General features: G+C 27.8%; 55 protein-coding genes across 57 annotated transcripts; 36 read left to right on the plus strand and 19 right to left on the minus strand.

The window, feature by feature from the left end:
* Nucleotides 1-9,398: 9,398 nt before the first annotated feature.
* On the plus strand, nucleotides 9,399-9,812 carry OCT59_022029 (uncharacterized protein; the record flags this gene model as incomplete). Its single annotated transcript, XM_025333751.2, has 1 exon — nucleotides 9,399-9,812. One exon carries the CDS (start codon nucleotides 9,399-9,401, stop codon nucleotides 9,810-9,812), a length of 414 nt encoding a protein of 137 aa, XP_025185765.2.
* A 71-nt stretch (nucleotides 9,813-9,883) lies between these two features.
* Nucleotides 9,884-10,153, plus strand: OCT59_022030 (uncharacterized protein; the record flags this gene model as incomplete). The annotated part of the gene is made up of 1 exon (XM_066146902.1): nucleotides 9,884-10,153. The coding sequence occupies one exon, from the start codon at nucleotides 9,884-9,886 to the stop codon at nucleotides 10,151-10,153; it is 270 nt and encodes an 89-aa protein (XP_066005998.1).
* A 75-nt stretch (nucleotides 10,154-10,228) lies between these two features.
* On the plus strand, nucleotides 10,229-10,600 carry OCT59_022031 (uncharacterized protein; the record flags this gene model as incomplete). Its single annotated transcript, XM_066146903.1, has 1 exon — nucleotides 10,229-10,600. One exon carries the CDS (start codon nucleotides 10,229-10,231, stop codon nucleotides 10,598-10,600), a length of 372 nt encoding a protein of 123 aa, XP_066005999.1.
* Nucleotides 10,601-14,882: 4,282 nt separating this feature from the next.
* On the minus strand, nucleotides 14,883-15,377 carry OCT59_022032 (uncharacterized protein; the record flags this gene model as incomplete). The annotated part of the gene is made up of 1 exon (XM_066146904.1): nucleotides 14,883-15,377. One exon carries the CDS (start codon nucleotides 15,375-15,377, stop codon nucleotides 14,883-14,885), a length of 495 nt encoding a protein of 164 aa, XP_066006000.1.
* Nucleotides 15,378-15,927: 550 nt separating this feature from the next.
* OCT59_022033 (uncharacterized protein) lies at nucleotides 15,928-16,399 on the plus strand (the record flags this gene model as incomplete). Its single annotated transcript, XM_066146905.1, has 2 exons — nucleotides 15,928-15,966; nucleotides 16,043-16,399. The coding sequence occupies 2 exons, from the start codon at nucleotides 15,928-15,930 to the stop codon at nucleotides 16,397-16,399; spliced, it is 396 nt and encodes a 131-aa protein (XP_066006001.1).
* Nucleotides 16,400-16,980: 581 nt separating this feature from the next.
* On the plus strand, nucleotides 16,981-17,583 carry OCT59_022034 (uncharacterized protein; the record flags this gene model as incomplete). Its single annotated transcript, XM_066146906.1, has 3 exons — nucleotides 16,981-16,987; nucleotides 17,088-17,132; nucleotides 17,210-17,583. 3 exons carry the CDS (start codon nucleotides 16,981-16,983, stop codon nucleotides 17,581-17,583), a joined length of 426 nt encoding a protein of 141 aa, XP_066006002.1.
* A 22-nt stretch (nucleotides 17,584-17,605) lies between these two features.
* Nucleotides 17,606-18,666, plus strand: OCT59_022035 (uncharacterized protein; the record flags this gene model as incomplete). Its single annotated transcript, XM_025314160.2, has 2 exons — nucleotides 17,606-18,537; nucleotides 18,606-18,666. The coding sequence occupies 2 exons, from the start codon at nucleotides 17,606-17,608 to the stop codon at nucleotides 18,664-18,666; spliced, it is 993 nt and encodes a 330-aa protein (XP_025185762.2).
* Nucleotides 18,667-18,855: 189 nt separating this feature from the next.
* OCT59_022036 (uncharacterized protein) lies at nucleotides 18,856-19,407 on the minus strand (the record flags this gene model as incomplete). The annotated part of the gene is made up of 1 exon (XM_066146908.1): nucleotides 18,856-19,407. One exon carries the CDS (start codon nucleotides 19,405-19,407, stop codon nucleotides 18,856-18,858), a length of 552 nt encoding a protein of 183 aa, XP_066006003.1.
* A 746-nt stretch (nucleotides 19,408-20,153) lies between these two features.
* Nucleotides 20,154-21,494, plus strand: OCT59_022037 (uncharacterized protein; the record flags this gene model as incomplete). The annotated part of the gene is made up of 1 exon (XM_066146909.1): nucleotides 20,154-21,494. The coding sequence occupies one exon, from the start codon at nucleotides 20,154-20,156 to the stop codon at nucleotides 21,492-21,494; it is 1,341 nt and encodes a 446-aa protein (XP_066006004.1).
* A 99-nt stretch (nucleotides 21,495-21,593) lies between these two features.
* OCT59_022038 (uncharacterized protein) lies at nucleotides 21,594-22,145 on the plus strand (the record flags this gene model as incomplete). The annotated part of the gene is made up of 1 exon (XM_025310128.2): nucleotides 21,594-22,145. The coding sequence occupies one exon, from the start codon at nucleotides 21,594-21,596 to the stop codon at nucleotides 22,143-22,145; it is 552 nt and encodes a 183-aa protein (XP_025185759.2).
* A 362-nt stretch (nucleotides 22,146-22,507) lies between these two features.
* OCT59_022039 (uncharacterized protein) lies at nucleotides 22,508-24,078 on the plus strand (the record flags this gene model as incomplete). Its single annotated transcript, XM_066146910.1, has 6 exons — nucleotides 22,508-22,700; nucleotides 22,871-22,885; nucleotides 22,992-23,254; nucleotides 23,333-23,474; nucleotides 23,537-23,646; nucleotides 23,731-24,078. 6 exons carry the CDS (start codon nucleotides 22,508-22,510, stop codon nucleotides 24,076-24,078), a joined length of 1,071 nt encoding a protein of 356 aa, XP_066006005.1.
* Nucleotides 24,079-25,414: 1,336 nt separating this feature from the next.
* On the minus strand, nucleotides 25,415-26,108 carry OCT59_022040 (uncharacterized protein; the record flags this gene model as incomplete). The annotated part of the gene is made up of 4 exons (XM_066146911.1): nucleotides 25,415-25,447; nucleotides 25,518-25,733; nucleotides 25,803-25,967; nucleotides 26,028-26,108. 4 exons carry the CDS (start codon nucleotides 26,106-26,108, stop codon nucleotides 25,415-25,417), a joined length of 495 nt encoding a protein of 164 aa, XP_066006006.1.
* A 16,195-nt stretch (nucleotides 26,109-42,303) lies between these two features.
* On the minus strand, nucleotides 42,304-42,522 carry OCT59_022041 (uncharacterized protein; the record flags this gene model as incomplete). Its single annotated transcript, XM_066146912.1, has 1 exon — nucleotides 42,304-42,522. One exon carries the CDS (start codon nucleotides 42,520-42,522, stop codon nucleotides 42,304-42,306), a length of 219 nt encoding a protein of 72 aa, XP_066006007.1.
* Nucleotides 42,523-43,414: 892 nt separating this feature from the next.
* On the plus strand, nucleotides 43,415-43,672 carry OCT59_022042 (uncharacterized protein; the record flags this gene model as incomplete). The annotated part of the gene is made up of 1 exon (XM_066146913.1): nucleotides 43,415-43,672. The coding sequence occupies one exon, from the start codon at nucleotides 43,415-43,417 to the stop codon at nucleotides 43,670-43,672; it is 258 nt and encodes an 85-aa protein (XP_066006008.1).
* A 26-nt stretch (nucleotides 43,673-43,698) lies between these two features.
* OCT59_022043 (uncharacterized protein) lies at nucleotides 43,699-44,283 on the plus strand (the record flags this gene model as incomplete). Its single annotated transcript, XM_066146914.1, has 1 exon — nucleotides 43,699-44,283. The coding sequence occupies one exon, from the start codon at nucleotides 43,699-43,701 to the stop codon at nucleotides 44,281-44,283; it is 585 nt and encodes a 194-aa protein (XP_066006009.1).
* A 1,832-nt stretch (nucleotides 44,284-46,115) lies between these two features.
* OCT59_022044 (uncharacterized protein) lies at nucleotides 46,116-46,921 on the minus strand (the record flags this gene model as incomplete). The annotated part of the gene is made up of 4 exons (XM_066146915.1): nucleotides 46,116-46,141; nucleotides 46,210-46,623; nucleotides 46,689-46,850; nucleotides 46,918-46,921. 4 exons carry the CDS (start codon nucleotides 46,919-46,921, stop codon nucleotides 46,116-46,118), a joined length of 606 nt encoding a protein of 201 aa, XP_066006010.1.
* A 1,690-nt stretch (nucleotides 46,922-48,611) lies between these two features.
* Nucleotides 48,612-48,869, plus strand: OCT59_022045 (uncharacterized protein; the record flags this gene model as incomplete). Its single annotated transcript, XM_066146917.1, has 1 exon — nucleotides 48,612-48,869. The coding sequence occupies one exon, from the start codon at nucleotides 48,612-48,614 to the stop codon at nucleotides 48,867-48,869; it is 258 nt and encodes an 85-aa protein (XP_066006011.1).
* Nucleotides 48,870-48,917: 48 nt separating this feature from the next.
* OCT59_022046 (uncharacterized protein) lies at nucleotides 48,918-50,089 on the plus strand (the record flags this gene model as incomplete). Its single annotated transcript, XM_066146918.1, has 2 exons — nucleotides 48,918-49,035; nucleotides 49,110-50,089. The coding sequence occupies 2 exons, from the start codon at nucleotides 48,918-48,920 to the stop codon at nucleotides 50,087-50,089; spliced, it is 1,098 nt and encodes a 365-aa protein (XP_066006012.1).
* Nucleotides 50,090-50,127: 38 nt separating this feature from the next.
* Nucleotides 50,128-50,893, plus strand: OCT59_022047 (uncharacterized protein; the record flags this gene model as incomplete). The annotated part of the gene is made up of 3 exons (XM_066146919.1): nucleotides 50,128-50,188; nucleotides 50,257-50,638; nucleotides 50,695-50,893. The coding sequence occupies 3 exons, from the start codon at nucleotides 50,128-50,130 to the stop codon at nucleotides 50,891-50,893; spliced, it is 642 nt and encodes a 213-aa protein (XP_066006013.1).
* Nucleotides 50,894-51,006: 113 nt separating this feature from the next.
* On the minus strand, nucleotides 51,007-51,462 carry OCT59_022048 (uncharacterized protein; the record flags this gene model as incomplete). Its single annotated transcript, XM_066146920.1, has 1 exon — nucleotides 51,007-51,462. The coding sequence occupies one exon, from the start codon at nucleotides 51,460-51,462 to the stop codon at nucleotides 51,007-51,009; it is 456 nt and encodes a 151-aa protein (XP_066006014.1).
* A 4,767-nt stretch (nucleotides 51,463-56,229) lies between these two features.
* OCT59_022049 (uncharacterized protein) lies at nucleotides 56,230-56,691 on the minus strand (the record flags this gene model as incomplete). The annotated part of the gene is made up of 1 exon (XM_025323822.2): nucleotides 56,230-56,691. The coding sequence occupies one exon, from the start codon at nucleotides 56,689-56,691 to the stop codon at nucleotides 56,230-56,232; it is 462 nt and encodes a 153-aa protein (XP_025189334.2).
* A 9,207-nt stretch (nucleotides 56,692-65,898) lies between these two features.
* OCT59_022050 (uncharacterized protein) lies at nucleotides 65,899-66,631 on the minus strand (the record flags this gene model as incomplete). 2 transcript variants are annotated; one of them, XM_066146921.1, is made up of 2 exons in its annotated part: nucleotides 65,899-66,379; nucleotides 66,588-66,631. In XM_066146921.1, 2 exons carry the CDS (start codon nucleotides 66,629-66,631, stop codon nucleotides 65,899-65,901), a joined length of 525 nt encoding a protein of 174 aa, XP_066006015.1. The 2 variants fall into 2 exon arrangements, with proteins under 2 accessions (XP_066006015.1, XP_025189332.2); XM_025312466.2 differs by lacking the exon at nucleotides 66,588-66,631 and having other exon boundaries at nucleotides 65,899-66,207.
* Nucleotides 66,456-67,191, minus strand: OCT59_022051 (uncharacterized protein; the record flags this gene model as incomplete). The annotated part of the gene is made up of 2 exons (XM_066146922.1): nucleotides 66,456-66,685; nucleotides 67,176-67,191. The coding sequence occupies 2 exons, from the start codon at nucleotides 67,189-67,191 to the stop codon at nucleotides 66,456-66,458; spliced, it is 246 nt and encodes an 81-aa protein (XP_066006016.1).
* Nucleotides 67,192-76,237: 9,046 nt separating this feature from the next.
* On the plus strand, nucleotides 76,238-77,152 carry OCT59_022052 (uncharacterized protein; the record flags this gene model as incomplete). The annotated part of the gene is made up of 2 exons (XM_066146923.1): nucleotides 76,238-76,244; nucleotides 76,701-77,152. 2 exons carry the CDS (start codon nucleotides 76,238-76,240, stop codon nucleotides 77,150-77,152), a joined length of 459 nt encoding a protein of 152 aa, XP_066006017.1.
* Nucleotides 77,153-77,613: 461 nt separating this feature from the next.
* On the plus strand, nucleotides 77,614-78,042 carry OCT59_022053 (uncharacterized protein; the record flags this gene model as incomplete). The annotated part of the gene is made up of 1 exon (XM_066146924.1): nucleotides 77,614-78,042. One exon carries the CDS (start codon nucleotides 77,614-77,616, stop codon nucleotides 78,040-78,042), a length of 429 nt encoding a protein of 142 aa, XP_066006018.1.
* Nucleotides 78,043-78,445: 403 nt separating this feature from the next.
* OCT59_022054 (uncharacterized protein) lies at nucleotides 78,446-80,643 on the plus strand (the record flags this gene model as incomplete). The annotated part of the gene is made up of 2 exons (XM_066146925.1): nucleotides 78,446-79,665; nucleotides 80,607-80,643. The coding sequence occupies 2 exons, from the start codon at nucleotides 78,446-78,448 to the stop codon at nucleotides 80,641-80,643; spliced, it is 1,257 nt and encodes a 418-aa protein (XP_066006019.1).
* A 13,104-nt stretch (nucleotides 80,644-93,747) lies between these two features.
* OCT59_022055 (uncharacterized protein) lies at nucleotides 93,748-94,458 on the plus strand (the record flags this gene model as incomplete). Its single annotated transcript, XM_066146926.1, has 1 exon — nucleotides 93,748-94,458. The coding sequence occupies one exon, from the start codon at nucleotides 93,748-93,750 to the stop codon at nucleotides 94,456-94,458; it is 711 nt and encodes a 236-aa protein (XP_066006020.1).
* A 4,361-nt stretch (nucleotides 94,459-98,819) lies between these two features.
* OCT59_022056 (uncharacterized protein) lies at nucleotides 98,820-99,332 on the plus strand (the record flags this gene model as incomplete). The annotated part of the gene is made up of 2 exons (XM_066146927.1): nucleotides 98,820-99,114; nucleotides 99,178-99,332. The coding sequence occupies 2 exons, from the start codon at nucleotides 98,820-98,822 to the stop codon at nucleotides 99,330-99,332; spliced, it is 450 nt and encodes a 149-aa protein (XP_066006021.1).
* Nucleotides 99,333-100,286: 954 nt separating this feature from the next.
* OCT59_022057 (uncharacterized protein) lies at nucleotides 100,287-101,418 on the plus strand (the record flags this gene model as incomplete). The annotated part of the gene is made up of 2 exons (XM_066146928.1): nucleotides 100,287-100,698; nucleotides 100,988-101,418. The coding sequence occupies 2 exons, from the start codon at nucleotides 100,287-100,289 to the stop codon at nucleotides 101,416-101,418; spliced, it is 843 nt and encodes a 280-aa protein (XP_066006022.1).
* A 427-nt stretch (nucleotides 101,419-101,845) lies between these two features.
* On the plus strand, nucleotides 101,846-102,088 carry OCT59_022058 (uncharacterized protein; the record flags this gene model as incomplete). Its single annotated transcript, XM_025312465.2, has 1 exon — nucleotides 101,846-102,088. The coding sequence occupies one exon, from the start codon at nucleotides 101,846-101,848 to the stop codon at nucleotides 102,086-102,088; it is 243 nt and encodes an 80-aa protein (XP_025189330.2).
* Nucleotides 102,089-104,433: 2,345 nt separating this feature from the next.
* OCT59_022059 (uncharacterized protein) lies at nucleotides 104,434-107,426 on the plus strand (the record flags this gene model as incomplete). Its single annotated transcript, XM_066146929.1, has 17 exons — nucleotides 104,434-104,584; nucleotides 104,978-105,024; nucleotides 105,269-105,439; nucleotides 105,525-105,692; nucleotides 105,769-105,867; nucleotides 105,953-105,988; nucleotides 106,076-106,194; nucleotides 106,262-106,270; nucleotides 106,339-106,399; nucleotides 106,468-106,480; nucleotides 106,577-106,589; nucleotides 106,654-106,779; nucleotides 106,847-106,957; nucleotides 107,050-107,111; nucleotides 107,180-107,211; nucleotides 107,300-107,322; nucleotides 107,396-107,426. 17 exons carry the CDS (start codon nucleotides 104,434-104,436, stop codon nucleotides 107,424-107,426), a joined length of 1,272 nt encoding a protein of 423 aa, XP_066006023.1.
* An 11,042-nt stretch (nucleotides 107,427-118,468) lies between these two features.
* On the plus strand, nucleotides 118,469-119,768 carry OCT59_022060 (uncharacterized protein; the record flags this gene model as incomplete). The annotated part of the gene is made up of 5 exons (XM_066146930.1): nucleotides 118,469-118,586; nucleotides 118,780-118,831; nucleotides 118,899-119,070; nucleotides 119,129-119,500; nucleotides 119,577-119,768. The coding sequence occupies 5 exons, from the start codon at nucleotides 118,469-118,471 to the stop codon at nucleotides 119,766-119,768; spliced, it is 906 nt and encodes a 301-aa protein (XP_066006024.1).
* A 2,520-nt stretch (nucleotides 119,769-122,288) lies between these two features.
* OCT59_022061 (uncharacterized protein) lies at nucleotides 122,289-127,265 on the minus strand (the record flags this gene model as incomplete). The annotated part of the gene is made up of 5 exons (XM_066146932.1): nucleotides 126,240-127,265; nucleotides 125,326-125,921; nucleotides 124,698-125,247; nucleotides 122,508-124,619; nucleotides 122,289-122,408 (listed from the first exon to the last, which is right to left on the minus strand). Exons 1-5 carry the CDS (start codon nucleotides 127,101-127,103, stop codon nucleotides 122,289-122,291), a joined length of 4,242 nt encoding a protein of 1,413 aa, XP_066006025.1. The 5' UTR covers nucleotides 127,104-127,265.
* Nucleotides 127,266-160,750: 33,485 nt separating this feature from the next.
* Nucleotides 160,751-161,124, plus strand: OCT59_022062 (uncharacterized protein; the record flags this gene model as incomplete). Its single annotated transcript, XM_025311180.2, has 2 exons — nucleotides 160,751-160,907; nucleotides 160,967-161,124. 2 exons carry the CDS (start codon nucleotides 160,751-160,753, stop codon nucleotides 161,122-161,124), a joined length of 315 nt encoding a protein of 104 aa, XP_025174114.2.
* An 858-nt stretch (nucleotides 161,125-161,982) lies between these two features.
* OCT59_022063 (uncharacterized protein) lies at nucleotides 161,983-162,756 on the minus strand (the record flags this gene model as incomplete). Its single annotated transcript, XM_066146933.1, has 1 exon — nucleotides 161,983-162,756. The coding sequence occupies one exon, from the start codon at nucleotides 162,754-162,756 to the stop codon at nucleotides 162,211-162,213; it is 546 nt and encodes a 181-aa protein (XP_066006026.1). The 3' UTR covers nucleotides 161,983-162,210.
* A 72-nt stretch (nucleotides 162,757-162,828) lies between these two features.
* OCT59_022064 (uncharacterized protein) lies at nucleotides 162,829-164,936 on the minus strand (the record flags this gene model as incomplete). The annotated part of the gene is made up of 6 exons (XM_066146934.1): nucleotides 162,829-163,425; nucleotides 163,493-163,813; nucleotides 163,875-164,227; nucleotides 164,298-164,339; nucleotides 164,406-164,444; nucleotides 164,555-164,936. The coding sequence occupies 6 exons, from the start codon at nucleotides 164,934-164,936 to the stop codon at nucleotides 162,829-162,831; spliced, it is 1,734 nt and encodes a 577-aa protein (XP_066006027.1).
* A 1,502-nt stretch (nucleotides 164,937-166,438) lies between these two features.
* On the plus strand, nucleotides 166,439-167,214 carry OCT59_022065 (uncharacterized protein; the record flags this gene model as incomplete). The annotated part of the gene is made up of 4 exons (XM_066146935.1): nucleotides 166,439-166,649; nucleotides 166,723-166,760; nucleotides 166,881-166,992; nucleotides 167,060-167,214. The coding sequence occupies 4 exons, from the start codon at nucleotides 166,439-166,441 to the stop codon at nucleotides 167,212-167,214; spliced, it is 516 nt and encodes a 171-aa protein (XP_066006028.1).
* A 6,950-nt stretch (nucleotides 167,215-174,164) lies between these two features.
* Nucleotides 174,165-177,173, plus strand: OCT59_022066 (uncharacterized protein). The gene is made up of 3 exons (XM_025319310.2): nucleotides 174,165-175,907; nucleotides 175,990-176,328; nucleotides 176,420-177,173. Exons 1-3 carry the CDS (start codon nucleotides 174,275-174,277, stop codon nucleotides 176,752-176,754), a joined length of 2,307 nt encoding a protein of 768 aa, XP_025174118.1. The 5' UTR covers nucleotides 174,165-174,274; the 3' UTR covers nucleotides 176,755-177,173.
* An 8,667-nt stretch (nucleotides 177,174-185,840) lies between these two features.
* On the plus strand, nucleotides 185,841-187,645 carry OCT59_022067 (uncharacterized protein). Its single transcript, XM_025319311.2, has 4 exons — nucleotides 185,841-186,418; nucleotides 186,491-186,842; nucleotides 186,928-187,017; nucleotides 187,117-187,645. Exons 1-4 carry the CDS (start codon nucleotides 185,902-185,904, stop codon nucleotides 187,346-187,348), a joined length of 1,191 nt encoding a protein of 396 aa, XP_025174120.1. The 5' UTR covers nucleotides 185,841-185,901; the 3' UTR covers nucleotides 187,349-187,645.
* Nucleotides 187,646-190,268: 2,623 nt separating this feature from the next.
* OCT59_022068 (uncharacterized protein) lies at nucleotides 190,269-194,558 on the plus strand (the record flags this gene model as incomplete). The annotated part of the gene is made up of 14 exons (XM_066146936.1): nucleotides 190,269-191,101; nucleotides 191,174-191,256; nucleotides 191,336-191,389; nucleotides 191,463-192,304; nucleotides 192,379-192,528; nucleotides 192,595-192,639; nucleotides 192,713-192,793; nucleotides 192,879-193,022; nucleotides 193,096-193,258; nucleotides 193,325-193,566; nucleotides 193,637-193,845; nucleotides 193,914-193,964; nucleotides 194,047-194,290; nucleotides 194,355-194,558. The coding sequence occupies exons 1-14, from the start codon at nucleotides 190,281-190,283 to the stop codon at nucleotides 194,556-194,558; spliced, it is 3,333 nt and encodes a 1,110-aa protein (XP_066006029.1). The 5' UTR covers nucleotides 190,269-190,280.
* Nucleotides 194,559-194,705: 147 nt separating this feature from the next.
* Nucleotides 194,706-195,984, plus strand: OCT59_022069 (uncharacterized protein). Its single transcript, XM_025309423.2, has 3 exons — nucleotides 194,706-194,818; nucleotides 194,940-195,032; nucleotides 195,175-195,984. Exons 1-3 carry the CDS (start codon nucleotides 194,783-194,785, stop codon nucleotides 195,511-195,513), a joined length of 468 nt encoding a protein of 155 aa, XP_025174124.1. The 5' UTR covers nucleotides 194,706-194,782; the 3' UTR covers nucleotides 195,514-195,984.
* Nucleotides 195,973-197,643, minus strand: OCT59_022070 (uncharacterized protein). Its single transcript, XM_025309425.2, has 3 exons — nucleotides 197,054-197,643; nucleotides 196,893-196,966; nucleotides 195,973-196,820 (listed from the first exon to the last, which is right to left on the minus strand). The coding sequence occupies exons 1-3, from the start codon at nucleotides 197,517-197,519 to the stop codon at nucleotides 196,473-196,475; spliced, it is 888 nt and encodes a 295-aa protein (XP_025174125.1). The 5' UTR covers nucleotides 197,520-197,643; the 3' UTR covers nucleotides 195,973-196,472.
* A 505-nt stretch (nucleotides 197,644-198,148) lies between these two features.
* OCT59_022071 (uncharacterized protein) lies at nucleotides 198,149-202,961 on the plus strand. Its single transcript, XM_025319312.2, has 17 exons — nucleotides 198,149-198,607; nucleotides 198,684-198,834; nucleotides 198,931-199,202; nucleotides 199,279-199,402; nucleotides 199,479-199,976; nucleotides 200,063-200,200; nucleotides 200,284-200,371; nucleotides 200,448-200,549; nucleotides 200,619-200,995; nucleotides 201,087-201,231; nucleotides 201,320-201,414; nucleotides 201,487-201,613; nucleotides 201,691-201,805; nucleotides 201,881-202,137; nucleotides 202,217-202,341; nucleotides 202,415-202,588; nucleotides 202,662-202,961. The coding sequence occupies exons 1-17, from the start codon at nucleotides 198,174-198,176 to the stop codon at nucleotides 202,821-202,823; spliced, it is 3,384 nt and encodes a 1,127-aa protein (XP_025174126.1). The 5' UTR covers nucleotides 198,149-198,173; the 3' UTR covers nucleotides 202,824-202,961.
* Nucleotides 202,962-203,357: 396 nt separating this feature from the next.
* Nucleotides 203,358-207,852, plus strand: OCT59_022072 (uncharacterized protein). The gene is made up of 12 exons (XM_025319313.2): nucleotides 203,358-204,236; nucleotides 204,301-204,377; nucleotides 204,444-204,495; nucleotides 204,571-204,657; nucleotides 204,731-204,750; nucleotides 204,839-205,012; nucleotides 205,087-205,201; nucleotides 205,298-205,462; nucleotides 205,536-206,119; nucleotides 206,208-206,253; nucleotides 206,333-206,767; nucleotides 206,851-207,852. The coding sequence occupies exons 1-12, from the start codon at nucleotides 203,743-203,745 to the stop codon at nucleotides 207,608-207,610; spliced, it is 3,009 nt and encodes a 1,002-aa protein (XP_025174127.1). The 5' UTR covers nucleotides 203,358-203,742; the 3' UTR covers nucleotides 207,611-207,852.
* A 122-nt stretch (nucleotides 207,853-207,974) lies between these two features.
* Nucleotides 207,975-210,167, plus strand: OCT59_022073 (uncharacterized protein; the record flags this gene model as incomplete). Its single annotated transcript, XM_025319314.2, has 11 exons — nucleotides 207,975-208,135; nucleotides 208,214-208,344; nucleotides 208,419-208,522; nucleotides 208,599-208,690; nucleotides 208,759-208,842; nucleotides 208,914-209,038; nucleotides 209,107-209,244; nucleotides 209,320-209,446; nucleotides 209,523-209,625; nucleotides 209,724-209,810; nucleotides 209,880-210,167. The coding sequence occupies 11 exons, from the start codon at nucleotides 207,975-207,977 to the stop codon at nucleotides 210,165-210,167; spliced, it is 1,440 nt and encodes a 479-aa protein (XP_025174128.2).
* A 317-nt stretch (nucleotides 210,168-210,484) lies between these two features.
* Nucleotides 210,485-212,266, minus strand: OCT59_022074 (uncharacterized protein). The gene is made up of 5 exons (XM_025308709.2): nucleotides 212,187-212,266; nucleotides 212,033-212,113; nucleotides 211,769-211,941; nucleotides 210,792-211,685; nucleotides 210,485-210,711 (listed from the first exon to the last, which is right to left on the minus strand). Exons 2-5 carry the CDS (start codon nucleotides 212,062-212,064, stop codon nucleotides 210,695-210,697), a joined length of 1,116 nt encoding a protein of 371 aa, XP_025174130.2. The 5' UTR covers nucleotides 212,065-212,113; nucleotides 212,187-212,266; the 3' UTR covers nucleotides 210,485-210,694.
* Nucleotides 212,267-212,750: 484 nt separating this feature from the next.
* Nucleotides 212,751-213,228, plus strand: OCT59_022075 (uncharacterized protein; the record flags this gene model as incomplete). Its single annotated transcript, XM_066146937.1, has 4 exons — nucleotides 212,751-212,784; nucleotides 212,838-212,893; nucleotides 213,043-213,146; nucleotides 213,219-213,228. The coding sequence occupies 4 exons, from the start codon at nucleotides 212,751-212,753 to the stop codon at nucleotides 213,226-213,228; spliced, it is 204 nt and encodes a 67-aa protein (XP_066006030.1).
* A 10,140-nt stretch (nucleotides 213,229-223,368) lies between these two features.
* On the minus strand, nucleotides 223,369-223,643 carry OCT59_022076 (uncharacterized protein; the record flags this gene model as incomplete). Its single annotated transcript, XM_066146938.1, has 2 exons — nucleotides 223,369-223,571; nucleotides 223,634-223,643. The coding sequence occupies 2 exons, from the start codon at nucleotides 223,641-223,643 to the stop codon at nucleotides 223,369-223,371; spliced, it is 213 nt and encodes a 70-aa protein (XP_066006031.1).
* An 8,265-nt stretch (nucleotides 223,644-231,908) lies between these two features.
* Nucleotides 231,909-233,100, minus strand: OCT59_022077 (uncharacterized protein; the record flags this gene model as incomplete). Its single annotated transcript, XM_025329266.2, has 4 exons — nucleotides 231,909-232,527; nucleotides 232,618-232,735; nucleotides 232,809-232,884; nucleotides 232,966-233,100. The coding sequence occupies 4 exons, from the start codon at nucleotides 233,098-233,100 to the stop codon at nucleotides 231,909-231,911; spliced, it is 948 nt and encodes a 315-aa protein (XP_025174133.1).
* A 2,029-nt stretch (nucleotides 233,101-235,129) lies between these two features.
* OCT59_022078 (uncharacterized protein) lies at nucleotides 235,130-236,011 on the minus strand. The gene is made up of 2 exons (XM_025319317.2): nucleotides 235,770-236,011; nucleotides 235,130-235,687 (listed from the first exon to the last, which is right to left on the minus strand). The coding sequence occupies exons 1-2, from the start codon at nucleotides 235,996-235,998 to the stop codon at nucleotides 235,230-235,232; spliced, it is 687 nt and encodes a 228-aa protein (XP_025174135.1). The 5' UTR covers nucleotides 235,999-236,011; the 3' UTR covers nucleotides 235,130-235,229.
* An 8,456-nt stretch (nucleotides 236,012-244,467) lies between these two features.
* OCT59_022079 (uncharacterized protein) lies at nucleotides 244,468-245,164 on the plus strand (the record flags this gene model as incomplete). The annotated part of the gene is made up of 4 exons (XM_066146939.1): nucleotides 244,468-244,476; nucleotides 244,792-244,866; nucleotides 244,939-245,049; nucleotides 245,114-245,164. 4 exons carry the CDS (start codon nucleotides 244,468-244,470, stop codon nucleotides 245,162-245,164), a joined length of 246 nt encoding a protein of 81 aa, XP_066006032.1.
* Nucleotides 245,165-245,253: 89 nt separating this feature from the next.
* On the plus strand, nucleotides 245,254-245,736 carry OCT59_022080 (uncharacterized protein; the record flags this gene model as incomplete). 2 transcript variants are annotated; one of them, XM_066146940.1, is made up of 3 exons in its annotated part: nucleotides 245,254-245,319; nucleotides 245,386-245,483; nucleotides 245,598-245,736. In XM_066146940.1, 3 exons carry the CDS (start codon nucleotides 245,254-245,256, stop codon nucleotides 245,734-245,736), a joined length of 303 nt encoding a protein of 100 aa, XP_066006033.1. The 2 variants fall into 2 exon arrangements, with proteins under 2 accessions (XP_066006033.1, XP_066006034.1); XM_066146941.1 differs by lacking the exon at nucleotides 245,598-245,736 and adding an exon at nucleotides 245,552-245,597.
* Nucleotides 245,737-253,697: 7,961 nt separating this feature from the next.
* Nucleotides 253,698-256,123, plus strand: OCT59_022081 (uncharacterized protein; the record flags this gene model as incomplete). Its single annotated transcript, XM_025309424.2, has 7 exons — nucleotides 253,698-253,779; nucleotides 253,857-254,062; nucleotides 254,135-254,635; nucleotides 254,718-254,984; nucleotides 255,064-255,321; nucleotides 255,395-255,513; nucleotides 255,592-256,123. 7 exons carry the CDS (start codon nucleotides 253,698-253,700, stop codon nucleotides 255,965-255,967), a joined length of 1,809 nt encoding a protein of 602 aa, XP_025174137.2. The 3' UTR covers nucleotides 255,968-256,123.
* A 3,931-nt stretch (nucleotides 256,124-260,054) lies between these two features.
* On the minus strand, nucleotides 260,055-261,275 carry OCT59_022082 (uncharacterized protein; the record flags this gene model as incomplete). The annotated part of the gene is made up of 4 exons (XM_025319318.2): nucleotides 260,055-260,777; nucleotides 260,867-260,914; nucleotides 260,995-261,038; nucleotides 261,131-261,275. 4 exons carry the CDS (start codon nucleotides 261,273-261,275, stop codon nucleotides 260,055-260,057), a joined length of 960 nt encoding a protein of 319 aa, XP_025174138.2.
* Nucleotides 261,276-261,930: 655 nt separating this feature from the next.
* On the minus strand, nucleotides 261,931-262,744 carry OCT59_022083 (uncharacterized protein; the record flags this gene model as incomplete). The annotated part of the gene is made up of 6 exons (XM_066146943.1): nucleotides 261,931-262,038; nucleotides 262,241-262,297; nucleotides 262,375-262,408; nucleotides 262,541-262,573; nucleotides 262,651-262,665; nucleotides 262,734-262,744. 6 exons carry the CDS (start codon nucleotides 262,742-262,744, stop codon nucleotides 261,931-261,933), a joined length of 258 nt encoding a protein of 85 aa, XP_066006035.1.
* Nucleotides 262,745-281,745: the final 19,001 nt, after the last annotated feature.

Raw genomic sequence — 281,745 nt, forward strand, 5'->3', positions numbered from 1 at the left:
AAAATATTGTTTATAAATATTAAATAAATTTTATATAAAAATGGATTTTCAAAATTTCTTTTACTTTTATAAAAAAGTTAAATGTATCATATAAATTTAATTTAAAATATAGTAATTTTAAAAATGATTTAATAATTTGACTATTAATTTTTTTTCCAAAAAATTTATATGTAAAATTCATTGAAATTATTTTTAACTTTTAAAAAACCTTACCTAACATAATAATAATAAAAAATTTATTTTTTAGAAACTGATTCAACCAAAATATAAAAACTAAAAAATTAAATTTATATGATTTTATAATAAAAATTACTATTTATTCCAATTTACTAATACTGCAAATTGGCTATAGTATAATAAATATATAATATTTGAATTTTTTTAATATAACTAATAATATATAATAAATTCAAATTTTTTACAAAAAATACTTGAAAGTTTAATTATTTATTTCTAACTTTTAATTATCTTTTTAACTGTATTTTAACTATATTTGGTTAAAATTTATTAATAATTTTAAAAAAGTATTATAATTTATTCTATAATTTATTATTATTATTATTATTATTTAGCTTATTTACATATATTAAACTTATATAAAAAAAAACTAAATATATATAAAATTAAATATAATTATTTTTTCAAGAAAAAAGCTAATTTATTACCTATATAATTATATTACTATTACAAATAATAATATAATCAAAATCTTTAGATGATTATTTAAAATAGCTTTAGCTAAAGTCTATATTTTTCTTTGCTAGTTACATGTAAATATTGTCAAATGTAAAATGATTAATTTAAGTTAAAAAGATTAAAAAAGAATGCAACTTAATAAAAAAAATAAAAGAACTAAAAACAAAAAGTTTTGTTTCTAATCTAATTAATAATTAAACGAACTAAACTATTATTTATTATACAATTTCATTTTTTTTTCTTTAAGTTTTCTGTTTACATTTGGCAGTTTTTAGTTTTTATTAATTTCTTTATTCTTTTATTATACTATTAATTAATAATATTTATATTAAAAATTATATTATTATTTATATATTCTAGTCTTAACTATTTTACTTTGTCAATTAAAAGGCAACTTTTTAGTATATAGATGATTTATATACTTGTAATTTGTTAGTAAATTCATGTCTAAGAACCTTTTCATTATTCAGCGAAGCTTTAAGACGCTCAATTGTATTATTTTAATCCTCTCCAATAAGTTTGCAATTCATTAGCATACTGGATAATAGCATCAAGACTAAAGATGTAGTATGTAATTAATAATTATTACCTTGTGTTGTAATAGTAAGGGTTGCAACCTATTACTACTTTTAAAGTTAAAGTGTTGTAATATTACAATACTTATGATTATTCAAAAATTTTCTTTTTGAAAAATAAAAATTACAAAAATAAGTTTTTATAGAACAAATATCATCATAAAAAGAAATGATAATATATATTTGTATAATTGAAAATAATTATAACACATTATAATAATTACAATACTAGTAGTAATTATAATACTATATAATAATTATAATATTGTGTTGTAATTACAACAAAAGTGTTGTATGTATGTTGTAATAATTGCAACTTTACAACCTTCTAAAAATAATTACATATCACATCTTTAATCAAGACTATTATTTGCAGTGTTAAATAAATAATTTATATGAGGGTATATATATTAATGTAGTTATACGATCAAGATAAATATAAATACTAGTTATACTATTTGCTATAGTTATCTGATTTTTAAGATTTCTAAAATGAAATTAAGAGGAATTGCTACCATGTTTTTTTTGTTATCTATTAGTAAGTTCTTTTATTTGAGTTTTAAGTTGAATATTTAAAGTATCAATTTCGATCAGCTGACATTCATCTATATTCTTTTAGCAATACTGTTTCTAAAGTTTTCTTAAGTTTTACATATAACTTAACTAGAGTTCTGAATAAATCAGATCAGGTCAGGTAAATTGATAAACCTGACCTGAAATTTTTTTTCAGATCAGATCAGGTCAGGCCATATCAGGTTATCTATTTGACATAACTTGAACTGAAACCTGAAAATTTTCAGAATTTATATTAAAAATATCAAAAAAATGGTGCAAAACATTTTTTTTTGAAATATTACAATTCAGTTTTTATATTAAAATCATATAAAAAGGTGAATCACAATACCGCAATAACTTTTTAAATATAAAATCAATATGAAAAAGTGATTTCTGATACTGCAATTCATTTTTTATATATAAAATCAATATAAAAGTGAATTCTGATACTGCAATTTACTTTTTATATATAAAATCAATACAAAAAAATGAATTCTAATACTGCAATTCACTTTTTATATATATAATCAATACAAAAAAGTGATTTCTGATACTGCAATTTACTTTTTATATATAAAAAAGTGAATTCTAATATCACAATTCACTTTTATTATATAAAATCAATAGCCGATTATGCCTAAATAATATAATTATATTATTTAGGCATAATCGGCTTAGATTAGGTTATTTAGTAATAAAATAACCTAACTATAACTAAATAATCTAAATATAACTAAATAATCTAAATATAATTAAATAATCTAAATATAACTAAATAATCGATATATTACCAAATCATTCATAAATAACCTAACTACAACTAAATAATCTAAAGTTAAATAACCTAAATATGATTAAATAATCTAACTAAATAACCTATTTATGACGATTTTGTATACCTAGCTATTTTTCTTACTATATCTCCTGTCTTTGTAATCGAAATTTCTTCACTAGTTCCTACACATCATTTGCGATCATGTGATTAAATAACCTAAATATTACCATTACTAAATAATCGAAGTGTATCCATTTTTTATTTGGTTCTGTACGCCAGTAATTGCTTTCTAGTATAATTTATGAAATTGGGGCTCTACGGTTGATTGGTTATTAAATTCTACGGTGGAGGCCTGACCTGTCTGCAATTGTTTGGATACCTGGTTTTATGTCGAGCATCACCTCCGCGCCCTGATTGGGCGCTGAATTCTATATTGGAGTACTTACCCTTTGTGCCTATTTGGTTGCCTTTCTAGATGCTGAAATAGTGTAAAAAAAAAGTGATGGGTGGCGCAGTAGATCTGCGATTAATTTTGGCCGGCACTATACCATAATTTTGGCCGATCGTTTTGGGCACGTGATTCGAGGATCCAGCTTAGCACATGATGGCGACCTGATAGTATCCTGGAAATCGCACGGAACTGGCAGGAACTGGTGGACATTCACAAATGTTATGAACTGGTATTGCCAGCTTGGACGCCGAATTATTAACGTCCAAAGGCCCGATTTTATGGAATAGTATGACCGAAATTATAGAGCGAATCGACTGCGCCTTACTTTCCCATAGTCACGTGATACTGTTCCGGCGAGAGAACACCCTCTGTCATAATATAGCAAATTCGGCTAATTCTATTAGTTCACCAGTTTGGAGCTATGATATGCATTATTATGGCCGGCCCATTTGATTGTTAAAAAGTGCGCATATTGTGATCCAACTATTACCTATTAGTTGCCGGTAATATGTATGCCGATTTCATATCCAAGATTGGATGTGCGATTTGTATTACTAGCGGCCGGCCTATTTGATTGCCAGAAGTGCACCATTTCACAATCCAACTATTGCCTATTTGTTGCCGGCATATTGGCAGGACATTGTAAGCACTTCCGAGGTCCGATCATGGTTTAAACCAGTGTTGGCAAATTTTGAGGTCATTTCACTTTTTTGAAATGACCTTAGGTCATTTCGTATATGATCACGTGATATATTCATAGTAAAATCATGACGTAATCAGGTCATTTAAAGGTCATTTCAAGGTCATTTGCCAACACTGGTTTAAACTGGGTCAAGGCAGTATGTATGCTATTTTTTTGAGATGGATTTCGTTCTAAAAATTCCGTCCTAGTTGTCTAAAGTTATTGGGTCAACTAGGACGGAACCAGACGGGGTTTGATATGAGAGAAAAGCTTCTTTCTTTGATCTAACTTGTTCTTATATACTATGTCCTAGTTGTCATAGTTGTTCTAGTAAAAAGTAAAGTTCTAGGAAAAACAAATTTTTTCTATCTTATGCATATGCTATGTATGTATGTTATGTATATATGCTATATATACCTATATGTAAAAAAAAATAAAAAAGTCTGGGATCTTGCATTTTTTTTAGGACAACTATGACAACTAGGACGGGTATTCAAATTCCCTTTAGTTCGATTCGACAATGCCATTTAGCTATAATTTTCTGTCCTGGTTTCCGTCCTAACTCGTCCCAGTAAACTTGGACGGATTTTTCTAGTGACACGATCCCTTTGGGATTCACTAGTGACAAGTCGTATTATTTTTTGTTTACCTCTAAATTACCTACCAGTATCTCCACTGAAGCCATCTTAGCCAGCTTTTTCTGATGGTACTGTCCCCTTTTACGGTGTTTTCTAGCATGTGGATCGCAAAATCCATATTCGGAATAAGTTCGTTTACCACATTCAATGCAAGGCATATATGAGGGAGAATTCCGATGTATTTGGCACCCTTTTGGGTGGAAGCACCCCCGATTACAAACTTCTCCTGGTCCTGAGAATATATGGACATCGATAAAATGCCATTATGATAACTTTGAATAGTTCGATTATGTATCGATTTATATATTTCAGAATTAATTTTCATTTTGAACTTTTTTCTCCCGGAGTATATACTTTCTCTCGAACTGTATATTTGTTATATAATACCATGATCCAATCCTCACTTTCAGAGTTCTTTGACGCCCCCGCCCCATACTATTGTGGGTTTAAAGCCTCTGATATAGGGGAATGCCAATATAAAATTCGTGATGATAGTGTTAGACCAAGGCATTTTCTAGGCGCGGATAATGAGGATGGAATAGAAGCCATACTCTCAGAACGTGAAGGCCATTCTTTACATGAATTTATTGATGGTGATGAGCCACTCCGGCATATTATAGACTTTGATTTGCCACGAGAGGTGTATGATTCTATTGAACCTAAACTAACAGGCAAAGAGATACAAGATTTACTTGTCTGCGCTTTTGGAAAAGTGTGTAAAAATATATTTCCAGACTGGGATCATAAAACTATAACTATTGCTAGTAGTAGTAATGCAAAAAAAATGTCTCTCCATATCTCCACTTACGGCATGAGACTTAAAAATATTGCTCAAGTTGCTTTGTTTACTGAGCTCGTTCGTAAAAAAGTTCCGGCGTCTCTACAGGCAAATAGTATTATCGATAACATAGCAAATAAACGAACATTCTCCTTGCGAATGCTTGGAAGACCTAAGTTTGATGAAAAAATCAACTCTCATGTACGAGTAAAAAAAGCTATACATCCAAAAGATGGATCTATCTTCGACTTCATGATCCGCCCACCCAATGATGAATCAGAAGTCATCGAGAACAGTCCTCTCCTGGTTGTTCCAGAGATGGAAAGCATAAAATATGTTAGCATAAGTAATGAGACAACCGTAGCTGAATTCGAACTGGTTGAGACATTGCTTAAAGAAGCTAGCATTGAAGGATATAATCTCTCATATCCATCCGATAGTTTTCCTGACAAGTTTCCACTATCACGCATCTCTCCATCACACTGCCCATTATGTGATCAGGAACATACTAGTGATAATGCATATATCAGACGAAATAAAAGATCTTATAGCTTTTTCTGTTACCGTGCCAATCAAGATAAACAGCCTGGGACGAGAAATTCTTCATTAAAACTTACTATTAGCGAAACAGCTTTAGATAAAGAGAAAAAGCTTCCAACCCCTATAAAATTAGACCGACCCAGAATTTCTGACCCAAATGACCGTTTCGTATGGGGCGATCTAATAGATATGTGTGTATCTGGACGGAAATTTTCTCGTAATGAGATTTATGACGCAATTCAGGCAACAGTCGCCTGTATTCAAACAACATCAAGATTATGGGTGCTCAAAATAGAGGATATGAATGGTGGTCTTTATTTTGATATGGCACCAAAACTAGATCTTGCCAAGTATGAAGTTAACTTGATTGAGCTAGGTGGAGAGGGGGTGAAGTTAATTAATTTAATAGATCAGGCGGTTACCAAAGGTCTAATCCTTTACCACAATATTAATTTTCTACCGTACCCGCTGAATAGTCCAGTTCCTAATACAAAGTTCTTTAACCTTTTCATAGGATTTTTGGCAAAGCCAGCGGTGGAGATTAATCCCGAAATCATGGATCCTATTCTCTGGCATACAAAGAATATAATTAGTAATGAAAATGAGAAGCTCCACGAATATCTTTGGAATTGGTGGGCATATTTAGTGCAAAAGCCAGAAAAAAAGCCTCGGTCAATCTTAGTCTTAAAGTCTATACTACAGCAGTGTGGGAAAAATATTATCACCGACTTTATTGGTGATAAAGTCCTAGGGGAACATCTCCATTATGCTACATCGGATTTAGAAAAAATTCTTGGGCGTTTCAATAGTGCCATTCAAGCTCGAAAGCTTATTGTTATGAATGAAACTGGAATGTCTAGTGGGGAATGGCATAAATTTAACGGGCATCTCAAATCCCTTATAACGGAAGGAATGGTGTCTATAGAGCGTAAGGGTATTGAAACAAAGCGAATTAGAGATTTCACTGGGTTTATGGTTACAAGCAATCAGGACGCCCCACTCAAAATAGATATAGGAGATTCCTGTGTAGTCTGTTTTGACGTTTCCTCACGTTGTAGAGGCAATACAGAGTATTTTAAGCGACTAGGAAAGGTTCTTGACCACCCCGATGCACCAGGAGTAGTCATGAGATATCTTCTTAGTCGTGACCTTTCAGATTTTGAACCACAAGAAATTCCCGCAACTAAAATGAAAATAGATATAATGCGCGACCAGCTTCCTAATCCCATTCGATTTTTAATTGATCATATTTCATCTTGGGTTGAGGATAAAGTAGCCAGCCCAAGTCGTACATCATTGTATCAGAATTATCTTGAATGGTGTGGAGAAAACGGTGAAAAGATATTCCCTAACAACATTTTCGGTAAGAAGTTATTAGAGAAAAATATTATTGAATGCAAGAGAGCAAGTAGTGGAAAAAGAGAATGGCAATATATTCTCGACCGCCCCAAGATCGTAGCCAAGCTCTGTGAATCTGGCTTAGGTGATATGGAAGAATTTTCCGATATATCTCAAGACGATTTGCCCGAAAATGAGATTACAGACATACCCATATTCAATGTGCCAGAAATGGGCCTAGAGGGACCAACTATTCCCCAGAAAATAACCCCGCCTCAACCGGAAGAGAATCTCCCTCCAAGAGGTAAGAAAGCGAATAAACAGGACAATTCGACCCAAGTTCTCTTTAACTATGTGGCAGAACAAGCTGAACTCCCAGGTGCTTCAACATCTAGGACATCTGAGACTTCTAAACCACCTGAGCCAGTAATCGATAAGCCTGAAGTTAATAAGCTTTCCAAAACTAACGAACCTATAAGTAAAAACACGAATACGCCCCCTAAAGAAACAACTAGCAAGCTTCCTGATTCTTCTAAGCCTATCAATGAAGTATCGTCTGCCATACTTCTATCAAGAGCCCAGCGTGAAGAGCGTCTCAGAAAAAGGGCAGTCGAACTCGGCGAGAATCCAGATGCCTTCATGACCATCACCGAAAAAGACCGACTCAATTCCATTGCATTCCGTGATAGGATGGAAACTGATTCACGAATATGTGGTTGGGCCATAGAGACTGAAGAAGATCCCAAAGAATATATGGACATGAAAGTACGAGAAAGATTAATAGGAGAAGAAATAATCCGTCGTAGTCTTGAGGATGAGGGAGTTACATCCTCTTGGCTTGATACTGATGAGGAATGGCAAAAAAATATAAGCATACTCCAGGAGAATGGTATGCTTTGGTAAAGAGCGAATAAAAGCGGGATAATAGTATTGGTAGGGATGGAACTTTTTCCTCTTTACAACTAGGCGATATATAATTCCAAAATATTATTATTTTTGCCTATCGGAATAATTATTTATTTTTTTTGAATTGAACTTTCCCCGCATAGTATATACCAAATAATCTAGGTATAACCAAATATCTTACATATTACCAAATAATAACATGGCAGGCATCGCAACTAAATATGTAACAGAAAATGAGCTCAATAACGAGATAAGTATCGAAGAGCTCAGTCGACACGCACTGGCGTTAGACATCCTTTTGACGGATAAAACTAAGAGGGATCAGGCACGACGTCGTTTTAAGAAAGGATATAACTTTAGCGAAAAACAGGTATTTGCATTAATTCCTAAGCAGACGGCTGGTCGGAAAAAAGAAGGAGCTGTATCCAATACTCCTGATACCACTCAGGAAGTAGAACCAAAAGAGGGGACAGTGAATATGTGTCAAATTTCACCGAAAGAGACTATTAGAGATTTGGCCGAGCGTATTATCCGAGATAATATTAGCGAAAAAGAGGTAGAAGTTATAGCCAAGGCCTTATCTGGAACGGCCTCTAATGCCAGCGCTGGCCTATCACGCCTCACTAGACTTCGAAGAGAACTGAAAGCCCTCGGAGCCTCAAAAAAAATTATCTCGGCTACATTTATTCCAGACATAACTTGTTCAACTAATAAAATTCAAAAAGAGAATAGATTGTTACGTGAAAATGAAGGGATCTATTATCCAGACCACTTCTCATTAGAATCGGTTAAGGAAAGACTGGATTCATATGTTGTGTCAAATATACCCGATAAACAAGCCCTAGCCGATGTAATGATAATGCTTTGTATTCGCCCTGGCGAAATTAAAGACTTGCACATATTCAATGGAAACGTAACTGGGTATGGGAAAAATCGAGATCAACAAGACATTCCTTGAGTATTTAGATCACTAGAGAAGAATGAGGAACGGGCGAAGCAATTGCTTATATGGATTCAGGAAGCAATTTCTTCCAGACAGTTACGAGACCCAGGAAAGCCAGGCGTATTATGGTTCAATACATTCCTAAAAAAAGATGAATTTCTCTCTAAAATAGGTAAACCGCTACTCCCTAGTTCTTTACGCAAATTAGGGGCGGTATTTGCAGTTGTATCGCATGGTTCAAAGAATTTATCAGAGGCTATGACTATCGCTAGTGAAGCACTTCGCCACAGTGCAGACAACCATGTCTCCCCTGCAAAAAACTATACTATAGTCAATTACAGGCCCTGTGGAGTACCTTATGATCAGGCAAAAGCATTCGAGTTCTTTGACGAAAACAAATCACATATAAGGGTTAGATGATTAGGATCGGAAGAGCGTTACTTCCAGTAATCCTGGTATCATTTATTAATTTTATTTTTTTCGCCCGAGGCAAGATATAGCATATATAAAGTATCGTAAAAATGGTAACCGATCAAAATCATTCATTCGATAGTGCACCCATTGAGCAGGAAGTGTCCAGATATGAGAAAATTGCTAAGCGGATTGCAGATATGGATAATGCGCTTTCTGAAAAGATGGGGGCACTGGATGAAAAAATGGATAACTACTATTCCGAGTATAAAAAGTCGGTAAAAAGACTGGAAAGAGATGTAGGATCCTTAGAAGATGAATTGGAAAATCTGGACGAATATGTAGTGGAAGATCTGGATGAATGTGTGGATAGGGAAACTGTGGTCGACTTAATTCATGAAATAGTTCTCTCGCTTATTGGTAAAAAAGGGTCAAGAGGCGCTGTGTTAAGAAAGAGCGAGGATATCCCTCATAAGCAACGAAGAAAGGCACGACCGAGAAAGGTTAAGCAGATTGTAGTTTGAAGTGGGTCGAGTCAGGCACTTTGCATATTTTTTCAGTCAAAGTTATTAGGTTTAGCATATAAATAATCAAAATGGAAAGTGATCAAAAGCATCTAACAGCCTTAACCAATATCCCGCCCAAGTCTACTTCATCTGAGAGTAGTTCATCTAAATCAAGCTCATCCGAGACTAGTTCGTCTGAATATAGTTCGTCATCCGAGAGTAGTTCATCCGAATCCAATTCATCCGATTCTGATATTGATGAGATAGTAAACATGATTAAGCATCAAAGAATTAGGAAGCGCTTAGCCCAAAAGAAAGATCAGGAGAAAATGCATATAATAAAAAATAAGGCTAATTAGCTATCCGATAAATGCCAGTCCGCAGTGATAGAAATTTATTTTTTATATTTGGATATTATATATGCTATAATAAAAATGGTATTCATGAATTGTGTAGTCGAAGAAAATAGTCCCACCCAGGCATCAATTGATACATGCGCCAATGTAAATTGCATTAGCCAAAAACATATTGGTGAATTAGGAATTGCATATCATGATGAAAATAATAGCATTAAAACTCTGGATGCAACCTATTCCATAATAGGAAAAGTTAATCTGCATATCGGCTTTAATGATGGCGAGAAACATAAAAGCACACCCAGTGAATTCATAGTTGTTGGACCAGATTGGCCGGGACCTGATTTAATTTTAGGAGGGCCTTGGTTTCGAGAAAATGGTGCAACTTTGGATATATGCAATTCAAAACTATTATTAGACGATAATTTTGCGATCCCATTCAAAGTATGAACCCATGCAGAATAACGATTATCTGAAGTAGTGATCATCAATATGCGTAATTTTATTTTTTCGTTTAAAGATACAACATATAACATGCACTATGTATGGCGCAATCAAGCATCTTTCATTTACCAGAACTATTAGAACAGATTTTACATTTCTTATTGATAGATAAATCCCTCTATCCCGCTCTATATGTATCCCGATTGTGGTACAGATGCGGTGCCCCTATTCTGTGGAAGCGTATCGAATTGAGAGGGAAAGACTTATATCCTGGACAATCTCTTCCAAATGATTATAAAAATTACTGTGCAAAGAATCACCCTCAATTAAATAAATTCATAAGGATAGAACGTGCAAAGGATCTCTCTCGATTGAAAAAATTCATAAAGTTAGTACGTAGGAAGCAAACGCCAGTTTATTGCTCAAATGTAACTCATCTCGAAGTATCATACTACCATTCACTTTCAGATAAAAAAATCATAAGCATTGTACATTCATGCTCAAATATAACCCACTTGAGTTTCATAAATAGCATAGCATTTAGTAATAGAGCATTAGAACTGATAGCGGGTTTATACTCGAATCTGAAGTACCTCAATCTATGCATTGATCGACCAGGTGGCTTTAGGAGCTTTCGTACTCGAGAAGTAGATGGCAGTGGTCTATGGGGAATCGCGAAGTCATACCATAGATTAGAATATCTAAATATCTCTAATCGTAGAATATTCTGAAACATCAATTTGTAATGTTATTCGTTCTTGCCAAGGCTCCAGCAACTCGACCTTAGTTTTTGTCAAATTACCGATATAACTATCAAAGAAATTGCTGGTTCATGTCTTAATTTAAAGTACCTCAATTTGGAAGGGTGTAATAATATTAGCAAAGAAGTCGTAGATCAGCTGGTTTCTCGCTTGATCCAAATATCCATGTTGAGAATTTTGTGCCGATTCGGGTACATCCCCTAGATCTGATCCATCAACTCGCAAGGCAACTGGGAATCAGGGTCTAAAATAGGATTTCAATTTTACCGGACAATTTTCCGACATGGTTTCAATTTATCGGTTCTTTTAAAAATTTATCGGAAAAAATTTCCGATTCTTAAAAAATTGTTCGGCTTGTTAATTTTTAGGATATTTTAATATGATTTTAGGTTTATTTTATTTATTTCTATTTAAATTCTATTTAATTCTTCTTTTACAACTTTGATACCAAATTTTTAACGCGTTATTGAAATCAAATTCCATCACATTTACGTTATGCAATCCAACCATCATTAACATATGCAATGAATCATTATTTAATTGATTCCGAATATCGGTTTTAATTAAATTTTGTCTAGAAAAACCCCTTTCGCAATCTACACTAGAAAATGGTATGGAATAAAATATACTGATCAAAATAAGAATATTAGGATACATATCAGTATGATACTGAAATAATAGTGGTAATAAATCATCAATAGGAAGATTTTCATAATTTGCTAAAATTATGGCTTTAAAATTATCCCATTCATCACGAATAGCATCAGCATCAATGATTGGCATCAAATAATTAGGCGCATTGGCTACTCCATAAATTCCTATTAACTCCTCTAATTCTTTCTCTCCATAATCATTTAAACTCTCTTTGTTTTTTGGCCATTCTATTGGATTCATTATTTTCATAGCAGATAAAATTGGTCTATGTGGAAATCTGTCATTAATTTCGCAAATCACGGCGGCTGCAAAATCCATAATATCTACTTGTAAATCAACTTCATCTCGAGATTCAAATAAAATATGATGATTACCAATAAAAGAATCCTTTGCCGGAGGTACTTTTGATAGAAAATTATTTAAATGTGCGCTCAATTTTTGATTTCCATCATCATCAACTTCCAAATATTCATGTTCTATTTTTTGAATAGTAGAATTAATTATGGGCTCGATATCAGAAAATATAATATATTTCCTTTGAAACATTTTGCTTAGCTCCATTAAATGACCTAAAATATCATACAAAAAATTTAAAAATACTAAAACTTTCCAATTACAGAGTTTTGAATATAGATTAAACATTGATTGTTGTCTTTGAAATGAAAGTGTTGTTGTAATTTCAAGAATTGTATCCAGCAATGGCTCAATAGATATACATATACTTTTAACAGCTTCATACCAAGACAGCCATCTAATTTCAAAAATATTTTTTATCTTTAAAGTCGGGTGATCCAATATCGTCTGAAAATTTCTCAAAGTTTCAACTCTTTTTTCAGAATTACTAAAAAAATTATATGTTTCTTTAATTAAATTTTCAATATATTTACAAAAAGTCACCCGTTTTTGAGCTGAATTACATGCCAATGCTAATCTATGTGCAATGCAATGACTTACAAATAAATAAGGATTTTTATTTGCAAGTTTTGCCGCTACACCATTATTTCTACCAAGCATTACACTAGCTCCATCTGATGAGAAAGACATAATTTTTTTTTCCAATCCTAAATTAAATTAAATTAATTAATAAATTAATAAATTAACAAATATAATTTAAAATTTTAATATTTAATAATAATTCTCACCTTTAGATTCAAATAAAGAAAATATAGCCAAAAAAATAGTTTCGGCGTCTTTACCATTCAAATGTAATAGTTTTATGTATTTGACTTTAATAAAACCTCTTAAACAATATTTAACATAAAGAATTATATGTGATTCTGTGCTAATATCTGTACTTTCATCCACCATAATACCAAAACTTGTAGTTTCATTAAGTTCGTTCCATAATTCCTCTTCAATTGATGAAGATATCGCTAGCAATAAATCTTTTGCAGAAGTAGGATTTTCGTATGTTATAGAATTTGAGTTAGAAATTAAATTAGGACTTTCAAGTGCACGTCCAAGTTGTACTAATTGTGAAAATTGGTTAAGTGGAAGATTATTTTGCGCCATAGAATATATTATTTTCATTAAACTCTCTACGTGTTTATTTGCATGATTTACAGCATTTGATGTAGCTTTAACCATTGCAAGCCTACTACTTTCTTTTTTTAATGCTTCTTTATGACCGCCACTATTATTATGTTCTTGAATTGTTGATTTTTTACCAACATTTTTTGAACCTAAATTTGATTAAATATGTAAATTATTAAAATTTTACTTAATAATATTATAATTAAAACATCGTTATACCTTCTTTAGCGAAAGGAATATTAATACCATGAAATCTACATAATTCACAGTGCATTTTTTTTTCTTTAGAATCATATCTTAACCATGAAAATTCTTTAAGCCATTTTTTTTGAAATCCTTTTTTATTAATTTTCGCTTTTGTTTTTCTTTTTGATATACAAGATTTTGAAATTTTTCGTTTTTTAGAACTTCTTTGAGAATTTTTTTCGTCTATTTCATCTATTTCTTCTGTAGAAATTTCTGATAAAGAAGTTTCTGATAAAGATAAATTACTTTCATCACTTTCAGATAAAGATTTATCCTTTTCATTCAATTTATCCTTATTTTTACTTTTATTTACATTAGCATTAATAGGTTTATAATAACGAAGAAGAGTCATTTTTTTTTAAGGTATATATTTCGTTATTTCGTTAATTTTGATAAAACTACAAAAAAAAAATATCTGATTATCGTAAAAAATCATTTTCAAATAATTTACCCCTTAAAATTTTTCTCGGCAAAAAAACCGATTGATATAAAAAATTTCGGACATTTTTAAAATATATCGGTTTTTTCCGATTTTTACAGTACTATTTTATACCCTGCTGGGAATACCACATGATGCACCAAGAGATGTTGCATCCTTAAAAAATTTTATCAACGACGAATTATCAAGGAGATTGAGTGAACGTTGTATTCTAGCTAGACCATTGCTCCGGAGTGGTGGTCGGTTATATAACACCCGGCATAGTTTTGATAATATTCTGGATCCGGTTCAGTTATACCAGCAACTTAATTCCAATATATCTATGACTGTTCGACTCTGTGCCGATCACTCCACTATAGCTATAACCAGACAAGCGCCAAGGAATTATTCGGTAGCATTACTCGACGATCAAGCAGAATGGTGAAACTCTACTGATCTTACTAATCCGGAGCGGTGATCTTCAGCTCAGAAGAATTTGCGGGCCATGCACAGCACCTTTGGTCAGATTGTGTGACAAAAAATATAGATTAGCTAACCTGTTCTAGACATGGGCATTGACCAGCACTAGATGGATTTTTGACGAATATTTCATGCAATTGTTGAGGAGAGAGCTTCGGAAATAATGGTAGTCCCTCTCCAGTAAACAGAATTTTCTTTACCCCATTTCACCATATTTTGGTAATATCACGCCTGGATCATCTTCTAAGGGACCGTGAAATTCCTTAAGCTTTCGGAGTTGTGCTCTTACATTCTCATCGACTTCTTCTGCCCTTGCTTGATTAGAATAACCAATAATATTGAGTTCATCCTGAATTGCTATTATATCCTCTTCCAAATACATAAGCAAATTTAATATTTCACTAAATGAAACATCTGCAGAAGCTTTATTGCTTCGATATTCTACTTCTAGAACAGGATTGACATCTATACCAAGTTTCTCCTGTATCGGAATTAAATCCCCTACCAATTCTAACAATAGCTTGTAAGAATCGGCAAGTGTTTTCCCCATGAGCTCGGAAACTGGAGGTACTACCAACTGATTTGCATTCCCACCAATACCGAGTTTCTCCTGAATAGCTATTATATCCTTCTTCTTATATAAAAACACTCCATATAATTGAGCAACTGTTTCGGGATCATTATTTGCCATGATTGCTATAATAAAGTAATATATTTAATGCGGAAAATTTTACCGAAGGTGAGTCCGGAATACTGATCGTCAACCCGGGATAGTGATCATCAGCTCGGAAGAATTTGCTGAGCCACAGATTGTGTGACAGAAAAAGGCCGATCACCAGGCAGGGTTTGTGCGACATATTAATTTTCACATATATATTCGAAAAACATATTAACCTTTATTCTTTATTTTTTTTCCCGAACAAACATGAGAAAAATGGCCTGCTTCACAGGCGCTTCGCTTGAAAGGAGGTCTACATGCAACACAGGACCAACTCTAAAAGTAAATAGTGACGACAAAAGCATATGTTATGAAAGGCTGAGGGACACGCAATTCCGAGATCGCCAGGCGTAAAACCAACTATGTCTTTCCGGTAGATCTACATGTGAAAAGGTATGAGAATTCTATTTGCATGTGCCTTCATAGAACTCTTGGCATCATACGACAATGCTAATCACTATTCTTATCTCCTTAACTTCGGCTTGGCGCTCTTTTTCCAGCAAGATATAAAGCATGTAGGAGTATGTGGAAGTTCAGCCAACTTTCCGCAAAAAAAATTAAGGTGCGTATGTGATAGAAGTTATGTATGGGAGCGAAGTGCGACATAAAAAATACTCACTATGGGCTCTTAAATTTAGGAAATTCGCTACACAATGACCGATAACAATGATAGGGATGGTATTGATATCACTCTCAATTGTCTTATCGTTCCCATAGGGAACCTCTTCGATCTTCCAAGCAACCAAGTAGATCAAGCAATTACAATCAACACAGGTCGAACGGTTGGCGGACTTGAAATTGCAATTCGTAACCGGTTAAACCAGTTAGGCCTGTTGGGGGTACAATTTTCTAATCTTTCTCTAAGTATTCGTCAGATCCATCCCGGAACAGTTAGCGAAAGACCAATGAACTCTCAAGCCTATATTTCTGTTTTTTTTAATGATCAATTTCAACCTCGAGCGGGTCACTTCCATGTCACCGTATATTCTCCATAATTTTAGTGTCATGTAGCGCTATAGTCGCAATTTTTATGTATTGTAAGCCGGCTTCCGGCAACGTTTTTATTTCATAAATAAAGTATTTTTATCGAACGTTATGAGAAACGGGTCACGTGTAATGATATGGGGATCACTATGTAATATCGGACTATAAATCTAACCAATCTAGCCTATATAAAAAAGCGTAGCACTATATCAGGTGATAAGTGAGAAGAGTCTTCACGGTTAGGGATTAGGCGATTGTTGCACCTATGATGCAATGTGGCCGATCATACGGCAGGCTTGTGAAACAGTTGAATTTCTCACATATAGTACTCACTCAGTATTTTTTCGCAAATAAAATTCTTTTAACTCTTGTCCTCACATACCACACTTTGAGCCAATAACATTTCGCAAAAAAATACTATATAAGCTGAAAACATGTCTATCACTTTACTATGTCTCGTCAAAGGAAATACGACCTCTAGTGCTTTTCCTGTCGATATTAATAAGGACCAGCTTGTAGGCCACCTCAAAAAAGTTATTAAGGCAGAAAAGGCACCAGAGTTCGACAATTTTCCTGCAGACAAGCTCAGGCTATGGAAGGTGACGATCCCTGGCGATCAGGACGATCAATTAAGAAATCTAATACTCCAGGACAGTGACGAGCTGTTGGCAATAAGAAAGATTTCGAAATATTTCCCAGACTCACCTCCCGAAGAACATATCCATGTTATTGTAAAATTGCCACGTAAGTGTCTGGAGGTCTGGTAAGGTCTGTAATTTTCGTCATTTGCCCTCATAATATTAACACGTATCCGTTTCCAGTTCTCAGCTTAGAAGAGGCGTTGTCGTGTATTCCGCCACCCATAACATATTCTACGGACTGCGTTACCTCGAAGACCACTACAAAGGCTGTTGGTGACCCGCCTGCAAGTGTACAGCTTTGGGGGGACTTTTTCGAGCAAGTGAATAGCTTTCATTTCGACCAACAGCCGAGATTCGAGAGGCCGAGGTTTGTGATGAAAGAGGTAGTAGATGAAGAGGATGTTCGTAGTGTTTTAGATTTCAATATTTGTCAGATATTGAATAAACTTATGGGGCCAGACTGCGTATATTCAAGGCGACCTACTGACACTCCCGGCATACCAGACTTCAACTGTCATCTCAATAGGTTCATTGATCTTGGTGATGGAGGCTAAAAGAAAACATGTTTTAGAAGATATGGGGGAACAGACATTTCCCGAGTTTTATAATACAAGTAAGGGCAAGGATGTAATTCAGCAAATCTATAATTATATGGGAGGAAACGAGCTTAGATATGGCATTCTCACCACCTATGATAATCACTGGTTCCTACGTCGAGAGCATGCGGAACTCTGGATCTCAAAAACCCTTCCACTACAATCCGAATCTCCACCAGTTCTCAAGGCATATGCATATCTAACTCGACGGGCGAAAGGGGAACCCAAGTCTCCTAAACCTCAAGTACTAGTGCCGGCTCAAGGAGATAATAATTCACGTACTCTTCGATCAAACTCAAAATCATCATCCAGCTCTTCATTAACTAATCAGGCTTCCAGCACCTCTGCGAATCAACAATCGTCATCCGCCTTTGGCGCTTCCAACGTAGACCAGGAAAAGTTTAGCTTTGCAGACTTCAAGTTTAAGAGCATACTAGGTGAAGGACGAAGTGGAAAAACGCTCCTATGCGAATTTCGTGGCGATACGATTGCTTTGAAGAGTGTAGACTTATCGAAGGCCCCATCGTATGTTCTGAAAGAAATGCAGAAGGAAGTAGAGATTTACAAGGAACTCGCTGATATCCAAGGCAAGTATATCCCGAAGTTGGTCTGTTATGGATATTATGGAGGAGGTATGAGCTTCGTTATCGGCTTAACTATTGTTGGCACTATGTTGAGCGACCAAAAAATAACGGAACAGCAAAAGTCAGGGGCTATTAAGGGATTGGAAGCAATCCACAAACATGGCATCCTCCATAATGATATTCGGGAGGAAAACATCCTAATTAACGATAATGATGACATCTACTTGATCGACTTCGGGATGGCAAGCCGGGAGGACACAAAAAAGAAGAGAAAGCTTTTCGAGGAGGAACAGCTCAAATTATCTCAATTGCTAGATGGATATATTGTGTAAGAATCTATTATTCCTATTTACTGTAATCCTAGTTTCTTATAATTAATAATCATGTATTTTACAGACATTTCGTAAAGAAGGAGGGGCGAATTTCCAAGTCACGTAAATGTCAGGTGGTTAGTTAGACTGTAGGATTAGATGTAGCATAGACGTCATGTATCAGTTGTATCGCGGGCTAAGACCCGATCTATGTATTTATTTTTGCATATATTAATAAAAAATTGAATTTTGCAAGTATATATGATAAGCGAAAAAAATATAGTCATGGAATGGGGGTTCCGTGGCTATATACAAATTTATATCATGTTCACATTTTAACCGAGTAGCCGTGTTAGAGCTAATACATGCTCCGGCTCTAAAATATCTGTTTTTGTGAATGCGTCATATAATGCATTTGGTTTATATCTTGAAAGTACTAAATTCGGATTATGGAGGAATTTCATGAGCACCTCGTTCCTCCAAGTTTTCATCTCTTCTTGCTCCCAAGTTATTCCTATTAGTGTGATCAAGTTATCATTGGAATAATTCATTCGGATTAGATTCTGAAGCGAGGATTGTTTATTTTTTTCAAGGGTGAATAAACTCATTCCTCCTACAACCGCAGATTCTACACTAATAGGAAAGTTTTTACGAATATCTGCTCTAATTGCTAAGACAGATAAAGGCGGAATTAAGGCTGGATAATAGAAGTCAATTAAGGGGTCTAATTCGAATTCACCGATATTCATAGTTCCAATATCTTCTAAATAATCTGAAAGTCTGTTAGCATATCTGTAACCTTCACGAATCAACTTCTGGAATAGCTTTCCGTTTGGGTTGATCCATCGGCCTGTTAAAATATTAAGTACTGCTCTTTGCGTGTCCATAGATGATGACTGTGGTATGGTGTGGTATATATTTTTCGTTTATGTTATACTTTTTCCACCGAAGTTCAATTCAGATTTTTCCATAATTTGAAATCGGATTTTATAATGGAAGTGAAGAAAGAATATAATAAATGGATCGTCTTACCTGCCCACATATTAGAAAGGATGGGAGTACTTGTGGCCGAGTATGCACCCGCTTGGCAGGATGTTCGCTCCACTGGAAATCGGGTGCAAATAATATGCTAAAATCTCCATGCAGAATATGTGATAAACCTACATTATCTTATACGGGCTATTGTTCCAAACATGCCAAAAAAATCTATCGTCGCCTCGAAAGAGAGAGACAACGAATAAGTTGATCCCAGCCGAAGGACTCAGGGTAAGGGATCGTGCCTACTTGTATGATTGTCATAAACCCCTATATTAATATTTTTTTTTTCTTGGCAAAAGAGATCGGCGTGAACAATTGTTCACGATCAGCTTACATATTTTTCCGATTTTGAATACTAGCATTATAGAACATTAAAATATTATCATGTCATCCGAACTTGATTTATTGAGACAACGCATTATTGAGCTTGAGGCCGAGAATGCTGAGGTTAAGGCCAAATATATCAAAGTTATGGATGAGAATGCAGAGGTCAAGGCTGAGAATGCAAAGTTAAGGTGCGCTTTGAAAGAACATGAAGCTAGGTTCACGAGACTAGAGCGAGAGAGATAAAGAAAAGACCAACCTTATTGCCAAAATGGATGATGATATCAAGGAAATCAAACAATCATCGGCCAATGCCAGCTCTGTCGAGAATCCCAACAATGTTGTTCGCCTGGGTAAACTAGAAAAGATGGCAAAGCCATCAAATACATCTGATAGTACATTTAATTCTAATGCATGCAAACCTATTTGTACAGAAACTAAGTCATTGGAGGATAAAGAGACGGATGATTTATTGGATGAGGAGTATAGGAGAAAGGTTAGCGATGAGATCAGGCAGAGGAAGCGGGAAAAAAAGCTTCAGAGCGAATTGATTGTTCAGGAGTCATCACCAGCAATTAACACCAGTTGTATAACAGACCTCTCTACGACTAGCACTGGACTTGTAACTCTCCCAGAACAGGTAGTTGAAGAATCGATTCCAAAGGAATCATCTGCAGAGTCAGCGATACCCTGTGAGTCTTTTGGAAACAAGCAGGACACTCCACCCCAAAAAATTCCCTATAATCAGAAAGTAGAACAAGATTTAATACGCGAACTACTTGAATTTATTAAATGCCATAATTCCACATCCTTACCGAATTCTATATCTAGCAAACATATTCCAGATGTCCCAGTCAATGCTGACCTAACTCCAGGTTCTGTACTTCATTTAGCTCATTTATTTGACAAGGCTGAAAAGACCGGCCGGAAAGAAAAATTACGATGGTATTACTATAGTGAGGAATATGAAAAAAAGATTGTAACCCTTAGATCCGAAAATGATATTAGCGATCAAATGGCAAGAACGCAGATTTATGATGAAATAGAGCTGTATCTTCCTGGTAAAAAGAGAGAGTATTTGCGTAAGATGACACAAAAGGCTAAAAACATCTATACCTTGTTTAAAGGAATAGGAATAGATAAAATTGGAGTGGTTACATCTAGTGCTGATGCAATCTCTAGACTAACTGATGCACAAATCCAGAATATAATAAATCTTTATACTGATGAACTAACCAAATCTCAAAAATTGATCGGCGTGAACAATTGCTCACGCACACATGGTCTGCCAGCTGAAGTACCAGCATTCTCTCAGCCAAATGCTCCATCGGAAATGATTTCATCAGACATGTCTCAAGCAAATGTACCATCTACATCCCAAGCTAATCCAACTTATGACCGCGCCTATTTTCGCAACAAAGCATTGGACCAATATCCTAATTTATATAGAGAATTTAGTAGTGAAAAGTTCGATTATTATGGAATTACCGACGAGACTCCATGTCCATTATGTAAGTTAGATCATGATGATGAGGAAGGTATAGAAGGTAGATATGAAGCCAGATCCTATTTTATTAAATGTGAACAGCGCGAAATTGAGATAGTTGCATAGTCAGGTCATTTTGAGACTACATTTGCTTTATTATTTATTTTTTTACACATATCAGCTAATACCTAATTAGATTGATTTGCAATTAAAGAAAAAGGTAACATGACCAAGCCCGATAAAATATTAACTCCCGAATATCTGAATTGGCATGTCAAATTAGCTGGGTTACCAAGTATTTTGACAGATAAGATTCGTTCCAAATTGTACAAAAGATATAAAAAAGAAACTGGAAATGAGCCATGGCAACTATCAAAAGTACATAAATCGGAAGTTATAAATTCGATACCAGAAAACAAAGCATCATCTTTTCCCGAGCAATGTGAAGAAGAAGGGCTTATCACTTTCGAAGCCAGACCCAATCCAGAATTAATTATCAAATCCGTCTTAGAGCACTTCCCATACTTGAAATTCGGAAATAGTTTTAGAGGGATTGATAATTATAATTTTACATCACCTCAGCCGTGGAGCTCACCATGCCCTATTTGTGATGGAAAACATGGGAATTATGGATTACATGGCTCATGGTACTGCGAAAATGGGAATCGGCTCCCTTATGATCCTGAATTGGCGAAGTTCTATTCTCAAGATAAGTTGGAATATTGTCTTACCTGCAACACTTCAAGCAATAAACTCAAGTTCGCAATAATAGCATAATTTATAAATCTTATTATTATCGTGTATAACAAGCTATTGTATTTAGTTTTTTCATCGCTCATTAATAAATATTCTCGCTTATCACCTGATATCTAAAAACTATGAAATCCCGAGACTGTGACGCGCGTCACGATCTCAAAGTTTAGCACTTTTTTTATATGAAGCATGATTTTTGTAATCTGGTGTGACAGATATCTGTATTCAGTTGCGTAACTGATCGACTGATGAGTCAGATCAATTTGTGTGACAATTGATTTCTAATATATAACCGACAAATCCCCAAAAATCTTTTCCCAGTTCATTCATTTGTGCACTATTCGTGCTACTCTCTTTGTAATACTCTTTCATCCAAATCTTACAGTATGTCCGCTTCTGGTTCTACAATAAACATTAAAACGGAAATTGTTCGTCTCGTTGAGAATCAAGGAGAGAAGGCTGAATTACTTTCCTACTTCACTAAGCATAAAGATCAGCAAGATGATGCGTTGTCAGATCTTAATTGTTTTGATACGGATAAAAGTAAACTTACTTATCTTAGAACTTTCTTGAAGCCTGGTAAGTTCTTTCTATCGAAGTATAAGAATAATGTGGCTTAGCTTTTAGCTTTATTTTTTCCTTTCTCTGTCATATTTGTCAATAATACAAAATACTTACTTGATCTTGTGCTTTTCTTTCCTGCTTTTTATCGTCAAACCCGCCCAAAAAACACATTCGCGTTATCTTAGAGCAACCCGGTATTGGTAAGTGAGCCGTAATAATTTTGGTCAACGCGAGTGAACTATCCTGACTTGATTTTTTGATCCATTGCTTCTAATAACCTTTTCCTTTATTAAACTATATGTGCAGATCTGAATAGTGCACTGAAAAATCTTGATGACAAAATGGATCTTATGAGATCTGACTTTGGAAGCGTTTATGAAGCATCCGCTCAGCTTGAAATTGCTAAAATAAGCAGTTCCCAATACTCTTCTAAGTTTGAAATATCAGATCTTAATGGTCTTGTACGACTTTCTTTACCACGAAAAAAACTCTCCAATGAAAAACCAAAATTTGAAACTCCGATATATGTTCAAGTATACCGTGCTGACAAAGTTTCAGACTATATTTATGTAAGTGAATATAATTATTATGAGATGGTTTTTACACATGATTCTTATTTACCATAATTTTTTGCACTTCTTGAACAGAATATAAATATGAAAATGAAACTTAAAGAATCAATAAATTATATTCGTTCGTTACCTCAAGACAATAATTTTATTATAAATCTCAATGCCCTCGCTAATAGAGCGGAAAAATCTCTCAATGTCTGGGAAGCTTATCAAGAGAGTAAGTTTATTTAGACTAAAGTTTGATAGTAAATCAAAATTTAACTTAATTTTGCCAATTAGAGTATAGTTCGTCAGAAAATCGTCTATTTCTCGCAAATACAAGATCCTTGGGTGTGATGTTGATCACTTCGTATATCATGGATCCAAAAATAGCCATAGAGAATGATCATGTATTTATATATACACTTTTGAGAGTGTAATTTGAAATTGTTATAAAATATACTAACTCTTGTTTGTTATATATAATTTTTTAGGCACCATTCTACGAAGTTCTTGAATTGGACGTTCGTGGAAGGCCAACAAGTTATCTTGATATGAAAATTGTTTCAATCGAGATAGGTGAAATCAAACTAACGGTCAAGAACCTACGTCATGGTTATCGACAACTACTGATTAGGCTTGCAACACTTGGGTTCACTATTGAAGCATTGAACAGTAAAGGTGACGAAGTAGCTGATTATAGGTGTGAATTAGTCAGAATTTTATACGTCCCAAAAGTCCCTTCCATTATTGATATCCCAAAGGAATGGGAACATGGTATTAAATTTCCCAAAGGCGCCAACCACATTATAAGAGTTGTCGCAGTTGGTGATAAACCATAAAAACTGCCTAACGTTAAATGTATTAACAAATAATTGTAACAAATAGATTTTCTACTAATATAATTGCTATTAATGTAACAGTTAGCTTTTTTATTGTATTTATCAAGAGTAAAAAATGTAAAAAGTACTATGAACTATATGTAAAAATAAAGCATTGAATAAAACATCCTTTAAAGCTACATTTTATTGGGAGAGAAACTTATATATATTACTAGTAGTTAGAAAATTTTTTATTAACATCATATAACGCAGGGCTTCGCATGCTCACATAATTAGTTGTTCACAATGCTATTGAAATTAGAGCACTTCCCATACTTGAAATTCCGAAATAGTTTCAGAGGGATTGATAATTATAATTTTGCATCACCTCAGCCGTGGAGCTCACCATGCCCTATTTGTGATGGAAAACATGGGAATTATGGATTACATGGCGAATGGTATAAAAATGGAACAGAATATTGTCTTACCTGCAACACTTCAAGCAAAAAACTTAAGTTTGCAATCGTATCATAGTTCGATCATGTGGACAGATCACTTGTACGATATCAGAAAAATTCTTGCCGAGGCTGTGCTAACGAAATTCTCCACGCTAATCACCACGATCTTCAAGGAGTAGGATCGTTTTTTCTGTAGAATTCGTACGCTATAAAACAATAGACGGACAGATGTAGGTGTCAGGCCAAAGTGCATTCTTGCATATGCCTAAATCACTTACAACATCTTAAAAGTCTTGGTGATAATATCGTCACGGATAAAGAATTTACGGAGCTTGGGAATGCTCGACAATGACATCATGGGATGCGTTGTATTTATTTATTACAATACATTTCATAATAATTTAGATTGGAAATTTCAAACTTGTTTTACTCTATCGTATATTGCATAACTGTTCTTTTAAGATTTAGGTATAATTTTTATTAGCATAATTTGCGCATATGATTTTTACTACCTTTTTTTTATACTTTACAATAAAATGAGTACATTTCTAATAATATAAGCATCAGAAAAAAAGATAGAAGGCTTTAAAAATAATATTAACGATTACATTGCAAGTACATTAAGAACGATATTAAACTCAAGGACCCAACCACATCTAAGGACAAGGTGCTCATTCCAATTAATTCTGTAGTAAACTGGAACATTATTCATGTCCCAATGAATAATGTACGGTGCTATGAAAGGTCTTGCGTTTTGGTTTGCTAGAGGATTTGCAGGTGTCGTAGCTATCCCAGGATTTGGATTTTGCTGGAAAGTGTTTGTTGAATAAGGGAGGGCAATCCCAATGAATTCAATACCCAAGTTTTGTTGTTGGACGAAAGCAATGTTAGTTAAAGCTCTACTGCGATCTGGGTCCTCTATTATAGAAAACCTGATTATTATAGAAACCGAATCTTATAAGTTAAATCGTATATTTTTCCAGCAAAATTTAATACATTTACCTCTACCCATACGTCTGGGAGGGGACATTGTTCAGCAATAGGCCTTGTCTGTTGTGCTTGGGTCGGCATTTGGAACCACACGCCGACATCTGGCAGAAATTCATTACCATTATTATCTGTACACATTCCGTTGGCATCTACATCCCAATTTTGATTATGAACTTCAGCAGAATTTGCTAATCTGCGATGAATCTTTTCCTTTTTTTTACTATCATACTACATAAACCAACGGCGAAATTAAATTATATTACAGTAAAGAAGTCGCATTTACCAATTTAAACTTACTTTAATGAACATGTGTTCTCCAATTATCTCAGCATTATAATTATCATGTATTGTTTCACGTACAACAACATTATCCAATTTGTAAGCAGAAAGATCGATCATTACGACATCTTGTTTTTCCTCAGGTGTCAATTTTTTCAATGATTCCTCAATATACGTTAATACCTATTGTTGTGTGTATTGTAGTCGTCACTCAATTTTTGATAAACGATCTAAAAAAAATACCTGATTAATTAATGAGGCTTGCTTGGTTTCCCGGGTCACCTTAATTTGTATTTCTTCTAGGCCTTCTGTCGCGACACTCATTTTGTTGGGAAGACAGGAAGACAGGAAACACAGAACAAACACGTAAGAAGTCGTCCTTTTTATGTAAAAAAATCGCGAATGTTCCAGATATTCCAGAATTATCTGAACTTTACGCCACATCATGTGATGATGGATATAATGGATACGATGGATATAATGAATATGGTGAATGTGATAGAAGCTATTATTATCGTGATGGAAGATACGAAAGAAAAACCTCCCCCTAGGATGAATTGCATATTCGCATAGACTAAATTGCCGTATAGTTTCTTTCTTTTTTTCGAATAACGTGGGTGGCTTATAGCATGTAAACGTCATCTTTTGGCGCCCCGCAGTAAGGCGTCATTGGTTCATGTGAATTATATCCGCAGAATATGCTATGCGCAGTAGAGTAACTTCATCATGTGAGATCGATCACCTGAAATGCGCAGAAAGAATTCGTTTATGCTATTTCCGCAGTGTTTTTATTTTTAGATGTGCTATTTTCGTAATAATGGAAAATATATGCTATTTTTGTAACAATGAAGCCAGGGCCAAGATCTCATGAAATACCGTCATATTTTTGCAAATTTATGGGGAAGTAGATTGTGGGTCTAGATCAATAAATAATTAATCCGGGCCTAAGGCGCTGTGCATGATGATGTTTGACTTTTTTTCCGGAAGGTTCTGGCATAATACATATATTACGATCCTTTGAATTGGTGTCACGCAATGTTCCGGTTGTTAGAATGAGACAAGAATGGAAATTGCGCCTCTTAATCTACCGATTTACAGATCTTCATCCTATGAAATGTAAGGGGATGCCTTTGGCCACATTCTACATAATAAAACAAATTTCCATTTACGGATCGTTAGTAGATTTGTATGGAGCACGAATAGGGGCCACCTTTTTTCTCATTAATTTGAAAAAAGAAATACTAGCGGGGTAAGCATATCGATAGATGATCTTAGCAATAAACAGCAAATTTCTTGGTACTTTATTAGTATTCATAATACCGATTTCACACTGTTAACACGTCATGTATTGTTATTTCAACAATTAGGCATCTACGAGCAACGTAATTATGAAAAATGTAGTTATGACAAATACACATAATAATTAATAAAGCAATGTAATTTTTATTAAATTGGGTTAAATTCTCTTTTCGCGCGTAGTAGGCATACAATATAAAATAAACCTTTTTCCCAGCGCATTTACGCAAGAGATTGCATATTAAAAAAAGTATATCTAAAAAACTTGATCCACCAATAAAATCTCTTAATAAAATTACTACGCCTAATCATGTCCAGTTTATCATTGCTCAACTCTTCGGGAGTCATGCCTTTTTTGACCTTAACCGCTGTTTTTTTGTTCATTGGTCCAGTGTTAATCATGGGGATCGCTACCATGTGGTCAAACCTCAAACAAAAAATTTCCGATGGACTTTCTGCACGTGTCACTAGAATCGTCAATGATCTTGATACAAAAAATAATACACCGGAAATCGAAAACATCTTCAGTAAACTCACTGCAGAAATTAATACTAAAATCACCAATGAACTTTCCACTCACCTTTCTGAAGTTAATTCTTCCTTCACTGCGGAGCTTGTGAGAAACAACAATGAACTTAATAAGAAACTTACCGGAGAAATCGCTAAAATCAATTCACGTGATGCTGGCTACTTCTCTGAGGCGCAGAACATTTTATCGATAATCAATGATATTGAAGAAGACTGCCGTAATGATTTTGGCAAAATTTCATCTGAATTCAATTCGGCCGGGGCAACATTTCATCGGTTTCTGAAATGAAATGATCCAACGTTATGCAATTGCCCAAAGACTTCAGATCGAATTTGATCAGTTGAGTGAGAACCAATCCGAGGCTTCAAATCGATCACGTGGAAGCGCTAATTCTTCATCCGGTAATTCATCCGGTTCATCCAATTCATCTTTTGTGGAAAATAGAAACCGTTTTAAGAGAGTTTTTGACTCGGAAAAGGAAGTGGGGGAGACTAATGACTATGCGCTTGAAACTGTGAGACGTGAAATTCGACATCTTACCGGGGAAAAGATTGGAAAGAGTACTGTAGAAAGTTTTTATTATGGTAAAGGGGAACCAAAATATACCACAGTGATGTCAATTATGAGATGGGTAAAAAGTAAAGAAATTGCTAGTTTAGATAATAATAATGCGAGTAGCGCAAATAATAATAACGAAAATAATATGGGGTAGTGAGAAGGAACCGCCATATTTGGCTTAGGGGCCGGCGTGATTCTTCCCTTTAAACGAGATCTACTCCAATGTCTTTTATTACTTTCATTTTTACTTAGCTGGCCGGCTCTTTCTCACATATTACTTTACAAAAATATAATAAAGATTGTACTTTGAGTTTTTTAAACATGTTTCATGTTTTATGCTTTAGCGCCTTCGGCCAAGTGATATTGATATTTATTTTTTTCATTAATTACATTTGCTTTCGTATTCTACTGCATCGCACTTACAGTCATGAAAAAATACAAAATTTACTAAACTAATATAGCTATTTACAGATATGAAAAAATCCCGCTTTAATACAGAATAACAAACTATAAAATCACTCTCGATCCGGCTCATTATAATTAATATAAATATTAATCGTTTCAGCGCTCTGAAAAAATGAGGGCGTCACGGGTCTGGAACCAGAAGAAGGTGGTCTTGATATAGAGGGTGTTGTTAGACGCGATCTATTAGAAGATCGAGGAATTCTTGATGGTTGTCTTCTACTCGGCGTGTTAGGTAATAATGATGGCGTTACTGTATTGGGATACTGTTGTGCTTCTAGAAATAATAAACATTTTTTAGTGTATCTTTCGTAAAAAAATATCACAATAAAGGCACAGTGTAAATACCAGGATCCTTCTTTATAAGCCTTAGTCGTCTACATATACCAAATATATCACACACAGGTCAAAATCGAGGCTATCGGTTGCATATCGGGTACCAGATATATGTAGGATATGTATATGATATGTATACGATATGCAACAATTACACACATATCGGGTACCTGATATCTGTAATGTTTATGCAGAAGTTCGGTGATATATATTATAGATATCGTGCACATATTACACATATATCGGGTAGTATAATATCGGGCACATATCTTATACATGTCGTATAAATATCATATAGATATTGGTCAGTATAATATCGGACACATGTTATATAGATATCGGGTAAATATAGGATACATATCGTACATTTATCTGACAATACGATAGATAATTTTTTCATATAATATTATAATTTAATCTGGGCAAAATTATAATTTCAGATTAATTTTTAATTTTAATTCGGGCTAAAGTAAAATTTTATTACACAAATTTTATTCTTATTTTCAATTAAATTAAAAGTTTTATTGTTTTTTAATTAATAATAAAAAAGATTACAAAAAAATATATTATTCTATATAGCTATATAAATAATTAGATATCTGTTATCTAACAAATGGCGCTTATTTTTATCTGTTTAATATTTAAAAGAAAGAAATAGTATTTTAGTAATAAAGATATTAGTATGAATAATGTATTCGTAAAAGAAAAAGAATAGTATTAAAAAAATGTTAGTAAAAAATGGTTAGTAATAGAAAATGTTATTAGTATGTTTAGTAGTAAAATATATTAGTAAAAACAAACGTTAGTAGGTTAGAAAAAAAGAAAATATAAATAAAAATTAGTAAAAAAATATACCTTTGTATTTATTTCACCTCTTTTTTTGAAGTTTGCTGTTTAAAGAGAAAATAGATTTTGTTAATTATTTTTCTTTAATAAATAAAAAAAATAAATATTTAAATTACCTTGATGTGCGTTACTCTCATATTCTTCTGAAGATATATGATTAGATCTTCTTTTTCTTGAGTTTACTATATATAAACCAAATTAATTTTTGATTAAATTTTTTTAAAAAGAATGCTTAGATTACCTTGATATGTGTTGCTTCCAAATTCTTTTGATTTAGAGTTTTTTTTCTTGAATTCGCAGATATAGGATTACCACCTTGACGCACAGTATCAAAAAATGTCCGCCCTTGATGTGGAAGGTACTTAGGAACCACCTCATCTCCCGATTAATGAGACCCTAAGTCAGAGGAGGTTAGCCTATCGGGTACAAGTACCCTACAACTTCATCCCTAGGTAGTCAAAAATCTCAGGTGGTTCCAGACCACAGCGTACTACATGATTAGTCTTTGGACATGTTGGGATTTGATAAGTGAGAGAAAAAATACTCCAGCGCCAGCGTTTTGTAAAGAATAATAAAATAATATTTTTAAGTTAGTTCTTTCTTTATTAAATTTTTGAAAAAGTTTTGTTTCTTAAAATCGTAAAAAAATGCTGGTTGCTACAACTGACGGACAACGACAAATTGTCAGGCTACCCCCGGACAAAGTAATTGGAAGGCAGAAAATGTCATAAAATATCCAGCCCTATTTCATAACATTTTCCTCCAGGCTAAAGCAAATATTACAAAAGAAATTGCAAATATATTTAACAAGCAATAGATACACTGGCCGTTGAAAAATATATTCACACTTCATATTGTAATACCACAGTCTAACAAAGAAAGACAAGAAATTGCAAATATATTTAACAAGCAATAGATACATGGCCGTTGAAAAATATATTCACACTTATACCACAAAGAAAGACTCAAACCACTATTGTAAAGAAAAATATGAAAAATACGCGTATATCCTATTTTCATACCTTGCTTAACAGTTCCACTATTTATTTAAAAGAGAATTTTCTCTTTTTTGTATGTGGGTAGGGGTACATTTTTTCCTTTTTTTATTCTTTTCTTTTGTATATAGTAGATGAGTATGTCTTACTATATTAAATATATAAACTAAAGTGCCAAAGTATTGTTAATATTGTAAAAGATAAGTAAAGTATACTTGGATAAAAGAGAAAAGAAGAGACGAACCGTAAAGCGTTAATAAAAGATAAGTAAGAAGAGAAAAGTGTATTTTTGAAAATAAACAAAAAAAATCGCGCATTAATTTTAGATATCACATGTAATCAAAGCGATTTTAATTGGTTATTAATATACATGCATAAATGTCATGTGATTTTAGTGACGAAACTGTAAACCTGCGTAATATTACGGTTAAAATATTTTGAAAATTTACGAGACTGTAAACCTGCGTAATATTATTACTATTTGATCGTTAAAGCTGCGTATGCAGTAGAACGTATACAAGGGCATGTGATACTATTGAATAATCAAAAATAATATTAACACCTTTTCTTTTAAGTTTGGGAAAGCAGATTTTTTTATTATTTACAATTTTTATGTTAAAAATTAAAGTAAATTCTAATTTTTATTATAACTTAATAAAAAATACACATTTGATACTTGTTCGCTACTATTTTACTATAAAATAGTATCCAGGCTGTACGGCATGAACGTCAGTATCAGTTACAGCCCAAAAAAACGTAAGTCTCCAGCCGATATTTGGTACGGACTGGGCCTAGCTATTCACTTAATAAATAAAAAAATAAAAATAATTATCTTCTTCTACGATACGTAGGTAAGTTTCTCCTTCTCCTACGATTGTCACGCGTAACTAAAATTGATCAAATTTATCAAATTTAAAATGTGAACGTAAAATAGAATGTAATATTAATTATAAAATTTTATTATAATATAATTACCTGGCCTCTTCCAAAATCTTGTTCTAAATTCATAATAATATTTTTGGCCAGTACTCATTCACAGCTACTGCCAAATGTGGCAAAAAACTGGCTTTCTGTACAAGTTACAGCAACAGCTTTTGATCTGGTTTTGGTGAAGTGATGAATTTGAAAAAAAACCAATATTTTTTTGAATTCATTTATAAACATTTTTGGGAGTTTATACAAATCTTTACAAAAAATATTATATATACGTATTATTGTATTACGCTAATTTAAACCTTTACATGTAAAACATTGGAAGATATCAACACTACTTAGATTTGTTGGTAAAATTGGAGTAGACAGTAAAATAATAGATATTATATGAGAAAAATTTCAAATAATAAAAAAAACCAAATAAGAAATATACACAAAATATTAAAGATAATTTCTTTTTTTTTAAATATAATTAAAAAAAACTTACTAAATACTCGGCTTAATATTTAACCAAATGGTTTGTTTCTCTATAGGAGAAATAGGTTTTTTATAAGAAATTTTTATATCTTAATAATATATATATATTTATACAATAATATCATTTTGATATTTTTTTGTAAAAATATTATCAATAATACCGGTTGAAGAATATTGTTAATATTGGTCATGAATCGTCACACTATTGACCAACGGTAACGAAGAATCGGCTGATCGGACTAGTCAATTATGGTTTGTGTGCCAAATGATAATCTTTTTTAACTTTTTTCTTTTTTACTTCTTTTTTTTTGTAGATATCGGCTTTTTGGATTGGTAATTTGAACGACCAGGTTTCTTAAACGAACGAACCAAAATAAAGTTCGTTCTTTTTCTTTGTTTTTACTTCCAGGGAACGTAATTAACGTTCCCTTTTCTTTTTTTAGTGACCTGGACGAACGAACAAGCCGAACACCCAGGAACTTGAACGAAACAAAGGTATGTTTCGTTCTTTTTTAGTTTTTACTTCAAGGGAACGTAATTAACGTTCCCTTTTCTTTTTTTAGCGATCTGGACGAACGAACAAAAAAATTGGTGTATGGCAGTCTGCCAGATGATCAGTAATTGAAAGGGACCAATAAATTAATTAGCATAACGAAAACAATTTTTAAGAGCATTGGATATCATTTAAGGATCTTATAGAAAAGGCTTTAATTTTTAGCGGCGCTGAAAATTTTGATGATAGTCATGTATCAATTATTAAGTATTATTTGATTCTTGCATCAAATCATACTAATTTTATATAATTACAGAGATTTGTTGGGAAGATTTTGAAGCTCCGGAATGGTGCGTACCTATTAAAGCTAATGTATTAACATTTGAATGGGACGTAAGTACCAAAATACAAGATATTCAAAATTTTAGAATTACCACAAATATTTTTTGCTTGTAATTCTTATCAAAGTTACAGTTGCTAATAGAGCTCAAATTATTAATAATTATACATTTTAAAAATATTCCGCATTAAGTTTAGCATTATTTGAAGACTTTTTTATTTGGTAATACCCTCCCCTTAACTTTTCCTCGCCACTTTCATAAACGATAATAAACGATTGTGAACAATAATAAGTGATATGATAGATTGAGGGTTGATCGGGTGGTGTGTGTATTAGTGATATTATAATCAATGGTGTATAACAAAAAGCTAACAAATGATAATAAAATGATAATGATAATAAATGATAATAAACAATTGTGAAAAAATGATAGAAAATAAAAACTCATTCATTATTATCATCATCGACTAAAAAAGGAAAAGAAATTAATAAATTTTGTATTTACGACTAAAAAAGAAAAAAAAATTAATAAATTTTGTACTTACCATTTCGATCTTCTGTATTTTGAGTATTCGTATTCGTATTTTGAGTATTCCGGCTCCCACGTGCTATAAAATATTAAGAAAATCAATAAAAATTTATAATTTGATTAAACTTTTATACTTTACATACCATTCCTTCTATTGTTTCGTCTGTGTTGAGTTTTATTAACACCAATTGAAGCCTGTACAAACTGATCGTCTAGAAACATATTAAATCATATTAAATAAAACAATTTACCTCTTTAATATAATCATTTTGTTGATTATGTAATGTTGTTAGATTTAAAAGTTCTTACCTGGTTTTTCCCAAAACCGTGTATTCATGACTTCAAAATAAATGGCACCAGCACGGCTTCTTGCCCCTCTCGGATCGTTTGCAATCACTAATAATTGATCCTAAAGTATTAAGTGTTAAATAAGTATTAAAATTACTATTACAACAAATTTTTATTAATATTTAACTCACGTGATAACTGGTCACTAATCCATTGAATTTTGTTTGGCACTGTTTGCCCGAATAATTGCTTCCACACCTCTCATTTACTTTATTCGCAACGGAATTCCAGAATCTTTTTCTACTTCTTCCTGCAATTTGATAATGGTACTCGAAGTTTCTTGATCTCCGCTGCTCAATCAAAACTGCGATTTGGTCATCCGACCACTCCACCCGGCCGGAAGAATAAGTTATAGTGTCGAAAATGGAGGTAGTATTGACATTGATGGTATTGGTATCATTGACGGTGGTTGAATCAGTTGAAGATGAGGACATTGTTTGAAATTTTGTTAAAAAATTGTTTAGAATATTTGGAAACATATTTGATAAAAAAAAATATGTATTGATTATAAAAAAAAATATGTATTGATTATTAATTAGTATTGATTATCAAAAAAATGCGAGAAAGTTCTTGTAACAATTCTAATTATGCCATTCAATTATCATGATATTACATCATTTCATTTTTTAATTATTAGTACAATTTTTAATGTAACACCATTTCAAAATGATTTTGTTGATTCATGATATTATATCATAAAATTCACAAAACAGAGAATTCGTAAAACTCCGTCTCTTGTCCATTAAAAGTGATTAAAATGTCGATCTTCCATTGTTTTCCATCGTACAAAAAAAAAAATTAGCCATTAAAAGTGATTAAAAATTTTGTAAATTAGGTCCGGTATTATTCTTACGTAAAAATTAACATTTATTTATTACGACTTACTAATGCGAAAAAAAATTAATTAATTTTATTAATTTTACATCTTGGATTGATTTAATGTTAATTTTCAAAAGTTGAATTAATGTTGAGCGCGTTAAACGAATTCGTTGAGCAAAAATTATGCTTATGTAATACGCGATTAATAATTTTTCATTTGATGAAAGTCACGAGACATACTATCTTCTTGCTTATATTATACACGATTATCACTAAGCTTGAAATGGAAATCAAATGTGTCATCATTTTCTTTATTTGGTGTGGCATACTACAAGTTAAATCTTCTATTCAAAGGTATAATCGACAAATATTTTTGTTTTCCTACCGTAATATTTCTAAATTTTGTAGCTCGACATAATATCCTATGAACCGCTAACAGGGAATCACAACCTTCTTGAAAGTATTCAGCTTTCCATAATTCGGTATTTGATATTTCTGGCTCCATAAAACTATGTTTAAACCGAATACTAAAAGAAGGTGCAGGTTTATACCACTTGACATATGCTAGGAGGTGAGTTTTCGTTCCTTCTGGAAATCTAAGGGCATGCTCGAAATAATATTGGACTTCACCCGGATAAGTGTCAACTGAATCATCATTAGCTGCTTTCCATTTTGCAAATATATTCGCATTTTTTTCATGGCGACCAGAAATCATAGATCCAAATATTTCGGCGCCAATTTGTAGTCTTGCATGCTGATTCATATGCAAATCCATAAATCCTAACACATCTTCTTTTTCCTTTTCATATAATATTGCATACCATTCACATAGAAATCCTCGCAACTCCAAAGGCATAACGACATTGATATATGATGGGTTAAGCATTTGGCCAGGTAATGGTTCAGTGCCATATATTTTGGAAACCATAGACGTATTATGTCTCAGTGAATAGAAAATGCTGCAGTTCCTCCCTTTCTGCTGTGATTGCTAAACTTCCTACAGCTTTTTTTGGTACAAGAAGATGGAGAGATTCATCTAGAAGGCCAGATGTCCATTTACATGATAAGTGATAATCCACCAAAGTGTTTTTAAGAACAATTTTCATTAATTCGGGTTCTATTTGTCGGTTACTATTAGGATATGATCCTAAATAACAGGAATTTTTTTAATAAAGGTACTAAAGACAATTGAAAGACACTGAAGTAAATTTACCTATATATCCATTAAGTCTTTCAAACGGGAAAAGCCAAAAACTATATATAGGACCATAATCACGACAGCAATCAGGGGATATGAAGTGCGAGATGTATATTGCTTGTTATAAATTCTGGTCCATATGTATATTCTATAAGGTAGGCCATATCTTTTAACCTCTCTTGCGCCTCCTTCAAATCATCATCTGTAATAAATCTTGCTACTAAAAGATTACAAGCTCGAACAAAATGCCCTAAGATCTTTCTATCATTATCATCTAGCATATCCCATAATATAGATGTAGAATAAATCATAATAAAGGTCTTCCATTGATCAGCAGTTAAGTTAGAAAACCCATCATTTCCGATTGCAATCTTTGGAGGAATTCTACCAATGTCAGAAGGTAAATCAATATTATCCATTCTGTTTTGTGCTACACGAAGTTGTTCCATAGTTAATTTTTTTTGGTTTACAAAAATGGATTTGATTATCCATTTTGCAACACCGAGAAAAAGACAATGCATAGGATCCACTACAGCAAATCGTATAGGATCCATGTATGGTGGAAACGAACACTTCAGTCCATCTTATACCATGTACTTTAAAATGCGCTTCTCTGGAGGACTTTGAGTTACATTGCAACCATTCATGAGCATATTGTCTATGTAATAAAAGATCTGCAGGCTTTGTTACCCATTCATTATAGTCTTGCATTCCTCCGTAATGAGTTTTTCTAAATTCCTCGCTATAAGTGGTACGTTTATCACACCTATAGCATTTCATTACTGCAGATCCACGACCAAATAACTTTCGTGTAGCTGGAGTATCAGATGATCCAACAATTAACGCAACTTTTATTTCTAAACCATTGGAAAATTGGTGAGTTTTTGGTACTTTCCACCCCTTCCAAAGTTCTAATAACTCATCTACAATAGGAGTTTAGATAATGATTAATGCGTTCCAACCCTGCTCTTTTGGTCCTGGTAAGAAACCCAAATATATAATATTTTCGGGCTTATTCCTTTCTGACCTTGGAAGATTGCAAATAGACGCATAAATAGCGCCAGTACTATGCTGCGTGTAGGAGAATGGTTGGAACCAATCAAGATTAAGGAGAAGACCTAGATGGGTTGTGGCAGTCTCTGTTGTAAAAAAGGTACTACCATCAAATGGAAAATTTTTCCATACCTTACCATCGTAAATATCTGAATAGATATTATTTTCGTTTCTTTGAGTCCTGATAATTTTAACATGTTCTCAAAATCTGGTCGTTGATATAAAATGCTCAATTGCTGACGAATGTTTGGGCTTAGGATAAACCATGCGGAGGTACCACAATTGTTGCATCTTTATTTTTTTTGAGAATGGAAAGTGGATTATTGCATTGGTGATTACGACTTGATATTGGATTATTTGGATACTCTTTATACGGGCAATTCATTATAGCAACTTTTCCTTCTTCCTTATATGCAATAATATCTTTAACATTATGCAATTTATGGCAATCGGTACATGCAGCTAATTGCATTTTCGGTTGAAAAATGTTTAACCATATTTTTGCCATATATAATGAGGTAGGAAAATTTTCAAATTGCAACTTATCAAAGCGCATAAGAATTATATGAAAAAATTTTATTAAGGATTCAAGTGCAATATCAGGCAATCGAAATCTTTGTTGAAATTTAAATAGCCATATTATAATCTCAGTATTAATAGAATCACTTAAGCTTTCCACTATAAATGCTTCTTCATTGTCATTGTCAATCTTAGGAGATGCGAAAAAATCTTCTACATCATCATTCTCCTCTCCTTCATCCACATCATCATTCTCTTCCTCATCCATATTATCTACATCATCATTCTCCTCTCCTTCATTCACATCATCATTCTCTTCCTCATCCATATTATTTACATCATCATTCTTCTCTCCCTCATCCACATCATCATTCTCTTCCTCATCCATATTATTTACATCATCATTCTCTTCCCCTCATTTATATTATCTACATTATAATTCTACTCAAAATAATTGATTTCATCATTATTTTCATCAATTGTAGGTGCTGGAATACGAAAACATGAAGGTTTTGATGAAAATAATGTTATATTTTCTTCAATATATTGGAAAGAAGGACCAGGATGGGAAGAGTCCCTGATCTGGAACTAGATGTACCGGAGTAATTATTTCTTTCTCGCTTTTTTGATATATTCAATTTTATTTCTGTATTTATATATGTATTATTAACAGATGATGTTTTTTTCTTTCTTATCATGATGGTATTTTCCTGATTTTTTCTAGAATCTTTTGATCTCGATTCCCACAAACTATCATCATACGTATGTTTCTCTTGAGTGCGAGAATCAACTTCTGCACCTTTGCAACGAGCACAATTGCAAATATACAAATACTTTTTTTTGGGCTTTATTAAATCAGCCACAAAGGTTTCAGAGGTTTCAACTTTACGTTTTTTATTACTCTTTATTAATCCAGATACAGAGTTACATTTTTTATTATTCATTTTTATTAAAATGTATAAAATATATTTTTTATTCTATCACTTTTAATAGTTAGTAATCAAGACGTTCAGAAACGAGCTTTTAATAATTCTTATCATACATAAGAATTGCACAAGAATTTTATGAGCGCGTTACTTTTACCTGGTGAGAATTGCGCAAACGCGTTGCTACCTCTGAGCCCTTGATCTGCATCCTGAAATCTCTGAAATCATTATAAATTTGCACACAAACAACTTTTCTCGCGTTCTGAAATCTCTACTTTATACGGGATTTTTTTATTTTACAAAATAACAAAAAGATTTTATACTTCGTAACAATGAATAGTGATAATGTATCATCTAGTGATGAATCATCCTCCTCCTCCTCCTCCTCCTCCTCCTCCTCTTCTTCTTCTTCCTTTTCTAAAAGTTCTTATAACACGATAAAAGCAAGTATTTGATTATTTTATATATTATTTCTGCTTTTATCCTATTTACATTTATCTATTATTTTACAGAAAGAAGTGTTTATTTGGAGCGACTCCGAGCTAAAAGACGTATACAGTATTAACTATGAGCTCACATGGGCTGAGCAAAAAGATAACATAGTCACCAAGTTGCTTCCACCACTTTACAAACTCGTAAATAAAAAATATAAAGTCTCAAATAGTGATTTATTAAAGATGTTATATGGACGTTGGCGATCTCGCCATCGCGTTAGTAATATTAGAAAGCAAGGGGAAGCCCAAATAAAACGTAACAAAAGAAGAGCAATGAAGAATTCAAGGATGCAGGATGTAAATTATTTAATTAACAGAAGCTATTAAATTTAGTTTTTTTTTTAAATTAATTATATTGTGCTTTATAATTAACATTGTTAGAAAAAAAAAGAAGAACAAACGCGGCCAATTACCTAATACAAAACAAAGATAAGTACATTTGCCGATATCCTGAAAAGGATCTAGTTCAAATTTTAAAAGATTCAGGCTACCATTCCGAAGAATGGGAGGAAACCGACGAAGATGATGAAGATGATGAAAATGATGAAGAAGAAGTAGTCACAAAAAAAATTCGATATATATTTATGAAAGATGGTGGAGATCTCCTGCTGTATGTATATTTTATTATTTTTTATCAAAGTATAAACACTAATTTATAGTTTAATTTCTTTATTTAAGCTTCAACGTTTATTACATAATCGTATTGATCCAACGGTAGAGTTATTAAGGAAAAAACCACCAAACTTAAAATGTAAAAGAGTTCTAGACAAAACAGAAACAGTTAGTGTGCCACCTGCCGGCGCACCAAGCTGGTGTTTGAATAGAGAAGCACTTGAAAAATTCAACCGTTTAACCAAAAATATCCCGGTTTATGATTATGATACTGATGAAAGCATCATTCAAGACAACAATGGTGCCGATGATGATGTTGATAATAACGTCGTAAATAACAAAAATAACAACAAAAGGAAAAAAAAGAAAAATAAATCTAAATCAAAAAATAAAAAATCAAAAAAATAAATTTTACAATTATTACACTTTTGCCTAAATAGGTTTATCGTCAAAAATACTAATCAGACTTTAATAAAAATCAGAATTCAAACATTTTCATTTAATTTTTTTAAAAATTGATTGATTAAATTAAAAATATCATGGTTTGATAAAGCTATAGATTACAGTTTATTTTTATTAATAAACAAGTTACGGTATTGATTACTTTATTACAGTAACAATTTAATTACGGATAAGGTATTTAATAAGATATCAAAAACTGATTAATAAAATTTTCTATATTAACATACGATAAATTAGATTAATAAGCTAAATACGATAATATTATTTTTTCAAAAAAATTAAAATGAAAATATACACAAATTTTTGTTTTTGGTATGTAAGTCAAATTAAATTACTATATGCTTAAATCATAACTCATAACCCAAAGTTGAGGATTAACCGGGTACCTTGCTTTAGATTCAGCGACACTTCCCAAGTCAGATGAGGTGCCACAGGTACGCTTTAAGAAAACTCGCTATGATAATAAGGATAAGTATATTCGAAAATACCAGATATGAATAAACATAGGATACGATGAATAATCTCAAATAGAAAAATAAAAAATAAAAAAATAAAATAAAATAAAATAAAAATATAAAAAATAAAATAAAATAAAAAAAATATTTTCAATTAGACAAAGCATCCTCGTTCCTTCCTGGAATTCTCATTTGACTAAATTATTATTGTTTGTAATTTGATCCATTTGAATCCACCATAAATTGCCAGACAGGGCGAACCCTTATTAGACAATTATAGCTTCATCACCAAATGGCTGCGATGTGTTTAATGATATGGCAACCTGTTTAATTCATTTTTAAATGAGCAAACGTGGCCATAAAACTCATTAAAAAGGTAGGCTACAGAGTGCAATGCAACCTACCTAACCTAACAAGTAGGTCTAAGGGTTAGGGAATAAAATACACCCTAAACCCATGCAGTTGGTATGGAAATAAAAGTTTACAAACGGAAGTTTCAGACTGTGCCTGACGACAAAATGGGTGAGGTGCAATCAGGACTTTTTCCTCTAATCCAGCCCGGAATTATAGAGGCAACATTGTTATCGTACAAAGCACATCGACGAAAACGTCTTCAAAGAAATTAATCAATAAAGAGTATACTTGGGCAATAGCCGATCTTCATCGTCACCCTATAAACTCCAAAAGGACAGGGATCAGCGCAGGCATTTTGGCTTACGTATCTCTTTAAAGATTAATTAAATTGAAAGATAGGATCCAAATTCAATATGACTGAATCGATCGCCTCCGGTTATCAAACTTCCATCAGAAGTGATCGCTAGAATCAAAGATACCAATAATCACCCTTATCAGTAACGATCGAACTAAAGATGTTAGAGAAATAAAATCCGTCATTTATATGGAATTAGTTTGTATTACAATTTTATTACGATTTGGGTAAAAAAAATATCTCCTTAAAATTTATTTTTTTTCAGGTATCCTGGCTATATGGAAAGATTCCTAATATGGTAATAGTACAATACACCTTATACGCCATTTTGCAAATTCAGTGTAATAGTTTACAAAGAAAAAAAGGGGAACGTATTTATTTTTTTGCCATGAGAAATTTAATTACAATAAGTGGATTTCAGAAAATCGCGGTAATTTGAATAATTTGTATATGCTTTTGATAACGGGTTTGAAGTTTAGGTATTCTCTGGCCGCACTCTTGTATTACTATGATCACTGAGAGTTGGCTTATATAATAATCTTATCATTCAATATTTCCTAAAAAAGTAAATAAACATCATCTATTTATAAGTATTCATGATTTGGAAAAACTCCGTATGAAGTTGTGAAGATAAATGATACTTGGATCAAGCACTCCATAGCAATTATCTTTTTTCGTACACTGTATTACATTTTTACAAAGTACAAAGCGTACAAAGCCAATACCAAATAGACAGAAATCAGTAGCTGTTTTCTATACTACGATAATATTAAATAAACACACAAATTTTTTTAAAGATCGTACAAATATCGGTGACCGATATATATTAGATAACGGATCGGCGACTAATAGTTTGGATATCGGACACTTGGTAATTTACATTTTTTTAACCATATTTGAAATTTGCGCATTATGTGACAAATCGGGTACCCGATATGTTGTTAATATGTAAAAATGCCCGATATGTACCTAATTAGTCACCGATATATAGGTACCCGATATGTGTGAGATAGATCGTTTTTTGACCTGTGACACTTGCGATGATTAATACAAGTATATAGCGTTGGGAAAAAAATCGGCCGGACATTGTCCACTTACAGGCCAGGCAAAATCTAGTCTGCCAACAATTATCATTTACTCACATAATAAGCTCGAGTTAGGGAAAGGAATTTCTTATTACAGGCTTCTCCGGTAAAATAATTCGTGTTATTATTTTCGTTAAGCTTGTTTGATATCTCCTCCCAGAAGTCTGTCTTGCTACGTTTAGGGGTTTTATGGTAGACTTCATTACCAGTTTTACGTTCGTCAATGAGGAAATGGGTCTGCTCTTCATTCCACTCGAGAGACATTTTTACGGTTTTAAGAAAAGTGGGGTAACAGAGCAAGCAAAAAAGCCTTGCCTTTAAGTGCCATGGTTCAACTGAGCTGTGAATAAATGAGCGTCGTAATTGTATTAAGGCTAAAAAATGATCGATATAATGATTAATAGAATAATAATGGTGGCTTAGCTACTGCGCAAAATCTTATTGGCTGATCTGTAACCCATCCCGTGATTTGAGTTGCGAGAAGGTTGCAAGGAAGTGCCGGGAACTGTCTGGGAGCTAAGGTGATACAAATTTTTATGTTATAAATCATGCAAAGCGTCTTTGGCTAATCCCTGTTAATCACGAGAGATCCACAAACTGCATGTAAATATAAAATTAGCATATAAATTCCGAAATGTTTGTAATCAAATAAAAATGGATTTTGGATTTACTAGCATGTAGTCTCGCAAATCAGCTACAAATCATCTAATCGCTAATCAGTAAATCTGTATAAATTTGAATGATGATATTATCTAGTATAAGTTGCTAAATCATTGCTAGAATTCGCTGAAATTGCTATAATTCGCTAAAACGCTATACAGTAAATCACTAAGATCGGTTATAAACTATAAAAATGGTTAAAACTAACTATTCCGGTTTAAATCCTGTTGTAGTGCGGCATTAAATAATCTGCAATATAGGTATAGTGATGAAACTCCAGAAATGTGGTGTTCTCGAATTTCTTATCCATTTAAGAAACTTCTCGAGAATAACCCAAAATACTTCTCCAAGAATGCTTTTATCCAAATGACTGAAAGATCATATAAGGATGGGAGATTTAGAGTTGGAGAGCGCTCAGTTTATATTTATTGCACTATATGCGACTCCTTAGTAACTATTCGTGAAAATACAATTGAATATGCGAATAATCATCTGAATGAATGCATTACTAAATCCACTAAAAAAGCATCTTGCATATTCTAATCCTATTCAGAAAAAAGGAGGAAGAATAGCATTAGAATTAAGTAAAGATGAAATTTATGAGATTTGTGGTAAATTTACTGATTTTCCTAGTCGGGGTTTTAGAATTAGATGTGATGCAGACTATGAATTGTGGAAAAAGACTGCATATCATATATTTAATAATGCAAAAATTATCCAACGGGCTTGGAGTGCTTTCAAGTTGAGCCACTGAAACTTTGGGCAAAACGAGTTTGGAATATGGTGAGAAATGATAATACTCCTGACGAGAAGAAGTATTTAGGTATAACTCCTCGTGATATAAGAATTCCTGATGATCAATATGTAGACTATTTTGGTCAAAGAATTCTAGCCAGAGATGTACCTGCACATCATCAGAATGAACCTCGTTTGCGTAGTTTGTATTATCATTATACTCCACATGACTGGGCAGAAAAGAAGAAATACCAGTTATATGTTCGACTAACTACTGTAGCATATATAGTTACTTTTATAAAATCGTATCAGCAAGATTATAGATTCGTTGGTTATAGTGATTGGACTATTATGCTAAAATATCTAGTAAATCCTGGACATTACCATACTACTAAAAACTATTATAACAATATTGTTACAAACTTTGTTAAAATTTCAGAATATGCGCGATATAAATGTAAAAAGGAAGGCAAACTATATCCATGTAATTCACTAGAAATTGACATGTTCAAATCTTCCTATATTACTACTTTCAACGGAAGGTTAACTATTATAGATTTCTCAGATTTTAACAATAACTGTGACTATGTGCAACAAATTCTCCAGACTATAGATTCTTTATTAAAATAATATGATAGCTATATAATCTGTATACATGATCGCCTAGTAAAATTGGTCAACACTATGTATCGTATCACCTGCTGAATTTTCCAGATCAGTCCTTGACCCAGATCCTGAATATTGTCTTAATAAAATAATAATATATTGTTCAGCCCGAAGCGCCTTCGGTCATAGGTCTACTATTATTATTTGAATTATAATAAAACTGGCCCTGGTGATTTATTTCACAAATATACCTCCATGTACTAATCTGATAGAATAAAGTGGTCTATTTTTTTTTGAAATTTCATGGAATTCCATTTTTTTTGCGCCATGTATAAATATATAATGGCATTTAACCAAGTATATTCTGAATTGCTAGCTAAGTTACCAGCTTCCATAATAAATGAGGCATGGATTCGTCTCACATCACGGAAGCGTAACCCATTATCTGAGAAAGAGGCCAGTGAAATTAATCCAATTGTAGAGTCGTTTTTAAAACATGAAGCTATTAGATATCAGAAAAGATTAATGCGCCAGAGACGAACCCAAAGTTGGCCAGAGTGCCCGACATCGTTCAAAAAAATACCATTTATATTTGTCTCAGATAATGATACTCAAACTGATAATATCACTTGGCCGGAGGCGCTAAAGTATGATCACGAGGAAGAGAATAATCGCCGGGTTATGAATGAGCTTAAAGTACTATCCCAGCACCTGCTCGATTATAATAAAAGAACTTTCGAGAAGTTCATGCGAGATGTAAATCTAGAGTACAATGAGCGGGTTAATGCAAATAAGAAAATGCGCTATGAGATCGAAGATCTGAAGATGCAGGTGCAGGAGGCGGAAAAAGAGCTGGCATCCATGAAGTCAGATTCTACTCGTCCAGCTTCAAAGGAGTATCCCAACCTAGTCTAATCGCTAATGGATTATCTATCGCCTTAGTAAAATCAAAAACTATAAAATTCTGATTTCGCAAATGCTTGTCAATAATCTTGGATGCCTTTTTCAGATCATCCGTATATTGACGCACAACTCTACATATGTCTTCTCTAGATCCACTCCCTCGGAACATGACTAGATGTGAGATATTTTCACGAATTATCTTTGGTACAGCTTGATATTTCTGAGTTACATATATTGGTGAGATGTTTTGATGCCGACCGCTAATAAAGTAAGGGACGATATGTTCTTGTATTTTTTTTAATTCAGCGCAGAGATCTTCAAAAACAATAACAGTGCTTCCTTTTGGGGAGAATTTGCTTATATCTGGAATTTTTTCGGCCTTTATTGTTTGAAATGAGATATTCTCCCGATATGGGTCAGGGCTATTTGCAAAAATATGGAAAGCATTTTTAACCAGCTCCCATTTAGGCTCAGCATGTTTTCTAACCAATATGAGGTGATCATTTTTAATATATCTATTCCCCTTCTTGCCTTTAAACATGCGCTGAAGTTTGTTGCCAAGAATAATTAAGGTTTATAACCATATTAGTTTTTTCACTATGTGAGCCTCCAGTCACTAAAAGGCGAAAAGGCCAATCTGGACTATATTTATTACCCTTCATTCGATCCAAAGATTTTCTGGGGATCTCGTCAACGTTATACACAAAGAATTCCATACAGTATTGCATATTATGCCAAAATAAATTTCTTAGCCAAAAAAATTTCTGGGATGGACCTATTCCTTCGCTTTATCCAAGAATCCTTTCTCGATCAGTGTATGCTTAATGAAAGGCAAAAGGTCACATGTGTATGGCACTTCGATAAGGCATATATCTTGGTCCTTGCATATATCCCGCTTCTTTTGATCACGCATATTTTGTGATTTTAGATTTTCATTCCCCCGGTGATAGAAATTATTGTGATGATAGTGTTGAGGACCCTGGAATTCAAATGCAAGACGCAATTCCTCATTATATCCATCCAAGTGTAGTCCATCTAAGAACTTACCCCTACATGGTGGAAATTTCTTGCCTAACAAATCCTCAAAAATATATCGTACAGTTCTTTCGGTAGTATGACGGCAAAGAGGACACCATTCAAATTTTTTCATAATATATTTTAATGGATACTCCCACTGATGCGCACCATTCTTACAAGACCAAAGATATATGCTATGGCCATTTGTTCGTCCAGTCTTTCCTAGACATTGACCATTGCGCTTCTTAGCATAATTCTTCGCTTGATCTAGCTCGCTATTAGTAGGGGAAGCATATGCAATATGTACAGACAATATGCTTTGAGGCGGACGACCAACCCTTTCTGGATCAGCTATTAACATAAGTTCTTTTCGCACAAACCCGCGAGATGGTGCAAATTCACCATCGAGATAATATAAAACTGGCTCATTCTTTATAACAACAACTTTTGAATTTTATGAATAGAAGGCGACCATATAGGGTCAGTTGCTCTTTTCTGATTCTTCATACCCCCTTCCCATTCTGCATTGGCAAGTAGGTAGCGGATAGAATCACCTTTCTTTAATGCTATTTCATCTTTTCCAACCGGGCGCTTATATTTTGTAGATGGTTTAGATTCTACTCGATCTAATACAATGGCTTTCACTGGCTCGAGTCCCCACTTTTCTGATCCTGATTCTCGAATAAGGCGCGTGGGATAATTATTTAGATAATCAATAACTACTGGTATATATCTAACCCATGCTCTTATTAATTGAGGATCGGAAGTTATTGATTCAATAGCATACTGGATTTTGTATAGAATTTTTGAGAGTGTTTGGTTGAAACGCTCCACAAAAGCAAGTCCTCTATGACTATATGGGCCAATCACTCGAATTATAACATTGTGCTCTTGCATTAGTCAGGAAGTCTCGCCCATCCATTCTCGCCCATTATCTGTTTGAAGTAATTTAGGATAGGTAAGAGGATTACTAAGGTCATCATATATTTTCCTAAATGCTTTAGCAACCTCAGAACTTTTCTTCGATCTAAGTGGAACTGAAGCTTTGTATCTGGAGGCACAGTCTATTATATTAAGCACTGCTTTATATTTTTTACCTCTATAACGATCATGTGTGAGAAATAGTATATCGCACTGATGTACGCAATTGGGACGTGTTATTCACCCATAGCTGACTCTAGGGATGTATTTTGGAGAGGTTTTATTAATTTGGTATGACTCTTGATTTTCTAAAAAATCTTTACATTCACTTAGGCGGAATTGGTGCCCCTCTTTTTTACATACATCTCTTAACGATTTGGGATTAGAATAATAGCCAGTTGGGCGATAATATATTCTACGCAATATGATATTTTTTTCAATTCTCTGAGCCTCAATAGGGTCTATCAAGATTTGTGGTTGGCTCATTCTGATTCTCTTTTATAATCACAAAAAAGAATGGCATTTCGGAGGCCCATCTAATGAGAGAAGAACATGTAGAAGAATATAAAGCTGAGCTGGAGGAGGAGAACTACCATCTTCGTAGTGAATTGCAAGCAGAAGTTGATAGTAACTGCCAAAATGAAAAGCAGATCAGGGAGCTGGAACGTGAATGTGTCCGTTGTGAACAAGAAATCTAAACTCTTAATGGTGAGATAGAACGTCTTGAGAATACTTCGAAAGAGGAGATAGCAGAGCTAAAATCCGAAATCTCCAGCCTAAAAAAGCAACTATATCAAGCTAAGAAGGATATTCGTGATAATGAAAAACATATTTCTAGTATAGAGAGTCTGTTAGTAAATTCCGAGGAGCAGGTAAAGAAATTGCGATGCCGGATCAGGACTATCTCATCACGAAAAAATTCACTGGAAAGAGGTAATTCTCCGGACTTGTATAATTCTGATGATAATATGGCCACAATCACAGAGCTAGCAAATGCTATAGATGGTTATCTAAATAATAGGACAATGACCAGAGATATTCTAATAGACCAAATAAAAAGGGCGACAAGGCAGATACGTCGAAAAGAGAATAATTTGCATCAGGATTTAGCCCGTGAGCAAAGAAGGCGCTATGATGCAAAAGGTGAGCGAGATCTTGCTATTACGCGAAGAGATCTTGCTGAAGGTGGGATGGCTAATTTTATTGGTGATCTCCATCAGTTGCGGACCAATGCTCAAAACCAGGTAAATAGAATGATAGGTAATATAGCAAGAAAGCAAACCCGTATAGGTGTACTGATACAAGAAAAATTTGCCTTACAATTATTGTATCAGCGAAATGCCCACCACTTACAGCTAAGTAGAGGGGATATAGGTCTATTAGAATTTAATCAAGACAGGTTATATGAGCGATATGAGAAATGGAAAAATAAGACCCAAGCAGAACGCCAGAATAATTTAAATTTGCAAGGACAAATATTCGCATTACAAAATAATCTTACACATTTAAGGATGGCAGGATATGCACCAAAAAGATTCTCAGGTAGAGCGGATGAAGATATAGATGAATTCATAAAAGATTACAGACTCTATCTTACGGCAGCCAATATCACTACTGCTAATGCAGGTGGTAAACAGAGAGCTTTAGAGCTATTCTGGTCCTGCTTGACAGATGAGGCATCACGTTGGGCTGAAGATAAGCTTAAAGTAAAAAATGGCGATGAATCAAAAGAAGACGGTAATGCTTTAGCAAATATGGCCGTTGTGTAAAGGGCCCCTAAATAATGCTAACATAACGGCCGCCACGACACGCGCCCGATGGTACTCCACCACCAGGATTGCCAGCTGGAGCCTACTGGCGCTACAGTTATCCCAGCACATAATGTTCACGCAGATGAAGATTGGTCTCTTGCTGGTGGGTGTCCCGTCGATGCTGGTACAGCAACCAATGCCCCGAATGGAGCTTTAAATAATAACAATCATATAGTCCTTCCCTGATATCAATATTAGTCCAGTCCATCTATTGGTTTAAAAGGAATTATCCTACAGTTGTTCGAGAGCAACAGGAATTGATCTTTGGCACTTTGACTCAAGGATCTGATTCAGTTAGAAATTACTATAGAAAGATAAATAAATATGCTAGCTGGGCTCGAATATCTGATCGTGAAAAAAGAATACAATTTATACGTGGCTTGACTCCTGAAAACAAGTTGGAAATGAAACGACTGGGTTTAAACAGACCTTTAAATGATGAATTGATTGAGACACTGGAAGAGATTGAAACAGAAAGGAATAATTTGCTTCTGGGTGAGGATATTTATAACCAGCCAATTACCAAGACAAAACTAAAAGCGCCTGCCCACCAGAATATTACTACAGAAGATATTGATAGGATTGTAAATAGTAGGATTCAGGCGTTACAACAATCGGTGCCAAATCTATCACCGGTATCTTCTTCTGGTCAGGAAAATATCACTAAGGCTGATTTACAAGAAGCCATAGCTAAATCCTTTCAAGAGACTATGTCTCGAGCAACCAAGACTCTAGATAATAGTAAAAAATTGGCCAATAAGAGAGGGGAAGACCTTATTATTAGACGATTTTTAAGTGAACTATTAAGAGGAAAAGGTAGCGTAGCCCCTAGCGATGATTATAATTATGATCTTGTGGATGATATTACTGACAGTATGGCTGGCATGACACTAAATAGTGCCACAATAAATGCTATCAAATCCGCTGTTAAAAGTGCCATTAAGAAATGTTCTAAGTGCGGTAGATTTGGACACACTTCTCGTAAGTGCTCTGTAAAGAAGAAAAAGAAAAGTAAGAAGTCTAAAAAGGGTAAGGTTAATCTCGCTATAGAACCAGATTCAGATCCTTCTTCCAATACCTCATCTAACGATAGTTCTGATTCTGATTCAAGTTCAGATGATTCTTCCGATTCTGGAGGCGATAATACTGTTAATATTGCCAAGGCAAAAAAAAAGTGAAGAAGGGGAGTGAATCCAAGAAATTATCCTCTAAAGAGATGTCTAGTGCCAAGCTGAGAGAAATACCACTAGAGGAGACTATTCGTAAAGTCCTTCATAGTGAGCTTAAACTAATCTTCCCCCACATTTTTTCCAAGATTCTGGTCTCATTGCGTCCAAACAGATAGTGGCTGCTACAGAGGCAAAGATAGTATCCCAAAATGATGTATCATCATCTTCAAAAGATTCGGATGAGTTCAGTCTGGAAGAGGAGTCTTTAGATGATCCTATGGAGATCGACTTCGTCAAGAAGAAGGAGCTGAAAACCAGTGTTGCGACTGTGAAGTGTAAAATCAGGCGTTTAAAGATTCCGGCTATGACTCTCGACTCTGGAGCTGAACCCCCTATCATAACGGAGAATATTGTTGAACGTGTGGGAGATAAAATCGATAAATCTGAGATACATGATCTTGAAGGCATCTCCACTGTTCCCGTTGAATCTGTTGGGGTCGTACGCAATCTACCAATTACTCTAGCCCTGGACTTACCATTCATGAAGATTTTGTTGTCGTGAGATATAAAAAGCCGACGCTAATATTTTCTAACCAACTTTTAAAGAAATATAGGTGCGCAGTGGATTGGGCTACTAACGAGCTAAAGATCCCTCTTAATGGAAAGGATTATATCATCCCAGTGACTATGCATAAGATCAAGAATAAGCTCGAGGTGAATTGTGTGAGGACTACTCCCGAATGTGATGATCTGCCAGCTCCAGACAAGATTTCACAGGACTTGGATGCAGATGTGACATTAAAAAAAAAGTGAGTTATGAGGAGCTTGAAAGAATGTTATATAACACTCTTAAGTCTAAAGAAAATCTCAATGAATCATGTGAGGAGTTGTTATTACATTATAATGAACTAAATGAAAAATATCTTTTACGTGGCTAGTATCCTATTCATTTCTTCTGTGATTTTTTCGCCTCTCTTATCTTCTTTCTCACAAAATGCTTCTAATTCCTCATTGCTTATATTTAAACTTTTTGAGCTTATTGAAGCTAGTGGTGTCTGAATAACAGGTAATTCAGAAATACGAACGGATTTAGACTTAGTTTTTTTTCCTCCAAACTTTTTTACCTTACTTCCAGAAATAACATTACATTCCACAGGGTCTGCTTGCTGAGGCGAACCAGGTTCTTCCGAAAATCGATTTATGTCTTTAGGATCTATTTGTGGATGGGCTCCTCTCCATATTTGATATACCCGTCGTGATGATATTTTGTATTTGTTAGCCATGGCTTCCGATGCTCGCTTCATTGAATTTTTAGCTTTAATAATATCCTGAATATCTTCAGCTGATAGAGGGGTCGCATCTGAACGTAGATACTGAAGCATTTTTTACAGATAGATATAAAAAAATCTTTCGAAAAATTATCGGTGTATTTTCGATATAATTTTGATATTCAATCGATTTTTGTTCGATATTATCGATTTATTTTCAGTAGATTCGGTACATTCGATCCATCCGATATATTCAGTATATTCAGTACTATCGATATATTTTCGGTAGATTCAGTCCAGAAATTTTTAGACACATTTTTTATATTAGCAACTAAGCCGAAAAAAAAAGGCTATGACCAATGTATATACCTTGAAAAATATCAATAATAAAGATAATGATTCCTTTAAGGGGGCGGACAACGACTTGGTGGTACATATGAGCAAGAGTTTAAAGAAAAATTATATTCCGCTATTAAATCTAAAGCCGAAATTAATGATCTCAGCGAAAAGCTGGTAGATAAGTACAATGAGCGAGAAAAGGAGTTTGAAAATAAAGCTAGCCAGTTAAACGCGTCCAGTACTAAGGTTAGATCCCAACTTATTTCTGAACGGAAGTCTCATTCCGAAAGTCAACGTAAGCTTGAAGTCAAATATACTGCTAAAATCCAATCGCTCAAATCAGAGATTAAAACACTGAAGAGAAAGGCGACTTTGGCCCAGAAAGCTTCGTCCGCTGACAAGGTCCAGATTCTTTCTCTTGAAACTAAAATACGCGAATTGGAAGGTAAGTTGGAGGACATAGATCTAGAGCGCACATATCATGATTTGGATGCAGTGGGAGGGGAGCCGGCCCAAATAAGCTCATCCGAAATAGAATCTCTCAGGCTTGAATTGGAACATGCGAAGGAGGACCGTAATTCGAAAGAATATACAATAGAATGTATGGAAAAGGGGATAGAGTCGTCAAATAATATATTCAAACGGGAAATAGATGCTTTGTATTCAGCGCGATCAAAATTAAGGGAGGAAAATAGGGCCTTCAAGGACCAGTTAGCGTTAAAGAAAAATACTTCATCCCAAATAATTTTGAGTGAGGGGATTCGCTGGAATCGGTGGCGCAGAAGCCGGTACCGTTGTCAGAAATACCTCATACTTCGGCTATTCCTGTCGTTGCAAGTTCTCTAATGTCGCCGATGATAACATATTCCATGCTTGCCTTACTACTGATTGTGGTTATATGGCTCGTGATCAGAAAATGGTGGAATCCATGGGGTATGAATGAAAAAAATGACCGATACTTCACACACGAAAAATATATAAATAGGCCAGATATTTATTATCTCAATACCTAATCGACTACCGTATAAGTACTGGCGCGAGTGGGACTTCTCTGAATCTTCTTTGGATGTGGGCTAATACCTTTTTTGATAAATCTTCAGGCGGATTTATTAATATCTTTTTAGCTTGGGCCAGTGTACATGCAAACAACCATCCAATATGGATCCGGTTACCTCTCTTACCATTATGACCGTGTTATAGTAAATATTGATAGTTATCCATTACGATATCTCTCATCCCTTCCTGATCCGCTATTATTTTGCGAAATAACCATCTATCATCTTCTGTGATCGGGAAATGGATTTTACTGTTCAAGCTGCTACGTAAACTGGGTACACGTAAGCTTCGGCCATTATACCAATAAAGCTTATCTTTAAAATATGTGAATTTTTCGGCTGATCGTAAACTTTGATATGCAAAATACTAATAATTATCTCCGGGCATATCTGAGGTTGGGCTGTATGATCGGAGGGATGGATCTCTCATGTTCAGGGTCGGAAGATCGATTATAGGAATTGATGTTAGCCAGTATTATTGCACGAGAAAAAAATATGCGGTCATAAATAATATTGTACGAAGTGCCTTAACGGCTAAGTATTCTTAGCTGAAATTGCCACACCTCCGCTAGAATACTTAACCATATAATTCGATGATATCGTCTATATCAGCTTCGGACGAATCATCGAAATACCTAGAAAGTTCATTGTAAGCCTTTTATATATTTTTTAAGCCATTTTGTTGCCTCATCCTGGGAATATTTGTCGGTCTGCTTTTCCTTTTCATCTGAATATTTAAGTTGCATAATTTTATGTGAAGGTGGTGGTTGGTATCTATCATCCTCATTGATAAAGCGTGCGCACATTCCAACCGTAGTGCCTAAATAATAATTGATATCTATTTCCATCTTTTTCTCTTTTGCTATACCCGCATACTCCATATAATCCCCAACTCTATATGGTATTAACCGGCCTTCCTCACTACGAAGGCGGGAACCCTTCACAACAACATAGCTAAAGCGTTCGCCGGGATCAGGAATCCTCTCATTTCTCTCTCTCATACGTTTCATAAAGCGATTGTTGCAGAGATTATTTTTCTTAGGCTTCCATGTACCCATTACGATAAAATCATTGAAATCCCATTCCTTGTTCTGGGCTTCTAAGAGTATCTTCAACAATATCGTGAATTGAGCGTGTATTATTAATATCCATACCCTCTCTCATAATTTTCTCTCCGATGAATTTGAGAAGCTGGGATTTACCTTGCTTTACAGTTTCTATCCCTTTCATGAAAAGGTTTTTCAGCTTAAAGTTTACTACAACTTCATGCCCGACTCCAAAGTACTTCTTTTTGCCAGTAAAGCAGACAGGAAATAATACCTCTTCGTAAGCCATCTTTAGATAAGAGGTCCCACTTTTTATCCTAAGATAGGCATTAATCTGATCGCGCAACTTTTTTATTACATCAATAGTAATTTTGACCATTTCGGTCCAATACGCTTCTTTGGATAGTTCTTTTCTAGAGAAGGCTTCATCGCATTTTTCAAAATACTTATCTGGACAGGTAAGATACAAAGAATCAGTATCCCCATATTTGATTCCAAAGCCTTTCTTTTCCACGTATTCTGCAACAATTTTGATATTGTATTTACCAGCGGAAGTGGTTCCTCCGGCCAATGCACGGAGAAAGATTGAAGATAATGGGTTTCCAGCCTCTCCATAAAAGGTATTCATAAATAGCTTGACAGCTTTCTGCTTTGAATTCAAGCAGTCATATTCGAAGCAAAGAGATTTATATTCTAAATCTAACTTCTCAGGAATTCTTTTACCCTTTTCTTTCACCGAACTTATTATCTTTCCAAGTTGATCCTTCTTCTTTCCTAATGAGGCAAGTTGCGCTTTAAGTTCTTGTCTCATCGCAGATAATTCCTCTAATACGGCCGGGTATAAACCTTTCTTCTCAGATCGATTATCATGTCTTACGCACCAAGCTTGAATAGTGCGCTTATTGAATGGAAAGCTAATCTCGTGTAAACTGTTCCCATTCTTTTTTATAATGACAGCCTCCTCTGGATTAAATATAAATTTTTCTGGAGAGAGGTTATAGGCCATAATAAGGCTTGGATATAAAGATACAAAATCAAAACCCGTTACTGGCCTTTTCGTCTCGATACCTTTTTTAGGTGGAAAAACATGTGCACCGGGATACTTACCCTTTTCCACCTTTTCAGGAATCCTTGCGTTAAATAGCATATCACGTTTAAAAGCATAAGCGCCTAGAAGGTTTCGTACCTTCATTCCATTTGCGCGATAGTGTGTGTCGAATAAAGATACATAAGCTATAGAAGCGACTTCTCTGTATTCATTTATTTGACTTAGCTTTACCAAAAGCTCTTGGCAATGCAGTGCATCTATAATACAGTAATATGCTACTTCCCGCATTTTTCTTGCAGTTGATGGGGACGGGTCCCTTTTCGCCTCTGAATATGTTTTCCACATTTTATCGTATGGCATGTCAGCTTTAGCGTCAAGACCGCATTTTTGTAAGAAGAATTTAAAAGTGAGCCTTCCTTTTCGACTTCAAAACGGGGATAACGCTTTTTGAGACAAACTCTAACGTCAATTGGTACACATCCTGGCAGTTTAAGGAAGCTGGAAAAGAAATTATCTTCCGCAGAAATTTTAATCTTAATCGGACCGCCCAGAAATTCTTTGACTTCCGTATCCTCCTCTCCATTTTCAAGAATGTGGAGAGTATTTTCACTATCTGTGTTCTCATTATTCTTTTTCTTTCCTTTCTTCTTAAAAGTATTTTCGGATTTCGCTCCTATCTTTCCACGATAATTCCACTTTATTATTTCTTCAGACGATTTAAAGCTTCCTGTCATCCGCTCCCACATCCATTCGAGAATGTTGAGATGAAAGGCTCTTTCCATAATGAACCGCCAATCGTAGTCTGAATCGTTAAACCCAACTTGGATGTCAGGGGCAAATGCTCGCCAGCAGAGAGCGAATGCCTTTAGCAGATTTTCTTGGTTTCCACATACGATTGTGGTCCAGCGTGGATCTGGTTCTGTCTCAACGTCAACAAGACATATTTGCTTTAACGGTTTTGGATCATCTTTCCAATGCAGTGTCATGCAAATCATAAAGACATTTTGTTTCAGATTAAGGACTTCGGCAAATTCACCCAACTCTTGTGATTGCGTTTCTATATCCCATGTAAGGACAAGAGTACGATCCCGTAAGAGAGCTGAAATAGGGAATCAGTCACTTATTGTTGTGAAATCCTCTAGCGGACAGTAATCTTCTATAGATACATAGAATTCATGTGAATAGAGCAGGCTGGTCCGCTTGCCTTTCTTGCATATATATTTGTTTAATGTAGACCACCCAGAGAGTTGGATTCCATTTTCTCGAGCCACCTTTCAGTGGAATGAGTATAAATCATCTGAAGCGGTTTCGAAATTATTATCTTAGACAGCTATAATGGCTTTCTTTCTCTCCCCAGTGCTATTCGTATAAATTCGTAAATATGGCTTTTTTTCTACATAGTATCGCGGAAAGGGAATGCTTTAATATGTTCCGTCTTAAATGATTTCACAATGCCAGAGAGGATTTCGCTCACTTTTTCTTCACATTCATCTGGAGTCTCTCTGTCTGGTACGAGAATGTCAAAGAAAACCTGAATTCCTATAAGAGTTACCAGTGCCTTTTGACCATTAATAAGGCGACCATAAAGACGCAATACATAGCGGTACATTCCTTTTATCTTTTCTGTTGACCCTTCACTATCAATAGCCATGAATGGAATTTTTTCGCAACTGGATAGAGCATCATTGAGGTTTGAGGTTAATCCCTCATCGTTCCCTGCAACTATATCATCCAGTGTTGGGATGTCGGTCAAGTATTTTTCGCCGGAATAGCGAATTACTATTTTATCTTTTTCAGCCTCTGGGTAAAAAAGGGTGGGGGCGTCAAAGAACTCTGAAAGTGAGGATTGGATCATGGTATTATATAACAAATATACAGTTCGAGAGAAAGTATATACTCCAGGAGAAAAAAGTTCAAAATGAAAATTAATTCTGAAATATATAAATCGATACATAATCGAACTATTCAAAGTTATCATAATGGCATTTTATCGATGTCCATATATTCTCAGGACCGGAGAAGTTTGTAATCGGGGGTGCTTCCACCCAAAAGGGTGCCAAATACATCGGAATTCTCCCTCATATATGCCTTGCATTGAATGTGGTAAACGAACTTATTCCGAATATGGATTTTGCGATCCACATGCTAGAAAACACCGTAAAGGGGACAGTACCATCAGAAAAAGCTGGCTAAGATGGCTTCAGTGGAGATACTGGTAGGTAATTTAGAGGTAAACAAAAAATAATACGACTTGTCACTAGTGAATCCCAAAGGGATCGTGTCACTAGAAAAATCCGTCCAAGTTTACTGGGACGAGTTAGGACGGAAACCAGGACGGAAAATTATAGGCTTTAAATGGCATTGTCGAATCGAACTAAGCAAGGGAATTTGAATACCCGTCCTAGTTGTCATAGTTGTCCTAAAAAAAACGCAAGATCCCAGACTTTTTTATTTTTTTTTTACATATAGGTATATATAGCATATATACATAACATACATACATAGCATATGCATAAGATAGAAAAAATTTGTTTTTCCTAGAACTTTACTTTTTACTAGAACAACTATGACAACTAGGACATAGTATATAAGAACAAGTTAGATCAAAAAAAGAAGCTTTTCTCTCATATCAAACCCCTCCCCGTCTAGTTCTCGTCCTAGTTGACCCAATAACTTAGACAACTAGGACGGAATTCTTAGAACGAAATCCATCTCAAAAAAATAGCATACATACTGCCTTGACCCAGTTTAAACCATGATCGGACCTCGGAAGTGCTTACAATGTCCTGCCAATATGCCGGCAACAAATAGGCAATAGTTGGATTGTGAAATGGTGCACTTCTGGCAATCAAATAGGCCGGCCATAGTAATACAAATCGCACATCCAATCTTGGATATGAAATCGGCATACATATTACCGGCAACTAATAGGTAATAGTTGGATCACAATATGCGCACTTTTTAACAATCAAATGGGCCGGCCATAATAATGCATATTATAGCTCCAAACTGGCGAACTAATAGAATTAGCCGAATTTGCTATATTATGACAGAGGGTGTTCTCTCGCCGGAACAGTATCACGTGACTATGGGAAAGTAAGGCGCAGTCAAGATTCGCTCTATAATTTCGGTCAGTACTATTCCATAAAATCGGCCTTTGGACATAATAATTCGGCATCCAAGCTGGCAAACTACCAGTTCCATAACATTTCCATGGTAATCCCCTGCCAGTTCCCTGCCGGTTCCATAACATTTCCAGGATACTATCAGGTCACCATCATGGTACTAAGCTGGATCCTCGAATCACATGCCCAAAAGATCGGCCAAAATTATGGTATAGTGCCGGCCAAAATTAATCGCAGATCTACTGCGCCACCCATCACTTTTTTTTACACTATTTCAGCATCTAGAAAGGCAACCAAATAGGCACAAAGGGTAAGTACTCCAATATAGAATTCAGCATCCAATCAGGCGCAGGAGGTGAGTACCGACATAAAACCAGGTATCCAAACAATTGCAGACAGGTTAGGCCTCCACCGTAGAATTTAATAACCAATCAACCGTAGAGCCCCAATTTCATAAATTATACTAGAAAGCAATTACTGGCGTACAGAACCAAATAAAAAATGGATACACTTCGATTATTTAGTAATGGTAATATTTAGGTTATTTAATCACATGATCGCAAATGATGTGTAGGAACTAGTGAAGGAATTTTGATTACAAAGACAGGAGATATAGTAAGAAAAATAGCTAGGTATACAAAATCGTCATAAATAGGTTATTTAGTTAGATTATTTAATCATATTTAGGTTATTTAACTTTAGATTATTTAGTTGTAGTTAGGTTATTTCATGAATGATTTGGTAATATATCGATTATTTAGTTATATTTAGATTATTTAATTATATTTAGATTATTTAGTTATATTTAGATTATTTAGTTATAGTTAGGTTATTTTATTACTAAATAACCTAATCTAAGCCGATTATGCCTAAATAATATAATTATATTATTTAGGCATAATCGGCTTCAATATAAAAAGTGAATTATAATATCATAACTCACTTATTATATAAAATCATAGTTTCAAGTCAACAAGTTATTCAGGTTATATTGATGTTACAATCTGAACTGATGCTAAATTGCAATTGCTAAACCTGACCTAAAAAATTCAGGTCAATCTGTCAGATTACCTGAATTTGATCAATCTGTTCAAAACTCTAACTTAACATTTTTGCCTAAGTTCTTCTATTTCAGATTCATGACCCTCATCAGAAAATTATATAGTACAAAAAGTTGCGCAAGTTTACACATTATAATATTTCAGACTTGTCACAAGTTTACGTAAGCATAATATTTTGTAACTTTTTAAAATATTTCAAAATATTATGATATGCAAAGCTTCATAATTTTACAATTTGTAAATATTTCATAATTTTGCAGTTCGCAATATTTCATAATTTTACATAATATTTCGTAAGTTTTTAGACCCACCACAAGTTTGCGTAAGTATAATATTTTGTAACTTTTTAAAATATTTCAAAATATTAGGATGCTGTCAGATATTACCTAATATTTTAGGAGGAGAGAGTAACTAAAGATCTTAAGTTACATACAATATTATATAAGAAATTATATATATAACATATCTTACCTAGGAGAGGAGAAACACCCAGAAATATATATACAGGGATAGGATACACAGATGCGTTGCCATCATAGTGAAATTAGACAGAGTAAAGTTTTGATTTGCGTATAATTTTAGAATTTTTCATCTATAGTTAGGTCATCAAAATTGCGTATTTTTTATCAAAATTTTTATATGTAAAAAATTAGTTTGCGTATTTTTGGCCTAAATTTGATTAATCTTATATATATAATATATTTACTGTATATACTTATTTAATTAACCACATTTAAGGATAGTACCGCAAATATGTAATTGCAGAATAATTGCGATTTATAGTATTGCAGAACATTGCGGATTTTTAAATCTAAAAATCTGCAAATTCGCAATTATCCGCAAATATTCCGCAAATCTGCAAATATCACAAGTACCGCAATTCAATTGCGGAATATTTGTGGTACTTTGCGATATTTGCGGATTTGCAGAATGTCTGCAAAAAAAACTATTTTTTTTAATAAAATATAATTACTACTAAAAAAAACATATTTCTATTTATTATTAATAATAAAAAAATTATTTTACATAAAAAAAAATTAAAAGAAAATGCTGGAACCCATAGTTCCAGCATTTTTACATAAAAAAATTAAAAGAAAACGCTAGAACCCATAGTTCTGGCATTTTTACATAAAAAAAATTAAAAGAAAACGCTGAAACCCATAGTTCCAGTGTTTTTACATAAAAAAATTTAAAAGAAAATGCCAGAATCCATAGTTCCAGCGTTTTTATATAAAATAAATTAAAAGAAAACGTCAGAACCCATAGTTCTAGCATTTTTATATAAATAAATTGAAAGAAAACACTGAAACCTATAGTTCTGGCGTTTTTATTAAAAAAATTAAAAAATATGTCAGAAGCAATAGTTCTGGCATTTTTGTATAAAAAAACTATTAGTTCTGGTGTTAAGAAAACACTAAAACTGAATTGCAGAATTGTGGGCTACTAACCGCAATTTAACTTCAAAATCTGCAATATTGCAAAATTTAAAAATCATTTGCGGACTCATCCTTACTCTATAGAAGAAGTAGTTAAAACCGCTAAAAATTTGAACTTTACACATGGTATGTTTGGCTTCATAGTAGCTTATGGTTAGGGAGTAGCTTAGAGTTAGAGTAAGGATAGTTGATTAGATTAGGTATTTTGGCTTTAAAATGGTGTTGGTTTTGGAATAACTTAGGGTTAGGGTAAGGATAGTTGGTTAGGTTTAGAAACTTTAGCTTTAAAATGGTGTTGATTTGAAGTAGTTTAGGGTTAAAATAAGGATAGTTAGTTTAGGTTTCTAATCTTTTTATCCTTTTCTATTCTTATTTTTGTAGATGATAGTAATGACGTAATGATTTTATCTAATGAAAATGACCATGTATTACTATGTTCAGAAAAAAGATTTAGGTCGTGGGAGGAGTGTGAAGGTTTTATAAGTGTATGAGTCAACCAACAAGAATTTCGTGTTATCAAAGATCATATACTTCGTGATGGAAAAGTCATCCAGCGCCATTCATATATCTGTTCTCATGGACGTACCTACAAATCCAATTCAACTAAGGATACTGCTACAAAAAAAATTGGTTGTCCGTTTGTTATTAATGCTTCATTAATTTGTTACAAGAATTCACAGAAGATGGAGAATCAGATTTGGATGAATTGGATGACATTAATCATCAAGAAGATGAAACGAGCAATAAAGAAAATATTGATCCTTTAGTACTGATTTTGCGAAATCCAAAAAAGAGATATAGCAAAGGACGACCCTTAGGTACCAAAAGATTTAAGTCATCCACTGAAATTCCCAAACCTAAAATACGAAATCAACGACATTGCAGAAAATGTGGGAAAGTTGGCCATTATCAAAAGAATTGCAAGATAATAATCAGGTGTCAATTTTTACTTACATCTTTGTTTCTTTATATTGACCTTAGTATTATTATATTTAGTAGAGTTCCAATCCGTCATCCGACGGATAATCACATTTTGACAGTTGTACGCTCATTTAATTAATATAAAAGAGCATTTTTTTTTAAGGATATCCTAAGAGCATAATACAGTATATAATTTAATAAATAAACTTTTTTTTCAAAAATGAAAGTGAGGAGAAATTAGGAACGGATTAAAATATCATCCGACGGATGAAAATTTCAATCCGACTAAGATTTCACCCCATTTATTTTATGTTCAATTAATTAAATAATGCATAGTACTGATCCTTTACACTACGAATGCACCGATTTCATAAATTATAAATTAAGAAACATAAATGTCTCTTTCAAAAATAAATGAGAAGAGATTGATCATCCGTCGGATGACGGATTGGAACTCTAATATTTAGGAATAAGAAGTATAACTATAACATTTGGTGGAACAATCTGTTGGGGTAATTACTTAGAGTGTGTAATAAGACATTAATAGAAAAATGTATAAAATGTATAGAAAAATATATTAATACCATAATGCTAAGAACTAATTAATTCGTACAATTTATTGCTATATTTTTAACTAATAAAATCACATGATAAATTTGCTAAACATGTGACATTTGAGAACTGGCGATATATCATCATAGCAACAAAAAAAAAAATCCTAAAATTTATGTTTTTTAGTAGATTATATTATATATTATTTAAGTTTTAAATTTTATTTTAATTGGATTTAAATTGATTTAATAAAAGCAATTAATTGCTAATTTGCATATGATCGATAAAATTTACATAGTAAAATGCAGCATTATATTAATTAATAAAAAAAATGCCATTTGAAATCTTTGTTTTCTTAAGAAACAATAATGTCAAATATATATATAATACATTAATACTAAAAAAACTTGTTGTGACTGGTACTATTTAATATATAAGAACTTTATTATTATGATTATATTTATATGACTTGTTTATTATTTTTTAAGGAAAAAGTTCAAGATAATATTTCCTATTTTAAGATTACGTTAAAATCTAATAAAAGTTCTTTTTGTTATTTATATATTTCATTAGGATTCTGGATATCACATATGTAATTCACATTTGAGTTTTAGCAAATTCAATCAAAATTAGGTTAAACTTATAATTTAGATAAAGCAAATTAATTGAAAATTAATTAATAGTCATAATTATAAGTTTTAGCAAATTGTATTGATTTTACAAAGTCATATTTTATATTTGAACAAATTGGTACTTTTTTTTATCCTTTTTTTTTGATAATATTTTTAAAAATATTAGTTTCAGGATCTGGGTTATATTTTGGCCAAAATCAAGTATAATTCCGGCCAAAATTAAGCATAATGCAGGCCAAAAACTGTCCAATGAGTTTCGCAACATTTTATTTTTTAATAATATTTATATTTAATTTATTATTTTTATTAATTATTATTTTATTTATAATTTACATATTTTTAATTATAAATTACAAAAATTAGCAGTTTAATTTATATTAATTATTGATTTTTTTTATTGATAATAAAAAAAAAAATTGTTAATTTTAGTAAATTAACAATTAAATTTACCAATCTACAAATAATTTGAATAAACTGAAATTATATTTTATTAAGCAAATTTAAACTTATATTATTTAGTATTTTACTATAACTCGTATTTTGAGTTTTAGCAAATAGTATAGATTTAAAATGTGATAATTTGATTTTTAGCAAATTAGATCTATTTTAATAGGAGCAAAAATGCTTAAATTCATGCAGATCAATTATAGTTATATATGTGATGTCTGGAATTCTGCATTTACTTATTATAAAAAAGAAAAAATTATTAACAATGTGCTAAATTTTTATTTAATGGTAAAGAAGACAGCCAATTTCTCCTTTAAAATTAGCAAACTTTACTAATAACAAAGTAGGATATTATCTGCTTGAATTGGTTATCAAATGAACAAAAGAAATAAAAAAAAAGAAAAAAAAAGAAAAAAAGGGAATAAAAAAATAAAAATAAAAATAAAATAAAAAAGAAAAAGCAGGTAATTTCAAGGAATTACCCACTTTGCTCACTCTTACCCAACCTAAACAAACAAATCCAGTACCCTTCTAAGTAAAATTTGTGAACTCTCCGACTCAAATGAATTATCTGTTCTAATTTTAATTTAGAAAGTTACCCACTTTGCAAATAAAAAAATACACATCTCTTTTAAAGTTTCCTGAACCATTTACAATTATTAAGAAAATCAGCAATGTTTCATTCAGAAAGTTTTTGTCTGTTATTTAATATTTCAATATAAAAATAATGCTGTAACTAATAAATAAAAAAAAAGAATGAGATTAGATAACAGATAAAAATATCAAAAAAAAAAATTTCACATTTTTAATATTTAATACGCACTCTTTTTCAAGAACTCTAAAAAATTTCTTCATTTTACCAGTAATTGTAAATCTCTGCATTTACCTATTATAAGATAGAAAAAATTGTTAATAGTGTGCTAAATTTTTATTTAATAGTAAAGAAGACATAGCCAATTCCTCCTTTAGAATTAGCAGACTTTACTAATAACAAAGTAGGATATTATCTGCTTGAGTTGGTTATTAAGTGAACAAGAGAAATAAAAAAAAAAAAAGAAAAAAAGGGAATAAAAAAATAAAAATAAAAATAAAATAAAAAAGAAATAAAGTAAAAAAGAAAAAGCAGGTAATTTCAAGGAATTACCCACTTTGCTCACTCTTACCCAACCCAAACAAACAAATCCAGTACCCTTCTAAGTAAAATTTGTGAACTCCCCGACTCAAATGAGTTATCTGTTCTAATTTTAACTTAGAAAGTTACCCACTTTGCAAATAAAAAAATACACACCTCTTTTAAAGTCTCCTGAACCATTTACAATTATTAAGAAAATCAGCAATGTTTCATTCAAAAAGTTTTTGTCTGTTATTTAATATTTCAATATAAAAATAATGCTGTAACTAATAAATAAAAAAAGGAATGAGATTAGGTAACAGATAAAAATATCAAAAAAAAAAATTTCACATTTTAATATTTAATACACACTCTTTTTCAAGAACTCTAAAAAATTTCTTCATTTTACCAGTAATTGTAAATCTCTGCATTTACCTATTATAAGAAAGAAAAAATTGTTAATAGTGTGCTAAATTTTTATTTAATAGTAAAGAAGACATAGCCAATTCCTCCTTTAGAATTAGCAGACTTTACTAATAACAAAGTAGGATATTATCTGCTTGAGTTGGTTATCAAGTGAACAAGAGAAATAAAAAAAAAAAAAAAAGAAAAAAAGGGAATAAAAAATAAAAATAAAAATAAAATAAAAAAGAAATAAAGTAAAAAAGAAAAAGCAGGTAATTTCAAGGAATTACCCACTTTGCTCACTCTTACCCAACCCAAACAAACAAATCCAGTACCCTTCTAAGTAAAATTTGTGAACTCCCCGACTCAAATGAGTTATCCGTTCTAATTTTAACTTAGAAAGTTACCCACTTTGCAAATAAAAAAATACACACCTCTTTTAAAGTCTCTTGAGCCATAAACACTCATCTAGAAAACCAGTAATGCTCCATTCAGAGAGCTTTTGTCTGTTGTCTAGTGTTTCAATACTGTAACTGATAAATAAAAAAGGAATAAGGTCAGATAACAAATACAAGTATAAACATCAAAAAAAAATTTCGCGTTTTTTAATACTTGATACGCACACTTTTTCAAGAACTCTAAGAAAATATGTGCACCTTCATCTTCGTTTTATCCTATCACTCTATAATAAAAAAAAGATTTTTTTAATATTTATAATAAAGATTCAGGTATAAAAATAATAAAGTAATAAATATTTACTATTAGCTTTGCTGAAAATATCGTCAAAAATTTTGATCACGGGCGTCATTTCGTCCCTTTCTTAGGCGTACGCGACGTCTTTGTTTGTTAGGCTTCTTCAGAACGGTCTTTTCAAAACTCCTTAGAAATGAATATTGTAGAATCGTCCGATGAGTCTAAAAAAAATTTACATAAAACAATATAAAAAAAAACAAAAAATGGAATTTTTACTATAATGCAAAATCTAAAATTTAATTTAATCATCATCATCGGAATCATCTTCACAAGGTTGATAATATGAAGGATATACATTTGTTACTTTATCCCAATAGGCCAATACCAAAATCCATTAGATAACTTATGAAAATCGGCAGTGATACGCATTCCGGGTATAGCATAAATTCCTAAATCTGAATTTACACAGATATAAAAAGGTTCCGCAGTAGACACATCGAATTCACGTAACTTTATTTTCTTGAGAAATTCATTAGAATTTGAAGGGTTTCATCTGCGGAAGCCTCCGATATATCCTTTTGAAAAGGTTCAACTCCAATAATTTCACATTGTCAAAGCGGTTCTAGAATCTTCTTTAACTCGGGTCAACTCTTCGACTGCATTAGCGCCAAATAACTCTCTAATGGGTTGTTTTCCTTCCCCTTGATATTCCAATAATTGACGCTACCATTTCTTCTCCATTCCAAGGATCATCAAGCATACCATATAATTCTCCTCCGAATAATAAAGAACACGCCTTGTTGAGTTTTCCTGGCGCATTCTGTGCGAACGCTTTGCAATTTGGTAATTCTTCTTTTGCTTTGTGAGCGATTTGCAAAGCCATTTGCATATCTTCTTCATACTCCGGACATACCTTATGGTTATGTAAATAATTTAAAAATGATATCACAACCTGAGGTTCCTTCGCGAAATTGGTCCATTTGAACATAACCAGATTTAAAAAGCTAGACAAGTAGATGCGAACAATGTACGTGAAGTTTACTTCCATGTCATCTGCTTCATCGTCGATATAATCTGTTACGCGGCGTGCAGCAATTTCTTCTGCGTCCGCGTCTGCGTTATCGAGTCCATCTTGATCTAAGAAAGACTTAGGACCAGTGCTAATTCCTCCGAAACGTAGATAAGAATTGAAAACTGATTCCGAGTGGAATTGAATTTACGGTTCTTTTTATATTTCTAAACAGCTATTTCCACGCGATGTGTTAGTGATTTCGATGGATCATAGAGTCTATTCTCATCTTCTTCAATTGGTCCACTATCATGAAAATCTAAATTAGCTGATTTCTTCTTCTGCTGAGGAATTGCTACGTCAACGGTCTCACTGGTCGAAGCGGTAGGATTATTTGCATCATTTTTTGAATTCGTATCGTCTAAATTTTTATCTTCCGTATCTTCTTCTATTGTTACTTTGCGATCCACAGTTTGTCAGTTGAAGGGGGATCATTTGTGCCATTAACCAAAGTTGTATCACTTTTTGTTATCGTTTAAATTTTTATTTCCGGATTCTCGTCTTCCTTCATATTCACAATTTCACTGGTTGAAAAGGGATCGTTTGTCTTTTATTTTCGACCAAGTTTTTATTTTCTATTAATTGAGAGTGTTTTTAATTTTCGAGAGTATGAGAGTATTGTTTTTAGTCTGTTGTTTATAAAAATTTGATACTTATAAGAATGATATACTTGTAAAAAGGATAGGTTTTATTTTTTAGAGTATGAGAGTATTTTTTTTTAGAAAACTGATGGTATATATATATGTTGAGAGTATATATATATTTGTAAAAAAATCGCGACTCGCGACTCGTGAGTAAAAAAATGATGACTCATCAAATAGATGAACTTGTGTGCGCGCCTATCATGATTATCATGATACGGCGATTGAATATATTAATACACTAACAGCTAATATAAATCATACTATAAAACAACTACTTTATGTATATATTAATATAATACACAATTAGCTTTATGTAAATTTTAAAGAAATTATAATATGGAAATAACTAAGTATAACCATAGGTGATCATCACCGATGTGTAATCATGATATCATATCACGTGTACTGATCGTTAAAATGATTAAGATGATTACCCTTTCTTTTCCTTTTCTCTTTTTTTTTCTGTTGGTTTATTTCCTTTTTTATTATTCTTTGTAATATCTCGACTTTTTTAATTATCCTATCATAATGAACTAACACTGAAATAAATAACGATAAAGAAGTTTATCTTGATGATTCTGAAAGTGAGGCTGAAAACTCTCACATTATATTGAACTTGAGTATGAAATTCCAATCGTGGGAAGAATTTGAAGCTTATTTAGATTGATATGCATTACAAGAAGGTTTTGCTTATAAAAAAACAAGAGTAGAGTATCATTTAAGTCATGATAAGATGAAAGATTTATCAGTTGAAGAGAAAAACAGTATATTAAAAGAAGAACATATGAATGTCTACACTCTTGACATCATGTATCAAAAAAAGTTGTTGATCTTGAAACTCAGCGAAATAGAGAATCACACCAAATTGATTGTCCTTGGCGGGTTAATGTAACAAAGCCTAAAAAAGAAAATTCTATTGGTATAACCTCTGTTAATCATAATCACAACCACAATATGAATCCATTGGTCAGAGAAATGGTTCCAAAATTTAGAAAATTTACACAACTATACTTGATGATATTGAGTTTTATGTAAAACATAGGACAACAGGTGCAAAATCAATATTTCCACTAATACATGCAAAGTTTCCTGACCATCCAATTTGCAAAAAGGATTTATATAATGCTATACAAAAGTTTAAAGTTGGACAAAAGAATACTATTGAAAATGATGCTGCTAACCTTTTATGATATTTGTATCATGAAAAACAACAAAATTCTGATTGGTTTTTTGAATTTCAGTTGTCCAAATCTAATCAAAGATTAACTTCATTAATATGGATATCACCTGATCAACGCTCTTGTTATATACGATTCCATAAAGTTTTAATATTTGATTGTACTGCAGGAACAAACCGATATGATATGGTGTTATGTTTATTTATTATCATTGATAATAATACAAAATCTAGATTAATAGCAAGTGCTTTATTGGAGGATGAAACAGAAGCTTCTTTTATATGGGCATTACAGCAGTTAAAAAAATCAAATAATCATATCAGTATTTTGATATTTCAATGATATTTATATTATTAAAATACGATATTTCATTGATAAAAGGAGTTTACAAAAATAAAGAAAGAAACGTTAGTAACGTTTCCTTAAAAAAAAATAAAAAAAAAGAATTGAAGTTTCAAACTGAAACTTCAAAACCTAACTAAAATTTAATATCCAGAAAGTACCTACAAAAAAAAGAAGAAATGTTAATACATTTCTTACAAAAAAAAAGAATAAAAAAAATCTTGTTTCGCAACGTTTTATTGCGAAACTTACTGTTTCATTTTGAAGCACTGAGCCGAAATACTTTAACCTACAAAAAAAAGAGAGAAATGTTAGTATAATGTTACTATAAAAAGAAAAATAAATTTTTTTAAGTTTCGCAACAAAACAAAATGTCGTGAAACTTACCATCATTTCAAATTTCACAAGACTGAACGAAATACTTGAACCTACAAAAAAAAGAGAAAAACGTTAATATAACGTTTTGTCAAAATTTAAAATAAAAAAAATTTTGAAAGTTTTCTTACCTTTGAAATGTGCGACAGAAAAGGCAAAAACCTACAAAAAAAAGACAAACGTTAGTATTAAATGTTTCGTCAAAATTTAAAATAAAAAATTTTTTGAAGTCTTTACTTTCGAAACAGTGATCGGAAAGTGAAAAACCTACAAAAAAAGTGATAAACGTTAGTATTAACGTTTTATCAAAATTTAAAATAAATTTTTCAGTCTTCTTATCTTCAAAATAGATAACTAGAAAGGCAGGAACCTACAAAAAAAAAGAGATGAATGTTAGTATTAACATTTCGTCAAAATTTAATAAAAAAAATAAGAAATCTTCTTACTTCTGAAATAGATGACCAGAAAGGCGAAAACCTACAAAAAAAAGATGAATGTTAGTATTAACATTTTGTCAAGATTTAAAATAAAAAAAAATTTCAAAGTCTTCTTAGCTTTGAAATAAGCGACTGAAAAGGCGGAAAACCTATAAAAAAAGTGATGAACATTAGTATTAACGTTTCATCAAATTTAAAATAATTTTTTGGTCTTCTTACCTTCGAAATGGGTGACCGAAAAGGTGGAAACCTACAAAAAAAAGATGAACATTAGTATTAACATTTCGTCAAGATTTAAAATAAAAAAAATTTTTAAAGTCTTTTTACCTTTGAAATAGACGACCGAAAAGGCAGAAAACCTACAAAAAAAGTGATGAATATTAGTATTAATGTTTCGTCAAAATTTAAAATAATTTTTTGGTCTTCTTACTTTTGAAATGAATGACTGAAAAGTGGAAACCTACAAAAAAAAAGAGACGAACATTAGTATTAACGTTTTGTCAAGATTTAAAATAAAAAAAATTTTTGAAGTCTTTTTACCTTCGAAATAGACAACCGGAAAGGCAGAAACCTACAAAAAAAAAGATGAACATTAGTATTAATGTTTCATCAAAATTTAAAGTAAAAAAAAATTATAGTCTTCTTACCTTCAAAACAGGTGACCAAAAAGTAAAAACCTACAAAAGAAAAAAGATGAAACGTTAGTATTACTGTAATGTTTCGTTAAAATTTAAAATAAAAAAAATTGAAGTCTTACCTTTGAAATGGATGTCTGGAAGGGCGGGAACTTACAAAAAAAGAGAAGAACGTTAGTATTAATATTTCGTTAAAATTTTAATAAAAAAAGTATTTTCAAAGTTTTACCTTCGAAATGGGTGATCGGGTGAAACAAAAAAGTTTATTTCTGAAGTTAAATCAACCTTGGAAATATATATATACAGTCACATCTTCATAAGTACATCCTTTATAAGTGCACTCCCTCTCTATATGCACGCCATAGCTTAGTCCCAAGCTAGGGACTTAGTGCTAAGTGCACACCCTCTATGTTCTACACGTGCAAGTAATTCTGAATCCTGAGTATATTGGAACACTCTCCATAAGTGCATTCACATGATAATGACATAATATTAACTAATCGTTTAGTCCTGATTAATTTTAAAATTTGTCAATATTATATACATTCTGAAGAAAATCAATTTTATTAAATTATTTTATACACCACATAAATTATTTTTGTTATGTGTGATTCTGAAAGATGAATCTATAATTATAAGCATATGAACATTTATTTATTTTTGCTTAATCAATTATCCCAAATTAGTATAGCCAGGGAAGATTTTTTTAAGAAGGCTATATTAACAAGGAAATATTGCATGTTAATATATAAACAAACCCCATAGAATAAAAAAGTAGATTGTCATGTATCTAAATTAAGAAAAAAGAATGATGATTTCATTATTATTTAATAACAATGAAATCATCCATATGCCCTAATCCCTAAATATGTCTCTTAAAAGAACAATTCTTACTGAAATCCAAAAGCGAGAAATTTGCACTTATGCTCGTGATAATAAAAGGACTTGCACTCAGTATGTTGATTAAATTGAAGAAAGTGGCATGTTAGAGTTAACGAGAGTACAATTATTCGTATCCTACAGACAGCAGAAAAAAGATTTAATTCAAAAACTATTAGTTCAAATACCAAGCGACATAAGCCAGTCACCTATCCAGAACTTGAGCTAGCGCTCAAGGAATTTGTTTTAGATTACTAGTATCGAATGATTCTGTCTGATGCACTACTTATCAAAAAAGCCAAAATGATTGCTGATGAATTAGATATTTTCTGAGATGCGTTACAATTTTTCTCAGAATGGCTCCATAAATTCAAAAACCACAATGGAATTCATCAACAAAAGCTTGAAGGAGAAGTTTCATCTGCTGATGAAGCTGCTATTGCTAACGCTTTACCCTTATTAAGAGAATATTGTTCTAACTACCCTCTTAAGAGAATATACAATATGGACGAAACGGAATTATTTTACAGGTGTTGTAAAGAAAAAAAATATCACACTTATCTTGCACCAGTATAGTAGGACCCCGGACATCACATATATAATTCACATTTGAGTTTTAGCAAATTCAATTAAAATTAGGTTAAACTCATAATTTTAGATAGAGCAAATTGATTGAAAATTAATTAATAGTCATAATTATGAGTTTTAGCAAATTGTATTGATTTTACAAAGTCATATTTTATATTTGAGCAAATTGGTACTTTTTTTTAAATTTAACTTATCCTTTTTTTTAACTTTATAAATAATATTTTTAAAAATATTAGTTTTGGGGTCCGGGTTATATTTTGGCCAAAATTAAGTATAATTCCGGCCAAAATTAAGCATAATGCGGGCCAAAAACTGTCTGTTTAGTTTTACAACATTTTATTTTTTAATAATTATTTATTTAATTTATTATTTTTATTAATTATTATTTTATCTATAATCTACATATTTTAATTATAAAAATTGGCAGTTTAATTTATATTAATCATTTATTTTTTTATTGATAATAAAAGAAAAGATTATTAACTCATATTTTGAGTTTTAGCAAATTAGTATAGATTTGAAATGTGATAATTTGATTTTTAGCAAATTAGGTCTATTTTAGCAGGAGCAAAAAGTACTTAAATTCATGCAGATCAGTTATGAGTTATATATGTGATGTCCGGAGTCCTAGTATAGTATTGATATTTTTTTAGGTTAAAACTTGATCAAACACTCGCAACCAAATGTCTTGCCAGGTGTAAAGTAAACATACAATATTGTTTTAATCCTGAATTAATATTAAAATAACATTATATTGATATTGCATTTATTAAAAAATTTATTATTGATTTAATAATATCAAAATGATATCAATTTGTTATTTTGTCAATATTGATATGATGTTGATTAAATAATTATTAAGTAATATTTTTACAATATTATATTAATATTAAATTAATCATATGGGCCGATCCTTGGAATTTAATTTTTTTACACAAAAATAATTTTATTAAAGCAAATATAAATTATCATTTATATAAGAATAATAAATTTATACCAGATAATGCAAAAAAAACTAATTAATTATATAATTTTTAATTTTTTTTTAATATAAGATATCATTAAAATTTAAAAGATCAAATATAACTCTCATGACAAAATCATTGATAATTCTTCGTAGAAATAAGCTATACAAATAAATTTACATTCATTTGAAAGAGAAAATCGAGATCTATCTAATGAATCTAAAATCAAGTGAATTGAATCACTAGTTGTTCAGTAATCACGTTCAGTATATTATTGAATTTTATCTAAATTTGATCATTAATTACTTCACATATAGTGATTCAATTTGAATGATCTTTGCTCCCTAAGGTGATGCCAACTTTTATCTTTAAAATAAATTTAAAATAATTCGTTTAATATATGTAGATGTTTAGGAATCATCAATTATATTATTAATATAAAATTTTATAAATTTGATAAAATCTGATATAAAAAAATTTATTAAATACCTGTAGATGCAAGCTACACGAATGAAATTATATTCATTTGAAAGAGAAAATTGAGGTCTATCTAATAAGCCTAAAATCGAATGAATTGAATCACTGGATTGTGAATAATTACGTCTAATATATTTATTTTTAATTTTTAAATTTGATTTGACTTTGATCGTTAATTACGCCTCATCCAGTGATCCAATTTTCCTGATCTTTGATTCTTACGATAGAGCAAATTCTCAGCTTTCAAATGAATGTAAAATGATGACGTTAGCATATCTCCAGGAATAATAATGCACGATTTTGTCACCTGCATAAAGTCCGATCTGAAAATTTTATTTCTTACCAAAAAATGCTTTCATAAGAGAATCCCAAATTCTTTTACTTTATTTAAAAGATTTTATTTGCCATTTAAGGATTTTAGTAGAATAAATCTAATAAAATAATTTTAAAAGATAAAAAACAAATATATAATTAGTTATTTTGAAAAAAAAAGAATATCTTATTATTCATTTTTCATTTTACAACTATTTTACATCATAATTATTTTTTATTTGCATGTATTTTTTACAAAGAAAAAACAATAAATTAATGCTAAAAATTATGAAAAAATATGTCTTATCTATGTATATAAAATATTAAGTTTTTTCTTTTACTTACCACTTAAAAATAACTGCTATATTTGCTTATAAACTTTTTTGTCATATTTAATAAAAGTGAATAGAAAAATGATGGAAAAGTGATGGGAGTGATGGGGAAAAAGAAGTGGTTATTACCGTTATTTTTGAATATTGATTAAAAAATTTTTTTTTATTTTTTAATAAATCTGAGTTACGTAAATATGTAACACATATTTAATTTAGATTTGTGTAATGTTAATCTTACTAAAATATTAAATTTTTATAAAAATCTTAATTTAGACTAATTCCAAAAATCGGCACATATGTATTAAAACAATATCATATTAATATTATATTTACTTCTTATTTTTCAAAAAAATCATTGTTATTTAACAATATTGAGATGATATCAATTTGATATTTCTTCAAGTAAATATCTTTACGATATTATTTTAATATATCAAATTAATATTGAAATAATATTATTGCAATATCATAATGATATCATTTGCAATATAATGTATATTTAACATCATTATTAATACTATATCAATTTGGTATTGTTTAAAAATTTAAGGTTTCTGTAATGATAATTTTTAGTTTTATTTTAATAAATTTGTAAATGTACTGTGATTAGTAAAAAAGAAAATAAAATAAAAACTATATAGTTTAAAATAAATATATTATTTATTATTTTAAATTTTTATAGTAAGTAATGCAACTTTACTAAAAATGGCCAATTTTTTGAAATATTTTTATAGACCTAGATACAATGGCTTTCAAAACAATTGTGCAATTATTTTGTAAAATTTTTAAAATATATCAAGATATATTTGAGGTATTTTTGAGATTAAAATATTAAAATAATATCAAAGTTAATTATATTATAATAATAAAATAATAACAAAAACATTAAAAAATTATTGTGATATTATTATGAGTTATTTTTATAGACCTAGATACAATATAATTACAAAATAATAACAAAAATACAATAAACCCATTTTGATGTATTAAATGTATTTTTGTAGTATTTCAAAATTATTACAAAATCATTTCAAAAAATTGGCCATTTTTAGTAAAGAAACTTATATAGATAAATGTTTTATAACAAATTATATTTAATTGGTTATTAATTATTAATATTTAATAAAATAAATAGTTAGTAAATATAGTGTAAATATTATATATGGTTTTTTTTTATATTTTACATACATGTATAATGCTATAATAGATTATCGATTTTATAAAATTTCTTAGTAATACAGTAATCTTATAATATTATTTCAGATTTTATAAAATTTACTTAGTAATACAGTTATCTTCCCATATAATCACACTTAAAGCTCTGAATGGGTCGGTTCGGTTCGGTTTTTTTGCGGTTCGGGTAGAACCAAAAACCGAAATGGAACTGAACCGGAACCGTCCGGTTCGGTTCGGTTCTATCCGAAATTAAGAAAAATGCGAAAAAATGAATACACGACCATCCAGTGATCGTACAAGGACGAGCCATAGCTCGTTGGAATTCTCTCATCGAGACGCGTCGAATGGTGGTAAAATCAAGTCTCTAGCATCGATAGATCACGAGATAGAACATGGTGAGTGTTTCTTAAAAAATTTGTATTAGAAAACGATCCATTGATGCTAGGGACATGAATTTACCACCATTCGACGCATCTCAACGAGACGAATCTAATGAGCTATAATTCGTCTTTGTGTGATCACTGGATGGTCGTGTATTCGTTTTTTCGCATTTTTTTTAAATTTTCAAACGTCAAAAATTAAAATTCTGATACAAGCGATTAAACGCCATCTATTGATCACACAAAGACGAATTTTAGCTCATTGGATTCGTCTCACTGAGACGAGTCGAATGGTGGTAAAATCAAGTCTCTAGCATCGATAGATCGTGGGATAGCCCATGGTGAGTGTTTCTTAAACAATTCGCATTAGAAAACGATCTATCGATGCTAGTGACATCATTTTACCACCATTCGACTCGTCTCAGTGAGACGAATCCAATGAGCTAAAATTCGTCTTTGTGTGATCAATAGATGGCGTTTAATCGCTTGTATCGGAATTTTAATTTTTGACGTTTGAAAATTTAAAAAAATGTGAAAAAACGAATACACGACCATCCAGTGATTGCAAAATGACGAATTATAGCTCATTAGATTCGTCTCGTTGAGATGCGTCGAATGGTGGTAAATTCATGTCTCTAGCATCAATGGATCGTTTTCTAATACAAATTTTTTAAGAAACACTCACCATATTCTATCTCGTGATCTATCGATGCTAGAGACTTAATTTTACCACCATTCGACGCGTCTCGATGAGAGGATTCCAACGTGCTATAGCTCGTCCTTGTACGATCACTGGATAGTCGTATATTCGTTTTTTCGCATTTTTTCTTAATTTCAGATAGAACCGAACTGAACTGGACGGTTCCAAGTCCAAAACCGAACTGAGAACCGAACCGAATTTTTTGCCGGTTCCGGATCGGTTCCCAGTTCAAACCGGAACCATTCGGAGCTTTAATCACACTCTTCAGAACCATAAAAAAATGGTGTGACTATAAAAATTATATATGATGTGATTAAAGGGAAGGTTTTTTTAATAAGTTTATTAGTAACTTAGGATTAATGTAAATGTGCTTATAAAAGAGTTGTGATTATACAAGGGGTGACTATAAGGGAAGACGACTGTATATAGTAAAATTAATGATTTTTGGGCTGCATAAAATTTATAAGTTCACGATGTTAGTCAAAGTAATTTATTAATATTTATTATTAGTACTTATTAAATATAAGGTATGTTTGGTAAAATGCATTTAAATATTTACTTAAAATATTAATAAAATGCTTAAAAAATTAAATGATTAATAAATATTAAAATTTAATACTTATTTAATATATTATCAATCACTAGACAAATCCAGTCACATGATGATCAAATTTTTTAATTAGTAATGATCTACATAGTATTACATCACCGATTTCATATAAAAATCGTCAAATAACTGAAGTTTCATACACAATAAAAAATTATTGGCTGGCTAATAAGAAATGTGACCTAGTTATAAATCAAAAAAGCCTTTTTTAAAAGTAGGTATGTTGTCAGAACACGCTTTTTGAATTTAGTTTAAGAGGATTTCAACTATAAGGTTATTCACAAAGCTTACGTATAAACTTTTAAATTCTGAAATGTCTTTAAATAAAACACACGAAAAAGCCCAAAAGCTTCACTTTTAGGAATATAAAGTATTTTACCAAAAGGAAGCAAAGAATATTGTCTTTTTGATAGTAAAAATACAGAATCTGAAACTATATATAATGATAATTTTGAAACTGAAATTGAACAAGTTACTTTTTCTTTGGATAAAGAATATTTAAAAAAAGTTATTGATATAGAGAATACAAGTGAAACAGATAGTATATTTGACGATGATTCAATTTCAGAAACAGATTCGGAAAACAATGATATAATTATTGAACAAAAAGCATCTAAAAATTTAACACGATGTGTTATTGTTGATAAGATCGAAGGCCATATTAAAAGATGTGAAAATTCAAAAGGTTTTCGAATATTATGGCAGCTTTGTGGTGTATATCAAATAGATGGGAAAAGCATTGTTGAAGCAGATGGTGTATTAAAACGGCTAGGCGTTTGTAGTTATCATTTTAGCAATGATCAAAAAATCTTCATAAGCCGGGCTTTAAACAATTAAAATACACAAGTCAAAGTGTACTTTATCGAAGAAGATGTTTATTTTATGAAAAACTTTATTATTTTTTTATACAAGGCACGGGATGCGAGAAACATTTATGGAAGATAATTGAAAGGAATATTCAAGTGGTCTGTAATGGCCAATTTAATTGTAGTGCGTTAGAACCATACAATTCTTTATGTAAACGTGCTTTTAATAAAATTAAAAATCCTCGATATGTATATTGTAATTGTTATGAACATGAAGGAGGACATTTTCACACTAGACCAGGAAGAAGTCGAGAAACACTATCATGTAAAAAAAGGGGAGACCATAAGGGGAATATAAAAAAAAACTTAAAAATGTTGGCCAATTAACCTTCTACATGCCGCAAATAATGAAAATTTTGAATATCATAAAATGTTCTTACGGCAATTTTGCCACAAATTAGCCCATTTTTTAATGCAAAAAATAAATTTACAATGGTATCACAACCAGACATATCTAATACACTCGATAAATTTCTATATTCTAATTACAGTGCTCCAAGTTATTTTATATTAAAAACAGTAATGAAATTAAATCAAATTCCTATTGAATTTCAAGAAGAGGAGTTGAATGAGCTAAAATATAAAGAAATTGGCTGGGAAATGGGACAAAAACTATGGCAATCATATAAATGTCTTAAAAAAAATATAAATAACTTACAAACTTCAGAAAGTCTTAATGATTATATTAGTGTATTTGGAGTCTTTAACGAATTTTTTGAGTCGAAAATCTTTACGAACAATATTGGAAAGAAAGACCGCAGAATCCAACCGAAAATGACTCCTAAAAGAAAAATCATTAAAGGAATTAGATTCGCAAAAAATCAACCATCTTTTTTCTTTATTAATTTCAGCTTTAATTAATTTTACATTTTCATACCTAAATTTGTGGCTACCGAATGTATTAACTTCATTATGCCGATGACCAAAATTATTATCTTCATTGCATGACCTCTTAATTAAATGTTCTATTATTGGACATACGAATAGACATGAACGAAGATTGGAAAAAATACGGATGAAAAGTGCTGACCCTTCTAAACGCCTATTGACCAAAAAAAATGTCTTTAATTTAGCTGTGATTGATAATATCGATTTTAAAGAAAAAAGCTTTCAATTTGGAAATATCTATGATGTAACTCGAGGTACATCACATGCTACGCTAAGAATAATGTTTTAGTTTTCATTACCGGAAGTTATTGTTGAAAAACCAGAACCAATACGTAATCTAAATATTGATACACAAATCTTTGGAATATCACAAGAAATGCGCGATATTATTTTCAAAATAAATAAAATTTTTATAAGTTTGCTGGCATTCTGGTACAATGAAAGACAAGAACTAGAATACAATAAGATTGATCTTACAGCAATAAATTCAGAAATATTAAGGCAAACAGAATTCAGCTGTAATCTTCCACCTCTAAACGTAGTCATACTGGAACCAAGTGGATCCCCAAATGATGATAACGAAATCTTACATGCTACAGAAATGTATAGAAGAGATTTTTCTTTGGAGGAGAATGATTTTCTAGATATTTGTGCAGATGAGGCGATATTTAGACGATTAATTAAATGCCGCAATAAATCAGAAAATATACGGCCTATTCTTGGTCACTGGCACACCTCAAAGGATATGATGAGCGCCTTGGTTACATTATTTTCAAGTTACGGAATATATGATTTGGCTACGGCTTTAGGTGTAAAATTTTTGGATAAATTTGCAGCTGTTATTGACTATCGATCTACAAGAAGGGTTTTAGAACTAATCTGGGTTGCAGTTGGAGCAGCCATTAATATATACTTACAAAAAAGTAAGATTAAAATCGAAGAAATATTATTTTGTCCTGCAAATGAGAAAATATGCTTAAGAATATGGTACTTATATTATGAATGGTTTGCAATATGGAAAACTCATCTTACTGGAATACGCTGTGAAAATTATGAATTACAAAAATTTGGATTAGCAGCTTTTGCTCCACTTTTTCCTGCCGCGGGAAAAAGCAATTATGCTACTTCTGTTACACATTTTCTTGCAAATTTAGAAAAATATCCACTGTTAGAAAAAAAACTTTGTCTTTGTGCTTCTATAAATTTAGCAAGAGAAGGACATTATCCTGCTTTTGATGAAGCGTTAGAAATTCATGGTGTTGCTTATATTAAACAGAATATTACTAGAAATTCGTGTAATCAAGAAAACTTAGAGTTACAAATTAAAGCAACTCAAGAGGAAAGAAATCGAATAGATACATTATTAAATGAATTTCTGAGTACTTACACATATCAACACAAGGATCGCAACACAAATAATCGTATTGAACCATTATGGAAATTAGTGCATGATTTATTAGAAGCATTCGAAATGGATAATCCTATTAATTATGATTTTTTCAAGAAAAACTCTCCACCCCAATTGAATCAAGAAGGATTAATAAAAATAAACCAAGTATATATGGATGGATTAAAGAGAATCAAAGAAATTTTTTGGTAAGAAGTAATAAAAACTGAGGCAATTAATACTAAAAGAAGAAGGGTATTGTCAGTAATGAAAACTAAAATTTCTGATTTATCAAAAAATAAAAAACCAAGAAAGAATACTGTGCCAAAAAATAATGGGAATCAATCATCTGGTGTGTTGCCCATTTAATTTAACGAACAAGTTTTTCAGTCAGTTAAAGGTAATTTAAAAAGAGCGAGTATTGAATTAGACAATCAAAATGAGCCTCAACCAAAATGCCAAAGAATTAGAATTATAACAACTGAAGAAGAAAAACAAATCTTAAGTTGCTTATTACAAAAGAAAACAATACCCACAGAAACTGAAATTAATGAAGTCTTAAGTAAACTATCACAAGAATGGAATATCCAGCGTGTTAAAAGGTATTGGAATAATAATATTAGGCATAAAAAGAAAAGTAAATAGGTAATATCTTTTTTTCAAAGCAATAAAGTCAGGTTGTAATATTGAAAAAGTACATTTCTATTACAAAAAGTGTTTTTACATATATAAAAAAAAATCTAGTGTGTAAACTAATTTTATAAGATAAAGTAGACGTAACTGGCACATCTTTTTACATATATTTTGGCTATTGTTGATATTTAACAGCTTGAAATTAAAAAGGATCTTGAGAAAAAAGACCAAAATAATGAAAAAAGTTTCGAATATTTTGAATTTCTATTTTAATTAGTTAATGTTCAAAAAAATGAATTTAATACCTAAAATGGAAGTCAGAAGTTGATTTTCTGTGATAAAATCATGACGTAACATTATGTTTGAATAAGTTAATATTGAATGAAGTTTAACGATTAATGTTACACAGAATTTTAACAATTAGTAAATTGGTGTAACTGGATTTGTCCGGTGATTGTTATGCATTTATTGCTTAATAAATATAAAATTTTAATACTTATTAAATATTGTTATTTAGTAGTAAACATAAGGTTTCAATTAGTCCAACATCATAATGATAAAATTTGGCCAAAATTTTTTTATTTAAAAGCCAATTAATTATGTTTTTAAAAATGTAATCTGAAATATTTTATTTTTAAAATGCATAGAGAAAAAATATATATAGAAAAATTATTGATTATACATCCAATGAGAAAATTTTTTTTATATTTTAAAAATTTTTCTTTTTTGCTTTAATACTTAAAAATCATAATTAATTGGCTTTTTAAAAAAAAATTGTAGCTGAATTTTATTAAAAATTTATAAACTTTTATGCAACCCAAAAATCATTAATTTTACTATATATTACTAAGTAAATTTTATGAAATCTGATAATTTATTGTAGAATTATATATAATAATAAATTAATTATTTATTAAATTAAATAATTTGCAAAAATAAAAAAAATTATAGTTTATTAATAAATTATAATTGGTATAATAAATTCTATGACTACCTGATGTTGAAAATAGTGTCATATAGCTAAGAATAATTAATTTCAAACAAAATCTGTCAATCAAATAAAAATTGCAAATATGCAGTAATAAAAAAAAATTAATAAATTATAATTAAAAATAAAAATTAATTTAATAAGTCTTATTTAAATTTTAAAATAATAATTATATTATATAATAAATATATACTTTACTTTTTTTTAATAATTAAATTAAATAAAATTAATTATAATATAACTTTATAAATATAAAAGTAATTTATAAATAAAATTTTAATTTAAAATTTTAACTTCAGTAATTTTAACAGTTTATATTTTGAGTTTTTTTTCATAAAATATTTAATATTGTAATTTATTACTAATAAAAATTTTAATTTATAATATAAAGTTAGATGAATTTAACTATATTTTTTATTTAATTTACAAATAATATATAGTAAATACATTTTTTTACTATTATTAAATTTATAAAAATTTCAAGTACTGGTTATTAAAATAATAGAAATATTTATAAATAACTTTTCTAAAATATTTACATAGTAAATCACATTTTAACTATAATTTATTTATTATTACTCTAATTTAAATAAATCTTACTAATTGAAACCATCAAAATTAAATTACTAGTTATCAAAATATAACTTGAAATTTTACTAGTTAAATTAAGCAAGCTTAAAATATTACCTGTAGTAATTTTTGGAATTCAATTATATATTTTAAGTATCACCTAATATTATAGGCTTTTATTTAAAACATAAATTATTTCAAATAGTCCGATCTAAAATATATATTCCTATTTCATACTAATAGATTTTATTTTTAAAAATTTGTATAGTTATAGAGGCATTAAAAATAAGAACAAATTTATATTTTATTATTTTTTTTTTAATTTTATTTCTTTTATTTTCTTTGAGGACATTAGATGGAATTCAGTATAAGTGACTTCATTAATAAAGTCTACATAGTATATAAGGTTCCAAAAAAATATATATATATATTTTTAATTAATTATAATGTTTATTTGTTCGGTAACAAAGATAAAGCAGCAAGGGGTTAAACATAGAAATTTACACCGTTAAATATTAATTCGGCACCCATTCTCCAAGGTACAGTACGCAATGTAACAGTATATTATAATAATTCTTTGATACTTGCCGAATATATTGCAAAAACGGAAAAAATTTACGAAATTATGAAGACGTTTAATTACTAGATTAAGTTTTATAGGATGCGTGAAATCATCAAATAATATAATTACGATTAGTAAAAAAAAATATAAAATACGCCATAATATCATAATTATATAAATTATATAAATTATATGAAATTAGAATCGGAAGTTACAATAATAAGATTTCGATATAGTTTGACATAACGATAATTCAAACTTTGATCTTTTAAGTTTGATAACGAACTTTAAAATTGTGAAACCGAGAACAACTTAACACGTGACTTCGATTGACGCGAGAAAACCCTGACGTTACAGATATTGTTTACTTCTTTCTCCATAATCATGCATATTTTAAAAGAACGAATGAATTTTAATGAAAGATTCTAGAATGATTATAAGACATTTACGTAACCATATATTTTTATTTGTATTTAATATTTATAATGTTTATTAAAAAAAAAAAGAGTATAAAAATCTAATTACTGAAAAGAATACATGATATTGTTAATTTCTAGCTAGATATGAATCTAATTATAATTACTAAAAGAATACATGATATTGTTAATTTCTAGATATAAATCTAATTACTGAAAAGAGTACATGAAAGATCTATTAAAAGAGACAGAATCATAGGGTCTTCCATTTCTCCTTATTTTCCCGAAACTTTTCACGAGAATTTCTTAAAAAGTAATTTATATTTCAGATTTATAAGATGGGAGTCGAGGAATATTAATAATAAATATATAAACCATTTTAAGTGTGTATAGAATAAAATGATTTTTTTGCTTTTGTTTTTTAAGTTCTGTGTTATTATTTTTAATAAAGTTTTTAATTAGCATTTTGACAAGAAATTTGTTATGCATTGGAAATGAATTTTTGGGAGAGAATTTTGATATTTTTATCATTTTTTGTACTTTTTTTTTCACAAGTGAAGAGGAAACGTAGAAGAACGACGAGTCTTTATATCTCAAAAATTGTCGCGCAAGTCATTTATGCCAATACACATAAGTGGTTGATAGATGTTGATCGAACTCGAAAAAATTCGTGATATTCACGAGAAAAAATATGCATGTACAGTACCCATTAAATATTAATTATTATGCAAATATTTAAAGAGGAAAAAAAAAAGAAAAATTTTTTTTTGTCCTATTATGATTGAATTAATGATTTAAAAAAAATAAATCAAAGAAAAAAATTACAAAGACTATTGTTGAAAGAACAATCATTCGTATTGTTAAAATTCAAAAAAAATTGATAAATGAGCGCGAAAACTGAATCGAATATGAAATCATATATTTTAACTCTATAACGAGACAAAGGAACTTCAAATATTATCAAATCATTTATTGAAATTAATTCTTTTTTTAGAAAAAACGTAACTTTGTTCTATTCGTGTCAAATACGGGGCGTCGAAAGAATTTTTCTGTGAAGAAAATATATATATTTATTTATTTATATTTATTTATATTTATTTATTATTTATATATATTATTTATTTATTTATGTATACTTATTTTAAATCTTGGATTATTTATTGAAATTCGTGAGAAATTTTTTTTCTTATTTTATTTTTTTTTTATTCCAAAAAACGAGACTTTGGTAGGCATTTATTATTAATATTCGGAGATTTTTAAATTATAACGAAATTTTTCTTTTTTCGGACAAATTAAAACATTACAGGGTTAGTCTCATTATATAATGCATTAATGTCTTGGTCACTGAGTCATTGATTAAATTGTTCTTTATATGCACCTCATAAATAAGGTTTAATAAGTAATTCTTTTTTTAACATTAAACCAATTTTAGAATCTACGAAACTTAATTTCCATTTTTGTTCTAGCATAAGTTATAATTAATAGTAGAAAATTTTAAAATTCACGTTACAATTATAGAATGTATAAAAAGATGGAAGTAGGTTTCTAATAGCGATGAAGTAATACGCTAACTTGACTATTTTTTGTCGACTCGAATATTCTTTATAGTTTAGAGCGATTTTATTATGTCCTTACTAATTTTATGCGACTCTTTAATGTATGTAAATGCGGCTGAGAAAGTTCTTTGTGATTCTCCAGAAAAGCACAGATGTTTTCTATTCCATAATTCCATTTCTGGTGACCTGTACAACAAGATAAGTAAATGAATGACAGCTACTTAACGATTTCATTTAGGTGTATGACAGATTGTCAATTTTGTGAAGAATTTTTTGCAAATATCGATTGTTCTTATGAAGTGCGCATTAATTGTTTATAAAGAACATGAGAGCTGTATTGGTAAATATTTCTTTCTTTTCTCTTTTATCTTGTTAAAAAAGGTTAAAAGAAAGATTTTAAGTAATTAATTATAACCAAAACTTGATTTTACAGATACAAATTAGGTAAAATATATTATTGAGTTTTATTACTAAAGAAAGTATATAAGCTGCATAACAAGATTTATAACATTTGATTACACATAAATAAATCATTCAGGGGTAAGTGAAATAGTTGGATAGCCGAGAAAAAAAAAGATTACAGTAGCGTGTATGTAAGTTTCATGTTGATAATTGTGATCATTATGTTGATAAAAGAATAACCTGCTCGAAGCATTTTTCATCCTTTAGATAAAATCAACCATTTTAATATTAAAATATTTATGCGAAGAAGTTTTTATAATAATTTAACTTCATAATTTGCACGCACGCGCAACTTTCGCGACATAATTAAGACTTTGTTTCAATTTAAGGCATTTTATTTAGGGACCAGGCTACCTAATCACCACTGAGGAATGGAAAGTAAAGTCTAACCGAAACCTACAGTACCAATGACCATATACCCATGGTACCCCCTACTCATCCTTCATCCATGCTTTGGTAAAGTAGCCAGTACTTTTTATACCTCCCCAACTACTAAGCATAGAGGACTTTCGACAGTTGCAATGGACTTCGTCTAGATACCCTTCCATACCATCATTAGGTACTAGGTCTCACTCAAGTTTGTTTCAATTTAAAGTAGTCTCCAATTTGTCCAAACTCCAAAATTGCATTAATTTTATTATAATCCTTTGTTTCAAGGGAATAAAATATTGCAATATATTAAAAATGCTGAAATTCTTAGAGCAAATTACTTTACTCAATTTTACAGGAACTTGAGCTTTTCAAATAACAATAAGCTTCTGTTTTTCGTTATGTTTGATTAGTAAGTCCCGATAGTGTTTTCTCGCCATCCGCAGCATAACGTAACAATTTCATTGGTCGATTTATAATTGTAAACCTTTGGCGGATTTATTAGAATTCACATTTACTTTGGGTTCAATATTGGAAAGAAACAAATTCTTACGTATGTAAAAAGAAATTGAAGCTTTATCTGAGTTGTAACATCTCTACGTATTCACAATTGATATAAAAAACTGAACCCTGATTTATTAGAAAAGATATTATACATTTACCGTGGTAGTGTAAGTGTGTAACGCATTTAACGATAATCAATATCTCTATAAATCAGAACTTAAATTAGTAGTTATAAATTATGTCTTGTTTGAGCATCTTTTTGTGCAAAGACAATAATAAAACTTTTTTTTGTAATTTTATTTTTAAAATAGTTGTTATGTAGTAACTTTATATACTTTGACTGATAATTTATTATTATTGCTTTTTTTTTATGTTACTAACTTATGATACCTAGAAAAATGTTTCATTTGTTTATTTTTATCATTTTTTTGTTTTTTCTTTATAATTCTTGGAAATTTACAATAAAGTCTAATAGGATGTTTGCATCTTTGTAAATTGAATGAAAAGTTATCTGATTTAATAATAATTTCAGATTATATTATTTATTTGTTATTATATATAGGAGCTATTTATTCATTTTTATTGCAATTTTAAATGTAGTTATTATTTTAGATTTTTCTTTAGTAAATTTAGCATTTATTATTTATATTATTGCATCATTTAATACAGAAACAATTAGTAAAAGATATAGTAATTTATAATTAATTTAATCAGATAAAATTAAAGTATAGTAATAGTTAATTTAAAAATAATATAATATATGATAAGATAAATATATATATATTAAGAGAAAGTCCCTGTAACAAAAGTCTATCTGTTTTTTATATTCCGTCTTTTTTCCATAAAAGGCTCATATTTCCAGAATTAATAGCCTTATATCATGGAATTTATCAAATTATTTAAATGAATCTGTGAAAGGCTCATTTTTATATATGGAGTTTTTACAGAAATAATGGATAAAATTTTTTATAAGGAGTATATAATATTTTAACTACCCAATAATTGTATTATTATGCAGATATCCAAAATCATATTCCATATAAAAAAAAATAATAAAAAATTCTATAAGATTATTTATTTTAATATTAATTTTATGAAATTTAAAAAATTGCACTAGTAAAATTACCAGTAGCCGTGACAATTATTACTAGTAGCCGTTTATGACTAAATAATATAATTATATTATTTAGTCATAAACGACTTAGATTAGGTTATTTAGTAATAAAATAATCTAATTATAACTAAATAATCTAAGTATGACTAAATAATTTAAATATATTTAAATAATCTAAGTATTACTATAAATAATCTAAATATAACTAAATAATTTAAATATATCTAAATAATCTAAAGTTAATAACCTAAATGTGATTAAATAATCTAACTAAATAACCTATTTGTAACAATTTTGCATACCTAGTTATTTTTCTTACTATATTCCTTCTCTTTGAATTCACTTTTCTTTAGCTTTTTCCCATTTATTATTTGTGATCATGTGATTAAATAACCTAAATATTACTATTATTAAATAATTGAAATGTACCTATTTTTGTTTAGTTCTGTGCGCCAATAATTGTTTTCTAATATAATTTATGTTATTGGGTTCTATGGTTGATTGGTTGTTAAATTTTATGTTAGAGGTCTAGCTTGTCTGCAATTGTTTGGATCCCAAGTTTTATGACAAAATTTCTGCTATTCTGTGCCTCTTTGGTTGCCTGTTAAGGATTCGAGAGTGCTTCCTTTTTCACCTATTTTGTTATCCATCAAAATACTGAAATATAGTAAAAAAAATATTACATCAGGTGGCGCAGTAGATCTGCGATTAATTTCTTGGCTGATACTATGCCTTAATTTCAGCCGATCCTTTGGACATATGATTTGAGGATTCAGCTTGACGCCATGCCAGTGATCTGATAGTGACCTGGTAGCTACTGTGAAACTGTCATGGAACTAGTGAGGAACTGGCAAGGAACTAGCAGGGAGCCAGAGAGGTTCATATTAGTTCACCAGCTTAGTTGGATGCTGAATTATTATGTGTTTACTAAGGTGAACCCGAAATCATGAAATAGTGTTGGCCGAAAATTTTCATTAATTTTACTGCACCTTTAGTTCCGAGTACTTTCCCGTCACCTTCTTGTAACTTTTATTTCGTATATACATTATCCCATTTTGTGATCGATTAGGAACATAATAGTGATAATGCATATACGAAATAAAAATTACAATAAGTGGTAATACTTTTACTTATATAATATTAAAGCTCCGCATGAGCCAGCTTGAGCCGAGCTAGGGTATGGCTTGGGCTCGGCTCAGAAAATTATACAGAGCCAATCTGAGTCAAGCCACAAATTTTTATGGCTCAGTTCGATACAAGCCAAGCCATGATAATCCTTGGCTCAAATTAAGGTTGCTTGCCGAAACCTAGGGGTTTAGGCAAGATGGCGTTTCGCCGAAAAGCGAAATTCTGGCGAAACTATATTAAAGTTATATTAAAAAACTGGCGAAACTTTGGAGAAAGGCGAAACTGCCGAAACTTATTATAAATGCCGAAACTGCCGAAACTCTGCCGAAACTATAATAAATCTATAGTAAAATTTTGACGAAACTAATCGTAGGATTTTAAGATGCTTTAGACAAGCAACCTTACAAATCAAGTGAACCAAGCTGAGTTATAAAAATTTTCTCGAGCCAAACTGGGAAACAAGCTAATTTATTTAAATAACGTTTCAACAAAAAAAGCCAGATTCTCGAGGTTTACTTTAACAAAATGAGACTTTTTAAGCTAAATAATAAAAAAAAAACTAATTCTATCTTGACTTATTGAAAAGTACTTGTTAAATTAAGCTCTTTATTTACTTTTTTGTATTTACAAAACGGTATTTAAAGTTTTATTTAGTGTAAATTTTGACATCGAGAAAATAGTCAAAATTCCGATTGGTTTAATTTAACATGACACAATCGTAAATCGATCAAAAAAAATCTAAAAAATTTTTATTTTATTAAAAAATCATACATAGAAAGTTGAACTTGGCATTTACTTAAAAAAACGTTAAAAACGTTTCTTTTTTATAGGAAACGGCCTTGAAGACCTTGGGTAAGTTGTAATTAGAAGATGCTATTTGGAATTTATTTAAAGAAACATTTTTAACGTCTCTTTATTCTTTATTTTTGTAGGAAACTGCCTTGAAGATCTTGGGTAAGTTGTAATTAGAAGGTGCTATTTGGAATTGATTTAAAGAAACGGTTTTAATGTCTCTTTATTCTTTATTTTTGTAGAAAATGTTCTGGGAGACCTTGGATAATTGTTAATTGAAAGTGCTATTCGGAATTAATTTAAAGAAATGGTTGTACCGTCTCTTTAATCTTTATTTTTGTAAAAAATGTCCTTGGAGACCTTGGGTAATTGCTAATTGGAGGGTGCTATCCAGAATTAAAGAAACGACTTTAACGTTCCTTTATTTATTTGTTTTTAGGTGAACTGTAAACGTATTTTGTAACTTTAGATAATAATTTATAACCAATTGATTTTTTTAATTTTTACATCATTGTAATTAAATAAATTAATATAATAAATACCCATATTTATAAAAATTTTACTTTTTTTTTATAAAAACGGCTGTTTGAAAATTCCGCTGCAAAAGTAGCAAAAGTAGTTAGTTGTCTATCATTAGATATTGAACCAATTTTGGTAACTTATCAAGTCGTGATTATTTATAAATAATTATTATCCGGATGTTAAAAAAAAAAAAGAAATTTTAATAATTTAACATTCAGTAATCCAACTTAATTCACTTATTTTATATTTTCTTTATCCGACAGAAAATATTTTGTATACTATCTGAAATAATGGACAACCCTTCCTCACCTTCTCCTGTTCCCACTCTTACTATCGATCTTGAAGAGGAAACTAATTCTTTCTCAACCAGTAAACGATCCCTCGTTTATCAATATTTCACTTATAAAACTTCAAGATACTATTGCAATCATTACTCTAAAAATTATTCAGACAAATCAACTTCTACACTTTGGCGTCATATAAGTAATAAACACCAAAAAATTCTTGCTGAAACTCAAAATCAAGAGGGAAATATCAGTGAAATGGATAAGTTCGTAATTTCTGACCAAAAAGAAAATGTAAGTTTAATAATAATAATAATATTATTATTATTATTATTAACCGATTAATGTATGTATCCTTTTTTAGTTTAGCCAAAAAGAATTTCGAAAAAGAGTAATTCGTTGGGTAGTAAATAATGATCAGCCATTTAATGTGACTGAAAATAAAGAATTTTGAGACATGGTAACATTTATTCGACCAGGTATACATGTTCCTTCTGCTGATACTCTTCGACAAGACGCAAATGATAACTTTAATGCTGCAAAGTATACATTTAAACAAGAACTGCAGGTTAACAATTTAATATTTAATCATATTTAATATACCAATAATATTTATTAAATCAAACGCTTGGACTAGCAAGAATCAAATTCCTTTTCTTGGGATAAGTGTTCACTGGATAAATAAAAAATGGGAATTAAAATGTATTACATTGGATTTTTGTGTTTTATCGGGATCCCATACTGGAGCTAACTTGTCAGAAAAATTTTTAAATACCCTTCAAGATTTTGGAGTAATAACGAAGGTAATTTTCTAATTGTTTATTTATAATTTATATTTTTTTTTATCTTGTTATTAACTAATAATTGTTTATTATATATATAGATATTAGCAATCAGATGCGACAATGCTTTCAATATGGATGTAATATTAGAAAAAATTTCGCAGACTTTAAAATTACAAAATATAATGTTTCATCCAGAAAATCAACGCGTTCAATATCTTGCGCACAGCGCACGTTATTAATCTAGCTGCGAAAAAGTTAATAGATTGTCTTTATGTGACTCGTATACCATATGAAAATGAAGATATTTTTGAAGCTATTGAAGACAATAATGACAATTTGAAAAATGCTATATATAAGGTAATAAATATTACTGCAAAATAATTATCTATACAATTATAATTTGAATTATTAATGATTGATTTATTAAATTTAAAGCTTCGTAAGATTGTAGTAAAAATTAGAGCATCCTCCTATCAGCAAGAACATTTCAAACAGCAATGTACTGCTGTTAATATTAAACTGCTTGAACTTATTTCGGATGTATCCACACGATGGAATTCGACTGATGATATGATAACATGTGCATTAGAATTAAAACAAGTATGCATTTTTATAAATTTTAAAAAACACTAAATTATTTTTTAATTAATTATTTTATTAATTATACAGCCTCTTTATAATACTGTGTCTGCTGATAAAGATTTAAGAAAATATATACTTTCAGAAGAGGAGTGGCAATGTATTTTGGACGTACATGAAATATTGCAGGTTAATTATTTATTGATCAATAATATATGTAAAAAAAAATTATTTTACATCTTTTTTAATTTTTTTTTATATATAGTATTTTAAAAAAAGTACTAATTTTAGTACAGGTTAGCAATATCTAACGCTGTCATGTAGTGTACCTGTATATAACTATTTGCTTGATAAGCTTGAAGATGAGTATGATAAAAGAGAAAGTGAAAAAGGAGAAGAGAATGAAGTTGTAGTAGCATTAAATAAATCAATTGAAAAATTAAAACAATATTATGCATCAACAGGTGCATTAATATATACAGTAGCTACAGGTAAGTTTATTGTTATATTATTTGATTTTATATTTAAATATTAAATTTATTTCTTATAATTAATTGATTTAATAGTGATGGATCCTCGGTTTAAACTACAGTATTACAAAGATAACAAGTGGGAGGATTCGTACATTCAAGAAGCTAAGAGACAAGTTTTTAAGTTGTGGAAGTCAACATATAAGGGAAATAGTGCAGATGATGATGAATCATGTGAAGATGATGATGAACTTTTTGGACATATATTTAAGAAACGGAAATTAGATAAAGACGAATTAAGTATATATTTAGATGAAAAAGTAATACCTAGAAAAACCGATATCCTTGCATAGTGGAAAGTATATGCAGTATATATATATTATTATTATAAATTATTATTTTATTATGATTTATTCATTATATAATTAATGTTATTATAGGCCCATAAAGTGGAATACCCAAACCTCTCTAAGATGGCTCATGATTATTTATCTATTCTGGGTTAATATCAATTTATAATTTGTAATTTATAATTTATATAAGAATGAATTATCAAAAACTATTTAATAATTTATATTTTATTATTTTATAGCCACCAGTGCACCCGTAGAACGTATTTTTTCAGGTGGTACTGATTTAATTACTCAAAAATGATGTAGCCTCAAAGATGAAACAATTCAAAAGGTAATATGTCTTAAGGGTTGGTGGAAGTCAGGTTTTGGTGGATCAATTATTTTAAACGATTAAAATAAAATGTAAATAATAAATAATAAATAATATAAAATATAAATAATAAAATTGTTTTAAAATAATTAAAATAAAATATAAAATGATAAATTAAATCGAGCCAGCTCAAGCTATTTGAACTGAATTTATTATTGGCTTGAGCTTTTTCAAGCCAGTTTATTACTAGTTTAAGCTTTTTTGAGCCAAGCTTAATATCAGCTCAAGCTTTTTCAAGCTGGCTCACAAGCTTTCAAGCTAATTTAAATATGGCTCAGCTTGGCTTAGCTTGAAAAGCTTAAGCCAACTCACGAGCCAGCTTGGCTTATGCGGAGCTTTACACAATATTACCGGCTAGATTTAATTCTGCTTTTGACCTCTATTTGACACCAAGCGTGAGGCCGAAGAAGACTTATCTTCAGATGTATATTCGGTTACCACTTTCTGAATTAATACTAATGATAAGAGATAGTCCCAACTGAAATATTTCTGAAGAAGCCTTCATATCATATCTGGGTATATATCTAGGAAGGATAAGTTTTATGCGGAGGCTATACCATACTCGAGTATATGTCTAGGTCAAAAATTTTACTGGACCATCTAAAGCAGATTTTTCAAGCGAACCACATGGGCTCTTACATGGACAATTATGGTATCGTTTTTGGGGTTTTAAGTTTATTGCTTATTTTCTTCTATATTTGTCCCTAGTGTCCATAGTGTTCATAGTAAAAGTAAAGTTGTAGAAAAATTTTTGAAACTTTTCCTATGCTATATATGTTCCATTATATGCGATCATTTTTTATACTATATGGATGGTATATGTGTAATATATGCTATATATGCTAAAAAATAAAAAAAAGTTAAGAGATCCAATTTTTTCTATAATCGCTATAGTCAATATGGTCATCTATCTGTAAAGCTTTCCAGAGATCTAAAAGCATCAAAAACCTACTTCTGACTAAGGTTGCTTGCCAAAACCTCTCCAAAATCCTGCGATAAATTTCGGCAAGATTTTACTATATGTTTACTATAGTTTTGGCAGGGTTTCGGCAGTTTCGGCAAATGGGGGTTTCGGCATTTCGGTAAAGTTTCGGCAGGATTTTTAATATGATTTAATATAGTTTCGGCATTTTCCATATAAGTTTCGGCAGTTATTAAGAAGGTTTCGGCAAGCAACCTTACTTCTGACGTCCACAGAAGTGTCCATAGTCTGATTTTTTCTATAGTCGTTATGGTCAATATGGTCACCCATCTGGACGACTTTCCAGAAATCTAAACTGCCCAAAACCTACTTCCGACGTCCATAGAAGCGTTCATAATCCAATTTTTTTCTATGGACAACTTTCTAATGTCAGTTCTGTATTGTATCAAACCTTTTAATTTTATCGAGAGCCTCTCCCATTGCCTCCGAAGTTTGCCCGCTCTGAAACAGCTTATTTAACTTTTTCCAGTGATAATATGCATTCAAATGGCACTTATTTACATGCCAATTACAATATCCATATTTTGATGCTATCAGTTTTACACACTATCTTGTTTGCACAGATGTCACTGGCGTCTTTTCCAGTGAATATGATACCCTTGTAATTGGTCTGCAGGATTTCCACAAACCATCCCTTCATTGAGGGATATTAGCAAATGTATTCACCTCCCATTATTCTCAAATAGCTTTTTGATGACTATAATAAATAATTATTTTCATTTTAAACTTTTTTACTATGGTAATATACTAAAAGGTATATTTAGATATCATATTCTGAAAAAAATGACCTAATCTGACTTCTTCAAAAACGCGTACTCTGCCCCGTACTATTGTAGGTTTAAAGTCTTTGACATGGGACAATACTTTTACAAAATTTGTGATGATAGTGTCAGGCCAAGAGAATTCCTTGGTGCAGACAATAAGGATGAAATAGAAGCCATACTCTCAGATCGTGAAAGCTATTCTTTATATGAATTCATTGATGGGGATGAGCCACTCTGGCTTATTATAGATTTTGATTTGCCAGTAGAAACATTAAATGCTATTATTCCTAAACTTTCAGGTGGTCAGGCAAAAAATATACTTTGTCGTAGCTTTAGAGATATTTGTCTAGAAATATTCCCAAAATGGGATAAAAATACTATGTCTATTGCTGATAGTAGTGATAAGAAAAAAATATCTCTACATGTCTTAACTTCTGGCATGAGACTCCCAAATATCGCTCAGGTTGTAATGTTCGCTGAGCTTGTCCATAAGAAACTCCCAGAAGGGTTGCAAGAAAAAGGTATTATCGATAATATAGCAAATAAACGATCATTTTCCTTACGAATGATTGGAACACCTAAGTTTGATGAAAAGACTGGAGAATACATTCGTGTGAAAAAAGCTATTCTCCTAAAAGATGGAACAATCTTCAACTTCATGTTTCGTCCACCCAATGATGAATCAGAAGTCGTAGAAAGTCCTCTCTTAGTCATTCTGGAGTCAGAAAGCATAAGTCATAGTAGTATGGATGTTGATGCAATAGAAGTCGAATTAGAATTAGTTGAGAAATTACTCTGAGAGACCAGCATAGAAGGATTTAACCTCTCGTTCCCATCTCAACAATCTCCTGATGTCTTTCCTTTTAAACGCATGGTCCAATTATTATATTGTTTATTATGTGACCAGAAACATACCAACGAAAATGCATATGATATTATATGAAATAAAAAATCATATAGTTATCATTGCTATCGTGCAGACCAGGAAAAGCCACTTGGGTCAAGAAAGCCTTCAATAAAACTTGCTCCTAGTGAGACAGCTTTGAGCCAAAAAAAGAACTTTCTGGCTCCAGTAAAATTAAAACAATCTAGAATTTCAAACCCAAAAGACTATTTCGTATAGTGGGATTTAATACGTATGTGTACTTCAGGTAAGAAATTCTTCCATGCTGAAGTTTATGAAGCAATCCAATCAACTGTTGCTTATATTCAAAAGAAAATACTGATCTAGATATTAAAACATAAGGATCCAGAAAATAGGCTTTACTTCGATATGGGAGCTGAGCTAAAGCTTGCCAAGTTTGAGATTAAAATAATCGAATATTGGGGTAAATCGGTAAAGTTAAAATCGTTAATAGACCAGGCAGTTATTAAAGGTCTAATCGTTTATGAAAATTATGACTTCCTCCCATATCCTATAAGCGTTCCTCAACTAGATTCAGATTTCTTTAACCTTTTCCTAGGATTTTTAGTTAAGCCGGCGACAAAGGTTAATAAAGAAATTATGGATCCGATTCTCTGGCATGTAAAGAATATAATTTGCAATGGAGATGAAAAACTCAATGAATATATCTGGAACTGGTGAGCATATTTGGTTCAAAAGCTAGAAAAGAAGCCTCGAACAATCTTAATACTAAAATCCACTTTACAACAGTGCGGGAAAAATATTATCACTGATTTTATTGGTGATAAAGTTCTAGGAGAGCATCTTCACTATACAGGATCAGATTTGGAAAAAATGCTTAGGCGCTTTAATAGCGTCATCCAAGCTCAAAAACTTATTGTTATGAATAAAACTGGGATGTCTAGTGGAGAATGGTATAGATTTAATGAGCATCTTAAATCTCTTATAACAGAAGGAAAGGTATCCATAGAACGCAAAGGTCTCAAAACTAAAAGATTAAAAGATTTTGCTGGATATATGGTTACAAACAACCAGGATGCACCAATTAAGATAGATATAGAAAATTCTTGCGTAGTCTGTTTTGAAGTCTCAGCACGCTATAGGAGTAATATACCGTATTTTGACCAGCTAGGAGAAATTCTAGATCATCCTGATGTATCAGGTATGGTTATGACATACTTTCTTAATCTTGATTTATCAAAATTTAGTCCAGGAAAAATTCCTAATACTAAAATGAAAGTAGAAACAATGCGCAATCATCTCCCTAATCCTATTCGGTTTATAATAAATTATATTTCATTGTGATATGTAGATAAAATAGCTAAGCTAAGCAGTATATTTCTATATCAACATTATCTTGAATGGTGTGGAGAGAATGGAGAAAAGCCATTAACTAATAATATTCTTGGCCAGAAGTTTGCACAAATCAGCATTAATAAGGTGCATTCACAAGATAATGGAGTAAGAGTAAATCAGTACAGTCAACTTTCGATATACCGAATTCATCGTTCAAGACTAAAACTTCGGTATATAGTAATCTTCGGTATATCAAATTTTTTTATATACTGAAGTTTATATAATTTTTTTAGAAAACTTCGTTATATTAAGATTAAAATCATGTGACTTTATTATACTACTAGCCCGTAGGCCTGGGCGTTGCCCCAGGTTCGTCAACGTTGATGAAATTTTAAGGTTTGGTTTATAAGAGGTTAAATTAGTTGTTTTATTATAATTAAATTGTAAGAATAATTATTTTTAAATTAAAATTTATATAAGCTTAATATTATTAATTCACTATTATAATTTAAACTTTAAACTCTATTCTTTTTCTATTATATAAATTTAATATTATGATCAATTTTTAAACAATTTAATTCTAAACATTATACTGAAATACTAACCCTAATAAATACTAATCCTACCCTAATATAAAACTAATACTAACATTAACCTAATACTAACCCTAATCCTAACCCTAACCCTAATTCTAACCCTAACTCTAACCCTAATCCTAACCCTAACCCTAACCCTAACTTTAACTCTAAACTTAACTATAAACTTAACCTTAATTCTAATTCTAACTATATCTCCTACTAATATAATTAGTAAAATTAATTTTTGTTAGTATAATTTATTATGCAAAATATTATCTGAACTGCAAAAAAGTAACCCAAATAATATTTTATATATGAATCATATCAAATATATAAGAGTTTTGCTAACTTGCCTTTTAGGTTAAATAACCTGGATTAAATTACTTAAAATTTATAATTTATATTAAGGTTGCTTGTCTAAACCTCTTCAAAATCCTACGATTAGTTTCGTCAAAATTTTACTATAGATTTATTATAGTTTCGGCAGAGTTTCGGCAGTTTCGGCATTTATAATAAGTTTCGGCAGTTTCGCCTTTTTCCAAAGTTTCGCCAGTTTTTTAATATAACTTTAATATAGTTTCGCCAGAATTTCGCTTTTCGGCGAAACGCCATCTTGCCTAAACCCCTAGGTTTCGGCAAGCAACCTTAATTTATATTAATCATTTTTTTTAAAAAAAAAAAAAATTATTTGTATTATTATTTATTTTACTTTATATAATTTGAATATTATAGAGTATAATGATCAAGTTTTCTTACATTTTTGATAATGTTATTTGTTTTTGATTGTGATAATTTACATTTTTTTGAAAATTTGGGTAAAATTATATAATTAAATAAATTTTATTTATCAAGGATATATTAGGATAGTAATATATATTAGCTAATATTATTTTAATAGTAACGTTTACTACATGCTAGGTAAGATTTTATGACCAATCGCAACCATTTCACATGGTTTATATTATGTGTAATCTAAGATTTTCTTTTACTCTCACTCACTAAAATATTAGCTAATATATATCATTATCCTTATTATATCTTATCACTATATATGGTAGTTATTGATAAGTGAATTAAAATATAAGTTTGGATAATAGCATTGTTAAAAAATTAAATATGAATATTATTTATAAAGTATTGTTAAAATTTAAATATTGGATTTTTAGTTAGAGTTTTATAATTTTGAAAGTTTTTTACTGGTTAGAATGTTAGTTAAATTGTTATTGATTAAAAGTTTGCTGTAATGCTAATCATATTCTTTTAATATATGATTTTTAATTAGTAATAATTGTTGATGAGTGAATTGAAAATGTAAGTTTGGATAACAGCATTATTAAAAAATAAAATATGAAATTTTATTTATAAAGTATTGTTAAATTTAATTATTGCATTTTATTTAAAGTCTTATAATCTTGAATTTCTAATATATGATTTTTAATTGATAATAGTAATAAATAAATTGTTGATAAATTGAAAATGTAAGTTTAAATAATAGTATTATTAAAAAATCATTTTATTTATAAAGTATTGTTAAAATTTAAATATTGTATTTTATTTATATAGCATTGTTAAAAAATCAAATGTATTTATTATAGAGTATTATTAGAAATTTAGATATTGAATTTTTATTTATATAGTATTGTTAAGTATTATTATAGATTGTTATATGTAATATTAAATATTGTATTTGTATAAAGAATTAAGTGATTTGCATAAGAATTTCCTTTTTGAAAATTTGTAAATGTCACATGATAGACTTTAATAAATCTTTAATTCCGGCCGGAATCAATGATCTGCATACAAATTTCCTTTTTGGGAAATTTGTGTAACGTTACGTGATATATTTGGCTCCATCGGTTAAGCCTATAATCGAGGCGTAATTAGCAGGGGTCGCGTAGTCAGCATGGGATCTAATCTGTTGATCATAGGGGATGCGATCATAGGGATGCGACCATAGGGGGATGCGACACGATCACCATACCTTCCACGTGACCAATCACATGCCTTCAATTTAATTAGTGATGGAGAATTGCCAAATATATATAGGGTGATGAAAATCGTTATATATTTTATGTTTAACAAATTTTACAAATTACTTGTTACTAATCCAATTATCTAACGTTCATATCTTTTAAAGAAGCTAAAGCAGCTAAATATTTAACTTCAAAGTAACGTTAATACTGAAAAATAAAAATGAAAGAATAAAGTTGCGAAAGTTATGCAAATTAAACATCATTTGATTATATGATTTTGATCTTCAGTATAACGAACTTATTTTTATTATATACTATTATAAACGGTAAAAATAAAAACTTCGGTATAATGTTATATAAAATTTTATAGTAAAATCGGTATATCAAAAGATTTTAATTATTAATGAAAATGGTTATACAAAATCTTTGGTATATGGTAATCTTCAGTATATCGTGGCTTCGGTATATCAAGAGTATACTGTATATTCTTGACCACTCTAAGATCGTAACTAAGCTTCGTAAATCTAGCCTAGACGATATTGAAGAATTTTCCGATATACCTCAATCTGACTTACCAGCTAATAAACCCGCAGACATACACATATTCAATATGCCAGAAATTATTCCTCCAAAAATAATCCCACCTCAGCCAGAGCGCCATAACAGAGTAGCCGATAGAAAGAATAAGCCTTCACTTAATACCAGTAAAGATAAGAAGGCCAGTAATTAGGATGATTCGACTCAGGCACTTTTCAACTATGTGGCAGAAGATACACGTGCTCCGGTCGCCCCAACATCTGGTACATCCGAGACTTCTAAAAGACCTGAACCAGTAATCGATGAACCAGAGACTTATAAGTCACCCAAATTTATTAAATCTAGTAACGAAGTATCATCTGCCATTGTTCTGAACAAGGCCTAACGAGAACAACGTCTTAGAAAGTGGAACATTAATCATGGCAAAGATCCAGACATATTCGTGACCATCACAGAAAAAGATGTTAGACTATTTCACAAATATCGAGACAGAATGATGTCAGATGCGAACGCTATCGATTTTACGAAAGAAAACGGCATAGATGTAAATGAGATATTTTATATGTCTAGGAGAGAAAGGCTAATAAGTGAAGAAATATATCTCCGCAACTTCAAGAATGCAGGTAAGCCTCGGACATATATTTATGATGATAAGGAGTGGCAAAAGGGTATTAGCGTATCTTGAGAAACGAATCATTTTATGGTAGGTTTGATATCGATAAGAAATGACAAAAAATATAAGCATACTCCAGGAGAATAGTATTCTTTGGTAAAAAGCGAATAGGAGTGAGTTATGAAATATTAGTAGGGATGGGACTTTCGTTCTTTACAATTAGGTGATATAAAATCCCAAATTATTATTTTTTTCGCATATCCTATCTACCTGCAATTTTCAAATATATATAAAAGATATTCTGGCCAGAGCTTGCTGATCGCTAGACACGCAATAAGTTATAATATTCTTTTTTACCCAGTGACCATAAACGTCAGAACAATTATTTATTTTTTCGAATTAAACTTTCTCTGCATAATATATACCAAACAACTTAGGTATAACCAAATATCTTACATATTACTAAGGTTGCTTGTCTAAATCTCTTCAAAATCCTATGATTAGTTTCGTCAAAATTTTACTATAGATTTATTATAGTTTTGGCAGAGTTTCGGCAGTTTCGGCATTTATAATAAGTTTCGGCAGTTTCGCCTTTCTCCAAAGTTTTGCCAGTTTTTTAATATAACTTTAATATAGTTTTTACAGAATTTCACTTTTCAGCGAAACGTCATCTTGCCTAAACTCCTAGGTTTCGGCAAGCAACCTTACATATTACCAAATAATATTATGGCTGGCATCACTACTAGATATGTAACAGAAAACGAGTTCAATACTGAGATGAGTATTGAAGAGCTAAGTAAGTACGCACCGGCATTAGATATTCTTTTAACAGACAAAGTTAAGAGGGATCAGGTACGACAACGTCTCAAAAAAGGATACAATTTTAGCAAAGAACAGGTATTTGCATTAATTCCTAAGCTAACAGCTGGTCGGAAAAAAGGAGGAGCCTTACCCAATATCCCTGATACTTCTGATATCACCCAAGAAGCAGAACTGAACACAGTAAATACATGTCAGATTTTACCGAAAGAGACTATTAGAGATTTGGCCCAGCGTATCATTCGGGATAATCTTGGTGAAGCAGAAGTAAAAGTTATAGCAAAAGCCTTAGCTGAATCTGCCTCCAATGCTAGCGCTGGTTTATTATGAATCTACGAGGCACTTTGAAGAGAAATTGCAAAACCTTAAAACTCAGAAAAAATTATTTTGGCTACATTGACCTCGTACATAATTTGCTTCAGCTAATAAAATCTAAAAGCAAGCATAATAAACAATGTGAAGATGAAAGGATCAATTATCTGGACCACTTCTCGTTAGAATTGGTTAAGGAGAGATTGAATATGTATTGATATATCCAAAGTCTGGAACATTGCACTCTTGCTAATGTATAAACGATAAAATAAAAACCTTGCGTATATCTAATGAAGGTGTAACTGGATATGCAAAAAATCAAGGACAACAAGACATTCCTCAAGTATTTAGATCACTAGAGAAGAATGAGGAGCGAGCTAGAGAATTGCTTGTATGGATTCAGGAAGCAATTTCTTCTAGACAGTTACAAGACCCTGGAAAGCTCAAAGTGTTATGGTTTAATACATTTCTGAAAAAAGATGAGTTCCTTCCTGAAACCAGCAAACCACTACTTCCTAGTTCTTTGCGCAAATTAGGGGTGGTATTTGCAGTCATTTCGAATTGTGTGAAGAATTTATCAGTGGCTATAACTATTGCCAGTGAAGTATTTCACCACAGTCCCAACAACCATGTCTCTTCTGCAAAAAACTATACTATAGTAAATTATCGCAAAAGAGGACAACCTCATGATCAGGCAAAGGCAATCAAGATCTTTGATGAAAACTAATCACATATATGGGTTAGAGGGAATCCTAAAGGGATCAGGTCGGAAAGGCGTTACTTCTGATAACCCTGGTATCATTTATTAATTTTATTAATTTTATTTTTTTGCTCGAGGCAAAATCTAGCATATAGAATATATTATAAAAATGGTAGCTGATCAAAAGTATTCATCTGAATGATCTGATATATCCAGTGAGCAGGAAGTTATCAGATATACAGAGAAATTAGTCCAGTCATTAGAGTCCAAAAATATGATATTAACGGATACAAAATTGTGAGAACTTGTACGTCAAGGTCTCATAGTTGATAAAATCCACAGAGTATTAGAATATGATCAAGAAAGAATTCCTTAAGTTGATAACTTTATTAATCTTTCGATTAAGCTCAAAAACCAATGCAATAATTCAAGAGAAAAAGCATATCACTGTTTAATGAGGGAGGTCTTTAATACGAAGGTCTTTCATGAAGCATCCATTCAAGCTGGTCACATTTCTAAAGCAGAATATCTTAGAAATAAAATAGACGATCGTATAGTGGATTTCATTATTCAAATAGGGAAGGGTAAAAAAAAGTGGTTAAGCCGTGGGTCAGTTGCGACTTTACACAAAGCAACATCTACGGAAAGAGTGGTAGATTTGCTTAATGATGCCGAAAATGAAGGTCCTGAAGCTTGAGGCAAATAATCATTTTCTAAAGGTATATGTTCTTTCAAAATCACATGGGTGGCTTAGATATCATGTAAACGTCATCTTCTGTGATTTAACTACGCCCTGTTATTTACGCAGTACTCCTATTTTTAGACCTAGATGTACTATTTTCGTAATAATGACTGATACTTTTTTTGTAACAATGAAGTCAGGGCCAAGATCTTATGAAGATATTTTGCAAATCTTTGGGACAGATCGTAGGTCAGATCATGGTGTCAAATCAATAATTATTCTGGTAGTGATATTCCCTTTTTCTGAAAAGTTCTGGCATAATTTCTTATTTTTTTGCTCGAGAGTTCTGGAATTATTTTTATTTGTGGATTGATTTTCTTTTTGGCAGTTTTATGATTTACAAGGGGTAGGTGATACCAGATTGCTACCTTACTTTATTAGTATATTTTTGACAACTGAAAGCCGCAATTCATAAGATTTTGACTTAACATAATTGTAAATCTAGATCTCCGGACAAACGGTACATTTTTATTTAATATATTGGGATTAGTACAATGATGAAATAAGGTGTCCAGGTACGTAATTACTTGTGAATAGATATTATTGGGTTGAAGTCTGGTTGAAGTCTGGTTGAACTCTGGTTGAAGTCGGGTTGAGACTGCGCCCTTTTTTTCTCACTATAGTTCGAAAAAAGAAGATAGTATATCTCCTAAAGGTCTTGACCGAAGGAGGGGAAAAGAAGTTGAATATGTTATTTTCCGCAGATTGATAGGTAAAATAAGCTATAAATAGTGAAACAAAAACGAAAAATGTGAAGTCTGATTGAACTCTGGTTGAACTATGGTTGATGTGCAGTTGATGTGCAGTTGATGTGCAGTTGATGTGCAGTTGATCTCCAGTTATACCAAATGAAAAACCCCCTTTTATGTAACAATGATCTGCTGAAAGCACTAAAGGCAGACTATATAAACAACCTATGATTCATGCTCACGTCCAACACCCCATCTCAAAAAAACTTTCTGTTGTTTAAAAAATGGCTGAATGGACTGATCCAGAAATTCGTACTCTTATTGACAAACGTAGAACCAGAAACGATGAGTTTCATAACCTTGGGAGAAATCGGAAAAGATTCTGGTCTCTCCCAAAAATGTGTACGAAATTCATCAAAATATCGTTAATTTTACCAGACATAAAATTACATATAGCCTAACAATAAAATGATTGAGGTTAGAACCGGACATGAAGGACAGTAGTAGAGCTAACAACAAAGTTCTCAAATATAGTGATAACTTACATTATAATCCCGGACAAGATTCGAGAATTTTTCTTTACATTGGTGACCGTTGAATGATGACCCATTCTCTTAATTGATCTTTACTCGCAATACTACCCCACTTTTAACCGAAGACAAAGTAGAGAAAGTGGAAATATTATGCCCTCACCATCTTCCAGGGAAGTTGAACGCGAATTGAGATCCTCTGAAAGACGGTTAAGCCTAGGGATGGTAAAGTCCTAGGTCCTGGACCTAAAGACCTGGTCCTAGGACCTGGTCTGCAGATCTTTAGGTCCAAATTTTGGACCAGAAGCGGACCAGGTCCTAAAAAGTCCTAGCCAATAAGGTTATAAGAGATCTATATGTTTAAATTATATATGTATAATTTGCTGTAAATTTGATTTTAAGTGATTATAAATTATAAAAAAGTGCACTGCAATATTGTAATACAATTTTTATATTATTAAAATCATATAAAAAATGAGTTGCGATATTGCGATTCACATTTTTATATTAAAATCAATATAAAAAATGAGTTGCGATATTGCGATTCACATTTTTATATTAAAATCAATATAAAAAAGTGAATCGTGATACCACAACTCACTTTTTTTATATAAAATCAATATAAAAAAGTGAATCGCGATACCGCAACTCACTTTTTTTATATAAAATCAATATAAAAAAGTGAATCGCGATACCGCAACTCACTTTTTTTATATAAAATCAATATAAAAAAGTGAATCCCGATACCGCAACTCACTTTTTTTTATATAAAATCAATATAAAAAAGTGAATCCCGATATCGCAACTCACTTTTTTTATATTTAATTATTACTAAAATTCATAAAATCTATAAATAACTTAGTCAGGACCTGGTCCGCAGGTCCGTTCAATAGGACTTATAGGTCCCAGGACCAGGACCGGACCAGGACCGACCTAACCATCCCTAGACTTAAGCCGAAGTCCGTCTTTTAGTCGAAGTCAATCACCAACCTTTGGTCGAAGAAGTCGAAGACAATCGCCACCCATTAGTCAAAGACGCTCAACAATTCCGCCTGTTAGCTCGTTAACCACCAACGATGAAATGGATATTTCCGATACAGAGCAGTTGGTCGACCACAGAAGGACCTCCCTACATGAAGAATTACATGTCAGTTCCTTATCATTTCGACCACCACCTTCTTATGACATTGCCACTGGTAATACCCGAGAGTCGTCATCACCTATTAATCAGTGTATTTGTTCTCTACTCATACTTTGAAAAAATATAATAAAGATCTTTGTTTTTAAAGAGTGTTGTGTGTTTGTTTCGTGTCGGTGGCTTAGCTACTGCGCAAAATCCGATTGCTTCTGATTTATGCGTTACCTGCATGCCTTATCCCTAAAAATGGTATAGCCCACTGTCATATTGATATCAGCCATCTTAAACTTTGATACGAAAAATCATACATTGTAATCTTGGAAGCCCACACCAGTTATGACAGAAAGCAGAACGCATAAATATTTCGATCGTAAATCTTCAGAGTGGAATATAACCGGATTTCTGGAAGAATGTGAGGTAGAATCACTTGAGCTAAAAATAGATCGCTACCTAAAAAGCCTCGAGGATATTATTAAATACGAACAAGGGAACAGGTTTCAAAGGGCACAAACCCTTCTTGATAGATATAGAGAGGTAAATATTTTTTTTTGTTTTGAAGTAAATGCAGGTGTAAATAATGGCGTGACGGGGACTTGCTAGGTCGTCGTTCATTCAAGGTTGTTAGCCGAGCCATAAAGCCAGTATTGAGGCACGGGCGACTTGCTAGGTCGTCTGATGTTCAAGGTTGCTAGCCGATCTGACGGGACAAGAGATTGGACGAAAGACTATAATTATAAATATGTGCTGAGAATAATAATTCTATAATTGTTCATTCCAGGGTACTCGACCGGATCGCCAAGTTGCAAGAAAATGGGAAGATGGACGCAAATCAGATAGAACGATTGGTGGATCTTCAATTTACTTTCACAACTCAACAATTACAGGGAACGCTATGATTAATAACTCCGGAACTATCAATGAAAGAAACCGGGAAAGAGATCAGGAGAAAGTACTGTATATACTTGCATTTTTTAGTTAGAACTATTATATTCTCATGTTCCTAAAGATTTCTAATTTTGTTCCGTCCATTAAAGTCAGCATCGGAAGATCCTAAAAAATCCAAAAAACGACAAGCTGAAGAAACTTCTCCTGTTATGACACCTCCTCCCAACATTCGCAATCGTTCTCCACCTCCATCTTATTACAGCGGGAATAATTCTTTAAATGATTACGAGATTGCGGATGCAACTGAGGCCTCTCCAGTAACGTTTTTTTTTTAATTTTGTTTGTTTTGTGATGTGAATTAGCTCATTTCTAATCCGCGTTATTACTTTTAAGAAGACGAATTATCGTAACGAGTCCAATGTAGAGATAACACGTAAAGAAGATGACAATCCTTTTGACGCAAGGACAGATGAGGGTTCAACGAAATATAAAGTTCGTATTAATCGACACTAACATAATTTTTTCAATATAATAGTCACAATTTTGACATTAACTAATTTGATTCATGTTGTTCAAGGTCGTCTTATCATGGAGACATGCAATCAATAATATGGTCATAAATAATGTCTCTGAAAATGACGTAACATTCATCTTTCCGTGACTTATTACTGATATAGAACTCCATTCTCTTTTTATATAGTGGGTAACACGGGATGGACACAACATCTCCATCGACTTTCGTAATTTTCAGTTAAAGTCAATTGAAAAATTAGAAGTCAATCAAACTTTATCATACGCGAAAGAAATTGATTTGATATTGTAAGTACTTCTCTTTGCAAAGTCGTAGAATTTTGGATATAACATTTAATTTTGTATATATTTGCAGATGTCTATCGTCAATTATGTATTGCAACCAGAATATGTTGAATGCACCGAAAAGACATGGAATGAAGCTCTCCCAAGATCATTAATTCCGAAGGAGTTGCCAACAGTTGCTGACTTAGTAATAATTGAATACAACAGGGTAAGTACCTTGATATTATTACAAACAATCAGCAAACACATTAATTTGTTTATTTGTGGTTTTTTTAGCTTTTGAGCGACAGTAAATCACTAAATACAAAGTGGCGTAGCAATTGGTCAAAAGGAAATACGTTATTAACAGCCGAAGACCAATAAATATTTGATTGTGTGCAGATAGTTTCGAGAAATTTGTAAGTTCTAAATTTAATAAATGTTTGTTAATGGTATTATTAATACTCATTTCTTGCCTCGCAGTTTTACCTATTTGTCTTCGGTGAGTTATAATGATGATAAAAAATTGGACGAAGATACGTTCATCCATCGATACTGTCATCAAATACTGGAAGAAATATTCAATAAAACCGAACTCTCATTAGTCTGGTAAGTCTCATGCAGTCATTACATTGTACTAGATATATACGCTTACATTTTCATTATTGAAATGAAGGGCTAATGGTGAATCCGAAAGTTCAAAAGAGAGACGTTTATTGGATGGCCATAGCCATGGCAGAAAACCAGACTTCCGAATCCTCTCAAAGATTGATGACACTGAGAGAGAGTTTATATTCGGTGAGATAAAGCCACCGCATTGCCCTAATACCATAAATAAGAGTATCATTAAATTAGCAGAATTCATGAAAGGATCTTTAGATTTATTATTAATATTTACGGCTATGTGGCTGGCTTGGAAACGTATGGTATATTAATTTGTGGTAAGTATCTCTGTTATTATAACTTTGCTGATGTTTGATCGTCAAGCTAATAGAATTAAAACCAATAGGAAGCGAAATTAAAATTTTTAGTATCGATTTGGTATACGACGGTCTATATCGTTGTAATCTATTATCGAAAGTATTGTTCCCGACAGAAAGTGCGAATTTTTTAAACATTCTCACTGTAGTATCTACCCTATACTCTTTATTGGTAAGAATCTCTTACTTCATAATCTTCAAATAAGTTGCTTCGCAGTTTGATCTCATTATTTTTATTTATGTAGGAAAGGGCAAGATCTACTATTAATATTATAAACTCATCTCGATTAACAACTGAATCATCCTCCCCCCGTCACTCATATTGTCGAAATTCAAACTCATCGCCTAAAAAAATACGTGTACCTATAGTCAGAATTTAATTAAGTGGTTTTTATGTTGGCTAAATAGTAATATGATAGTCTTTTGTTCATTAATGTGGTCACTGTATTTTCATATTAAATAAAACAGTACAATGCAAAAAGTAATATTCATGAAATAAGGCCAAATGCATCATATCTTAATTGTTTGCTTATGGCATCAGGAATAAAAAAGTTTATATATACATATTTTATTTTATTGAAATTTTTTCTTGTTCTTTTTGGGACGCACACGCAATTTTTTTATGTATATGATATATGAGCATACAGTATATGTGAGAAGGCAGGATCGAATTCTACTCATCCAATGTCAGAGGTGTGTCCCAACCTATTGGCTTAGTGAAATCAAAAACTGCAAAATTCCGGTCTTGCAGATGCTTGTCAATAATCTCGGATGCCTTTTTCGGATCATAATTGTCGCACGATTCCCTGAAAAAAATAAAGCGTATGCAATTCGCTATCAAAAATCAATATTTAAAGTTTCGAGTTTACTCAATTAGACCCAATTCTCGAAGATGCTCTAGAATAACTACATATGGGTCTTCGTAATACCAAACATACCTTAAGGTAATCCAGTTTTCTTCGCATAATTCTTTCTTAAGTTGATCTCGTGCTTGCTGTTTGATAAAGTTATTGGGATCACCTCTATGAAAGAACTTGTTAAATTTTTCATGTTGTTCCCCTTGGACTTCGATAGCAAAACCATAATCATTATATGGAATGTCAAGTTCTAATCCTTGATGATACAGGTGTTTTCAAGAAATCAGGTCGACGTATCTTAGATGGCGGTCCAAGATATTTTGACACTATTTCTCGACAAAGCTTTTCTCGTGTAAATCTCGAACAAAATGGACACCAAGTTCCTTGTCGAATACTAGCAGGAACAGCCTCCCATATATGATTATTTTTACAAACCCATTTCAACTTTGTAGAATTATTAAAATACTTATCTGAAAGGCAACCACCGCCTCTTTTTTGTGCTAAAGTACATATCTTCAAGAGTAAGCCGAGCATTGCCTGCACAATATGGACACCAATTACCCAAATTTTTTATACTAAAAAGTGGTGCACTCCATAAGTGACCCTCAATGCATTTCCATAACAATTTAGAACAATTATTGATATATTCTGTTGAAAGACACTCTCCATTTCGGTCAGATGCAATTTGTTTAGCAATTTCAATAGTGTAAGATATATTACCTGCGCAAACTGGACACCATGTCCCTCTTAAAACATCTTCAGAACGAGCTTCCCATATATGAGATTTTTCACAAATCCATTTCAACTTTGTATCTCTATTATAATACTTATCTGAAAGGCAATCACCTTTCCGTGTTCTAGCATGTTGGCGCATATCATCAATAGTTTTTCTGGGACTATGACATGTTGGACACCAAGTTTTTTGGTTTTTAATATTGTTAAATGGAATACTCCAAATATGGCCTTGATGACATTTCCATAACATTGGAGTCTTAGAGTTAATATATTCAGTTGAAAGACATTCTCCATCATGTTTTTTAGCAATTTTACGAGCCATATCTAAAGTTAATTTTTTTGGCATTTTTTAATAAAAAACTATATTTTAATTATTGGCTCGAACAAGTATTTGTATTTAAGTATGAAGAGCAACTCCATCCCCGAGAGATCTGGATCGTACACTTCTCCCGTGAAGATTATATTGTAACCAACCCATATTGGCCATGTGAGAAACTTCAAGAGAAAGGATTAAATGTCGTCCATTTTTGGCATGACAAGGAGTTTAAAAATGTGAGAATGAGTGCCAGATTTCGGGATACTACTGACCAGTACTGCGAAATTATAGATGAGATAATTCTTTAGCTTTAGTGCCTTCGATTATAGATGTACTATTATTATTTTGTATTATAATAAAACTGGCCCTAGTGGTCTATTTCACAAATATATATATCATGTACCAGATAATAAATTTTTCTTGGCAAAATCATATGAACTTTACAATATAAAACCTTTAAGATCTTCTAGATCAGAGGCGCTAAAGCATGACCATTGATCACGTGATCTGAGCCTAAACCAATCCCTTACCAGATATGACGCAACCCGCGATATAGGCGCGTACCACTATAGTCTATAGATGAATTTTGCATGCAAACTTTTTTTGCACAAACCTATATCTAATAAAATGTTCCATTCTGACTATAAACATATTATTGATAGACTACCCAAAAGTCTTGTCAAGAGAGTTGCCAGAGACTCTTGCACCATTCTAAAGATCCTGTTCCGTTAGAATTTATTTCCAAGAAGTCTGAACGAATTGAATCTTATTTGAGGCATACATTAGAGGTTTATGAGATTTCGTTAAATAGGAAGAAATGTAAAACTATAGCTCAAGAGAAAATATCATGACCTTGAAGCTGGCTAGAATATAATGTATTCCCAGCATCGCCGGCTATATATGTTGCAGATAATAGAACCAAAACTAATAATACTACTTGTGATCACAAGGAAGAGAATAATTGCCGGGTTATAAATGAGCTTAAAGTATTATCCCAGCACCTGCTCGATTATAATAAAAGAACTTTCGAGAAGTTCATACGAGATGTAAATCTAGAGTACAATGAGCAGGTTAATGCAAATAAGAAAATGCGCTATGAGATTGAGGATCTGAAGATGCAGGTGCAGGAGGCGGAAAAAGAGCTGGTACTCATTAGTTGGGACACCTTTTTCCAAAATTTGGTCTCAGCCAAGACGTACTCTGTGCAGATACTCACGGGGTACAGTTAAATCAAATATAATGAATTTATGTTCACATAAAGCTTTGTCAATAATCTTAATTACACTATGCCAGTCATTAGCATATTGGCGCATAATACAGCTCAGCTCGTCTACAGTGCATGATCCATTAAATAGGCAGACATGTGTAAGATTTTTTCGTATTATCTTTAGGCAGTTAAAGTAACTCTGGGAGACATATATTAAACTGATGTTATAATGTCGCCCCTCAACAAAATAAGGGATGATTTTCTCCTGCACTTTTTTCAGATCAGCATATACATCTTTGAATATAGCTACTTTACCTCTATCCAGAGAAAATGAATCCACCTTAGGAATTTTATCAGGGTTTAAAGCTCAGAATGTAATATTTTCACGGTATAGCTCTGGATTATTTGCGATTATCTGGAATGCTGATTTGAGGTACATGTATTTTGGCTCCTTGAGTTGGTGGCTGATGAATAGTAAGTCATCACACTTGATATAGCGTGTCCTTCCTTTCTTCTCATTAAACATTCGATAAAGCTTATTTTCAAGCATAAGATTGAAAACCTCATTAGTTTTCCCTGAATTAGTATGGCCACAGATCAGTAAAGTAAAAGGCCATTGGGAAACACTGGAATTAGTATTGTATTTTTGGGCATCTTTAATTTCGTTAATATGGTATACAAGCCTTTCAACTGGCTCAAATTTCTTTATTTCCATGTCGAATTATTACTAATGAATATTCTAAAAATAATCTTGCAAATTTATGGGACCGCACGGTCTTAGAAAAATGCCAAGAAAAGGTAGGGACCAAATAATTATATTTGACCTAACTTGAAGAATTACTCAAGAATCCTTTTTCGATAAGTGTATGTTATAGGAAAAAGGGTCACATGTGTATGGCACTTTGATAAGACATATATCTTGGTCCTTACATATATCCCGCTTCTTCTAATTGCGCATATTTTGTGATTTTAGATTTTCATTCTCCCAGTAGTAGAAGCTATTGTGGCGATAGTGTTGAAGACTCTGGAATTCGAATGCAAGATGCAATTCCTCATTATATCCATCCAAGTGTAGTTCATCTAAGAACTTAGCCCTACATGGTGGAAATTTCTTGCCTAACAAATCCTCAAAAATATATCAACATTTACGCTCTTGAGTATGATGGTATAGAGGACACCAATTGAATATTTTTATAATATATTTTAGTGGATACCCCCACTGATGCGCACCATTCTCACAAAACTAAAGATATATATTATAACCATTTATCTACCCAGTCCTTCCTAGACATTGACCATCGCGCTTCTTAGCATAATTTTTCGCTTGATTTAGCTCGCTATTAGTAGAAAAGCATATGCAATATGTACAGACAATATGCTTTGAGGCGGATGACCAACCCTTTCTGGATCAACTATTAACATAAGTTCTTCTTGGTTCTTGCACAAACCCGCGAAATAGTGCAAATTTTCCATCGAGATAATATAAAACTGGCTCATTCTTTATAACAACAACTTTTCGAATTTTATGAATAGAAGGTGACCATATAGGGTTAGTTGCTCTCTTCTGATTCTCCATACCCCTTCCCATTCTGCATTGGCAAGTAGGTACATCAGGAAATTTTATAGCGCGAAAAATTGCGTAAGTTTACGATTTTGTAAGTTTACGAAAGTTTATGGCATAATATTTCGAAAAATTTCAAAATATTACGTAAGTTTACAATTTCGTAAGATTTATGTGATATTACGGTTAAAATATTACGTAAGTTTTCAATATCGTAAGATTTACGCAATATTACGGTCAAAATATTCTGCAAATTTACGAAACTGTAAACCTGCGTAATATTACAGTTAAAATATTTCGAAAATTTACGAAACTGTAAACCTGCGTAATATTACGGTTGAAATATTTCGAAAATTTACGAAACTGTAAACCTGCGTAATATTACGGTTAAAATATTTCGAAAATTTACGAAACTGTAAACCTGCGTAATATTACGGTTGAAATATTTTGAAAATTTACGAAACTGTAAACCTGCGTAATATTACGGTTAAAATATTTCAAAAATTTACGAAACTGTAAACCTGCGTAATATTACGGTTGAAATATTTTGAAAATTTACGAAACTGTAAATCTGCGTAATATTACGGTTAAAATATTTCGAAAATTTACGAAACTGTAAACCTGCGTAATATTACGGTTGAAATATTTCGAAAATTTACAAGATTGTAAACTGCATATGCAGTAGAACGTATACAAGAGAGGCATGTGATACTATTGAATAATCAAAAATAATATAAACACCTTTTCTTTTATATAAACACCTTTTTTTTTAAGTTTGGGAAAGCAAATTTATTTTTATTTACGAATTTTTTATTATTTACAATTTTTATGTTAAAAATTAAAGTAAATTCTAATTTTTATTATAACTTAATAAAAAAATACACATTTGATACTTGTTCGCTACTATTTTATAAAATAGTACCCAGGCTGTACGGCGTGGACGTCAGTATCAGTCACAGCCCAAAAAAAACGTGAGTCTCCAGCCGATATTTGGTACGGACTGGGCCTAGCTATTCACTTAATAAATAATAAAAAAATAAAAATAATTATCTTCTTCTACGATACGTAGGTAAGTTTCTCCTTGCCCTACGATCATTACGCATGACTAAAATTGATCAAATTGATCAAATTTAAAACATGAACGTAAATATTAATTATAAATTTTATTATAGTATAATTACCCGGTCTTTCCCAAAATCTCGTTCTAAATTCGCGATAATATCTTGCGCCAGTACGCGTCCACAGCTGCCGCCCAGGGTTACCATTACGATAAAGGACATAGTTCTAAATATCAAAATCAGTTTGAATATTCGGTAAATACATTTAATTTATATGAATGTAATTTTATTTATTTACTTACATGGTAATCCCTGACGAGGTTCCTCCACTTTTGGCTGCACTGTTGCCCGGAAACCCTCGTTCGAAATATTCTATTTATTCTGATTCAATTAAATGGATTGGTTAATTTGAATTTAAATTCTTTCTTAAAGAAATTATAGATATTAGTCATATGAACCTATTGGCAACAGAGTCCCAAAAATCTTGGCGGCTTCTACCATTAATATTGTGGTAAGCGCAGTTTCTGTCTCGGCATATGTCAACAAATTCGTCCATCATAGCCCAGTTCCAATGAACGTTATAGTGGGAATGACGACGTGTGTGGCGAGGCATTATTAGATTAGATTTGATTTTTATAATTTGATTTTGGGATGAGTAAAAATTTGAAAGAAAGTCGTAAAATGTCACTTTAAATAAAATTTGAACAATACCTCTTTGGTTTGATTTTATTTCTCGTTTCAATTAAAATTTAATTTATTAGACTTTTCATCATTAAACATATTAATTAAATCTCATGCAGATATGGATTATCTAAATATAAATATCATGATTCTAAATATAAATATAAATCACTTAATTTATTTTAATTTTTTTTAAAAAAAAAAATCTTAGTTTGATTTCAATTAAAAATAATTAAAAATCATGTACATGTTTTGGTTATTTAAATATAAATATCAATATATTATATTTAAAAATAAACCAATTTATTATTAGCACATTCTATTGAATTTTAAAAAAATCAATTTTTTTTTTAAAAAAAAAATCATCAATATATCATATTTAAAAATAAAACAATTATATTCTGATTAAATATTTTGCGTACATTTCTTAAAAAAATCATAAAAAAAATCTTGTACGTCGTACATGCAATTACTAAATATCATCCCCTTGTGATAAATAAAAAATTACGCAACACAAATTCAACACAAACTCAACACAAATTTAACAAATTTAACGAAATTTGGCCAAAATTAATAATTTTTTACCAGAATTATCAACACAAATTGAACACAAATTGAACACAAATTTCAGTCACGATTTATTTATGTCACACCCGTGTTGTTAATAATTAAATAAATAAATCTGCATTTTATTTATGATATGGGAAACGTGACCATAAATTCTTTAAGGATATAATTTTATTAAAATAAATCAAAACTCCTATATCAAGTGACTAAAAAATATATTTATTTACGAAATATTCATTTTGTTTATCAAATCGAGTACTATGTGAACGACACCATGTATAGACTCTATAGCTACAAAGTTATATAATTCTATCAATTTTAAGTGAGGACATCCATATAAATATGGGTTCCTTTTAGATTTAAAATCGTACCATTGAATTAATGCGAGATTTAGCGGTGGGTCTGTTAATGCTTCTGCTGACAATAAGGCCTATAAATAATAAATATTTATTAATACTTTATAATAAATTATTACATAAATTGGAAAAATACCTGTCCATAACAAAGTCCTTTGTCTGATATATAATCATTTGATTCTTCAGAATCCATTGAAATAGCTATGTCGCTAAACCATACTTTATTATGATACCTGTTTGTGGCACGCATTATGGCACCATTTTCCAGTGTTATTGATCCGTATATGTTTATTCGGGTTTCACCAATAATTGTGAACCCATCAAGTAAATCTAGATATAAATTCAGACAACTTATAAATCTAGCAAAACCGGTCTGCATTTTATTGTCTACGGAATCTTTTTTTTCATTAAAAAATGTATTTGCATCTTGTAAAGAGAAATCAAAGAGTCTTGCAGAAAATTTACAAGTGCGAGGTGTTTTTGCCGGATTCACTGAATGTTGAGACATTCTAATAGATATTGCTTGACGTTTTATCTATTAATTTAATTTCCATCTTAAGTTATATAATAAATATATACAATAAATAAATTTCCAAATACTTACAGTTCGTAAAAGCTGAGGTTCGACATCTTTTTTATTGCTAATTCGGTAGGGTATTTTAACGAAATATTTGTGAAGACTTTTGTAAGTTTCTGTGGTATAGCCATTTATTGCGCCATAAGATCGTATTGAGTCAATAATGTGATGATAAACCCATGAATGCAATTTAGGCAACTTCAAATTAGAAGAAGAAACAAATTTAAAAGCCTTGACAAACATCCGCGCCCATCTATGTATTGCATCCTAAAATTTAAATGTTAATTTAATTTATTTAATTTAAATTTTCGATTTTACTAAAATTTTAATACATACATTAAATTTCTTCAAGTCACTTTCACTAAATTCTTCATATCTACTTAAAATATACATTTCATTCCAATATTCGTACAATTTCACAAGATCATCATTATTTACAAAATTATCTACTTCGTTATTATTTTCATCATATAAATTATCAATAACAAATATCATGACTTTCATCAAACTTCGATATTCATTAGCAGTTAATCTTGCAATTGACTGCAGTCCATTGGAAAAAATTTTAATGGCGGGAAAACGTGGAATTGCTGCTAGACGGCGATCTACTTCTTCAACTAATTTATTACCATTAACATGTTTGCAATTTTAAGATATCGCACGTGAAGATAATTTGATAACGAAATAAACCCAAATCTAAATGATGCATTCTGTCAGGAACAGTAGCCAAGTAGATATTTATATTCCTTGATAATATAAATATTTATAATTAATATATATATATGTTATTATAATTATTTCTACTTTTGCATACTTACGGCAAATCCCAAAAAAAATTAGGTACAGATTCTATGCAAACAGATTTTTGTGTATCATTTTCAAAGTATTTACGCATTTCATCATGAGTTCTTAGTATTACATCATTAACCGATAAGTTTATATTTGCAAGATTGTCCCTTTTAATTAAACAGAAGTGACATGGAAGGCTTGAATTGGAGGATTTATAAACTAAACAAAAACTTGTAGCTTCTGGCCAATCTGCAATAATAGTTGAAACTCTAGGATAAAACCAGGTATTTTCATTATTTATAAAAAGGTCTATACCATCTTTTAATAAAATAATTGGTTCTAGTAAATGACGTAAAGATTTATGAAAGGTATCACGAACCAGATCTTTATTTGCAACTTCTAAAATTGGTAAATATCCCAAAAGTTGCTTTGCATCCTGTTTATTACGACGCCATATTGGGATATTGCCTAATGAAATATATATTGGATGCAATTGACTTTTTCCTAATGTATCTGTAGTTGTTGCATCTGAATATAAAATAATTGATAATAATTTGGAACCAGTAGGTAAGGATTCTTGCGTAGTTTTCCACCATTTTCCAGTGTTTTGTTCACTGTAAATACTTTTTCTATTATACTATAAAATAATATAAATAAATTAAAATAAATATTATTTAAATTATTGAATTAACTAATATTTACTATTTACCTCATAGTTTTTGTAAGATAGCGCAAAATTTTGTGTTATGTCAGGAACAGTTAAGATATTTTTAATGCACTGTATTAAGTTTTGATAATAAAGAAAATAATCTTTATCCTTATGTTTTGTTATAAGAACTTTACTAAATTCTAAATTAGAAAACTTCATATTATTCATAAATGCTCGTCCCTGTTCAATATTTTTTGGTAATAGTGATTCTGTAAGATTTGAATGTTTATTAAAAAAACGTATTATTTCATTACCACCTTTATTGTTTATTTTATATTTCATTACTAATAACATTAGATCTTTATAAGCATCATTAGGAAATTCTGTGCAAGTTTTGGTATTGAGATTTTTGGGTTCTTCAAAAATTTCAGGCTCTTCAGATGAATCTAATATATTTTCAAAGTTACTATCTTCAAGGCTCATCTCTGATATTGCACTTCCAATACTGTCAAATGACATATTTTGTACATTATTATCATCATCCACCTAAAATTATAAACCAAAATGAGTTAGTATAATTTGAGCTTTTTCTTTAAAAAGAATAATCTGGAATAACATAATTATTGAGCTTTTTCTTTAAAAAGAATAATCTGAAATAACATAATTACCTCAACTTTATCATTTTCATATTCACTACTTAGATTACTTCTTGTATCCATTTCACTGCTATATTTTTCACTATCATTATTATCATCATCATCTTCTACTTCTACTTCTACATTTTTTAAGCATTTTTGGGCGTGTTGAGTATATGCAAAGCGTTGACTGAATATTCGCATACAAAGAGGGCATTTGAAACTCATGTACTAAATTAACGCGTCAAATTTGATGAAAAGTATCAATTCACTATTTAATTTATATGAGATTATGTGTGCTAATAAAATTATATTGCAAATTCATTGTAAAAATTTAATGAATTAATTGAATGGATTACAATTGATTGAGTTATTTGAATAGACACGATTACGCAAATTTATGCATTAATGAATGAAACTGGCTGTAAGAATCTGGTGGCTAATATCGCGGAATCATTCGCAATTTTATGCATTATAGCAAAATTTAAAATATGCGAAACACTCAGCAATTTTGCTGTCGGGAACTTGCCGAGTTCGTGGGTTGGCAAATCTAAAAATAAATGTAACAAGTCTATGATGTACCATATAAATATTGTTTATTATTTTATTTACTATTTCAATTTGCCGGCAACCTGCCAAGTGAATCTGACAGCAAAAGTGCTGAGTGTTTCGCATATTTTAAATTTGCTGTAACAGGCTGTAAGAATTCGGATGGCTTATTCAATCGGCTAATCATCTGATAATCAGCCGCAAATTTATTGGCTTAACGATGGCAAATCACTTTTACAATAATAGACGGATGATCGCCACAAATTTATGCGATAATCAGGTTATAAGCGCTCAAGATCACTATCAATCTGATCAGCTAAATGAGTTCACTGGCTGCAACTTTTTTTTCCATGCATAAAAGTAAAAACTGCATGTGTAACGTATTTATTTTTTTATAAATTGGATTTGATTAATATTTCGATTGTACTATGTGCTTTTACGAGAGAGTTTTTTTTTAAAGTTCTCTTATGAAAGTGTTACAATATTTTTTCGTAATATCACGATGCAAAATTTTTGCATTAGTACATTCATTTTTCGTAATATTTCGCATTAGTTCATCCATTTTTCGCAATATTTCGCAAGTTTTTTTTCTTTTTTAGTATAGAATGGCGGAAATTACCTTATGACAGCTTGCCTCCTTTTTCTGAATTTCTGATTCATGTATTTCCCCTTTTTCCTCATCCTTTTCGAATTTTCTAGTTCACCTTTTTCTCATATATTTCCTCTTTTTTCTCATATATTTCCTCCTTTTTCATATTTTCGTTTTAAATTTATTATCATAATGGCTACAAAGCGTGGCGAGAAACGAAGAATTGATGATAATGAAAGATTTTCAAAACGTAGTACTGAGGGTAGCGAAGCTGAGAAGCGAGTGAGAATATCCGATGATAGCATTGATGGTATATATGACATGATATGTATTATATTCTTTATAAAAGAAATTATATAATATATAGTTAAATTATATTTTATTGTTAAAGTTAATAAAAAAACAATAGAAAAACTATTAAGAACCAATTCGCAGATAATTTCTAAGCTTGAAGTTCTTATCACTGGACAAAAAAATCTCGAAACCTGTCTCTCGAAAGATAGAAAAAAAGCTCAACGATAATAACAAAAATAATAATAATACAATAGATCCGGAGTATGTAAAGGTAATAAAGATGAATATTATTTAATGTAAACCTGAAATGCTAACCTCGTTTGATTAGGAGGCTCGTTAAGAAGGTGTCGAAAATTTTATTTGAAAATTTTGTTTATTCTTCGCAAGACGAGTACAAACTCGCTACCGAAAAATATTTAAAAGACAAAAATCCGGAATTTATGCGCCAGTTCAAAAAAAATCAATGGATTATTTTTTTCGAAAAAAAAATTGCCCCGACTGTAAGTTAAAGCAATTATGAATTTTATTAAATTTCATACTAACATTTTTTTTTAATAGTTAGTACAAAAACATAGAAGCATACGAGGGACGTTCACGTCTAGAGTTAAAGACGTTATGTATTCTGTTTTCGAAGTGACTGGGCATAAATTACCGTCTATTAACACTCAGGCTAGTCCGTCAAAGATTCAGGAATGGAAGAGTAAGGCAGAAGTGAAAAGATGTTACAACAACCTATTTAAAAAGGTTAAAGATGGGCAACCTACGACATATATGTCGCTGATAATTGATAAGTTGCGAAAAGAAAATAAAAATCCCTCAAAAACACAAATAGCATATGCGATTAGCATATGTGAAACGTACTTAAATCCTAATAATCAAAACATTCAAATGAGCGAAAGTATAATGAAGTCGAAGATAATCAACAACTTAGTAAGTTTTTAATTTACAATTTGCAAAATGTGAATTATTTGAATTACAGTTTATTTATTTATTTATTGATTTTTAGCAAAAGTTGGAAAATAGGGATAAATTTACACATTCGGACGATGATTCTCATGATGGTAATGATGTAGATGATGGTGGTGATAGAGCAGCTGACGATAGAGCAGGTGCAGCTGATGATGGTGTGACTAACGATGGTAGGCCTAACGATGGTGCGGCTAACGATGATGCGGCCAAGCGATGGTGCGGCCAATGATGGAATGTGGACGAATAATGGCATAGCTGATGATGATATACTTTCTATTTACTCTTATAACATGGAGGAGGAAGGTCGGTATGTAAATAGTTTATTAGAGAATTATGGGTTGCATAGGAAATAAATATTATTTTTTATATATATCACACGTAATAGCATTTTTTTTACCATAATTAATATAGTTTTAATAAATAAAATGGTTATTAATTCTTAACAACACGGGTGTGACATAAATAAATCGTGGCTGAAATTTGTGTTCAATTTGTGTTCAATTTGTGTTGATAATTCTGGTAAAAATTTGTTAATTTTGGCCAAATTTCGTTAAATTCCGTTAAATTTGTGTTCGAATTTGTGTTGATAATTTTTAATTTATCACGAGGGGATAATATTTAGTAATTGTGCATATACAATTTCTGTGATTTTTTAAAATGCAGATTTTCGTAATTTTACGATATCGTATTTTCTGGCCAATCAAATTAGGCTGATCCTTGCATGTGATTTAATCATTTAATCATTTTAATCATGCACGCGTTTTTGTCTTATTTATTTTTGTTTCTTATTTCTTTATTCTTTTGTTCAATATTTTTAATTTTTTTGTCTCTTCTTTCTATTATTTCTTTAATTATATACAATATATTTACATATATTTCATAATTTATTGCTTTGCAGGTATAGAAATATTTGTTTATTAATACTAATTATTTTCATTTTTTTTTACCTCTTTGTTATTTTGTATCGTAATACTAACAATAATATCCATGTTTCCTTTATTCCTTTTTACTTGTACTTTAATACTAACGATACTAACAATACTAACAACATGTTTATTTTTTCCTTTCTCTTTATTTCTTTATTCTTTTGTTCAATTACTTTGCAGGTATAGAAATATTTATTTATTAATACTAATTATTTTAATATTAACGCGTTTTTTTTACCTCGTTACTTTATGTCGTAATACTAACAATACTATCTACGTTTCCTTTATTTCTTTTTACTTGTACTTTAATACTAATGATAATATCCATGTTTCTTTTACTCCTTTTACTGTTTCTTTAACTCTTTTTACCTTAATACTAACAATAATAACAATATTTCTTTTATCTTTATATCTAATACTAACGTTACTATAGCTGTTTCTCTTCTTTTTTACGTCTAATAATATTGTTACTCTACTCTTTCTTTTTTTTACTTTTATGTATTCTGTATATATTAATAAATACTTGTAATTTTTTATGATTATATCTAATAAAACATACATTATATAAACTTATAGTACAGAAAATGAAGTATTATTTATCGAAATATTTTGAAATATTACGAAATATTAAGTTGTGTAAAATCACAGAATATTACGAATCGTCAAATTATGGAACATTACGCATCATAGAATTTCGAAATATTTTAAAAAGTTGCGAAGTATTACGCAGTAAAATTACAGAATATTACGAATCGTAAAATTACGAAGCCTTGCATACAGTAATATTTTGAAATATTTTAAAAAGTTACAAAATATTACGCTTACGCAAACTTGCGGCAGGTCTGAAAACTTACGAAATATTATGTAAAATTATGAAATATTGCGAACCGCAAAATTACGGAATATTACAAATCGTAAAATTACGAAGCTTTGCATATCATAATATTTCGAAATATTTTAAAAAGTTACAAAATATTACGCTTACGCAAACTTGCTGCGGATCTGGAAGCTTACGAAATATTATGATGTGTAAACTTGCGCAACTTTTCGCACTATATAATTTCCTGATGCACCTCTAGGTAAGGTTTTATGACTAATCACAACCATTTTACATGGTTTATATTATGTGTAACCTAAGATTTTCTTTTACACTAATATATGTCATTGGCCTAATAATATAATAGGTAATAGGTTGACTTTTTTTTCAGAAAATACTAGTTATATTTTATAATACTTAGTTTTAATCCTTATATATTTATTTTTCTTATTTTATATAAATTAAATGTATAAATATATATATATATTGTAAATAAACAATATTATAATATAGTAAGACTGCATCTATAAAAATAATAAAAAAAAAAACTATTATTATATTGTAATATTATTTTAGTATAATAATAGAAATAATATTAAAACAATATCATTAAATTTATTATTCTCATTATAAAATATTGTTAAAGTACTTATTAAATATTTATTAATAGTATATCTATAAATAATATAAATTAACTTGAAGTAAAAAGTTTTAAAAATCATCTGAAATATATAATAAAACCTATTGACTATATAAATTTTCAGATAAAATTTTGTTCTTTTATTTTTGCATATTAAGATTTTATATTAAGTTTTGTTTTCCCTTTTTTTTTTAATAACTATATACAAATAAGATAAAACAAATTAAATGTGTTTTTTTTTGCATAAAATTTAAAGTATAAAACTACATTATACTACATACTTTACAAAAAACAAAAAAAAAATAATAAATAATTTGATAAATAAATAATGATATCAATAATTAGTAACCAAAATAACTACAAATACTATGAATTTATGGTCAAATATTGATCTTTATGCTCAGCCATGAAATCATCTTGTTGACTTTGTGATGAATCAGTATTTTCGAATTTCTCAATTTGTGTTTTCATTGCAGTAATCAATTCCTACAAAAAATGAATATATTATACAAAAATTAATTAGTAAATTAATTAACTATCCTGCATTTAACAAACCACTTCACCCGTTTTTTAGTGATTACATACCACTTCTTTTATAGGTTTGGTTAGAAAATCATCCATACCAACTTCTTTAGCTTTCTTTACATCACTTTCAAAACTATTGGCAGTCAATGCTAATATTGGTATTTTCACACCACGATCTCTTAATATTTGAGTAGCTTCATACCCATTCATCACGGGCGTTATAATATCCATAAGTATACACGCATATTGTTGCTGCTGTTGTTGTTGGACAGCTTCTACCATATCAACAGCTTCTTTACCATGATTTGCAATGTCAACTGAATAATTATTTCTATTTAACATTTTATATGTTACTCTCTGACACACCAAATTATCTTCTACAAGTAAAATCCTTAATTTCTTAGGTTTTTCTGTAGCAGCAGAAATATTAGAAATATTCGCAACAGCATTTACTTGCGTATCCGCCTGATTATCTAATGTAGAAGAAGGTTTATTATCATTATCATTATTGCTGTTATTAGTAATACTGCCAATATTTTTAGCATCTGCTGTTAATGTTAATGGAGAAATATGAGCATCATATGAAGTAAGAGGAGGTAAATTGTTATTTGGTAAAGTAATATGAAGAGAGTGTTGATTAAGTGAACCTGTAGAGGTGGGAGAAATTGATGCAGGTGTATCATGTGGAGATGTCGATACATTCGGAGATGTATTTACATTTGTAATAATTAATGAGATATTACTGCTATTTTTTGATTTAATAGAAGCTGCCTTATTAGTATTAGAGCTTGATAATAAATTATGATCTTGAGTAAGTGGCGGAACCGGTGGAACAGGTGATCCAGGCGAGATACTTGTATTACCACCAGAATAATATGATATTATAGGTAGTGGCAGTGTACTCTCTTGTGATTCTATTTGAACACTACTCGCAATATTTTTGCCTGCACTTCTATGTATCGAATCATCATTCGCAGTAATATTTGAAAAACTAGTAGATAATGGAGAGGATGATGGTTTCTCAATTGTAGAACCCGCTCTAGCCAATCCAGATGCCAACATCATACTTCCTTTTCTGAAGAAATTAGCGGCAGCTGACTTACTTTGTTCAGCAACATTTTTTATACTTCCTGCTTCATCATCAATAGGGTCCTCTCCTCCATTATTCATTACTGCTGAAGTAGCTGGTACAGTTGTAGATCTTCGTTTCTTTCTTATCGTATTCATATACGATTTACTATCACGTTTTGGTTTTGCCGGCATACTCTTCCTATTACGAAGATGAGATATTGCATCTTCATTATCAGAATTTATTACTATATCATCCATCATTTTACCATCAATTGATCCTGGGGCGCTGGAAATTTTGAACGAATTTCGCCCTGCGCTACCATTTTTACTGATCACTAAACTGTCATATGATTCTCTTAACAACCGTCCTCGATCTTTAGACTCTTCCGTCAATAACCATATTTCAAACCATACATGATTATTATTTTTTTTATTAACATTACTTTTTCGCTTACTGCTACCACTACTACTTCTGTCCACTTTTTCTACTACTAATCTTCCTCCCATTACTCTAACGATAGCTTGAACCAATGCCATTGATAATCCTTGAGCGTGAAATCTTGATCCTATACTACTATTAGTTTTTGCATATGGTTTAAATAGTTCATTTATTTCTTCATCTGAACTCAATCCTTTACTTTGGTCTTTCACTGAAAATCTCAATAAAATTCCTTTGCTATGATGAACTATTTTTTGTTCAATTATTAATTCCACTATTCCGTTACTAGGTGCCACTTCAATACTTCTTGCCAATAATTTCATTAATATTTGTTCCAATCTACGTTCATCCCCATATAAATTCCTTGGTAATTCACCACTAATTATTGTCTTTACTTGAATTTGTTTATGGTCCGCTTGGATAGATTGGATTTTAGCTATGTTATCAACTAACGTGTAAATATTAAATCCGTCACATTTCAAATCAATTTCATAAGGATTTGGATTGGTGAGGTGTGTCAAATCGAGAACATCATTCACTATAAATGATAAAAATTTCCCTGCTGATATTATGTATTCTAATTCTTCAAATTGTTCTTTTTCCTTTAGTGAATTCTTCAACATTTCCGCAAATCCTAATATTGCATGTATAGGATTCCGTATCTACGATTTAATATGCATAAGAGATATTGAGAACAAAAAAAAAAAAAAAAATATAAAACAAAATAATAAGATTTTTACCTCATGACACAAAAAGAACAAGAACTCAGTTTTACTTTGATTTGCTAAATCTGCATCTCTTTTGGCGTCCATAACTGCCCTCTCATTCTCTTTTTTAAATGACACATCTCTAAACATTACCACTTGTGTAAAATAATTCTTTTCTACAACTGGCTGCGAAAAATTAGCTTCGGCTTCAAATAATGTACCATCTTTCTTCTTTGCTAATACATCTCTCATACCAGGCCTAACAGGAACTTCTATCAATTGATAGTCTCCATTTAACGGGTTATTATTTCTTTCCTCAGTCGGCGTTTCAGCTACGGGAATCAATAATGTATTTATATGCATCTTATTTGCTACTTTGATTTCTTCTGGTGAATATCCAGTTAAGGTCAGCGCATGTTTATTAGCTCCAACTATTTCTCCTTTGGCGTTCAATGCGAATAATGGATCTGCAATTGCTTCTAATACCGCCTTAGAATCTGCCGTTATTGCTTTAAGAAGACTTTGTGTTCTTCCTAATTTAACCGCTTGTTCAGTAAATTTATATCGTGCTTTAAATAGTTTTCTAAAATAATTCGACGTAAAAAGAGCTATAATAGAGAAAAACGAAAGTATCAGCACAAAATATACAATTGGCCCATACATTGATACTGATCGATTATACGCCTCTTTAGAACTATAGCAAGTAAATTGCCAATTACGATCTCCTATCAGATAATTTGCCTGTTTATTAAAATTAGCAGAATGCCAAATTATACTATCATTTTTAGAATAAATAGGTGTGTTACTTTCTGTATCAATTATATCAAATCCAATCCCGGGTTTGTCATTAAAATTCTTTGCTACACTTCTAATTGTATCATCTATCTCATAAATTCCTATAACAAGTCCGCTAATATCATCAAAATTGTTCATATAAAATGGAAAATATACAGAAATCCCTCCTTTAGTATGATCATACGCTAATGCAATTCTTGGAGTTATAGTAATATTTCTTGTTTTCCTAGCTTTTGTAATTGCTGCTAACCTCTCTGGTTCTGAAGAAACATCATAATTCAATATAATCGGCGTATTATATCTCCATGGTATAGAATATAATACGGGGAAATATTCTGCAGCATCGGCTCGTATAACTAATTGATTTTGAGGGTTAAGTTGTTTTATTTGTCCATGTTTTACTTCATAATCTGAACGATTAGCAAAGGGAATTCTCGGTGCAAAATTCATCGTATAGATGTTCTAAATTAATAGATAAGGAAAATTAGTATATTCATTAATAGAAAAAGGAGGAAGATCAAGAATAATTGAAAATTTTTTTGCAAAATAAAATTAAATAACATGAGATTTTCACTATTTATCATATGAAAGTTATGCAAAACTCATAACATCTACGCGTAAAGAAACGAATAAACAAACCTATACATTTTTCTTTCAAAAAAAAAAAAAGGGATATAGGTACGACAAAAAAAAAAAAAGGAAAAAGGAAAAAGGAAAAGAGAAAGAAAAAAAAAAACTTTTTTCTTGTTCTTCCTCAATTAATATATTATCAGACATTACCATATTATTAATTGCTGATAGATTTCCATAATTGCTTACAATTTCATCAGCATCATCCATTAGATTCGGGTAAACACTTGCAAACACTGTAAAGAAACCTGTAAAATCCCTTCCGGTATTCAATCCCGAATTAAAAGTAGAAACTACAGCACTTATTCTTTCCATACATATATAATCGAATGAATCTCTATAATTTTTTACTTCTTGATCAAAAACAAATAATAACACTACAATAGCAATAGTAACACCTATCAAGGCAATAATCAATGGAAGAAATATTATAGCTAAAGTTTCTTTTGTTGGTTTTATTCGTGTAAAAAATCCTTTAGGTTGTTGTGGTATAGGAGAGTTTGAACCTGTATTAAAGTATGGATTCCTATATTGTCTAGTATAATTATTTGATGGTAAAGTTGAAATATCAACAGTATCATGAGGTTCCATAGTTGATAAGTTCACTACATGTTCAGTTGGACGAATGATTTCAGAGGAGATATCTGAAGGACGTCTTGATTGATTACAAAAATCATAAGCTGTAGTTGATAAATTGCCTAAACCTGAAGATATATTAGCCTCTTTATTTGACTCTCCTTCTACAACCTGTATTAGAGCATTCTTCTCGTTAGTGATACTAGAATCTGCCGTTATGGTCGTCGCGGTTGTTATGTTACTATTTCGAATTTCTTTTTCTTTTTCTTCCTTTTCTTCTTTATCCTGTCTTAAATTATCGTTACTTGTGTTTTTATCAGTCATTTGAGGAAATAGTCTAGTAAATATATTAAACATAAAACGTTGACGAAAAGAATGAAGTCTATCTCTTTCACTATTTTTATCTTTTGAAGAAAAAAACCAACTTGAATGAGGCATAAAGCAGAATATCAACTAAGATTTAAAAAGAAAAAAAGAAAAAAAAAAAAAAGATCTATAATATAATACACAAATAAGATTGCAAAGAAGTTAAGGATAAAAAAAAGAACTCGAAGCTTTTAATTCATTTATACATTTACAATAAAAAGAAAATTTTCGTGTAAAAAAGATTGAGTATATGTTTTTTTTTTATTTACGGTATTTTTATTTTATCGTATGGCAGATTACTGACATTTTCGGAATAGTTAGTATTATTTGTTCCGGGGGAAAAGAAAGTTTTGATGGATGAGAAAAAAGGTAGTGCAATATAAAATAGTAAATTAACCTTAAATCAATGACTAAAGTGTAAAGAGATATAAACATTCTTGGCGACTTGTATCACCTTCTACGAATTTTTATAAGCCTACACTAATTAGAAAAATAAGGGAAATGTAAGGAATGTGATTTAAATGATCTCACGATTCGGCAATAAAATTATCAGATACTGCGGTTGGGACTTGTTTAATAATCACAAATTTTTTTATTTGTACCAACAAAAAATCAACAAATAAAACCAGTAATAAAGATTCACCCATTTCCGGGAGTAAAGACCATAAAAATTTCCATTGAACTCAACAAATTTGGGACCCTGAGTGGCAGTGCTTTTGAAAAAAAAAAAGTTTTTTGAAATTTTAAATTTTTTTCGAAAATCTCCTTAATAATTCTATACGGTAATTATTGTTAACCATGTAAAGATAAAAATATTATAGCACTGCCCAGCTCAGAAATTTCGATAGACTAAAATTAAATCTATTTTTATAATAATTATATGAGCCCGGTACTTATTCCTAAAATTAGCTAGGCTATAATTTCTGCTTTAGTCTTTATAATGATTAATCCTACTTTTTATTTTTTTTTCACGAGAAGATTTTCTGCACCCTTTGAAAAAGTTAACAGCTAAATATAACGTTCTATTTTTGCATGCATATAATAACAGTTAATGTTACAATGTACTTTGTTCATAATTTTGTGAAAAATTCTTTCGGATAGTTACACAAACTATGCGCGGTTTTTTTTCCTTTGACCGTTAACTTAATTATAAATATTTATGAAAGATTATGTTTACAAATCAAAAAGATGAAAAATGATTTTTTTTAATTTGTATAAATACGGTAGAAAGGTATTGTTCCAACTTTTTTCATTTGTAACACTATACTAGAAGGAAGTTTTGTAATACATTTGTGTTAAAATTTGTGTTATGAATTTGTAATACATAGAAATTAATTTGGCGCTACGTTTCCTTTGGAATTAAAAAAAAATCATATTTTCATTTTATCAAATATCTGAATGAAATAAATGAAATAGAACTTATTTTATTTTAATTTGGATTAATGAAAATTTCAATTGTTCATTATAATCAATAATCAATAATCAATAATCAATAATCAATAATAAAAAAAAAATTAAAATAAAATAAATAAATAAATTCATTGTTTCAAACCCTTTCTATCCTGATATATGCCAATTTTGGTTTATCCGTATCTATGAAAATTTTGTGAAATTAATCTCTATGTACAACTTTAAAATTTTTAATACCTGTAAAAAATTCCCTCCCATTTTTCGTTACACTTTTTAATTCTATAAAAATTCTGAATGCGTTAAAAGTTTTCCTTTTTCAAAATAAGTCTGGGGGCTCCTTTGTCTCCTTTATGGTATAATTCATTATAATTATCAAACATGTTTATCCCTTTATCTTACCCTATTCTATGTTTCAAAATCCCGTGATTTTTTGAAAGAATTATATAAGGAGTGAAAATCATATGATGTAAAACATTAAACGATTGTCTTGAATGATATTGTTATTATTTGTCCTTGATTACATGTAAAATGGTTATCCCTAATTTAATAATTTATCGTCCGATTCGTTTACGATGTTATACAGTTAATTATTCATTGTTAAATTAATCATACCATAATTTGTGATTTATGTTTTGCCATATTACTATATTTTATCAAAGAACTTCTATACATATTAGTTACTTCCCTTAAAAACTCCCTCTATAAAGTTGATCCCTAAAATATCCAATCAGCTGATTTATTATGTAGTACTTACGTTGGATTTTTTTGAGTCTGATCATGATCGGTTCTTAATATATAGATTTTAGTATTAATTTGCCAAATAAATATCTATATAAAGTAAATTAATTTATTTTTATATTAATATTATTAATATGACCATTCCAATTTACCCCTTTTATATAGATACATATATTCTATCAGCTATATATATCTTATAGATTTAAAATCTATATATAATAATATATTCTATATTTTTTTTTTGATCTCCACTCTTCAATTTTATATTTATGCAAATTTACATAAAAAAATTTTTAATTCTTTTTTTTTTTAATGTACTTATAGTATTATTTATTAACAGGATTTCAATTAATGTTAAACTATTCACTTATAAACCCGCAAATGAATTTAATGATTAGTATATAAAAATTTGATAAAGTAAAGTATTATTATAAAAATATATTAATTGATGAAATAATAAAACATATATTATATAAAACAATTTAAAGTTTTAATTATTATTAGATTTTATATATTTTACTTTAAAAAAAAAATTATTATTATTGAAATCAGTTTTTATAAATTAGAGTAAACTTTTATAAGAAATTTATTAAAATTAAAAGTTTTTTCTAATATATTTATATCATTTATATTAAATATAATTAAAAGAAAAATATAAAATTTATAAAATTTAAATTTCAAAAATTATATTTTTTTATTAATAAAAATATTATTTTTTTTTTAAAAAAAAAAATTAATATAAATCTCTTTTATATAATTATATATTATAGTAAATTTAAATCAAATTTATAGTACCAGTTAAAATTACAATTTTATATTAAATAAAAATTATTACCTTTTTAAATTAATAGTTTTAAGTAAATATTTAATATAATATTTAATTTAATAGTTTAAAATTATTTTAAAAAATAAATTAAATTTAAAAAAAAGCAGTTTTAAATGTAATATTTTAATAATTTTTCTTTATAATATTTTTAAATGGAATTTGCTATTTATCGCTAGTAGTGATTATTATTAGTATTACATGATTTTTTAATTTTAATTAAAATTAAATGATTATCGATCCCTATGAAAGTAAAATTAAAATTAAATGATTGATATAAATTTCCTTTTTTAAAATATTGTGTAATGTATTTCTCATTTTTAATGATAAACAAAATTGACTTTTTTGGATTATATATTATTACTCAAATATCTAAAAAAGGATATTTTAGCTGGAATTATAAAATTTAGCTAAAATTATGAATAAAAGTAAATAAATAGGACTAAAAAATTGTTCTTAAAATATATAATAAAAATAGAAACAAAGAGAAAATGATATGATATAATAAATTATATATTATTAAAATCATATAATATTAGCAATATATAGTAATTTTATTTTAAATTATAAAAAAATTTTATTTTTAATTTAGATGATTTTTTATTTCCCTTAAATTTAATATATAAAAATAACATTAACTGATTATTTATTAATTATTTATAATGTAATTTTTGACAAAAAAAATTTTTTTTTTAATATAAGTTTTGTATAACTTTTAAAATTATAATTTATAGGTAATTTTGCTTGTTTTACAAATTTATTTAATATTTATAAATACCATTTTTGATATTTTAACAATTTACAACTTGGGAATAAAAAATTTTAATTTTATTTGAAATGAAAAAAAATTCACTTTTAAATTATACTATATAAATACAGTTTATTTTTACTATAATAAATTTCATAGGCTAGAAATTAAAATATTGAAACTTTACTATACTGAGAATTATTTTATTATATATAAAAAAAATCTGTATTTGAATTTTTTTTTATTATAACAAGTTACTTACTATAAAAATTCATTATAGAGAGAGTAAACTGTATTAATAATTAAATTATTAATATATCTTACCTAGGGGAGGGGTGTAAACTCTTATATTAAAGTGATATTAGGTAATATTTGACAGTGCCCTTATAATATTAAAATATTAATATAGTAATAAATAATATTTTTTTTTGATTTTTAAATTTTTTAATATAATAAAAATATTTTATTATTTGTTATATATATAATTCCTTATATAATATTGTATATAACTTAATATCTTTAGTTACTTTCCCTCCCCTTAAAATATTAGATAATATCTGACAGCATCCTAATTTATTATTGGATTTTATTTTTTATTATTTGTAAAATATTATATTTTATATAAAGTTAAAAATAGTATTTTAAATTCTTTTTGATATACTAAATAAAATAATAAAATAGGTAAAAATATATATATTATATAGTTTTTAAAAGTATTATAATAAATGTATAAAGATTAAAGATGGTCATCAGTCCTACTGGTCCTACTCAGTCCTGAACCGGTCAGTCCTGGAATTTGTAGGACCGGACCGTGGTCTTGCATTTTTTTGTGATACAGTAAGACCAATCCCGAGGACTGACCAGTCCTCATATCAGTCTTCATATAATAAATGATTTTTATATTGAATAAATCTATTAATCTGATGAAGATCTTTATAAAATAATATAAAGGCTGACCAATTCTAAACCAATAAACAATAACAATTACTTCTCCCCTCACTGTAGATTGTCTGTCAAAACACCAACTCCAAAAAGCATTTAAGCGAAATATCTCATCATCCAGTGATCATAAAATGATGAAACTACTACCATTCGAATCGTCTCAATAAGACGCGTCAAATGGTGGCTAAATCATATTTCCAGGATCAATAGATATCTGGCAATTATTGAATTTGTTATCAAATAGTTTTGCCGATGTAATTTTTCTTTTTTTTATCGATTATAAAATAATGATTTCGATACCATTCGACGCGTCTCTAATAACAATTCGAATGGTAGTAGCTTAGTATTTTTATAATCACTCTGGATGGCAAGATATCATGATTATTATTACTAATACAATAATAGTGATCATTTGTAAAAAAAAATTTGTATATTTAAAAACATCCCAATTAGTGTTCATATTTATAAAATAAGGCTATTCCTAATAAAGTTAAGGAAAAAAATTTTTTTATTTGTAAAAAAAAAAAAAAAGACTGATCAGTTTTAAAAAGACTGCAGTTCTTAAAAAGACCGACTGTCTTATTATATATGATACAGGACTGAAAGACCGCAGTCCTACACTAAGACAGACCAGTCTGTCTTTTTTTATGGTATAAGACCTGCAGTGGACCGCGGGGTCTTTTAGGGACTGATGACTATCTTTAATAAAGATTTGTATTAAAATATAAGAAATAATATATTTAATATATATGCAAAAAAAATATTAAATTTTTTATTATATAGCTTAAAATAAGATTTATATATAAAACTTTTTAAAGATTTTACTATAAAAGAAAATTTTATATTACATAGTTAATTAACTAAGAAAATTCTAAAATAAGATTTTATATAAAAGTAAAATTCTCATTGGTAACTTACTTTAGTAGTAGATAGAATTCTATAATTATTAGTATTATTTTAATAAATTTGTAAATATACTGTGATTAGAAAAGAAAAAAAATTTTATATAATAAATTTGTTAATTTTTAATTTTTACCAATTTTTACCAATTTTTCTAATTTTTATTTTTTTTTTATTTTTTATATTTTTAATATAAATTTTTAAAAATTATACAATAATACAAAATATTATGCATATTTTTGTCTACTTAATAATTTTACTTAGTATATTAAAAAGAATTTTTAAAAAATACTGTTTTTAACTTTTATATAAGAATATAATATATTGTATATATGATGTCTAAATTATTTAGGCTGCTATAATTATAAGTAAAATCCCAAATTTAATTACAATATCCCAAATTATTTTGGCACTTTACATAGTAAATTACATATAAACTGAATAAATTATGACATTTCAGAATAGCATGCAAATGTAATAAAAAATAAAATCCTTATAAAATTATTTATTTATTATTTATTTAATTTTTTGCTTATTATCCTTTTAACTATTACTTTTTTAAAATTATTAATAAATTCCAGGTAAATATAGTCAGAATATATACAGTTAAAGCAAAAAATAGATTTAAAAAAAATATAAATTTAACAGTTAGTAAAAATATTACAAAATAAATAGAAAATTTTTTGTATTCAGTTACAATACAAATAGTTATATTAATAATTTTTAAATTATAATTCTAGCCAAAATTTTTTTAACTTTAACCAAATTTATAACACTATCCAAATTTTATCAAAATCAAAAATTTTAGTAATATTACATTTATATAATATAACATTATTTTTAATAATTATAAATATATTTATTTTTATAAACTTTAAAAATTAAAAATTTTATTTTATTTAGTTTAATTTAACTTAAAAAATTATCTATTATTAAACTTTTTTATTTATACACTATCACACGTCAAATGACAAAAAACAGGCAAAAAAATGGCAGTGTGAATTGCATAAACTATTCGCAAATTTGTATAAACTATTTACAAATAGTATAGGTTAATTTGCAAATAGCCAAAAACCGCCAAGAATAGCCAAAAATAGCTACTGCTTTTCACACCATTTTTTTTGCCGATTTTTAGCATTTCAACCTGTGCTAATATGTAAAACACAGATTACATGTTTATTATACTTTTCAGTAATCTGCATAAAATTTTTTTTTTTTGGAAATTTGTACAATAAATTTTTATTTTTACAGAAAAATAAAATTTCCTTTTTGGATTATATAATGTTATTCCAGTTTCTAAAAATGGAAATTAGAGTAAATTTTATTTGAACAGAATTATAAAATTTGGCTAAAATTATAGAGTTCTTAGTTCTTACTAAAAGGATTCGTCTTTAGAATAAATAATAAAAATGGAAAATTAAAGGAATGTGACATTAGTATCAAATAAATATAATAGTTGTAAATCAAAATTATCATCTTTTAGTTAACCATAATAGTGTAGTATTTACAGCCAATTTATAATTTATATTTATAATATTACAACTGCTAAAGGTTGTAATTTGATATATAATAATCATTACTTATGGCAACCAACTTTATGTAACATGGGTGACAAATTAAAGTTACATAATTTGTATTTTGTACTCTAATATATTTTAAGAAATTTTCTTTATTTAATATAGTAAATTTTTTTTAATTATTTATTTTACTTATTTTTTTCAAATATTTTATAAATATTTTTTATTTTAATATTATTAAACATCTTTTATAAAATTTATAACTGACTTTTTATTAAAAAAAAATTGCTCTTTTTTTATTTTCAGTTTTTTATGATTATCTTAACATCTAGTGATTCAATTCATGCAGATTTTTATTTTATTTTATAGAGTTTGATAAGAATTACAAATAAAAAAAATTACATAAATTGGACTACTGGATACTGAGATAATCGCAAAATACTAATATTTTTTTGAAATTAGAATTAATTTGCAAAAAGTTAATCTTTGAATAATTGTATATGTAATATTTGGGATCCTATTTATAGTATATATATTTATAATTTACAGTTAATAAAATTTTCTTTATAATAAATAATTTTCTATTTTATTTTCATATTATTAAAGTAATTATAATAATTATATATAAATACTTGCAAATTATTTAAAAAAAAAATGAAAATTTTAAATTTAATTCAGTAAATAAAGATTTAATATAAAATATTTAATTTAAATAATAAAAAAACTATTATATTTAATTTATTTATTATTATTATTATTATACTTAAAAGAAACAGTATACATATTCAAAGAAGAAATTATATGAATCAAATTTAGCTTAAACAGTTAATATCTTATCTACCTGTAAATATACTTCATGAGTTCTTGATTAAATTTTTAATTAAAAATAATTATAATATCTAATAAAAATTTATTAGTCTACTAATTAAAAAATTTTAATAAAATTTATAAATAATAAAAATCTGGTTGATTAATTATCTTTTAAATTTAATAAAATTATTTATTCTACAAAAGAGTTTTACTAACTTACTTTTAGATTAAATAAAAAATTATTTATATTATTAATTATTTTACTTTATATAGATTTTATTTATTTGAATATTCATCAGGAAAGTTGTTTAGGCGTAATTTAGTGTAATATTTCGGAGGTGGTGTAAAATTTCGAAATATTACACTAAAAACGTAATATTACAAAAGTTTACGCTCTTAAATTTGAATAATAATAGTAATTTAAGAATATCTCGCTATCTACTGATCCAATCAAGACGATCTATAGCTCATTGGAATCAGCTCATCAAGACGAATCGAATGGTAGTAAAATCATATCTCTACGTTTGATAAATGACTTTCTATTAATTTAAAATTTATTGCATATTATAGAGCATTCTATCACCTGTAGAAATGCGATTTTACTACCATTCGATTCGTCTTGATGAGCTGATTCCAATGAGCTATAGATCGTCTTGATTGGATCAGTAAATAGCGATATATTCTTAAATTACTATTATTATTCAAATTTAAGAGCGTAAACTTTTGTAATATTACGTTTTTAGTGTAATATTTCGAAATTTACACCACCTCCAAAATATTACACTAAATTACGCCTAAACAAATTTCCTGATGTTATAGAGTATAATGATTAAATTTTCTTATATTTTTAACAATGTCTTTTATTTTTATTGTAATTATAATTTACATTTTTTTTTTTGAAAATTTGGGTAAAATTATATAATTATAAAAATTTTTAATAGATTAAATTATTCAAATTATATTATTCTGAATGTTTACTAATTAAAAAAAAACTTCTATTAAAGTATTATTAAAATAAAAATTTTTTTTTTTATTATAAAAATTGGGTTTTAATATTTATTAATAAAAAAAATCTAATTTATTTTTAATACTAATATTAATATAAAATAATAAAAATAATTTCAGTTATATAATAAAATATGATATTAATATTGTTATTATTACAAATATAGTAGTATACTTTTAATATAGCAAAAAAACTGTTTATATTTCAAATTTATTATAATAAGTTAGTAAAGAATTTGAAAAATTTGATTAGTTATTTTATTATAATAAAAAAAATCGTTATAATTTATTAACTAAACATTATGTAATTTATTATATTAAAATTTATTATAAAAAAAGTAAACTGTAATATAATGCAAGTAAATTATACTTAACAATTATTAATTAGACATTATTCAATAAAAAATGAGAATTTTTACATATTATATTATTTTGTATATAATATTTATGTCAAAAAAAATTTATTTATCAAATCTCTTCAATATTTAAATTACATGGTATTGTAATGCTAAAAATATATATTAGTTTAACATTAACTAAGAAAGTTATTAATAAAAATAATTATGAATAAACAAAACTAAAATTTATTAATCTATTAATCTATTAATCTTTCAATATTGATGATATAATTTTTGTCTACTTAGCAATTCTGCCTTTCAATCCTTTGTTATACACATCCATATATCTTTACGACTTACATATAAAGTTGCAAATAGTTGTTATAAATTTATAGGAATACCAATAAAAATTTCTGAATTAAAATTTTAACTAATAAGATAGCGCTTATATAAGGAGTACTTTAGTTAACCATTTATAGTAAGTAATTTAATAAGAAATATAATAGTTTGGTTTTCATTATTCCTAACTATTTCTTACAATATATTTTTTAATTTTTTCATATCTATTTTCTTAACTATTTAACTTTAATTACTTTTTGTAATGGTAACAATATATTAAGAATGTTGTAAAATATCAGATTTCAAAATATCAAAATTATTAAATAATAAATTTATATAACTTTGTAAAGCTATTCTTTATGTATAATCTACCAAATTTATTACAAATTATATAGGATTAAATATAATGGTAAAAGTGTTGGTAAATTAAATGTCTACTTTTGTTCTTTACCAATTTTTTACAAAAATAATGTCAATTGTTTTAGTATTATAAAGAGAATAGTAAAATAGCTGAAGTGCATTAAGTTAAACCATTAATTATAAATTGCTGCACCTTATTAATTGTTAATGTATTTTTTGTTAAGTGCTATTATCATTTTCAGTTCGTCAATTATATATACATTATACAGTATGTATCATATGAAAATCATGTGACATGAAACATACAAACATTAAAAATTTATTACTTTTATAGTATAGTACAGTATAAACTGCAAGAGATATTGTTATTTTAGCATGTTACGAAGTATATTAATTAATTTAACATTTAATATAATATCTCCTCCTCTTTCAGATCTACTTTCTCACGGAAGTGGTGGTCTGTGTATGATTTTTTTTAAAAAGTAAATCAATATATACCACAGGTTTAAGTAATTCTCAAAATACTTTCAGATTGCATGGAATTCCGAAAATTTCGGAAATTTCTTAGGAAAATACATGGTTATAACATAAGTAGTTCTATAAAACTTCAATAAGTAATTTTATTTAAGTATTGCTAAATATTATTACAGTCCAACTAGTGTTGCCTGCCGTAAATAGTTGTAAGTCTAAAAATCAAGTAATTATAATGGTTGTAAATCAGAATTATCATCTTTTAGTTAACCACAATAGCATAGTATTTACAACAAAATTACAACTTATGTTTATAATATTACAACCCGCTTAGGTTGTAATTCGAAATATAATAATCAATACTTACGGCACGCAACCTTAAGTCCAACCCATTTTTTTTTAATTTTGACAAGATTATCTAATTACAATATAAACTATAAAACGTATTAATATGTAATTTTGTGAGAAAAAGAGTCTCTTTTTCAATATATCCGTATTACCTAATAATAAAGAATTTTATTTTCCTGATTTTTAAATGTATGCGAAAATAAGCACTAAACGAAACATTCATTATCGAGTCGATTATCATGCAGCAGATAAGAAGAAATAACTTGCGCATTGAGATATAATAAGCATTTAGCTTAGCGCCGGCCGCTTGATCACGTGTTCGAACATATCTCTGGTCATTGCCTGTCGCCTATCGGGAAATCGTCATTGTTACGATATATTTTTCAAAGAACATTATTTTTGCTTGTTCTAAGTATGAAAATGGATTAGACACATTGTCATATTTCACTTACCGTTTAAACTTCCTCAACATTTATTATACATATTCATAATTCTGTAATGAATGTAATAAGGCCATACAAACTTGATTTTATGGTTTTCATAATATAAAAATTTCATCAATAACCCGGCAACCCGGCTTTTAATTTTTTTTTCAAAAATTTTATATGCGAAATTTTTTTTCAATTTTTAAAAAATTCTCACCCGGCATAGTAATAATATAAAAAATTTTTTTTTAAGACTTAACAAAACTGACCCGGCCGGACTATGAAAACCATTTTTACCACTTTGTGTCGCCTAATTATATTTCGCTTTTTATTGCATTGTTGAGAATCCCATTTCTTGTATAATAAAATTTTTACTTAAATATATTTCATGTGATATTTGTTTGCTCAAAAAGGTCTTCGGAAAAAATGAATGATATTTTTCCAAACTGTATTGCAGATCGCTTCAAAAAAATATGCGTAGAAATTATTGGAGAAAGTTGGATATTGTTCGTCTTCCAATATTTTCGTTCAGGATTACGAAACTTTATTAATATCACGAAGAACTGATTTAACTGGCATTAGAATGGGAACCAATCTATGAATCACTAAGTCATGTAATTTGCACGATCCAAAGTTACTGAATTTCTTATCATATTGGTTATGTTAGTGTTATGTTTTTAAATATACATAAGAGTCTTGTAAGTTATTACCCATAATTGCCTGACGTCACAATATCAAATAATGATAAATTCAAAGTACCTTCATCAAATAAAAACTTTACAATAAAAATCTTTATGAAAGTACGGTTAATATATACCTAATTGTCTACAATTTATACAAAATTTTCATATGCAATAAAATATAACAAAATTCGATTCCACCTTACGTTACGAGAACCGAAAAATCGAGTTTGTGTAAACTATCGGATTTTTTACGAAAAAACAAAAATAATTTTTTTTTAAGTATGTCTATACTGTAAATACGAAGAACTGTGCCAATAATTACGTAAGTTTCGAGCAAAAAAAATCTCAAAAATCCGGAACATTTTTCCTAGTAATTTTTTCATTAGGAGGTATGGTACGAAATCCTGAAACTCAAAATCCCGACAGTTACAAAATCCCGAAAAAATTGGCCCATATTAAGTTTTAATGCTGCCCGAAAGTTGCTTGAGAATCGGGATTTTGGACGGCACACTTTCATACGAAAACTATTTTGTAGATCAATTAGGCGAAACTCGAATAATAAAAAAAATACTAAAAATAATCACATTTTTCAACTAAAACTTCCTATTGCAAAGTGTACAATATATTTCAACAAATAATTTCATTTATATTATTATGTGCTAAAGCGCGTGACTTATAATGTGCTGCAAGACATTTTCTTTTATCTCAAAGGTAATTTGTAGATTATAATACTTGTATAATATTGAAAGCTCTATATTCAAAATATTTAATGACAACCAATAAGAGCTTTATTCAAATTTGAATTTTGTTTAATTGCTGATTTTTTTTTGTTGTCCAGTGAAGTGGACACAACAAAAATCTTAAAAATTATTGTTGCTAATTCTTTTTTTTTTTACATTATTTTTTACTATTTAATTACTGATTTTTTTTATTTTTTATCTTTATTTTTTTTAATAATAGACGATCAATCAGGGAACTGGTCCGGTTCCGGGGGTTTGGATTCATTTTCAAATATACTTGGTATTGTCTTTTTTAAAGAAATAATTTGCTATGTTCCATGGAATTTTTTATGAACCGAAAGTCCGAAACTAACTGTCAGTACCAATTTTACTTCATATTCATATAATATTTCTTTTTTTCTTGATAAGTCATTTCGGGATTTTATTAACTACTAATTATTAAAAAAAAAAAAGAAATTATTATGTTTAATCGCTTAATCTATAAGCAAAACAATTATATGAATCCCTCACTTTAAGGACTTTATTCCGGAAAATAATTTGTAAGACCATTTTTACCTAATTATTAAAAAATTATGTTTAATCGCTTAATCTATATACTAAATAAGCAAAACAATTATCTGAAACCCTGACTTTATTCCGGAAAATAATTTATGAGGACATTTTTACAATATAAAACGTAAATTATTAAAAAAGATACAGCCACTCACCCTTTCATAATATTATAATACCTTTTATAGATGCTTCATCGCACCCGTTTGTTTGACTGGTCCCAAAGTTGGAACTTCGTTATAGTAGATACATGTTCTGGATTGAAAATAAATAAAAAAAAAGATTAGCAACGTTCTTGATCCCTGTATCCGTTTTTTATATTCCATCTTTTTCCGTTAAAGGCTCATATTTTCGGAATTAACAACCTTATATCACGGAATTTATCGAATCTTTTACATTTTCCGTGAATGGGTCCGTGAAAGGCTCATTTTTACGGAGTTTTTACAGAAATAACGGATAATATAGAGGATAAATTACACCGGAACCACTACACCTCTAAAACACCGTTCAAGAATCACCGACCAAACCTGTAAAATTAAAGAAAAGAACGTTTGTAATATTCTTAAAAATAAAATATACATCTAAGATTATAAAAGTTTAAAAAAAATCATCACCTTTAAAAATAATCTTCGGATATTCTGAATTTCATAATAATATGGTATTGCGCAATACGCGCATTGCATTACTTTGTGATATAGTACGACAATATGCTATATACACTATATATTTAAACGCAAACCCTAAGGGTGCATTTATAAAGAAGAGTTGACCGTAAAAATCTTTCATATAAATTAAAGTATTATTTATATGGAAAAATAGCCAATTTCTAAATGGTAAGCAGGTAAGGTAAGGATTATTAATTACTGAAATCTACAAATTCTTATTTGAAGACTCGTGCAACAATTACCTATAATTAATCTAACAATAATAACGCGCTCATAATTCTTTCTACAAAAATATAAAACATATTATTTACTAAGTCAAATCTGAATACTTCTCGATAATTCAATAAAGATAGATGTTGAAGTTTTCACTAAATATTCCTTCAAAACCTCCTAATGCATACATAATGCTTATTCCTGATTATTGATATAATGTACACTCAGGAAATCTAGTATTCATCACAAGGATTTTGATTGTTATATTGAAAATACTTAAATACTTCTCTATGTAATTATTTGAATTTTTTCTAATCATATCTTTAGATAATAGGAAAATACTTACAAACAGATTCGATTTACAGGAATGCTAATGATAATTATCAATAAAAAATAAACTTTGAGGAATACCAAAACAATGATATTCGTAATTTTCTTACCATGCAAATTTCTTTATTCTTTGTTTCTTGATTAAAATTTTCTTTAATTTCATAAACATAATTCCTTTATTAAAATGAACGGATGTTGTTATACATAATGATCCTAGTTCAAATTAAAGCTTATCAAAATTCTTTGGATTATTTTTCTGCAATAAAAGAAAATATTCGTATAGTATGAACATAAAGTTACCGTTTCATAATGATACCATCCATCGGCCAATGCAAAAAAGGAGGTACATGATTAGATTATTAACTGATAATCTCTTCCGTTTTTTTTTGTTACAATCATATCTTAAGTACTATCTGATTCATAAGCAGATAGTTTATGTAGTACTTCTAATTCACGAACTCTGAAAAGGCACGACAATAGAATTTTTTCATCCAATAAGAACAATAAATTATCGCACATGTACAATAAAATTTTTATGCAGGGGATTTATCAGTGCGGGCAAAGAAAAAAATTAACTTATTTAAGAAGGTCATGAAAAATAAAAGAATAATTAGAATAATTAAAGTTCTCTGAGAATTAAATGATTCTCAAATCCCATTGTGAAAAAAAAAAAATTTTTTGTAAATACAAAGAAAAAAGCGATTCGTATTTTCGATTAAACCTTCTATTATTAAGTAAACTTGGGATTTGATCATAAATTTAGTAAATATTTTCCTAAATTATTAAAATTTAAGGTTTTGATCATTCTTCATCTAACATATTGTTCTCGAGTAAGGGAAATCACCTGAAAATATGTACAGTTATAAAGATTTAAGATTTTCAGATGTCTCATTGGTATTACATTGTCTTAAAGTCATAAGATCACAACCAAATATTGACAAACTTTATGCGTGTATGCACAGTTTCTTAGCCGGAACCAATTACGCGTATTAATATACGCGATATATGAAAAGAAACAAGAACTGCAAGTATATAGCAAATCGAATTGTATATAAATTTAACGCAAAAAAACGAAGATTTTAAGAACACGAAACTATTTTTTTAGCAAAATGCAAAAAATTCAAAAAATTCGCAAAAAACTTCATTTTAACATTATAAAAGTCACATTGACTCGCGTCACACTTAAAATTCAAATAAACATATTAAACATAATTAACACTTGTATTCAGATAAACCTGAATAAAAATAAAAAAACACAGGTTCGCCTGGCATTTTGGTCACGAGTAATATTTCTTGCTCTAAGATTGGACATTTCAAGTAATTCGTAAAGTATTGCTGAAATATTTTTTTAAAGTTATTTTTTGTCTCATTTAGAGACAAAAAAAAAAAATCTAATTATTTTATTTTTGTATTTATCGATTTAATACAAATATTTTATCAAGGTACATTTAGAATACATATAGAATATCGTATAAATAATATAGTTATATCTAAATCTTGTTTTGTTTTGTTTTGTTTTGTACAATTTCTTCTTATTATTAAATTTATAAGTGTACGATCATCATAGAATGATCAATCGATCAAGTTTTTCTCTCGAAAAATTATAATAATAAATCTTTTTAAATGGATATGATAATAAATGAAGAGCATATTTGATATTATTAATATCAATATTAATTAAGATTATTAATTGAAAGGATTTTAGAAATTCTCGAATCATTCTTTCTTTTTTAAAAAAAAGGAGAATGTTTCTTTTTGTCTTTTTTTGTTTAAAAGAATAATTATGTTTTTTATTATGAAATTTGGAATTTATTAATTTATTTGAAAATTTGTTCAATTTTTTTGTTTTAAATATTTTTGATTTAATGGAATTTTTTTTTTTTTGATTTTTGAAAAAAAAAAGGATCATTTCTTAGTTCTTTATATATTGTTTATTCTCAAGAAATAAACTGCGATTGGTTAAATAATTCATTTATGGAAATATTCAATAGGACTAAAAAATCATTCCAAATATGTAGTTTATTATTTTTTTTTTTGTGATGCAAAATAGATTTCATAATAGCTTACAAATAATCTCTTCTAAAGTGTGAAACTCAATCAGAAATTTTATGATTGGTAAAATTTATCACAAAACAATAAATGGCATTCATCTCGATTTTATAAAAAAACTTTTTCTATTTTTTTGTTAACCTCCTAAGGTAAAAAAAATTATTCAAGATTTTAATCAAAAATTATCCAAAAATATAAATAAATCTTAAACCGGATAGTATAACTTAATAATTTCCAGGGTAACTAAATTAAAAAAACACTCAATAAGGAAAAATTAAGGCGTTACTTTTGAAAAAATCTGTGATTCGTCGATCATATCTACATATAAGATGATTTGATCGACGAATAGAAATCCAGAGATAAAAAAATCAAAACGAAATTATTTATTATAAACATTTTAATTAAAAAAAAAACCTTTTTTTGATCACACATTTTAATTTTTTGTTATTTTAATTTATTCTATTTATTATTTTTCTCGTTCTTTTGTTACAATTCTCATATTTAATAATTAATATGATTATAATACCTTCTAAATTAATAAATAATATTTTGCAAACAAGATAAAATAAAATGATATCTTATCTAATATAGATTTTATTTATATTTTCCCCCTAAATTATCGTGACATTTTAAGTTATTGCGATGAATGTATCCGTATTTACCCGTATTCATCGAGACTTAAGTTATAATGAGAATAAAACAAGTTTTAATTATATCAAACCTATTCAGAATTTACATAAAGGGCTTAATGTATAAGTAATTTAATTAGGTTATATATGTATATTTATTTTACAATAGTAATTTATAATACATAAATTTTGTTATTATTCTAATAATAAATATAATAATAATCGGTAATAGTTAAGTGGACAAAAACTCAGCCAATATACTTCAGATGGCCGATTGTTACCATAAACTATAGGCAATTAGATAATGACAATTATAAATTATTATGTATTATACATTAAAAAACAATATTTTACAATTCAATATTCGAAGTGGTCAGCGTCATTTGTAACGGTTCACAAAAAAAAATTATATTTAAAGCGCGAAATAACAAGTAATTTAAATAATTTATTATTATTATTAATTTTTGAAACTAAATGCATGTATATAAAGAAATTTAGCCATATATTACAAAGTATAAAATATATATAAATGAGCATTATAAATTATAATTTGTTCTTATAATAAAGTTTGTTTTAAAAAGATGACTAACTAAAAAAAAAAACATTTATTGGGTCTAGATTTATTCAAAGAGTAAGTCTCAATATAATTATTGTAGCTCAAAAATTCCAAATATTTGCATTTTATTATTAACCAATAATTATGACATATTTATTAATATTTATTAAAATTTGCGAGTTTTTAAATAATTTAAATAATTTTAAATAAAACACAAGATAACAATTTTCAAAAGGAGAATTTCACAAATTTCTGAGTTTTATTTTAAAGAGCAAAAGTTTCATATTTCCAGGCGTCATAATAGCCACAATACGAATAAATAAAATTATCAAATTTCTTTTAAAACATAAAGATAATGTTTATTTTATTTATTTAATAAAAAGAGACGATTGACGGGTGGCGCAGTTACACTATCGTTTTAATAATAAAACATATAATGGCCAATTTAAAATTTACTAATTTACAAGTTACACAAAAATTTGAAGAATCCTTAATAGGAAGTAAGTATAAGGATAATAATATCAGAGAAAATGTTTTAATCGGATTTTTGTTCACGTGATACTAGTCGCGAAACGCAAGAAATTTATATAAATTTGGCAAATGAGCATCATGCGGTAGCACTAACACCTGATATTATGTAACCGAAAATCTTTTAATCCGCCCAATAAAGTGGTTTCACAATGTTATGCACTGCATTTTAAATGGGATGCATAGGTGGGTGTGTTAATATTATGCATTATTGTAACATAGATTTGGTTATATGAAAAAATTTTTTTTTTTATTGTTATTCAAATATCGATGATTTTTATCTGAGAAATGGTTTTTAAAAAATAATTGAAACGAAAGATGTAAAACAATATACACGTTTACTATGTGGTGATTTGTACATTTGTACTTAAATACTCAAATGCAATAATCGGCTGATGTTGTGTGTTTATTGATTGCCGAATCAAGATTAAAATACATTTTTACCAATCTTTTATATAACAAGGCCAACAAATCCCAACTAAATCAGACATATTAAGCCAAATTTTTGATTTATTTTTTGTCTCAACGTTTTTTTACTTTCTGATCTCTTCCTTCTTTTAAAAAAAAATTTAATGAACAGGAGTCATACTTAATTATCACGACAAAAAAAAAAAGGAAAAAAGATCATTTATATTTACTACTACGCAGAGAATCAAGGATACCAAAGTTTGGAAGATGATATAAGGTTGCTCATTTTGAATATGTGTAGGAATATGAATAGCTATGGCCTGTGGAATTACATTTCAAATGTTTAGAAAAGATTCTTCATTATTCAAGAGACAAACAGTATATGCCTTTTTTTTATGAATCCGCACTATGATAAAAGACGATAGTTTTTATTGAGATACCAAACCTGGCTCTGATGTAAACCTTTAAAAGTTCACAATATTCACCAACTATCAAAACCTTAATTGGATTATAGATTATTTTTTAAAATGTGAATATATCACAACATTATATCAATGAGAATGAGAGGGTAAAAAGTGATGGTGATCTTTTGGATTCTTCTCTAACAAGAAGATCATCTCGAAGTCCAGCAATTTCTAGAAACAATTCCCGCAAATGTTTTGAAAGACGGATTAGTTGCTCTAAAGAGCATGAACGGCAGCAATTGTAAAAAAAATATTCTAGATATAGATGAGCAAATTGGAGTTAGTGGATCATGGGATAGTGGCATTAAAATAAAATGGAAGAATATTTCAAATTTCATTCAGTGCATTAATTTTTACTTTACAGCATTTAATAATTAGGAATGGATTATCAAAACATTTACTTTCAAGGCTGATCCTGCTTTTGACATTATCAGCATCGTTATTCTCAGGATGGAAATCTTAAATTTTATGGTATCGAAAACCTTAATTGTAAAATCAAGGAACTGAAATTTATCAAATAGGCAAAAGTAGGAATATTGAAATTAATTAAAAAGTGTTTTTGTAAAACTATCATCAAAGCAAAACTAGATTCAAAACCGCAAGACTATGATTCAATATGTTAAAAGTAATAAAATTCAATATTTAGAAAATTAATACTAATATATATTAAATATTACAGATTTTTTATTTGTTATTAAAAATAATATAAGAATTATTGAAAGTTTGAACTCAAATTTTATTTTATATTTTACAAAATTTTCTTTCATCAGTAAAGTTTTTTGATGAATTCATAGACGAATTTTGGAAGAAACCAGGTAACATACTTAAATTTTTTTTTTTTATATATAGAATTACTTAATACTGAATTCTTTTTTATTTTTTAGAAAGTACATTAGCGCAAATGCCAATGCAGTCGGTATTCTTATTTACTCAATTTTCCTTTAACTGTGGTTTTAGATGAACGTAAATCAAATTACGTAACCCGAAGATCCATATTTAGAGAAGTTAAGGAGTTATACACTTTTGAAATAATAATTATTTCCCTTTATTTGATATTTTAACTATATTTAACTGAATATTTTAACCAATATAGTAGATTATGTTTTTTAATTTTTTAATTTTTTTTTTTAATGCAGTTTATTAGTATTAAAAGGGAATTCTATAATATGTATATATTTTATTATTAATAAAATTGCCATATTAAAGGAACAATTACTTCTTTAGCTATATTTATAATGAACCTTTAAAAATGGAAAATAATTCAGACATCAAATTATTATATTTTTAAAAGATTTATTTATAATTAGTAAAAGAATATTTTATTATATTAATTAAGAATTTATAAAAATAAAAATTTTTTGATTTGTAATTACTAAATATATATGGTAATAAATTTTTTATTATTGAAATTACATAAATTTACTGCCAATTTAATAAATAAATAATATATTTATTTTTTATTTAATAAGTAGAAATTTCTTTAATAATAATAAATAATTTTTTAAAAAAATTTTAATGTTAAAAAAAAATAAAAATCTATAAATTATAAATTTTTAAAAGTATGTAGAAATAGTTTTAAAATACAAAATATAACTCAAAAAATAAACATAAGTTAATTAAAGATAGTGAAGGTAGATAAATATATATCCCTATTATTTAAATATTTAATTATATATAATTAAAAATTTATGATAATATATAAATTAAAAAAGAAACTATAAAAAAATAATTAAAAATAATACTATTAATTATAAAATTTTTTATTATATAATTTTTTTAAAAAAAAAATAATTTTTTTTTTATTTTATAATTAATGCTTAATAAAATATAATATAAATTAAAAATACAGTTTAAGTTTATATATTATATAAATTAAATTATTAATAATAGAATAGCAAAAACATATTTACTTTAAAATTAAAAATATTTATTTTACAATAAAATATTTTTATTATATTTAATATATCTATATATCTATTATAATTAAATATTAATATTAAATAAAATGGTAAACTTTAAAAACATAAATTATTTCTTATAGACATATTCACTTTTTTCCAAATAAAAAAAAGTAATAGTTAAAATATAAACCTGGATTTTTTAAAATAAACATTATTATTATTAAATTCTTATTATATATTAAATTTATTTATATGAATTTATACTAAATAATTTTACTATATAAAAATAAAAAAAATTTTATTATATAAATTAATATTTAACTAATTTTATTATAAAATTTATAAAATATAAATCCAATATATTAAATATTTTTATTATAACTCTAATCTTTATAAATTAATAAATAAATAAAGCAATCTTCTCATTTTTTTATTTTATTAAATTTATTATATATAATAAAGCCTATTATTTACTAAAATCGAAAGTAATTTATAGATAAAATTATTTATTTTAAATATAATAAAATAAATTAAATAAATTTATAATTTTTTATAATTTTTTTTTAAAAAAAAAAAATGTTTTCCCTTATAGTAATTATTTAGGATTTTAAATATATTAGAATTTTAACTATAATATAGAATAATATTAAATATTTCAGTAACAGAGTATTTAATAAGATACAGGAAATAAAAAAAATAAATAAAAACTAATAAAACAATTTTTTTTAATTATTTTTTTTTTGTTTTATATTATTTTTAGAATATGTATTTTTAGATATATATATTTATATATTTTAAAAATTTATTAACTTATATTATAATTTACATTTATTAATAAAGAAATATATTGCTAATTTTTTTTTTAAAAAAAATAAAAAAATAAAAAAATCCAAAAAACACTGAAATTTTAAGCATGATAATAAAAATAGATTATAGCCTATTTTGTGTTTTTAAAATTATAATGATTAAGTTTTCTGAAGCATATAAATTAGGCACAAATAAACTAAACAAGTAAGTTTCTTTGTATATTTATTTTTTCTTTACTAATACTTATTATTTCTATTTATTTATATATTTAAGTATTATTTAAAAAAATAGTCCATTTTTATTTTAAGTTTAGTGAAGATATATTTTATGTATCAGTTTTGGCTGGAATGATGCAGAATCCTTTAGAACAAATGTTTAAAAAATTAACGTACCTTCACCTTCTTAAAATGAGAAGATGTGAAATATTAACTAATTTGTTTTTGATAATAAACATAAATTTAAACTAAAAAACTATGTCAATAATAATACATACCATTGTTATATTTATCTTATCCTATGAGATAACTTAAATTTAAATATGAAATATATTAAAAATTTAAAAAATTATAATATTAAATAAAACCAATATTTTATTAATAATTTTTTTAGTATAAGTAGTTAAGTACTAATATTCTGCTAATTAAACTTACTGATATTATAAATATAATAGTAGTAAACAGTATTTCTATTTTTTTTAAACTATATTCAAACTCAAGAAATCTATAAATGATAGATATTTATATAAATATAAAAAACTTTTCTAGTAAAATTACTCAAACTAATTTTAAATAATTATTTTCTGAAAAGTTTCATTAGCAATATATATATTAATATTAGTAATAAATCCTTATTCATTAGAGAAATAAATTAAAATAATTATAATTATTTAATATTTTTTTATAATTATTATAAAATACCAGTTTTAAAATATAAATTTATTTTAAATTTATTTTATTTTATATTATTGCAAATTAAATATTATTATATAAAATATAAAATATTATTATTTTTAATATTTTATTTCAATTTATTTATTAATATATAAATTAATAATATATAAAAAAAAAATAGTAGTATAACTATATTTACCAAAATGTATTTTATTAATACATTCAAATTATACAAAATACATTTATTAAATTTAAAGTAAAATTGTAAGTAAAACCTTTAAATTTAGCAAATTGTTATAAAACAAAGTGATTTTTCTATTTAAAAATATAATAAAAAAATTGATAATTTTTGAAAATTAGAAAATCAGAAATAATTTATTTGAAAGTTTATTCTCTCTTATTATTATTTAAATTAAATGTTACTATACCAAAATTAAGTGTATTATATTAATTTATATAATTTATAGTAAATATTTTAAAAAAATAAGTAATATCAATATAAATACCAGGAATTTTATAATATTTTGGATGATGTCAAATCTTGGAAATAAGACAAAATAAAAAGAGTTTTATAATATTCTAGATGAAGAATAATTACATTAAATCTTGTGAAATAGATCCTTATATTTGATCCTATCCTTTCTATACTCATTAAATATACAGTTAATTAAAAAAATTATTATAAAACTAAAAGCAATTTGTATGTAAATAACCTGAGTAATTAACACTAAATAAAATCATGTCAAATATGTACTGTAAAAGATTTTACCATTAATACTTTATTTAGTAGTTTAATTATAACATTAAAAACTTAAAGGTAATACAATACTATATTATATTTAGCTCATATGATACTAATAAATGTCACTATAATAAATTTTAATTCACGTTCACCAAATGTGAAAATTAGTCTGATGCGCATGCAATCATCAATATTTGAAAAAAAACAAATAACCATCAAATTCGACCATATATGGTAATTTTTAATAAAATTTTTTCACTTATTTAAATTCTGATACAATACTCCTGAAATTCGAAATTAGGGATGATAATATTATATATCTCCAAATTTTTCTTAAAATAAATGATATAAAAAAAGATAACAACAAATGTTTTTCCAGTGTTATTATTTAATTCGGTCTGAAAAAAGATTTTTTTTTTAAAGTTAAGAATGTTAAGAATTTTGGCTATTGGTGTTACATTATACGACTGAAAACGCTTTTATTGTAATTTCTAAAGTTTGATGTACCAAAAAAAGAATTTTACGGTTTCCTGTTTCTCAAAATCAGGCCAAATACCTTTACATTGGTAGATTGCAACATTTGTGTACCCATATGCATTTTATGAGCTTTGCATTAATCGTTTAAAAATGCTCCATTTTGTCGTCTTGAAAGAAAAAAAAAAAACTCTCTCTAAAAAATAAATTAACAATGTTAAAATTTAATTCTAAACACAATTCTTTAATAAAATGCTCCATTTTTCATCACACCTTGAAAGAAAAACTCTCTCTAAAAAATAAATTAAATAACATGTCCAAATATAATTTTAAATTTAATTCTTTTATTAATATAATTACTAAAATACATATCCAACGGAATCGCACTAAATCGTTTTTAATCGTTGAGGGACATTTTGATTTGATTCCGTTTTCGTGTTTCTTTATTCGATTCGGCAAAATCTCAGATATCTATCTAATAATTTATTCGTTAAAATGTGAGAGAAGGCTAAGGAAAAGGTTGAAGGTATGATCTTAAATTGGAATATTATTGTTCAACCAGAATTGCTTTATAAACACCTTAGACGACTCTCCAAGTCTCATTCGAAGAAGACATATGCAATATAATATTAGAAATTGCTGAATTTAATCGTTAGCTCTTCGCAAATATTATGCAAAATTTACAATTATAGAATAATTTACAAAATGTACATTTGTTTTTATTTAATAAATTATTATTTTAGTTTTTAGAACAAAACTCTTCAAGTCTTGTTCATTCTCCAAAAGACTATGTACTTTTTTTTTTAACTAAAAGTTGGAATTGATCTGAAAGAAAAGGCAGTCGTGGATATACAGTTGCGATAAGAAAGACTGAGATGCAAACAAATTGGAAGAAATTTTATTTCGTGAACAATAAGTGAAGCTGAGTTACGTAATATCGATGGTTAGGATTTAGGTGTAGATATCTGGTAAATAACGAACATTTTAGATATATAATTTGGTTATGTATTAGTCCTGTCCTATAAAGAATTTTAATTGTTCTTTATATGCCGGATTTAATATGACAAATACTGAGTTGAAATGATGAATCCATTATTATATCGAGATCACTATGTATTAAAATATTAATTGTTCAAATGACTTATTAGGTAATCCGCTTCCAGATATTACTTTCTGGGAAAATTTCGATAAATGATCATTTTTCTAGTTTTCATTCCAAAAAAACTCCGATATGTTATCAATTTTCTAAAAAATTTTTTATAGGGCTGAATAACCACAGAATTAGTCATCTTTTTTATTAGTGTTATTAATCATTTAGATGTAAAATTATAAATCTCTTCAAGTCTTATAATAAATATTATATACCTTTAATCAATAATATTAAATAAAATTATTATAATCATGAATATAAATAATCTCATTATTTTCCAAAGGGGACATAAATTATAAATCTAAGTTTTATAAATGCTATGTACTTTTTTTTTTTATGAATCCGCAGTTATGAAATTTCTCATGGATTAATAGTTGTCCCGCATATTTATTTTTTCGTATCAGAATGGGAGAGTTACGAAACAAAATCTTTCCACCTAGCAATAAAGATGTCTCGAATAAAATTGTAGACCATCATTGCAGTCAATTCTGCTTTAAACAAACATATTAATTTTATTTAAAATAATTAAAGAATTAATTATATACTGTAAATAGTATCCCGAAATAGCATTTCTTCGGGACCAGAATTAAGATAATGTCAGTCTGTATGTATTTAAAAAAAGTAGTAAAAATTTGACCGGAATTATTCATAAAAGGTAAGATCTTCGTAGTTATTTTGCCCTACGTAAAACCTCAGACGTCAATAAATTCCATGGGAATAACGCTGACGATCATGTAGATTGTAGATGACATTTAATATGGGCGTAGTCATCTTACCAGAGTTTAGGAGTTATGCACTTGCACGTGATAGCATTAATGTTAACTCCGGCAGTTATGCAATGTATGTTACAGTCAACTCTTTAATATAACGAAGTGGACGTCCGGGCTGATCAGGCCTTCGTTATAAGAATATTCATTAATATGATGGGAAAATGGTATATTATGGTATATTGTTGTATAATAATTGTATTTCGTATTGCAAAAACAAAAATTCGTTATAAAAGAAAATTCGTTATTAAAAGGGGCATTTTTCATATACGGTTTATAAAATTTACTTCGTTAAACGGTGTTGTAAGAAGAGTTGACTGTAATTAAATGCGGAGACTATATCTTTATTTAAAATAAAATCCAACGAAATTTTTTGCATATAAAAAACAAAATTTACGAAAAAAAATTCATAAAAATCTTAAATTCATAATTATTTTAACAAATTAATCATATGTAATAATTGTTGTATGTATATCCCCGAATACTCTTAAAAAAATTATTAAACTTAATATTGTTAAATTTCAAATTTTCTATATATTTAAATTTCAATAAAATTGCATTAGAATGCTGCAATGCTGCAATATTGAGTTTGTCATTTTAATGACTTGAATATATACTAATCGTTTGATTTATAAAAGTAATAAGAAAAAATAAAATACATTTTATAAAATTTTACGACTTTAAGGGCCATAAGTGATTGGCCTTGAGAAAATGCTACAATTTTATAAAATTTTATAAAATGATTTAAGTAGTTCATTTACTACGGAAGAAAAAAAATTGAAAATCGTTAACTGTGAAAAAAAAAGAGTGTGCGATTGTAATGATTTACGAAAACCATTTTTACGTAAAACGTAAATGTTTTACGTATATTATACGAGAGTTTTTTTTTTTTTAATTTTTCATATTTTTTTTTTTTTTTTATAAAAAGAAAATTAAAAGACAACCCATACAACTCATTCTTATTTAATGCTATTCGCGTGAACTCAATACATGATTGTTATGTTATATGACGCAAGAAAATAATAAATATAACCAAATAAACGGAAGGCTGCATATATTATACATATATTATACTCATATATTTCGTAAAGTTCACTTTCATATGATTCCAAGTTAATTTTATTATTCAATTTTCGCGCGTTGCATTATTATGTAAGTTATATATATGCAAGTTTTTTTTTACAACTACACCAAAATAAAGTTTCTTTGTTTACAAGGATAAGTAAACAATGAAAAAATGCAAGAATTCTTGAATATAATATAGCAAGGGGAATTTTGATTGAATCCATAAAAATCAAATAGTACGCCAAAATTCCAAAAGAATAAATCAATTGAATAAAAAACAAATTGTTCGGAGTTTGAGAATAAAAATTCCGAATTGCTGGCTAAAAAAAATTTATTATTTTTTTTGGACGTGCATAAACTTTGGATAAAAACATTAATACGCGTTCATTCATTTTTTTTTTTCCTTTAGATTATGCATTATAATAGCCTGAATACCATTTAATCTATGGGTGCCTATAAAAATCTTTGTACAACCACTTATCATATTGTTAATATGTCCATATTTTTGAATTATCTAAATTTGGATAAATTGATAAATTGGACAAGTTTAAAATCTCGCCAATTATCATTTCTATAATATTTGCCTTTTAAAAAATTCCATGTAATTCGCGTTTTTTTACATATAACTGATTTGACGTGTTTCCTATTCTTAGAAGGTATTTGAAAGTATTAAAATATTTAATTCACGATCAAACGTGAAGAATAAGAATCTTATGACGATATAATGAAAGTATTATATTTAATGTAAACATCCACGTAATTCATCTGTTCAATTATTTCCTAATATTGATTGCTCTTAAGTCATCATTTCCTCTGGCTCGCATTATATAATTTTGGCCGTTATCATAACCAAAATATTTTATCGCATGGAATGTCGTACACCACTTATCACCTCCATCATACTCCCATTTATTACGAACATTTCTTGTCTTGGATTTATTATTTACTATTGTATTAAATCATCTATCAAGGTATTTTCATTGTAGATGCTACTATAATAGTTTAGAAGACATATGATCACATAAATTTTTTAGTTCTTTTCGATATTCTTTCTATTAAAACACATCAAAGAATGAACAATCAAAGTGAAATAAAGAATTTAGACGCTATCAAAAAATTTTTTAGAAAGGGATTTTTATTATAGAGAAAAAAAAGAGTAAGTTTGCAAAAAAAAGTTCAAAGTTTTTTTTTTAAAAAAAAAAAATTTTTCTTATGATCAAAATGGCGGAACTTTCTTTTTTGTGATACGAATGAAAAAAAAAATATTTTTTTTCTATTGGATGAATTTATGCCCTTTCAATTCTTTTTTTTTTCTTTCTTTTTTTACTTTTTTTAACCGTCATACGGAAGTTTGTACTTTCCTAAAATAGATAAATAGATCACGCATTCCACATGACTAATAATAAAGTTTGTTCAAATGCAGCTATGACTTCAAATTTTAATTCATTGAAGTTATTATGATCATAAGAACACTAATATAAAATTTAAACCAAATCACCCATTTGTCATAAATTAGAGATTAAGTAGTGTAGTTCATTTCCGGTCTGTTCTGTTGTCGGTTTATCTTGCATATGACCGGAAAATGCAATGAACAGGACTAATGTATATTATGCATATGTATTTTATGCAGATTGATTATGATTATCAAAATGATTTAGAATATTGAAATTACAAAATATTCAAATATGATCTCAACAAATGGTTCTTCTCAAATCATATCACTGTTGTTACTATTCTTGTTGTTTTGTAGGATCTATTGGATCAAGTCATATATGAAATAATAAAAAAATTATAAATATATTAGTATATCAACAGTCCAATTAAATTATATTAAATATAGCAATATAGTATTATTAGTATATATGAAAGTTTTAAATTCTGGTTATATATATAAAATATTTAAAAAGTTTTCCTAAAAAATTTTTAATTTTTATTTAATAAATAATATAAATATATTAGAAAAAGTTAATACTTTTAGTAAATTTCTTGTAAAATTTTATTATACTGAATTTAATAAAAATTTTTTTTTTATATATTAATATTCAATATATTAAACTTATCTAATAGTATAATACAAAGTATTGTATTAAAAATTAGGCCATTCCAAATTAATAATTAGTTTAATATCCTTTCTGGCTGAAAAATTTCAAGGGGGGAGGAGGGAATAATTTAAACAAACATGATATTTAAACATATTAAATTTTCAGAAGTTTTTGGTAAAATCAGAAATATTTGGTACATTCAATTTCAGAAAAGAGAGGGGATGTTTTAAACATATGTGAACATATGTGTTTAAATTATTTTAAAATTTCAAAAATAGAGGGAAGGGAAGGATGTTAAACTAAAAATTAATTTGGAATGGCCTTATTAAAATGTAAAGAAATTAAAAAAATTAAGAATTAAAAAATTTGGCAAAAATTAGCAAATTATTATATAAAAATTGCAGAATAACATATTGTATATATAAAAAAATATTAAATCTTTTTTTTATATATTATTTTATTTTTTTTATTTTACTTTATCTTTTTATTAATTATTTTTTTAGTTATATTTAAATTTATAAAAATATTATATATATATATATATAATATGAAATTTATTTCTCATTCAGATAATTTTCTATTCTCTTGAATTTAATATATAAAAATAATATTATACTAATTATTTGCTGATCATTTTCAAAAAAGAAATAATGTAATTTTTAACAAAAAAATTTTTTAAAATAAAATTTAATATAAACTTTATATAATCTTTAAAATTATAATTTATAAGTAATTTTACCTGCTTTACAAATTTACTTAATTGCTGATCTGCCTAAGATCAGTATTCAACTACTAATTAAATTTAGGACAAAAAATTAAAAGTATTATTTTGGATTATCTTGTAATTTAGTGATTAAATTTTGATGAACCTTTAACTATTTTGTAACCTTCAATGCTCTTTTCAAAATAAAAAAAAGCTTTAAAATTGGACTGATATATCATGAGATAATTGCAAAAAACTATTTTTTTGGATGTGTTTTGTATGCTACAGTATGTTCTAAAAAATGATTTTTTGTGTTTACTTTATGATGTATTAGTCTAATTTCAAAAATCTTTTTTTTTTTATTTTGAAAAGAATACTGAGAGCTATAAAATATTATTAAAATCCAATTGCTGAATCACAAAATAATGCAAAATAAATTTTTTAATTTTTCTTTGAATTTTATTATAAAATCATTAATAAATAGTGCTGTTCTTAGGTAAATTAGCAATTAATATTTTAAAAAAAGTTATAAATATTATTTTTGACATTTATAATTTAAGAGATAAGAAATATTAAATCTTATCTAGCCATTTAAGATGAAAAATAAATTCATTATATATATATATATATAATAAATATTAAATTAGAAAATAAAAAGAATTGTAAAATTAAATTTAAAATTTATAATATTATATTAATTAATATATAAAACTAATTTTAATCTGAAGTGATTTAACCTGATAATTTATATAAAAATTTATTAATTATAAAAACCTGGTCATAACTATCATAATGTTTTATATTATTTATTTATCAAAACATCATCTTTAATGTTTCAAACTTTGATCTTTTAATACAGTAAGTTTTTTTTAGCTTTATTTATTTGTTTAATTAACCATTTTTTTTTTTGTAGGTTCTTTGATGTTTTAATAAATAGTAAGTTTCAGGTTTTTTAGAATTTCAGATCTTTACAGCAATTAATAACCAGTTCATTTTCTTTGTTTTTTAATTAGTTTTTTTTTTGGATTTCTTTTTAGGTTTATACTTTGTATTTCTTTTAGTTTCTTTTCAAATTTTTTGTGAGTTTTAGTTGGATTTTCTTTTCTTTTCAGATGGTTTTTTCAATTTCATTTTTTATATTTGTAGTATTATTTAATCTCTTTACCTCAGATGGAATATCAAGGATTTCTTCAATATTTGATTTTTAGAATCTGCTTTGAAGGAAGGATTGAAGAAAAAAAAGATTTGCATAAAAACATGAAGTAGATTATGGAGGTCATCATTGGGTTATTGAAGAATAAGCTGGAATGTGTAAATGAAGAATCTGATAAAAAAAGATTAGAGCAGAAGGTTATTGTTTAAAAAAATAATCATGTATATTAATATAGACGTCATGTATCGATGGCAGAGTCCTGAACATTTGTATTTATTTTTTGCATGTATTAATAATTGGTAAAAGTGATCTGCATTCCAAATTGGAAATCTTCCCTAGTATCACTACAAAATTTTTCCATCCCCACGTAATCTGAAATTTTGGCCTGAATTAACCAACCAAAATTATCATTAAAATATTGATCAATAACACACAATTTACAATAGTGTGTACTACAATAAACAAACAATTTTGCAGCCACATTATCTTTTAGCGTTTAGATTAAAATATTACTTTCTTTATTCTCTATTATTTTTTTTATTCCATTTCTTTCTTTGTATTAAAAGAAATAAACATTGTTAAAAGGTAATGTATAGTTAAGAGAAAAAGGAAATTTATAATATGCTTATTATTGTTAAAAGAAGTAATAATAATTTTCTTTAAAACAAAGAAAAAAACTTTTTTTGTATAATAGTTTAATTGTATTGCTATATTTGTTTTATAGAAAATTTTGTAATAGTTAGAATATATACTTTCTTATCTGTTTAGCCATATATATTAATATATTATTTATTTTAATAGTGTTATTTATTGATTTTTTATATTTTCCAATCTATAATAGGTTATAATGAACCCAAAACCTCTTGTAACCAACAATAATAATAACAAGCAGCAGTATTGCAATGGTTGTGAAAATAATTTTCCCTCTAGTTTATTTACTACTAATGGAAAATTCTATTGTACTTGCAATACATGTCACCTTCAAAATAAGGTAGCATATCAACAAAATTATTACAAATGATGATCAAATAATAATTAAGTTTGATGATTTTCATGATTTTTTGGCAGATTCATTTGACAATAAAAAAAATAATGAAAATTAAGAAAACAAAGAAAATTTAGAATTTAAATTTTCTTATATTGCGAATATCAATACTTTAAAAGGTAATTGTAATTTCAAAGAATGGACAAGTAAAATTGTTTCTATAATAATTGATATAGATGAATATACATAGGTGTAAGTTCATTTTTTTCTACATGTTATATAAAAAATTTCTTTTTTATTTATTAACTTGTATTTTATATATATTAATTTAGATATCATTATAAATATGAATCAAAAAAAGAAAATCTGAAACATTTTATTATTATTGTTCCCAAAAAAATTGTTTAAAACAAAAATTAAATAAGAATTCCAATAGCAATAAACATTATAATAAATGATCAATAGAACGGTTTGCTTATAAGAGGTGTGTTAAAATAATTATTTATGAAAATTCCACTTTTTCTGATATAGAAATTTATCATATTTTACATCCAGTATAACCAAATATTACAATTTCACTAGCAGTTAAACAATTTTATACTAGACAATATTGATTCGCTTTCACATGAAATATATAAAAGGTTTGTTGATTGTGGTTTAAATATAAATATCCGGCAAAAGCAAATCCACTTTTGATAGGTTGAGCTTAAAAAAACTCAATATAAACAAGATGAAGATTTTTTTATTTTTGCAGAAAAGTGGCTTATAAAAAAATCATATCAAATTATATTTCAAAAAGAAAATCCCAAGGCACTTAACTTTTTAACTAAATTATGAAATATACTGCAAGACTTCCAGTTTAAAATTCGTAAGATTGGTGTTGACATTATATATAAGTAATTATTCTGATAAAATTTTAATTAGAAATTACATTATTTATATTAACTTTAAAAAAATATTATATATGTATTTATAAATATATTTATTTACTTATTTTGTTCAAAATATTTGTTAAAATTTTACAATTTCTTTTATTTTTATAAATTTAGATAATACGAATAATTTAAAATTTGAACTTTATATTGTACATGCTGAAGTTAATGGAATTGGAGTTCCATTAGCCTATTTATTCATTAAAAATAATGGAAATTGTGGTAATGGTGTATGAACTGAAGTTATAATTGACTTTCTAGTTCAATTAAAAACTTGTGGTTTTAAACCAGATTTTTTTATTACCAATAAAGATTTTGCGCAAATTTTTGCTACTCGTTTTATCTGAAATGGTATTAAAGTACAATTATGCCTTTGGCATGGCAAAAGTCAACAATAAACAAAACTAGCAAATAATAAAAACCTCAACAGCACAGCAGCAATTTTCTTTTATTGATTATTATTTAGTCCAAGTCTAACTAAAGAAAAAATAGTTTTCTGTTCAAAGAAAATAAGACCATTAATATGGAAGATGATGAATGATTACCTTCATAAATACAATAATATATAGATGGGCAGTTTCTTTTTTCAGCTTCTATTTGGAAGATGGCAGTTGAAGAAATTTATAATTTTTGTAAGCAAAATTCTTTACCTTAGCTTTGGATTTACTTGTAAAATGAGTGGTACAATTCAGATTGTTGGTTTTTATGGTTTTGTAATAAACTTTCTATTTTTAAAACCAATATGTTTGTTGAAGCATACTGAAAGGTGTTAAAGCATGATTTTTTATACAAATTTTTTTGTTCATGTTTAGATTTAGTTATATTTGTCATTATGGAACAAGTAGTTCCACACAATAAAAAAAAATTTGAACAAATTTTTGTAGTAAAAAGGAAAAAAGCTAACTGGAGAAAAGTATTCAAAAGAAAATGAAAGGAGCTTGCAACAAGAATACTTAATAATAGTGCATATTTTACTGATGTTAACTATTGAATTTATAGCTGTCCAGCATTTTTTATTAGCCAATTTTTTATTTGTAAACATCTTATACAAAAAAAGGGAAATGTAGCTATTCAATTTTTTGATGAGGTTTACTGTCATTATCAGTATTCTTTTCTTAATATGTTACCAATACAAATAGATAATTTCAGAATATTTATGACAAGATTTGAAGATTTTGAAGGTGATAATATATTTGAAGCCAATAACTTACAAGCTTATGAAGAATTATATAATCAACTTGTTGATACAACAGAAAAAGTACTTGAAATTCTTAAAGGTAATATTATTAATTATTATTATTTAATTAGATAATTATATTAAATTTTTTTTGAATAGATCAACAGAGCAAAAGAAATTTAAAATGGGCAAAAGGGATCAAAAATAATTTTAAACCATTGGAAAAAATGCTGTCTGAAATTACTTTATATAAACGAAGACAAACAATGTTTCAGACATTTAAAGATCATTCGTATAACACATTATTTTTCAATTGAAATTTTCTTGAAAAGAGTGTAGCATTTAATTACAAGGTAATGTAAATTAATAATTCACAATTTTTTATAAAACAAATTTTTAAAATTTAATTAAATATAATAGTATATACGAAATATAAAGAAAATTCAAAAAAAAATTAATATATTAAATTTGCTTTTGTATATTTTAAAATTAAAGAACTTATAATAAATTTATTTTCTTAAATATAATTAAACGTGATTATTAATTATAAAATTATTTATAAAGAAAATTTAATTTTTTTTAATTTTTTCGTAAAAAAAAAAATAAAAATAATTTTTATAATTCTGGCTGGTTAGTTTTGGCCAAAAATTTAAATCACATGGGGTGATACTGGGGTAAATAAATTGGAACGGAGGCACACGTGATTATTTTAGGTTATGAAAAAACGTGCCGATCAAGCCGATATGGTTAAAGTATAGGATTGTGACAGATACGGAAAATGGTACTTCATAGAACGTACGCTAGACAGTGAAAGGAAACCTTGTTCAAGTTGTCAAAGCTCTTATTTGCTGTAAAAAAAAAGATGGAGATGTGGATGCTTAAGAAACGTTTTATTAATTCTGAATTTTTGACCCGAATACTCACGTGATTTTCTATCGTGAAGATTCTTCACGGTTGCATCTATGATGTAATAATGCGACAACGTACGTGTTTTAATGGATAACCTAGTTACATACTCTATCGATTCGGAAATTAAAAAAATAAATGTGCCGTAACATTAGTTAGATGAGAAAACAAGCAATTGTCTGCATATACTCAGTTTTACGTGCATTAAAAAAGAGGAAATTGTGATCAAAGATGTTCACTGTAAATGTGACTGAGTGAATGCAAAAATATAAAGGTAGCGAGTCAGAAGTATTGTTTTATCTTCTATCTCTGCTAATTTTTATTTGATTGTTACAATTTTCAATAAATGCTAATTTACAACTTTACTAACTAAAAAATGAGTAATATAATTAATTAATGAAGTGCACAATTTGCAATAAACTATATAAAAATTAGTATGTAAACGACTAATTTGACAGACGCAGTAATGCAATGTGATAATGGTTCCTACTTTTTCATTATTCCACCTTTCCAGTTTCCCATTCACTAACAACTTCCCAATCTTCATTCTTTGTAATTATTTCTTTCTTACGTTTTAGGCAACGGGCTGAGACAAAAGCTACTTTATCACAGAAGGCTATGCCAACTTCAACTATTTCCTTAACATGATTTGGAAGACTCATCCGGTAACACTTGTCAAAAATTTGATCTAGTGCTACTTTGGTGGCATGTTTCATTATATCGGAGTCTTCATTTTCAGTACGCTTAAATTCATACGTTATGCTATCGGTTTTATTTTGGTTAATTGGAATGATTCGGACATCTGGACGGCCATCCCCAGCTTCGCGATTAGATTCAACCCGGTATTCAACGCCATGATACATAGCGAGTGTTCCGAGAACAAATATATGGTACCAGGTTTCATGTAATTTACCTTTTTTGAGACCAGCAATATCAAAACAAGACATTAACTCCATATAGAGCAATGGAAATTTGTTACAAAATGTAACAATATCTTTTTTAAACAATGATTCGTATATTTCATTTGTCTTCGTATATTCCATACCGATAACCTCAAAAATCCACAAAATCCATTGGCATGCTACCTCTCTATTTGGGATTACTAGTTTAACATTTCACATAATATAAGATCCTGGAACCATAGTCAAGTAACCACTATAGTATAATAAAGTACATAATGAGTTTATCTCTGGCTTCGTAAGGTCATTGTATCGGAGATATGGCACTAAAACCACATCTAGACTTACTACAGACTCATCTTGGCCTACAGACTCAATCACATCTTGATCCTGACAGAAGAAATGGGAATAGATTATATTATGGAGCCGATCTTTGACTCCTGACTCGCACTTTTTTAGGATTTCTACAAATGTGGTTGCAGAACCGCTATTGATCCAATAATTATCAATTTCATTTTTCTCTAGACACGATATTACTGAATGTGGGTTATAAATGTGAACTCCAGTGCTCGTTCGGTATCCATTATAGTAAAGGCGTAGCTCTTTAAGTTTTTTATTTTGATGTTTTTTTTCTAGCAAATGCTTAATTTCCTCTTCGGTGAATCCAAATGTATCAGAAAAAATAGCACGGCCAGAATGGTTTGGTCTTTCATGCATTGGATAGGCCACTACATTGTTTAATCCGGAAAGAAAGCTTGATTGTCTTAGTGGGAAAGTCCCAACAAACAGGATCTTATCCACGTTCCTATTTTCCTGCATAGAAATTTTATAGTTTTAACAAGCATGTATGCAATCAGTTAATTACAATACATATGCTTACCTTAGCTATACTTGAGTACATTGTTCTAAAAAAATCGTCAGATTTATCATAAAATCCTCTTGAATTTTCCATAGGCCAGTCGTATTCGTCGATTAGAATAACGGAACTCTTGCCAAAGCACTCGTTAAGATAACGTGCTAAACAAGAAAGAGCATTTGACCAAAGTGCCACCCCTGTTGTTTCTCTATCGAGTACTGCCACAAAATCTTTTTTATTATACTCTGGAAGAATGTCAATAAGGTATTGATGTTTTCCGTATAGATCTGAAATTCTTTCCTTTATTTTGCCCAGCATTAGTTCCCAGGATTCACTTCCAAGATCCTAGTAAAAGTAAGTCTTGTTAGCTATTTATGTAATAGTAGGTTACACCAGGCTTGCTTACCTTGAAGCTAATGTGAATTACGGGCCACTGTTTGTAGTTCAACTTCGCAAACCATTCGAATTTAGCAACTTTTAATTTCCCAAACAACGATGTTTTTAAATCTGGTATATAATTTAATGGAGGATAATCCGTTGAAAGGAAAGTTTCAAGCATCGAAAGATTGGTTGATTTTCTGAACCGACGAGGGCGAGTAACCAGATTGGCCCGTTGTCCAAAGATCATGAATTCCATTATAAAAAGAGATTTATCGACGAAAGTACCCGAAGTCACAAACTTTTTAAATTCTGATTCGTCTAGAGAATAGACTCCATTGTCGATTATTATGGGAGGTTCATTTAAACCGCTTTTGAATGCTTTATTGTACAATATATGTTAATAAAAATAGTAATTAATTGATTAACAAGCTTTTAAGGAAAAGCTTACCCTCTGATTGTTCTTTCCATGTCATACTCGGCACATCCTGAGCTGGAAAGTGAAGATTAGCATTGTGTTCAGCACAAAAGATAGGCGCTTAAAATTGTTATAACATACCTTTGATTATTCTACGGCGCTTTTTTGGTGGGTAATAATCTGGAATATCCGATATTAAATAAATAACAGAAATTCGTGCGTCAGACCAAATCAATATTTTGTTACTGCAAATTTCTTGTTCGAGAGGTAAAGCGTTGGGAGACACTTACCAGTGGAGGTGGAAACAATGAAGACATGGATGTCCCGTATATTAGTTTCCTTAGCCTTAAAATAATCTTCAAGCGGGAATTGAGGGATCATCTTTTCGCCTCCGAGTTTATCTTTGATGTCACTTTCAGTAAATTCTTTAAGATTGTTTTCTTCTTCATTAACTTTCTTGCCGTCAACTTTCCAAAGATCCATTTTACCAGTATTTTGAACTATAACTTTTACTTCTTCTCTACGGAAGAGCTTCTCTTTGAAGTTACAAACTGTAAATTTAGAAAATTCGATTACAACACCACTATCATCTTCATATGTTTCGCCAATATTTTCAGTGAGACTTTTTTTGGAAGCTTGTCCTAGAATCAAACAATTAAGCGACAACATCATTTTGTTTCTGTAAAAGCGATTAGTTTTTTTTTAGAAAAAATTTGAGCAGATAATTTGCTTAAGAAATGAGAAAGTTTGAGAGAAGTCTAAGGTATATACAGTATATACTTTATATACATCGGGATTAATTATAAAAATGACTTTATAAACTCTTAATTGGTGACACGAAATATAATATAATGATATAATAGTAAAAAAAAAAGTTTATATAATGATATAAGCATAGTAAAAAAAACAGTTTATTTATCGGCAAGCGAAAAAAAGTGATTCATACGATTTTATCGTTACTCAGATTGCATTCATGAGGTATTTATTAATTCTTCGGTTGTACAACAACAATTAGTAGCCAATAAAATTAATTTTAAATTATGTCATAACGATAATCTGGTGTAATTAAGTTTCTCTGATGTAAGATTTTACGTATACAACTTTTTTTTTCTTATTCCGACCCCAAGCCGTCGTGCTATTTTCTCCGAGCATGAACCTATCGCAGTTTAAAAAGTGTTGACGAAAAATAACTTCACAATTAAGGACTGTGACTGTGCATTTGCAAGGGAGTGATTCATAGCTTGTAAAGCTAATCTCTTTTTTATTCAGAAATTTCGAGGACCTTATTAGTCGGGGAACATACTTTCGGTGAGTTTTACTAAGGCCAATATTGTTAATTTATTTCTGACTCTTCTATGCATAAACTGACGACCATTTTATTCTATCCAGAATATCAAATTGAAATCGGATTAGAGTTAATGTTGGGATATGTTGACATTAGTATTATTTATTTCATGGGGAGTTGGGAATAATAGGGTTTTTTTTCCCGAAGGGAAAAAAACCCTAATGTTCCCCTTCCCATGAAATAAATGGGTAATCTCCTGGAGCGTGTCACTCATTAAATATTAACTATGTTAACTATTTTAAACTAAAATTAGTAATTTCCCGGCTATCTATATGAGACCAGGAAATAACTAAACGAAGATTCCCGGTCATTTATAAACTCAGATAATCACTCGCAATTTTTAAAAATTAGTATGAAGGTGATCATGAGTGACACTTAGTGCGACAGGGGATTTAATATTCAAATAGTCATTAAAGATTGAGCATTATATAAATCAATATATATTTTGATAATAATTTGTTTATAAATGTATATATTGTATGTCAAATAATATAATCTTTTCATCCTTCATAGTTTAGTATATAACTAACAATTAAAAATTTAATTGGTATATACAATAATAATCATCATTATAATAAATATGTAATTGAATTGAAATCTGATTTGGTAAAATAATCCAGTTAAATCTTAAAATTTTGATTAAACTTTATATCGTAAATTGGATCATAAAATCAAATTATAAACTAAAATCTGAAATTTAATGATTTTAATGACTTTTATCCTTTATGTATAAAAATAATAGAGCCACATGATTGTATAACTTGTAATTATATAAATAATAGCATTAATCAAATTGAATCTTCAGTTTTATTTGTATGATCAAAATACCATGTCCAAAAGTATTGTTCCAATGCCATTCGTCTGCAAATGGTCAGTTGCTCATCCAACAACATGTCGCTTTAAAACTCGAGAGGAACTTATAATTCATATCGATGAACATATCATCAATTTTTACGACAAACCTGATTCAGTAGACTCATTTTATACATGTCCGTGGGAAGGTTGCATGAATCGTCAAAGTGATATTATTGAATTAAAAGGTATAAAAAATACATTGTTGTTTTGCTAGCCTATAGAAATTATATTAAGTTATTATTGTACTGTATCTTGCAGGACATTTGCATAAGCATGCTCGACAAAGACCATTTAAGGTAAGGACCCCCAAAAAAAATATATATATTACCTGTTACTTTGTTTTATAAGCTACAAGGATGACTGAAATAATCGAATTGATCTTTTTTTTTCATATTTAGTGCCCAGTTTGCAATTAGCGGTTTAGTTCCTTTGATACACTAAGCCAACACTTGATTACTAACCATAATGATAGCTCCGTGGAATCTGACAGTGATGGTGATACGTCATTAAATGGAAATTTGAATTTTGGTATTGTTAATAAAATTTAGTGTGGATTATACTAACATATTTTCTTATCGTGACGTTCTCGTTAAAGGAATAGTTAATGAAGATAAGAACATGGAAGATAATGCGAAAGATAAAAGTTTTGAAGAATATGTGTCTAGATGGGATCAACATCAAAGAAAAATACAGGATCTATTTAATAAAGGGATGGAAGCTATCCCATTTTTACCGGAGATCATGATTTGAAATTGGAGGATTTAAGCGTTGATAATTTACCCGAATCGTCACAAGAAGTTTTGTCTGAGTATGAACATGAAGTACGTGGAATGAAAGCATTTGTTGAATATCACAAAGGTTCATTGGCCGCTAAATATTTTGGAAATGCCATAGAGTTGATGGGATGTAAAAAATTTATTTTATATAAAAGTACTTTTTGCGTAGTATATTAATATTAGCTATTTGTAGTTCAGTTATATCTACTAACTTTATAATTACGATATTATAATCAATAATATGAAGAGAAATACTTGCTTCTTGATATGTTTTTTTTTTGTTAATTGAATATGATAATTTTATTGTTAGATTATTGTCCAAAAAAAAAATTTACACTGGGTTAATAATCCTGCTGAAACAAAAGAATTATTTGAGTTTCTTAATCCTTTTCTTAAACTTACCGAGCCAACTTACCGAGCCAAAATTGCTTGAGCCTTTGAGGTCAGATTTTAAATTTTGTGTAATATATATTTATAAGTATTGTAGCAAATAGACAATTTTTTTTTTTTGCAAAAATCTTTATTTTAGAATGATAATAAATCAATAAAAATATATAGAATGCAAAGAACAAAGTATTTTAATGTTTAATTATATAAAAAATATTATTTTCAAAGATGGCAACTTTTTTGGTTGCATGCTGTATATTGAAGAATAAGAACTGTACGTTCTTGGATTTGTCCTGTCATAGTGATAATCATGTAAGGTATCATTGTTAGAAGCATTGTCCGTTGTACATTTTTAATAAAAAACATTAAAGGAATAATTGCTTCTATATACCCATTCTATATACCCAATGAACACAAGATTCAAATGTTCCTTATTTCGGGATGATATTTAAGCAAATTACATATTTAAGTCATCCCATAATAATTTAAAATAGAAGCAGCTTGGGTTCTAGCATCATTTATCCATTGGAATAATTCTAAAAATTTTTTACATCTTTTTTGATATGGTAAACCGTTATTGGTATTATTATAGTCATATAATAAAGTATGCCAATAACATGACAAATGTTTTGTTTCCATCCTTTTCTTCTAATTCTAGAAATAGTTAAAGTTTATTAAGTTAAGTATCTGTATTAGATCGAGATAATCAGATATACAGTACATACGTCTTCTATCATAGTGTCATCACCGGGCGATTATTTTGTTCCGCTTTTGATTAGATATTGGAGCCATTGGAATCCATGTAATAGTATCGTTGAAACCGTTATTTTTTCTTTCAATACATTTACCATTTTTTTTGTAAAATGTCGCCATTGTTTTAAAGAAGAAGAGAAAATTGTGGATGTGAAGATTATAAAAAAAAAAGATTAAAGTCGGGTTAAAGAAAAAAACAAATGTTGTATAGGGAAAAAGAATAAAGGCCGTAAAAAATAGTTGTATAGAATTGTTGTGATTGTTAAAATTGATTATCTACATGTGAAAACAGTGAATTTATATTAAAATTATTTATTAAAAAACAAAAAAATTATAATTAATTGAATTGATTAAAGAAAAAAAGGAATAAAAAGAAAAATGATAAAAATTATAATTATTAGAATAAAAAAAAAAACTTTTACATTTTACTTCCATTATTAATCAATTAAATAAAATAAATAAAATTCTTTATTATTTTAAAGAATTCCTTATAATGATTATTTGATTATTTGAACGATTTTTTTTCAGATGTCAATTTTTCAAATTTGATTTAAAATAGACTTTCAGATATAAATATAAATATTGACCCTGAAAAATTTTTATATAGTATATAATGCTTATTAGACAATATAAAAACAATTTTTAATGATATATATATATATATATATATTGATTTATAATGTTTAACAATTTAAGATATCAATTTGTATATTCTTGGCATTTTTTTTTTTTGGAATACGAGTTTAATTTTGTATATTTAATTATTTATAGAATTCTAAATATTAATACATAGAATTTATAATTGGTTTTATCAAAATTAATACAATTTACCATCTAGTGATAATACAAGTACTTATCATCGATCCAAACAAAGAATAAATCTATTAGACGTGTTGGCAGCACACGAAGTTTGGCGCAAAAAAATCGTGCTGGTGATACAAGATGTTTTACCCGCATTAAGCAACGAATTGTGAGTTAAATCGTATTGGTAATACAAGATCTCTTACCCGCATTAAGCAACGAGTTTCTTAAATTGTGAACGAAGTGAGACCTCGGAAATATTTTCTATGGGATTCATAATTACAAAAAAAAAAATTCTCTTGTGGAACCTAATTTTTATTAAAAATGGTTTACAAATAAAAAAAAAAAAGACCAAAAATGGTTGGGACATAAATTCATAATCTTTTTCTGGCCATAAACGTATTAAACGTATTCAGACAAAAAAAAAAAATCACATGACTCAGATCGTTAAAAGAAATCTTTCAGGTTATAAATAGATATTATTGATTTTTCGTTAAAAAAGTTTAAAGGGGATAATAATAAGAATTAATTCTATTATTATAATTTTATTATTATTAGTTACAGACTTACAGTATACAGTATATAAATGTATATATATATCCTAATTAATTATCAATAATTAAAAAAAAGGCTTGAACTTTATTTATAATTTTGATAATTGATTTCTAAATTTTGATAATTTTAATAATTAAAACTTTGTTTTTATTTTGTATTTCAAAACTTGATGATTTATATTATAATAAAAAGTTATAAAAAATTGGAAACAGGAGATTTTTTTTTTTATAAAACTGATGAACAAAAACAAGCAATTTTTTTGTAATAACAATTTCTTTTTTTAAATTCAACAATATAAATTATACTTTGTTTCACTTTATAAGGTATTCAATTGATTAATTAGACAAGTTCACTCAGGAACGACTAAGGAACATTGATGGTATCATCTTTGAAACTTAAAAAATCTCCTTTAGTATAATGAAACAATGTTTATAATGTTGGGGTGCTGATCCCACGATACTAAATATACTCCGGTCTCCGAGATGAAACACCAGTACCTTTAATGTCAACTATAGACACTTATAATACGAAATTCCTTGTAACGAAATACCTTGTTCAAATATGTATATTATGAGATTTAGCAATTATGTATAATTGTGTATATTTTATAATTATGTTATTTATGTATATTTTAATTATATTTTAATTATATTTAAATTATGTATATTTTAACTATATTTTAATTATATTTTAATTAACACCTCAATCTGCACCCTTCCCCAAAATAAATGGTCTCCGAAAAAAAAAGGTCTATAGCGCAATGTCCATAATTGTTGAATTTGAAATTTGCGCAGTAGTCGCAGTAATTTACAGTCAGGTGTTTGAAATTTACGTAGTCAAAATAGCAATATAACGGAACATAAGTAAAGTCTTGATATATCGGTGGAACAGATTATCATAATCTATAATCGATATAACATATAACGGAATTTTGACAAATGTTACTAATGGAATTTCACTGTGTAAACCAAGACTTTGATAAATCAAAGGTTCAATTATCAAAAGATCAGACTATGATGAACGAAGTAGCGTTAACAAAAGTTCAAAAATTCAAAAATTCAAAAAGTTCAAAAAAAGTTCAAAAATTCAAAAAAGTTCAAAAAATTCAAAAAGTTCAAAAGTTGATAAACTCAATAAACTTCACAACAATTCCCTAATCCCGATATAAGTTATAAACTCCCCAACAAAAGTCCCCTAAAAGTAGGAAATACCTTGAATTTCAAATTTTTTACTCAGCGTCAAAAATTTTTTATTCACTTTATAATTACGGTTAATACCGGGTAATGACCCGATACCCCTATTCAAAATGTAGCGTTATTAGAGTAAAGATGATCAAAAGTTTTTTTTTTTTTACCATTCTAATCTGAACAATGTAATAATAATAAATACGTGGGAATATAGTTTTATTAGAAAAAATTTAAAAGGAAATAAAATTCAAATTTTCTCATGTCTTGTTCAATTAAATGATAAACACGGGAAAGAAAAAAAGAGTTTAAAATAATGATCAACCTATTATTTAAAAAGAAAAGAAGTAATTAGATAAATATTTAGTTGTTTTTTGCATATGAATATTCTTGATATTGATCGGAAGAAGATAAAAAATTAAATTATTTTAAATTATCAATCATCATTAGATCACTCACTAATCGAAACAGTTAGGACCATAGCAGGTACTATGTGAAAATAATTATCATTATATATAATTATATATATTATCAAAATTTTACTCATTATCATATCATAAACTTTAAATTGGCGAAAAATATCGAATTTAGCCTCATTTCGTCATATATAAAATGTATATACAAAATTTTATACAAAATAATTCACAATGTTTTCATACATTACACATACATTACACACGGACTATAACACACACACAAAAAACATCACACAAAAAAAAACATTGTCACATTATTATCTCGGTATCAATAGTATATCAATGTTGACAATGTTTCAAAATTTTTGTAGTCCTTCTCAAACAAGAAAGGAAAAATTCAAAAAATTAGTATAGTAATATTGAAACATTTTTATTTACCCCGATGTCCGATCGTTGGCATTTTTGTTAAAAAAGATTATCAAAAAATAAAAAAATTCAAAATTAGAAATTTCGATTATAGAAATTTTCTACTATTTTCGGGAATAACTACATGTTGTTATAAATTAAATGATCATGTTAGTGCATTCCCAGAATTGTTTATCTATTTTTGAAGAAAAAAAGGAAATCATTTCCTCAAATAGTAATAAAATACACATTATATTTAAAACACGTTATTAAATGTTGATAAAAATAATTATGCGAGAGAGATCAAATATAATAATACATTATATTATCATATTTAACCAAAGTTTCCCTTCTTCTCTTGATTTGAAGATAAATTTTATGAAAATTGGGGTAGTGCAAAAAGAGTAAAAAGAGTGACGCAATTCTAAAAAAGGTAAGCATAAAAGATTATGAACTAAATTAGTAAATGTAGGATTTCTTGTCAATCCTATATGGTTAAATCAGATAAGATAAAATAGGGCGTAAAAATAAAAACTCGAGGGTTTAAGCCAAAGGTCATAAAGGACTTTTTGAATAAATTGAGAACCCCAAAAGATCAAATAATTTCGTTATAACACATTATAACACGTAATTACTAATATTAAAACGTATATAATTTGAAAAAAGATCTACCAGAAATTTATTCTGAATATCAAAGAACAAAATTATGGACCAAAAAAAATTTTGAAACATATAATGCATTGATGACAATTAAAAAGTATTTTTAATTATTATTCCGATTCACTGGAGTTTTCCGAATATGATTTAAATTATTTTTAATATTTATTATTATAAAAAAAAAAACTATTTTTAAACCATAAATTATATAAATTACGTAAAATACATAAAAACATAACATAAAACTCTAATTATATCGATTATAATAATTACGGAAAACCTAACCTAAAATTAAAATATGGACAAGTTTCATGCATATTTTACATATTTTAACGTTATACATGTTTATTATTATTATTATATATATTATATTTATCTGTTCATTGTATTATTGTAATTATTATTTATTATTTCAAATCTGCAATGTAGCATTCGTAATCTGTAATATAAAGAGAAAATTTAATTAATTTCCCCTTTCAACTCTAAAATTATAAATAGTAAACATTAAGTATAAAAATAATGACTAAAATTATCCTCAACGGAAAGTAAAAGAAAGACAAGTTTTATAACGTGTAAACTTCCAATAAAATTCAAACATGTAAAATTTAATGTTTATTATTTGTAAGTCTAAGCAATAAAGCTTCATTCAATTTTCTTGCGGAAAATGACCTTTTTGATTGGAAATATTGTGAAAGTCTCCCTTAAAGGAATGAATGCACAGATCTAAAAGAGTCAAGTTTACTAAGCCTTTTAATTTGTCAAATCAATTATCTGAAAAAAGCTTTGTTATTATTATGAGAAAGAAAAAAAAAAAAAAAAATTTTTTTTATTATTTTATTAAAAAAAACTTGGCAAATTGTGGCATTCTTATTGTTGTATGGGTTTTGAGTTATTTTTAGTTATTATTTAAACAAGTATTTTTGGGCTGCTTAGTTTGAACGCCCTTTTCACTAGGTTTTTACTAAATTTTAACTAAATAATTTCCCCATTTTTTTTAATAATGGCATCTGTCAAATGACCAAAATTGTCTTTATAATCTACCGATGTTATTGAATATGCAAGATCTTTTATAAAAAATCTTTTTTTTTTTTTTTTTTTTTTTACATGTTTTAAAACAGGTTCAAATTTTTCCCATAGTAAAAAAAGGTTTCTTTTATTTTAGGGAGTTTTTTTAATTTCTTTAATAATTTCTCATTAATTTAATTGGTCGTTATTTTTATTTTATAATTCATGTATAAATATGATTAGTATCATAATAGCTTAAAATATAACACATGGTAATACGATTCTTGCATCACCCAACCCGATTACCCGAGCACGTTCTTCGCTTCTTGTGTAACATGTTTTTCGTACTATTTACGTCAAATGAGTTATAAATAAATTTATTTTCTTAAATTATACAAGTTTTTGCTATTTTTGTTTTTTTCGAATTATAATATAGAATTTTTTACTTTATATGACATGATTAACTTGGACTATTCGGAAAAAGTATTATAAAAAACAATAAATAAATATACCCTACATTTTTTTCAGTTTTTTTTTTTTTTTTTACTTGGCAAATTATATGGTACCCTTTTTTTATATTACTTTATATAAAAAAAAAAATAATTTTTTTATATATATATATATCAAGTTTATAGTTTATTATTTACTATTCTTTTAAATAATTTTTTTTTTTTCATCATATCAAACACGTATCAATTTATAATATATATATATAATTAAAAATTTTTTTTTTGAAACTTTTAGATTTTTTTTTTTTTTTTTTCTTCATTAAAAAAAAAAACAATAATAAAAAACTCAATTATATTTTAATAAAAAAAAAAAAAAATACGTAATAAATTAGATAATAATAATATCATAATAAAAAATTATTATGAATTCAACTTCAACGAAACAGTCAACAACAATAGGTTTAACACGTCAAACTTTTGAAAGTGAAGGTCCCTTAAATACAATGGAAAAAGGAGGTGGTTTTTTAGATAACACTTTTAAACTTACAGGTTATCGTAAAAGACGTTTATCAAAATTACCCGCTCCAGTTATAATTCCTACTCCTTCTATTATAATTTCTCGTTCTCCTGTTAGTCCTTCAAAATCTGATTCATATTTATTGGAACAACAACAACAACAACAACAATCTCCTAAAGCTCCTCAAAGTCCAACAAAAAGATTCGTTCTTAAACCAATATCTGCTTTAACTGCTGCTCTTCAACGTACTACAATTACTGCTCGTAAATCTTCTTCAATGACTTTATTAAAATTTCAAAAATCTCTTTCAAATAATAATAATCTTCATCATCAAAAATCTTCTTCTCCTAAACTTTCCCCTTCTCCTCAATCTCCAAAACCTCCAAAATCTCCTAAATTATTATATAGAAAAGGTAGTAGTGGATCAATTCGTAAACGTTCTGAAAGTCCTACAAATAATTCTACTACTAATGTGGTAGCTGCTGCTGCTGCCGCTGCTGCCGCCGCTGCTGCTGGTAGTAATAATACTATTACTGTATCTCAATCTCCTACAAATAATTCAAAAAATTCTTTTCGTTTTTGTAAATCAAAACAAAAATCTTTTACTTCTTGCAGAAAAGCTTTACCTATTTCACCTTCTGAACTTGCTGAAAGGTTAAGAGAATCTTGTTCTAATAGTGCTAAATTTGAAGATGAAAATTTCTCTTGTTATTATGATGAAAATAATGGTAATATAATTAAACCATATAGATTACCAAAACCAATTTTAATAGATGTTCGTAATTTATCTTTATATCAAAATGAACATATTCGTGATTCTTTTAATGTCAATCTACCTACTCTTTTAATTAAAAGATATCGTCGTGGTAATATGAGTAATTTTTCTTTGGATTCTTTTATAACAACTCCTGAATGTAAGGATAAATATTTAGATACAATAAATGAGGATGGTGGTAAATATTATCATGATATAATAATTTTTGATGAAATGATGGATGAAAACGATAAAATAAGTCCAAGTTGGACCTTATTAAACGTTTTAGAAAGGGTTATGTCAAGTTATTATGCAAATAATTCAAATGATAGTATTGATGAAATAAATGAATTACCTAGGGGTAGAGTTTATTGGCTTAAAGGAGGTTTTGAAGCTTTTAGATCATGGGATCAAAGAGGTGAATTTATTGTTAATGATATAGGTTCAATGTCTGATGAAAAAAATGATGATAGTACTTTAATGGAATATGAAGGTCAAGAACAAGGTTCAAATTTAGTTCGTAGAGATTCTTTATTTTCTGTAAATACTGAGAGAAGTTCTCTTAGACGTAAGAAAAGTGTAAAACAACCTAGTTTAGAAATAAATACACAACATTATCAACCACCACCACCACCATATCAACAACAAAAACAATCACCACCTCAATTACAATTGCAACCACCAACTCCGTTAGAAACTTGTGGAACAAAGCAGGCTGAAATTCCACGTGGGCGTCGTCCTTCAAATGGATTACAACAGATATTAACACCAACTTGTAAACTTGGTAAGTTTAGTTTATATATGTATAATATGTATATATATATATTTTTTATCATAAGTTAATTATTATTATTTTTTTTTTTTAGGAGAAACCTTGCCATTTTATCCAACTGCATCATATGGAGTACACGACTTTTCTGATGATTCTTCACTTGATACTCCACCTCCTGTAACACATCCTGAGATTGCATTTGAAGTTTCAACTATAATTCCTGGATTTTTATACCTTGGACCCGAAATTACAAAAGAGGATGAAGTTAAACAACTTGAAGATAAAGGTGTAAAGAGGATTTTAAATATGGCTTTTGAATGTGAAGATTCTTTAAAATTAAAAGAAAAATTCGATCGTTACTTAAAGTTAAATATTAAAGATTCTATTGAAGAAGATGTTGAAAAAGGTTTAAAAATCGCTGTAAACTTTATTGGTAAGTAAATTTGTTTTAATATTTTCAAAAATTTTATAAAAATTTTATAAAAGTTGTGTAATTAAAGAATTATATTTATCATTTTTAACAGAACGTGCACAAGAAGATAATACACCAATATACGTTCATTGTAGAGCAGGAAAATCACGATCAGTAACAGCAGTTTTAGCATATTTAATTAAAGCGCGTCAATGGACGTTAAGACACTCATATGATTATGTAATGGAACGTAGAAATAATATTAGTCCAAATATTGGATTTGTTGCAGAATTAATGAGAATAGAGGAAGATGTACTTGGATTTAAAAGAAGTGGTGGTCCAAATAGTGGCGCAGTCACCGAACCCATTTCCAGGAAAAAAGAGGAGATGATGGATATGGAAGGTGTTGAACCATTAGGCAGATCACCCAAAACCGCATTTTTTTAGAAAAAAAAATAGATAAATAAATAAGATTTTTAAGATGTTGATTGAAATCACATCATGAAAAATCATATCTTTTTTTTTATGAAATCAAAATCAAAAATCAATCAAAATCAAAATCAAAATCTTTCTCACGACACGACTCACATAAATCGTTAAGAGTTACATTAATTTAATATTACCTTTTTATTATTTATAATTTATCAAAAAAAAATTTTTCTTAGTAAAAATTTACTTGTAATATACTTTTTTTTTCTTATTTTATTTTAAAAGAGACGAATTTTTTGAATTCGCATTATTCTAGTTTAGAAATAATTATATAATAATTTAAAAGATTTGATCCAACACTCACTTGAACAAAAAAATTCTTTTATTTTTTTCTCTTTTTATTTTTCTTTAATATAAATATTTTTTTTTCATCACTTACTTTTCTTGTAAATAGTTTTCTTTATTTTTTTTTTTTAAAAGTATAAAGTTTCAATGAAAAAAAAAATAAAATAAATAAATAATAATAATCTTTCCAAATTTTTTTGATGCGATCAACAATCTTATCATCTGTTTTACGGAATGTAAATGTGTTGTAAATTACTATTGTTAGTGTGAAAAAATTTTTTTACTTTTACTTTTTCCCACATATGAATATATGAATATATGAATATGGAAAAATTACCGGATTTAAACTTGATTAAAATAAGCTTTTTGAAAGTAAAGATTTTGATTGGTGTTTTCAATTTCGTGATTCAATCTTCATTCGTACAATCGTAACATTGTACCATTGAAAATCTAAATATAAATAAAATAGATGACTCTGATGACATAAAAAAATTTATTTTTAGCAAAAAAAGTAAAAATAATACCCAGAAATGTGGTAAACAGTTTTTTTTGTAAACAATCAAAAATGGTGAATAAATTTTTCATTTCGGTTTTTTTTTTTTTTTTTGTGTACTTTGTATAAAAAAAATTTTGGGTTGGTGGAATTTCAAATCAAAAAAAAAAACGTTAAAAAAAAATTATTTTTAATTTTTTTTTTTTTTTATTTATATTGTCATAATTATTATTGTTATTTTGTTATTTGTTGTCATCTTTTTTTGTTGGTTTTTTTTTTTTAATTTATATATTATCAATATGGTCATTCTTTCATTGAATAACGCGATTAATATGGATTAATGAATTTTCTTTATGGAATGTTTTTGAAAGGATATTTTTTAAAAGGAAAAGGGATATTTTTTTTAAAAGAATTGATAAAGAATATTTATTTATTAAAAGAATCAATCAGAATCAATCAATTTTTAAAAGAATCAATCAAATTTAAAAGAATCAGTCAAATTTAAAAGAATCAATCAAATTTAAAAGAATCAGTCAAATTTAAAAGAATCAAAGAATATTTTTTAAAAGAATCAAAGAATCAATTTTTAAAAGAATATTTTTTAAAAGAATCAATCAAATTTTAAAATAATCAAAGAATCAATTTTTAAAAGAATCAAAGAATATTTTCTTTTAAAAGAATATTTTTTTAAAAGATATTTTTTTTTTTAAGAGTCATTTGGAATCATTTTTTTTTTTAGTTTTATTTTAATTTAAAAAAGGATATTTTTTAAAAGGAGATATTTTTTTTTAAAAAAGGAAATGTTTATTTTTTTTTTAGTTTTTTTTTTAATTTAAAATGGATTCTTTAAAGATAGTATATTCAATCTATTAAATCTTTGTTATTTTATTATTATATTACTATACTAACTATACTACTATACTACTATTTTAACCATTCAAGCATATTAACAGTGGACAATTAAAAATATGTTACAATGAGCTCGCATATTTGTTTTGATCCTTTTTTTTTTTTTAGTGTTATTTTTGAACCTTAATTTTAATTTGTAAAAAAAATGAAAAAATGAAAAAAAAAAAACATTTCCTGCGAGAAATGTACGACATTTGTACGAAATTGTGCAATACGAAATTGTGCATTGCAAAAAAAATAAAAAAATAAAAATAAAAAAAAAAGCGGAGTTCTTGTTATTGAATAAACAAAAAAACCTATAAGGTAAAGATTGATTAACCATTAAAAAACGTAATTATATGAAATAATATGAATGATGTACTGTACTTTTTTTAATTAAAATATTAAATTGTTTCAAATTTTTTTTTTTTAGTCTAATACCATTATACTAGATACCGTGTATTTTCTAAATTTGAAAAATTAAATGTTATTCTAAATTTGAGGATTAAATACCGTATATTCTAAATTTGTAAAGAATTTAAAATTAAAAATGCCGTGTATTTCTAAATTTGAGAAATGCCGTGTATTCTAAATTTGAAAGAAAAAAATGCCTTTGTATTGAATATAATGAATATAATGAATATATTGAATATATTGAATATATTGAATATTGAATTAAAAAAAAAAAAAAACATCTCATCTTTTATTATGAAATCAAATCAATTAATAAGAAAAGAAAGAAAGTGAAAAAAAATTATTTAGAAAATATGTGTATGAAACATTTTTTCATTTATTAATTTATTAATTTATTATTAAATTTTTTTTTTATTATTTACGTTCTTTATTATTATTATTTATTTGTTGTTAATCCTTTTTTTTTTAATTATCCAAAAAAAAATAAAAAAATTCTTCGAATTGTCCAAAAAAAAAAAAAAAATCTTTTTTTAATCTATTCTAAAATTGTTATTTTTTCCCGAAATTATTCAATTAATTCCAATTCATTGAAAAGTTTTTACCGACTTTTATATTTAAATCTTGAACTTTATCTTTTTTAAAATTATGGACTAATCGGAAAAAGATCTTTTAATAGAATATTGAGTCCATTTTTAAAAATTCCCAAAATTCCCACCAAGTTTTAAAAAATCGGTGTACTTTATGGTAAACAAATCTTACTTGCATAAAATACCCCTGAACTTATTAGAAAAAGCCAAATCTAGTAATTATCCCCCTGGTGTTACTATTTGTAATTAATTAAAAGGTAAGGGGAAAGAATAATAAAATTAAATGTATCGAGATGATTAAAAATGTATTATTTAGATGGGAAACATCTTCAAGATAGATTGATTGTATCGTATTTAGTACGATTATATCGCATTTAGTACGAATAATGATTTGATTATATCACATTTAATATTTAGTATATTTAGTATATTTAGTATATTTATGATATAAAGTATATTCATAATAGCGAAATATATAATTGGGTAATAAATTTTTTACTTGTTACATATAATTATACCATTATACGTTTTATAAACCTTGAATTGAATTAATTAAATTTAGATGATAATCTAATTAACGATAGATTATTAGTTGGTTTAAATTATCCATTATAAGTTTTTGCAGTTTTTGACGTGATCGTTCATGCAATAATATGAGGATAACCAATCAAAATAACAAATTATGTTGGATCTTAAACTTTTGTGGATAACAAATTATATGTACTATGTGTTATGTTTATTCGTATGATGATGCCTATTTGTTATGTCTATGGTACCTATGTATTATGTCTATATACTTTATAATTGATGCGAATGATGCCATTGATGCGTGGTGCCTATGTACTTGGTGTTATACTGTTATATGTATTCTGTCTATGATACCTATGTATTATCTATGCTTTATACTTTATACTTACGATGAACTATATATTACTTATGGTGAAGCTTATGTATTATGCCTATGCTTTATACTTAATATATACTTAGCCGTATACTTTATATATCTTTATACTTAATATATACTTAGTATACTTTATATACTTACCGTTTTACTTTTTACTTATCGTTCATATGACGATGCTTTTCCAATTCGTTTGATGATAGGCTAATATGATATGTTACTAAAATTAAAATCTCTCAATTTCATTGGAGGGATTGTCCTATTTTAATTTACTTAATTTATTTCTTCTTATCTTTGAAACATTATTTATCTCGAAATAATATTCTTTAATCAATAATTAATAATGTTTGTTAAATAAAAATTAAAAGTTTTGATTAAAGAATTGGAATTGTTGATTTGTTATGCATATATATTTCACCATTCACCAGTTTTATCGATTTTTACTAATAGTAGATCTAATTGAAAGAACTAATCATTTTTCATATTTTTTTAAGAATGTTAGTATTAAATAATATAAAAATATATATTTTGTATTACAGTCGAGAAGTCGACCCTCGATACAACGAACCCTCACTTTGATTTTAAAAGATTATAACGAAGAATTTAAATTGTCTAATTCTTTATAACAAGAGATATTTGAATAATTTGACGCATTTAAGAGAAAAATTCGGGTTCGTTATATTCGAGGATCGATTGTACTGTACCGTATTTGAAAAAATGGTACAAACTACAAAATATTGAAATTGTTAATAATAATAATAATGTTTGTTAAATTTGATTACACAATTGAAGTTTTTTTTTTAAAAAAAATATATATATTTTTTAAAGTGATCTCGTAAGGTTAATCAAATGTTTATTTAAAAAAAGTGTTTAAAAAAGGAGAAATTTTTAGTACACTTGAATGGAAGACCCCCGAAAATCAATAACGATCGATAATCCGAATTTACCGACAATCAAATTATTGGTTTTTACAGTAATGATAATCAAATCATAATATATACTCTTTTTAATATATAATCATTAATGCTGTAAATATTGCAATTATTCACTATAATTATACAAATACAAAGTAAAGTTGAGTACTCGAGTCGGAATAGAGTTAGGGATCAAGGTTAGGGTTAGAGTTGGGTCATCGATAAAAGAAGGTTGAAACTTATTAAAGGAACGAAACATAATTTAAAAATTGTTCTACAAATACTCGAGTCGGAACGAATACTCGAGTCGGAACGAGTAAAAGTATTTTTTGACACGGTACCACCGCAGTTGAATAGATAATTTTGCCCGGACCGGAAGAAGCATAATGCTGGCCGAATGTTGGACGGCATTAGCCACGTGATATAATCTGGTTTTTTAACTCGAGTTTGTTACAATGTACACGAGTGCGAATTAGAATTACAAAAAGTAATTATAACTATTATTTATTACAAAATCGAATTAAATATTCAAAATATAAACTTGGTTAACACAATTTACGGTATGTATTAATTGCCATCTTTGTCGTCTTTGTCGGAAATGAGAAATATTAGGAATACTGTGGGGATCAATAATATTTTAATATTGATTTATTGATTAATTGGATGTTCTCATAAGTCAATTAAAAATCACGCATATTCCTCATATTCCTTCTAATAAACTGTTTGTGACAAAAATAAAAATTAAAAAATTTTGTGATTTGTTTTGAAAAAAAACAAATTTTTTATTTATTATGTACGACCTTGTGGAGTTGTGTTGCATCTTTTTGATAAATATGTAGGCAGAAAAATAAATTATGTAAATTAAATAAAATATTAATAAATTTTGTGAAATTTTTTGTTTTTAAACAAAAATAATCATAAAATTTTATTTGAAATACAAAAAAAAGTTTCATTGTTTCTGAACTTTCGTTGTAATCAGAACTCTGAGTAAAAACTGTCCACGGTTGATCCGAAAAAAAATTTGCCGAAATTATGTCCGATATCATATTATTGGATAATAGTATCTCACGTGACGCAGATTTTTTTATCGAAGTTTCTATACGATAATTTTAATTTTAGCACGAGCTTTTTCTATAAATGAAATTACTGGAAATATACCATACCGTATTTATTTATTTAGGTTGAATTTATCATTATACATTTTACTTAATCTAGAATCAAAAAAGTCTTATTGATGATCGATCTACTATTTACCGATAAATAAGACAAATAATAACTAAAAAAACGAGTTTTTTAACGAAAATTACGAAACCTTGCAGTTTTAAGAATATTCCGGTTTTTTTTTTTTAAATAAAAATGCTAAAATTTTTATGTATAAAATGATAACAAAGCAAAACAAATTTATGTTTTTTAGAATGACGAGTTGCTGCTTAGTTTATGTTTTTTTTTTTGATTATTTATTTAATGCCGATTTTTTTTAAGATCGATATTAAACTGTAAAAATATATATATATATACAAATATCTTCCTTAAACATAATTATTTGAAAAGCACATGTAGCGATGTAAATATTTGCATATACTGTAAATAACAAAAATTCTAAGAATAATTTGAAGTAATAATATTTTTGGAAAATATTATTTTTTTTTATCATAGTGATTCAATAAATCTAATAGAAAATATTGTAAAGTATTTAAAAATGTTAAATTCTTTTAAAAACTGTTTTTTTTTCGGGGTAAAAACTAAATTTATTTATAGATCAACAATAATTTATCCATATTTAGGTAATACTTTTTTAAAATATTTTTTTAAATTTTTTATATATCAATAAATTGCTCGTGAAAAAATTGCTCGTGAAAAAAAAAATCAAACGTAACAGCAGAAAAAAATTTCTTGACGTATAATTTGATAATATAATATTAGTGATTATTTACTATGATGGAAGATATCTCGTTCTATGAATTTCATTCATTATGGTTTAAATTATATGAGTGTTATATGTGATTCTTTTTTTTATTTAGCTACAAAATTCCTTCATTGCGAAATTTACAAAATTCTTTTCCATTAAGAAATTCAAAATTCATTCCTGTTACAAAATTCATTCTCACTACAAAATTCACAAGTTCTTTTCTGTGATCGTTTATATTTACTTAAAATCACCATGTTTTTCATCATTAAAATAATTTACTTTTTCATTCATCATTTTTTAAAAGCTTTTTATTTCGAGATAAAACATCATCAAAACCAATTATCAAAACGAAAAAACAGATTTAATCTTTTAGGATTACCGACAGAGATTTTATTGTTGATTTTTAAAGAATTTCGTGAGAAGAATGGGTAAAAATTTATAAAATTTTTGGAATGTAGAGCCAAATTCACGTGGTAATATGATCATTTTTTTTAATAGTGTCGGTGAACTTGTAATGTTACGAAAGACATGTAGAAGATTCAATAATATCATTAATGTTGTCATTAGAGATGAACTTGAATTTAATAAATATATTTGGAATTTCAAGGTAATATTTTCTTGAAATAATTATATAAAAATATATGAAATATTTTTTTTTTTTGAAATAATTATATATAATTAATATAATTTATATATATACATAATAATTCATTCGTAATTTTTTTTAGTTCAAATTTACTTACAAAAGTAATAATGGAATTACATATGAAATAACTAAAGGATTAAGAGGTCATATAAATATTAATAATTTATTAAATCAAAATTTTGTTGAAATTGAAATTGATGAAGAAAAATTTTATAATATAAAAGTTTTAAAAGTAAATTCAAATAGAATTAAAAATATTTTTATTATTAATCAAGATAATATTAAAAATAATTTATATTATGAATCATTTTTACATAAAGATCTTACTTGGTTATTTATTGGTGAAAGGGATTTAATTAATGAAAAAAATAATCATGATGGAAATATTTTTGTTAATATATTTAAAGTAAATGTTAAATGTATTAAAATTTATTCAAAAGATTTTATAAAAGTTTTTATGAGTTAAATATTATATATATTTAGTATATTAAAACTCTTTTTTATTTAAAAATAAAAAAAAAATTACCTTTTTTTTAAAAAAAATGAAATCTTAATAAATATTATTTTTTTAGATATGGGATTGGAATTAGGGAAGGTACCTCCCCGGATGATCTAGACGTGGATTTCTTACCCTTACTAACGTTCTTTTCGTTTTTTTTTTTAATTGTAGATACCTCTCTAACGTTTCTAACTTAAATCTCAACGCTTTACCTTCCGTAAAGCCGAAATTCACATGGAGGTACCAAGACCTTTACTAATGTTCCTTTCGTTTTTTTAATTGTAGATGCCTCTCTAACGTTTCTAACTCAAATCTCAACGCTTATCCTCCGTAAGGCCGAAATCCACATGGAGGTACCTACAATTTAGTATGACCTTTACTACCGTTCCTTTCGTTTTTAAATTGCAAGTACCTTCCTGGACGCCTGGACGGGGATTTCGGCCTTACCCGTTGAGAATACCCTTACGTTCCTTTCGTTTTTTTAATTTTTTTAATTGTAGATACCTCCCTGGATGCTTTGGAGTTTGGACCTCAAAAATTGGTTCCATTCACCAACTTCGAACTAATTTAAAAGTTTCGAAACCGAATTATAGTTTCGAAGGGCAACTGGGCAACATTAGAAATATTCGTTTTTTTTTAGCCAATCAGAGTAGCTATCTGAAAAAAAAAAGAAGGTCCGAACTCGATCAATTTAGTTGAATATCTTTTAAAATGTAATTATCCTTCATTACTACAATGAAAATGTGGATCAAATTACCTGCGGTTAATTTATTTAGTATCAAAAAGATTTATATTATTTTTTAAAGTATTATTTATTGTCATACTCTAGATCCAGATCAAATGAATGCTTTATGATTTGTAATTACTGCCACTTTTTTAAGAAAATAATCAATTTCCTAAGTTCAACTTTACTATTCTTCTAAATAACAATAGCTAAATAGAATAATAAATTATTATTACGATTGTATTTTTGACCTAAACCCGACTGGGTTAGTTGCAAATTAGTTTGGGTATGAAGATAATAATTTATCTTACTTTGGGAAGTAACCGAACCTTTAGTCACGGTTACTATTCTCGGGGTAAACTTTAATTATTACTTCAGCTCCGATTGGTATCATATTAAATATTATTGAATTTTTAAATTACTTCAATTTCCATGAATTCTACCGATTTTAATTCTATTTTCATTAATGTATTTTCAAGATATAGATTAAAGTGTATCACAACTTTAACCATGATAATTGATAAAAAATTAGAATTGATATTTTCCTTTTTAATGGACCCGATTTAAGGAGGGATTCTACTGTCAAGTTTCTTTTTTTGATACGGCGTTCGTTTCTTTGCATAGTTTTTCATTGTAATTCCCTAATTCGTTATGTCCCACAAAAAATTAAAATTAACATAACGGGTAGTGCACATTTCGCTTTTATTGACTATCCATAAATGGTAGTTATAAGAAAGTTAAAATCTATAAATTCACTTCAATAATTATTTTATTTCTCTTGCTTCAAATTTAATTAATATTATTTTTTTTTCTCTCTTCTTTTGTTTTTTAAAAAAACAATAAAAATGAGCTACGGCGCCATCATTACCGAGTTTCCAAGTTACGATGATTCGAATAAACCTGCACAAAATTCAAAAAAATCACCTTACACCGCCTTTGCAGAATTCCTCGAAGCAAAGCGTTTCATGTATTGGGGCCTATTTTTGACAACTATCAACATCGTTGCATTAACGGTCATAATTATGATCAAGTTGGATGATTTCTTTATTGAACTCTTATTTAAAATTTCATTAGTGATAAATATAATATTTGCAATTGATGTATTATTAAGAGCAATAGTATTTGGTCCAAAATATTTCTGCAGAGGAAAATATGGTTTACTACATGGTTTTGACGCGATTTTGGTCTTATCAACATTAGGCGTTTCACTTTTCTTAAAAATTAAGGAGACAGAATTGATTGAAATAGGGTTATTATCATTACGATTTTGGCGTTTACTTACAGCACATGTTAAAGTTATAGAGTATAAATATCCAGCTTTTCATATTATACTCGTTATGGATCGAAGTGGTTCAATGAATGGTAAGAATAATCTACTTTAATAATTATCAAAATTATATTTAATATTAAAATTAAATTTTGATTATTGTTTAGGTAATGATATTACTCCATCAGAAAAGTCTCGTAATTATGCCAAATTACAAAAATCTCATGATAATCGTCTTGGTGCTGTATATGATGCTGTTTATTCTTTCATGGATACTAGATTGCAAACACGTTATAAATCATCCTCAAGGACTCCTTTGATTACTGATCGTATTGACCGTGATACGATATCACTTGTTCTTTTTGATGATGAAGCAGTTGTAATCTTTGAGAATGAAAGAATTAATGCTGATTTACTCTTTAATAAAATGCTTCAATATGAAAATAGAGGTGGAACTGATTTTGGAGTTGCTATTGAAAAAGTAGATCAACTTATTAACAAATATTTTGATGCCACAAAGTAAATTAATTTTTTTTTTGTATTTCAATGAAATTTAACAAAATTATATCATTCGAATTTTTTTTAACTTTTAATATTTGAATAGGACAAATATTATTATATTCCTTTCAGATGGAGAAGCAGATGTTCCTGAATATGATTTGGATTCAATTTGTAAACGCAATGCCAAAAAGAAGTATATATAATTTTTCATAATTTTATTTTTTTTTCATCTTAAAATAATGAATTATTATAATTCATTGATCAAAAAAAATTTTTTTTTTATTATTATTAGTTCACCAATATATCTACATACTGTCCTTTTCGGTCTAGATTTTGGAAGTGATTCATTAGGAAGGATGGTTGACATTGCGAAAAAGTATACACCCCCTGGTCCCGTGACTTGTTCGTTTACAAAGGTTATGGACGAAGTTGTATTGACCAACCTATTTACTAGTATAGCATCCAATTTACGTGATCATAAAAAAGAATATCGATGGTGGATATCCCAGGTTTTGAATAATTAAATTATCAAAAATATATATGTAGTTTAATTCTTTGGACGTATATTTCATTTTTTTTTTAAAAAAAAAAAAGCTTAATTTAAGCACAAAAAATTCAAGCATAATAATTTCGAACATTAACATATTTTGTATAATAAAAAAACAGAAACCAAAAAAAAAAAATAGTTTCTCATAAAATAAGCATCTATTTTATATTTTTAAATTCTATAATATAGTGACCTCCTTTTTTCTACATAGGAAGGTTTACAGCATCTTGTTAATTTTTGTTTTTAAAAGTATTTTTAGATATACGTTTGTTTTATTATAAGCATATGTTATTTAAAATGTCAAGTGATAAATCGTTTTCGTGCAATTCATCTAGAAACCGGTCTTCCCACCTAAATAATTACGCAGGTTGACAAATTCTTGTGAATGCAGCACGTGATTAGTGCACTTACAGTCTTACAGACTTACAGTATGATCGAACCTTTTAATTGTGAAGGTAACAACGGATGTTTTACACATGGTTATCAATTACTTGGTTTAGGAATTCCTGTAGGTACTGGTGCGAGTTACTGCCGGCCTCGATACGACGAACCCTCCGATTTTCACCTCAAATTCGCTATATTTTAGCGTCCATTACAATGTCAATAACTAATATCACTGAGATGTGAATAGAAACAATGAATTGTTGTTGGAAAAATGCTAACCTTTGACTATCTGAAGTTAGCGAAGAATTTAAAAAATTTAATTGGCTGATTCATTATAATGAGAGATATTTGACGCATTTAGCATCTTGAAACTGGGTCTAGATTTGAATTCCAAATGGGAATAGATAATTCCACATTTCCAAAGCCACTTTGTATACGAAATCCATTTTACTAAAAGTCTGTCCCAAATAGTTCAGAGGTCTTCGCGTTTAAACTGTGGATGTTGTAATCAAATGTCAAAATTTCTGGGTTCGTAATCTTGACACCATTCAATCATTTAATGTTTAAGCACAGGAATAATCGTTGCTCACAGTGAAGGCATAATTCAAATACTGGTAGAGTTAGAAATCGTTAAATATTTTTACAACCTTGAACTGAAGACAATTTTTAGACGAATAGAGTATACCAATTTTGCAATTTTGTCAAACCTGATAAAATAGTTCCATCCGAATTAATAGTAACTCCGATGCTGTATTTGATTTTGGTATTTGACGTATTTTAACGGTAGATCTCGATGTCGATCATCTTTATCTCTCAATCTGTATCCATTAAAAACAGGTTCTGGTTTTTTTTGTTTTTCTGAATAAAGAACAAATAACAACAAAAACATATTTAACCATAAAAGAAAGAAAGTCATTCATATTAAAACAATCAATGACAATAATGGTAATGATAATAGTGATACGTTAAATAAATAATAAATAAATTATCTATTTTGAGTAAAAAAAAAAGTGGTTTTGTTTTCATTTTATTTTTTTTTTTAAAAAAAAGGGGTCTATTTTACCTACAGAAAAAAATCAAAAAAAAGGGGGGGGGGGGTGATATCTGTGTCATCGGATTTTTTTCAATTCTTAAATTGACTTAACCAAGTTTGAAACCAGAATTAGCTTTGACAATGGTAATTTGGCTTTGATGTCAATTAAAGCCCATTTTATTATTATATAACTTGCAGTTCTTGGCTGGGTTAGCCGGGCAGGTCCGTTTCAATAGATACATATTTGCTTTTTTTAAAATCCAACATTAAATAATAAGTTAGCAAGCGTCATTATGTACGCGATTAATTTATTTACAGGTAAGTGAATAATTTGATTTACCTATTCGGTAATCCTAATAAATATCTGGTCAAAACGACAGCTACTAAAATTCTTTGTTATCTGAAATATCTACATTATAATAGGTGACTTCTTTTTAGAATGCATTTGTGCGAGTTTCTTAAATGCATTTGTTAATTTCTTAATCCCAATTTCTTGTTCGTGGCGCAATAAGAAAATCTAGGCTGCTAGTTATCGGATTAATCTATGTAAAGGATTAATGGAAGCCACAAAGCAATGAATATCAATACCCCACACATTGTATGAAAGTTATTTTTATCACGTTTTAGCATGACTATCATACAAAAATAAAGATACTAAAAATAAATTTGTGGAGATTAACCGATAATGTTTCCTTAATTGCTAATTTCTTTCACTTAGAGTCATCTATTTTATATTCCTATACTATATTTCTATGATTACTAGGCGAAATTCTGCGTTCAAAGAATCTCAGTAAATGCGACGTGATAGTTTGGCCTTCAAACAGTAAATCTTCCCTGTATATGAAGTATAATCCGTGTCTAGAATCAAGAATTCAGTAGCACGTGACCTTGGCCTAGTAATGTCACTGTTTTGAGGGGCATTATTTCTTTTAATAAATCCTTCTTTTCGAATATCATTCGGCAAATGTTGTGATCATATTAATTCACTCTACTTCAATGTCACCATTTTATTCTAACCTAACCGCTTCTATTAAGTGAGAGATTGCAAAAATGGTAGTTAACAAAGCAATCGAATGAATCGATATTAAAAGAATATTAGATTTCTGAAATTTGGTATGAATATTATACAGAAGAATTGTGTTTTGGTGAGGTTTATTTGTTCATTAATAATCTCATACTGAGTTGGAGGGACATGTTAGGTATTAAATATACTACATATACACAATGTATTTGGTTTATCATACGTTGAAATACAAGAACGATTTCGTTTCTAATAAAATTTCTTTAAATTTCATTCAGTTATAATGTTTAAAATATTCATTAGATAGAAAAAATTTTTATGCATTACCTATTTCAAAAAATAGGTTCGGATATCTAGAATTTGGAATCTTGCTGATCATCAGATCATCAGGATTTATTAACTCGCTTCATAATACAATAACATAATAAAAGTTGATCCAAAACAACTTAAAAAAAATTATTTATCAAAATTATGAGCGGTCGAAGAAGTAGTTCTCGCCTTGCAAACAAAAATCGTATTGATTATAAAGAGGAGAAACAATCATTCATAAATATGAACTTGGATCAAGTAAAAATTTCTTCTGACAAAGAAATTGTTCAAAACGTAAAAGACATTCAGGAACCTTCTATGAAAAATGATCTCGATCCTCTTGTTATAATAAATGACGAAAAACCACCACAAAGATTTGAACGTATAACAAAAGTAAATAAGGCTATATTTCGACAGACTTCTAAGACTTTATCAGATCTCAAGTTTGCTATTGAATCTACCAAATCTGCGGTCTATTCTTTTGAATCATGTTTAAAGGGCAAAAATAAGAGTTTATTTGACGATGACGCGTCAATAATTAATAACAACGATGAAAATGAAATGGATGTTGACGAAATTGATGTAATTAATGATGTTAATGATAATAGCTCTGTTATTGAAGATGATGATTCACTTACTGTACATAATATGAATAATTCATTAAAAATAACTGAAGATATTGAGGATTCGGAACTTGTCAAAAATGTTATCAGTGATCAGGAGAATCAACCATTGGAACAAGATATTCGATTACAAAAACAGGATTTAATGGAAGTTGATTATCAACAGCCAATACAACAATTCACTCTCATGCTTTCTGATGATTTAAAAGAAGCTTTTAAACCTGATCTACCTATTTCAATATCTCTAAAAGACACTGATATAATTGTGTATGATCCCGCTGATCCTGATTTTAATAATGATGATTCAATTGTAACTCTTATTGAACATAAGCAAAATATGACTACTAGAAGGAAAATAAGGTAAGTCAAATTTTGTTGAAGGGAGTAATAATTTAAATGTTGATGTTAATATTAATTCTTTCTTTAACTTAGACTAAATAGACTTCTTTCATCGAAATCTCTACCCGTGAAATCTATAAATCTACAAACAAATACGTATGATCAAATTACTAATGGTACAGTATATAAAATTTTGTTTATTTGTATGTTATAAAGGCTTAATAATAATAGATTATACGTTTTCAACAATTCAAGTTATTAAAGAACAAGATACATCTACTTCACATGTCGTTTGCATTGATGATAAAGGTAATGCATAATTTAGTTTTTACTTTTGATTGTTAATATTAAGATTCATCAAGAGATTTTTATTTTTTTATAGATGACAATTTAAAAAATCAAGTTAATGAAAAACAAGAGACACCTGCCGATAATCACGAACGACAAGAACAACAAGATGACAATATGATGGGCTTTAATGAATCTAAAGTTCAAGATCAAAGCGTTACTAAAGATGAATCTGAAGTTTGTAAGGATGATAAGGATATTAAAAACTCAACACCAGATGAGAACCCTGACGTTAAAACTGTAAGTCAAAGTACTAATAAAGATGATGGTACTAGTAATAAACTTGAAGTCCAAAAAGACAATTCCGAAGATGAAAGTTTTACTGATGTGGTAGAAGAAGTCGTTATAGAATCTTCAGGCGTATCTAGTTCTCAAGAAGTTTCAGTAAATAGTATGCTAAAACCTTCAAGTAATTTTGCACCTGTAAAAAATAAAAATAGTCAAAGTGGGTTGATATCCGCTGAGAATCTTGAAAGGGGTTTAAATGATAATAAATCACCCTCTAATGATAAAATATATAATAATAAAAATAAAATACCTAAATTAAATGTTAAAAAAAATCCGAAAAATGCACAGTCAGTCGAAAGTACGACAGAGTTGATCTCATCACCAAATTCATCCGTTAGTAAAGTTGTTCCTGCAAAGAGATCTGTACCTGATGATTCAAAAACTTCCGGAGATATATTGGGTCCATTTTTAGAATTGCTTGATGAGAATCGGAAGAATGAAACTTTACTGATACAAAAACAATCAGCTACAAACATTACAGATGTTCCATCAAATTCTCGATCAGAAATGATGAACTTACCTTATTCTTCGATGTCTTCGGAAGAACATCTAAAATACCTTCAGATCGAGGCAGTGATTTATCGTAATGTATGTTATATTTTTTATTTATAATGTTTGTATGTTCATGTAATAAATGCTAATGAAAGTTTATATTTAACTAGCCGGAATTGGTTTCAAAAGAACAACGTAATTTTTATCAGAATATGTCGGAACGGGTCATAAACGAACAAAAGAATTTTGAGCGATGGCAGTTTGAAAGATCGAAATTGTTTGTTGGTCATTTGAACCCATTGATAGAAAATAAAGTTATGGTTAGTATCTTTCATGTTCAATATTAATCAATATCACGACTAAATAATTTAATTCCTTTAATTTAGAACCACTTAAAATACGGCAGGCAAAGTAATATAAATGTATATTCAGTATGTAAATAATAGTAATTCCGATTTGTACATAATGGTATGATGAATTTAATAATTATCTTATTTTTTTTAGAGAATAGAATTAACAATTGGACTTAATCCAGCCAGTCACGGGGAACCAGAATTAAAATTCAAACAAAAACTCAGTTCAATCGTACGTTATTTTTAATGATAATAATGTGTTTAACTTTTATTTCATTTTTAATTGTGATTTTTATTAAATTTTTCAATATTTTAAGGAAAAGCCTTTTGAATTTTCGATTCCACCAACAGTAGTAAATCAAATTCCTTTTCAATTAGAAAAGGAACTTTGGTTAAATGACATTCCATCCGCTAATACATTATCAGCAGATTTTGCTATAAAAGATTATTGGCAAAAGATGGTAAATGGGTTAATGATATTATTATTCATTATGAAATTTTCTATTATACGAAAACTTGTCTAATTTTTAATAGAGAATTCCAGTGGTTAGCCAGGATCCATTAATCCCTGAAATGCTTTCCAACCATAAAGTTGACATTGTAATTTCTTCTGGTGGTCTTACTGCACTTGTTGGTTTAGCTGAGTCTACAGATGTTGATTTGGAAATTCCGATCAAGATAGTTGAATTTACCAAAGGTAAATTAATAATTTCTACATACACAATTTAAAAGATTGCCAATAATGCTTTTTATGTTTAATTAGAGAATTCTACTCTTAAAACAATATATATCGATAAACCATTTGTGAAAAAGAAAATGACACCACGTGAAATCAATCAAGTTTACTATAATACAGCTTTTAAAAGTATGGCTTTGAAAATGAATAAAGATGGCGAATTACAACATTCTTCACACAACCTTGAATATTCACTTTGGAATATTGATGATATAAGTATTTTGATACGATGTAAATCTGATGGATATTACAGAGATTCAGATCAAAAGGTTCGTTTTAAAAAATAATATTATACAAAGTAAATTTTTTCTAATATATGTAATTTGTGTACAAATATAGATTCGTACTGTAGGAATAAAATCAAAATTAGATTATCAGTTGGATTACAACTATGAAAGTATCAGTTTTATTGAGCAATCGCGCTGGTGGATTTATTCGATGATACGAAATAAAGCTGATCTAATGCTTGGTCGAATCGATGTTCCAATGAATACCCTAAATATGGTCGAGAGAGTATCAGCAGAAAATATTCTCCCTGATGAAAATCGGTGAGTAGCTAACTAAAATATATTTTTACAATAAGTAACTTTTTACTGAATGATCTTTTTAATATTAGGGTGAAATCACTTGTCAAAAAGTTGCACTACATTTTTAAGCAATTACAACGGTATATATTAACGATATTTTATGAACGAATTCTTATTTAACTGGATTCTAATTTTGCAATTTTTGATATTTTTAATTCTTAGCCAATTATTTCAAGGATCATATATCCTTCGTCACGAGAAAGGTGAAGCTTATGCTGTAGTTTATAAGAGCGTTGAAACTGCTGAAAACTACTCACTTACCAGCTCAAAGCTTACTGAGATTGACCGTGAAACAATATCATTTGTGCCATTAGTATGGAAAGGTCTACAAGCTCAGATTAGAAATACATTTCCTTTTAGAACTGAGCAAACTCGAGGCCCACCCCAAAAAAAATCAAAAAAGAAGGTAATTATTAATTATAACACATTTAATTACGTTAAACTCTGTTATAACCTAATTCCTATTCTAGTTCAACGTACCAAGCGAAAAATCAAAATCAAGGTCAAAATCAAAATCGAAATCAAAATCAAAGAAAAGTAACGAATGTGATGATCTGCAATATATTGCAGATCATATAATCAAGCCGAAGATTTATGATTTGGATAATATGGAAGAATCGAGTGGTTCTTCCGCACCTGATTTCGCCACATTATTAAATAATTTTAAAAAATAAAAATCATTTACGTCATAAAAAATTAGTGTTATTTTACAATGTGACAATGTGACAGTTTCGAATTTTGGTCATGTGATAAGTGACACAAAATTTTTTACCAATCATGCAAGTTGTGGTTAAATATCTGCGTCAAACGTTATTTTTTTTAAGTTTTTTTCCTTTCGGTTTTTTTCAATATTTATTTTATTTTACTTTTTGGAAACTAATAAAACCACGCCAGTAATATGAATCCAGCTAGGAGAAACAAGATTGACCTCGATGTAAGTTATCTTGACTTTCAATAGCTCAATAAGCTTATGAGCTTATTTGAGGCTGATCGTGGGAATTTATTATTAAAGGTTTATTACTAAAATTAATTTATTCTTGTCATTAAATAAATAGAAACTAACTGAAGAAGAGAGGAAGCATTTCCGGATGTATGGAAAGTTACCAGCAGGAAAAGCGGGAAAGGATCTTATATCTCACAAATTAAAGGTATTTGTTAAAACGAAAGAAAAAAGGAGTTAATCCTGGGAAATGTGTATATCTTTTCAAAATGTCGTCATTACATATATAATTTATTAAGGATTTGATGAGAGAAATAAAGGTTTCTACTTATAAATTATATTATATGTAGGAACGAAAGTATTTTGATTCCGGAGATTACGCTCTTTCCAAAGCTGGAAAGACTTCAGGTCCAGTCGGTGTTCAACACCCTTCACCTGAAACAATTCCTCACTCGAATGCAATCGCAGCCGTTACCCACAATTCCTCACCTGTGAAAGAAAGTTCTCTCGTACATGAGACTGAAATTGATGAAAAAGCAGATACCCAATCTGCAGACGCAGACAATCAAACTACCTCACTTTCCACATCAAACCAAACAACACCAGTTCCGGTGATCCCAGAACCAACACCCGCTTCTACTCTAAATTCTTCTACAACTTCTTCAACAACAACAACCAATAATTCATGATGGAAGATAGAATATTTAAATCAACATTTATGTATAAACGTAACGAAAGTGATCGTATTATCATATTTAGTTCCTTTTTTTTTTATTTTGATTTAATTTATAAATTTCTTGTAAATTGTGCGAAATGTTTTTTTTTTCATATAGAAGCAGATATATTTAAATAGGAAAAAGTTGATTGATGTTGGATTCGAATAAAAAGAATTCAAGGTCGAGAAAGGATTGCCCAAATTTTTGTTATTTTTGGTTCACTTATCTCCCTTGTGTTCTAATTTGATGTGTAACATTGATCTGTTTCTTTATAGTAACATTCAAATTTATAACCAAAAAAAAAGAAAAAAAAATTCTTTTGTACCTATTTATTTATTTAATTTTTTTTTTTTTTTTTGTTACTGGTGTTGTATATAGTGGCTTTTTTAAAATCCGATTTAAACCTATTAAAGAATATTTTTCGATCTTTTTAAGTAAATGGAATTGAAATTTAATTTCTTTACAATGACATTTTATTATAAATCAAAAAGTATTTGCTTTCATCAAAGAAAAAAATAAATATTAAAAAAATTAGTAATTTCTTGTCCATTTTTCAGAAATACAGAAACAGTATAAAAAATTAATACATATATATATTATTATTATGTATTTATGTTCCTTCAATAATTTTTTCTACAATAAAATAAATCTAAAGCAAAATTACAAAATTAAAGGATTGATTGAACTTCTGAAATGATAAAAAAATATATATATAATAATAAAGCAAATAAAAAACTATCTAATTAAATTTTTTTTTTAATAAATAAACAGCTTTTTTATTTTAAAAAGTTCCATTATTTTTTTTTTCTCTTTTAAAAGAACTGTAAATAATTCTTTTTTTTTAAGAGAAATCATAAAAATTAAATTGAAAATAATAAATATTACTTTAATATAATTATATAATTAAAGAAATCATTAAAACAAACCGGAAATTATTCAACTTTTGCTCCTTTTGTTGCGGTTACTCCTTTCTTATTACTATAAGTTTTATTATAAAATCCGATGAATAAAAGTAAATAACTACTCAAAATCCAACATCCAAAAATAGCAGCACTTTCACTTCCAGCACATGAACCATAATTTGGCATCCAATCCCAGTAAGTAGCAGTGAAATATGTATAAGAACAAAAGTATACGAAGAACAAATCAATTACGAATTGAGTTATTTGCAATGTTGTAATATATTTTTTCCACCAAATTTTTGCCCCTCCTGCGGTTCGAAAATAATAATAATACATAAACACATGAACCAAGAGATTAAGAGTAATTGGAACCCATGACTATAATAAAATTGAAATTATCAATAATTAGAATAAATAAAAAAATGAAAAAAATAAAAAATGTTCACTTACCACTGAGGTTCTACCTTCCAATTGCGAGAAACACAAAGCCATCGTCATACTATGATGATAAACGTGTAAGAATTCTGAAATAAAATTCCGGAAAGATCTTTAAAGGTCAATTTTATTACTTTAAATCAAATTAAGAAAATTTAACCGAAAATATATATTACCAAGATTCTTTTTCTTTAATACTAAAAAGACAGTGTCGGCAAGTTCCCAATACTTTACTAGATAATTAAGATAATATAACAACTCTAATCGTTGAGTCCATGCGTCTTGGTGACATACGGAATGAAAAATTCCTTCACGAACTACTATTGGAATCAGTTGTTCCACGAATAGTATCAAAAGTGCTAGAGAAGATAATGTCAACAAAAGATTGTGAAGTTGGAAAATAAATTGAAGTTTGATAACTGGAAAATTTCTCATAAGTAGTCTCCCTCCAAATATGACAGCGAGATATGTAACAATCGCAATTACAACTTCATATCTAGTAGAAAATGTAGTAACTCCCTCAATAAACGCAAAATTATTTGGGTCGTTTCCCGTTGCTAAAGTGTACGCTTTCACAAAATAATCATAAAAATAAATACCAAAAGGACGATCAAGAGTAAACTGAAAAGTTGAGTTTTGCATTATAATGAAATTAAATCTTTTAATATTAACCTATAACTATTAATTGTAGATAATATCTATTGTCTTTATATATTCAAACTCTTAAAAATAAAAAAGAAAGTTTCACTAATTGAGAGTCTTTAACAAAGAAAAAAAAAATTTTTCGAACTTTTTGATAAATAGTGGCTCATTTAATTGAAATTTACTGAAATTAGTTAAACATTTTAAACTTGATTGCACAACTTCGTGGCATATGCCAACAAGTAAAAAAAGCAACGTGGTTCTTTTTTAGTGAAGAGTTTTGAAAGAAGTCAATAAGGTAGTGATGGAGGATGAACAAACGGATTATCTTTATAAGAATTTTTTACCCGATAAAGGTATCACGAAAACTAAATTTTGAATTTTCCACATGTTCTGTGCTGACAAATAAGTATGTCATTGTTAATTGTTTGGCTTGGAAATAAACTAGCATTTCAGCGTACCAGAAAATCTGGCTATTATTAAAAAAGAAAAAAAAACCGGAAAAGTGCGGAATTACTCATGTGAATTATTTTTATTATTATTATTTATATAATTATTTTGAATCATCACGTGAACAATAGATTACGATAATCTTTATTATGTGAACAGAAGTTCTAAAAAAGAAAAACTCGAAATTTAAGGGTTTGCTCAATTATGGCAAATAAAAATTTACCGAGAAATACTCCAAACCCAACGACATTTCTCGACCTACTTAATAATACGTATGATGACGCAGATTTAGTTCATATGCTTGCAGAAGCTACAGATCTTACATCTACGGCTGCTGTAAGTTCTTCTTTTGGGTTTAATTCTAGCTCTGAGGAAGCAAGTTTTGATCAACCAGAATCCAGAGAATTTCAGAATTTTGATGAGCATTTGGATCTTGTTGACGATGAAGAGGAGTTTATAGAAGATTTTGAAGGAGAAGTATATGATTTTGAAGGAGAATATGATGAATTGCAAAATTCTGATCTAATTGAAGATGCGTTTGCAAATAAATTGACCGACGCAGAAGAAAATGAACAAATGGACAAAGTGGAAGAAGAAGATGATGATGACGATGAGAAATATTTGTCGGATAATTTTGGGTAAATAATTTATTGCTATAACTCAAAATTTAAAAAGTATAAATTACTTATCAAATAATAATATTAAATTACATAGTCGTTTATTATCACAAGCTGAAGCTATTGGTAGTGATTTAACCAAAGGAGATTCTGTTCCTCACCTTTGGCAAAATCTGGAAAAAGAGTGGACCGAATTTAATCAAGATTTAAGACTTACTAGTGGAATTGGAAGAATAAAAAAGGGAAAGGTACCCTTTTTTTAACATATATTATTTATTTAAGAATTCTTCAATTAATTAAATTCTACAGATCATTATTCGGGATAATTCGATAATTCTTTATAGAAAGGTCCAAGACCTCGTGTTATTCCGCCAAATCTTCGTGCATTAGTTGGGGAAGCTAATTTACATTACGTAAATAGAGATTATCCAAAAGCAATTGAAATTCTTCAAGAGGTTATTAAAATCGATCCAAATATTCATTCTGCTTGGTTTACCCTTGGAACTATTCAAGATGAGATGGGATGTCCAGAAAAAGCTTTGCAATTGTATTTAGTTGCAGCTCATTTAACACCTCACGATGGTGCATTATGGAAGAGATTAGGCCTTTTAAGCAAGTCAGTTGGTTTTTTCTCAATATAATTTATTATAGCGAGATATCTAATTTCCTTTACTTATATATCATATTATTAGAAATCATAATTCAATCCATCAGGCTATTTATTGTTTCTCTAAAGCAATCAGATGTGATAATAATGATGTGGATGCTATTTGGGATCGATCGATTCTATATTCAGAAATTGGAGAATTCAAAAAAGTATTTCTCTTTTAAATAACGCCTTTTAGCGAAGTAATTCATTATCGATATTTATTTTGCAAATCTTCTTTTAAAGGCGATAGACGGTTTTAAAGGTCTATTAGAAAAGATACCCTATGATATGAATGTATTACGAGAAGTAACTCGTATTCAAGTACAAATGAATGAAATTCCTCAAGCCATTGAACTTTTTCTTGATGCTTATTCCTATTATAGAAATAGGCCTTTACCAGAAGATCCTGAGGCCGAAGGAAGTTTCGGATATTCTGAGATAAATATAATGGCTGAACTTTACATGTTAGCTGGTGATTATAACAATGCTATTGATTTTATTAAGCAGGGTGTAAGATGGTTGCAAGGAAGAGAAAATGAGACATGGTGGGATTATATAAATGATGATCGTGAGTATGAAGAGGAGGAGAATTTAGATAGAAGAGATCATGCCTCAATTTTAGCAGCTGCTCGACTTCGTGGTGCTAGTAGCACGGGAGGTTCAAATGCTACATTACCTATTGAATTAAGAGTTAAATTGGGACAATGCAGAATTTTAACAGATCGACTTGAAGAAGGCAAAGTATGTATTTGTTTATTTATTTTCATTATTTTTTTTTTAAAGGGTGAATTCAAAATTTATATTTCTGTCTGAATAATTTAAATTAGCTACATTTTGCTTATCTCGAGTCATACGATGTTGAGCAGTATGTAGATTTGTACTATGAAGTAGCTGAAACTTATACAGACAAGGGGTTGTTTGAAGATGCTTTGTCAATATATGAAATAATTGTCGAGAATGAATCTGTAAATATATTTTTTTGGTTTATATTTAGAAATTAGAAGTATTATTTATAAATATATTTGTGTATGCTTTATTATTGTTTTAGACAGATAAACCCCTTGCATGGATGCGAATGGGAATGTGTCACCGAGAATTAGGAAATCTTGAAAGCGTGGCCGAATATTTCGCCGCCGGTATTAAAAAAAAAAATATTCATTTATTTTTATAATAGATATTATAGTTAATATATATTCGATTATTCATTCATAGTTGTGAAAGAGTTACCAGATAATTTGGATATTAAAATGGCACTTGCTGAAACCTATGAAGATTTGGATGAAAAGGAAAAAGCGCTTGAGATAGTCAATGAAGGTGTTTAGCTGTTATATTCTATCATGAATTAATAATACCGTTGTATTAACAAATGGTACTTTTAAAAAGTTCTTGAAGCGCGTAAAAGGAAGCTTGCTCAAGCGGCAGCAGAATCTCAATTAGAATCATCATCATCGACATCAAATCAACTCAATATTAGTTCATTGCATAATTTATCAGCAGGGACCTTACAAAATGAATCGTCCTTAATTCAAACTGTGTCTGAAGAATCCAAAGCTAACGCTTTTGCAAGAGCAGAAGAAGAGCGTAAACAAAAAATAGCAGAAAAAGAAAAGGAAACTAAAATTCAATTTCACAGATTAGATCTTTTATATGATCGTTCTAAGCTTGGAGATTGTGAATCAGCTAAAGAATTTTTGGAAACTGCTAGAAATGTTGTTATTGATTGGAAAAATAACAGGGCTTTTTATCCTCAGAGAGACAGGGTAATTGTTTTTGTGTGAATTGTCTCTAATTTTTTTTTCTTTTATATTATTGAGTACGTTTAAATTTTTATTAATTTTTTATTATATTTAGATGCTCCCATTTAAAGGATGGGACCGTCGAAGATCCTGGAGAAAACAAGTTTACTTCGAAGAATTTGAAAATTCTAATGATAGTGATGATGCTTATCTAGATGAACAAGCAACTACAATGGCAAAAAGGTTGCAATGGCGTATTGGTTTGTATAAAAAGAATATGTAAATAATTTTTTTTAGAAACAATTATCTTAAATTTTTACATTTATTAATTACTAAATATACTTTTAGATGGTGAAAAAGGCGAATTAGAAGATGAAATACGCAAAAAAATTACCGAATTTAACGGTATTACTTTTGAAAAATGGTTTGATTTTTTTATCAAGGTTTGTTTTTAATTTAAGGAATCATTCCACATTAAGTGAAATTAATTGTTTAAACTCTGGTTTAATTTATAGTATATTGTCACTGCAACAAAAAATAATTGTGAACAAGAGGCTTTTGATCTTCTTAAGTTAGCTTGTAGAGCAAATGTATTTTTTCACAATATTCATTATACAACTGTTCTCAAGTTGTTATCATTGGGTAAGAATAATATGCCTATTTCATATATATAGAACGCAAGTTCATTAGTCTAATTTTATACTATTTTGTTCGCTTAGCTTGGGGACTTCATACACGCAATTTTTTAGTTGTATGTGAGAATGCAAGATGGCTATGTAATCATGAGCCATTTAATAGTAATTTATATAATTTATATGGAGCAGGAATGTCTAGGTATGATGAAAATTGGTTAATGCGATGTTCAACAACTAGTTTAGTAACTCGTTATAATTTTTTATAAATGTCCAGTGGTTCAAATGCGTTATCATGCTTTGCAGCCGCAAATTCCCAAAAATATTTTCTTCGTCAAGTCAAGTTGATGGATACTGGGTTTTATCAAACTCCAATAATAAAAAATAACTCGAGTAATTCAGATAAATCCGAAAGTGAGATTAAACAAAAACCTGTTATGAAAAAAGCCAAAGTTCCCGAGAAACCAAATGCAGCATTATTATCACTTTATGGACATATTTTGGCATGTGCCAGAAGTTATGTCGGTGCAATTGGTAAGTTGTTATTAATGCTCGGTTCATTTCACATACATAATATGTTTGAAATTGACTGGAAAAATCTATCTGTTTTCAGGATACTATTCTCGTGCGTATTCGGTTAAACCAAAAGATCCATTAATTAGTTTGTCGATGGGACTTGCATATATGCATCGGTCTATGCAAAGAATAAGTGATAATCGACATTTACAAATTATGCAGGTCTTTAAAAATATCAATTTTGTAAATGTATTACCTTTTTTCAAAATAATAATTAAAATTTCTTTTATATTAGGCATTTACATTTTTGTATAATTATTACGAACTGAAAGAAAGAAACCAAGAGGCTGAATATAATCTCGGAAGAGCTTTTCATGAACTTGGTTTATATCATTTAGCTGTGCCTCATTATGAAAGATGCTTAAAGTTACCTTCCCTTCAGCAAGTTTTCAGAGAGCAACATGAGAAGGTAAAGTAATAAATTACCAATAAATAAATAAAATATATGTATTTTTTAAACTAATTTTTTAAAATTTATAAAGGGTAAATCATCCGAAAATCTTTCCGAAGAATGTCCCGTCGAGGATGATGATGACCCTACAAGCCTTAGAAGGGATGCGGCATATAACTTATCAATGATTTATGTGGGAAATGGATCTCCTGGCTTAGCGGCAGTATTATTAAGACAATATTGTACTATATGATTAATCCTAATTAATTACATGTTAAAATTAGCGAAAAAAAAAAGTTTAGTTTTATCAACTAATACATATTTATTTAATATTAAAGATATACACAACTTTATTAATAAATATTAGCAAATAAAATTTTAATATCAGTGAGTGACAATCGATCGGTTCTGCAGTATATCAAATAGTATGGCACAGCATTAATAACTTTAATGGATAATAACTGATAAGTGATAAATAAATCTATAATAAAATTTGGAAAAGTTGAGCGTGTGTGATCATTAATTCGGGATTCTAATAAAAAATTTTTTAGTATCCTTAATATTCATTTGTGCTAAAGAAATTTGTTTTCAAATGATCGGGGCTCATGAAAACCTATCACAATTTTTTTTAAAAGCATTGTAATGTTGGTTATCAATTGAATTTCTGATCATTGCTAAAATTAGTATAAATTAATTTAACATGTTCACATGTTTCTTGTCAATTATACATGATTTGTTAACTCATTTTTAGATAAATATCTAAAAAATTTTCGAAAAAAGGTTTAAAGGCCCTTTTTTTTTTAATTTAATACAACAATTAAAAACGAATGTACCATATGAGAGATTAAATTATATGAGACCTTTGAGGCTATGACGAAATTTCAAAATAAAAGAGAAATATCACGTGTAAGTAGTTAAGAGAAATTACATTGTTGATTTCAACGGTTTTGTTCTTTTATATATCACGAATGTTGGATTAAAAGTATATGTTCAATCATAACAATAATATCAAAAATAGAAATAATTAACAATTGTTACATTTTGGTGCGAAAATTCTGCATGCACAATGTCTGGAAGATATCATAAATAAATATTGTAAAATATTCTAAATGTCGCAACGTTCAATAAAACTATTTTTTTGATTATAAAAGAAAGGTTTTGTATCCTTCGTCATGCAAAACTTGAATGATAACGACAAATCTTTATCTATAGCGGACAACGAGAATATTACTAGTAACCCAAGTGAAACCATAAAACTACCCGAAAAAAACTCTACAGATACAGCTTTGAACTTAGACTCCGATTTTAAAAATATAGATTCAACTGAAGAGCCACCTATTCCCGATAGTTCTTCCTCTGCTTCATACCAACCAACTTCAGTAACACCACCAACACCAGCAATGACGGTTACAACGAAAGCAACTACAACTTCTACCACAACGACGATTTCGAGACAACCAGATAAAAAATCTAAATATGGCTTTATATCTAACTTACTAAGTAGCAACAGTTCTTCCAATTCTGTGTCTACAACGTCGTCTGGTACAGATGTTTCGAAAAAAAAATCAAGTTCAATGGACTCTGGAATTAGATTCAAGTTATTTAAGTCTTGGAATAATAATACACAAGATAATGAATATAAGAGTATAGAAAAAGCCTTGGCGAGGTATGATAAAATTAATTTTAAAGTCATTTATGTTTTCAAAAATTGATATTAAAAAACATTGCAGATTTCAATCCAAGGATCGTCATAAAGTGGATGTTATAAAATCAGTTTTAATTCCTTGGCTCAAAAAATATATAACAAGTAAATAATTCGTCTTTTCCTCGTTATTTTGCTTTATATTATAGTTAATAAAAACATTCTTTATAGTAAACGCAACAGACAAAGGTTTACAACATGGCCGAGTCATTTTGTTAAAGTGGTTCGTAATTTATATATAATATTTTTGTTTTTTTTTAGAATGTGAAACTGGAATTGATTTATTTTATTTTTAAAGGTGGAATATATTAATTTCAAATCTACCTAATGCGGCGTATACAGATCGAACCCTTTATTTTGAATGTATTTTATCGTTAATGACTAGGTATTCATATTAGAATATATTATCGCTGGTTATTTTGATCTATTTTAGTAACAAATAATTTATTTTTAAACAGAAACGAGTTTGAATTTTTCGGCAAGTTTATAAGTTTAAATTTATATTTTATTTATTTTATTTAAACAAAGTTAATTATATATGTATTAATTGAATATTAATTATACAGACCGGATAGGATCAATTCCTCAACTTGATACTGCAGACACATACATGGAAATTCCTATTAATACCATAATAACATATCGTGCTGCTTTAATGTCAACTTTACATTACGCGATTGATAGACTTAATCAAAAAGGCGTTTACTCGAACGTAATTTCATTTTGTGCGCGTGTTTTAGGTAATGATAAAGGTCGCAATGTTTTAATCAGTTTTTCGACTCTTATTTATTATTTTTATCTTTATTTTATTCAGCTTTATGTTTTTTCAAAATTCCTGGTGTTGGATTTGCTTTATTGCAAGCATTGCCGGTAAGTAAATCACACATCAAGCGAATACTAAAGGAGACAGCCGGTGAAGAAGATTCTAGGTAAATTTTATTTTACATTGCGTGACGATGATGACTTTTTTGATTTTTTTTTTTAATATTTAATTTGTTTATTAAATTAAAATAAAAAAAAAACAGTCCCGAACGTATGAAAGAACAGAACGAAAAAATTTCTGCTTTGTTTCCAGAACATTTAAAAATTTTGTGCTTCTTAAATTTAAGATCATGGTGGCGACAGTTTGAAAATGCAAAACGTATTTGGGGTGAGCCACCTATAGAAATGAGTGGTAATTGGATAAGGCGGTAAGGATACATCATATGTTAATGGTTTAACCAATAATAATTTGTTTACTTATACTTATTTTGATATTATAAGTTGGCAGAGTGACGATAGTGAATTGTTCTTTTCGTTCTATAAATACTATCATGTCGTGCTTAAATCTTACCTCGCGTCGCATTTCACTCGATCGGTCAAAACTGCGACTCCACCGTTTGAGTTTATTACTGCACCGGGTTATATTCATCTTGCATCATTTTTCCTTCTCAAGATTGAATCTCTTATCCATCGTAATATTCATACGATCACGACAGTGATTCAATTTGAACATCCAAGAGGAGGCGGAAATACAAATAGTGTTATACAAGGAGGTAATGGAATATCAAATGGAATGAATCCTAATGCAACGGCTATTGGAATGGGTTCGATTACAAACACTAGCATTGACGGTGGTATAGTAGCTAATGCAGAAGCAAACGGAAGTGTAGCTTTAGGGGGAGGAGTTACTGTTGGTGCAATAGGCGTCAATAGTGGGAAACCAAAGGTTTTGGAGATGGCGGGCCGACGTTTTGTTGAAACTATGGTTTCTATTGTCGACAATGGGTTTTTCCAAGAAATGTGTAACATTTGGATTAAAGCTGTAGTTAAGAAGACAAATATGTATGATGTGGAAGGCGTATTTTGTAAGTATTATTTTTGTTTGGTTGTATAGTTTATGCTTTTTTGAGGAAAATTTTGAGGTTGTCACTTATTTGTAATGTTCGTCTGTAGGTCTATTAGATTTTATTGATACGTTAATTATTGAATTGGATAATAGGTATTTATTTCGGATTCGTAATGCAAAGTTAATAATAGCTATTAATAACACATTACATAATTTATGCTTTTTTTATTAGGGACAATATTATTTCTTCAGAATCTATGATTTCACATTCGGTTAGCTTAGATAACACAGAAAGTTCTCGATTCATTGCACCAAATCTCATAAACATACTTGATGTCCCTTTTTATATTTCCCTTATTAAACTACTACTCGAACAATCAGACCATTCCATTACCATTCTAAGAACAATAAGCTTTATTTATACGCACTTTTTCCTTTTAACGTCACAAGCCGCTTACCTTAAACAATTAGTTAAAGAAATACTTTTGGACGAGATGTTTGAAATATTATTTTGTCATTGGTCAAGAAATGTCAGAATATATTATATGCGTTTATTAGTATGGCGTTTAGGAAGAATTGGAGGTGGAGTCGGAAAGCATGATGATAAAAAAGAAGAAGTTAATGACAGTGGTATAATTATTGAGGATAATGAAGAAATAGTTATTGAGTAAGTGAATAAACATTTTTAGTTTATTTAAATTTACTTAAAATGTAAATAAGTAAATAAACAATTATATATTCTCTTTTTAGTATTTTAGTCGCATTGCAAAGTCGTCTAGAAAATGTGCGACAGTATCACGAATTTCTATCCAATTATACAGGAGACATGAGGGATATAGAACAAGCTTTTAAAGCAAAACTGGCTGAACCAACTGTTGAATCAATTACTGAATCAACGGTTGAAGGCAATTCAAACAAAGCTGATAGTAGTAATAACGAAGAAGTGCAAAATCAGCAAATAGTTGAGCCTCGGAATATTTCTTCTTCTTCATCCGTTTTATCTGTCTCGACTTCGACTTTATCATCGTCTTCACCAAACAAGAACCGCAGGTCGAGACTGTCATTTAAGGAATTCGCTGCATTACAACAATCGTCTGGCAAAGAAATGTCGACAGCGGCGTGTTTTGTCCGTTGGATTTTTCCAAATGGATCACACAGATCTTCCGGCTCTCACAAATCGAATCAAAAACAAATATCGTCTACGTTGACAACAACACCACAAATTCCTACACGCATAAGAAGTAAAGCAATGATACAGCCCTTAGCAAGGCAGTATGCTACTCATAGACATACTTATGCAGGAAAAGCGATTGTAGAGTACGAAGCTGTTAATCAAGAATATGCTGAATGGTGTGCACAAATTGCAATTATTGAAAAAGGAAATTTAGGCGATGGTAATGGTGTCAATAATAACATTGAAACAAATTCTATGACGGTCAGATTCCCAGGTTTGGCAGTGGAATATCCGAAATATTTTGGAAATGGGTTCGGAAATTCTCCATTGATGTGAGATCGAATCATCATTATAAACATTGTAAATTTATTTTTTTTATTTTACTTTTTTCTATTTTTTTTAATTTTATTTATAGAACATTTTTTTTTATTTAATATTATTGTTTTAAAATTCAGAGTTCACAAAAATTTTAGTTAAATGAGGACGGGAAAAAATGTATTTATATTCATAGACTAAATAATTATAAATTTTTTTTTTTATGTTTCAACAAAAAAATAACTAAATTAAAACAAAAAGATTTTTAAACTAAAATATTTCAAATATATATATTATTTATTAAAAATTAGCTGCGGAACATCATTTAAAATTGACATAAAAGTATGATTATTTTTGATTATCAATGAATAAACATCCGAAAAACATGTCTGCAGTAAGTCAAATTACTGAAGATATTATTATTAAAAGTGAAGAGAATCAAGAAGAACGTGAAGAACAAGATACTTCTTTGATTCTTGATAACCAATATATATTTATACAATTGCCAAGTGGCAATATAAAAGTTGTTAAACTTCAGAAGGATACGTGAGTGTGTATCCTCTTTTTGGTTTATTATGATAAACTTTTAGAATCAATTAATTCTATTAAATGTGAATATTACAGTAATGTATCATTAGGAAAATTCGGGACTTTTCATTCGAACGGTATAATAGGACGACCATTTGGACATTCTTATGAAATTTATGATAATTATCAAGTAAAAGTTATTAAAAATGTTGCATTCTATGAAGTTGGTAAGATAATACAAGACTCTTTGAAAATTATTTTCGCATTTTTACTATATTTTTTTAATAAATATATTAATAAGATGAAACGGATGCTAATAACAAAGAAATATTGGACGATCCGTCTAAACAAAAATTGTCTTATCAAGAGATCGAGAAGTTGAAAAAGCAGGGATTAGAAGGACAGGTGAAAAAATTTATCCTACAACTTATGATTATTTTTGTTCGTTATTTATCTTACTATAATAATATATATTTGATAGGATATTATTAAAAAAATGGTAGAAGGTCATTCAGCCTTTGATCAAAAGACCGAATATTCTAAAGCAAAATATATTAAACGAAAGGAAGCAAAGTAAATCGTAACGAAATATTCTCGTTCGGAAATTCATTTTCACGAGGTCTAATACCTTATACTTTTAGATTTTCACGAGTTTTCACACCAATAAACCCTACATTATATTCTGTTTGGGAATATTTTTTCTCCAAGAATCCTGGCAAAATAAGGTTAACATCTTAATAACTAAATTTGGTAATTAAAAAATTCAGTTAATAAACATTTGATTGATTATGATTAGGGATATGAGAATAGATACACTATCTCAGATATTATCTTTGGCAAATGTACGAGCATATACAAAGATGCTTGTGGTGGATGACACGCAAGGACTTGTTATTACAGGCGTTATGGAAAGGTTAGGAGGTATGTTTATTTAAAGTTATTTCGTTTATTTAAAAAACATACTGATATTCTCGATTCAAATTACATAGGTTATGGTATAGTACTTGGTATTCATGACGGTGAAAATCATAATTATGATATCGTGAGATATATGAATTTTTCGAAAAAAATTCATGATTCATTATTGACATTATCTTGGCAACAGGTATTCAAGGAGGAGATACAAGGTTAGGAAATAATAAATATCTTAATCCCGAAATATTTGTTTCAAAATTGGTAAATTAATTAAAACTATTTTCCAGCTCCTTTTAATTATCAAGATGAATCAACTTTATCGGAAAAAGATTTAAAATATTATCTTCGAAGGAAGGTAAATTATGAACGAATAAGAGATACAAGAGAAATTTTATGGAGAGGTGAATTTGACGGGTAATTATATAATGAATTCATTTTGTTATATTTAAATATGACAAATAACTGACGATTTACCTCAACTAAACTTTAGATTGATAGTAGCAAGTCAATACCAACCTGAATCTATTTTAGAAACACTAATGCCTTATGTATCCGGATCAAGACCAATTATTATCTATCATATAAATAAAGAGGTTAGGTTTAATAAAATGCCACAATAGTTTATTATTTTATTTATTTATTTATTTTTGCTTTTTTGTGATTTCGATTGAAATCTTAAATAATATTATAGGTATTGATTAATGCGTGTGTATATATGAAAATATCCAAAAAGTTTTTGAATCCACAAATTACTGAGAGCTGGTTGCGTCAATATCAAGTAATTATCTATCATATACCGTATATTATTAAATTATCATGTCTGTTGACTTCTTTATTGAACCTTTAGGTTTTGCCTGGAAGGATTCACCCTTCAATGTCAACAAGCGGAGGCGGAGGATATTTATTGCACGCGACTCATATAGTAATTAATGAATCTCTTCCTACTCCTATACCTTCTTATATGAAACAAAAAGATACTTTGGAAGAGCTTAATAAATCTGATTTTTGTAACAATAATTCAATTGACGAAACTGTAAAAATAGAAAGTTTAGACCAAAATGTTACAAGTGAAAATCATTTGGTAAACAGTGAAGAATTGCAAGAAGCAGAAAATAAAAGAATTAAATTAGAATAGATATTGAAATATTGTAATTTGAATAAAATATTTTTTTGCGGATCACAAATGATAACCATGCAAGTTCGTGTGAATTTAGATTAGATGGCTGATACTAATATAATCTCATTGACAAAGTACTGGTACTGAATCACAATGCTATTCCATAACAAGAATACAAACTAATATTAAATCAATAAAAATGTTATGCAATCATAATTATTGCATTTTCCTGGACTTCAGGCAAAAATCCCTCATAAATGAATAAGTGTGACGGCAAAAATCCCTCAAAATAATTAAATAACCTCATTATTACCACATGATGATAACTTTTTTTTGGGGGAACTTTTAAATTATTTTTTTTCTTTAATAAATACGATTCTCTTTAAGACAAACATATATGGATATATTAAATATTTTATGTACCTTAAACTATTACTTATTTGTTGTTAACATAATTATAATACTGCATATAACTTTTTTTTTGGTATTTTTATAATATAAATTTCTCTTACATATAAATGAGAATCTCATAAAAAAAAATGTCCCTACTTTAACAAATATTCTGTTTTTTTTTAAAAAAAAAAAAAATTCGAGTTAGTTTGTAGGGAGAAAAAATTTTTTTTATATATAAAATTAACATACCTTCACACAAATTTTCTAAACAATCCGCACATTCAGTATCTAACTTTTGACAACCACAACCACATAATAATACACCATCTTCATCCCTAATTTTCTTGTGTTCAGGCTGGGTGATCTCATGATGAGAAGAGCAACAACTCGATGACAAACTATTCGATGATAAATTATTGTAAGAATATTCAACGTTGACTCTTTTTGCATGAGTATCACAGCCTGAACATTTGCAACCTGGACCACATCTACAAATGGGCATCATTGTTGGCGAATTATTACCTCCACAACAACTTCTATCAGTCATATTTGTAGAACAACTTTGAAATGAACTATAAATTTTGTTAGCTAAATCGGTAGATGTACTACGACAAATTTCTTTACCTAAAATTCCACTTTGGTCATAAGATTTAAAATCCGTATCATCCTCATCATTATATGAATATCCTGACTCTAATGGAGCAGTACTTGCAAAAGGACTACTACCTTTTTCAACAGAAGAATTAATATGTTTTGAATACCCTCCACCATTATTATTCAAAGAAGTCGTGAAACGTAATTGTGGGTTGACACTTTTGCCTTTTGCACTATTATCATAACCGTGAATATATTGATGTTGGTTTAGATTAGCAGAAATAGGTGGTAATGTATAAATTGCAGTTTGAGCTGATGTGGGCAAATGAGATGAATCATTGTTATTAACAGATGTGTCTGATGTCGGGTTAGAATATAGCATATCGGATGAATCTAAACGACAGCAGATACATTTTGCTCCAGTTAAGCATTGACATGGGTTCAGCAATGCTTCCACAGAAGTCTTAGATCTTGAAGCGGGCCGATATTCGTCATCAGCTGAAATTCCTTGTGGTAAAACTGCAACAGCTTGAGGTTGCGACAAACTCGCTGATTAAAATATATGTAATTCATGGTTAATATGGTTAATATATGAATAAAATAATAAATTAAATCAGAAAAAGATTACCGACATTCTTCCTTTTTCTTTTCGTTACAATTACATTTCACATGAATTTTTTGAGTTTTACGAAGTTCGCGGCAATGTGAACACTGAGTTATAGGTCGACCTTTCCTTTTAATAACAAAAAGTGCACGGTCAGAGTGCTGGCAAGCAGTAGATCGATGACCTTTAATGCACGTTGCACTATTTTAGAGAGGAAAAAAAACAAAATAAGCTCAAAAAATGATTTTGTAAGAAATAAATAAATAAATAAAAAATAAATCAAATTATATACCAAGCATATTTAACACCGTCAATGAAAACCATTTCTACAGCAAACCCGAAAGGGTGAACTCCGCACTATGGCGGTTAATAGCTAAATAATAAAATACCTCAGTTAATAGTAAAAAATGAAATCAAATAAGATATCGAATAAATTATATACAAACCAAAAGTTTGCAATAAGAAATAATTCTACTTAGAAGGAGCTTTTAAAGAATTTCAGTAGAAATGGCTTTGGTGGCAACGTACAGAAAAAGCCCTATTTTTGACATCATCGATTTTTTATAATCATAAAAAAAAAACTAATGCCGATTCCGATTCACTGGCCAATAAAATTTCAACAATACGATAATACAAGTACATAAAATAGACGTTCGGAAAATTAATATCTAGTAATGTTTGACGTGAATTTGCGAAGAGAGTTTGATTCGTAAACTCTAAAAATATTAATTATTAGTAAAAAATTTATTATAATACAATACTTTTAATGTTTTTAAACATTACCCAAGATCCTTTTTTGTAATTCAGAATCGGTCTCAACTTTTAATTTATAACTATCAGTCTCTTGCAACTATCTTCATCCATTTCTTCATTAATATTCGATTCTATTTGAGTTTCTTCTAAGTGCAATCTCTGATTATATGATTTTGTTAATTCATCAATAGATTTATCTAAGTATTTATAGCAATGTTCACACTTTAAACCTAATACCCGAAAACATTCTTCATGATATGCATATCCACATATCAAAACTTCATCCTCTTTGTTTGTTGAATTTCTGCAAAAGTTTTTATCACCAAACTTTTTCATATTTGGAGGTACAGGAGAATGGTATCCAAGAGGTAAAGCACCTAAAGGAAAACTAGGAATTGATGTAAATTAATAATAAGGTTTTTTGTTTCTTTTTCCTCCATTTTTTTTCTACTTTTCCATTATTTTTCCAGATCTCATCAAAAAATTTCAATAAAAAAAGAGCAGTTCTTTTAATCATTTCATCTAAATCTTTTTTTTTTATATGGATAGTTTCTTTTCGACACAAATGATGTAGCAAATAAATTCTCATTTCTGAAATTATCAATAAATAGAGCATCACATCTAAGGGATTTACTTGAAGAAACTTTGCTGTGGTATGTCTTCGTAAAAGACTGTGAAAATTTTCAATAACATACTCATCAAACATATTTAAATTATTTTTTAAGGTTTCGATGATGGGATGGTTGATTGATTGCCAATAATACACATCAGACAAAAAGGAAGAATTTTATCGTAATTATATCTTTGGAATCTTCTCATCATACACCATAGACGAAATATTGTATCAACATATTCATCAAATTTATTATTTCGAAAAAGAACCGTATAGATAGATATCCAGGGTTGCTGGAATAAGGTTATCAAGTAAATCAAAAAACGTTCTATATCCAATAATTTTTGTATTGCCAAACCTTTCTACTATAATATTCTTTATAAGTTTCCATCCGGAACTTGCTAGATACATTGATAAATTAATTCTCCAAGGTTTTTGCTTGGCTGCAAGTTTTTTTTTAGCATCAAAAATTATTAAATAAAGCTGGTTAAAAAATGACCAAAAAACAAGAAAGAGTGATTCACGACTGTTAAGTGAAACATGGAATGGACCAAGAAAGGGAATTAGGTGTGCAATATTGTTTGATATTGATGCATTATTATCAGATTTTAAAACACCAACAATTGCTCTTCTAATAAATAATTGTCCATGAAAATCTGCAGGAATAGGAATGATATACTGTTCTAAATAGGATTTTATTTCGGGTAGTCTTTAAAAAAAAAGTTATTGTGAGTAATTTATAATTATAAATAAGTTACATAATTACATACTCAATAAAAGACTGAATTGCTTCAACATAATTATTGGTATTTTTTAATGATAATTCTAGTAAGTCAACAAGTTTTGTCTGATCAAATTTTCGGCCATATCTCCCATAAGTCCGCATCATATGAATGTACAGTTAACGATTCCATTAATTCTCCTTCTCAATAGTTATTCCAATTAGATTTAACCAAATTATAACTTTTGCCTAAAAGAAATAAGATGTGTGGACCAAAGTGCTGTCTTAATAATAAGTGCATCTACACCATTTGGATTATGTATAGGTAGATGGTTACAAGTATAATAGGGGATTGGTGATGCTTCGCTAGTATTAAATAATATAGTGGCCATATGTGATATTTGATCTTTAGATTTTACAGAAGGAATTCGTATACTATTATACTATGCAAATTATGATAATCATCAATACAGCCTATTATAAGTTTATTATGCTAAATAAATTATATATAATAATTATTTTAGTAGCAATCAGTAGCATCTATACAAAAAAATAACTTACTTGTCTATGTATATATTTTTGAATGCTAAGCTGATGATTATTTGCAATATTTTCTAGTTTATTAGTTTGATATGTTAAAAAATTCCCATATTTGCAAAGTATTTATACAAGTTACTGATGCACTTGAATTAATTAAAAATAATCCAATTGCTGTTTTGGTACCACTAACTTATTTATTTCGCATTGCTGCAATTTGATAACAAAGCATTATTTTTTGCTTTAATAATAGTCATGTTTGTAAATTTTTGCTTTGGGAATTCATGGATTGAAAAATCATATTAAAAAATCCTTTAATTTGTACATTATAATTCTCAATCAATTTTTCAAATTCCATCGCATTCCATACAGGCAAATTTTTTTCACAAAAATATCTATATAAAATATTTGTGATAATCTGTCCAATTTAATCTGAAAAAAACTTTCAATCCTAATTTAAATTAATCAATAATACTGTATTAAATAAAAATTAGATCAATTTGGATTTAAGAAAAAGTAAAATTACCCAGTTCTTTTGCTTTTTCCATCTGATTTAATTGAAGTTCCAAGTCTTCTATTTAATATATAAGTTTATTATATGCTTTTTGAGTTTTTATAATAAAGAAACTCACTTTGTATCTTCTGGATAATATGATAAATCTGAATTTTTTCTTTTGTTTCATGTTTTAGCTATTCTATTCTCAGTTATAAACAACAAAATTATTATAATGAAGCTAACACAATTGACCATTAAATTTAAGTTCAAAAGTAAGTTGTTGAATAGCAGGACTTTTTACAGCTTTAGTAAATAAATTTTTTGTTCAGTTTTCTATATTTTTCTCCAGAAATTTGCTAATCATATATAGCATAAAAACCATTATTCTAATGAAATTTTACCTTTACCATTACTATTAGGTAAAGTTTATACTGAAATGGAATCAGAAAAAGTTATTTAAGGATTATTATAGTAAAGACAAAGCTAATCTTTTCATAAACTTTCAGGTATAATTATTTTGTGATATAAAATGACTTTATTATGCAACCTTTTTTTACATTTTAAAATAATATGTCAATATAATTGCTGATCATTTACAATTAATTACATAATACATATAATATCCAATAAAAATGATTTTTAACTATGTTCATTACACACTAGTGTGATTTACTATAAATAGTTGGGTCTAAAAATTAAGTAATTTATAATGGTCTAACTTTTAAGTAATAATTATCATATTTCAACATCAGTAATTTTTTTGGGATGTAGATACTATGTGGATCCATAAGGATTCCTTAAATTGTCTTGGAATCCTTAGGGATCCAGTAATTTATAGAATCCTTAAAAATCTTTAAAGATCCTTAAGGATTCTATAAATTACCAGATTCTTAAGGATTTCTGAAAAAAAGCCTTTAAGGAATCTTCACCATTATAACATTATTTTAAAATCAATATGAAATTCACATTTCTTTTTTTATTATAGATTTTTAACGATATTTAACAATAAACATAAAAAAAAATCTCTCTGAATTTATATTTGATATATAAAAAGTTAGAAATGTTCACACTTTGGTGCAATAAGATGAAAACCCTATTTCTTTTTTGTTTAAAATTATTTAGTTATAAATGTATGTTTTAATTATAAGTTATAGACAACCTGGCATTCTTATATGTTTAATTAAATTAAATTAATGTAAACTATATTTATTTGCAGTTTGAACTTCCTATATACTATAAGAAAGAACATTAGTAACATTCTACTAATACCCTAAATTTTCAATTTAGTCTAATTTCAACCCACTTTCCATGTCTAAAATCTGGAACTTCAGACATCCAAAACTGGTGTTCCAGACTTCTAATAAATACACGTCCTAAAAAATAAAAGAAAAAATGGTTAATATTTATAAAAAAAACAAAGAAAATAGATTACATTCTTCCACTTCTAAATTTTAACCAACATACCTTCTACTATATTTTAAATCCGAAGTTTACAAGTCCTAAAACTGTGTTTATGTCCCAATTAGTATTTTTTCTATAAAAAATTACTGCACTCCCTTGCCCCTAATTCCAACCATTATACTTTCCATAGTTCCATATTCAAAGCTAAGTGTCCAATAGCCTATGTTCCGTTCCTATAAAATAATAAGTAGTTAATAATTTAGTATGACTAACTATTTCTTTAAAAAAAACTATATAAAATTGGTTCCTTACTGAGAACATAGTTCCAATAATTATTTATTTTAAAAACTTTACATTACTACAACTTCTTAACTATTTATTGAAGGAAAAGTAATTTATATAAAAACGAGACTAAATAAATTACCAATTATATAGAATAAAACTTGGTTTATCATAAAAACCAAAAAAAAAATTTTTTTGATCTTAAAAAAAAAACCTAAATTATAAGTGCATTTATCCGTTACAAATTTAAAAAAAGTTTATCCTCTTTTTTAAAAGATCCGATTGCCAATCTTTTCTTTTTTGATAAACTTTATAAAAAAAAAGTAATAGAGTTTGAGTGTAAATAACTATCTACCTTCTCGTAGAATCTAAGCGAAACCGAAATATTTAGTCATTTGACTAAACCGAAATAGTTTAGACATTTAAAATTAAAAGATGAAATGCCGAAATTCAATATTCCATAGTATTTCCATGGATTTTTTATAGATTTCCATGGATTTTTAATTATAATAATTACTTATAAAAAAAAAAATAATAGATTTATATTAAAATATAATACTTTTTAAAGGAATTTATAAAACTGTTTTATGTATAATATAATTTAATATATTTTTATAATAAAATTATAATTTTATATAATTAAAATTTAAACTTAAAAAATATTACTATATAGTTTAGTCAATGATGAAACCGAAACTACCGTATATCGCGGCCATAAGTACCCCCTCCCCATGCATAGATCCCCCTTGAAAAATTTCATAAAATTGTATAAGTACGGGGGATATTTTACAATTATCTCGTGATCTAGTGATCAGATTTGAGCCATCTTTTTTTGTTTGATAGGCTATCATTGAAATTTCTTGAAATAAAAAAAGTTATTAGTGAAATTGGCAGTAGATCGTGAAATATTTGCAAAAAAACGGAATTTTTAGACTTTGTTTAGTACCCGGGGGTACAGGGTCAAACCCCCGATTTTTGCAAGATACCCGGGGTACTGTGGCCCGCTATATATATACGGTAGTTGGTGACAAAACCGAAATTTTTGGCAAAAAGAGTTTAGCCAGGTATCACTAACCTTCTCCCTCAATACCGACATTTTCATAGTACACTCTGATAAAGTAATAACACTTTTTGTTTGCTATAATACCTTTTTGGCTTTTTAGATTTTAAAACTCATAATTACCATTCAAACCAATAAATAAAACCTAAATAACAAAAAAAATTAGTTACTAAATAATAAAAAAAATATAAAAAATAGCGAAATAAATTTAAACTAGAAAGACTTATCATAACTCTATAAGCCACTACTAAAGTCTAAATCCAGGCAGCTGAAACCTAAATAATAAAAAAAAATAAAATTAAACGAAAACAAAAAATAAAAAGTGAAATTGGTAATAAAACGAATTAATATACCTTTTCTAGAGTTTTATTTACATTTTAATATAGAATCATTAGTAATGTTCATTTTCCATTTTTGTAGGTATCAGCTTTGAACACAGGTCAAAAAGTGAAAAATCAGGTACCAATCGGTCACCAATTAAGTAGCTGATTGGTGACTGATTGGTGACCGATTGGTGCCTGATTGGCATTTTCGCCAAATACCGTCACCAATTAGGCAGTTTGCTAACTTTTGATCCAGTGATCAGAAAAGGATGAAATATAGCTCATTGGAATCGCCTCAGCAAGATGAATCTAATGGTAATAAAATCGCATTTCTAGGATTAATACTTGATGAGAAATTAAGTAAAATATAAAAATAAAAATGTATCATTTATATTTTATTTAATTTTTTATTAACTATTAACCCTAGAGATGCCATTAGATTCGTCTTGTTGAGACGATTCCAATGAGCTATATTTCATTCTTTTCTGATCACTGGATCAAAAGTTAGCAAACTGCCTGATTGGTGATGGTATTTGGCAAAAATGCCATTAAAGACCAATCGGTTACCAATCAGGTACCTGATTGGTGACCGATTGGTGACCGATTGATGCCTGATTTTTCACTTTTTGACCTGTGGAATTTTCATTGGAATAAAGACAGATACATACATACTGGCAAGGATTTTTGTATAGAACGTTACTAACGTTCATTCTTTTTCTAGGTTATTTCTTTTTGTTTTTTTTCTATAACTGAAATGTATCTCTTGGATCTTATATTGAGATATTGCTCAAAGATGTAAAAAGTAAATAAATTTACCTTTTAAGAACATTTACTAGCGTTCTTTTCAGGAATTCCTGCCTTTGATTTCAATATAACTCCGTAAATATTTGGCCAAAGACTTTTTCGTCTCCCTTTATTTAAACCAAAATAACATACTATAAACTGTAAACATAAAAATTAAATAAAAACAAATACAAATACAAATACAAATACAAATACAAAAATAAAAACAAAAACAAAAATAAAAACAAAAACAAAAATAAAAACAAAAACAAAAATAAAAACAAAAATAAAAATAAAAACAAAAACAAAAACAAAAATAAAAACAAAAATAAAAATAAAAATAAAAATAAAAATAAAAATAAAAATAAAAACAAAAATAAAAACAAAAATATTAATAAAATAAAATTAATAATAAAATATATGTCTAAAATTATAAATATAATTGAGAACAGAATAAAAAATATTATTTTGGAACTATCAATCCAGTAATTTTTTGTTTATGTATAATGTAATCTTATCAACTTTCTTTTTTATTGGAATCTAATCCTCATATATGTATTTCCTTACAAAGGTATCTATTGATTTTTTTACCAAAAAGACTGACTTTTGTAATCGATCTATTTTTTCTGTTTGTAAATCTTTAACTTTATTTGAAAGTTTATTTGAAAGTTTATTTAAATTGTCCTTTACTTTGAATTCTGAAAGTTGATTTAAATTGTCCTTTCACTTAGATTCTGAAGTAATTTTATCTGTTCAAGAAATGCTTCTTCTTTTTTTTCATAAAATAACTTGTTCACATCTTGGTTTTCATATTAATTCTTTAAATACTAAAATAAATCGAATTAAAATATTAGCCATGAGTGTTTATACCTCAGCAAGAGATATCTTAAAGTCTTTTTGTAATTTTATTGTTAAAAAGGTTTTAACTTTCACTTCTAATGCCAACTGTTGAAACTTTTGAAATTTTTCTGATTTTACTATAACTCCTAATATGTTTTGTAATACTTTTCTAATAAAATCTTTACCTTAACCTCTAATTTGTTTTTGTTTAAAACATATTAAACATGGGGCCCGAAACCTCTGAGAGGATTTCCGAAAGTTTCGGGTTTCGGAATATACGAATCGAAACCTCACCCGAAACCCTAAACAAGTTCCGAAACCCTAAATAAATCCCGAAACCCGAAACTAATTTCAGTTATCTCGAAACTAATCCCGATATCCAGAAACTCGTTGATTGGATAATCACGTGGCAATTTAAATAATTAATAGATCGATATTCAATATATCGTGTTTGATAACCATCTTTACTTTTTACATTCAAGCCTTTCTGTCTCACATTAATTCACCTCCCGATATGCTTTTTCTTTTAATTTTATTAATTTTCATTCTTCTTTTAATATAGATATCACTTCCCTAGTATAGTTTCTACCCCTTACTATGTTATGGACTAGCAGGCCATGCCTTCTCGTCTTCGGGAATAACTGAAAAGGTGGGCGGCTTCTAAGTGGGAGTTTCATACAATTATATATTTTGATTAGTATTCATATTTTATTATGTAATGTCTTAAATCTCTTGTATGACAGTCTATCTATAACATAAAAATAAAAAATAAAAATAAAAATGTTTGGACTTAATTGAGAAGTCTTTTTAATAAAATGTCAGATAGTAATTCAATATTGTTATAATTTTAGTTATTTTAATAAAAATTAATTAAGTAAATTAATAGGTTTCGGTTATATTTCGGTATATAAAAGTTTCGGGAATTTCGGGTCAGTTTCGGGTTTTGAGTTTCGGGAAAAAAACACCCATCCCGAAACTAAGTTTCGGTATATACCGAAACCTAAAGGGTTTCGGGAGGTTTCAGTTTCGGGCCCCATGTTTAAAACATATAATTATAGATTCTTTTATTGTAATCTCTAATATTTTTTCCCAAGCCACCTCATATGCCTGACATTTAAATAAATGATTCTAATTTTCCTTCTTATTACATTTCATAATAAATTTCATTTCTTTGTAGAGTCTTGGTTTTTTTATTGCTAAAATAGATTCTAAAGGGAAATAATTTTGCTATAAAAGTATCGTATGCTAATGTAGTGAAATCCCTTGCAATAATGAAAAATAAGCCAAGTAACTTTTCAGTCTATCTGATTAACATCTTTATAACATAATTCCTGATTATTTTTTAATAATAACCATTCAGTGGCTTCACCTATAGCTAATATTTTCAAAATAAATCTTCTAATATTGATTTCAATAGGATTATCTATAAAAACAGGAAAATAAGATAATATATTATTAATAAAATCTACATTATTCCTAAATAAATTGTTTTCACATTGGCCTTTCTTTGCTAATTTATCAGCTATATCATAGGACCCCGGATATCTCCAAAACAGGTCATAAGTCACACTTTCGGCAGATTGGCCCATTTTTCAGGGGCTCAAAAAATCGTTTTTTGTAAATATCTCGGCATCCAGTGGTCCAATTTTGATGAACTTTTTTTTAAATTGTAGAGCTAAATGAGGGCTACAAAATAAAAAAAAGTTCATTAAAATTGAATTACTGGATGCTGAGATATTTACAAAAAACGATTTTTTGAGTTTCAGCAAAAAGGGGTGTTTTTGGCCAAAAGTCCATTATGACCTTTATATTAGATATCCGGGGTCCTTATATCATTACCTATTATGCCACTATGACCTTTTATTTTAACCAGCTTTAAATTTATATTTGCTTTTCTGATCAACATAATTATTTTAATAATGATTAAGTTATTAGTCTTTTTAAGTCATATTCTAGTTGTTAAATTAAAAGCTAAATTAATTGAATTTATAGCACCTAAGCTGTCTATATAAATAGTTACATTGGAATTTTCTGGTGCTGTCAACAATGCTAAGAAAATAGCTACTATTTCTGCTCTGGTTGATGATGGCTATATAAGCAATTTTTAAAGATTCATTATTATAAAAGACAATATTATTAGTGCAGAATTATTAAAAGAAAAACTAAAAGAGTTACATATTTAAAGAACTTGATAATATATTTTTATTGGTATTATGGAATCATTACCATAAAAAACTTTTTAATGAAAATGAAAAATTGTATTAATAATATTTACATCCTTATAAATAAAAAAATAAGCAGAGTTTAAAGAGTATACTAGAAATTAGCTGATTTAAAAGAGGGTAAGAGGAGGACTCTGAACAATACTAATACAACTCATATTTGAGTTTATATAAAGTTTATATTAAAATTTTTCAAAAGTTGCATATTACAACGTATTTTCAAAATTTTGTTATTCTACATACCAGGACCCCGAACAATATATATATAGGTCAGATGAAAATTTCAAAATTTACTAAGATCAATAAGCAAATTATTTTCATTCTGCTAAGCAAACTCAAATTGTAACATTAAAATTTTTTGCACTACTAAGCAATTTATTTTATGACTTTGTAAAATTAAAAAAAATTTCTTGCTAATTTTAATTATTTATATTATTACTTTATTGATAAATTGACATTATTGTATCATATTAATAATGCTATTTTTAATAGTATCACGGTTAAAATAATTAAAAATACTACGTACTACTCCTGTTAAAGTTAGTGAACTATCACCAATTATTACTCCATTTGAATTAATATGATATATAATATTTTGAGGACACTGATGAGTAAATAGTGTATAACCTTTCACAGTTTGACTTGCAAAAATATTGAGATGAATGGGCAAATATACTTGTAATGAAATATAAGACAAATCTTCAATTGGAGTTACTGCATTTTGGCTATAACAATGGTTACCATAACCTTCATAATACATTGCTATTATTTTAGCAATACAAATTTTTGTCCCATACAATGCAATTACATAGTCACTTTGTTGCAATGGAAAATCTTGAGTAATATTTGCCGATTCAACACATATAACTAAATTAAATAATAAATTATTAATATTAAAAATTATATAAATAAATTACATGATTAACATTATATTTACTTTTATTTGTAACTTTATCAGTTTGTCTTTGCCTTGATAATTCAAATTTATGTAAACTTGCAAGATTAGCTGTCATTGCCTTCCAATTTTCTTTCCATCGCTTTTCACGTTGTTTAATAAATCATACTGCCGGATCATCATTATTCGTAAGATGTGAAATTATATGACTAGCCCTATTTGGATTAATAGTATTTGTGTTTTCATGACCAATCATATATGTACGATTTTGTCTTTCAATTGGTCTTGAATTATATGCTTCATGATTCCTTCGTAATTTAATCATAACCAAATAATTCAACTCTTCTGTTGGAAAAATATATCTAATAGAAGAATCTTTCACGATTATGTTAATACTTAATAATATACTATTAAAAACTTTGATAATATAGTAATATAATTAAAAGAAAAATTCATACCATGAATAAGTTGCTTATTATTAATTATTCTCATATTATCTAAAGATGAAATAACTTGGGTTTGCTGAATTTGATCATCAACATTCTTAATGTTCGATAAATCAAGAATATCATCAATTCTTTCAGTAGTATGCTTAGATGCTTGACTAATTGCATCAGAAATTTCTCTATCGATTTCAAAGAATTCATTTGAATCATTTTCCAGTTCCAAAGTTGGCTTAATTCCAGTTGATACTTCCAAATTTTAATCATCTATCATTACAAATGGCAGTAATAGTGAATGATTCATATTTGAAGTAGGTTCCATATCAAGTGCTTTAGCAAGTTCAGACGCCAATTTGTAAGAATGTTTAACAGCTGAAGTAATATCCTTGTCTGATGGCCAAGCACATAATTCTGCTAACTTGCTTGAATTAATATTTCCGATATTGTAGTTAAAATGGTAACCTATTTGAAAGAAATATAAGGGAAGGAAGATTTATAATTGGTTAACTAATAGTAATTTTTACTTTCTTTCATTAAAACTAGTAAATAGATAATAATTAATATTACAATAATACTAAAAGCATGCTTGCTTACATCACGAACTGATTTTTCTTTTTCCAATGTAACATTTTTTGTTCTTAACGCTTTGGTACATTGAGAAATTTTTGGAACTAATTGTAACAATTCTGAATAATTAAAATCAGAATTAATTTGACGCGCCATGCCAAAAAAGTGTTCACAAGCCTCTGATCCATGCATCTATGGTAAAAATGGATAATTTGGGTAATATTCCCAATGTGCTTTTACCAACAAGATCATAGACTTCACAAGAGAAACAAAAATTGCAAAACTTTGATCAGCTAAAAAGTTCTTGCTAACAGAAATAAAATTAGGATACTTTTCACTCATATTTGTTACATATTCTTTCCAAAATCGTAAAGTGAAAAAGGATGTTATTGACATTTTAATTCTTTTTAATGGTTATTACTTATGGCCAAGTAGCTATCGATAAGTTCGCCTAATTTTCAAATTATAATTTAATAATAAAAAAAAAGTACCATTAAATAATTATAACAAAATTATTTTTTATCTAATCCATTATGAAAAGATATACAAAAAGTCCTCACATATCTTCTTCAGTATCGTGAGCTTCATGACAATTTTGTAAATTTCATGAACAAAATACACAATACGCTGCACTATCGTCTTGACGGTCAAGCTTTATTATATCATAACGATACATTACAGAATTAGAAAGATTTGACAATTTTAATAATTGTTCAAATCATGCAGTTGAACTTTCAAGGGTAAGAAGACGGACACCAGACATAATTGCATTACGGCCAGTTTTTTTTGCGTGCTTAGGGTCTTGTACGCGAATAACAGATCCTACTTTTGGAAAAATTGGGCAGCTGAAATCAACCCCAAGTTTATTATTTTAAAAGTTAACCGTTCGTCTGTTGAATATGACTGAATTGCAACTTGAGCTTTAAATTCAACAATAGCACCATCTGATCCAATTGATAAAATTGGAAGGTTAAGTTGCAGTGCTATTTGAGTTAACAATTTTTGATGAAAGCTGGTTATTATCAACTTATTATCAGTTCTGTTATTGGCAATTAATGCAATAACTACTGGAGGGAAATTCGGCAATGGTATCTAATAAATTGAATAGTAAGTATTTGTCATTTACGTTATGTAATTGCTTAAATGAACAATAATTACCACTCAATTACCTGCAATATATAAGCGCGCACATCTTTCGCAATTGCTTTTTTTATTTTAATATCATTAATAATCGGTTGAATATCTTCGTATGCATTAATTTTAGTTTGTTCAACTAATAGTGTTGATCCAACGATACAGCCTAAAACGGGATTATAATGAAGAGCAGGCTTCAACTTAGTGTTATCAGACATAGCAACAATAGGCCCCCGATAATTTAATGTATCAATTAGCCTTTTAAATTTGGCAACGTTTTCAAATGAGAGGTTAGAATTTGTGAGTGTGTCTTCATTATTAGCTCGAAGTTTACTAATTTTATGAAAATTGTTAATTATTTTAGGGAAAAATATTAAAGATTAACTAATAAATAAGCAAGTAAAAAATACCGTATATTTTGAATTGTACGTCCTTCTAAATTTTAATGAAAAAGATTAAGAGCCCGAGTACTAAAACTTCCTAATATAATAAGAAAGTTTGTAAAATGTTCATTATATTGAATATTTTACTTGCCTTTATTATTATCTTTACGAACTGCAGCTTGAACTATTACTTCACAAAGTCCTGTAAATACAGATTTTTCTTTAAATGCACCCTTGTTTGCTTTATCTGCTAATGTAATCCATATATTTGTATCATAATTATCCTTGATAATAGACCAAATCTCAATAAGATCCTGATTTTGCAAATATTTTTTTAAAGAATTATTCTCGAAATAGAATTTTGGTGTAAATTTAAGATTTTTGGATGCTGGTTTTGGTATAGTAAGGCGATGTGCTAAAATAGGATCGCATTTGAGTGTATAACATTCATGACAAATTATTTTTTCAGAATCAGAATATCCTGTACATTTCTTAGCACATACAGCATTACCTATTAACAATATTTGGAAAAGATATTCATTAATTGATCGATGAAGATTACAAAAATATAAATAATAATACTTACAATCTTTATCAATATGCCATTGAGATTCTGCATAAATTTTCTGGTTTAATGCACGTTTCTGAGATGGTTTAAGTTTTTTTCTTGTAAATTTGTTAGAAAATTTTTCAGGATACATTTCTTTAGCAATTACTTCAACACACTGAGCTCCACCATAACATGCTGGTATCCTATCAACTAGAGCTCTGAATTTGACCTGATGGATTGGGTGATCCGATGGGTTGACCTGAAAAATTCAGGTCAGGTAGCAGATTTAATAATCCGACCTCGGGTCAGGTCAGCCACAGTCAGGTACCTGACCTGACCCATTGACCCAACATATTTCAGTCAAAAATAAGACGTTTCAGCATTTTATATATATAAAAAAATGCCAAACTGACCTGAATCCGACGTTTTTTCATTAAAAATAATTACAAAAACGTCTTTTTTTATTAAAAACGTTAGGTTTAATTAAATAAACAAAAAAAAAATGTTTTTTTATTAAAAAATGTCAAACCTGACGTTTTCTATTAAAAGAAACAAAAAAAATCATTTCTTTAATTAAAAAACATCGAATCTGACATTTTTTATTAAAGAAACAAAAAAAAATTGTTTCTTTAATTTAAAAATGTCGAACCTGACGTTTTTTCATTTAAAAAAACAAAAAAAGTTTCTTTAATTTAAAAATGTCGGGTCTGACATTTTTCATTAGAAGAAACAAAAAAAATACGTTTTGGCGTAATAAAAAGTGCTGAAAAGTACTTTTCCATAAAATAATTGTAAAAAAAAAACGTTCAGCATTTTTTTTTATAATTTAATTATAAAAAACGCTAAAATGTTTTTTTCGACCCAAAATATATCAGGTTAATGAGTACGGATTCAACTAGCCGTTCCGCTTGCCAAAACCTCTCCAAAATCCTGCGATAAATTTCGGCAAGATTTTACTATATGTTTACTATAGTTTCGGCAGGGTTTTAGCAATTTCGACAAATGGAGTTTCGGCATTTCGGCAAAGTTTCGGCAGGATTTTTAATATAATTTAATATAGTTTCGACATTTTCCGTATAGGTTTCGGCAGTTATTAAGAAGATTTCGGCAAGCAACCTTAATCTGAACTGGACCTGTGATATTTGGGTCGATCGCAGTCGTAACTAAACCTTGCCTGGGTACGGGATGGTTAGGTCGGTCTGGCATGGGACCTATAAGTCCTATTGAACGGACCTGCGGACCTGGTCTTGACCAAGTTATTGTAATAATTAAATATAAAAAAAGTGAGTTGCGATATCGGGATTCACTTTTTTATATTGATTTTATATAAAAAAAGTGAGTTGCGGTATCGCGATTCACTTTTTTATATTGATTTTATATAAAAAAAGTGAGTTGCAGTATCGCGATTCACTTTTTTATATTGATTTTAATATAAAAATGTGAATCGCAATATCGTAACTCATTTTTTATATAATTTTAATAATATAAAAATTGTATTGCAATATTGCAGTGCACTTTTTTATAATTTATAATTACTTAAAATCAAATTTACAGCAAATTATACATATATAATTTAAACATATAGATCTCTTATAACCTTATGCTAGGACTTTTTGCAGGCCCTGTCGCTTCGGTCTAAAATTTGGTCCTAAAGATCTGCAGCCAGGTTCTAGGACCAGGTCTTTAGGTCCAGGACCTAGGACTTTACCATCCCTACTTGGGTCAGGTCAAGTCAATTACTCGACCTAACCTAACCTATTCAGAGCTCTACTATCAACATATTTTGCAATTAAATCTGAACACAATCCTAAACGTGGCTTTCTTTTTCTACTAGTTTTATTAGTAATTGCTGAGCTGATAATCTCATATTAGCATTTTCTTATCCATTATTAATTGTTTTACCTCGCATTTTAAATACCACTGTAATAATATCATCATCATCTATTACATCTTCTACCTCACTTTCCTAATCATTCTAATCATCATCTGAATCTACATTATCATCATCTTCTTTATCAGCTTTTATAGAATTAAAAAACACAAAATACTTTTTTGTTAGATTTCATTTGCATATAGGCCAATTTGCATAGCGATTAATATAGTCTTCGTCATATTTCCTATTAAGTTTTATTGCAACTCCACATATACAAATTACCTTTTTAGCACGTATAACCTTGGCAACAAATGGATGTTTTTGTAAACGTTGTTTTGAGTATTTCCAACCACCCATAATATGCATAAAAAAATGTGAATATGTAAAATAAAAATAACAAATATGCAAAGATGAAGATGTATATGTATAGATAATGATAAGATGTAAAGACAAAGAAGATATTAATATGCATCAAACATTTTTCTTTATTATTTAAAATATATAAAATATGATAATTGCCAAATTGGGTATTTGCTACGCAAACTCATAACTGAGTTTAGTTAAATTTATAGTTTGTTACGCATCTATAAATCTAACTAATTTAAAATTAGACTATTGGTTAAGCAAATGAAAATCTCACATGAGAATAATATTTCTTATGATCGTTATGCAAATATAAATCTGACATATTTATATATTATTCAGGGTCCTATTATAATTACTACTAGTATTGTAATTATTATATTATTTCCATTTATACAAATATGTATTATAATATATTAAATCATTTCTTTTTATGATGATATTTGTTCTATAAAAACTTATTTTTGTAATTTTTATTTTTCAAAAAGGAAATTTTTGAACAATCATAAGTGTTGTAATACAATACTTTAACTTTAAAAGTAGTAATAGGTTGCAACTCTTATTATTACAATACAAGGTAATAATTATCAATTACATACTGCATTTTTAGGTAGATGTAATATTATATAAAATTATTTTTCAAATATTATTTATAGTTGAAGAATCATATTTATTAGTCATAACTGTAAAAATATTTTTAATCAGTATATAACTTTTTTTCTTATCAGATTTTTTCTGCTAATTAGATGTATTATGCTTAATGTTTTTATTTGTATTTTATAGTACTCATATTCTACTTGATAATTTTAGCAAATAAAACTACATTCTTTTTCCTTTTGAAGTAAAAGCAGTGGGTTTGATATCCAATCTCTTTTTAGAATTCTAAGAATCCTTTGTTGATAAAGAGAATATTATGACCAATAATTGATACTTAGTATTTTCAAAAGTTTTCATATCCATTAGGATAATCTTTTATAATACTGATATATTATTGGTACATTCTGTTAACATTGCAGATGCAGTTTATTGTTCAAAAGATTGTACTATGAGTCTATCCTTTATATTAGCAGTTTCATAATAATTTTCAGCAAAAATATAAACAAAAAATAATAATGTCGCAAACTGTGAGTTGTTTTCTATACCAAATTTCTCAAATTCATTTAAATAAAGTTTTCATAAGTTATCTTTGTATTTATATTCCTTTAGAGATATGACAGTTTGTAAAGTTTGAGATATACCAGTTTTGTTAGTCTATCCAAATTTTTTTAAGAGTAGTAGCAATATATTGTGAAAGAATTTTTCCATACTTTTCTATATTTCTAACCTTTTATAAGGCCATGAAAGGCATGTTTTTATTGTTAAAAATTATATTTTTGCTGAAATTTTTAATGAAATAATAAATTTTTTTTCACAAACAAATGGTTATAAGTTATAACAATAATTAAAAAGAGTTTATTATAATTCAATTAATTATGTTTGTCAAAATATATTACATTTGTTAAAATACATTTTAATTAGTAATTCATCAATTTAATAAAAAAGTATATTTATTATCTTACATAAAATTTTATTATACAATTAATTTGAATTTACTTTTGAAATAATTAGTAATGTTAATAAAATTTGACTTGTTGATAAAGATGTTGATAAAGATGTTATAATTAAAGCAGATTTCCATTTGGATTTAACTGAAAAAATCACATTAGATACAGTATACTATCAGAATGTTATATAAATAGAATGCCTATTTTTTAACTAGAAATTCTATAGTAACTTGAAAAAGTATTTAAAGAAATAGTTTGAACATATAGAGTAGTATAACAGTAAATACTTCTTACTATACATATAATTTGAAATAAAGAAAAAGAATAAGAAAACCCCATATTTCTTCATAAATAACTGGACTCTTTTTATGGTAAAGTATTTTTATTATTTGAAATAATAATTTTATTGTATTTAGTAAAAACTTCTTTACTGGTAAATAGTTTGGTAAAGAAAAGTCTTTACGGTAGTTGGTTATTTTAAAAACCATTTTTAAGAACTTATATTTCTTATAATATAAATATGCTGAGATTTTTTTTTGAAAAAATTCAATTCTGATTATCTGTTATCTGATGATTAGTCCCGTAAACTAATAATTATTCTAAAGAATATATATAGCTTAATTGAAATTTTGTAAAGTAAATATTTAAAAAACTTTCAAAAAGAAAATCTTATATCATTATAGATTACCAAACCGGCAAAATGTACAACAATCTTTGTAATGCCACATAATTCTGAATAACGAATTTGGATTTGCATTTGCGATATCATTCTCGTCTGATTTGTTTATTACTCATTTTGTGAATTAAATTAAAAATTAAAATTAATTTGTTCATAAATATGACTAAATATGACTTGTTGTCATAAGACGATAAAATTATATTAGTAAGGGCATAATCATAATACATTAAAAATTATTTGTTTGCGTATCAATAAAATTTGTGTAGCACAAAAACTAACCACAGAATATAACAGGATTATCGTATAAACAGTTTGTATGGTACAAAAAAACTGGTTTCTTGGCAATTTATCAATATTTACAGTATTTACAGTATTTACAGTATTTACAGTGCAGTACAAATGATTACAAATCAAAAAATTCCAGATGTTGATCAATCAAATGGAACTAGGGGGCGAAAATTAGTATAGCCATTTACAAGTATTAGATAACACCCAAGTTTCAATAGAGTTGTATTATTTAAGTTATAGCGTTATATCTTATCTGTTATAGCATTTTCTCATCTGTTATCATCTGTTATAGCATTTATCTATGAGAAAAGCGACATTTATTATACGTGTCGTTGTAATTACCGAATTATTAATTCAAGCAATTTGAATATGGCATATATTATTATTTTCATAAATACAATAATGCCATAGATAAATTGTAATGTTAACGTTGATTTTTTGAATGGATTTCTTTTTTTTGTATCGTATAATCTTTCTGTATTTAAATTACGGCATAAGCTCCATATGTCGTATGCCGTAACGACAAGTATAGTATTGGCAAATATTCAAAAACCTACCGTTTTTAACGCGCATCCTGACGAATACGCCTTCTTTATAATTTAACATCACATCCTGTGACGCTAAACGCGTTAAAAAGTTACAGTAAAAAAATGAACGTGTTTCGACTGTTTCGTGCTTCGTGGACACATTAAGCACATTATTAAAATGTTTTATTTTTTTTTTCCTTATGAAAAAAAAATTGGTGGAAAAAAAGCAAAAAAAAAAAAAAAATTCTATAGGTAGAAGATTAGAAAAAGGAAAAGATATATATATATATATATAAGAAAGAGAAGATTAGAAATAACTGGAAAAAAAAAAAAAATAGGAAATATGTAAAAGAAAAAAAAGTTCTATAAAATTATTTATACGAAAAAAAAAGAAAAGAATTATATATAACACGATAAAAGTTAATTAATTACAAAACGTTAAAAATACGATAAAAATTTCGTTGAAAAAAGAGAATCAAATTTCTTTTACAATAATTTCCCCCGTATCCATGACGAAAAAACGAAAAAAAAAGAATATCTATCTAATATTGACCGACGGTTTAAAGTATTATTGATTGCCTTAAGATAAATCAATATCAATATAAATATCAATATCAAGTTGGCTTTTCATATATACATGTCTATTCGGTGAAAGAAATAAAAACGAATTGTTTAACGAAAGATTAAACTGATTAAACGTTGTACGTTGAAAATGAAAAACAAAAAAAATATAAGATAAAAAAATATACGAAAAAGAAATAAAGTGTTCATAAAAAAAATAAAAAATAAAGAAAAAATATTTCATAAAATAAAAATTATCATAAAAAAAAATAATAAAAGAATGTATTTTCTCATTATAATAATATAATGAATATAATGAGAGAAGTTAAATTATGATGACGATTGTTGATTTGAGATTCTATTGTATACCCATTGTTTTAAAGAAATTCTTTTATGGTCTGAAAGGATCTTATAAATGTTTGCACCATATTGTAAAGATAATTCCATGGCCAGTTTATTAATATGTAAATTATAATTAGGAAATATAATCTGTGGGAGAGGTCTTGCCGAAATGATTCCAGATAATCTTAATTGATTTGATGTATCGAACTCACTAATGTCAGCTGGTAAATTTGTGTTTAATTGAACTCCTTTGTTAAATACTTGATATATATGTCCAAGAAATGTATGAGCGATGAACTCTCCAACAACATAATTACGATTTGTTTGAAGATTTGGATTTGTTATGGATTCAACAATTAACGAAGCAAGATCATCTTTAACAGTTACATTTAAGAATATGAACTGATTTGGAGAATTGAAAGTTGAAGTAACAGTTGAAATATCGAATTGAATCGTTTCAATATCAAAAATACCGACTTGAAACAAAATCCAATTAGTTGTTAATTGAGTAGGAGGAGATTGTTGTTGGAAACGTTCAAAGTCATAATCTATTAACATTTGATGTAAACGAGTCCTAGGGCACGATTTGTTTCTTACGTGGTGTTCTCTAAAAAAAAAAAAAAGACGAGAATAAGTTATAACTTCTGTGGCAGTAATTGTAAAATTTTATGAATAAAAAAAAATCGAGAATACTCACAATTCCATACCTGAATCGAATGTTATGAAGAGAGAAATTTGTTTATAAATACATGCTTGAAATAAATTGTATTGTATTTCGAAATCGTGATAAAGCATACTAATCACCACAATTGTATCTAAATTTGTAAAAGTATAAGGAAATAAAAAATGATAAAAAAAAATGATACAAGAAAATATATCAAAATTTACCAGATGTTAAAATATTTATAAAATCTTCGACATCAGACCATTTTCCCCTGATAACATTTACTCCCAGATTTTGAAACTAATTGGTACAAAAAGATTAATATAATAGATTAAAAAGAGAGAGAGAGAGAGAGAAGAGAGACTTTAATAATAACTTTACCTCATTAGGAATCGTTGGTACTAATAAGTAAACATTATTGGCGCGCTTTTTCTTTAATGAGTATACAATTAACGAAGTCATTATTACATCATTATTGGCAACCACATAGATGTTATAATCACTAATATCAATCATATTAAGAACGAAAGGGCTTCGTTATTTCATAAACAACTGCAAGGAAATGGAATTCATGTTTAGTATGACTTGAATTCATGTCCATACTTAATTATAAATTTAATGATTTTCATGAAACTTACTCGACTCGCCGGACCAAAACTTATTTGTTAATGAGTATTAAGCAGAACATAGAAAACATGAAGGGCTTATATATAAGTAAATAATTAATTAAATTAAAAGAAAGTAAATTAAATTGTATAAAAAAAAAAATTTTTTCATTGGTTGGCCAAATTCCTTAAAAACGCGTTTATTTACAGATTTTTGTTTGTTCAAAATTTAATTCAAAAAAGATGAAAACAAAAAATGGGAAAAAAATGATTGAAAATTTCTTAAACAGACGGAAAAACTCGGCCTTGATTATTAAACTTAGATTTTGTACAAAGAATTCATTATGCGAAGAGTTAACGAATTATGGCATGGCGTGATCTCAATATTTCAATATGAATAATATTTACAATAATATTGTTAATATTTGCATAATTGTTTTGTTGTACAATAAATATTATTTTTTCGCAATATTTTACTCTTGGATCGATTATGTACTAATTAATAATTCATTAAATTTATTCACTTACAGTATATACTTGAATATAAAACGCGCTTCCAATCGCTCTCTCACAAAAAAGAATCGCAAATTTGGACAACAATTTTGTTATAAGCTTTGCTTGCTGGTCTCCCTCGTAATGTTCTTGCAGGGGACATTTTTACTTTTTCTACAAAATATATTCAATCACAAGATTCAAGATTCCAAATTTAGTTAATAATAGGAATTATCAATATATATAAATAAATAAATATATTTATTTATATATATTACTTTACGAAATTTAGTAAGTTCATTTTTTTTCAATTACGATAGAATGAAACCACATAATTTCTTATTATAATAAAGGTATATAATGTTACACTTTAAACTATGGAACCATTTAGGGGACCACTTTACACTTTTAAAATCATATTAATCGTTATTGGATGGAAACGTGACAGATATTCGGCCCAAAGATTTGTGGCTTAGCTGTAAATATCATTGATAAAACTGGATTTATAGGATTTATAGGATATGTTTCCGGTAAATGTATTAAATATGCATTACCATATATTTTTCAATTGAAAAATTGGAGTCTAGATCGTCTAGATGGTACTAGATATTCCTAACGTAATTTAAGGTAATTTTGTAACACTAATTGATTAACCTCTATTTTTTGTCATATACAAAAAAGGGAAAAATTTCTTGTGAAACAACAAAAATTTTCATTTGAGAGATGTAACTATTATTTTAAAGGTCATTATTAGAATTTATTTAAGAGTGATAATGATGATTTTAAATATCAATCTTTTTTTTTCTCGTAAGTTTATTTTGGAAATGATCTGCAAAGCTGGTTTATATATATATATATATATATATATATATATATTTTTATTTATTTATTTATATTTAAAATCAAAAAATCTACTTTAAAACTTTATTCCAAACTCTCTAAGCAAAACCTTAGAACAGGTAAAAATAATATATTGAAATGATAATCCTTTTTTGTAAAAAATATACACTTAACTTTATCTAAGTTTATTACACAACTTGTAGGCATAAGAATTCACGACTGCTGAAAAAAAAAAAAACTAATAATTAATAAATAAATAATACCAATAAGATTTTCTTGTTCTTGTATTATAAAATAGAAAACTTTAATTTTCATGTTTAGATTAAACTTTTTTTTCAATGTTTTCCCATTTTTTTCGTGTTATTATAAAAAAGTAAATTAATATATATAAATGCTATAAGTTTTACAGTAAATATATATTTATAATTAGGTTTATCCATTTACTCATGATAATTTCAAATTAAGAAACCTGCATCTTTTTACGACAGTACCCGGTATCGAAACCATATTTTTAGATGAATTGTTTGAGAATTCTATTGTATATTTAATTACACAGCGAATTAATGATCGGGATATGCCGGTATCAAAAAAAAGGGGTAACAACCAATTGATTCTTTCTCTTGAAACATTTAATACTTTATTTATTAAATTAAAATATAATAAAAAATCGAATTTTAATTATAAATGATATGTGTCACAAAAAAAAATTCAAATGTTCCATTCTTCCAAAGCGTGTGCTACCTCTTTAGCAGCAATAACTGCACACCCGGTAACCATAGCATTGAATTTCCTTGCAACATCTGCATACAAAAATCCAACGATTGGTAATGATTCTACTAAATCCTTTAAACTCCAAATATCTTCGTGTCTGACAATCTTTTGTTGCTCGTTAAATTCTAATCTTGTTAATATACGCATAGTAATTTCACTAAATTTGTTATTCTTACCAAATATCAAACGTAAACAAGGAAGACGTAAACAAGGAAAAAGAAGGGGAGATTGAAATTTAATTATGGAATCAATACAAACTAAATGATGATTTCCTGCTATTTCACTATCAGTGATTGATTGTATGTCTGGTATTATTGAAAGTAAGCTAGATAGTAAGAGAAATTGATTGATTATTTTATCATGTGATTCAACAATTAAAATTGGATCCTCAAAAACTAAAAAAAAAAGAAAAAGAAAAAGGGTTAGATAAATTTTAAATAATTAAAATTACTATACTTAATATTCTATTTCACATACCAGCATTAACATCATAAAAAGTTTTAATAGCCTTCTTTTGATTCTCTTTTTTATTTGAATATAAATTTAAATAAATAAATCTAGCAATATCTTTCACGTCTGTATTTGGTATTGATGGCGTCGGCATAGAAATTAACGGTGGAATAGGTAATGATGTTAGTATCGGCATAGAAGATGGTGGTTGGGATGGAATCGACATCGATAATGGGATTTGTGAATCCGACATCATTTGAATTATCAAAAGAATAAAAAAAATGAAAAAAAAAAATTTATCAATTTTTTTTTTTTCGTTTTTTTTTCTCGATTTTTATTTATACATGTAAATCATTTTCTAGGCCAATTACGGGTTTTGGGTGTATATTTGCCATTAATTTGGGAAACATGTGAAAAATCACATCAATCTAAATTTGTTATCCATTTACGGATTTGTTCATGAGGATTTCACACACATATATATATAGATATATAACGAAATTGAGCGGTTAATTATTTACCCGTCTATCCGAATCTCTCAAAATAATTTTAGTTTGGGTGATGACATTTCTTCATAATAAATGTTTTATGTGTATTATACAAATATGACTTAATGTTTATCTTTCATGTGTATTAATAGTAGTTATAATAGCTATCTCGTTGTAATGACGTTTAGTTATTTTGCAAACTTCCCATGAAATTAACTTATTGAAGTAGGTTAATAATTAACAATTATAAAATTACTTGTAAAAAAATTCGTATTTTCGAACCGTGTAACGTATTTCGAACCATGATAAAACTTGATATTATAAATATTTAAAAAGATCAATAAAATAAATATATAAAATATATAAAAAATACTGTATATGTAAATACTTATCTCGGATTATCGTAAATAGTACCGGGACTATCGGGTATTTCATGGGTTGACCTTGTACAGTTGTACTACAATGTCTATAACTCGAATTTTTATAATTAAATTTTGTTTAAATTTCAAGATTCTCTAAATAATAAGATTAATAGAAATTGTAACTTTTTTTTCAAGTAAAAAAGGGGATATTATAATATTACAGTATTATACATGGGGTATAAAAATACGTTATTATATATTAATTAGTAATATGATTTGTGTATGTATAAATCAATATACAGTATATACATCTGACTTACAGTATATACGTGATTATTAAATTTTTCTTTGTGTTGATAAATAAAATTTATGAAATATTTGATATTTTTAAAGTTCAAATTAAATAAAATTTCTATTTATTATATTTATTTTTAAACGTAAAATATAAAATAGAAAAGGTGAACATATAAAATATTTATAATAATAATAATGTATTTGTTTCCAAATATGTAATCAATTTACGGAAATTAGTGATAAAAAGAATTTGAAATTCAAACCTGTTTATCTTTCGAATCCTGACGCATACTTGAACTTTAAAAAGTGTCAAATTATACTTTTTTTTAAGTTTGGCCCGTGTATGTTTAAATAATATTTGTGTTTTACTGCTTGTTTTGTGATACAAAAATATCTAATCTCTTCTATTACTAACCATATTTAGACTCGGGTTTTCTGCTTACTTAACGTCTTAACGTCATGAAAGTCCTATTTTTTTTTAGTACATCTCTGAATATTTTCCTTAATTTGTGGGAATTCTTCCGATATGTAAGTATTTGTAAGTATTGTTAAGTATTGTAACAAGAAACAAAACCGGTTCGGACATAAATCCCGATTATCTAATCTTGTCAAATGCAAAAAAAACATCTCGTGAATTATTAATTATTGTATCACTCATTTTAATGAACCCATTTCCATCATGTTAAAAAACTTAAATTTGATAATAATAATAATAATTAATAATAATAATAATAATATTATTATTATTATTATCATCGTTATTATTATTATTAGTTATTATTATTATTATCGGTCATTATTAACAAGGAAAACAAAGAATTTGTAATATATTCGGTAATTCATAGAGACGTCTTTATTACTATACACGATTCAAACCTAATTATTTTGTAAATTTTGTAATACATATTTATAAACCAATAGATTTATCAGATCGCGTTGTTTTATCATTTATTTCCCGATCGATCTTACAGTGAATTTTCTATTAAGAAATGATATATGTTGATCTCCCCTATCGTAGATATGGTGCTGTTTTTCTTTTTTATCTTATTATTTACCATAAACTTAGTTTTCTTTTAAAAATCATTTAAATTTACCATAAATAGGATTCTTCATTTTTGTAAAGATTGTCAATCAATTAAGGTTTTTCGAATTAAATAAAATGAAACTTAAATCAAATAATAGTTTCTTTTAAATTATTATTGTTATTATTTGTGACACACTATTAATACCATAAATTTCCTATATCTAATTGTTTGGCGTAATAGCATTACAGTCAACATCTCATTAACAACGAACCCTTTAAGTCAAATCCCGCTATAAGATTATAAAAGATTTTAATTGGCTGATTCTCTGATTCTGGGATATTTGACGTATTTAATTGGTTAAATGTCATGTGTTACAAGTAGCTTTGGTTTATTAAGTATGTAGCTTTACGATGATAACTACCAAAAATTCTTTTACATATAAAAAATTTGTGTGTTCTTTAATAAATATAATTCATTCCCTGTACAAGTTTCATTACCCACTCATTCATTAAAGATTCATATTAAAATATTTGTTACCCGTGTCACATTGTCATAAGTATTCAGGGACGAATTTTTTTCAGTAGGTGAAATCCGATTCGTCACATCTTTATTATAGTTAATGAAATTATTAATAAAAAAAAAACACAGTTTCGCAACGTTTTCTATCAAAACAATTAAAAATTCTTAAAAATGCGATAAATGCCAGCCAAAAGTCACGTGGATGAGTTTAATCCACGTGATTCAATATATTCCCCCAAAAAATGTTGTAATGATGAGCATTTAAAAAATTAAAGACTCCGACGAGGGTATTACCATTAAATTTAATTAATAAATAGTTAAATTATTTATTTATTATATACAAAAAAGCATTCAGAATTTTTTAATAATTAATAAACAACTGAAATTATTATAACAGAAACCTCCGAAAGTTTACAAATTCCGAGTTCAGTACTCTAAACACTGCAGAATGGGTCTTATTATGAAGCTTTTAATCTATAAATGAATAAGACAAACTGGAATGTTTTAATTGTTAAATATTCCCTTTTGAACTTCTCAAAGGCATGCACTCAACTTTATGGTTTTCGGTGTTAAACTATAGGATGCTTCCTTTAGTACGAATTACTAAGTAATGTTACAAAAATCTGTATCGTCATCTAGACTGCACTTCCTGCTATCAACAAATAGAAGAAGATTAACAGCATATATTTATGTGCTTGGAATATAAGCAAGCATGTCATAATTATAAGTAATAATAATTTGGAAATTTTGAGGAAACAATATATATATATATATTACCATAACATCAAATGCAAAACCAGAGAGTTACTTAACGAAGCAGTTGACAAGGATTCATCTAACTAATGCCAATTGGATTTCATCATCAACTAAATACGGCATCATTTATTCATTTTACCAATTCATGTCACTTCACATGATCATAAATGTTACTTCCTTTTTATTCCCGTCACATTATCACGAGTATGTTACTACGCTTATTATGAAATTTAGAAACATTTCCCGTTCGATGTGCCAAGAGAAAGACAGCATAATATCTCCCATCATAACAAATATTGGTGTTATACAGCAAACAATGATAAATGCACGGGAAGTAATCAACCTACACAAAAAACAAATACTGATATACCATGTTAGGGTCTCGATAATCAAGACAATATTCCAACATCACATTACAGCCGTTTAGATTATGTCAAGGCGGTTTTCCTTAAATGGACCTGTACATTCCCAAGAATGTATATTTCAATTGGGTTATTAAAATAAGGTTATGTATAATATTTGACTAAAGCAATACAATTTTTAATCCGATTGATTATGTCGTTAATGGATTTATTGTTTGATAATTTTATTTATTTTAGTGATAGAAAATTTTATGTTTTTATTTTATTTAATTTATTTAGTTTTTTCGCTTTATTGTTTTGTAGTATATATTATCATTATGTAGTGCGAGATAATATTTTTCTTTTGGGTGAATAATTTTATAAGCGAAATATTATTCTATATATCCCAATTTTAAATACAATTTCAGTTAGTGCGCGAAAATAATATTTCTTTTACGTAGCATAGCACCGCTTGGCCTTCTATTATTTAACTTTAATGGTTGGGTGTGTGGATATAGTTTAAAGTAAAGATATTTGCATGTTTCACAAATTCTTTTGTTAACAATAATAATTGCATATATTACAAACTATTATATTATTAAAACTCAATATAATGACTACAAATAACAAATTTCATTATTTTATATAAAAATAATTATATGAAACATAAATTTAATAAAGTGATTTTTTTTTTAGTAAACATTATATTAAGTTTTGACTGTAATTTAATTTAAAATAAAAATAGTGCTGGTAAAAATTGATAATTCTGGCCAACGGTAATGATCACCCCCCGGTGATTTGAAGTAAAAATCTTTAATTTAAATAATAGTTTATAAATATATCCTTATCAACTTGTATTAACTTTTATTGTTTTAACACTGCCTTTCAAGATTATTAAGAAGGGCATTGCTAAATCTCACCGCAGGTGATTTTCACCGCACCAGCATTAGCAAATATTAATGGGCGGAGTTTCATGCCATTTTTAATTCTGCCCAAAATTCTATCCTAATCTTGGCAGGGTGACAATCACCAGCGGTGATATTTAGCAATACTCCAATTTTTTATTCTTTTTTTTTACAAAAAGCTTTTTAAATTTTAGTAATATAAAAATCTGTTATTATAGCATCAATTAGTTGTTATTGTAAAGAAAATATAATAATATATTATTATAATTTTCATAATTTTCTACTTAAATTTCCAATTTCTTTTTTAATTTATCTATTAATCTATTATACTTATTGTTATTTTTGTATTAATTATTACTTCTACTTTTCAATTTTTTATTTCAAATATTATTCTAATTACTGTAATTTTTCATTTTTTTTGATTTATTTTCTTTTGGGTTAAGTGTAATCAATTTGTATATTTTACTAATTATTCATTTTTTAATTCTCTATATATTTTTCATTTTTTCTAATTAATTATTTAAAAGTAATATTTGTTTCTGCATTTTTTATATCTTTTACAATATTAGATATTATATAATTATTGTTATTTAATATATATATATATATTTTTTTTCTGGTTATCTTAATTTTTATAATAAAATTTACTATTATCTTTCATCCAAATTGATTTATATGGTACATTTTCTGTAAAAATAAAATATATTAAATTTGTTTTATATTTGTATTTAAGGGATGGCCAGAAATGATTTAATTTAAATTTTGGAATTTTTGACTTTCCTCCCTCCTTATATTATCATTTATTTTAGGAAATGTAAAATTAAAATATAATTTTGGCTAGAATTATATTAATTACAAGTGTCTAAAAATGGAAGATATGTAATATCATTATAGTTTTAACCCCTTTTCCTTTAGGAAATGATGTTATTTCTAGCCATTTTCTTAAATGTAATAAATATTTATAAAAGTATTATTTTATTTAATTTTTATAAATTTAACACATTTTATTTTTATAAAGATTTGAATTCTAAAAATTTATGATTAAATTAGTTTTTATAATATAATTCTTCTTATAATAATAATATTATTCTATTATTATTTACAAATAATCTTTTTATTTATTTCCTATTTCTTTTATTTGAATTAATATTATTAACTAATATTTTATTTTCTTCTTATTATTTTTTTTTATATAAATTATAATCTTTATATTTTTTAAATTATATATTCTATAATTTTTCATTTCAATTCCATCATCTTCAAATTCATATTTTAAATTATATATTATATAATTTTATTCTTCATTATAATCCATTATATATATTTAACATTATTAAATTGTTTGATATTAATAACTCCTTTAATTATATTTATAATATATAAATACTTTATTTTAATTTTTTTAATTTCTTTTTATTCTATTTTATTTCAATCAAATATAATAATAATATTATATATAAGATCTGCAAAATTATCTATTCTTTAAATTATTTATTATAAACAAAATTTCTTAAATTCACTAGCATAATATAAAGACGATTATCCTTAATATTACATAAATTATAAAAAAAAATAAAACAAAAAAATAATAATTCAGAACTTCATTTATTTTTTTCTGTGAAAAAAAATTTAAAACATGTAAGAATATTGTATATTTGAATTTATTAAAATGTTATACTAAAGATTAAAAAATTAAGTAATTTTAACCTTTAGTAAAAATAAAAAATACAATATTAGAATATTTAGTAAATTCTGAAGTTTTATAAATTATATTTAAAATATTAAGAAAAATAAAAAGTAAGTATATCTTTAAAGTTTATAGTAATTTAAATTCAATTTTTTAGTATTTTAATTTTTATAAAATTGCATTAAGAAATAAAATTAGCCATTTAAATGCAGGAAAAATTATACTATAAATAATATAAACTTAGAAAACTCAGAAGATTTTAGCTTTAAATCTGAATAAATTTAATATTCTAATTTTAAAAATTATTATTTTAAACTAAGAATAGTAATACAAATTTACTGGCTATAATCTAAAATAATAATCATTAATCAGATTTTTTTTTGCTTAATTAATGCTAATCTAAAGTAGTAATTATTTTGTATAATAATTAAACTTTTTTTTTTTGATGGAAAAATTCTTTAATTATATAAAATATATTAATTTATTTAATTAATTTCTAACAGATTAATATCATCTATTTTAAAAAATCTTTTTGATTCAAAATTTAAAAAAAGTAAGTTTTAAAATAGTTTAAATTAATATTTATTTATAGATTATTATCTAAAAATTAAATAAAAAACAGCATATATATTATATAGATTAAATCTGATATAACAGTTAAAATATTTAGTTCAATAGAAAAGAAAAAAGAATTAGAAATTAATATTATATCTGCATATAAAAATTATATTAATAATTGGTATTTTATTGATAATTAGAATTTTATATATTAGTTTTTAATTAGATTAAGGCCATTCTGAAATAGTAATTATTAGTTCAGATTCAAATGTGCCATAATTGCCATAATGCATAAATAGATCTATATAATAATTTAATTTATTTTTTAATTGAAAAATCCCCTAACCATATAATATACATATAAGCATATTTTTGGAATTTGACACATTCTTCTATCTAGAACAATTAATTAGATTTAATAATTTAATATGTTATTGACACATCTCTTATCTAAATCAATTGGTTAAATTTATTATAACTAAATTAATATATATTTCAAATTAGTATGATTAACTATATAAAAAAAGTATTATTTGTATAGTTTTAAGATATTATTAATAATTTGAACTATATGTTAATTTTAAAATATATTATCTACAACAGACTAATAAGACTATTCCAAAAATACATCTATATGATATATCAAATTTACTTAATCAGCTAATTACTAAATTAATACCATTATTTTAAAAAAATCTTTCAATACAGGATTTTAAAAATATTACAGTATAAATAATATATGGAAAGATAAAGTAATTTGAGAAATTCACTAAAGATCAATAATGGGACTGTACATTTGTTAATAATAAAGTAACTGTTAAAACATTAATTGATCCCAAATCCTATTATAATAGTATTAGTAAGACACTTGTTAAAAAAATAGATTTATATATTTCTAGAAAAGGAAAATCTGAATTTTCTACAATACAAAGACTGGAATTAATGCAAAAACTGGAATTAATGCAAATGCTGGAAAGAAAGTGATGGTAAAAGGATGGCTTTGATAGAGAAAAAGTTTCTGTCACTTTGCCAAATATCTTTGATGAGTTAGAATCCCTTTATATTTGGGAATAGATACAGAAACTTTTGTAGTTGTTGACAAGTCTGCTTTTAGGAAATGTATGGCTAAATGGATTGGAATATAGGATCAATAAAGATATTGGAAACTAATAAAGAGAAATGTCAATATTATGCAAGAAATGGCATTAATATACTGTCTCTTTCATTATATACATTCTACGAATTATTATTCTCTAATTTCACCACAATTAATTCAGATGGGGAGGTCATAATAACCAAGTTTTTCAAGGTTATGGACAATCTTGATCTGAATCTCACCATTGGTTTCGTCCCTGTTTCAGAGTATTCTGAATCATAATACTGAGGATGACTCAGTTACATATGGTAACAATGTGTCTCGTCCAAGATTCTATGGTCAGACTTTTAATCCCGACCATTAAACTTAGTCAGTTAGATATTAACAATGATTTAGCGCAGGGACGATCGTTGAACCGGAGCGGTGATCATCATTTGGGAAGATTTTTTTGCTGAGCCACAAATTGCGAGTCTCTCAAAATTTGAGCCGGAAGCATTATTGAAAAGTTAATGCATCCGTTTGATTCTATTTCCGAAATTTTTACTGTGAACCTTAAGCAGAGCACTTCCATGTCACTGTATACCCCATGTCAGAATAATTTAGCTTACTATCTGTATTATGTAATAGCGATATATTTCGCAAATTTTATTTTATGTATCAGTCAAGACGTTTTTTATTTCACAAATAATAAAGCATGTATGAGGTTAAGTATTAAATTACTTATTAGCGATTAAAGTAGATTAGTCATGGTTGGGTTCAAGGACTTGAATACATTCCGGTCCGTGATACCCTGAGTAGCCAACTGAATTCGCTTTGGCGGGTGAGAGTGAAGTTCGTCTTCCCTCAGGCGTTCTTGAATAGACTTCGCGTTATTGCCATAACACAACTGGATGGGTTTGTCCCAACTGGTTGTCAAACTTCGTGTTATGTTATGGTCCACTTTTGTTCGTCAATAATACGGTAGTTTCAAAAATAGGTTATTTAATTTATACTAATATCTGCTTTCTTTCTATAAAAGAATGAGAGATCTTCTGGGAATGTCCTCAATTTCTGGACAACGATCAGTAAAAAACGTAGAATTAATATCACAAGGGTAAGTGAGAAATACAGTGGTTTTAGTATTAAGTTTCAACATGGTGATCCTAATTATTAATATGACTATAAGGCTGATGGCGTCTTGCGCATGTTAGAAGGCACGACCGCTGAACAACAGCACGTTTTTAATATTCAGCAACAAGACCTCCTCGGTCTATACCAACCCAGCGACGATGATTTGGTAATTTACTGTGTGTTTCCTTATTTTCAAACCTTGGCGAATTGATTTACTTAAACCTATTTAGACAAATACATCTATGATGTCATTGTCAAATATTTTAAATCGCCCAGTTTGAGGAAGATCATCAGCCCAAGACACCATCTATGAGACCTCGTCAAGTAACTGAAACATACTATGCAACACTTGGCTAAACATTTTTCGATCATGATAGTAGATCATGTTGATATAATTCCGAGACAAATTCGTACCTGGCTTGTAGATATATTATCAGTAAGTAGACATAAATCTTTTTAGGTCTTATGACAAATATTATTAAAAAAATTTATTAACTACTAGTCAGAAAAAGATGTGTTCGAAAGCGCTATTACGGCTTCACTAAATCCAACTCCAGCCCATCCATTTCAGCAAGTCCGCAAAACAATCTTATATGACTTGTGAGTGTATTATCACGGTCTCTATGCCCCTTTTAGCACAACTGGCTAATTTACCCTGTTTGAAATAGTTTTTCCATGACTAATAAAGGCCCTTTGAACTGTTTTATTGGATAGGATAGTGCCTTTATTCAAGGCGATTCAATCAGTATATCGAGAGTATTCATTTAATTGGATCGAAGTACAAGCAAGTTGCATCAAAGATACAAAAGAATGGTTTCCAGAATTCGATTTCACACTAAATAAAGTGTTTTAAAACACGTCAAAGAGGATACCGAAAACTCATCAAGGAAGCAATGTTTGGTTTGATCTCTTTACTTAGAGGCTACTTAGATAAAGGCGCAGAAAAAGCAAGAAATATATGCGTACAGATGTATATCAATTATTTTTTAACTTTTTGTACGCCTGTAAATGCTATCAAATAAAACTATACATTCCGGACAAAGCTTGTCCATCTGAAAAAATGAACTGTAATGTAATACGGATACAATCACGAGATGATCATCTAGTCAGGTTATCGTTGCAACCTATCATTACATTCATCATTACATTAGCTTTGATCTAGGAGTCTTAGTCATTATATTTAAAATGAAGCGCAAAATATTACTCGATGTTTTGTCATTAAATTTGTAACTACACCTCATTTCAAATAATTTTCGTGTTTTCTTGAGAAAAAAATCCCGTTTTTTTAGATAATTTGCGAGTAAATCATAAGGGAACTGGACGTAAAAGGAGTCTCGTAGGGGAAAAGTTCTATGCGGAATTCTCATCCGAGTTTTGGAAAAGACTAGGTATTTACATTAGGCGCACACTTCACATATATTTTACTTCTGTGTATTACTGTTTTGGAGTTAAGCTTGAGAAATTAATCAAAATAGAGTAGACATTATTGGTTGTGAAGCCAGGCCAGTCTTTAGTTGCATGGGCAGTAAGTGCTAGAATTCGATTACAAGAAATATTAGCCAGGCAGAAAACTAGTATATACCACCAACATTGCTTATTTGCTAAGATGTTTAATTCTGCCTATTATCATCCTAGAATCCATAAAGGCCAAATGGCTATTTGAGCCAGAAAAAACATATTTTATTGAATGGTATATGAGATTAAATCTGAGAACTTGATGAAATATCATTGGGATAATGAATGCTCTAAAGCTTAAACTCAAAATGGAAGTGCATTATGATTTTTAAAATCACAAGCAGTAAGTTACATCTTATCTAAAGAATTTATCAAAATTATAGAAAAAGATCTGTTTTATTAGCAAAATAAGCTTAAAAAGCAATTATAAATGATAATACTCTTAATCATCAGAACAACTTTATTGTACCAAAAACTAGGTGTTATAAGAAATAGCAATTGTCTGATAGACTAGTTACAGCAAAAAATACTTTTGTAAATACTTTATTACTAGATATATATCTTAAAAAAGTCCAATTATGAAAATAATTAGAAATGTAATATATATATATATAATTTATTTTAAAATTATTATATCAGCAAAGCTATATAATTATTAAAAGTTTAGAGTGAATTAATATATTAAAATAGCCACTAAATTCTGAATATTACTACTATATTGATAAAAAATATTATAACTTTAAAAACTTCATTAGAATTTTAAAATATAAGAAATATAAATGTAAATTATTAGGTATATAATATATATGTAATTTACTGATAAACAATTTAAAATTTCTATTGTTTATTTAAAAAGAAAACTATTATAAATTTATTAGATTTGAGCATCTATAAACTTGTAACTATAGATAATATTTTTTAATATAAAAATTTTAAAAATAAGTGTGATAGTAATTATAAATAGATTGTGATTATATAGGATAGATTTTATTAATAAAATATTTTAAATATCTAGCATATCTAGCTGATGTAAGTATATAATATATAATAGAATATAATTATAATAAAAATGACTATAAAAAATTATAAAAATTATATGTTAAGTTGTAATTTTATTAAAATTAATTATAAAAAATAATTTACTACTATTTAATTTATTAAATAAAATTAACTTTAATATAATATATTTACAATTTTAAGTAAATTTCAAATCACTTCAAACTTAAAAAAATTTTAAATTAATTTAATTTAAATTTAAAATAATTTTACTACTATAGTTACTGAAAATATTATATGCAAATTATTTTTATATTCAAATTATTTTATGTATTATTATTAGATTATTTATTTAATAGTTAAATATTAAATTTTAAATATATTATACTTATATAAATTAAGAAATTAATAAATTATTATGTATTATATCAAGAAAATTTCTAATTTTAATTAGAGAAAAAATTCTTTTCATAATGAATAAGAGGTAGCAAATAGGATTTTTAATATAAATTTCAAATATTTAAATTAATTAACAAAAATAAAAATTATGGAATGTAATATACTGTAATACTAAATAAACCTAACTTAATCTAATTTTAGTCTAATCCTAATTTCTAATAAATATTAGATAAAAGAATTTCCTTTCTGGTTAAATGTAATTTTTTTACTTTAGTAAAAAAAATAACTTCTTAGTAAATAAAGTTATTTAGTAAAGTAAAATTCATTTAGATTTTATTTTTATAAGATTTTAATTAATATTTATAAAAGTATTTGTATTTTTTATAATAAATTACCATTTTTTTTTTATTTATAAATTTAAAGTATAATTTTGGTATTTTGATTAAATAAAATTATTTAATAGATGTATAATTTAATTTTTTATAAAGTCATAATAATTATTTCTAAAGTAATATATATTTTTGTAACTGAATTAACTTTTAATTTCTGAATTTTTACATTTTTGATTAGTAATTTTAAAGCATAATTTTAATATTTTAGTCAAAATAAATTGCTTTTTATTATTTAAATATAGTTGATTAATAAAATCAAAACTACTTGTAATTTAATTCTTGTAAGATTTTTAATTGATATTTATAGAAAAATAAAATTAACATTTATATATATATTTATTTAGTATATATAAACTTCAGAATATAATTTTGATACTTTAATTAAAGTAAAATACCTTTTATTAGGACTCCATCTATTACTAAAATATATTACTGATAGAAATTTATTCATATAAAAGATGAAACTTTACCTTAGGAATTGTTTAAATTCTGTTGGTTAATTAACTAAAAAGAAAAAAAATCATAACAATGTAACATAAAATTTCCAAAATCTTTAAAAAGTTTTATATATAAATCTTCTATAGGGTAACCTATCTTAATAGTAGGTGGGATCTTCTTTTATTACTTAAATAAAATTATTTAAAAGAGTTAAAACTATATATAATATATATGGGGTCTTTGCAATAGAAAGATACAAAACTCAAAAAAAATTTAAATTTTACTTTATATGCTAATTATGTTTTTTTTACTGAAATAAACTGAATGCAAATTTAATATTAATTCAATTTTTAATTTTTTTTGAGTTTCGTACCTTTCTATTGCAAAGATCCTATATATTAATTTTTAAATTGATATTTATGAAGAAATTAGTATTTTTTATATTAAATAGTACTAATTTTTAATCTTTAAATTTTTATTATTTTAATAAAAAAAATACATTAATTTTAAATAAAAATTCAAGTTGAATAAACTATAAAGCCATATAAACTTGATTTATGATTATTATAATATAAAAATTTTATCAATAATTCAGCAATTTGACTTAATTTTTTTTTTCAAAAATTTTATATGTAAAATTTTTTTTCAATTTTTAAAAAATTTTCATTTAGTATAATAATAATATAAAAAAATCTTTTTTTAAAACTTAATAAAACCTGATTTGGCTGAATTACAAAACCAATTTTTATCACTTGTATCATTTAACTAAAATTAAATAAAAAAATTTTACTATAAATTTATAAAGATAATTAAATTTACTTTTACTTTTAAATTAATATATAAATATGAAAAATTGTTATCATAAATGGAATTGATAAATATTTGATTATATGAATGGTTTATATTAGCTATTTATTTATATATTATATTGATTAAATAATTAAATATTATTGATTTTTTTTATTCAATCTACTTTTTTAATAAAACTATTTTCAATTTTAATATTCTTAAATTCATAGTAATTTAAATAATAATAAAGAAAAAGTAAAAGCAAAGATAAGATGAATTAAAAATCTGTATAAAAAAATTTTCAGTATTTTTTAAAAGATCATTAATGATAAAAAGACTTTAGTTTTTATAATACTATTAATCAATAGATTATTAAAAAAAATTTATTTGATAATAGCAAGGTGAAACTTTAATTTCTTTATAGTTAGATAGTATTAAAAATACAGTCAACTCCCTCTATAGTCACTCCCGTTATAGTCACATTCTACTATATAGTCACACCAGTTGAATGTTCAAAACACTTTATTATTAAAATCTATCCTATATAGTCACAATCTATCTATAGTCACTATCACACCTATTCTCAAAAATCTTATATTAAAAAGAACCGTTTATAATCACAGTTATATAAAGAATATATTAAATAACTTGGCATCTAATAATCGTACAAAGATGTACTATAGCTTGTTAGAATCGTCTCACTGAGACAAATCGAATGGTAGTAGTTTTATCCTTTTACAATTACTGGCTGATGAGTTATTCAACAAAATGTTTAACAACTGCATTATAATATTTCTTGATTTACGTTTACTGCGCTATTTAACATTTTGCTAAATTTCTCAGTACCTAGTAATTGTAAAAAGACGATTAATAGCTCGTTGGAATCGCCTCATCAAAACGAATCGAATGGTGGTAAGCTCATCTCTCTGTGATTAATATTGACGGAGTTATTACTTAAAAACTATTTAATATTTTTAATTTCAGAAATTGATCTAGTGATTGGATTTCGATGTATCTTATACCATTAGATTCGTTTCATCAAGACGAATCGAATGGTAGTAAGATAGTCTCTCTAGGATCAATATTGGCAGAGTTATTACACAAAAACCATTAATATTTTTTTAATTTCGGAAATTAATCTAGTGATTGGATTTCGATGTATTTTATACCATTAGAACCGTCTCATCAAGACGAATCGAATGGCGGTAAGATCATCTCTCTACGATTAATATTGGCGGAGTTATGATACAATAAAGTTTTAAGTATAATTCTGGTCAAAATTATGTTAATTTTTGGCCGGAATTATGATATACTAATATAAGAAATTTTTTATATAGTCACATCTCTTTATAATCACCAAATATGGACTGTCCCAAATGTGTGACTATAAAGAGAGTTGACTGTATTTTTTTGTTAGGATATAAAAGATATAAGAATCAAATAATACATAAAAGAATTAAGTTTTTCATTAAAAGTAATAAGTATAATATTACTTTATTAAATAAAACTAACATAATAGCAAGTAGAATTTTCATAAAAATTAAAAAAGTGAAACTTTAAGAATTATTATAAAATAGAATATTATACAAAAATATATAAGATAAATGCTGAAAAAAGAAATTAAATTAACAAATTTTTTTTTAAAATAACAAATGTTCTGAATCAAATAATCAGATTTACATCTATTTTACTTATAAATTTTTTTAAAAAAAATTTTAATTTGATCTTTTTTTCTAATTTACCTTATATATTGCATACTAATTAATTATAATAGTTAATTTATTTATTTGTATACTAATTATTATAATGAATAATATTTATAACTATGGTGGCTGTCACCTATAAACAACAATAGTCCGAAATTTTGAAATTTATTTATTTATATTGTGTAACTTATGTTTTAAAGTACTTTGTCAAAATATTAATTGCTGCGTGAGCGGCAAAATTTTTTTTTTGCCATATTACATGGAATTCTTGTGGATTTCCATGGAATTTTTGTAAAATCCATAAAAATTACATGAAAACTAGTCCGAAATTTTATATTTTTATTATTGCTACTTATTAAAATTATCCAACTTTAGCCTATAATATTAATTAAAATTCTTATTAAATTCTATAAAATAATCCGATAGAAATGTTCAGTACATGTTGCTATATCATTTTATCAGTTTAGTTTTTTCTTTTTACTATTCAATTTACAATTTATAAAAATTTGAAGTCACTTAATATTAGTGTGGTTTATAGGTGACAGCCACCATATTACTTTTAATTTTAATTAATAAGTATCTTTTTAATTTTAAATTTGCAAACTTTGAATTATTATTACAGTTAAACTTTGATATAGTGAACCCTTGATATAGTGAATTTTTCAGACAACTATAATAAATTTCCCCTTGTTATAACGAATTAACCAATCAAATCTCTTAAAATTTTCACTATAGTCTTATAGTAAAGTTGAGGTCTGGACCCTAGGATTCATTATAACAAGGGTTGACTGTATATATTTATTAAATTTCAAAATAATAGTTCAAATTACTAGTGTAATTTAAACTAAATCAGCCTGAATTACACTAGTAATTTGAACCTAGTTCTTTTATTTCAGTTGCCAGAGTATTCAATTACTTAATGATTATCTTCAGCTATTATTTCATTTGCTAAAATTCATATAATATATGATTTATTTTAATTGGTTAAAATTTAGCAGTTGACAAATAAAAATTTACCTCTAGTTGACAAGCAAAATTTTTCTATAAATATAATGCTACATTTGACCTGTATTTTTCAATTTTCTATAAAATTGATCAGCATTATGAAAATTTTGGCCAGAATTATGAATTATTGATCGGCAGAATTTTGGGCAACTTTAATTATATATATATATTCATTTAATAAGAATACTGCGCCATGATTTTTTTTTCAATCTTAATAAAAAAAATTGGCTTTTTTTTGTAGCATTTCCATTTCCAGTAACTGTTACTACTTTATTAATACATTTTATTATTTTTAATAAAGTTTGGATTATGTAAATCAATAAATCATCAGGTGTATAAATTTTTAATATCCAGATCATTAAATCTAATAAAAACAATAGATCTTAAAAATAAATCTAGTTAGTAATTATTATTGATTAATACCTAACACTAAACTTAATCTTAACTTTTAAATAAATTAATGCCAATTAAAGAAAATTATAATTCTGTCCTCCTGTGAATATAACTTGTTTTGGTTAGAATTTTTTAAAAAAAGTGCCATTATAATATGTAGTAAATAATGCAGATGTAACGTTTAAATGCAAGATTAACTAGATTTAAGCTTTTTTTTTTCGGGAAAGTTTTCCTAGTTTGAACGAAAATTTTACGGCGAAATTTCCCGTAAATTTTATTTGCGTATGACTTTTACCACGAGAAAGTTCATAACTAAATCATTATAATTTTATAAGATCATCATAATATTTTCATTAAATTAATTTTAACGATTGTAACTTTTTAATCTACGGAGAACGCGAATTAATTAACATTGTCAGACTAAATAAATGTCTGTGTTGTAACGGAAATTTTCGGTAAATGTACAGAAGTTATCGAGTGCCACAAACTAAATTTGAGTGTTATTATTTTCTGGCTGTGTTATTGTCATACAAAATGTCAAAAACCGAAAATTTACATGAAACTTAAATATTTAATTATTTTAAAATTTCCTCAAACAAGAAATTGGCGCACAAAAAAAAAATGTGTCATCGTGATGAACTGATCTATGTATTATTAGGTAATTATGTTACTTATTATTTGCAAGCGAAAAGAAAATTTAAAAAATTTTATTAGTAAACATCGTTTTCGAGCGATTTAAAAAATTTAAAGAATTCTTGACATTTGATCCATTATGTATCAAATAAAGGGCAATAAAGCAAATCATCCGAAAATTGATAAATTTTGAAACAGAGGCTCAAACAAAAAAATTTAACCTGCATTCGAAATAATGACTTTTTTGTATAATTTTCATTTTTTAAACGTATTGTAATTCATTAAATCAAAACATTCATGTATATCATTAAAATCTCTTCGTTTTTTAATAAGTTAGCTTCCAAAATGGACGTTTACTTTATTCCAAAATTATACTAGCATTGTACTATATTCTTACACATTTTAGGAAACCTAACATGATACGTCGTTTTAAACTATCGATGTTACACCAGAAAAAAAATTTTTTTCTTACAAATAAATACTCTACAAAATTTTCTTGCTTTCCAACAATTCGAAATTTCGAATAAAAACATTTCACAAAACTAATTATTCTGTACAATATTCATTTTGAAATTCAAAAAAATTGTAAACTACCTCCCGAATTAAACATGTCTAAGTATACCAACGGAAGCAGTCATCGCAATATCGATAGGATCGAAAGTATTTCAAGATCACCTTACCTTAATCAAGGTAATTAATTGATTTTTTATTCATTAAATTTAACATAACTTCTCTAAAACAATCAAAATCATTGATGTACAATAAAGGTACTACTGCGCCTCATTCAATTCGAAATGCTTTGCATACTTCCGGCCTTATGCCATTTGCTGTAGAAAGCGTCGATCAACAAAAGAAGAGAGCTTTAGCTCAATTAAGATCTAAGAATACTGATTTAGAAAAATACATTTTTCTTGCATGGCTTAGAAATACTAATGTTAGCTTATTTTATCGTATTGTTATTGGTGAATTGGAGGTAAATTCTTATTCCTGATGATCCTAATTATCATTTTTTTTAGAGTTATATTGAAAATTTTTTTTATATTAGGAAATTACTCCCCTTATCTACACTCCAACTGTCGGTACCGCCTGTTTGGAATACTCTCATATTTCTCCTTTCCTTGCCCCACCAGGAATACCAGACGGTCTTTATCTTTCTTTAAATGATCTTCCAAATTTAACCCAAATAATCAAAACCTATCGTCCATATCCATACGACGATACTTTAACTCCACAAATTGCTGTGATTACTGACGGATCAAGAATTTTGGGATTGGGTGATTTGGGTGTAAATGGTATGGGGATTCCCGTCGGAAAACTTCAATTGTACGTTGCGGCAGCAGGAATTGATCCTCGACGTACTTTGCCAATCACTCTTGATCTTGGTACTAATAATGAAAAGAATTTAAAAGATGAGTTCTACCTCGGTCTTCGAAGTAAGAGGGTAGATGACGATCAATTTTATTCGTTCGTAGATGCTGTCATGAAATCATTGCTTAAAGTTTATCCCGAACTGTTGATTCAATTCGAAGATTTCTCATCTGAACATGTGGGCATAATTTGATTGTTATTTATTTTTTTGAAAAAATTTTGTAAATATAATGTAAACGGTTTATTGGTTTCTTTTTTAGGCATTTGATTTATTGTCCAAATATCGAGAAAATACTTTCTGTTTTAATGATGATATTCAAGGAACAGGAGCTGTTGTTTTATCTGGTTTTATCAATGCTGTAAAACTTGTAGAAAAGGATGTTCATCCAACAAAACATCGATTATTGTTTTTCGGTGCTGGATCCGCTGGTGTTGGTGTTGCCAAACAACTCCTTGAATTTTTCAAGGTAGAACATGGAATGTCTGAAGAGGAAGCAAAGAGATTGGTTTGGTTGGTAGACACAAAGGTTTGTATTTACATCCTTCTCATGATTTATATTTTTACTTCGTTACTTACCTTTATCTTTCATTTCTTTCATTTGATAGGGTCTTGTAACATTAGACCGTGGTGACAATTTGGCTAAACACAAAGTATATTTTGCCCGTGATGATAATGATGGAAATCAATTTAAAACTCTTGAAGAAGTTATAGAATATGTCAAACCAACTGCACTTATAGGATTATCATCAACAGGCGGAGTATTTAATGAAAAAATTATTAATAGAATGGCTGAATTAAATAAAAACCCAATTATCTTCCCATTATCGAATCCAAAGGTTAATGCCGAATGTACTTTCGAAGATGTAAATATATTTTTTTTTATTTATTTGTTATGATTTGTTATCAATACATTTATATTAAATAATCAATAATTAGGCAATGAAGGGGACGGACAATCGTGTGATATTCGCTTCCGGTACAGCATTCCCTGAATATACTGTACCAGAAACTGGTAAAACTAAATATCCGGGACAAGGAAATAATATGTATATTTTGTAAGTAAAAAAAAAAATTTTATAATTATTTTATTATCGCGTAAAATTTACTAATTACCTTTTATTGAATTTTATTAGCCCTGGTTTAGGTTTAGGTGCAATTCTTGCTAAGCCAAAAGTCATCACTGATAAACAAATATATATATCTGCATCTGCATTATCTACTTCGTTAACCGAGGAGGAAAAATCATTAGAACTTCTTTATCCTGTTGTAAGTCGTATTCGTCATGTATCAGCTCAAGTTGCAGCTGCTGTAATTGTCGAAACGGTGGAAGAAGGTTTAGCACGTGATAAACAAATTATTGAGATGGTACAAAATGATATTGAAGTATTGAAAACTCGAAAAGGAAAAGAATGGGATAATTTGGTTAAATTTGTTCAAGAAAATATGTGGGATCCTGATAGTGAAAAATTCTTCAATACTGAAGAACTTTTGAGTAAAAGTAAAATGTAAATTAATTATTTGTTAATTATTTTAATTATTTTCATGTTTGTTATAGAGAACATTTGTAATTTTTTTCATAAGTTTATATTGTTTTATAAATAAATTTTAATAGTTTCGTTATTAAACGAAATTTTGTATGATTAAATCATAAAATCAATCCAATATAACCATATAATCTTTTAAAAATGATTTTATAACATGTATGATTTTTGCACTTTGAGTTTGAGCAAATATTGAGATTTATGAATATTTCTTTAAAGCTTTAAATAATATTACAGATGGTAATAAAGAAATTGATGATATACAGACATAATACTTTAAGTATCTGCATATATATAATATGTTTTAATATATTGTAATTGTTTATTGTTTACTATGTTAAATGCTATTATAAATATAAGTTTTATTTAACTAAATTCAATCAATTAAAAAAGTAAATAAATATTTGTATAAATTTTAGTAATATTTTAAATTATAATTTATTATTTATATTATTTATTAAATATTTATTTGTTTTAAAATAATTTAAATACTCAAATAAAATAATAAAATAGCTAAAGTATTTAAATTTCTGTAATAATTTATTTATATTTTAAAATTCTTTAAATTATGCAAATTAAGAATTATATATAAATCTTAAAATTTTACTTTTAAAATATTTTAACTTGCAGCAGAAGTACACTACCATTACAGTATCAGTAGACCTTAATAAGGTGATGATAAAACTATAGACTGGTGAAGTATAGACTGCTCCCCTTGAAGGACTACCTATATGATAGTTTTTGGCCAATTAAAAAGAAAAGAATGAAAAGATTTTAGGTTGTGTTAATAGGAGTTCCTATTTCTACCACTACAGCATCCTTATATCTGGCTAATTCTGTTTATTTCATTCTCATATTCACTGGATGTAAAGCATTTAAATTAATTCAAGATAGGGGCATTTGCAAATTGATAACTTATAATAAAATCATTGGTAAGACTTTCAGTTTAAATGAATTTCTAGTGATTGGAAAAGGTATTATTTTTCTAACTTAAAGTAAAGAAAAAACTGGCATTAAAAGGTGAAGCAAAATAACAAATCTAAAGTATTTCAGAAAACTACTAATATATTTCAGTTGAGTTACAATTTTGGCCAATATTCTATTAATACTAAGAAAATTAGAAGTATTTTGAAAAATAAAATAGATTGTCTTAATTTTAGAAGTGTTATTGTTATAAGGTATTTTATTACTAATTGTTTTATTTTATTTCTATTTTGTTTTTATTTTGTTTTTTTGTTTTATTTCTTTTGGTTTGAATAGCATCATTTGATACTAAATAATATATCTAGATATTTTCATTACATAATAAAAGTGAGAAGTTTTTCAAAATTTGTAATTTTGTATAACTTTCAAATTATTAATAAAGTTTTGACCAGTTATAAAAAAAATATTTTAACTAAATATTTAATTTTTAATCTTTATATTAATATATTAATTATATACATATTTTAATATTATATATATGTATTTTCTTTTTTTTTATTTTAAAAAATATCATAATTTTATTATATTATATTTATAAGTAAAAATAAATAATGTTATAATTTTTATTTAATGGTATATAAAAAAAACTGCAACGATGAACGATCAGCGGAAATCTTATGTGTTTAATCGCCATTTTTTCTTCTAATATATTGTATTAAATAAATTTAATAATTATAATAACTTTATTAATAATATTAAATATTATTGTTCAATTTAATATTACATGTAAAAAAAATATAAATTTTAGATTGGTAAATTATAAATTATTAAATTATTAATTATTTCAATTCATAAAGCATAATTCTAACTAATACAGTGCGGTACCTCTATAATAGGTACCCCTTATATCTTATGATCTAATGGTCAGAATTTTATAAAATTTTAAAATTAGATAGCTTTTAAAAAGATAAATACATTAAGCAAATAAAAAATTTTCTCAATTTTTTTGCTGACATAATACAAAATCACATGACTTAAAATAAATTTGATTGGCTAATATAATACTTAATGTTAATTAGAATTATGCATAATTTTTTATATATAATTTATTATTCATTATAATTATTTAAAAGTAATTTGATTAAGTATATCATCAGGAACTTTTCTATGGGATTTATATTTTTTTAGCAAGTTTTCCTGTAATTTCTTTTTGAGAAATAGGCATAATATAATTTGTAATAAATAAAAACTACCAAAGTTTTTTTTTAATTTTTTTCAAAATTTTTTTAACAAAGCATGGGTAAATTTATAAACTAAAATGATTTATTTGAATAAGCACTATCAAATGATTATTATTTTTTATATTACACAAAAGTCACTTATTCTCAAATTTTTCCTATCTATCATAATAAATTACCCGAACTTCAAACTTATGTAACACTAGCAAAATTTATTATTTTTTAATCTAACCCGATAAGTTTAAAAGCTCTTGATATGCTTTATTAAAATTATCGGTTAGAATTTTAAAATATTATTTTTTTGTTAATGTGACATTTTTTTGAAAATGTCATATTATGACTATAAAATTGGGTCAGTTATAGAGGTACCGCACTGTATAATATTGAAAATAACTTATTATATATTTAATTTTAAATTTTAAAACTACTGAAATGAAAAAAAAATTTGATTACTTTTATAATTATTTAATTAATACAAATAATTATATTTTGAATTATTTACTAAATTGATCTTTTCAACTTTAAATAAACTAATGGAAAATAAAGGTACTTATTATGTTACTATTATACTAATAGTTCATTTTATTATTAATATTTATTATTATATAGTAAAATAAATCTATCATTAAATAAGTAATAATAGAATTAAATAAATAACTTACGAGCTATATTATTTAATAATTTTTTAAATAAAGAAATTAGTTAGTTTAAATTATATGTAAAAATTATAATAATAAATAATAATAAAATTAAATAAATAACCTACACCCTATATTAGTGCACATGTAAGGTACTATATTGTATGATAAATGGTTTGTGAGTTAATAATATTTATGTAGTGTAGTAGTTAGTTACATTTATATATACTTTCTATTACTTTTTCTACTTAAATAAACTTGCAAATGTGCTGTGAAATTAAAAAAAAAAGAAATTTTTACAAAATCAACCTTTTACTTATATCTAAAAATAAATAAAATCTGATAGAATTTTGTTTAATATATTATATATTTATTTATTTATTTTTTTATTTTCACAAATTATCTAGTGTGATAAATAAATAATCTATTACTATATAATATATGAAATATAAAGAAAATTTATATATAAGTATAAATCTAATTTTAAACCCAGGATGATTTAACTTAGATGATTTAACCACCTCTAGCAAATTTTATATAATTTTGCCCAAATTTTCAAAAAAAATATAAATTATAGTTACAATCAAAAACAAGAAAAATTATCAAAAATGTAAGAAAGCTTGGTCATTATGCTCTATAATGTCCAAATAAATAAAATCTATATAAAATGAATTGAATAATGACACAAACAAATTTTTTTTTTAAAAAAAAAAATTGATTGATGTAAAATATAAATTTTGGGGGTGATTTGGTCCAAGTTATTTAACCCAGGGGGAAGTTAGCGAAACTCATTATAATTAGACAAGATCATATTATAAAATAAAAAAAAGAAATAATTTGTAAGATTTAAATTTTAAAAATTAATTTTTTAAATTTTGAAATAATGTTGATTTTGATAAAATATGTATGACGCAAATGTATAAATGTTGGTTTAATCAAAATTAATTTGAATTGTTATCCCACACGCCTGCACGATCTCCATCTCCTTTCAGTTGTTGCGATGAAATCATTCGTCAATCAATGTAAGGAAGAAATATGAGAAAGTCAAATTTTACGGTAAAAATTATTCTGATTACTCTGAAGAAAATCAGATCAGAACATATCGCGTGGATAATCGAAATAATGTTTTTTTAAAAAAAAATACTATACACGATTTTAAAATTTAATGATCAATAAATATTTTTTAAATTTAATTATTATTTTTATTTAAAAAAAGAAAAAAAAGAACTTGTGATCAATAGTATTATTAATTAAATTATTTTTGAAAGTCTATCAATTCTGTTATTTGTTGAGAAATTAAAGGTAAAATATCACCACAAAGCATTTCAATTTTTAACCAAGCTAAATTATCTCCTCTCGTTTCTCCAGAATTAATGATTACAATATTTTTACCAGAATCATGAGCAGATTTTATCAACCTAAAAGCCGAATAAGTAACCAAAGAGGATCCTACAACCATTATTGCACTACAATCCTTTACCATATCAGAAGCAATTAATTTAACGGATGATTTAATATTTTCTCCAAAAAATATAATTGAAGGTTTATAAATTCCCTTTTTACATTGATCACATGATGGATAACGGAAAGTTTCATACGAAGTATTTGATGGTAAATCTACATCACCATCAGGTCTCACTTTTGGTTTAATCTTAAATGATTCAATTTGATTTAAAAATTCTTTCCATTCAGGATTTAATTCATTCAATATATCTTGATAATTAGATCTTTTTTGTATATGACCACATTGCATACAATGAACTTCATGTAAAGTACCATGAAGTTCTAAAATATTTTTTGTTCCTGCTTTTTGATGTAATCCATCAACATTTTGTGTGACTATATTTTGAATATAACCTAAAGATTGTAATTGTGTAAAAGCAATATGTGAGGAATTTGGTTTCGTTTTTTGTACTGGTGGCCATCCGAGAAATGATCTGGCCCAATAACGTTGACGAAATCTATGTTGACCTGCAAACTATTATTATTTTAAACTAATTAGAAATAATATAAAAAATATTAATTAAAAACGATAAAATGATAAAAAAAAGGTTGTAGACATCAAACCTCATGATAAAATATTGGTTTATAATTCTTGTTTATTACATAGGTTCCCTGTTAAAAAATGAACCAATATATTAATAAATAAATTTACAAAATTAAACAATTTTTTAATATAAGTTTGACGGCATTACTTGTGGTCCTCGATAATCAGGAATTCCTGAATCAGTACTCACACCTTAAATAATTTCAACAAAAAGAAATTAACAATCTTGTAGAAAAAAAAAAGCAAGAATTGTACGCAATAAAAGCATAAAGTTTATTTCCCACCTGCTCCTGTTAATATTAATAATTTTCCATTATTTGCTTTAAAAAAATTGGACATTCGTTGAATTACTTCTATATTAGATGACGGTTTAATAGCATTTGAATTAACTATAGTCGGAACTATTTTAATTGGAACAAAAATTCGCATGGCTTTTCATTCATGTTAAAAGTATTAAAAAAAGAAAACAAACTCTAATTTTGTACATGCCAAATCACATGACTTTTCGCATCTGATCCAATCAAAGTTGACCTTTCTAAAACCGTGAAAGCCGTGAAACTTTCAATACTTTAATGAAATAAATTTAATATTTCATTGAAGGTGAGCTTAAATATTTTATCTTTTTGAATATACATAATTTTAAAAATATATATTGTGGATGTAAAGATGGAAACTATCAAATTTTTTTTAAAAATTTTAAAATCATTTATCAAATTATTGTGACATAATTTTAATAATATATATTATATTGGAGATGTAATGAAAGATGATTTAAAACTATATTGTTACAGTCCAGAACTGCATAAATTACACCTTAAAAATACATGTGGATACTTTGTGCAATAACATGGCCTAATTCATTCGGTTACTAGGATTATACCCGAGTCTTTTAAATGAGGGTACTGAAGGTACGTTTTTAAAAGAGAATGTTTTTATTTTATGCAGTGCTAAACGATAATTTTTGCGTTCTAATTATCTTCTCAGTTCTCAATTAAATGGATCGCGCTGCCGCTCACGAATAACATTCAGGGTTACTTCTATAAAAGGTGAAAAGGGGGTGATAAAGTTTGGGACTCTGAACTTATCAGCCAGGAGTACATTTGCACATGGTAATAATGATATTAACCAAAGGATAGAAGTTCCATCTCATTTTTGCGCCATGATCATAGAAGTTTTCAGTTAACATAATTAACTGCATATGTCATCATAATACATGTGCGTGTAAATTAAAAATTCGTGCGTACATGTAATTAATTATCATCTTACTGCTTACCTTTTTATATAATAAAGATGTTTTTTAAATGATTGGCAATAAATTACTATATGTAACTATTTGCATTAAAAAGTCTTTCAATACAAAAACAATTTCATTTATTGATTATGTAGGGTCTTACCGATTTTTTATTCAATTCGACAATATAACCCAAATATTGATTGATGTAGAGTTTGTTCTAGACAGAAAAAAAAGATTTTATTTTTTTTTGCCTAATTAATCTCTATTTTCATACATTATTATCATTTTTCATACCATTATTTCTCTGCAATTCATTTTAATTCTAAACCTTATATTGTAAAAAAGGAAGTGTTATTGTTTTACAAGATGTGCAAAGTAAATGGTATGCTTTGTATTAGAACAAGATCATCAGTTATGTTGAGATTTTCATCTGTTTTATCGATATAGTATAATACTGTACCCTGAGCAGTAACTAGAGGATAACTCTGTGGAACTATATGAGAAGTTATTTGAAGAGTGAATTAGAAGAAAGGTATTATAAAGATTAAAGGCTATAAAGGGAATAACTACCAAAATAAATCGATTCTGTAACAGGTAATGATAAATTAGTAAGATCAAAGTTTCATTATATGCTTTCAGTTTGTTTCTTCGACTTAGTCAACATAAAATGAAATATATAAGTAGTGAGTAATTCCTTTTTCTTTATTGGTACAATTGTACATCAGTACGACGATGATAATCAATGAACTTCACGTGTTACTTAAAATTTTAGTGTTCTTTTAATTGTACAATGATAAGAAAAAAAATATATAATAAAATTTTTTTTGTATTCTTTTATTTGTACAATATGATAAATATACAGAATTAAGTTAATAATATATAATATTAAATAAATAAATTAGTACTGCATGTACTGTATATATATATATATATATATATACAATTTTAATAATAAATGAGGAGTAGGTACAGTACTTAAAATAAGAAAATAATGAATAAATTCAGGTAAGGGATACTTAAAAATCGCAGGGTAACCATAAAGTGAAAATAAATAAAACTTTGAAGCATAATAAATAATAAATAAAAATTACATAATTAAATCATACTGTAAATCTTATATAAAAAATATATTATCTAAGCTGACCCTGCTTAAGGAAATGTCCATAATAAGTTATGTAAGGTACTTTGAAAATCAATATTCAATTAGACAAATTCATGAAATTGAAGGAAAAATGGGAAATGACTTTTTAAGAATGTACCCGGATTATTTAGTATAAGATAAGAAATATGGTATGATAAGGAATGTAACAGGTAATGTATCATAAGTATATGAAAGAAATCGAATTCTTTTTATTTATTTATTTATTTATTTTAAATCATAGTGTGTACAGAAAAATCACAATCTCCTAATTCATTTACTATTCCCATCTAAAATATTAAGAGAGTTTGCATGAATTGGCGGATGGACACATTTTGATAAGTGTACATTATTTCTTGAGTTACCTCAAGATAACATCTCAATGCACAATCTAATGATATTTAAACCTCTTTCAAAAGAGAGAGAAATTAAAAACGGATTGAATTTCAGTCCGGTTTTAATTTCTTTTTACTTTCATTTATTAAGAAATTTTTTTTTTAAATATTATATATTGAGATATATTCATATAATTTCTTTTAAAATTAATTTTTTTTATTTATTGCTCATAAAATAGCAAAAATGAAAGGTTTGTAACACGTTCATTATTGAATATTTATGGAAATCTGCATATCATTTGCCAAACAAAATTTGTGTTTTTTTTACGTTATGCTGGCTGGCGTAATTCTACCAATAGGTGTCACAAGGATGATCATAACAATTATCGTAGAAATTCTTTAATTAATAAACCTTAAATAATATTTTAAAGAAGAAATTTAACGATATCAAAAAAAAAAAGAATAAACATCATGGCACATATTAGCATCAATAACAAAATTAATTATGCCAAAATACTTTTTAATCCCGAGATAATCAAGATGGAAGAAGATTTGATTTGCCAATTTTTAAAGTTTCGGCTATTTAATAAAATTGATTTTTGGTGCTGAATTTACATATGCAACATTATTTAAATATGAACAAAATAAATTTATGGCTATGTATGTTGAGCACACATTGTTTAATTTAACCTGGGTAATCCAATTTGAAACAATATGAAAGATGATCAACAAGCATAAGACATAAGTAACCCTTTCGTTTCATTCAATCATTGACCCTATATAAAGATAAAATACGTTTATTACGTTAAACCCACAATAACTTGACATTATTCTTTTGTTAAAAAAAAAATATATAATTATCAGTTTTCTTTTTTATCTACTTTATCTATATAAGTGATTATTGATACTAAAAATTTGTTTGAACCCGCTTTTATCTTTTTATCTTAAAAAATACGATAGGAATGAAAAGGTTATGTCAAAACATAGTAACTGTTTAACGTTTTACAATGAATTATTTAAATGATACCTATGCAATAGAAAGAAAATGTAACAAATTAATTGTGATACTTTTGAACATAAATTTTTCTTTCTCCCTTTGAAAGAGGATGCAAAACATTGTATATTTCGCTTTGTGAACTTGTAATTGAGTTTAAGCCAATTTTACTAATTAAATCCTTTCCTGTTAATGTCTAATATATAAATATAAATATATATATATATTTTTACTTATATATAAAAGTGTCTTGTTCTCATCTCTTTTTTTTCATCATCAGATCGAAAGAAATAAAAAAAAAAATTTATACTTAAGAACAATTCGTTTGTTTCTCTCCTACATATTCCACCTTGAAATTAAGCATTACATAAAAAGGCCAAAAAAACATGATTCAATCATTTTAATTAATATTATGATGAGATCTTGATCTCAAATATCGATATTTTTTATTATGTTATAAAAATTATGATTACTATTAATAAACAGCAAGGGAACCCGATGCACTTATATTAATATATTTTCGACTTCATCGCAATGTTATTTTTTCTTTAAAGGCTATTTTATTCTTTTATAATTACTGCCAATTATGTTATTTTCTTTTCTTTTATTTTTTAGTTTGAAAATAGATGGATGAAATTACTACGATATTCTTTCTCCCTTAACCCCCTCTATACATTAAATTACAAAAATATATATTATATTTTATTGACCAATTCTTTTTATATTTCTTTTAAATCGCTTTTTATATATATTATTAAATATCAATGTCAATCGCTTTTCGGATAATACCAGAGATATAAATTTTTAAACGTTTAGCTGTATTTATTTATGTGAACATTCATTACGATTATATTTTTCACTTTTTGATTGATTTTTTTTTCGTTATATATAAATTTCGTTAAATTTTTTTCGTATTTTTCGTATTTTTAGAAGATTAGAAATTTTATTTCCATGGATCTTTTTCCTTTTTCAATTTTATTTTGTTCTATTTATCTCTTTCTTTTTTTTTTAAAAAAAAAATCAATAGACAAAAATCATAAAAAAAAAATAATAAAATCGGTTTAAAAATCATATTATGGTGTGTTATACTCTAATTATTTTATTCATATCCAAATTTTATTAGCTAATATAAATGAGCGGAGTTATGGGTTAGAAGTTCAAACCCCGTTCAAGGTTATTCTATTATCGTTAAATTAGTCCGTTTATTATGTAAATCATGTCATAATACTTTGAATTAGATAATACCACCTGAACGTTGTAGGTAAATAACCTTAATTTTTAATAATTATTAAAGAAATAAACTTGTGTTTTTCTTTATAGCATATAAAGGTAAGTGCAAATTACCTACATTAATTAAATAATAAATCCGTAAAAAAAAAATACTTTACCGAAAAATAATTAATTTTTATTATAAATAAATCGGATAAATAAAATAATTTTTAAATTGGTCTATTTTTTATAAATAACACTTAAAAGAAATATTTATTTATTATATAATCAAACCTTCACATATATTATATAATCACAGAATTTTTATTTTAATCAATTTATATAATTTATATATGAATTTAGTATCTTATAACTATAAAAAAGCTTTAAAATTATTTATTTATATAATAAATATTATATTATAATTAATTGCAGATTTTTAAGGTTTAACTTTTAAAATTTTAGCCAAAATAAATATACTAATTTAGCTTTATACTATCATTTAGTTCATTTAAAATTTAACCATAGTTATATGATTTATGTATTTTTTAATTGTTTTATTTTATGTTATTAGTAAATTAGCTAAGCTGATTTTATTAATATAATAATTATATTTCACTTTGTAGTATTTAATTCTGCAGTATATACTTTACATATATTTATATAAGTTTTTCAAAATTTTTTTATTTTACATTTGCAATATAAAAAAAATAATACTAATTAAATTTTTTTTCTAATCATTTTTGAGAGTACTGAGCAATTTTAATTACTAGTATAACTTGTTTAGTTTATAGTATTAAATGCCAATAGTATGATTTAATAAAATTGAAATTTTAATATAATTTAATTATTAAATAAATTTTCTATACTTTAATAATTACTAAATTTATAATAAAAATTATTAGATTTTTTTTAAAAAAAATTTCCTAATTTACATTAGATATTTATATACATATTATATAATTTATAAAAAAATTATGTAAAAAAATTTTTAATAAATATAACTTTAAAAGAAATATATAATAGATAATTTCTTAATATACACTAGTGTGCGAAACACGGATCACGTGACTATAATTTGTCACCCATGTCACACCCCTATAGTTTTCCATTTTTACTATTTATTCTAGGGACTTGAATTTTTTCAGTAGGAAAAACCTTATTTGTCACATATTATATGTCACGTCTACTAATTTCAGCCAAATTTTATAATTCCAGCCAAAAATTACCATAATTTCCAATTTTGGAACTTAGAGTAACGTTACACTACCCAAAAAAGGCAATTTTGTTTCTCCGTAAAAATGAAAATTCGTTACACAAATTTCCAAAATAGGAAATTTTTATGCAGATCACCGAAAATGATAATAATCACGTGACCCGTGTTCACACACGTAGTTTACAAATAGAAATAGTCTATATAATATACATATCCCATTCGAAGTATTAGCGTAGTTCTAGTAGTTTGAATAGTATTGTTTGAAGGGTGGGGTCCCGTAGGGGATTAATTTCCAAAATTCTATACACGCCTATTTGTACCATCATGTAAATGATGTTTTACTCTTATTTTGTAATAGTTTTAGGAGTACTACTCTTTTAGTAATAAAATAAATAAAATAAAATAAATATATAATATACATATTTTTGTCTATTTATTTAAAATATTAAAGTTAGTTTTAAACAACCAATTTTGATTTATTAATTACCAAATTTGTTTTTTTTTTGTTTTTTCTTTTTATTAAATTTTATTTAATATTAAATAATTAGCATAAAAAATTTATTTTTTTTAAAAAATACAAATAGAAATTATTTTTAAAAAATTATAATTTATATTTAATAAAAATTTAATTATTTTTAAATCTTTTAATTAATTGATTGATTGATTTTAATAATTATAATTAAATAATCATGTATTTTTCCTAAAAAAATTTTCTAATTCTTAGAAATTTACACAATCTTAAATTAAATTTTTTACTCCTGAAAATTACTTTTTTTGGATTAAAATTGTGACTTGTACTGTATATAAAAATTTAATAAATATAAACTATGATATGATTGTTATATTAAACAGCTTTTTTTATTTTATATGCTTTAAATTATTAATAATAATAATTCAATTATAATATCAGTAGTTATTATTATTTATAAGTTTCATAGTTTTTTTTTATAAAAAAAAAGTACTGCTAACAGGATTCCAGACATCTTTAAAATAACTTATACTAGTAATTTTTAGAAAAAATTAGTTTTTGATATTTAGTAATCCAATTTTGATAAATATTTTTTTTAATTTATAGATAATATTAAACTCTACAAAATAAAAAAAGTTTATCTAAATTGGATCACTAAATACTGAGATAATTGCAAAAAGTAAATAAAATATTTATATAGAGTATTATTTAATATTATTTAGTAAATTTATATAATTATTTAATTTTATACATAATATCTTTTTTTTTTTTGCTGCAACACAATTAGATTTTATTAAGATTAACATAATTCGCAAATACAATATATGTACAACAAATTAAAAATCCTAATATAATTAAACCCTAAACTATCTGTTAACTACATTTAAGCAAACATGTGTATATTGTTAGTAAAGGATTTAGACTAGAGAAGTAAGTTAACCTTAAAAGTTATTTTCTTAAAGAAGATTCCATCCTTCTGGTTTACACTATAAGTATTTCTAAAGATTCACTAATATTACAGATGAATCCAAATTGAGCATAAAAAAAAATAAAAGGAGGTAGTTAAAGTAAAAAAAAAATTAAAAAAAGAATAACTAAATAAAATATTAGTATTCTTTGAATACAAAGTTCCATTATATTGATTTTTGATCCATTTTAGTTATAATTTATCAAGACTAAGCAGTTTTTCTATCAGTTTTCAAGTTTTCTAAATATATTCCTGATTTTTACTAATAAAATTAGTTTGCCAATTCTAATGCCATCTAAATTTTTTTTCATAGTCTTAAAATTTTTTAACATATATTTCTTTTTAAAAAATTTATTCTCCTACTTCTTGTTATTCAAAGTTTTTAGTTTAATTTTATGAGCTGAGTTTTGGTTCTTCTTCTGAAATCAACCACTACTTGATAGTCATGAACGATCTTTAAAAAGTTGAGAGAAGAAATACCAAATTCAAAAACCTTTATATTCTGATAAATTCAACTTAATAGTTAGTACTAATGATTTTATCTAAATTTGCCCAATTTTTGAAAGTACATGATGAGCTTATGAGTATTTTTCTTCCGAACAATCTTAAATGCCTTGCATCTCACATGAAAAATCAGTGATTAGAAAAGGTCCAATGGGTAAAGTATTAAGGTAGTTACATTTCAGATAAATTCGTAACTACTATCTGAAATCATTTTCTTTTCTTTCTTTATTGAAGATTTCAGTTAACCAAATATCATAGTTAAATAGATAAACCTTTTAAAGGAATGATTCAGATTCCTTAACTCTATAAGTTTATAGCCCATTTATTAAAGTCAATTGAAACTGTAACCGTAGAATATTTCTTCTAACTCTTCTAGTACTCCTAATGAGTTAGGTTGGGTCAGATTTAAGGGATATTTGAATTTGATTTGAATATTCATGTAATTTGACTTCAAAATTCAGATTGATCAACTATATAACTTGAACTTGATTTGACCTGAACATAGTTTAACCTGAATAACTCAGGTCAAACTCAAATTCATATTAAATTTATAATCAGCTAAATTAATCGTTAAGTTACGCAATTTATTTTATGAAAAATTTTACAATTCTTATTATTGTAATAATGTTTATTTATTAATTAATATAAAATTCAGTTTAAATTTCTTTGATTTTTCACACCCACCAAGATTCCAAATATATACATGTACAAACAGTTTGTATTTTAAGGTTGTATCATTTTGTTGGCAATAGATCAGCTCCATCAGAAAAAAGTCATTTTACTGGAACACTTATTCAATAATTATCAATAATTCATACAATAAGCTTATTTACCTGTAATAGCCAGATAATTTTGGACATATTGGAGTCACCAATTTTCCATAGCCAAGTCTTATTAACTCTAGAGTTTTAAAAAAAATTATGAAATAATATTAAATGTATATTTTACAATACTTTAAAAACTTTTACTTACGAATAATTGAGACATTTGATTTCATAATGCATATTTGCATCTTTATTTTCTGAAGGGAATTCTTTCTTCTCAAAGAAATTTTTAATAAAAAGCTTACTATGTAAAGCTTTTCATTTTCTGAGTTGATTTGTTGGTTCAGCAATATTAATAATCTCAGATATTATTTCTTATTTATTAATAAAGTTTTTTACAAAAAAACTCACATTTCGTGTAAGGTGAGGAAAAGTTTAAATTCCGGACTTTAGGACTGAGTCTTTGGACTCAGTTTTAGCAGAACTTGGTCCTAATTTTTAGGACCAAATTGTGACGGTCCCAAATCAGTCCTTATAATAATAATAATGTAAAAGACATCGATTGTTTAATTCAATCACAGGAAATTAATAATTTTTGAAGAAATAATATTATAATTACATTTTGTTGTGAATAAAAATATTAATATATGCAACTAGTCATAGTAATATTTATTTATAGATGGTTTGCAATTGGTAAGGGCATACGATGCTTTGGATTACTAGTTGTTAGCCCATAAATATAATTAGGGTTAGTGTGTGAATTTGTATTTAGGGTAATTTATATTCACACATGAAATATTTTTGTTATATGTCTTTTTATATAAATAAATAAATATGTGTGTGTGTGTGTGCATTTTATTTTAAAATTTGGCATGAATATAATTTAATTGTATATTCTAAAATGAGTCCTAACTCAGTCCTAACTTGGTCTATAGGACTAGGTCTGGTCTATCCATATGCTAGAACCTGTAAGTTCTATGACTTTAACCGAACTTTGATGGACTTACCCCACCCTAATTTCATGGCTTAGTGATGAGAAAAAATGTGGATCATCTGGATTGATCTGGGTCAAAACAACAGTACAACCTTAACCTGATAGGTCAGGTCATGCAAATTACAAGTCATTAAAATGATTAATCCCAATTCAATTCAAAAATTCAAGTCAGATTGATTACCTAAGTCTGATCTGATCCGTATAGAGATTAAACTCTTTATTTTGAAAGCGATTATGTGACTTTATTTTTTAGATGTATTAAAATATTGAGTTAAGCCAGATGAAGTCTATTAATAGAGTCTTTAAAAAGTATTTAGATCAGAATACTTTATTAAAAAAATTAGGTAAAATAATTGAACAAGAATTAGAAAATAAATTACAATATACTAGGATCAAGGATTATTATAAATTAAATTTATTATCTGACCTTTCATTAACTTATTCTATAATTTTTAAAGATATAATTCTGTATTAAAAGATTATTTATCATCAATTCCATGATATTTTAATCACAAAAAATCAAGTAAATTCATTTAAAATTGATATTGTAAGTAAATTTGTATTATATCTTATTGTATTAAATTTACATTAGTTTAGAATTAGGGTTAAGATTAAGATGAATTAGTTTGTTAAAAAAAAAACTTAATTTATATTAGTTTAGGGTTAGAGTTAAGATTAGGGTTAGATTAATAAAATGGATTTAATTTGCATTAATTTAGAATTAGAATAGGTTGGATTAGTTTATTAAAAAAAAATCTCAGATTTTTGTTGCATTGTATATTCATTATTTATTATACTTTATATCTAGGTTAATGAAGTTAATTTTTCATACATTAGTATAATTAAGCATATTTATAATATGCCTTAAATTCGATTATATGAACTTTTACTGAATATACCTGAAAATAATATTCAAGAAATTTGAAAAGTTTCTTATATTTCAATAACTTCAATATCTAAACTTCATTATGTTGTAGTTTTTACAGATTTTACATCACTTATATGTATATATTAATTATTAATCAAGAAATACTATATAGATATTAGTATTGCATTTTTTTTCAATCTATCAAAATGATTTTTTATCTGGAATTTATTCATTTATGTTAGTTTGAAGTAGTACCATCTGCTAAAATAATTGTTAAAATTATAATCTTTCAAGGAATTTAAAGTCACCTATACTATATTAAGTGACTTAGAATTTTTAATGTTTATACAGAAACTGTTAGAGAAATTGTCAATAAAAAGATCCAATTTGGTACTACAATGTCAGTAGCAAAAAATGGTATACAAATTGCAGTGTTAGCTAAATTAATTGAAATTCTTATACAATTTATTATGAAGTATCAGAACAATACTGGTTTGGATATAAAAGAAATACATCATGAAATTAGGTAACTTTTAAGTAAATTGAATTCTATTTTTGAAATAGCTAATCCTAAGTATTATAAAACAAAAGGTAGGCTACCAAAATGTTATAAATTATCAGTTAAAACAAATCTACTATATCAGTTAAAATATGCAGCTATTATTTGGGTAGGAGACATAATATTCGTAGATATGCAAAGTACAAGTTGGATAAAAAAAATTAGATTAGTATTTAAAGATATAATTTATTAAGTAATTAAGATGTATTAATATCTGGCATGTAATAACATAATATTGCATTAATCATATTAATTGTATAATAATAAAATTTTGATTATTGTTAGATTTGTTAGATTATAATAAAATTGAAAATTGCATAAATACATGATTAACTACTATATCATATGATACAGTCACATCATCATATACTGGTAAAAATTACCACTGCAAATTTGTTAAAAATTTTTATTTTTGTTTTTGTTATTTGTTATTAATTTTTGATAATAAAAGAATAAATTTATATAATTATATTAATATAATTTATGAAGTTAACAGTTTTATATTCATTATTTTACTGAAACTTCTTAGTGTTGGTAAGTAACCTTAAGTATATCTATAATTTTAGCATACTTTGTAAACTTAAAGTTTATTTCATTTTGAAAGGTTTAGGTCATTTAATAAGAGGTAGAATAATTATGAAAGGCAAAATTAGTTTTGCTTGTTGTTAAAGATTATTAAACTTAAATAAAGATGGGAAGTTGAAACTATTTTAAAAAGTTTCAGATACCTAAAAATAAATAAATAAAATTTTTTTTTTTAAGATATTAATCATTTAATCTAAGGTTATCGTAGAAAATTGGTTCTTTACTAATAGTTTTTACCTTACTTTTTTCTTAAATTCTATTGGTTAAAAAGGAAAAAAATCATAACACATATGGGCCGATTTGGCTCACTTCGGTTATGTCACCTATAAAATGATCAACCGCCGATCATTTACTAATTTACTAAATATCACATTTATTTACATTATTTCTTTTTGAATAACTACGCGAAACTTCTAAAATGACACAGTGTAATTTTCCTTGCTTTTTATGTTCTAAAATTTTTAATACAAGGAAAAAATTGCAAAATCATGAACGAAATGTACATAAAAATAATAAACTTATTCCATACCGTCATATACTTCATCAACCTTCTAATGAAACAATGTCATTTTATCGAGACGCAATAATAATTCGTTTAAAAAATAGTCTTGGATTTAACAGACATTCAGTTGGAAAAAAACATATAACAATTGACGCATTTCCAGAGAATGTATTTGTGTCTTTATTTGAAAATGAAGATAATTTCAAATATATACCAATCCAGTGAAAATATCAATGTATTTTGAAAGGAACAGTAGGTGAGGAACAATTGAAGAAAATATTTAAATATGACCAAATAATATTTCGTGAAAATATTAATACTTCAACTCGAGGGTATATATTATTTGAGAATAATGATGGTCAATATAAAGCAATATTTAATTGGAAACAAAAAGAATTAAAAGAAAATACAAGACGTTTTTTGTCTGGAATTTTGACAATTAACTTTATTGCTGACTCTGGTGAATTCATAAATGAGTAAGATTTATGAAAATTCTGTGTTATTAAAAGATATTTTTGTGCTAACTTTATTTTATTAATTTTAGTCAAGAAAATTATGTAGTGCCACTTCAACCACTTCAACCGCCATCATCTAATGATGATCATATTTTACATATAATATATTCCAATCCACCTTATAACGCATCTAACAATAAACTTTCATCAAATAATAAATCAACAACCTTTACCAAACCACAATATAGATATATTTTACCACATTCCCTTTTATCAAATACAAATAATTCTTAACAATTTCAATGTAATAAAATTATTGTTTTTAGTAATCAAATTTATTATTATTAATAACTTAACCTCATACATCACTTTCGCATCAATTATTAATAAAAACGTAATGGATTTTTAATAATAATAAAATATAATTATTAATTAGCTTTCCTTATTATTGACATCAATGTTTCTAGCGATAATCTTTTTAGGAGTATTGTTAATTAGGTAAAATAATTGGCGATTTTCAAAAAACATTATATTGTATACTACTGATTTTCCATCAGTTCCCCACCCATAGTAGTACCTCCAAAAAATAAACAGACCTAGATTAAGAATATATATTAGTAATAAACATAAATTTTTTCAAATAAAAAAAATAATTATAATTTTTTAATACATGATTGTGATTTTTTTTTTCTATACTTGAAGTAGAAAAAGTTCGTAAAGAAAGGCCAATTTCTTTTAATTGACGCATAAATTGGGATACATGTTTTGCAAAAACATGCATATATGGAGTAACATCATCTTTTCGATATAAACCAGAAATTTGTGTACCACTATTCATGTGACCTTGAGTTGGACGATAAAACGTGCAGATCCAATTTTGAGTATCGATTTCAAATTGATCAATTTCTTGATCTGAAAGATATTCTTTGTGTAAAATTGTATATAATCGATAAAACTCTCGCCATAATTTTTCTATATCTTCTCCACGAATATCTGGAATAAATTGTGATACTGAAAACTCTTTTAACGTTTTTTTTTTATCTGGTCCCATTAGAGAAGTCCAATTCCAATTTTTTCCAGATTGAAAAAATTTAAAATGAACTTTAATATTTTTAAATGCTAATTCAACTGCTGGCTTAATTTGCTTTTGAAATTCCTTTTTTTTAATTAGATCAGCAAATAAGCACTCCATTAAGACATCTGAAATTCTTAAAAAAAGATGTAATTCATCTGGTATATAATTTTTCTGATTAATTGCAGGAAATAAAGGAGATTTCCTTTCACCTAAATATTAAGTGTAGTAAATTAAGTTTAAAGTATTGTAATTTAATTAATAAAAATAAATTAATATATCAAGTAAACTTACATCTTGTATTTTCTGTATTATTCCATATTTTATTCATATCCCATCGCAATGATGCTTTACAATTGCAATACAAACAAAAATACTTTGAGTTTAGCGCATTTGTACCCATAATTATGTACATAAATTTCCAATCTCCACAGAAAAAGAGCTCAACTCACTAGTCAAAAACCAATATATCGGGTAGCAGATATGTATCAGATATGTACCCGATTTTCTGCATTAATACTACACATATCGGGTACATATCTGATACATATCTGCTACCTGATATATTGGTTTTTGACCAGTGACTGGCCAATTAACACCATCCTGATCGATAATTCCACTATTTTTCAAATCAAATAATTGATCTTGAAATAATTGGCCAACTTTTGCTAAATCTTTATAATTTTCATGACCAATATAAAGGCAAATACTGTAATTATATAAGAAACTAAATTAGTTAAAAAATTTATAGTAAAATCAATAGTAAGAATAGTTAAATTTTACCAATATTGATGATCAGGTTTTAAAACCTCTTTTTTTTGTTTAATAAACAGAATGTGATCATTATACGATTCTGACGTCTTCTCACATTTCTGCCATCACCACCTATTTTGATATAAAGAAGTTTCTCCTGGAAATATTACAGGATTTTGTCCTGCTTTCCAAATGGGTATTAATATTTTAAGTATATCTAAAATAGAACGAAATGCACCATTTCCTATTTCATGATCATCTACTAAAATATCATTAACATTATTATTAATATTATTATCAATATTAGATTGATTATTAATTTCGTTATCTATATTAAAAATTCCTATATGAATTTGCATATTCATAAGTTCGTTCATTTCATTTTGACGATTAGCAATCAAATATTCACGAAAAAGAGTTGGAACAACTGCAGCTAAATTTCTATATCCATCACGACCTAAGACTGCTTCATCACAAACACGTACAATAGCATCAACTCTTGTTTGAATTGCAGAAGAATTATTTGGATTTTTGAATTTAATATAAGCCTGCTGGTCTTCTTTATAATCAAGTTCAATATAACATAAATGGACAATTGGTTCTCCAGATAAGTTTGTCAATTTATGTTTGATAATTAGTTCATCAATTGCTTTCTGCACATCTCTTCCGAAGCTATTTAGTCTTTTGTTTTGTTGTGATCGTGAAGAAATCTCTTCAAGTGGCCTTTTACGCCTATTATTGTCCTTTATTACAGGTTGTAAACCAATTTGTAAATGAAAATTATATAATGGTTCAATATCAAAACCAAATAAACGAGGACCAGAAAGTTTAGTTGATCGATTCTGATTGATTTTCTAATAAAATAATATAAAATTAATTTGTGTATAAAATAAAAATCATTATATTTCTTTTAATGTAAATATGAATTACATACCTGTAAAAACAAATTAGTAACTGCCGTAGAGGATTTTGTGCTACTAATATTCCAATCTACACGTCCTTCCTTCCAATTTATAGTATAGCATACTTTTGAATCTGTGATATATTTGGTTTCACACTTAAGACTCCATTCGAACAACTCTGTTTCAACAATGTAATCATTTGGTATCCGATATTGAAAAGTACTATTTTGGGATTTTCAAGTCAGTCTTGGTATGGAAGGATAATTCCCCACTGCAATAATATTGTAATATGAAATGTATAATCGACCATTTGATATATAACGCGCTTCAATTCTTGAATTGTTTGGGTAGTCATGTATAAAAACGCGACTAGAAAAAGAGTCTAATAATTAAAAAAAAAAATTTTTAGTATTCTTATTTTTGCTAAAAAATATATACTAGAAAGCATATTACTTTCGTTTTCTGGTGCTATTTCTACCATTTTGTTTGTAATTTAAAACTAAACAGTTTCGATATTGAACATTTCTAAATATAATACTCACCAAGCCCAAACCCTTAAAACCAATTCCAAGACAATTCCAAACAGGTTTCGAAGTTGCAAAATCCAGTTTCGAAAGCATGCGTAGCTGGTGCGTAACCTTCAACAATTGGCTTAAATATGAAATCGGCATTAATGTCATTATGTATTATTCAAATTTGTCACAAATTTGATGTTTATTTTGATCTCATGTCGATCAAAAATTCATATTGTCATCAAAATTTATTTAGTGGTATGAGCAACAGGGCGGACATGCATTATATCACAATGTCGATCACTTGCCGATCATGATATAAGTGATATCACGTTAAATTTGAAGCTTTATTCCAAGCAATAAATGTTCTGACAATTTATGTTAAATTATTTTATTTAATAGTTTCATTTATCAATAAATTAATATAAAAGTATTGTGGCAAAATAAGGTGTGTTTCCAAAGTTAGATTTTACGTCAAATTTTCAATAATTAATATATATGCTATATATATGCCGATCATCTGCTAACGCGACTTTGAAGCTTTCGCGGCTTACGATCTGGGCGAAACTTGAAACTTTTACAGTATATTATTTATATTCAAGAATCAATGGTTAAAATAAACCTGGATAATTTTTGATAACCCAAAAGTTATCATTAAATAAATGTTTACAATTATTGTAAAATTAATATATGTCTGATATTTGACAAAATCTTTATGAATTATTTTAAGAACTAATTTATTAACAATAAATAAAATAAAGTAAATAAAATCGAAATTTTATACATTATTATGTAGAATTTGTGAAAAAACTAATTCAACGGTATTTTTTTATGTGATAATATTGGACAAGTGATCGGCAAAATGATCGGCAATATCGTGATAATATGGGGATGTCCGCCCTGTTGGTATGAGCCAAATCGGCCCATATGAATATAACATAACATTTCCTTTTATAGTAGGATCTGCAAAGAATTTTATATATGATTTTTACCTTAGACCTAGGGGTGACCTATCTTATAAGTAAGCAGAGTCTTCTTTTAACAGTTAATTAATTTGATCATTGTAACTATTATAATTAATTCCAACTACTATAATTAATTTTAACCATTATAATTAATTTCAACTATCATAATTAATTTCAATTATTGTAAATTTGTAATTAATTTTAACTATCATAATTAATTATGACTTTAGCATTTTCATTTTAGTTTTATATAATTATAGTCTTAATATATAAACAAAATCATTTGTAAAAAGTTGAGTAAACTAAAGGTTAGCTTTTAAAATAATCTTTTTTGTTTCTTTTGCATTAACTTTTATTTTTTCTTAATCTTTATTTATTTTTCTTTAAGTAGTATGCTTTTTTGAATAAATAAATAATAGTTTTTTCTTTAATTTTGTTCTTTTTTGTTTTACTTTTAGTTTTATTTTTTTCTACTTTTTTTTATATATTAAATTTTCTGTTTTATAGTTGATTAAAGGTAAATTTTCCTTTTTTTTTCTATTTTGTTTTTTATTCTTTGTTTTTAATTTTTGTTTTTTGTTTTTTTGTTTTTATATTTCATCTTTAACTTTTTTTGCTTATTTTGATCTCTAGTTTATGAAAGATACTTTTTTCTTTAGATTTTCAAGTTATAATTAAAGGTATTTTTTTTTCTTTTTTTTTGTTGTCATTTCTTATACAGTCAACTCCCTCTATAGTCACTCCCGTTATAGTCATATTCTACTATATAGTCACACCAGTTGAATGTTCAAAACACTTTATTATTAAAATCTATCCTATATAGTCACAATCTATCTATAGTCACTATCACACCTATCCTCAAAAATCTTATATTAAAAAGAACCATTTATAATCACAGTTATATAAAGAATATATTAAATAACTTGGCATCTAATAATCGTACAAAGATGTATCATAGCTTGTTAGAATCGTCTCACTGAGACGAATCGAATGGTGGTAGTTTTATCCTTTTCCGATCACTGGCTGACGAGTTATTCAACAAAATGTTAAACATCGGCATTATAATATTTCTTGATTTACGTTTACTGCGCCATTTAACATTTTGCTAGATTTCTCGGTACCTAGTGATTGTAAAATGACGATTTATAGCTCGTTGGAATCGCCTCATCGAGACGAATCGAATGGTGGTAAGCTCATCTCTCTGTGATCAATATTGACGGAGTTATTACTTAAAAACCATTTAATATTTTTTAATTTTGGAAATTGATTTAGTGATTGGATTTCGATGTATCTTATACCATTAGATTCATCTCATCAAGATGAATCGAATGGTAGTAAGATCGTCTTTCTAGGATCAATATTGACAGAGTTATTAAACAAAAACCATTAATATTTTTTTAATTTTGAAAATTAATCTAGTGATTGGATTTCGACATATTTTATACCATTAGAACCGTCTCATAAAGACGAATCGAATGGCAGTAAGATCATTTCTCTACGATTAATATTGGTGAAGTTACGATACAATAAAGTTTTAAGTATAATTCTGGCTAAAATTATGTTAATTTTTGACCGGAATTATGATATACAAATATAAGAAATTTTTTATATAGTCACATCTTTTTATAATCACCAAATATAGAGGATCATCACAACTCTTTCCTGAAATTTTGAAAAACATATTGTTCGAAATTTACAAGTTTAAAATAATCTTTCCTCGTTGCTTTCTTCTTACCAAACTTGCTTTGCTATGACAACACCCAAAGCTCCTTCGGTTATTAACCCTGATATACCACCTCCGCCGCTTCCTGGACCTACTTTTACCACTGGAAGTCTCTCGTTATCTTCTGATAACTCTGGTGGTGCATCCGCTAAGCATTCGCATTCTGTCCCTGATAACGCTATAGATATTGAAACAACCTCTACTCATACCCCTGGTTTCAGCCCTAATCCTACTGCTTCGACCGGCTTTCCTGTCAATAAAGTTGCTGTCATTACGCAACCACCTGTTACTAATGACAACTCTCTAGACTCCTCTATCCACGCACAAACCCTTCTTACTCCTACCACTGTTGCCTCACAGGACGACAAAGGTAAATATGTTGCCTTCGCTATTCCGGAACGTCAACTATCCCCCAATGGTAGTGCTGCCGCTATCAAATCCGCACCGTCTCGCTATCATGCTGCGGCCTATCTACGCGACGCGCCTGATGTGTTCAAAGTTAAATTCACTACCAATCGCTCCATGTGTGACGAAGTGGATTGTTCACTCTCCCGTTATCATATGGGCTGATTTGTTTACTCTGCATTAAAAGGAGTTATTAAATTGATTTTCATAATTTTTGTTACTCAAAATTGTTTTGTAATACCAAAAAATCATCTGATTGATGATCACTTGACTAAATAATAAGTTGAACAAAAATTTACATTTGCGAAACTTAAATTATTAAATGTAAAAAAGCTGTGAAAAAACCCATTTCACTAATAAAAAACCCATTTCTTATATATATGGAATTTTTAACATATATTATTAAAAAGTAAGTATATTTTAATAAAATATAAAGTAAAATAAAAATTTATATAGTCTTAGCAGCTATAAATGTTTATAAAAATATAATAAAAATATCATATAAAAGATGGTATCATAATAGATATTTTCAAACAATAAAAATAATTATTTTATGTCGGAGTTTGTATTACTATCTTTAAATGCAAATATATCAAGATTCACTGATCCGTTTTCTATAATTTTAGGCTTGTTGGAAAGCCCTTGTTCTGGACTTTATAGGCGAAAAAAGAACTCGCCGATTGAATCATTAGATCCAGAGATATTTACATTTAAAGTTGAGGTACGAACTTTTTAACATGCTTAAATGCAAATATCTTGGGATCCACTAATCCATTTTTTATAAATTTAGGCTCTTTGGAAAGCCCTTGATCTGGTCTATATGAACGAAAAAAGAGCTTGCCGATTGGATCACTGGATCTGGAGATATTTACGTTTAAAGTTGAAATACAAATTTTTAACATATATAGTAAGTACTAAGAATTATATTAATTTAAAAGAAATATTTACCAAATTATAGTATAATAACATTAAATAAAAATTTTTTAATACTCATCCCCAATTTACTGTATATTATATAGTATTTTGTATAATAAAAATGTAATAAAATCAATATTTTAATTAAAGGTAGACAAATCAGCCCATATGTTCCTCCTATAGCGTCCGCGCACGTTGCGATAGATCAGACGATAACAAAAAGATTCTTGTCTTCTTCAATAATCAGGAGGATTTAACCGATTGTGTCATCTCCCCACATGCTGATCTCCTCGATTTGGCCTTCACCCATTATTTCCCTGCAGATGCCAAACTTAGTGACGAAGCGAAGTCTTTGTTTGTCACTGACATCCCACTTTTCCTAAACGAGATGCAAGTCTGTCAGGCATTTTCCCGATATGGTACTGTGATCAAGTGCAAACTCACCCCTAAGAAACATTACTATAATGGACATATCCAATTTTCCTCCGCGGACGTAATTATCCAATTCAACGATATCTGGGCGATCATCTGCCTAGGTAATTCTTTACGTGTCTGCCCGACATCCTTCTCAAAAGCCCAACGTAATAGCTGAAGAAAACATGTTGCTATCCTTGCCGGCATTCCCAAAAATATTAAAGAAGCTGACCTTTTAGAAATTGCTACTCAAGTTAACGCTAAAGCTCTTAACGTTCCCCTTTCTGTCAATTCTTACAAGCCCAAACCTTATGTATATTTAAATTTCTCCTCGTTCGATACTCTTGAGGCCGCGAAAGAACTATCTGTGGCTTTCTGCGACAAAGGTTTGATATGGCACCTTCCTAATGAAGCTCACACTTTATGTTATGTTTGTGGACGTTCG

The sequence above is a fragment of the Rhizophagus irregularis genome, chromosome 30 (assembly GCF_026210795.1).
Source record: "Rhizophagus irregularis chromosome 30, complete sequence".
Lineage (NCBI taxonomy): Eukaryota > Fungi > Glomeromycota > Glomeromycetes > Glomerales > Glomeraceae > Rhizophagus > Rhizophagus irregularis.

Excerpts from the sequence above, each read along its gene's own strand:
- OCT59_022078 (XM_025319317.2), bottom strand. The coding sequence starts at position 235,998 with ATGATGTCGGATTCACAAATCCCATTATCGATGTCGATTCCATCCCAA. Across the intron at positions 235,688-235,769 it reads TTTTTATGATGTTAATGCTG|TTTTTGAGGATCCAATTTTA; the intron begins GTATGTGAAATA and ends TTTTTTTTTTAG.
- OCT59_022074 (XM_025308709.2), bottom strand. The coding sequence starts at position 212,064 with ATGGTTTTCATTGACGGTGTTAAATATGCTTG. Across the intron at positions 211,942-212,032 it reads GACGGTGTTAAATATGCTTG|TGCAACGTGCATTAAAGGTC; the intron begins GTATATAATTTG and ends TCTCTAAAATAG. Across the intron at positions 211,686-211,768 it reads CGAAAAGAAAAAGGAAGAAT|CGAGTTTGTCGCAACCTCAA; the intron begins GTCGGTAATCTT and ends TATTTTAATCAG.
- OCT59_022067 (XM_025319311.2), top strand. The coding sequence starts at position 185,902 with ATGAGCTACGGCGCCATCATTACCGAGTTTCCAAGTTACGATGATTCG. Across the intron at positions 186,843-186,927 it reads AAATATTTTGATGCCACAAA|GACAAATATTATTATATTCC; the intron begins GTAAATTAATTT and ends ATATTTGAATAG. Across the intron at positions 187,018-187,116 it reads AAACGCAATGCCAAAAAGAA|TTCACCAATATATCTACATA; the intron begins GTATATATAATT and ends TATTATTATTAG.
- OCT59_022069 (XM_025309423.2), top strand. The coding sequence starts at position 194,783 with ATGAATCCAGCTAGGAGAAACAAGATTGACCTCGAT. Across the intron at positions 194,819-194,939 it reads GAAACAAGATTGACCTCGAT|AAACTAACTGAAGAAGAGAG; the intron begins GTAAGTTATCTT and ends TTAAATAAATAG. Across the intron at positions 195,033-195,174 it reads TTATATCTCACAAATTAAAG|GAACGAAAGTATTTTGATTC; the intron begins GTATTTGTTAAA and ends TATTATATGTAG.
- OCT59_022071 (XM_025319312.2), top strand. The coding sequence starts at position 198,174 with ATGGCAAATAAAAATTTACCGAGAAATACTCCAAACCCAACGACATTT. Across the intron at positions 200,996-201,086 it reads TTTATCCTCAGAGAGACAGG|ATGCTCCCATTTAAAGGATG; the intron begins GTAATTGTTTTT and ends TATTATATTTAG. Across the intron at positions 201,614-201,690 it reads TCTCAAGTTGTTATCATTGG|CTTGGGGACTTCATACACGC; the intron begins GTAAGAATAATA and ends TTGTTCGCTTAG.
- OCT59_022070 (XM_025309425.2), bottom strand. The coding sequence starts at position 197,519 with ATGCAAAACTCAACTTTTCAGTTTACTCTTGATCGTCCTTTTGGTATT. Across the intron at positions 196,967-197,053 it reads ATTAAAGAAAAAGAATCTTG|AATTCTTACACGTTTATCAT; the intron begins GTAATATATATT and ends ATTTTATTTCAG. Across the intron at positions 196,821-196,892 it reads TGGAAGGTAGAACCTCAGTG|TCATGGGTTCCAATTACTCT; the intron begins GTAAGTGAACAT and ends ATTTTATTATAG.
- OCT59_022066 (XM_025319310.2), top strand. The coding sequence starts at position 174,275 with ATGAATTCAACTTCAACGAAACAGTCAACAACAATAGGTTTAACACGT. Across the intron at positions 175,908-175,989 it reads AACACCAACTTGTAAACTTG|GAGAAACCTTGCCATTTTAT; the intron begins GTAAGTTTAGTT and ends TTTTTTTTTTAG. Across the intron at positions 176,329-176,419 it reads AATCGCTGTAAACTTTATTG|AACGTGCACAAGAAGATAAT; the intron begins GTAAGTAAATTT and ends CATTTTTAACAG.
- OCT59_022072 (XM_025319313.2), top strand. The coding sequence starts at position 203,743 with ATGCAAAACTTGAATGATAACGACAAATCTTTATCTATAGCGGACAAC. Across the intron at positions 204,237-204,300 it reads ATAGAAAAAGCCTTGGCGAG|ATTTCAATCCAAGGATCGTC; the intron begins GTATGATAAAAT and ends AAAACATTGCAG. Across the intron at positions 206,120-206,207 it reads TGATGTGGAAGGCGTATTTT|GTCTATTAGATTTTATTGAT; the intron begins GTAAGTATTATT and ends GTTCGTCTGTAG.